This window comes from Athene noctua, chromosome 7, assembly GCF_965140245.1.
Source record: "Athene noctua chromosome 7, bAthNoc1.hap1.1, whole genome shotgun sequence".
In the NCBI taxonomy this organism is placed as follows: domain Eukaryota; kingdom Metazoa; phylum Chordata; class Aves; order Strigiformes; family Strigidae; genus Athene; species Athene noctua.
In genome coordinates, this window is record NC_134043.1 from 42,450,517 (window position 1) to 42,738,874 (window position 288,358).

A 288,358-nucleotide genomic window follows, 5' to 3' on the forward strand; every position below is an offset into this window, starting at 1 on the left:
CCTTCAGAGCTTTACAGCAGAAGGCCCTGGGTATCCTTGCTAAAAGAGAGCTTGCTGGGCCCAGCCATCAGCTGGATTCAGTTCTTTCATTTAACTGATGGAACGAGATGCTCCAGCAGTGCTGTGTACCTCCTGGCTTAGGGACTGTGTTTCAGCAATAGACTCAATGATTCCTACAAGTACTTTCTGTTCAGAAGCCTTGGGGAGGGGAGGCTGGGAGGGAATGAAATGTCATCCATGAAGAAGAAGGTGGTATTCACCTATGACAGCTCTAGCTCTCATCAAACTTCCCAAGGACGTGAATCCAGGAAGGGAACAAAATTGGAACAGTAAGAGAAAAGCAGGAAGTCATATTTGGCCATTTATCTTTTGGGATGAAGGAGGGAAAGCAAATAAGGGTGTCTGAAAAAGCAAAGTTCATATTGTCAAAGTGTGGAAATTGGCACTTGGTAGCATTGTTTCATATTGGCTGAGACCCTGATACAGAATAAGTGAGGCTCAGATCTAGCTAAGGCAACTTCATTACACCTGCCAGCTTCCCTACACCTTCATTGATAGTGCCTACCAGCAGCATAGAAAAAAACTGCACTTTTCATGTCACTGTTGGATCCTCTATTGGAAGTCAGATATATTATTTTTAATTCTAGGAATATTCATGCCCTGACATCAGCACTAACGTGAAAATGCATACCCTGGCTTTGTAGTTTCTTGGACTGAAAAGCAACTGACTTGCTCATGCAGGGCTTGTTAGCTGTGAGTTATTGATTATATATATCATGTTTATACCATCCCTTCCTTTAAGACCATGGTGGTATTTTGTGCTACACACTGATGCTCCAGCTCCATGCATTTGCCTTACAGCTGAACACCGGGAGATGCAGGAACTCTGCAATACCCAAAACCCAGAAATGCAGCAGCTCCAGTCCCTGCTCAGCAGCCTTCAGTATCCAGGATGTCACGAGCTGACTCTTACAAGTCAGCCTGGTACAGTGATGGTGTTCAGGGCACCATGGGCGTTAGACAGCGGTAACTGGATTGCTGCTGTGCAGGGGAGCGGAAGAACATGTTGGTGCCACATGTCACAGCATGTATGGGCGTTCTCACACAGCAGTAAGTTCCCACAAATGCAGTTTCCAGGCCAAAGAGCCCTGTCTTCTGGCAGCTTGGCTACCACCTGCAACTGTCCTGCTTGGGGAGAAAGATGTGGTAGATTCATTTCTGAACATGCCCTGGCTTTTCGAGGTGGCTGTCCTGCTTTTGCAAGCTCTTCCAGGAGTCTGAGTGAGGGAAAGGTGCCTTGGGAGGAGAGGAGTGAGCCCCGTGAGTTAATGGGAGCTGACAGGGATGCCTGCAGGAATACACCATCCCATATGATGGGAAACCAACTGGACCAATGGGTGCAGCTGCCCCACATTCATTAGTGAGCAAGATATTTGGGAGCAGAGAGGGTGTTGGAAGCACTTAGTCCTTCTGATGTGCAGAATTCACATTAAATTTGCCAGAGCCTGTGCCTTGATTTCATGATTGTTGAATTGTCTTGATTGTTCTGAAAGGAAGGAGCAAATTGATTGCTTGCTAACAGACTGCTCTGAATTAACCTTAAGTGTGGGCCTGGGCCTGCAAACCTTTGTATGACTGACTACTGTGTGACTGCATTGAATACCACTGACTATTCATATATTGGCCTAGCACAGTTGCACTTAAATCTTAGGTGTGGCTTTCAGTCATTAGAAACCAAATTTTTGAAGCTCTTTGGGTGTTTGGATTTTGAACACCCCATAAAGCACCTGCTTGACTATTTAAATGCCTAGATGTCTTTGTAAGTCTAGTATTGGCATAATGCAAAGAGAAAGGAAATGATACAGAGGGCTTGCTGGATCAGGCCTCCAGTTTCATATCCTAGCAGTGATAACTAGGTAAGGCCAGTTGCTATATATATGCCATAGTCCATAGTGATCCTCTTTTGTGCTTGAGGAAGCTTGATGGTGACTTTTACATAGTAAAGGTAAAAATACTGCAAACATACATCCTGCATTAGCTTTTATATATTTTATAGCTGTATGGTTCCAGTGTGGTAAACTAAGCTGAGCAATCACATTTTCTCAATTACCCTCAAGAACTGGAAATCCTTATCACCTCTGTGTTTCTTTCTCCCACTACTGCAGCACTGGTCTTGAAATTGTCACCACAGCTAAAAATCCTCATTCTGTAAATTAAACTGTGATTTAAAAAAATTTTACAGTGCAGCCTCCTCATAAAACTCCAAGTCTTTTGCTGATGTGACTCACTCAATTACTCATGTGGGCAGACGTTCAGATAATAAAAGTAGTTAATGGAAAGCTGTGAGAAATACTGCTGGTTCCTGAGGAGCCAGGGGAGGGGGAATGCTACTGCGGGTATTTTATCCTAAGAGCTGAATTCACTGAGCTCCCAGCCATTTTTTTAAGATAAGGATTTCTCCATTCTGCTTTTTCCTTTGTATGAAAACAGCTTGAAAACTCAGATTGGCAGTTGAGGAGCAAAAGTACACCAGCTGTCTATGTTTGCTCCTTTGCTCCTCTTCCTACATATTAGAGATGATACCAGTGTGTGTCCTGAAATAATCTCTTTATCCTAGCCATGTATATACTTAAACTGCACTCAGTACTCTAATGACCTCTGTATTCCTGAATCAGAGTACAGCTAGCAAGTGGCTAACTAAAGCCCTTTGGTTGGAGGTGTCACATACACGGACAAGGACCGTATTTTTCTGGAATGAACAAAAGGCCCTTGAGATTTGGTGTGCAATAGATCAGGTAATACATGCAGAAGGCAGATTAAAATGATATTTCAGTACATGCACATTGGAGGAATATGGCGCTTTTTGAAGCTGGTGAAGCAGAAGGGTACTGAAGAGTAGTAAGTTTGAGTAGTAAGTCAGTTTGATGGGAGAGCCCCCTTATGCAATGAATTATACTTGTATGGAGGCTTCAGAGAGACTTAGAGTTAAGCCGAAACTGGAACTAGTGGAAGTTCTGATTAAAGCTGAGGGCTAGCTGGCATATGCAAAACAACCAGAACAGTTTTAACTCTTGGTTGTGTGACTCCCTTTAGAGCTAGATTTTTGAGGGATGTGCTACCGCAAGTGGCTGTGCGAGTCCCTTCCAACAACAGTGATAGGTGTGAAAAGGGAGAGGACACAAAGATGTGCTCATTCTTCATGCAAGATGAGCTGGAAGGGAGACTATGGCTTGACTTGCAAAATAGAGCTTCTGGCACAGAGAAGCAGTGCATGGGTGTTGAGGCTGTGGACCTGAGAAAGTAAGCTGTCAAATTATATTTAGCGAATACATGCTGCAGAAAAGCGCAGAGAGGGAAGGAGGGGAGCTAATGTGTAACTGGGCCCCATGGGTAGTGAGCACACAGAGCAGGGAATGAGGCTGTTTAGAGAGGATGAATTGCCTTGCCGTTCCTGATTCAAATAAATCTCTGTTTGAGGCCAGAGATCTGCACAGACTTGTATGATTACTCCGAACAGCAGAACTCAGCTTTATATATCCGTCAGTAATGGCTCAACTGCAGACTTCGTTAGGTGAAGGGTGACCACCCTGTGGCCTTCCAGCCATTCACCTCTGGCCCCGTGCTAGGGATGTCTCCTGCAGCAATGCCGTTCCCTAGCTGGGGAAGCAGTAGTCTGACAGAGGCTCTTGAAACCAGTCACAAGCTGCTGTACACCCCAGTTGCACACCCAGCTCAGCCCCAACCCACTAGAAGATTGTTGCTAAGGTCAGCATCTGCAAAATGGATTACCCTGCCCCATCTGAATTCAGGGGTGTAAACACCTCACTCCATTGTGTTCACTGGAAAACCCAAGTCCTAAAGGGACAAAGATGGGAAAAAAAGAATCCTTATGCTTGTGTGAGACAGATCAAACCTTGTGTGCTGACACATGACAGTCAGTCATTTGGGTTCTGTCTTATATTCCAGAGGTTGTAACTTTCAGTTTGTAGCAGGATAGGTACAGTTTAGGCTCTAACTCTTTCCTGCTAAAAGCTCACTCGTATGATTCAGTCTTTGCCTTTGAAATAAATGAGTCCTTTAAGCTTCCTCTCAGAGGAGACAGTGTGGGGAGGCCTGGCTGCCTTCTGCACATAAATATTCTGTCAAACCAGATTCAGGCTGAGGTGGGTGAAGCTGCTGCGACTCATGGGGAGCCATCAGTCTCCATCTCCTGTTAGGCAGTACTGCATCATTGAGATTTGTGCTGTTACCATACTGTCAAAAATAGCTGTGGGTGAGAAAAAGGGCTGAACCACTCTTGTGTGTTGGCCAAGCTGGAGGACAGGGCAGTTAGGAGACGGAGATGCAGACAGGATAGTGAACAGAAGCTGTGCAAAGATGAGCTGCCTTCGCAGCCTTGTAAAAGGGGATTACTTGACCAGATGCGTGATGGAAGGAGGAAAGATGACTTCACAGATGTGATTTATTATCCTTCCCATGCAAGGGAGTTATGCTAATTCCCATAATAACACACATTTGTTTGGTTGCTCCTAAAAATATGCAAGGCCATAAGAAACTTTTTAAAGTGGTTTATGTGGTAAAAGCATGATTACAAACAGGACAGGATTAAAAAACCTCCAGTGGGCAAGTTCCTGGAGTTTTGCAAGTACCTAAAAACATTAATTTGATTATGTCAGGAAGAAACAAAGACCCAGAGAATGGTTCTAACTGTTGCAGCTGTAGAGCAAACTTGCAAATGTGAAGAAAGCATATGCAGGCCAGTAACATCTGCTCCAGTCTGTAGCGAGCCAGAATCAATAGCTGAGAGAGGATTAATTTTCCTATGTGCTGTAGTGGAGCATTAACTCCACTATCTATCCTTTAGGGTCTTTCTCCTCAGCAGCCGTATCAGACCTTACCTGGGAGATGCCACAAGGGTCAGGACAGGGTGGGAAGGGACTGGCAGTTGGTCTAGGTTGGCATCTTTGAGAAGGAATACTGGCAGGAAAGAAAAACAAATTAGAGTGGGTTTTCTACCCCCCCCCCCCCCCCCCCCGGGTGCTTTATCGTTTGAACCCTTGGAGGGAAACTGATGAGCCGCTATGCTTTGTGCTGGCTTCTCTTTGAGACCATTTGTTGCCTGTTTTCGTTTAAAGTCTGAAATGTTAGAAAGAGATCATTATTTTTCCTATTTAGCTTGACCTCTTCCTCCCTTGGAGACTTCCTCCCCTTGTACTGGCTATGTCCTTCTCACACAGTGCTGTGTTGAAATAAAGTTCAAGAGCAAACCTGAATTTCTAGAAAAAAAAAGCTTGATATTTGGAATGAGATACATCCTAGAAGAGACAGTCTGAGTCTCTGCATGTCCTGTCCCTCTCTGGAGGTGCTGTCAGGTATCAGATGTCAATCATGCACTGCCTCCCTCTGAGGTGGTTCTGAAATAACAATGTTAGGGCAAACACTTCCATGGGATGTAAACTACCCCACGGGTCACTTCTCCTACCCTTTGTACAGCAAGCTTTATCCAGCTGCAGTTTCTCATAAACAGAGAGGTTATCTGTGGTTACAATCTTGATTGCCCAGCAAATTGCTGAATGCCCGAGGAAGCAGGAGGAGAATGTGCAGCTGCAGGGTGTGTGGGTTTTTCACTGTGGTTTACAGTGAGGAGGGGAGGTGGAGGGTTTAAGAGCCATCGGTATCCTGACACCATTTGTTGCAGCATTGGAGGTGTAGGAGCTGCATTCTGTGCTGGGAGGCCACCCCTGGCATTCTGGAATAGCCGTGGGAGTTAAATAAACTGCTGTTTGCTTCAGGTGCTTTGGATTATGAGACTGGTGAAGACCTGCCAGAGGCAGATTTGGACACTATGTGAAGCCAGCAGGATGGCAGGACCGTGTCTTTGTTGAGGGAATGAAGGTACATACTATCTTCCTCAGTCGCCTAATTTTCCCTTCCTCCCCCGTCCTTCCAGTAAATGTTACCTGCTGGCTAAAGGGCACGGGCCTATCTATTATATGGTCAGTGCACATGACCATAAATTTGGTGTCGGAGTTCTTTGTCCTTTATCCAGCTGCAGATCTGCTCAGCTCCATGTGATGCCGCAAGCACAGGGATTTTCGGCTTTTGTTTCTACCGTTTACAAAATGTGGGAAAAAAAAAAAAAAAAAAAAAAAAAAAGGATGGGGGGGTGGGGGAAATGCTCAAAAATGGGAACCTCATAAAACCAGAACAGAGTTATACACAAGTGAACTGAAAACCTGCAGCAGGATCTGTCAGAGATCAGACCTGGTCATCTGTCTAAACAGGACGTTAACTAACATACCCCAATGTGGTGACTGTGCTGTTTAGTTTTCCATATAGCAAAGAAAATGGAAGAGGCTTATTCCTGTGATTTCTTACTGTGGTGCCAAAAATAGATGGCCTTTGAGCTACCCCATTATTACTTTTCTCTAATTAAGAATTGGTAATTCAAACTGTGATATGGGGGACATGCGCACAAAGTGTCCAGCTGCAAGATTGCACATGACCAAACCGTTGGCTTGTCTGTGCAAGTTTTTGTGAACAGGGGACTCCCGTGGGTGATTGGTAGGAGTAAAAACCTAACACATGCGAGAGAACTTGGAATATCTGTCTCCTTGTGCTTTTGGATTGTGGCATCCAGTTTGGAGTCTTCGGCTAGATGCTTGCCTTTCTGTATTCTGGTGACTGAGCAGCACATTTAGATGGAAAATACGTTTGCTTCCCAGTCTTGAAGATACTGGTCTAAGCGAAAATCTTGCACAAAAGGATTAAAAAGAAGTTGAAAAAGTTAAAGTGTGTAATACTGTATTTAGGGCTGAGGGAGTATAAAAACTTAAAATTAGTTTAACACATCACTTGACAGATGGGAAGTCACTTATGTAAATTTAGGGAAGTGGTAGTTGGATTCAGTTGGTCTAATTTAAACACTATTTTTAATTATTTTTGGTATGTGTACAGAGGATTATAGGACAGCCATTATTCCGACAGGAGGGCTCTTCATATTTAAATTTAAATCCACAAAAGAGTACCCTATTAAAATGTAAACATGCTGTGATAACAAGCACCTAATTACAAAGACAGGTTAGTCCATCTACTCTGGTGAACAGCTATGTGCATGAATTTCAGATAATGCTTTTTCTTACACCCTAAAAACCATCGGCAGGGCAACAGAGAGGTCAAGAGGTGCCTGACTCACAGGTGGGAGCTCCCTGTAAGAAGGTTTGCTGATGCTAAGTGCACATCTGAGAGCAGACAGGCCTTTGCAGGTTTCCACTGAAAGCAGGCCTTGATGGCACGCAAAAGCACAGAGAGAGGATGACACAATTAACAATTCTCCCTCCCTGCAGTCTGGTGCTGCTAATCCAAGTTAAAACTCCTAAGAGCGTCTTTGGAGAACCTTCCTCTTTACATCTTGACAGCTTTCTCCTTTTGCCAAGAGAAAGATCATGTAGGTTTACAGAGGAGCTGCCAAATGACAGCTTGACTTCACACCTGAGAAGCAAATGAGAGAAGGAAAGCCTCAGCCTGCCTCCAGCCTGGCACAAACATGAAGAGCCCTAGGAATGTGGGCATGAGCAACCCCTGGAGCTGCAGGACCAGCAGATGTGGCATGAGCGAGTCCAAGATCAAGCTACTGTGGAGGAGGGAACGTGGAGCCCTTTACCAAAACATGAAGGTGTTATTCGTCAGCTGCAGGACCTTGGGTGAGGTAGAGGCCTTGCTATGGCTGATTCTTGAAGGTGTGGGACAAGGCTCGGAGCTCCGAGCTCTACATCAGCCCTTTGTCAGCTGATTTGGTTGCCTTTTCTTCCTGGAGCCCCTGCAGCAAAGGCTCAGAAAAGGCACATTAACAATCCGCAGGGGGTCTGACAACCAGGATTTATTCTTTAACAACAGCAAAATCAGTGGTTTTGGATGTATAACTCACGGTTTATAAACTCAGAATAGAGGGCACCAAGAGTGAGGCTGCATGCCACTCACTCGTTCAGTCCTTGGTCATTTTAGGGCGGAGAGTGCCAGTGTCGGCTGTGGAGAGCTGCGGGCAGCCTGACACCACAGCCCTGCGCTGGAGCGTGTCACCCCTCTTCTCCCCACAGCACATCTGGGTGGGGGGTCTCTAGCAGGCTGTTTTGTGATTCTTAAGCCTTTTTGTAAGATCAAGACTACTGCAGCTGTAAAATATGAATTACCCCCAGCACTTTAACTGCCTGTAGAGAAACTAAACCACACAATCAAGTAGTTGAAGTTGTGAATTTTAGCCCACATTTAAAAATGGGAGAAAAATGCTTTGCGCATGAGGGTTTTTAAAGCAGTATAATGAACACTGTGCCTGACTCATCCTTCACATGGGAGAATTAAGCAAGCTAAGAAGAAATGTCTCCAGGCAGACATCCCTCAGGGCAGGGATTTCTATCTCATTTTTCTTTTAAGGGAAGAAACTTAGCAGGACTGGCCCAAAGACTGCGTCTTTGTTGCCTGACCCCACCAGGTGTTTGCAATCTGTTTGTAATTCTAGAAGTCACCTGGAGGCCAGTCATATCTAACTGGTTGCCTTTGCAACGGCTTTCAAGGCTTGGGAACAACTGTTCCTACAGCACCAGGTTAGTAGTGTACAAGGACTGCAGCACTGGATCCTCTCTGGCTGGTGACTACCACAGAAATGTCTGTAACATGAAGGCTAGGAAAGTACCAGGCTGTCAGAACATGTAAGGGATGTCAAATAACCCAGGGCTGCACTACAGAGGCAGCAGGAGCTCTGTGGAGCCTCACGGGAACGTGAGGTGAGTAATCACAGCTGCAATCCATTTCAAAGAGACAAATGAGCTCCTCTAGAGAAAGCTGGAACACTTCTGCTGAGACGGCTGATCACTTTTTTTTTTTTTTTTTCTTCTTTTGTGGGAGAGTCTACTTTTAGGTTCAGGTGAAGGAATTCAGTGGGAAAGCCTTCCATATTCCTCTAAGGGCTGGCATTTTCCTCAGCATTGTAGAGATACCGAGTGACTTGGCTGGGACTTAGAGGAAATCAGTGTTAAAGCCAGGAACTGACCAAACAGACCTAACTCATGGCTTCAGTGTTGTGCTTCAGCCATGAGGCTGTCCTTCCTCTGTTTCTGCTGACCTTTCATTATATGCTTTTCTCCGTTAAAGTTGAAAAGCTGACTACTTGGCAAGCTGAGAATTTACCCTTCCTCTCGCCCCTGTACAATAGCAGCTTTTCAGACAGAATCCGCACAAAAGAAACATTTTGTTCTTCCTCTGCTGATCAGGAGAGCCGAGCAGCAGCCACATTAAAAGCACGAGGGTCTGACCCTAGCTCACACTGCAGTCGCAGACAAAGCTTGCGGGGAGAGCAGTAGCTGTGCCGTTAAGACCCAGGCTCTTGAAGGAGCCCTGCTAGCAAGCTGCCATTGACTCCATTAATGCAAAATGCTGAGAAGAGCGCCGAGACTTCCTAATATGAAAACACACGTTATTATTTAGTGTTGGCCCTTCGGACTAACGCTGCGGCGCGGCGGCTGGTGCCGGGGGACACCCCCGGGGCATCGGCTCGGGGTGACACCTGCAAACGGCCCTTAAAAACGCCAGACCACAATCAGGCCGGAACCGCTCGCTGCAGAGACTTTTCTCAGGCGGTGGCGGGCGGGCCCCGGGTGCTCGCTCTGGCCCGGCCCGGCCCCGTTACCGCCCGCCGCGCGCGGCCGGACCGGAAGGGGGGGCGCGGCGGGGGCGGGCGCATGCGCAGGAGGTGTTGCCCGGCCGCGCCCCGCCCCCGCCGCGGTGGGGGTCTGGCGCGCTCCCTGCCCGCGGCGCGAGGCCGGGCCCGGGCGGCGGGTAGCGCCGGGGGGCGGGGGGGTGCGGCGCGAGTGGAGGGGGCAGGGGGCGGAGGGGGGCGAGGGGGACGGACGGACGGACGGACGGGGTGAGAGGATGTGAAGATGGCGGAGCTGCAGATGCTGCTGGAGGAGGAGATCCCGGGGGGGCGCCGGGCCCTGTTCGACAGCTACACGAACCTGGAGCGGGTGGCCGAGTACTGCGAGACCAACTACATCCAGGTGCGGCGGGCGGGGCCGGGCGCGCGCAGCCTAACGGGCGCCGGACCCGCCTAACGGGCGCCGGCCCCGGCGGCGGGCGGCAGCCCCGGCCGGGCCGGGCCGGGCAGGGTCGTGTCCTCCCCCGCCAGGGTCGTGCCCTCCGCCGCCGTTTGCGGTGGAGCTGCCTCCGCTGCCCGGTCCCGGGGTCGGCGGGCGGGTGAGGGGAGCGGGATCGCGCCACCCCTGTCCCCTCGGCGGTGGGAGGGTGACAGGCGGCTGCTGCAGCCTGGGGAGGGGGAAAACTGGTTCACCTCCAGCATGAACTACCCCGGCGTGACGAGGCGGTTAAATATGTAATTGATTTCTGAATTAAATTCCTTCCGCTTTGTGAGTGTGCCGAATATTTATTTCGGATCGTGTCTCTGTCGCTCCTTTTCGTTCCCATCCCGCTTTCCGATCTCCTTTGCCGACAGCACTGAGATGATGTGATAAACTGAGGAGTGACCCGACTCCTGTAATATAGTTTTTCTGCTTATTAATTTAGAGCACAGTGACATAGGTTCTAATTGGGAGGTGTGTGTCGGTTTATATTTCCCTTCCCAAGCAGGGCTGCGGTATTCGATAGGAAGGACAGCTACCAAGTGGTAGGTGCAGGATGGAAGCGTGATGTAGTAGAGATGATACAGAATTAAGGAGAAAGGGATCAAGAACAAGTTGCTGCTGCAGCATGTGATTTTTGTGGTGACCACTCTGAAGCCAGGATGGTGTTAGGACTTTGGTTTTTTTCCTTTCTGTCTCATTTTACTAGGAGGAGAAGGAAAATATTGCTAGTTTACTTTAATAGTGATTGTAGGGTCAAATGAAAGAGTTCCTAGGAGACCCTAGGAAGGATCTGAGTGTATAGGAAAGAAAAGATGGGGCCATCGGTTTGTGGTGTCAATGTTGAGAGGGTCCGTTTTATTTTTGCTTTTGGTCCCCTAAGCGGAGAGTGTGTTTGTTGCCCGAGGGCAAGTAGGGATGAGATCTGTGGCAAGATGATCCTGTCCGTGGAAATGGGAGAGTGTATTTAACCAGTGACAGAGAATGCTTAAAATGTCCCTGTAAGAAATCTTGATTCTTTCTTTTGAATTGTTGAATGACCAGGTGTCCTTTAGACTTGGCATATTTTGGGTCATTTACAAAACATGTCAATTAGAGTGAAATTATATAGATGTATTTTATTATGTAATAACTTTTCCTGTGTTGAATTAGTGAGACTTACATTTTTTAAGAAAAGTACATGGAAATATTTTCTTACAGTCATAACCTGACATACATGTGTTTAAATTTTTGCTTTTTTGAAAACTGGGAAATTGTTTTTTTCTGTAATAGGAGAGGAATCTTTGAAGGTAGAGCTGCAGCGGAAGAGGTGGAGGTAGTTTAGAGGGTTTTTTGTTCTTTCTCTGACCTTTTTTGGTGTTCTTTGTATAACCCAAAGTTTATAAAATCTGTATTGAACAGCTCCACTATTATTGTTTTAATAAAAACTACAGAGGAGGACTCCATGCTGTTTTGTACAAATAGAGAATGAAAAGAGATGGTTATTGCCCCAGACAGCATACAGTCCGTAAGGACAGCCTAAGATAATAGGAGACGGATACAGACAGATGGTGAGTGAAGGAAAAGAATGAGGCACTCTTGGTCAGCCTGATGGATTCTGGCTGCCACACAGCAATACCCCAACTGCTGGCAATTTATCCAAGCATCGTGACAACAGAGAGCTTTAAGGGGGAGGTGAGAATGAAAGAATGAAATTGTGATGTGAGTGTTGACTGTGAAGTGCAGTATGGGTCCCAGGATGAACAGGTTTAAATTTTAAACAAGTGGGGAATGGAGGACATCAGCCAGGTGATAGGCTCCAGCTTTTGGAGTTGGCTGAGAGACCATAGAATTGTAGGGAAGAGGTCCAGCATGAGGGGATTCTGTATTTAGTGATGCAAGCGTCCTAGTAACAAATCTGTCAGCAAACTCACCCCACATTCACAGTGCTAGAGCTACGTAAGCTCCTGCACAGGGTTTGTGTACAAAGCTCATTTTTTCTTCTCTGCAAGAGTGGGAATAGGTAAATGAATATAAATATTGGTTAGTTGGATATTGGTGATTTTGCTTCTAATTATAATCGTTTTTCCAAAGCTATGACGTCCAATTAAATCCAAATTATATTAAAAATAGTTGCCTTGAATTTTGTGGCGAAGATGGGATTATGATCACTTGGAAGCGTGTGGAAGAGTAGTCATCTCGGAAGTCATGTAGTGAAGATGGACTAATTCTACTGTAATCCTGTAGTGTTTCATTGTTGACAGAAGGTTTTGTGTGGGTATTCTTGAGATCTCCTAGAGGAGGCTCAGAGTGTGACTGAGATCTGAACTTGATCTGCAGGATGATAGGCAGTGGGGTGATGAGGGCATTGAAAACATCGCAATGACCTGTATTTGTCAGTAGACAAGCCACTCCCTTTTCTTTTTGTGTCAGTTGGTGCTTTGGGGTTTTATTGTCAAGTACAAAGATTGTTGCAAAAGTCAGTGGAGGCATAGGTCAGTTTAATAGAGAATTTGAAGTTCAGTGCCAAGGTGAATGTGTTTTTTCTCTTTCCCCCTGCTAGCAACATCATACAAGCTTTGAAATAATTGAACGTGTCTTCTCTTACATTTAGAAATTGCTAGTTCATAGTAGTAGAGTTGTGGTGGTTGCAACTCATTTGACTTCTGCTTATGAAATGAAAAATCTATTCTTTAAAATTTTGTCAGCGTTTATCCAAATTATGATTGATATTTAGCGAGCTTAATAACTTTAGCAACAGGGAATGTTACGTAAATTGTTATCCTTTCCTTGAGTCTGTGATACAGAGCACACCAGATATCGGAGCATAACAGATAGCAGAGCACATCAGCGTAACATTTTGTGGAAAATGATAGGAAATACAGTAAATGTGTAATAAATGGACCCGCAGCAGTGAAAGATGAAAGGCTACTGTTTCGGCAGAAGAAGTTTTTTCAGCCCTTTTTCTTCAGCAGTTGTTGTTCTTTTTAAATTTTCCCACCGGGCAAGTTGGTCTCCCAGCCCTTCAGCCAATCAGTTACCTAGTAAGGTGATGTATTTTTCAAGAGATTCTACTCTATTAACTAGGAAAATAAATTGATACAAGAAAAACTTAAAGTATAATTTGAACTTGCATCTTACAGCAATCAGTTTAATAAATTTTCAGTGACTATGGTTCTTTTTTAAATATTAATAATACTAATAATTCAGTTTTAAGCATAAATGCACAAATTGCTCACTTTAATCTGCTTGTGTTACTACAGAAATCAAGTAACTTTTCTTGCCAAAAAAGCCTTATTCTTCTGATAGCTTGGAGAAATCATACAGTTATTTCTACGTCATACTTCTTAAAAAGAAGGGGAAGATAGGCATTTTTATTTAGGAGGATGTTTTTGTCCTAGCTGACACAACAGGTTGAATTTTATACTGTCTGCTCAGTGCTTTATGTCCTAGTGCTGTGTCCTCTGTTACCAAGTTCAGTCTCAATCTAAACTGTGCAACAGAATAATTCTATAAAAATTGATTATCTGATGTAGTTGATATTATAAGAAACCATATTTGCAGTCTGCACTGATTTATCTGGGTCTTTCCTAAAAAGCAGAGAATAGTTATACTGGGCAATGTGCTGTGCTTACAAAATTTTCATACTCCTGCGTTATTGTTCAGGAGTAGCCTAAAGAAAATTTCTACTTACGATAGTGTAAGTAACAAGACCAAGCAATTATGCGATTTGCACATCTTGTTGCTGGTATATTAACATAAATTCCAACACTGTCTTGGTCTGTCCAGTTTCTTTGAGCTTGTCCTGTGTAAGTCTATTCTGGAATAATCTTTTGTTTGTTTCTCAGATCATTGCTCTTTGAAAAAAATCAGCTTTTCATTTTGTGCAGTGCATGGAGCTTTCTAGAGTAACTGAATGCTTTTCTGTGTTAACTCTTTGTTGAAAGAATTGAAAAAAATTACCAGATGGAGCTATTTCAACCAGTAAGTATATAGCAGGAACAGATTCAGAGTGGGGGGCAAGTCCCACCACCGAAGTTAGCATGCAGAATGGAGTGAGAAGCCAAGCCTCTGTGCCGTGCTCAGCTTTCAGTGTACGATTTCTGTGTGTTGTGTTGTCCCGATTCTTCTAAAAGGCTCTGTGTTTCTTAGTTTCTCAAGATTATTATGCTTTACTTATCAGCTCTAGAGACTGAAACGGAAAAGTGAGCTTCTTATTTTCCTCTCTTCATAGACTTCAGGTTGCCATGACTGTATTGCGTTTTATATACAGAAACAGCCTTCTGATGTTTGTGAGGGGAGGGATGGGAAGGGGTTTTTTATTTCTCTTCTTAGTATTCTGTGCTTTGGTTGTTAGAAGTAGCTGCTTTCAGCTCCTGCAGATATCTTTATTTAAATAAACATAAAGGTAAAAACTACTTGTTTCTCAGTAATTTTACTACAGTCCATAGATTGATGGGTTTCATAATCGTTTTCCACGTATCTGTTAATTTTACATAAACCTTCTGAACAAAATCAAGTAGCTGTAAATTTGGAAGCGTCTTCCAGTAGGCTGAACAAGAGAATAAGGCATTTATTAGCATGCTAGTTTTAAATTACAGAAATGGTGGTCCTTTACAAATAGTAGCTTAGTGGTTACAGTTTTAGTAATGCAATGTGAAATTTCTGCCGAGTTGCTTGTAATGACTGGTACCGGTATATAATAACAAGTATATAGGGAATTGCAGGTATTATGGTTTATAAACAAGTTCAAGAAAGATCTTTATTCTCTTTACTGAAGATGTGTATCACCTTAAGAAAGACAACTGAATTAGATTTGTAAAATTTATTTAGCCATCAGAAATGTATCAGAGGAATGTTGTTTTCAACCTTTCTGTTCCTTAAACTTGTTTCTTTTATAATCCAGCTTCAGTGAAGAGGTGATTAAGCTTAGCATTGATGGAACACTTGTTCTGCAGGCATGAAAATGGATATTGATTAGTTCCAGTTAATATTAGTCCAGAACTTCAAGAAGATGCTGACGAGTTGAAACCTTTTAAAAATGCTAGGAAACTAGTAAAACAGCAATAGTGGATATATGGACAATATGCTATAGTATCTTACTTCTGAGTACAGTGAATGAATACATAGGTATATTTGGTCCACCAGGCTATGGTATAAAAAATGTGTGATTTTAAAACTGAAGTGGTATGTTGCTGTGGGTTAACCTTGACTGTCTGCCGGGTGCCCACCGAGCCGCTTTCTCACTCTCTGTCCTCAGCAGAACAACAGGAGAAAGTAAGAAAAAAACGCTTGTAAGTTGAGATACATGCAGGGAGATCACTCACCAATTACCATCATGGGCAAAGCAGACTTGACTTAGGGAATATTAATTTAATTTGTTGCCAATTAGAAATAGAGTAGGATGGTGAGAAACAAAACCAAAACTAAAGGCACCTTCTCACCACCCCTCCCTTCTTCCCATGTTCAACTTCACTCCTTCATTCCTAACTCTTCTACCTCCTCCTCACCAATGGTGCAGGTGGGGGGAATGGGGGTTGCAGTCACTTTGTCTCTGTGGCTGCCTCCTCACTCTCTTCACCTGCTCCAGTGCGGGGTCCCTCCCACAGGATAAAGGCATTCACAAAGTGCTCCAACAGGGCTCCTTCCCATGGGCTGCAGTTCTTCAAGCACTGTTCCAGTATGGGTCCTTCCCGCTGGGGTGCAGTTCTGCAGGAACAGACTGTTTCAAGTGTGGTTCTTCCATGGGCCATAGCTCCTGCTGGAAATCCTGCTTCTGCATGGACTCCTCTCCACAGGCCACAGGTCCTGCCAGGAGCCTGTTCTGGAGTGGGATCCTTCCTACAGGCTGCATCTCATGCCGGGAGCCTCCCTGATGTGGGCTCTCCATGGGTTGCAGGTTCTTTCAGAGCATATCCACTATCCTGGTGTGGGGTCCATCGGGAGCTGCAGCTGGGTACCTGCTCCAGTGTGGACCTCCATGGGCTGCAGGGGCACAGCCTGCCTTACCATGGTCTGCACCACCGGCTGCAGGGGAATCTGCTCCGGCGCCTGGAGCACCTCCTCCCTCTCCTCCTCTGACCTTGGTGTCTGCAGAGTTGTTTCATATTTTTCTCACTCATCTCTCACAGGTGCTTCGCAGTGTTTTTCACCGTTTCTTAAATACTGTGTCACAGAGGCACTGCCAGCATCGTGGACTCTTTGGCCAGTGGTGGATCTGCTTTGGAGGTGGCTTAGAACTGGCTCTGTCTGGCATGGGGGCGGCTACTGATGTCTTCTGACAGAGGCCACCCTTGCAGCCACCCCACTACCAAAACCTTGCCAGTAAAACCAATGTATATACATGAGGGGATATTACTTCAGCACACTGTGTTTGCGTTAACCTTTACTTGTCTTTGTCATTATCACTAAATCCCAACAATTAAGGCAAAACTAAGCTTAGTGATTAATAAGACTGTATGTAACCACTGTTCTTTTGATTTCAAGAAGTGATGCATTCTGCAAATTTGAGGTAGCTGGCTGAGTAAGTGAAAGTCTTACTCCTTTCTTCAGTGTCTCCCCTCTGGTGCTCTCTGGTGTTAAGCCTGCAAGTGGTTTCACAATCCTCTTTCCTCCATCTTTCCTTAAGGCTTAAGCTGGAGGTAACTGGATGGTGGACTCTCATGTTAGCATGAAGGAACCAGTAGTAATACCAATGATCTTTTTGGGTTCTTTACTTTTTCCTTTCCTCCTTCCCTTTTACATACTATATCTCCAAGTGCCTAAGCTTTAAGGACCTCATAATTTAAAGGAAGGTTGGCAGATACTGTTGCTTGAAGGAGAGAGTTAGATAGCCTCCCTTGCATTATCAGGATATATGAAAAATCTTCTGAAGTGTCACCAAGTGTTTTCAAGATTTATGATAAAATTAGAAAAAAGTACTTACATGTATGTTATTTATGTGTCTTTGATTCTATTTTTCTGAAAAAAAAATTCCATGGTAGTACGTCAGTCATAATATATGCCCGTCTGAGTTGTGCGATAACAATTTGTGCAACCATTTTTACATCTCTCCCTACTCAAGGTTTACAGTGAGCTGCTTGTTAGGTTGGTAAATTTAGTGAGGCTAATCTAGGTATAGGTCCAGCTTGTCTGTTTCCTTTTAAGTGAGTCTGTGCAGCTGGCAAAGTTGGTGAAGTATTTATCCCTCAACCGGTCTTACTTCTCCTTTGCATTAACAGTGCTGTGTTTTGTCAGGAAAGCTAATTTAATGCATTTAATAGTGTCACAAGTTCAACCTGGAGTTCAGGAAGAGTAGGATTGATTCTTTACTGAGTGGATGTGGAAATGGCATGAGCCATTTTATTAGTGGTAAAGGGAGTTGCCAGTGCTAATACTCTGTGTATAGGTGTGAAAATTTGTAAATATGCAAGTTTCTAGTATAAAGTAAGTGTTGTAACCCTAAATATTAGTTACAAGTAGCATTCTACTTGTTCCCTTCTATAGTTTATTTTCAGATTGTGGTTACTGAATAATATTGATCAAGAATTGTAATTCAGAGTAGCAGGCTTCTGCATCCTACAATTAATAAGCTCTCTAAAATCTACTACCTGTTGCTCATGTTTTACTTGCATTTGAAGTCATTAATCTTTGTGGCTTAGTGCTGTAGGTTTTAAGGCAGGAAGTGGTGCACCACCGTGGTACACCATGTAAGACAAGAGCTTCTCCAGTCGGTGCTTTAAGCAAGTGAAACCTTACTCTGTTATGTTCAGGAGAATATTTTATTGAAGAAAACACTGGTTTAAGTACCATGTTTTGCAGCAGATTTTCAGTAGAGTCTGTGTCTAGAGTCTGCTGGCCCATTGTTGTTGGATTTTGTTTTCAAATACTATGTTTTCACGCTTAATTGTGCACCTGAAATTAACCTCTTGCTTAGTAATCTAAGATCTGTGAATTTTGTTGGATACTCCTCCTCGAACTTTAATCCTCAGGCTACTCATACTTTATGAAGCAAAACTGCATGTTAGTAGGTGAAGCATGTAATCACAGCACACTGAATTTAGGTGCCTTTCCCATTTTCAGGGTTCTCACAAGTTAAGATGGCAAATTTTTCTTGAAATGAATGAACTAATATTGCAAACGAATTGTGCATATTTCGGTGAGAAATCTTTAATTTTCTGGTTCCCAGGTGCAATGAACAAGTTCTCTTGTCAAATTTATAGTGATATGCTCTGAACTATGGACTTTATACATGCCATTCACTTTTCCTGTAGCTTATTTCCCAGTAGATGTCATTGTAATGTCTATTCTTGATGGTCTTTCAGTTTGACATATAAGTGCTTGTTTTATTATTTTTGGCTTAGTGTTACTGCAGTGAAGTTGTTTTATGTGCAGTGTATTGCAGCGTGAGGAACAAATATTACTTGGTTTGGGGTTTTGGTAGCCTGTGTGTGTTGGCTATACACATAACCAGAGCTAGTTTTGTGCTGAACTCATAAAAGTCGTATTTTTTCTTAGTTGAAAACTCTTCTAGGTAAATGTGAATGTTTTTATTAGGATATTTTATAACTTTTTTGTAAATGTACTGCTTTAATATATATGAACTCTCTCAGAATTCTTGGAAGAACTTTGAGGTCTTTTATTATTTATTTATTTTTGATCTGCCTGCTGTTTTGACAAAGTTGATTTATACTATCAATCATATCAGTTTTTTAAAACTATGGTCTTAGAAGATCAAATCATGGCTATTAAATTGCTATTTCAATTTATGTTATTAACAGATTTTATGGAAGCCTGAGATGCTTTTTGAAGATGCTTATCTCAACCTCCATGCCATCATGATCCAAATGATTTTAATTATTTTCAGTTTTCAAATTAATATTTATACAACAAATAGATGAGCTTCAGAATAATTGTTTCCTATATTCTGAACTACTGTTGTTTTATGTTTGTATGACTATTTGTCATATTACGAATTCTGCTGGAAAGCAATGATAAAACAAGCTGATGATCCTGATTTTTGATGTTTTATGGGCAAATTATTGAGACGTTAATAAACATTGTTAGAAAACAAATATAAATTTCTGTTATTCTTTTTTGGTGATTTTTTTTTTTTTTGGTAAAGGATTAGAATTGCAAGAATTTCTGTGAGGTTTTGGGTTTTTTTAGTGTTGATATAAATAGGTTCACTGGATTCAAGGAAGGAGAAGAAGATGGTTTAAATTTGGAACTTAGAGTTTAAGGAAATCTTTCTATCATATTTATATACATAAAAATTAGGAACTTTTGCTTTTGAGTGGCTTATGAGAGGAAGGTTTGAAAAGCATATTTACTTGCTTGTCAGTGTTAAATATAAAGCTTCAGTGATGGGATTGAGAGTTTCAGAAGACTGCCCCAGTCTTTCTAGTAGTGGAAGGCAGATAGCAATTTTCTCTTTGTCCAGTGCATTACCAGCTGGGTGGCTCTGGCAGTGGCTGTAGATTTTGTGCTGGGTGCAGGAACACTAAGAGGCATTCAGATTGAGATTTATGAAGGCCTGTCCTAACAGGCTTGTCCAGTGTTTTGAGATTGAATGGGCTGCCTGCTGAACCATCCCAAAAGAGACTAGTTTTTGTAGATTTGAAAACTCGCATTTAAAATTGCTAAGTGCATAAATTCTTTTTGTTACCCACCTAGAAACATTTGGAATGTAAGGTGGCTAGAAATTAAAGCACTGAGTGTCAAAAGCTGCAAATATTAGGCTTTGCTGCTGTTCAGGGGCAAGATTGCTGAGCTGATCTAACATAACATCTTCCTGCTTCTAGTTCTAGCTGTATCTTTGTCCTGGGTCTAGTGCTTATCCGATCCTTTGTGAGCCCGTTCAGTTAGCTAAACCAGCAGAAAACAAACTAGGACAAGAAAAGCATTGTTGCTTTGCTCAGTGCTGGTGGGAGTGTGAAGGAGAGAGGAGGGGTGAATGAAGAAGGGAAGGAGAGGGACCATCCCTGCTGAGGGCCCCGAGCTGTTGGGTTGACTGTTCTAAGGTAAGAGAGAAGTTCAAGATACCAGACATAAAACTTATTTCAAGCTTTTGCACGTCAGCGGTGCTGCCCTTCGGGCCTGATGGTTAATAGTGCAAATGTCAGGTATTGTTTCTGCCCCCCCCCCCATCCCCGTCAAAATTGTGAACAGTAGGGCCTGAGACTTGTTAAACATGAAAGGGTCATGACAGATAACCTTTAGGTAATACGTGACTTTTGAAAGCAGAATTAGTGCCTGTCTTTCTGTATAGTCTGTCCCATAGAACAATCAAAGTCTGTTCTTGGTACTGTTGTTCTTAGCAGACATGGATATATAAACATAGCTGAAATAGTATTTATGTGTCTGATCTCTTTTCAAAGAGAAAATTTTAGTCTGTTTAACAAACAAAATATACAAAGCCATTTATTAGTGTATAGTCTAGTACAAATTCATAGCACACTAATTTGTCTTGATTTGCTTTAATAATAATTATTAAATACTGTGTTTACTGACTACAAAGTGCAAATTCTCAAAATGATTTTGAAGTGTGTCTTTTTAAACTGTAAGTTTGAGAGGAGCTGGATATCGAAAAGTTTGTGATTCACTCTTAGTTTTTTAACTAGGTAACAAGTTTGTAAGTTGGCATGAGAAGTGGAGGCTACAGAATGTTTGCTGCAGAGTGCAAAAGTTTGTGGTCTACCTACTTTTTTATTGGATAAAAAACACAGGTCTGCTGCAACTTGTGGGGAATGTTCAGGTGTTAAATATCCCAAATTAAATGTCTATCTTGAATCAGTTAACATACAATTAGCTGTCTGGAGGGTGGGTATGGAGGGAAGAGCACTAAGTATTTCTTCAAGAGGAGAAAATACCTCATATATAATAGAATACTAAAGATACCATGTCATTATGGAAAGTTTACAGTAATTTTCACTATTTGTAAATATAACAAAAAGAAGAAAAAGTATAAATAAAAGCCAACTTCATATCCCCCACACTGCTAACAGTAAAATAGGAGGGTGAGGTGGATGACAGACGTCAGAGAGGTTGAAAATTGCCTGCATGAGCAGAACCTCGAAAAAGGGGCTATTTTTGATAGAGAAGTAATAAATCACAAGAATATGTAAATAATGTTGTGAAGAGTATGAACTATGTACACTGGTTTTCCACTTTTCTTGGGTAAAATACAGGGATACTAAATTTAGTTTGATAAGTAATGCTATTTAACATAATCTGGAATTATTGCTGTGAGTTAAGGCTCAGGATTTAATGGTATTCTAAAAAAGGCTAGAAATTTAACATAACAATAAAAAAATAACAATATAAGCAGTTTTATAATTTTCTTTCGTGTGTTTTTTGCTTGGCATTTATTCTGAATTTGTCCATGGTGGAGTTTTATGACCGTTATATGAAGCATTTTGTATTGTCCACCGTAATCCATTTCACTGGATTATTGTGGATATTGTTTCTATTTAATATCATATTTTCTGTATCCTGAATACCATATATCCTGTATCCTTTGAATTGCTTACTGCACAAATTGGTGTTGGTTTGGCCTTCCAAGGAGAGGGAATTAGTGTGTCAAGTTGCTCGTGTCAATTAAGTAGGATCTAGATAAATTTCATTTGTGGGCAAGAGGACTGAAGATTTTTATGTTGGTGGAGTATATATGTGAGTGCTGAAATTGTGCTAGTGAGATTAATTGGTTTTTCCCACCATGGCTAATAACTAGAGAACAGGGAATGACTGGAGTTGTAGAGAAGCATAAAACTGTGACATTACATGTATTTGTTATTTATGATAAATCAGTGTGCAGTGTTTTCTGATATACTTCTCAGTTTTCTCACTTTATCCAGCTGTTGGTGATCTCAGAAATTATCTTCAGAGATTTAGGCCTATTTGTGTTTGTGTCCCTAGGGAAATGATGCCCATGGAGTGACAGTCTTTTGGAAGGGGCAGAATGATTGAGCATTTAGAAGCCCTGAGGAGCAATCTCTGGATGAAAAAATAGGGTGTAGCCTAAACTGTTGAGGATGTTGTTGCAGCTGTTTTTGTCAGGTTCTTAATGCATTGGCATAAGAGCAGTCCTTTCCTAATTAAAAAAAAAAATAAAAATTTCTGACTATATGTGCATCTGTATAAATCAATCAGTTTGGATAATAGAAGGTAAAAAGCTACCTATAGACTCGGAATTCCTCTTAGAGTTGACTGGTGGTGATAATAGTTAATTTAAACTGTCTCCAAATTGAGGACACTTCTATGAGCACTTGATGGGATGCGTTATTAGAACTACTGTAAATCATTACCATATTGTGATCTGTTTATAACTTAAATTTTAGATTTTTTAAATACGCATGCAATATTTACATTTATTTTGATCAATAACTTGATATATAATACAGATACAATAGGGTGAATCCAGTTTTGATGACTGGAGCAAGAGGGAAGGATAAAAGTAATTTTTGTTTTTCTCATTGGTATACATAAGTCTGTAATACCAAATGCAGAGATCCTTGAAAACAAAATTTTTTGCTGTAATGAGCCTGTTGTAAACGTTTGTAGCATATTAAGTTCACTCATTTATGTAAGGTTTATAAATTGTATGTATTACGCAAAACAGGCTCTTATGAATCGTCTCACTCGATCAACAGATGGATAATTAATGGAGAGGTATAAATTATTTCTCACTCGATCAACAGTTGGATAATTAATGGAGAGGTATAAATTATTTAACCATTTATGCACATATAAAAAAAGAAATCTTTCATGAAATGATTCAGTGGGGAATAGAGTGCCAATAATCAACTTGTCATCTGGAAAGGCTGTGCTTAAAAGTACTATAAAGAGAAGGGGATTTTGCCTTTACTTATTTTCTTACAATGAGCAAAGGTTAATATTTTCCTTCTGTTTCACCTTCCATGAAATTTTCTTACCTTTTTTAGTTGTATCTTTTGTTAAGGATCCAGAGAAGACTGAGAGATTTCTTTGCTCCTGCTGAAGATTCAAAGTATTGTGTTTTACTAAATTTAGCTTTTTTATAAGCAGCATGCTCAACTTTTTAATATTCAGTGTATATAATCCCAAATCAGATTTTCTGTGTGACATAATATCTTAAAATGAAAAGCATACTTAAGGAAATGATTTCTTTTCAGTTTTAAATGAATTATACAAAAACCTCCAAAACCAAACCCTAAAACCAAGCAACATTTTATTCCGTTTTCTGTGCCACCCTTGAGGCTGCATAATGATACTGGCAGCAGTAGGAGTTTCTGTGGACCTGTCTTTTTCCATAGGCAGTGGGATGTGTTTTATCATTTGAGGAAGAACGGTGTTCTCAAGATGAAGCACCAATTTTAGATCTGAAGTTTGATTTGGGGGTCTACTGCAGAATTACTATACGGGTATGACTTCAATTCTCCTTCTGATAGCAAAAATCCTTTTTTTTTTTTTTTTTTTTTTTAAATAGGGAGAGAAATGATAGTGTTCCTGTGGTATTTTTTGAACTGATTTGACCTTAGTTTTCAGGCCCGTTGGCATTACCCCGTGGTAGGTGCTCTATTTAGTGGCAGCTCTGAAAGGCCAAAATTCTGAAAATTGTATTTGTTGTTTAGGTTCTGTTAGAGATGAAGATGTTAAGCTGGGGAGGTTGAAATGTGAGGATTTCTTATTTTTTCGTTTTGTATGTATTGTGTTAATTTATCTAACTGCATTCCTTTTTTTTTTTTTTTTTCCTAAACAAATAGATGCCTTTCTTTTCATTACATGCCTCTGCACAAAGCCAAATAACAACTTGAGCAGTCAGCTTCCACCTAATTCTTTTGGTTTTAAGTAACACAGCTCTTTATGTGATGCTTTTCCTCTCTAGATCTCATACTTTACACAAATCAGGGTAAGTACTGCTTTTGTTTACAAACAATGCAGAAGGAGCTTTTTTTCAAGGACCTTTTGTATACGCACCTTGAACACAGACAGCCCTTCAAGAATTATTTGCATGTGTTTCTTTTGCTGAATGTGTGTGTCTAGGAAAGGGTGGTATTTCCTGTGTTTTAGGGACAAGCTGTTGAGTAAGATGACTGAAAAATGGTGAGTGTTACAAAAAACCCAACTGCCTGTGTCTAGGAAAGAGGAGGATCGGAAGTTATGCAGTTGGCGTGGCATTCTGCAAAATGGAGAGAATTGCTTGTCTAAAAGCAGCTTGAAAATGCCTGGTTTCTCTGTGCCTCTCTGTCTTAAAGCCTCTCTATCATTCATATTGTGAAACTCTCCTTTCCTTTCTAGGATAGTTTTATTTATTGACATAGCTAGATAGGTAGAGAGGTAATATTACTTAAACATGTCAAATGAAAAGGTCATTAGTGCAGCACTTTAATTCATTAGGGTACAGAGAGAAGTCCCTTTTTTCTGATACTAGTAGAACCTGCTGAATATACAATTGTAACAATCTGTTAGGACAGTTTGAAAACAAATGAATTCACAATAAAAAAAAATGAAATAATATGAGGGAAGAGAACCTTTTGTGACATAGAAAAGGCTTTCAGAATTTCAAATGTTCTTATTTTGTTCTTGCATTTCTCTAATGTTTCAATTCTTGTGACAATGAAGAGCTCAGAATTGTCAGAAAAAGACCGTTGAAATTCAGTAAATGAAGTTTGAGACTCACTCTGTGTCATGGTGAATGTAAACACAAAGGTGAGGATTCTTCATATCCCGTAATGCAGCACAAAACTGCTGTGAGAGGAATCTTGCGTTCTTTCACAACTTTGCAGTGTCACTTTCTATTTTTTTATCCTATAATATTTCATTTCTTTAACTTCAGTGTAACCCCGTTATGCTGTCTAAGCACAATGATGCGAGTGGTCACTACATTACAATACAGTGCTTGCAGGTATGCTGGTAGCGCAGTTTGAATAAGCTGTTTTCAAGATTGCACGTCATACTTGCATCCTTAGAGATGTATTTGGTGGCTGAGTGGTCTTGCCATTGTGAGAGTTATCAGAATGTGTAAAACTATCTGGTATTACTACCGTAGTTGGTTATGATAAAATTTGGCCCATATGGGGAACAGTTTAATAATTCTTAACTGTGGGATTAAAGTTACACTTTTACTGAAATATTCATGACCTAATTTACATTGTGTAGCAGGGAGAGTTTTCCCTATTTGAGACAACCGTGGTCTGTATATGACTTTTCTTTGAAAACTGTGTGTAAAACTTGACTTTTAAGACTATTGCATCTGAAAGAGTTTATCAGTAGGAATTTCGTTCAGTGAGGATAATAATGGATTAATTTACTTCGTGAAAGTTCTGGGTTTTGTTTTATTGGGCTACTTTGGATGTGGCTTTTGTAGGGGGGAAAAAATAGCAGTACATTTTTAGCTCCTGCCAAGATGTCTGTGACAGATGGTGTCTTGTCTGTCCCATACCAGTTCTTCTGCTCTACAAATATTGATTGGAGGAAAAAAAATGGGGTTCCATACCTTTAAAAAAAAGTCCTGGTTGATATAGAAGCGACTAAGAGATATTTATGCATATCTTAGGCAGAAAAGCAACAGTACGTGCAGAAATCAATATCTGAAGAGACCTAAAAGGGCCTGGTAGAAATCTGGCTGGCATTAGACAGAGAAAAGAAAAAAGTTGTGCATGTTTTGGGGAAATAATGTTAAAGCAGTCCCTGCAAGTGTTCTTGGGGTAAAAAGTGTTCTTTAGTGGAAGCTGAGGTGTGGAACATCATACATGTGTGAAGAAGATAGGCAGCAGCTGATTTGGGGGCATTGCAGATGCTCTACTACTTTGAGAGACCTTGTTCAATTCATTCATCTGTCCTTCTCTGAAGCACCCTTTCAGCTTTTGTGATAACCAACTTTTTTGGGACAGACTTGGTAGAACTTTCTGTGCCATTGTATGTGCTCGTTATCTTTTGTTTTATAGGTGCTGTCAAGTTTACAGAGCTCTGTCTTGTGTTGGATCCTAAATAAATTGATTGTCTGATTCTTTGCAAGGTACGCTGATAGAACTATGTCCTTGACTGCTGCCTCTACAAGGTCCTGCACAAGAGATTGGCTTCTGCATGTAGACGGGTTATTGCTGAAGTTGTGTTTTTCAGAGTATTAGCATGTAGTTTTCTGTGGCAATCACACAAGTTATAGTTAAGTGCTGTCTTCAACTGACAATTAAATGTTAGAACAAAGGCACTTAAACCTTTTAGAAAGAGAAGCTCTTGTTTGGTATTGCTGTTAATCTCATGGGGTTTGTCATGTTCTTTTATGTTTATTAAACTCCTATACTCTTGATTCAAATAAGGTATTTGGTACATAATCTACTTTCTTTGGGTGAAAGAGTAAAAACAAACAACTAGAATTCACAGAGCTTCTGCTAAGGTGTCCAGTTCCATTATTTTGGCTATCGGGTAATGCCAGTGCCTTGCTTCAAGACTGCAATCTTAAACATTCACTGTATGAAGTCCTTGATACCATTCTGAAGGTACATTCAGAAAGATACAGTCTCTTCACGTTCATCCTGACTTGTGTTCTGAGCCATGGTCCTTCGTAGCTAAGCAAAAAGACGCTTACTGCTAGTAGATTATGCATTTCAAATTCTTTCTTTTCTTCAGCAGATGGAAAACTTGCCATATTGCTGAAGAGAAATACTGAAATGCTTCTGTGACCTGCAACACAATCATAGCATTTTCCAGTTTAGGGAATATGAGAATTATTGTGTGTGAAGAAAAACTTTGCCCAAGTTGGATTTGTTTGTCAGGCATAGTTATTTATACCTCAGTGTGATACTTGTTAATTCTTAAAATAAGTAATTGGCTAATTTGCAGAAAGAAGTAGAATTTGTAATTGTGTGGAGATGACTGCATTACAGTTGCATTGTAGTTAATATGGGAGATTAAATGCACATCCTTTTATGCACGTAAAACGTCCTTATATTGCTTCAAAAAACTGAGTTACTGCTTGCATGGAACAATCTCTTTCTGGGCAAGAGGCGCTGCAATTAGTGTGGAAGTAGGTCATGCTTAGGAAAATGTGTGTGTAAAATACAGATCTCACTGGAAACAATTATAGAAAACTTGATGCTGTGGTGTTCAGTTATATGCTGCAGGTTGAATATAGGGACTTTGCTTGCTGTTCTTGAGCTACATAGCAATTGACATAAGGTTTACTTCTAATTTTGAAGTAAATGGACCGAAACTGCTGGTTAAACTGCAGAAAAGAGAATAGCTACTAATTACAGTGCCTGCAGAAAAGGTTTTTTTTTTCCTGCTTATTTTCTGAGATTCTTAAATTGTAGCAGCATAGCGTAGTTAAGTAAAAAGCCTCCTTCAACCTTCTGGTTTTTTTGTGTGTTGACAACTCTTTTACAAATGTGAACAAAATTGATAAACTTCTGAAAAACCTTTATTTCTAGCCTTGGGAATTAGGCTGGGACTCCTCTCTTGAGGACATGACTTTTATATTTCTAATATGTTCACTGGTTACTCCAGGAGTGCAGAACAGAGATCTAGAGTTTGGCTAAGTCTCTGCATAAGAGGCTAGAATCCCATTCTTACTCTGATGATATTGTGTTTCGTCCAGCGCTATGGTAACAGGAGCAAAAGGTTGTTAAAACATTCTTTGCCAGAAAAGTGAGCGCATGGAGCGCTCAGGGCACATAGCAACAAATCTATTGAATGAGAAGGCACTGGTTTCACTTAGCAATTTTCAGAGTGAACTTCTTTCTATCACTTTTTTGTTGGTCACGGTAGTTTGTTTAGTTAGTTTTCATCTTTGATCAGTTATGGCTGGGTCTCATTTGAGTGGTACCACCTCCTTCAGCAGATGGGGAGTACAACAGGCTAGCTTCCAGCAGGCTGAACACGGGTATCAAGAACAAATTGACCTGTCGGCAATTGCTTTGGCTTTCTTTCTGGCAAGCCTGTGAGTTATGTGGCCTGTTGTGATTTTTTTCAGTCGTTTCTGGTCGCGTAGCAGGGTGCAAATGTGCATTTTGGGTGGTAGGACTCTGGCAGGTGTGATGGTGTAGCATTGGAGGAGCCGGAGACTTTGGCCTTTTTCTACAATAGGCAAGGAAGGCTGTCTTGTTTGTTTGTTTAAAAGCAAAAAAAGAAGAGGGAGAGATTGGGGAACCTTACATGGAGAAATGCAGGGAAGCCTCTTCTGATTTTTCAGTTTTTGTGCTTTAGAGCTGATCAACTGCCACTGCAGCTCTCCCAGGCTCTGCTAATTTGAGCATAAATCTCTAGGTTTTGGAGTTCTAGATTGCTGCTGATGGCTCTTTTGCCTCAGAGGACTATCGTATGTTGTAACTGTTGTGTGAAGGTTTCTTATTTTGATCTTTACTTTTTTTATATGAAATAGAATAATTTTGTTGTTGTTCTGTCAGATTGTAGGTATGTATCTGAAGACAGTTTGTTCCTTTCAGTATGTCTGAATTGGCAGCAGCTTTAAAAAGTGCCAATTAAGAATAATTTCACATTTAGAGTTAACTGATCACTGAAGGGATTTGTGTAATCCAAGTGTGATTATTACCTAGAAATGGAGGAGTGATTATGCAAATCCCAGTTAGTTTAAGCCCTCTCTTCTATATACTGTCTTTGAAACAGCATACTCCTGTTACCTGGTAGCTATGCCTCTTTATTTCTTTTTTAAGTTTTTTTTAGCCATAGTTATCAGAGGTAGATAATTTAAAATATAATAACTTCTAGAATGGTAAAATGTTGGGGCGTGCTCATGTGAGGAAGTAGAGAGTGAATGGCAATTGAAAGATTTGTGTTAGTTGGCTTGACAATGTGGGAAGAGTTCTGAGGCTAACGGCATTGTATTTGTTGTGGACAGACAGCAAAGGCTTTCCAGCAGCTTGTGTTCCTCGGGCTAGTTTACTTCTTTTTTCAGTGCCTGGTGAAATGGGACTCTGCAATACAGCTCAGTGCAGCTGTGGTAACTGATGTGGGTGTCATCTCCACGTTTGCCTGCCTTTCTTTTGGGGGCTATTGGCTGAATAGGGTGTATATCTTCCCCTTATATGCTGCAATTACAAGATCTGACTGATTACATTAGGCTATAAACTGTGATGGTGGATGACATGGCTGCGTGTCCTACTTAGCTTTTCCTGCTATGAGATTGTAATGTCTGGCAGTGGACACTTGGAAGCAGAATCTGCTTCTACTGCCACAGATAACTCTGCCTGTGATTCTAAATTAAAGCTGTTAGTTGGCCTCAGTTGTTGCTATGTAATGAATTGCATTGAGAATTTATAGTGGAACGAAGAAACTGGCAAAGTTGGGAAATAACTCAGATGTTACATAAACCCCTGTGACTGGATAATGTTTTGGGAAGCTGAAATAGACATCCTTTCTTAGAAATGGTAAATTTTGTCAAATTTTGAGAGAGAGAGAAAATCTGTTCATTTGATATTGCTAAGGAGAAAACAATTGGTGCAAATAACATTTTTTGTACAACGGAATATAATTACTATATGATTGTAGTTTGTTCTAACATCCGAAGGCTACTTTGCATCTGAAAAGTAACTTTTACGAATGCTACAATGACTTGTTTTATTTTTATCAAGTAGCTGTAAAATCAAATTTGAGTTGAATAGAATTAATGAATTTTAATTGTACACTTAGTGAAAACTCTGCACGCTAAAATGTCCTCAGTGAATGAAGACCTGTAGAACAGTAGATACATGAGATAGTAGAGTTAAGCCTGTGGATCTTTGTGGTTTCTGAGGTTCTTCGTTCAGCTCATTTGTATTGGCTTAGTCTCTTATGGCCACAAATATGTTGATTTTATACTGGCATTACGGCCACAATTGCCCTTGTATTTTAAACTCTAATAATAATGATGTTGTTGTATGAACTAGAAAATGATCCACTTCTCTCGGCTGTGTTATTGCAGAAGAGCTGACAGAGTAAGGTGAAGCCTGCATTGATTAACAGAATGAGCAGGGAGTCTTAAATGCTCGCGGGGAATAGCTTTCTCTCACTGCTGCTCGCTTCTCAAGCAGGAGCTGTATCTGATGCTCTAAAGCAGTGATGAATAGCTATTAATATAACTACATTTTAAAGTACATTTTAGATGTAAGCACGTCTGGATGCTTTCATGCTCTTCAGTTTCTTGTGATCTATCATTTTAAACTATATTATTTATGTGTTGAACAAACTTTATTGTAATCTTGCCTGGTAGGTTTATGCGAATGCTGCATGTCCTGGGTTTTTTTGCATAAACAGGACTTTGGCTTTACTTTCAAGAAATAGGAACTTGCCAGTTTGGGTGAGAGCAGAACATTTGCATGTGAAAACCGGACGGCTGTGTTTGGGAAAATATGGAAATAAATACTAAATTTGATCCTGGTGAGGGTTACGGGAAACAGATGACAGATTTGTTGCAGTGATGCTGACAGCACGAAAACAGTGGTGCAAGTGATTAGATGTCAGGGAAGCTGTGCTTGTCCACAGCTATCATTTGTTATCTTTTGGGTGCAGTAGACTGGTATTCTTGTCATAGATTTCAAACCAATGAGTTAGTTTTGCCCTCACTGGCAGCCTTGGATGAGGTATGTATTTTAAAAAGTTGCTTTTCCATTTAGGAGATTAGGCTTTGTGTATATTTCTTTGAAAGGTAGCTTTCCTAGCTGTTAATCAAACCTATGTTTTGAGGCTCAGCGCAGAAATGAAAGTATGAAATGAATCAACTACAGTGAAAACAAAATACTTCAATTTAATGTGTATGACATGGTATTGACCTGCAGCAGATTATTGATACTGAGTTTCAGCTGGCTTAAAAATTAGAAAGTCACACTTATGATCAAGAAATTCTAGCGACATTTCGTGCATCATTATAGTTTTTTAGTAATCTAAAAAACGGAACAAGCTGATGTCAAAGACTTTACAAAAAGTATTAATACAAAGAGTATATTCCTTAGCTAGCATGCTTGTTATCAGTATGCAGATAAATAAAGCTAAGTTATCATAATTTAATTATAAAAAAGGAAACATCCTTATTTATATTTATGTTCATATCAGTGGAATATGATGAATGCAATTAACCTTGCCTTTGGAAATGGCTTTTTTAAATATCACATTTATTGCTTGCTCTTCGAATGTTGTTTGAATTATAAAATCTAATGATAGTTTTGATGCATTCTTAATTCTAAAACTGGTATCTTCTGTAATGATTACATTTGGCCTAAAGTTCCTTATACAGCTTTGTTGATTGCTGCACTTAGATTACTGTGTGATCTCAGTTCAAAAGGTGATGTGCTTGATCAAATTTAGAGTATACGGAATTCACAGTACTATGAGAGTTGTCCTAATCCCATTTCTTTTGAGTTATATTCAGGAGTCATGTCACTAGGAGACTTAACATGCTCCATTCTTCACAGATGGGACAAAGAGTTATCAAGCAGGTTACTTTAATAGTTAGCTGTCAAGATAATGTTAAAATTATTGTGAAGTAAATATATTCTATCTCCAAAGTCTAGAGCTGCCATTTCTACTAAGTTTTATGCCAAATTACCAGTCCCATTAATCTTGTTGCTTCCCCTGTTGCATGATCTCAGTGTATCTTGTTGCCTGTATATTCTTTTGAATACAGAATAATAGAAAGTTGTCAGAGAATTTTATCAGTGGGTTTGTTGAAGGGTATGTGCAAATAAGTGTTTGCTATTCATATCTGAAATGTTTACTTATGTTTCTTAACATTTGAATAATTCAAATTCAGTAGGGTGTAGAGTACATGAAAATGGGCAAGATGACTACTAAATCTACTTAATTTTAAAGTAAGTGTGTGTACATTTGAGTAGGGTCACCAAGCATTCAAGCTAGGCTTCCCTCTTCTTAAAATAATGATAACAGCAGTAATTAAATAAGCAATTATGTAGAGAAAAATGTTTACATGTAGAGATTAATAGTTTAGAGATTATAGTGTTACAATTGACAGAGAACAAAAAAAATCTACTCCCAACTCCAAGTACTTTGGAGCTCTGGTTATGCTAAAGAACAGGTAGACTGGGTTTCCCCCAGTGTTCAACGTACTAGTAGAATACATGGATCCTCCCGCACATCTGAAAAGGAAATGTTGAGGTTTTCTGGTGGTTGTATCCCATTTATTTTTTCAGGAGCTCTGGGAGATTGCATTTCCTTCTGTTCTTACATGCAGTGATTACTTCTGCCTTTTCATGCAGGTTTCACCTGCATGTTATAAGCCAACTACTTACAAATTGTATTGTACATGTTTTTCAAGCTGTGAATGAGTAGTTCTGTTAGTGAAGTAGTAGTAAGGGGTATTCTTGAGCAAGTAAGTATTTAATGAGGCAGTTGGTTAAAACAGAAACTATTGTATTTTTCACTGGCAGTTATGTAACTTTTGGCATGATTTTGGCATAATTATTGGATTAATGATGCTCAGTTTTCTTCTCAATCATTTTTTCTAGCTTACGAAAGGACTTCAGAAAGCGCTTGGATGGACTAAGCAAATACCATCTGTGCAGTTGAATAAATGTGTAAAATATTTAATTATGTATGAGGCTTTCGGATACTTCAAGGAATTTAGCAACAATTAAAATGGAAAGGATGATATAAGAGCTCAGTCTTCTGTCTTTCACAGAAAAACTGAAGTGTGCTTTGTCAGTATCACAGTTGGGCACATTTCGCACTGAATAAGGCAAGCTTGTTGAACTCTGTGGCATGCAGCTTTTGTTCTTCAGGCTTCTTGAGGCTATTGCAACCTCAACAGAAACCTGAGGGGTTTTGCTTGCTGGTCTTAAGACAAATGCCCGCTTGGACTTGTGTTAATAGTGATAAAAAGAAACAACTGTTACACTGATTAAATGAAACAAATCTTCTGCCTCATTCTTAAAATTTCACTGTTATTTTTTTGTCACATATATTAAATATAAGAATAATACTGTTTTGAACAATAGCAACTGATGCTGTATGTGTTGGGGAAGTGATTATTAGATTCTGGATGCACCTTTCAGTCCAGTTATTTCCATGTCAAACTGTTTAACCTCAGTTTTTACTTTGACACCTAAATACTATTGACTAAATGCATTGTATGCTGAAGAGTTGATTTGAGTATGAATTGAGATTTTTTTTTTTTTTTCCCATTCAGAACTCTCTTTGTCTAAGAGATTTTTAGGTTTAGGTTTGTTGTGAGTGATTGTAAGCCTGGGAATGAAAAGTTCTCTTCCCCTCCCCCCCAAGTTCAACCCTGAGTATTAGTCTTGGAATTTTTTTTTTTTTTTTTTTGGTCATACTGATATTAAAGGCAACTTGTGTTAATCTTCTGTAATAAGAAACACAATTTTCTTTATCAACTCATAGGTTCAGACTTTTTGGCTCATCTAATAGAATTTATTGTATAAGTTTTATTAGCCCAACTGAAAATGTTGAACTTCCAAGTTGATGATGACTAGTGGTTAAATAAGAATTATTTTCTTTTTTAAAACTAGAGCAGGAGAGAAACCTAGCTACAATAATCAACTAAACAGCAAGCAGCTTTCAGCGCTTTCTCTCATGCAGCACTTTCAGCCCTCTTAATTAGCTCTTTCCAATTAATAAGAGCTGTATTTTTCTTTTTTAACATGTTGCTGTCTTTGAAGTCTTTAATTTTCTTCTAATTTGGTAGCATATGTAACATTTGGTAGCATTTGTTCTTTCATCTAGTTGGGTTGACACTCTGTAAATCTTACTATAGTGCTCATGTTGCCTCCATCATTTGCTTCCTTGTAGAATTTCTTTCTACATTAATAGCTATCTTTTTGTACAAAATTGTTCAAGGTCTTAGCAGTGGCATAACAGACTTCATCACTATATTCTGGCTGATCTCACTTTGGGGTGGGAGAATGCATTAAATTCTCAGTTCCTTTCTAGCCTTGCTTTTTGTTCTCCATATTCATGTAACATTTCCTTTTACTGTTCATATAGCTATTATTTTGGCATTTTACATACATTTTTACATTAATGTTTTATTCTCTCATCTGCCCCACACTCTCCATTCAGTATAATTTTTTTCTTTGTAATTTGTTTTTATATTTCGTGGATAAATACAAAAATGTGGCTTTCCCTAGGCAGGAGAAAAAACATTGAGAAGTTTAATTTCTAAAGTAAAAGGGTATCTTATATAGTCAGCAGTCCAGGCCATTTCTTATTCAAATCTGGTAATGCAATTGTGGTATGTAAATGGAACTTTCAGAGCGGCTAGAAAAAATTATGCCTAGGCTCTGTATCCTGACATGAAAAGTAGTCATCTTTGTACTTAGTGCAGGTTGAATTCTACATCCTTTCTAATCCTAGCAATCTGGGTTATACAAGTCTAATATAAAAATGAGAAATATTTTTAGGTGAACATTTGTGTCATCATTCTTCAGCTGTGTTAGATTTAGTGTCCATCTGTGTTTGGATTGGCATGTGGAAGTGGAAACTTAATAGTTGTCCAGTGTCTGAAAGCAAGCACATACTATTGCACTATGTATATACATGCCTTTTCTGACTGAATCTGAGGTCTGTATGTGAAGACTGAATGTGAATGTCTGAAGCTATATTAGCAGCTAATTTCAGTGACTTCGATCTCCTGTTATCTAAAAGCCCCAGTTTTGTAGAGAATAGACTCTGTAGTCTATGTTGTAGCTCTCAGACTGGATCCATCCTGTGAAATATTTCCATCTAGTCTATGGGGTTTTTTGTTTGCTTTCTGGAGGAAGCAAACCAACTGTTTTAGTAGTGTTTTCCTAAAAATAGAAAGCATTCTGCAGGGGAGAGCTGGGCAGAGCAATGGCTGCTGCAGTGTCTAGGTGCACGGGGTACCACTTCCTGCTGCAGCAGTTAGCCTCTCCCAACAGGAGCTGACACCATCCTCACCCCATATGTGGCTGGCAGGAGCATCAGGTGAGCTCTCTGTGGTGAGTTAAAATAGCGCTCTTATTTACTGCTGAGAGCAGGAGAAAAGGATGCTGCTTTGTGACTCAGCGTGGACCACCCGATGTGTGCCTTGTGTGGAGAGAAATGATAAAACAGAATAGATGCTAAGCTGCTGCATGTAAATTGAACAACACAGACACAGAAGACATCAGTGATCCAGAATTTTTGTCTTTTTAAGGCTGTAAAGATGGTCTAGCTCTGATGCTCAAGTATGTTCTTAACATTGTTTGAAAAGTTGAAACTAGAAGAGGTGGAAATGCAGTAGCATTCTTAACACAGTTAATGGAAAAAGATTAAGGGAAACAAATGAGTGTGCAGGTCTTGTGGAAAAAATAAATAGTAGGTAATGGAGGGCTGGCAAAACTTCAGTGATGTCTGCTTTTCAGCACTTGTTACTTTTCTTTAGCAAGCAGAACAACTCTAGGTAGGTCTTCCCTCTTTATTCTTGATTGCGTGCTTCCTTGTGTTTCTGTGGCTGTGCAGTGGTTTGGATGAGAGAAAACCCATACTTTGCTTTATGGATCAGATAATTTTAATTTCAGACTTGATTCCTGGTCTAATTCACTACAGTGGATGGAGTGTGCAGTTTGTGCTGGGGACCTCTGCTTCCACAGGTACTGCTGATCAAACTAGAACCCGAGTCTCCATAATATCATGATTAGTTGCTCAAACCGTAATTCAGTAAACATGATTTGCCTTCCTTTGTGGCATCTGCTTAGTTTTGCTAGGGCAAGTGTTTGCAAGTTTGCATGGCAGGGAATATAACGTAATTGACTGGAGTTTAAAACAACCATTTGTTTCTTGGGTTATTCATAAACTAGAGTAGGTACTCAATCTGCCATGCAGCCCTACAAATACGGTAGTATCACAAAGGAATGGATGTGTTAAGACTAGGAACGAGAGGCTGCCCATGTTGGCAGTGTTGTAGAAGACTTTTGTCAAACAGTGTCTTTGATTTCTTAAATTTAAGATCTGTTTTAAAAAGAGCAGATAATCTGATCTAATAGTTGGAAGCATTGCTTCCCTAACAGTCATGTGTGTATAGGATGGGGTTTTTTTTCCATAGACATGCAGAATTTGATGTACATGAACACTAGATTAAAGATATTTAAAAACTTTAACATCGAGAGATACTCAATAGTCTGTTTCATGGCATTTAATTTAGGTCAGGGCAATGAAAACATGTGCTACCAGTTCTTGATCATGCTGACTCCAACATTTCTGAGAATTGAAGGGCTTCAGAGGCTCTGGTTAGTATCCTTAAGTATTCATGGTAATGAGTCTTCATTTTGTTAACGAACGTAGCAGAATGTTTTTCTTGTTTTCAATATTTTACATCAGTATTCCATAGGTTACTGAAACTACTGTAAAGAGGCTATCAGTTTGATTAGAGCCAAATTAGTATTTTTATCTTTAACTAGAGAGTTTTGGAAGATGTGGATGTTGAAATAACTTTTTGCCTGCTTTACAGTCAGGTTTGAAGCATATTGACTGGTATTTTGGTGTTCTGAAGATCAGAGTATTAGATCTCAGTCTGATGAGGGTTATGTTTGAATTTGGTTTAGTGATAACTTGAAATCATTCTTATTTGCAGAAATCCCTGTAGTTACATAGTTGCATACACAGGTAGTTATCAGTATGCCATTTAGTCATCTAAATCAGTTGCTAGGTTTGAGCATGGCAGCAGTTGTAAGCAATATAATCTGATGTCCGTCAGGAATATACATGAGGAGTTTGTTACATAGGAGCATGTGAAAACATACCATCTCTGGGAATCTACTTTCCAAATTAGATGTTTAAATTTTGTGCCGAACACAACATTTCGAGTTAAATTTTTACTGACACTTAGTGTTACATCTCTACAAGGGGACTTCAGATTTGCTATAAGTATTCCAGACTTTTTCCTAGTCGTTGTGTGAGACCCAAGCTTTCATCTCTTGAAAGTTTTTAGGGTAAACTTGATTGTTTTAAAATACTGTCATTCATTAATTTTTTGTTGGTGTGACATGGCTTGACAATAGTAGGTTCAAATAGTAATTTTAATTTGAAAATTCAACACATTCTGCATCTTTCAGTATACAGGGAGAAAGTTCAAGCTTGAATTTTACTGTGCCGGACAGGAGTTTGGTTTAGAGAATTTTGGGCCCCTAGAAAGGCATGCAGAGCAAATTGTAATTGTTCAGGTTATCAGCCAAATACACAAACAAGACCTCTCAATCAAAAGGGTTTTTTTATGCTAATAACAGTTCCAAATGTGTTTATAGGATTGTTGTTTTATGAAATTTTTAATGTGCGAGAAGCCGGTTCCTTGTTGAACTCGTGTGAATGGGGATGGCTTGAATGTAGCTATGAGATTATACTAGTAGGACTAGCTCTGAATGTGTATTCATATTTGTGCTTCTTTAAGCAGTAGAACCATAGCAGAGACTCATCATTTCTAAAATGATAGATTGTTTTCCTTTTGTTCTCAAACATTTTGGCTATTAATGAAAAAAAAAAAAAATTGTTGGTTTCTACTCAGCTATTGTGGATGTACAGTGTGCTAATGTAAATCAGCAGTTTCCGCTTCTATAAATAGACTTGGTCTGCAGCTGCAGAGCAAAACTGACAAGCTTCTGGTCATTTTTATTATTGCTGTTTAGATATTGTTTGAATAGCTGTGAAAGCGTCTGGTGGTATGTATGCCTGCTGCAGGGATATTTGCAGACTGAGTTGGGGTTATGAGTAGGGAGAGGGAAAGAAAGAGTGCGTTTATAAGCCAACAGTGTGAGAGCAGAGGTAAAGAGTTCTGTGTTCCTTCATTTGGGAATCCTTAACCTGAGTTTGGAGCTCTTCTATATAAAAGACGTGCTATCCAGTTGGCTAGAAGTCATGAATTTTTAAATGGGGTCTGGGGATAGCATTTATCTAACTTCTTTATAGCGGGATATAAGGCAGCCTTTACAAGCCTGCCCTGTTGGGGAACATCGTTATACTGTGCCCTGAGAAGCTGTCTCCTAAAATTTTCAGTTCCTTCTGCTGCTGGGTCTGGTTTTGTCTGCTGCATGGGAAAGAAACAGCCAGGCAAGAATGCTTACCTGCTGCAGCATTCCTCACCTCCTGCACCACCGTAGGAGCTCTTGGACGGCTGAGCAGCAGCTGCTCCCCTCCTTTCGAGAAGCAGGCTAGGCAGTGGTACCAGTATGGCCTGCAAGAAGGAGGAATGCTAACAGGCCAGCCAAGTTACCGTTGTTGTTTGTGGATTCAGGAGAGGTTGCCAGGAAAGAAAAAGTGGTCAGTATCTTTCATGTGAGTGTTTAATTGAAGTTCTGTGTCTGTGTTTACATGTGTGGCATTGTTTTTTCTTGAAAGCTAGCAACCTTTTTGAAGAGTCTTACTACAAGGTCTCAGGAAATACCTTGGGCTGTAAGAATTATTTTTCTGAAATAGAGATGTGCTTTCTTCCAGTGTTTCCCAAACTACATACAATAACATGGATGGTAGATTCAGCTTGTGCTGAAAGATATGGAACGACTTTATATTTCCCCTCTAATAAAAGTACATTTCTTGAATCTTGATACCCATCTTCTGTAAATAATATCTAAAGGAAAGGGAATTATGAAATACAGTATTATAATGGCAGTTGGGAGTAGAAAACATTTGTCAAGCATTGCTTTAGAAACAGCGCCATCAGCCTGTGAGGTGGCTAAAGATCACCTAAAAGTGAAATTCAGTATATTCCAAAGCCTTGGAAACTGGAAAGTTTCTTAGCATCTTAATTGCATGTTTTACCAGTGCTTTAATCTGCGTTCTTTTCACTGAATTAGATTTTAGTGATGTTAACGATTGTTCGAGGAGAAACACAGAACCCTGACAACTAGACTCTTAGCGTATTATTTTTAATGTTGTTTGAAATGTATGTATGTTTTTAAACTTCTAAGGGATGTCTTTTGGCTTGATAGCCTAAATATTTTTACTACTACTAGAAAAATGGATCATACTAATTCTTCATAGAAGAAATTACTGACAATGTGAAGAAGCAGAAAACGTTTAAAAGGAAAACATGGATTTGTTCTTTTTAAAAATTACTCCTCTCACATTTTACTCAGTTACCATTTTAAGGGAATAATTATAGTTCATTCACTGTGAACGACCATTTGTGGCAATAATGAGGTATAAATACTGGGAGAGATGAGGAATATAGCATTTGGCAGATCCTTCCAGACTGTTAGGAGATCTAATTGAAGAATAAAGTTTAGAAGAACTAAATATTTAAACAGTATGAAGTTTAGAAGAACTAAAGAATAAGTATCTCAGGGTTCTTTTAAAGTTTATTGCTAAAAGTCAGTATAAAAAGTTGCACTTTAAGTATTTCAAGAAAAGATGAGCATGTTGTATACTAGCTTAATTCCTTTTATAAAGTATAGAAACTCTAAAATTACAAAGTTAGTATCTTTTATGGAATGAATGGAAAGGAGAAAAAATGGTAACTTTGCTGTAGAATTAGTTTGACTTGTATAATTCTTTGTCCTTTAAAGACAGGCAAGAGGATTTAAATCCAAGAATATTTGAGTGAGAGACTTTACTAAATAAACCTTGTATTTCTGCTTTTAGTCAGCAGATAAGCAGCGAGCCCTGGAAGAAACCAAAGCCTACACAACCCAGTCATTAGCAAGTGTAGCCTATCTGATCAACACTTTGGCCAACAATGTTCTCCAAATGCTGGATATCCAGGCATCCCAACTTCGACGCATGGAATCTTCAATCAACCATATTTCACAAGTGAGACATTTTCCTGATACTTTTTTAATTTTGATTTTTGTTCTTGAAATGACATAGTGAGTAAATCTCTCACCTGATGTTTTGTGAATGAGAAAAATAGTCACATGGTTGCATTTCTTCTCATTAATTCTGGGAACAGGTTTTATGTGATTGTGTATCTGTTAGTGTGAGCATTTTACATAGGATAAGAGATTAAATGTATTCTTAGCCAGTTTATTGCTTGGAGAGGGGGGCCTTTCTACCTAATTGGAAAGCACAGAAAAATCCCTAATGGAAAAATCAGAATATTATGTTAAGGGACAGATTAAGATTTCCAACTCCTGTTAGTGTCTGTGCTTGGTATTTATTGGCTACAGGCACTTAAAATTAAAAGAAAGAAATATGAAGTGGATGGTGGAAAGCAGTACTTGTCATATTTTTACTTTTCCTGTTGCTGTAATACTGGTATCTAATGACAAAAGCATGGATGACAAAAATAGTTTGCTTCTGGCTTTTCTTAATAAAACATACTTTGCAATGACATGAACAGAAGACAAAATTAATGTTTCAAGCTTGTGTCTGGCTGCAGAACTCCTGCCATTGTTTGCAGTTTTTCTGACCAGGAACCCGTGTCCCATCACCACACTGATTGAGAGAATTTTTGACTGCCAGAATGGGCTGAGGATGTATGATAGATTTTGTGAGCTTTACATGCCAATGATGGGATTAAAAGATAAATTAAGAGCAATGATACAGCGCTTCATGTTTTTCTGCTACCGGAGAGTTGGTTGGCATCCTTACTGAATATTGTGTTTTACTTGACCAATATATTTTGGCTGCTAGGCTTTCTTGATCTCCGTGTGACAATGTTATAAATAATATTGTGATATTTTTAGACATCTGAAAGTAAGAGCTGTATAAGGTTAGGAAAGAAGCAGATTGAGCTGATGTGTTAAATTGCAGGTGCTGAAAGGGTTGCTTAAGAGAGTAGAAGTTTGAATCAGCAAAAGAAGTGAATAATTTTATGCTAGCTTAATGAGCTGAATTGGCTCACTGAGGAGTCAGATGAATTCCAGACCAGGTGCAAAGGGAGCATTTTCCCTTCTGGTAGTAGTGCACTCTTAGATTGCCTCCGTTATCTCATGCAACTGCATCCTCAAAAATAAGCAGAGAAGTTTGATTTCTTCTGCTACATGCTGTTTGTTAATCCAGGGGCAAATCAATGCTTCCCCCCCCGAAAATGTCACAGATTACTCTCTGTGTGTGTATGCATGTGCTATAATATATGCTGTGTATGTGTGTGTGTACTTGTGTGTGTATGTATGTGCTTCTTGACAGGCTAGTGCAGCTGACAAGTATTTCAGCTATTTGAGAGCCTGATGCAGAAGACAGTATATGAATAAAAATATTCGGAGTTCACTGGATTTTGCATTTTACAGATGTGGAAAGTTAATTTTGTCACACAGTTTCTGTAAAGTACCTTCGGGGGAAGGGCCATAGCAGTTTAATTTTTTTCCTTCTGGGAAGCTGAGATTTATACAGATTGAGATGCTAGGTTAGATTGTCTTTGGCATTTGTACAAAATGTATAGTTATTTAAAATGGAGCAATAAATTACCAGTGCCCAACACTTAATGAAGATGTATCTGCCAAAATTCATAGACTGCACTTGGAACAACCAAAAAAAAGTTTGTGGGTTTTTTTTTTTTAAATATCACTGTAAAATTGAAAATTGAGTTTGGTTTTGTTTTGTTTTGGGTCTGTATCATCCATATGTAGGATGCTTCCCAAATCTCCCTGGAAGAAATTATCAGAGGAGCAGACAGTATTTGAATTTTGAATATTGCATGCGTGAAGTGTGTTGATCCAAGGAACTTTATTTAAATTCAGTATGTTCAGAAATTACTTCATCCCGTGATACTGATGTTGTAGATGGTTATGTCATCTGTCTTAATTTCAGTGGTTATTTTTCTTTTAAAAATGAACTATTTTTGTCACAGTTTCTAGGTAATAAATAACTTCTTTACAGGGAATTTGATTATACGTCTCCTGGAACAAGCCTAACATGCAGAAGACTTCCTCGGTCTTTTTTATGTTGGGTGTAAAGTTTAGTGGACTGTTTCTAGTACCACTTAAAATGCTTCATGGTATAATACCTTACTGCCAAATTATGGTTCCAGTCAGTCTGACTTGAAATGATGTCAGTAACGTAGAACAGAAAACAGGTTGGTAATTACCATTTGTTTGCAGTGCATTATCGCATTAATGCTTTCATCAGTAGGTATTGATATTTAAGTTTAGAAAAACATTAATCAAATTATGATGTTTGGATGTATAATCCTTCTTTTAATTCTGATTCTGAATTCCACATATTCCCCAAAGAGGGGGGCAAAATCATTTGGCTCTTATTAAGAAAACTTTTGAAAAAGTGCTTGTTTTGTTCAAGTGTAGCTCAAAATGGAAGAGACATGATTAACTTTAGATGATGAAATATTCTAGTTATCTGTTCATTGATAGAATGCCAAATTATAGCACTTTCTGTGTTTCCTTCTAAATGCCAGCTTAATCAAATAGCTGAAAAGGAAACTGATAATAATTTGTGGGTTTTCAGATTATATATAAGTCCTGAATAAGGAAATTGTTACTATTGAAACTATTTTTGTGCAAGTGATTAAATCCTACTGGTTTAAAATTTAGGATTACTTTGATTAGGTCTGAAAGCTGATGAATCTATTCTTACTTGCCTTCTTGAACCTTGTCCAGGACTAGATGATATGCAGTGTTTCATACTTGGCTGAAAATTTAAATCCTAAATACAGATGATCTGTATAAATATTTATACTCATTAAAAAAATTGTGTTGAAGTTTTCAAGTTAGCAGACACTGAAATGTTGCTAACAGCCAAATTCTTTAAATTAATCTGGCAGATTTTCAGGTTTTAATATTTGTATGATGAGAAATATTTTTTTCAGGTTTAGTTACAGAATGCTCTTAGTTAGCAAGGTCATCTTTAAAATCTCTGCTGCTAATTTGATAAACAAGCAATATTATCACAAAGATGAGCGATAGTGATGAGTTACCTCCAATGGCGCTGCATGATGACAAAATCTGCTTCATCCTCTTCTTACAGAATCTGACTGCTGTGACATTGGCAGTGAGAATAGATCTTGAATAAACTGTAGACTTGAACTTCCCTGTAGTCAGCATGTGTTGCGTAGCTGAACTGTAGCAGCATGTGTGAGCTGATTGGTCTCTGCAGGAAGTTCATGTGGACCTTCCATTGATAAGTCAGTGAAGGCTTGTAACCATTTTTAGTTGTCTTATTCTTGCAAGTTACAAGAATAGCCAAACTCTTTCAGAAATGATAACATGTCTGATTTTCCACAGTATATATTACCGGTTTATGGATCAAGTATCTTTTCAGCATTTTTGTGTATAAATTACATGCAACTTGAATCGAGGCACTTAATGTCACATTTCTAACATGTCAAAATTAGACAGTAACTCATTTTAACATGTCATAATACAGTTTTCAAGGTAATTTGCAATTAGTTTGTTTAATTTCTATCAAACTAGATTTTAAAAAAATAAAAGCCCAGTGACAACGTATTTAAGCAACATTTTCTTCTAAGATTTTATTTTTTTTCTAAACTGCATTTTACAAGCCCAGACTAACAGACTGATAATAAATTGATAAATTTAAATTAGAATGTTTTGAGAAGAGGAAGAAATCAAAGCTTCTGGAGACTTTTATTTCTGAAATTTCACTACAGTTTACTTTCAAAGTGTTGTTGTGGTCTAGCCCCAGCCAGCAACTAAGGACCACACAGCTGCTCAATCACTCCCCACCCAGCAGGTTGTGGAGTGAGAAAGGTAGAAGTGACAAAACTTGGTTTGAGATGAAAACAGTTTAATAATTGAAATATAATAATAGTGATGATGATGATGATAAATGGTAATGAAACAGGAAATAACAAAGAGTGGGAAATAAAACCCAAGAAAGTGAAGTGTTGTAAATGAAAACAATTACTTGTCACCAACTGACTGATGCCCAGCTAGTCCCCAAGCAGCAGCCTTCCTGCCAACGTCCTCCCCAGCTGTATATGCTGAGCATGACACCATACAGTCTGGGATATCCCTCTGGTCAGTTGAGGTTGGCTGTCCCAGCTGTGTCCCCTCCCAACTTGTTGTGCACCCCCAGCCTGCTCGCTGGTGGGGTGGGGTGAGAGGCAGAAGAGGCCTTGACCCTGTGTAAGCACTGCTCAGCAGTAACAAAAACATCTCTGTATCATCAAGGCTGTTTTCAGCGCAAATTCAAAACAGTCCTACATAGCTACTGTGAAGAAAATTAACTGTATCCTAACCAAAACCAGCACAAGTGTTAACTTAATACTTCAAAAAATTTCACTTACAGGTGGAAGAGAATATTTCTCAAAACTCTTGAGCTCAGTGACTTTTCAGTGAAATGGTAAATAGTGTTAACTTTGGCATCCCAGAAGTGATTTAACGTTTTTTCTATTTTAATCTTTACAGATCTTGAGGCTGTTTTTATTGAATTCAGCATGGAAAGCTGATGTTTCAAAATGGCCAGAAAATGTGCATTGGTTTATACTTTATTTTCCCCTTAGCTTATTGCAGATATCTTGGAAAGCATATGAAAAGATGATAGTAATGAGCCTAACGTCTAACTGTCATTTAAAAGGTTTGTCAAAGGGAATGGAGCTATGGGGGGAAAAAAGTGTAATAATGCTGTCAGGAGTCTGAAAGTGCTCGTTAGGAAACGGTGTTTTAAGTTAGAGAAGGGCACACTGTGTTTTTTAAGTTATAGAGGGGCACAGTGTATCCCATCTTGCTTTTCCTGACAGACTTTCCGAGCCAGGTGTTTTATTAGTCCAGCTCTAACCGAAAAAACTTCCCAATAGACATTTCTAAGCTGCTGAATAAACATTCTGCTAGCATTCTCCTGTCTCACTTAAGGGATTTATGCTAGTACTGGAGGCAATAATTACCAGTGTGTTGAGGGTAAATGTTTTAATTTTCTTTAGTAGCAGGTTAATCTTTGTTCCTTTCTCCACTAATCAAATACCTGAATGTTCCTTTCTGCTGTTTTATAGGTGTCTTAAGATCTTATGACTCCAGTAGCCTACTAAACAAGGAAATGAAATTTTTGAAAAACCTGCCAGCAAAATGCTTTTCAATACAATTTTGGGAGTATGTACCAGAGTTAGGTGCTGTTTTTATACTCTTATTCATTCCATAGCTATTCAGAGTAAAAGAGATGTTCTGAATCATTATGCAAGAGAATTCCCATTAAATGAGCTTCAGGTTTTAATTAGGTTTTAGGCATTTCAGTGTTTGTTACTGTAGTTATGCTTCACTGATCACGGTAGTCCTTAAGGAAACTGGTTGTACTCACAACTCCTATGAATAATTAAAAAACCCATCCTTTTCATTCATGTAAAAAAGTTTCCACAGTGCCAAGATACCATCACTACAATAACCTATGCTTTAAATATCTGTACTCACATTGTATTTATAGATGATCGCATAAGAAAATACTAAAAGAACATCTTTAAAGTTGCAGGTCAAGCACTTGAAATGGAGAGAAAGGAAGAAATCATCTTACCAACACTGCACTAATTATTTTCTTTCTGATTTGTAGATCAAAATCAAGGCTCTGAGAGTGTAATGTCCAAGGCATAAACTAGTTTTGAATGACCAGATTCAGACCCATAAGATTTTGACATTTCAGTACATTTGAAACATCATATAGCATTTGAGGTGCGGCTGAATTTGTTTCTAGCAAATGGTATCAGTGGCACGTGAAACACAGAACATACAAGAGTCAGTGTAATGTTTTTAAGTTCTTCAGTGACATGTCAAGATAAAGTCTGAGATAATTGTAGGGATTGAATTCTTCAGTGGTATTAATATGAGATGGTCCTCCAAGTTATTGTGCAATCGCATATTGTTAGCTCATCAGGAAAGCATGTGCTTTCTCACTCCTCAACAGATGAGGTGAGGATTCTGTAGATGATCTCCTTGGGATGACTGCTGCTTGTTTCAGAACTCCTTCTTCCACTATGCTGTAAAAGTAAAGGTCTGACACAGAATGGATAAAAACTTGTGATGGAAGGTAAAATACTGACTTTTCACCCTGATGCAGAATGGTACACTTCTGGTATTCTTCCCTGGAACATGGTTATGTGCTCTGTTTGTGCTGGTGCTTGTATAATCAGTAGTATCGTAAGAGCTGTGAAGATCTGATCTGCACTGTTGTATTGATGGTGTATAGACACGGTCATCTCAGGGAGCTTCAGGAAGAACTTTGGCAAAATTGGTTGTGGAGTGGTTTAGTTGTTAAGTAGTCGTACAAATATATGTTTCTGTTAAGCTTGTATAAACCATCAATTTCTGCAGAGTCTGTATATTGGCCAAATCTGGGTGGGTTTTTGTGAGGATGATGGAGGATGTGTCCCAGATAGTTTAACCACCCCTATTGAATTTCAAATGATTGCTCAACAAACTCGAGCTTTCCAAAGAGAGGGTTGCCAACATCTTTTGACCTTGAATAATCTGTGTTTCTGTAGCTTTGTTTTAAGAAATGGCTGTGCAGCTTTAGAAACCTTACAGTTCTAGGCAGGTGGCACTAGAGGTGGCAGAAATGTACGTGACAAAGCTGTGCCTTAATTTTAGCAAAGTTGCAAGGTCTTGAAGACATGTGCCTGGAAAATACTAGGTCATCTTGATAGATAGTAATTTAAGTTTCCATATAATGCCGCTGATATTTATCAAAATTATTCTCTAGAAAGTATGTGAAGAAACAATTTTTGGGGGGGTTGGTTTTTTTTTTTTTGTAATTTTTGTAGTTTTAAAAGTTGTGGTGATTGCAGTACAGGGTCCATTTTGCTTGTTTTGCTATCAGTAGCTCGAATAAAAGGGTACAACAGTGTAACCAACCCCACTGTCCCAATCCTTCCACAAAGAACAGTGAAATTTTTAAAAATGTGTGTTATGAAAATGAGTTTTCATTTGTATGTGTGTCTTAGTTGCTACAGAGCCTGTCTCTTACTATGAAAAGTGTTTCTGGTACCATTTATGATCACTGAAGTGGTAACAAGAAATCCAGTGAATGTTTAGAAACCCTAATGGTGGTGATTCTGCCTGTTTTCTTACTTTTTTTTTTAGCCTGTAGCTAAAATGTTTGTTTACAACTCTGGCAAATTTCCTATAGGGAAAGCTGTTTTGTTTTTAAATGTTGTGAGCCACTCCATGCACCGTGATTTAAGAGATTTTACTTTCCTGGAAGGGATAGATAGACTTTTTGGTAAGTTTTTCCTAGTCTTGTTACCAAACAAGATTCAAGTACATGTTTTTAGGCAATGAATTTTCAGCAGAACTTTGTCTTACTGGAGATTCTCCTGTAGTACTAACTAGTATGTGGAGGGAGGGATTTTCAGTGTTGGTCTTAGGCATTCTCAGTGAAGACACTGGGCTTAACCACTGGCTTCATTGTGGATGAATTAGTATTGAGCACCTTTTAAAATCTAATCGTTGCTTTGTGATGAGCGATTTGTAATGACTGAAATACCTCGTTGATTTTTCTGAGTCAAATTTTATTTTATCATATGACTACCAGTCCTAGTTTAGCAAGCTGTTTTACAGTGTAAGAATACCAGCTTATGGTTTGTTTTTCAGGTCCTAAAAGTTAAGGTTTGGGAAGGTATCCTTACACTTCATCTAGTTGGAGCCTATTTCAAAGCTTAGAGAGCAATTGTAAAATTAAAAATGATAATTGAAGGAACTGTATAAAACAGTGTCAATAAATTAATGGGAACTACTAAGAATGGAAGGGAGAAGGAATTTTGCTGAACTGTAAAGAACAAGAGTAACAGAAGGCCCAAAGAATCTGTAGCTATTACTGTGGGTTTAGAGGCTGCAAGTTCAACAGTAAATTGAACACAGATGATGTAATCAAGTATATGTAGTGATATGTTTAACATAGTATACAGAGATCTTCAAAACGTTGGAACTGGTTCATTTTTTTTATTTTTTTTTTTAATACTGACTCTGTATTCAAATGCATACCACTGTTAGTAAATACACTGCGTCTTTTGTAGACGGTGGACATTCACAAAGAGAAAGTTGCTAGAAGAGAAATTGGTATCTTGACTACAAACAAAAACACCTCAAGAACTCACAAAATCATTGCACCAGCTAACTTGGAGCGACCAGTTCGCTACATCAGGAAACCTATTGATTATACAATTCTAGATGATATTGGACATGGAGTGAAGGTAGGTGATATTGTTAAAACAGCCAAACTGCAAATACATTGTCTTTGTATATTTTCAAAATAACCTGATGTTTTTCATGGTAATATACCAGTTTCTCCTTGCCTGGCCAGTGTGTCAATAAACATAAGAGGGGTTGTGTCCAATCTGCAGTTGCCCCTTCCCATTTTCATGCCCCTGTGTTTTTAAACCTTGCAAGCCCACTGAATGTTATTTCTGAGGATTTTCAGGACTATGGGTCTCACCTTTTAAAACGCTTCTGCATACCTGCTTGTGTGATGCTGCTATTATTGTTTGAATCAGTTGTCAGGGATATACCTGGGGAGTGAAAGGCTAATGACCATCACTTTTCTTCCTGAATCAGAACCACAAAGTATCATCCAGCTGTAATTGCCACTGGTTTACTTTGAAGCTCACCCAAAGAAAGGGTTTGCATAAGAAGTATTATGTACTTCCTTTTCTTCTTTCTGTCAGAGTCAGTTATACACATATCCTGTGATGTGCTTTGTTAAAGAGAGCTCTCTGTAACTTTTGTGCCATATGGGGTTTCGGAATGGGAATACTTCTGCCAAGTTTGAAGCCAGCTGGTTCTCTCTTTTAAGACTAGGAAAAAAGGAGGAATTTCGGGGCAAAGATCACACTGAGACACAACTGGTGGCTGTTGTATGCAAGTGTTAGATCAGCGTGCACAACAGCAGTAATACCGTGTTTGAGACAAGATACGCCTTTTTAAAAGCACATCCTGAATGTAAACACAGTCTTAGCAGGTGTGAGCTCATTGTCAACTTGTGCTGCCAGGAAAACAAATACGGAAATGAGAACACTGACAGTGTTAAAGTTACAGGAGAAGAAAGGTAAAGAACACAAAGCAGTGTCATTTTTACATGACAGACTAACAAATCTGTAAACTCGCTAAGTGGCAGTCAGGTAAGATGCTTCTTCCAGTCGAAGTACACCAGAATTTCTTTTGCTTGACACCTAAATGCATTAGGTTATTTATGTTATTCAGTTTGAACTGTCTGCTTGGATAGCCTTTTAAGTGGCAACTCTTAAAATTCAGATTCTGAACAATCTGATTTAAATAGCTTTCCCAAGCAGTTTTACCCAAGGTCTTCTCAACATCCTGTTCTTTAACAGAAAGTCTGTTTTCCCCATTTCTTACTGAAAGAGTCAACCTCAGTTTGTAACTCTAAACAGATTTTAAAAAGACGAGCGACTCTTTAAGCTTGCTTTGGAAAATGAAACAAAAAACCTCCAACGTTAATAATGACAGTTTTGACCTGGAAATTATTATCAGTCTTGTGTTAAAATCTACTGCCAGTTCTCATAAATTTTGAATTTATGCAGTTCTGGATATGGATGGAGCATATTAACCTGTAGGATTACTGTTGCTAATATTTTAATGATCAGTTTTGTTTTAAAGATATTATTTTAGAACTCACTAAAGAATAGTTTTTAATTTTTCTGCAGCACAGAAAAGCACTTAGCACTGGCTTTAAGCCATTATAATTGGTATCCCATTTACCTCAATGTAGCAGAATCATACTGTGATGCAAGGAATTATGTTCTTCTGAAAGAACATAGTTCATCAAATGGATGATGGCTCAGATGTGTATTTGCATCCATTTGTCATGCTTGTGATATGCTTGAAACATCTTAAAAATGATGTGTACAATGTACTTTATCTAGAAAACGAAAAAGCATTGTGAACTTGTGAAACAGTAAGCAGAGAACTTGAAATGATGCTATCCTTAAGATCCATAGATGTGTTCCAATCAGGTTAATTCTTTGTTCAGCACAAAGAACCACTCTTGCTGATGGGGAGAAAGTGTCCAGTTATGCTTATGAACCTGTTGTTTTTGTTCTGCTTGAGTAACTACAGATTATTTTACTAGATCTCTGGCTGGATAATAAAGACAAAAAAAGAAAAGGGGTAGGAGTTTTTAATTTGCCTATTTATAGCTCTTTATTCCTTGAGCTGTGGCGTTTTTTCCTTCAAATAAGTATTCAGAAGTAGTTACTGCATAAATAGCATTAAAGTTTCAGTTAGCGTCAGGGTTCCTTGGTCTGCATTCTTTGTCCTCTTTCTGCTTTTTCTGGTATAGGGCTTTCTCTCTAGTACTTGGACCCAGAATTATGCATTGTCAGGACAGTCAAAGAGCAAGTGCAAGCACATTCATTGTGATCCCTAAGAAAGATGGCTAACTGGACAGAGAATAATACAGGGAGCATCCTTGGCCAAGAAATCCAGCATGCCATGTTGAGAGAAGTAGTATAGGCACTGGAGCACCTGTTCTTTCCATTTAGAAATTTGAAGCATCAGTGGATACAGTCTTCAGGAGAAAGTGCTCTATGATACAGTTTCTTACTAGGCGAGAGAGAATTTGAGTGTCACTGTATCATTCCAGCAGTCCCTCCTCATTTTCCCTCCCTGAAGCTACAGTGCTGCAAAAATCTAAAAACCTGTTGTCTGAAAGAGACTTGCTTTCACTTTTTTCAACCTTGTTGTGAGTTACAAAGTCTTCCAGTATGTTCTTCCCTCCAAAAACTTCTCTAGTCAAAGAGAATGACCAAAGAAAAAAAAAAACCTCCAAAGGTTTATTCCATTCAGAGTGGTGTGTATTAAGGCACTGTAATTATCAGGCAATGCTGCTCATGAACCCTCTAATGTAACAGGCCACCCTGGCCAGTACCGGGCGACCTGGTTTCCCGCTGTAGCTTTATGAAGCAGAGACTGTTTTGGTTAATAGATCCATGGAACTTCACTCAAAGACAGGAGATTTTCTAGTAAATCAGATCATGTTTCTTTTTTAATACATTAGGGTCTCTTCTAAATGGGTGAAACAGAGTGACATCTTTGGATGCTCCACTGTTGAGATTCTGCATGTTTAATGTTCAGTGTTACAAAAAGCGTAAGAAATGTAATGATACTTTTTATTAGCTGAACTGAAAACAGATTGAATGATATTCAAATGGAAAGACTAGTATTTTTGAAAAAATTATTACGGTGTAAGAAGATACTTGGTGTTGTGCAAGTAAGGTGTAGGACTTAATGACAAAAAGCTAGCACTTAGACTTTAAGATTTTGCTGTTGGTTAATGAAAAATACAGATATGTGGTGCAGTATCCATATGGAGTGCTGTACTTCTTACAGGATGTAATGATTTGCTTTTAATCTTTGTTCAAGAAATGCCCCACGGCATCAAGTTAAGAGTAACTAACAACATTGTCTAGGAAAGAACATATATTGGCTTAATATTCTAGAGGCTTCTGTTTTAGCTAGTTGTAAGTATGCTAACGTGTGTAACAATTTAAATGAGCTCAGGGTATTGATAAGGCTGTTCTTTGACAGCTCAAATAAATTAATCTCTGAAGGTAATCTTACATCTAGATATCATGATCCAATCTGAAAGAAGCGGACTTCTTGTTCGCACTGTAAGAATTTGAGTAAACAGTGTACAAGCATTTGAGCATTAATTTTAAAGTGTTAATCTAAAGGCTTTGTGGTTAATGTATATTCAAAGTTTCAGCTTGAAAATCTTCTGTTCATGACACATTCTGCTTTAATCACTCTTTCTATGATCTACTGATACATTATTTTGTTAATGCTGAATGCTTAACTTTTTTCTTTCTTTTTCCTTTCTCTTCATATCCTGAAGTTCCAACTAACCTTTCAATGCTTTTTTTCCTTACCTCTTTTATTTGCTCCATTTATGCATTAAGTGGTTGCTTAGATTTAAGGTAAGAAACCCCAGGGCTGGATTTCCATTCTTATTCTTCTGAGACTATTACACACGGGGAGATGATTGATATGAATGTTACCGATTTTTTTAAAAACAACACCCCCCTCTCCCTCCTGTGTTTCAGACCTTCTGTTGAATGATTTTATTGCAGAAAAACATTTTGTGATATAAATTGACGTATTCCTGTAAGGAGGCTAACAAAGTTAATTTTAAAAGATTTGTGGCAAAATATCGACTGCCTTCAGCATATCTACCAGATCATTTACCGGGGAGGAATGTTGTGCTAATATTCTGTAGACAAAAACATACAGTAAATAGATAGTAGCTGAATATGAGCCTCCCCCTGTGTAATACTCTTTTTATCCTATATACGGTCTAAGTTGTGATTTGATTTGGATTAATGTTTCAGTGTGAGATTGCTCAGATAATGGGCTCCAAAGGTGTGTGACATTCAAATCTGTATGTTCTTTTTTAAAGTTGCAGTATCCTTAATTTTTTCAGAAACTGCCAGCACTGTGTAAATACTGAGAGGCACTCAGATATGGAAATTTTCACAAATTTGATAGTTGTGTAAAGTATTTCATAACCTTTAACAAAGTGATTTATTTAGTTGAATATTAAATGAATAGTGCATCAAAGAACTCAGACTGAAGTATTCTCAAAGATCTTAGAGGTTTAAATGTTAGTAGCCTTAGTGGCTGCAAAAGTGGCAATAAAACCCATCAAATCAACTAGACAAGCTGTTAAATGAAGTTACAGGATGCTACAGAGCACATTAATTGATAGGTTATAGCCTTTATTGAGTATTGTGATACCATCATCCTTCTGAAGTGCAGCTGGTTTGGGGAAGGAAGGAACAAAAGTTTTCTAGTAGCAGCCACCAAGATGGAACTGTGTTTTAGAACATAGAATACTAATATGTAGTATGAGTATATTAATTAAATGAATTTCCAAGTTGATGTGAAGTATTTTTCATGATGTAACTATTTTCCATGACTGGAAAAAACTAAAAGAAAAGCCTGCACGTTCCTGAAAAGATTACCTGTAAAACCAGCTATTACTGTACATACCCCAAAGATGTCCCTGTGGAATTGGCCAGATAGTACTTTTAGTAAGGTATTTCAGTTATGTAGCACATCTGATCACAGTGAAAAATGTTTAATAAATGAGAGATTTCTTGCATGTCATTTGAAATTTAGTTTTACATAAGCATGTGTGGTACAGTATTTCAAGTCACATAGTGTTTAAATGCTTTTTACTGAGAACTGCAAAATATATCTCCTCCCTGCCTTGCTCTGTCTGCCCGCACAAAAGGGATGCTTCTAGTGCTGAATATGCCTTTTTCTGAGCACAGTTCATATTGGATGATGGTTTTCTTAGTGATCTTAAAAAAAACAATTTGCAAACTCAGGGGTTTTTTTCTGCTCTCTACAGTTGCAGTTATAAACAAGTAATGACTATCCTAAAAAATTTTTTAAATTGTATAATTATAGATTATGTGTCAACTGCTGTATCTGTGCATCATCTGCAGTGGTGATGAGTCTCTTCAGCTTTTCAGAGGAAATTATTTTTTTTTCCATTTACAGGTTTAGAATGAAAATAACATTTTTTTGTTATAATTCAAGTTAAAATATTTATTTACTTTTACTAGAGTGAACCTGATCAGAAATTTGATTTGGGAAATCACAATATATCAGTCAACTTCTTATTGCCAAAACATGAGGTTTGTTTGGTTTTGGTTTGGTTTGTTTTTTTTTAAAAAAAAAAAAGGCAAAAAGCAGCACAGCACCTCTCAGTGGACATAAGTTATTCTTTAAGTCTCACTGTAGTCACTGTGCATGACCCTGAAAGAAGAAAATTAAAAGGCAACTGCTAAATCTAGTTCTATGTGAATAATAATTTTACTCCACTTATGAGATATAGGATATGAAGTGTTTAGCCTGCATTTATTTTTCGTGGCTGCAAAGAATCCTTAGTTTTAGTCAACAGTTACAATACTAAACTGACTGACTGTAGCAGGACTAACTGTGCTTATGTCTGAGTAGCTTAAATTTAAATTTTAAACAGATTTTGAAGAAAATTCCAGTTACAAGTCAGAGGAGTCTCTGTAGCATGTCCTGTCAGCAAATCAATTAAAAACCACATTAAGCTTCTTTCTATTTACCAGACTTGGTTCTTCAATTACTTTCCATAGGTGGATATGGTAAAAACAAGTAAACTCACTCGCTGAAGCTTCGTCTTGTGGTTATTATCCAAACCAGGATTGAAATTGAGACATTTCACTTCCATATCAACTGGTTAATCAACTGAAACACATGGTTTAACTAAAGATGCAGAGTAAGGATTTGAGTGGCTGACCACAGCCTGAAAAGGCATTTACTTTGAGGTACAAATGATGGGCCAAAAATCTGTTCATCCTCTCTGTAGTGTTAACAAGATTAAGCAAGGCATGGAAAGGTAGTTTTCGTTCAGCATGAGGTGGTTTTGCTGGAGTCAGGTATTAAATTGTTCCAGAAGGTTGGGTAGCTGTTTGAAGTTTCTGAATATAATCCATGGAACATCACTGATGGGACACTTTTCATTAACTAGATTTTGGGCAAAAGGTGATTCTTTTGACATCCTGAAAGTTCTAGAAAATTCAGTGTCACCATAAAGCACCACTTAAAAATTTCTGGGCTGAGTCCAACTTTTCCCTTTAGAAAGTAGCTTCTCCTGAGGTTGATTGTGTGGAATATCCAGTATTCAGGATTTTTTGGAAAAAAAAAAAAAAAACCAAAAACAAACAAAAACCCAACCCACTTTGTTTTGGTAATCGTACTGGCAAGGAGATATTCTTCAGAAGAGTAAAAATGTGGATTGAAATCTTTGTGGCAGGTAAGCGCCTTACAGCTACATAAATAAATACACAGTGAGTTGGTGCAAATAGTTTTTGCACGTCTGATGACCAGCTCTTTTATCTGACCAACTATGTGATTCTGTACTTCTTATTCGGTGAATTTTTTTGCTCATGAAAACATTCCCAAGAATTGAATTGAATGAACTGCACTCAGTTTTTAACCAGTTTATTTCACTACAATTTTCTTACACAGTGGAGTGCTAAAGAAGTTCAATCTCTTAAATGTTTATACAAATTAACTATGAAGGAAATTCAGTCATATGTGGCACCATAAGAAATTCATTTAGTCACTGGGATCTATGAAAAACTAGTTGCTAAAAATAGAAATTGGACAAGTAAGTCTTAATTATTCAAAAAACTAAACTTAAAACGATCATTTTCTAGGGACTCCAGTCAGTTCTGTATCATGTCTTGGATGAACATGAGCTGTTACCTTTCTAAAACTGACGCTGTAGCTCAATACAGAAATTACTGGATGAAATATTGTTGTACCCATTTAAAAAGAATGGTCTGTAATGGTCCATTTCTTTACAGTTCATGTTATGGTGTTGGCTGTGCAGCTGGATCTCAGAACATCCTCCAGGATGTGTTACTTAACAAGGATCTGCTTATTTTGTTTATGCAGTTTCTTCCTCAGCAAAACTTCAAAGTGCAACTCCAGTGCTGACAGTTACAGCTTTGGTAGAAGACATTTTTTTCTGTAGCACCGGTGCTTGCTACTTCACGTATAAAAAGCTTCTGCAAAGTATACAGTAAAAAAAAAAAAAGTTTATCCAAGATCTCCCTAGAATTGTTTGGTGTTCCTCTGTGGAATTTCAGTTGGTAATATTTTCTACATTTTTGCTTCCATGGGAAGAGGCAAAAAAGAATTGGAAAAATCCCTGCATGGATTCTGTGTAGACCCTGTGCACTAACTTGTCTGTTCACAGGGTTGTCCATCTTCCTGCTTTTACAACAGTCAGCTGGATTTTTTTTTTTTTTTCCTGAGCTTTGTGTCCAAACCATTATGGCCTCTCTTAATTTTTTTCTTTTCTTAGCACAGTGGGTAGCTATTTTGGCAGTTGTGAGCAAAGGCAGAGATACTCCTTTGTGTTTCTGGTTGCAAGTTCTGTTTTGCCACGCAGTTTCCTAAAAGAATTCGCAAGCTCTTCACTACAAACCAACCACAGATCTGTGGGGTCCTGCAGCCTGCAGTCCACCACACCACCAACAGACAGATGCATTCCTCTGCTTTCATCCTCTAATTAAACCAGTTGTATCTGTATAGTTCAGCCATGTGGAGCTAGGAAATGTCGTCAGAAACAGTGCAACTTCTGGCAAATTCCAACTTACTCCAGAAAATGGATTTTTGAGACTTGACAGCAAATGCAAATGTGGCCTTGAGTTCTAGTGGTTGCTTTGGATTTTAGAAGTTTCTAAGAGGGGTGTGTGTGGGGAAGGATTTGTGTATGGAAACTATCTTCACAACCACATGTGCAAAAGGCAATAGAGTTTTGCAAGAGGGGGGCATTAATGGCTTCTTTTTTTTTTTTTTTTCCTCCTCCTAGTAGAAGTCATCATAGAAGGGGACAGTTAGAAATGCTACAATGAATGTATCTCAACTGAAGTTGCAACTTGTGTAGTTTTAAATTTTCTTCTTTTCTTTTTTAATTCCTCAAGGCAGTCTATAACCTTTTTTAGTGTTTTGCATGGTACTACTTCTGCAGATTTGTCCATTTTGATCAGAACTGTTCAAATAATTTTATATTCTTCATTTCTCTCCCGTGATTGTTTGGCTATAAGTCAAAGGTCAGGTTACTCAGATAGGGTTTAATTTATAGTAGCTGATCTTAAAGCCATCAATCTTGTCAGATTTGAAGACAGCCCTGTAAATGTTCAGTACTTGTTCTTTTAACCCTTAATGATTTCAATGTTGAAAAGTCATTTCAAAGATCCTGAAGACCTTACTGTCAGTGCATTTCCGCATCTTTCAGTTTAGTCCTGCTTAAGGACGACTTCTTTGTGACTAAAGTTCCATGGCTAAAAAAGGATCACCTTTTTTTTGTCCCCGTTTTCTAAAGCTTTCTTTCCATCCTATGTCAAGGATATGTTTGTTCTCAGTGTTAATGAAAGTAACTAGCAGTCACTGGAGTTCTGCGTTAGTCAGGCAAGTATTACTTCCACTTCTTACTGTGTGCTGTGTGATGTCACTGCCACCTCCACCTCTACTGTCCTTTCGTTTCATGTAGCTCTATCCCAGTGGAAACCTAAAATGTCATTTTTGTTCCTGCAATGACTGTATACAAATAGTAAGATTCTTTATGATTAAATATATGGAATTTTATAGTAACTGTAAAGTGATAGCTAGTGGTTACATCATCTGGTCAGAAACAATAATGTAGCCAGTTAAAACACCTAAATGGACTATTCAGGGGCACACAGATTGGTCTGAGTTTGCTGTCCTCTGTCCTCTAAAGATATCCAAAACCCCTTTCCCACGGGGCTTAGTGGGCTGTTTGAAATACAGCAAGCAACAATGCAGCAAGTGTTTAATTATGGTGGAGTTTTTTTGTTTGTTTGTGGCTTTTTTGGACAACTCAAATAGGTAGGTGGGTGAAACAGGTGTCTGTAATGAAAGAGGAAATACAGGAGGTGCTGCAACTTTAAAAAAAAACCCCAACAGATTTTGTGCTATTTCTCAATGTTCCGTGTATAGAATAAAATGTACTTCATTTTACACTTTCCCTCTCCAAGTAGTTGTAGTTCAGTGCTTACCTCATCCCTCTCTTGAATTAACTTTAGATTTCTTTTTGCTTAGAGTTGGCTTAAAGGACTTTATAATGCTGTGCAAAAGAATTTTGTCTTAAACTGACATTACAAAGTACTCTTGCACAACTGAATCCAAACATCTGGTTTTGAATCTGACAAAAAAAACCTTCCAACATTTGGTTTTCTTTTCCTCCCAGCAGATTGAAAACGTGATAGCACGGGGATTATAGAGAGCCAGGGAATCAAGTTTCAGTGAATTAGAATGCTGAATATTACTCTTTACACTGTTCTCAATATTTATCAATTCACAAATTTAAACGTTGCCAGGGTTTTAAGCCAGTTGTTATAGTCAAGTTTTAAAGGAGTAATTTGCCTTTAATGATGTTTGCAAATACTCTTAATGCTTTGATCACTATACCTTTTTTATATGGGAGGTGGGGGCAGTAAGCAAGACAACGTTTTGGAAATAAGAATCACTGTGAAATAGAGCATGACAGGAACAATAGAGAAAGGGATGTAAGCATACTCATTTAGGTTTGTTGAATATCTCTGTGTCTAAGAAATCGTTTGAGCATTCATAAATCAAAGCTGTTTAACAAAGACTCGTAAGAAGACCATGTACTGACTCGTGTAAGAGTGCATGCCTTGAAAGAATTATGCTTGGCTGGCGGTATACAGATAAGCAAAATGCCTACATTGGTAACAATTGTTTATGATTCCTAGATTGATCAGTCAGTCAGGAAGGCAGATGAGTTTTTAAAAAAAGTTAAATTGTTTTACATGGAAGTTACTTCATTAGTATTTTAACGTGAAAGAGGGGGACGGGACAACCTCAGTTATATCACATGCTAAATATTTTTCTTCTCATCCATTTATTTAACAATTCTTAGAGATTTGGTGGGGGGAAAAAAAAGAGTACATATTTGTGTGTTTTTCCATATAGCTTTTTCTCTCTGTTTACATATACATAAATAATATTTACCATAGATATTGCCTTAAAATTTTTTTAAATCATAGTGTGAAAACGTTAAAACAGTAGTGGGTCGTATTTGGAGTTTACTTTGACTTCTCCATATTTGTATGAATTATATTAAATTGTGGACCTTAGTATTTTTAAAGACTATTCAAAAGTAGTTTTGCAAATTTGCCATTCGGTACTGCAACCTGAAATAACTGCCTTTATTTCAAAAGATGACTGGGAGATTTAACCAAGTTAGATACAGTATCTGTATCTGATTTAATGTTTATGTGATTGCCTAAAGGCAAATTCGCTTTTTGTATATACCGTTTTTAAAAACCCTATGTAAAAAAAGAGTCCTTTGAGCGCAACTCTTGACTTCTAGCAGAGTGGAAATTGCATATAGAATGCATGGCCTCTCAGTTTTTTTGTTTGTTTAAACCTTCCCCTACTTAGAGTTAATTGCTAAAGGCATCTTGGTGTCTCTCCCCCTAGAAGCTGAGCTTAGTGAAGGCTGTTTTTCTCCCCGTTCTTTCATGCAGGTCAGCACACAGAATATGAAGATGGGTGGGCTGCCTCGTACAACACCACCCACCCAGAAACCACCAAGTCCACCAATGTCGGGTAAAGGAACTATTGGGTAAGTGCAGTTACCAAATGTGCAAAACGTCTGTGGTGAACAGAAGGGAAAAAAAGGGAAGAGTCTTAATTTTTTTATATTGTGGCTGGGGGTTTTTTGTTTGTTTGGTTGGTTTTGTTCTAGCCGTTCACAAAGGTTAAGAGGAGTTATATCCGCATCCTCTTGTACTGATCACGTCTTATATATCAGTTAGCACATTTCTGCCAGGAGACAGTGGGCCTCATCAGCCTTTCCCAACAGGAAGCTTTTTATCATTGTAGAAGACTTTTATCATGTATTATAACTTCATGCTTTAGAGTAAAAAGTCATTAACTGTGTGGCTTTGACAGATGGTGCTAAACAACTGGAACATTAGTATGTGGCACTGTTCATTAATTATTTGTGCAGGGTGTGATAAAGGTACTTTCCTCTTACGTCTATGAACTTCACTTTGATTTTAGGATAATGTGTTATAACTGGAATGAATGCTGTTTGTTGGTATGTGATTATGTATATTCATACAGACCATGGTGCTTTATTTTAAAACAAGATATGGATTACTTTTAAAACGAGTGGGATGTGTGACACAAGAGGTTTTCAATAGGAAGATTGAAGAACATGAAGAACATCCTTAATTGTTTTTTCCCATCCTACAAAGTAGATGCTGCAAACTTATAGAAAAACATGGGGTTTTTAGCTCCCATTACAGATTAGTACGTAGCTATCTTTTAAAGAACGAGAAGTCTTTGGTTTTGTCTGTATTATCTTTATTTGCTTCTGAAATTTGCTTGTCCTTGTGTAGGCGTCACTCTCCCTATCGTACATTGGAGCCAGTACGTCCTCCGGTGGTACCAAATGACTACGTGCCTAGCCCAACACGCAATATGGCTCCCTCACAACAGAGCCCTGTTAGAACAGCTTCTGTGAACCAGAGGAATCGCACATACAGGTATTCAGTGTAGTCCTGTACAAAGTGTGGTTAGTACTGTAGAAGCATATGGACAAAAAACGCTATGAAAAATATCCAGATCCATCTGCACCTCTAGAGTGAAGCTTGCTAATTCATGATACGGACTGGGAACAAAATTTGGCATGACAAGAATGTACTTTAATAAAACCAGAATGGTGAATCATGTTAAGATTGTTCACTTAATCCCTTAGTCACCTTAATTTTAGTGCTATCACTTAGTTACAATATTTAATTAATTACTAAAAATGTGAAGTCTTTCAATTAGGTAATTAGTGATTTTATGAAATGCTTACAAAACTGGAGAAAGACTGTATACAGCTTGACTTCTACATGTTGAAGGACCGCATAGAATGCTTATAGTTCACATTTTTGTTTGAACAGTCTTTGATATTTATGGATTGAGTAGCTGAAGAAGAACATTATATTTTGAGGATACTGATAACTTCAAACACAGGATAAACCTGAACTGAATTACAAAAGGTTCTGCAGAAGGCTAGCCTTTTTCTCTAGTATAATAAGAGTTTCATGATGTAACAGGTCTAAATACTTCCCTTGAAATCTTCACTTTTTAAACATCATAAGTACCTGAGGATGGCTAAACAGGTGAACTTTAAAAGTCAGATTTTCTTATATTTTACTTTACTATCTTACAATTTCCAGATTTCAGTAGTCTCATATGAAAGCATATAAATCAAGAGTCTAAACAGTCTTTGTGTTTTCTAAGTTATAGGAAAAAGTTCTGTATTTGCTCAGTAGAGGTTTAACAATATTGGAATGATGTGCTTTGGAACAAGAGTCTGGAAGTGTTTCATTTTTGGGCAAGTTTGCTAACTGGACTAACTGAAAAACCTCTTGTGTTGTAGTCAAAGTGAAGAGTTTTAGGAAATCTAAGCTTTTTATGTAAGTTTCTATCATCCTTGTTTCTTTTCTCTTATTCCCTGTTACTTCTCTGAATTGGTAGGGTGTTAACCTGTTTCAGCATGCACAGCAGCATAATTCATACCCTGGGTTATTGTGGTTTCTTACAGCAGCAGTGGGAGTAGTGGAGGAAGCCACCCAAGTAGTCGGAGCAGCAGTCGAGAGAACAGTGGAAGTGGAAGTGTGGGTGTTCCTATTGCTGTTCCCACACCATCTCCTCCCAGTGTCTATCCAGGTGAATGGAAACTTGCTGTTCCTTTCTGACTCAGCATTTACCTTTAACATTTGCGAGTGTCCTAAACTCCAAGAGAAGTCTTGAAGTTTTTTATCCAGAAACTTGCAAGCCTTGAAAAATGCTTGCTATTGATAGTGTGAGTTTGAATCTTCTGGCTTGTCTGATGTGCTCTTTTATATACTAATTTGTCTACTAGAATTTTTTGCCTGGCTGCCTGCATGTGACTATGTAGGACACAACACCTTTTTCAGTGGGCTGGGGGAAATATCTCCCTTGTCCTTTTGAGAAAATAATTATTTTTTTGTTGGCTATTCATGCAGATACATAGAGGCATGTTTTTAGAAAATTAGATGAAATGAGAGGCAGACACACAGTAAATGTTTAGTACGTTAATGCAAGCCTAACAGTGTTGTCATAAAAAAGCACTTGTTCAATGTAATCGCCCCAGTCTTTCCAGAAATAGGAAGTGATATATTAGTACTCCTTTCTCCTTGGCTCAGCCCTTTCAGTGAAGAAGAGTGTATAGCTGGCTTGCAGTGTGATCTGAAATACACAACGCTTCTGAACCAAAGAACTGGAAATTTTTGGTTTTCCTCTTCTATATTTTCTGATTTGTACAAAAGCGAAAGGCAGCCATGCTACAGATCAAAGCATAGCAACAAGGTGTAAAGACATCTTTCAAAAGTAATGGCTTTCAGTGAAGAGTTCTGGGTTGTTCCCTCGAGACTTGGAAAGAAGTAGTGGATTTGCTTGACCCTCATTTACTGTCTACATAGGAACGAGCCTTTCTTTAACAGCTCCATTTTTCTCTCATCTCCTCGTGCATTCTAAAATACTGTACATCTAATAAATAGCTAACACTGAATAGTCGAAGGCTTTCTCTAATCCTTGCTAACATCTCCTGATTAACTCCACCTCTTCCTCCTCTCTTACTTAGCCCCTGCTGGCTCGGCTGGCACCTCTCCCCTTCCTGCTACCTCTGCTCCTGCCCCCACTCCTCCTGCTCCTGCCCCTTCCTCCGCTGCCCCAGACGCTGCTGCTGCTGCTGCAGGAGCTCAGCCCCTTGCTGATGGCTTCACCTCTCCAACTCCCCCTGCTGTTTCTTCCACACCCTCTGCAGGTGAGTGTCTGCTCCAGTGGGTGGGCAGATGAACCCAGGTGTGACCGCCAGCCCAGGCTTTTCAAAGTTACTTCAGAAGCAGTGATTTTTTTTGTTTTGTTTTAAATGTAACTAGGAAGTATCTGCTAGTACCCATCTATAAGATAATGGTTATAGTAAATAATTCAAGGTGTGCTAGTTTTATAAACAGCAATCATTTAATTTTAGAATTTTATTATTTTTGCATTTATATAGTTAATTATTACATTATCATTTGAGTGTGGTTTGGATACTAAGCATCTCAAAGAATAATTTTGTTTGGGGCTACCAGAACTGATAGTTCTGTGTCTGATTATTCTCTTTTGATAATGGCATTAAAAAAAGGGCATCAAGCAAAATGTAATTTATATGACTTGTCTCTTCAGTGCTTTCAAATGACAAGTCTCCTTTCAATAAAATGATTAAAAAGGGCGATTGTTTTGATGTTCACTGTCAGGGAAAACAGAAGTTTTTATTATGCAGAATAGTGCTAAAGCATTTTGTTTTAATCGGTGCTACTTACGGTATATATTTGCACTTCATTTTTTTTTTAATGCTTATGAAATCACCTTACATTTTTCATTTTCTCTTATGCTGAAGTTGCAGCATATAGTACTTACTAACCATAACCATAACACTGTTCTGTGTCAGCTTTTGATGGGCAGTTACACCTGCATTGTAAAGATCTTCAGACAGCCAAATTCATATATAGCTACCTGCACGTTTTGTTATTTTTCATTATAGTGGAGGCTGATCACAACGGTGTGAATTGGCTTGTGTGTTTAGTAGCGTTGGTCTCTCTTAATAAGAATTTCACCAAGTACCAGAACCATTCTTGATCATATTTAATTTAAGGTGCTGTAACTCATATAAATTAGAAAATACTTACACTAGAATCTGTGACTATGACTAGAAGCTTCCAAACTGTGATGAGTTTTGGTATCAGGTGGTGATCCTGATGTCTGAACTACTTTCATGTTTAGAAGATGGGCAGTGGGGCCCAATGGGGCCTCAATCAGTTTTCCATTTTTGATGTACTGTTCAGTATCCCAGTTCCGAAGCCATATTGCTCCTGTATTTTTGACATGTCAAAATCAAGCAGAGATTAATTTTGAATGGCTATAAATTCACATTCACAATTCCATAAGAGAAATTTCAGATAGATTACTATTTTTAAGATCTTTTGTTTCCCTGTGCTGTTAGTGAGGTTACGTGCATGCGTTCTCTGAAGTAAAGTATTTGAAGAGACTGGATAGTTTACCATTTATGAGGTTGAAGTTTTTGGTCCTTAAGGATCTCTTATCCCTGTTTCATCCCCCCTCCTTTCTCTCCATTCGCCACCAATTGCTACCAGTGCACTAACAGGGAGACAGATTGAAAAGATGCATTGGAAAAAATATGAAAAAGCCTATATGCTAGGTGGATTGCTTCTTAACTGTTTTTCTTCCTCATCTGTAAAAAGTTTATTTTTTGAGATGTACAAAGTGGGAGGAATGTGAATTTTTAGTTCATGCATTTGCTCTTAGAAACAAATAACAGAGCGAGCAACTTGCATTGTATTTACTGACCTAGTGCGAAGTTTTGCAAAGCAATCAAAACATAGTGGGGGACAATGCAGGTTTTTAAAAAATTGCACATTCATTTGTTCTGTTTCGCTATTTACTCCTCTGCATGCATGTCTCCAACCAGAGTGACTGTCCCTTCTTCCCTTGTTTTCTTTCAAACTCTGAAATTTACCTTGAGCACAAATGGTGGAGGCAGAATAGTTAGAGAGGGTAATAACCCATGTGGGTATAATAAATCCACTTTACTGTTATATACAGTGTATAAGCCAGAGAACTTTCTGTGAGCACAAAAGATAGCTTAATGGTCTAGATTCATTTATTGCTTGCTTAGTTTCAGGATCAATTGCTTTGATACGGGAAGTGATTAAAATGGAGAGCAAGTTTTTAAGGAGTTGTATCAATTGACAGGTCTTTGAGTATGACTTTATTTATTCATCCTTCAAACAGTTTCTAACATTCTGTTCTCCCCAGATGAGTCTCTGCCTGTTTCCTGAACAGCACTAAAATAGTGTAATATTTTTCAGCTGTAGCAAGTAACAGCTTTGAGTCTCTGAAGTAGCATACAGATAGTTTTTATCTGTATGTTGCTTAATTGCTGGACTGTGAAGTGTTATTTTTTTGCAGGCTTATAAATAACTATATTTGTAAGAAGTTATTATAATACATTATATAAAATGGATAACTAGGAATTATTTTCTTTTGTTTTGAAGCTTTGTAGCTTAGACACCTTTGTATTTTCATACCGGCTTTTGTGAGCAGTGCTGAGTACAGGCAGTTGGGAGAGTTGTTTTTTCTGTTGCTATTTAAGCATCTAATGTCCTGCCAGTCTGGCAGCTGAACTGGCTGACTGCTCCTAAGATACAGACTGTCGTAAAAAAACCAAAAACCTTAAAAACAAAAACCTTTTCAAGCCTTTGGAGCTTCAGTGCAGATATAAAAAAGGCAAGCATCATTCTTCTCTTTGCTGATATATTTCTCTTTCTAACCTAGGTCACCCAGTTCAGTTCTACAGCATGAACAGACCTGCATCTCGACACACCCCCCCAACAATAGGGGGATCTTTGCCATATCGGCGTCCTCCTTCAATCACATCACAGACAAGCCTTCAGAACCAGATGAATGGAGGACCGTTCTACAACCAGAACCCAGGTAGGAAGGTTTTTCTGCTCTGTTGAATTCAACAGAGTGGTGAATGGAGTGGCCTTCAGATCTCTGAAATCTTACGTTCTGTCTCCACTGCAGATCTAGCAGTTAGTCTCAGGTAACTTCCAGTATGCTGTTGGTAGCCATGCCAAAGCTGCAGTCCAAGTACGGAGTGTTCAGTTTCCATTACGGCAAGCAGCTTAAAATGATACTGGCTTTGTTGCCAAATAAATTACTTTTGATCTTACAGTCACTGTTAGACAAATTTTAGTCGTTTACTACACCATGTGTCATGTATCTGCTCTGGTGTGAGATGGGTATTTGATTTTGCACCAGAACATTGAGTTTTCATAAATCAGTCTTTATCTTGTATGCTTTTTCTTTCTTATTAATGGACAGTTCAAGAAATTGTACTTGTTATACAAGGGTCAGCATTAGACACCTTAGAGACATGGGTGGTGTTTGGTATGGGATGCAAGGGAGCTGTGTCACCTGCTAAGTCCATAGTTGATGTTATTTTAATGGACAACCTGTCTTAAAAAGCAGGATGAGGTATTAACGAGTGGTGTGTTCTGTGTGTCAGGCTTTTTATCTAGGGAGTCCTTTTCCTGGTGCTTCTGATGCAACATGAAGGTTTAGATAGCAAAAGGGGAGACTTTTTTTTTTTTTTTGACAAAGCTACAGAAAGATGCAGGGGACATACTGAAGGTTCCTTGTGAGGAAATGCCCTATTACCAGAAAGATTGAATGTTGACGCAAGTAATACAGTGCATTTGTGTTTTATGGTTGTGGTGGTCGTAGGTTTTGGTGTGTTTTGTGTTGTTTTGGGGTTGTTTTTGTTTTGTTTTTTAAAATCACTGAACTTGGAATTAGGTTAGATGCAGCAGTCTGCATTTAAGGGATTTGATCAGGTTCAAATATTGCTTGTGAGCTACCCTGCAAAGAGAAGTGTGTGCTTAACTTGAGAAGGAAATTATGGTTCTGCTGAGGACAGGGGGGTGGAGGAGGTTATATGACTAAGTTGTAGCCCAGTTGCCTGAAATATGTGGTATTTGTTAAGCACATTATGTGCATGCTGAGGGGGAATAGGCAAGAAGGAAATAAAAATAGCAATAAAAGAAACCTTTCAGGATTACCTTTGCAGTAAAGAGGATTTTCAGTATATCCAGGAGTTTCTGACAACTGCTGTGCCTTTCTGCTTTGGCAAAGGGATCATTCTGTGCAAGCTACCATTGCATTGTTAATCAAAGAAGATGACAAATAGATGTTAATAATGTTAATCAAAGAAGATGCCAAATAGACTTTAAATAAGTTACATAACCCCAATTCGGTCTGTGTACCCAAAAAGAAGATAACGATTGTGGTGATTGTAGCTGTAAATCACAACAAAATACTTCAGTTATGCTGGCATACTTGATAAAACATAAATAAGCAGTGGTAGTAAGAGACTTTTTTTAATATACCTAGCAGAATACAGAATTTTTTGCTTTGCAGTTATACTAACCCAAGCTTTCTTGGCCTGTACTTTGAAAGGAGTGGGTGCTCAAGCATGCATAACTGATGAAGACCCTAAGAAGAGAGGGACTGTTGTGTCTGTAAGGAGCAGGGTTAGTAGAGACAGGACAGGGCCACAACTGCTTCTCTGCATTCCTGAAGAGAGGGAGAAAATGCAGACTTAAGAGGTCAAATAGAGACTTTACAACAGGCAGAGGAGTGTGCCAGCTATGGCTGCTTGTTCTTTGCAGGCTGTTTGGCAATAAAGCAGTAGTGGTTTTTCCACTTCCATTTTTTATTATGTTGGCATAGTCATTTTTGTTCATTGCGCAGGAGGATGAAAGATACTTGCCTTGCCCTGTGCTTTTGAATGCTGCTTCTAAGATAATGTAATTCTTCTACTTCATGGTGACACCTTTTAAACAACTGAAAAGAAAATATTAAGAAAGGCAGACCCTAAATAATCTCAGCATATGTCTGTCCCAAAGCTACTTTTGCCAGCCATGCCAGCTAACAGGTGTTTTCATTTTGCAACCTTAGGTACCAGAATCTAAGCAGGTATAGAGCTCAGCACAGGCTAAAAACCCTGTGGGACAAACTGGGCAAGTATTGAGATGGTGGTCTGTGTGACACGCTATTTGTATAGCCGAATTCTTACCAGGCTGAAACAATCTAGTGGAAGGTGCTCTTGAGCATTTCTGAATTAATTTACAGCCATTGTGTAGATGAACTCTTAATCTACCAATAGTCTATATGGAAGGAAGCTGGTGTTTATCTCCTCTTTTGAGACGGCTGAGGTATAGTAACATTCTTCTGATGCACTTCATAAACAAAGTCATTATTAATAAAATATCTATTGTATTGGCACCTAAAGGTCAAAACTAGCTTAGATTCATTATATATCATGTAGAGACAGTATAATATGATAGTCCCTGCACTGTGCATAAACTGAAGCACAAACCAAATAGTTAAGATTTACGACTGATTATGTCAGCTAGTGTTAGTATCACCATCTTGATTAAACTACACAACCCAAACAAAACTAAGGGATTTTTTTGTGTTTGCTTGGAGTGCTTGTCAAGAGTGATTTATTTTTCTGCATGGAAAGCCTCATTATGTATTTCAAAGAAATATATATAGCAGACAAAGTACACTGAAGGGACCTAGGAAACTGAAGCTAGTCTCATATGATAGATATAAATCCATATGAGATTAAGTAGGGGAAGCATTTTGAAACTGAACATTTTTATAGCATATGTAATTAAAAAGGCAGGGGCTGAATATTTGCACAAGAATGCTGAATTAATGAATATTACTGCATTTCAGTAGGACTTCAAGTTCCTTTTTCCTGTTTTGAAAAACCAAATAATTTTCCAGCTACTGTGGTTACACTTTAAGGAACAAATATTCTCAGAGGTCACATCATTCAAGGCAAAGAAGCTGTAATTAAATATGTATTTCAGTTTTTCTCAAGAAATACCAATTAAATGGCAAGATAATGGAGCTTGCTTTATAGGGAAGTACAAGGATATTTTTGCAACAAAAAGGATGGTTGCTCTGTTTTGTTTGGGGTGTGTGACTCTGAAAGGAATGTGAGTGACAGAAGAAATCCAGAGCACCTCAGATAATAGTGACTGAAATAAACAAACAGAAAAAATTTTGAGACATGAATTTTAAATGCCCTGGAGTTCTTTCTTTTCATTTACTATGACGATGTGAATTAATTCTGAAAAATGCTACATCATACCTGGCAGTTTTCTTACTGGCTCTGAAATTAGTCTGAAATTTATTCTGTTCTGCAAGCTACATAAATGTCCTGGTGTATGAAGTGTAGACCTTTTTCCCTCATTCTTTTGGATATGACTAAATGGTTTTGTATGCCACTACTAACAAGAGATTTACTTAGTTGTGCTTTTCCTGAGGTGTGCTTTCTGAAAAATAATCTTGTAACTTGCTTAGAGAATATTACTGCATTACCCTTGCAAAGTGATAGTAAAACTAGATAAATCTGGTTAACTATTTTTTAACTTAACTAGATAATTCAAACTTTTGTACCTGGCTTAAACCACCATTCAGTGTTATAACATTTGCTATTGGCTGAGAATGTCTTTCTAAATGTGAAGTCACATGGATTGTGTAAATCCTGCACCAGTGAAGGGGCTGTTCAGAGTTCAGCGCAGTGGTCTGCGAATCAGGTGGGATGGAAACAAGGCAGCACACCTGGAATAGGCCCTGTTTGGCAGCAGCACAGTGCGCTGTCTTCTACCAGTAAGGTCAGGAGTCCTGTGTCTTTGAAGTATGCTCAGTTCTCAAAGGTGTCTTTTTCTGTTTATCCTAAAATAATTGCCTCATTTGACCTTTTTTTTTTTTTTTTTTTTGCCTATGTTATGGAGAAAACTAGTTATATTCATTTTTATTACTAAGCAAGTCACATCTATAAATCCCAATGCGATCTGAAAGGTAGAGGATTATTAGGAAGAGAATCCTCTTGATATATTTGTTAGCTAGATCTGTTCATAAAATGCTGTATTGCTGTAGTAATAAACTTCAGCTTAAGGAAATCTCATAGTTGGGTCAGAAAAATACTTCAGGATGGATTCTAATCTTATGAAAAAGAGCTAAACTGGATAATTTAAAAATAGAGAAATTGCCTTGAAGTAAGGATTAGGAATATGCTTAAACAATCTGAGACGTTTTTCTCTGAATGTCAGCCTTTTATCCCTGCTTTTTGGCAGACCTACGCTGTCTGAGTAGCGATGATGTCTACTTTCCTGTTTGCTGCTTTGTTGTGTTCCTAACTGAATGCCTCTCTTTTTAATTTCTGTGGCAGCTTCCCTTGCTCCTCCTCCCCCCTCCATCCTACAGGTAACTCCACAGTTACCGCTAATGGGATTTGTGGCCAGAGTTCAAGAAAACAGTAAGTTTGCTGCTTCCTTGTGCTATGATTTATTACTGGATGTGGCTTTTGTTTTGAGCGGATGAAAGATCTGTCTGTATATAGCCAGAATTCTGCCTTCTCTACTGACTGCAAGTTTGTCTGAAATTGTGGAGGGAGGGAAAAGGAAATAATTTTACTGGAGGAACCTGATCCTTCCTTCTCTGAATTTTATTGTTTCTAGTGTATTTCCACAAGTTCTAACTGTTGGTCCCAGTGCAACTAATTGAGACAGGGATACTTCAACCTGCTCCTGTGGTTCTAGAGACATTTTTCATGGTTATACTATTGCTTATTTTCAGTTTCGGATACTCCTCCCCCACCACCGCCTGTGGATGAGCCAGTGTTTGATGAATCTCCACCTCCGCCCCCACCTCCAGAGGATTATGAGGAGGAGGAAGCAGCTGTGGTGGAGTACAGTGATCCATATGCTGAGGAAGACCCTCCTTGGGCACCAAGGACCTACTTAGAAAAGGGTAGGTTTAGAGCTAGTAGAGATGGTGTAGGGTCGTGTTTGTAACATTTTATATCAGCTCCTGCCATCCCACTTTGGACCTGGAGTCTGCCTAGACTCCTTCATAGCTATTATTTGGTATTGTGGTAGAGGTGCTCCTCCAAATGAAAATGTAAAGAACAAAAGTTAAGCTACTCTTCTGAGTCTGACTCTTTTACCCCTTTCTCCACAAAGAGAAGGTAATGATTAGCTGGCTAATTGCATATTTTTTAAATCTCTGTAATTTACTTACTTAAGACTCACTTTTCAGTAGTCTGCTTAATCCTAATAATCAAACTCCTATGAGATGAAAAACGAATGAATCAGTGCTGCAGTTTCACCTGAACTTCGAATGTATGGGTGCATCTGGAGAAGTGCTGCAATGTGTGGCTGGGGCTCTGTGCTGAGGTAAAAAGCCCTGGGTCTGCGTAGGACTGACCGAGGCATTGCTGTGTGGCTGCAGCCAGATGTCTTCAGATGTGTGGAAACACGTTGGAGTAAAACTAAGGTAAAATAGCCTGAGTAGATAAATGGCTTAGGGGCACTTGAATATGAAGAAAATCTACTGGCTCATGTTGTACTGTGAAACAGGATCATGTACCCCTCAGTAAAAGGTGATATAAAACCTAATGTTGCAAAGCAACCAGGCATCTCAGCTGAGTGACAGACACATTCAGTCTTCATTGAGGAAAAACATTCAAGAATGCCAAAAAGATAAACCCAGTGCAGGACTTGAGGGGAGGAAAAAACCAAAGAAGATGTAATAGGCACTTTCTACCAACTCCAGCCCAAAGAAAATATTACTATTCTTGAGGGAGATGGAGGAATATGTGGGAAGTTTTTTGTTATTCCTCTGCCCTCTGTCTAGCTGGTGTAAGTGTTTAGTGCAAGGAGTACCCAGGCTTTGCTGACAAGCTGAGACCATTTGTCAGACAAAGTGGCTGACTTGCATGGTGTCTACGTGACTCGCTTTATCTATTGACCTCTTGACACCCCGATTGACAGCGTCACTATTATTCTGTTGATGCACACCAGCTCTTTCTTTGATTAAAAGTTGCTTCAGCTTCTTGTCAGGGAAGCTTATTTCCTTGAGGGAGGATATAGAAAAAAGGGATCTCCTATACAAAGTACTCCTCTTGCTGTGCAGTTTGGAGGGTATTCCTGATTATTGGTATTAGTCACCTGGCTTCACAAAATCAAGTTTTTAGAGTAGGGTGGGGTTCCTGGTCTTGCATTTCTTTCTTTCGGGGAGGATGGCAAATTTCTTCAACTTGAGGCCAGTACAGGTAATTTCAGTAAATACTGGATGTGCTACATTACTTAATGAACTCCTCTTTATCAGGCAGTTGTGAGAGTGCACAGTATCTGCTCAGTTTCATTATGGTTGATGTATGTTGTGCGGGATGAAGATTGCATATATGTTACTTTTTGATAGGAGAGTGAGTCTCAAGATTTTTCCAGGCATAAGAGAGTCCTTAGCCTAATTCTACATTCATATCATTATCTATGTTATGTTTCTGTTACCTCTGCCACCCGGCCCTCAGCAAATCCTCAGTGGCATTTCAGCTGGGAGCAAAAGAGGAAAAAGAGGACCCTGATGTCCGCTGCCTGTTTATAGTGTCTCATACTAATGCAGAGAGGAAGGTGGAGGGGAGAGAGAAGCCACAAAATCATGTGGCACATGGCCTGGGGAAACAACTTTTTATTTGAAGAAAAAATGACATTTGGGACTATAGCATACTGTTCTGATCTGCTTTTCTGTGTGACTTCTATGAGCTTGTGAACTAAAATAATTTATACAGGTGCATATATGCACAGATCTATTAATCTCAGCAGGCAGTCCAGGCACTTCTAGTTTGATATTTGCAAGGAAAATCACATGGGATAGCAAAACTGTAATGGGAGTCTTTAAAGATAAACTGGAGAAAGTCAGGCTTTTAGTCAGAACATTTTTCCTGCAGAAAAACAAAAGTATAGGAAACCAAACATTCTCTCACACTGATGTAGAATCCAATGCAAAAACATAATTTTGATCTGTATTTTGATAATTAGATGACTAAAACATCTAAAAGGTTGGTCTGTTCTTAGAAAAAAATCATAAAAGTAATAAAAAATTAAAGTGTTTGCAATGTATGAAGAACTGTTAAATAGTAGTTTTAAGATACCAGATACTGACATAGGTGTGGATTCTGTTGTTGTTACGTGAACAGTTCTACTTGTATTCAGTCCACATCTTGAGATTTGAGTGCTTTGCTGGAGTTGGGAGAGAAGTGCTTGGCTGTGATTTTATTGTAGCAAACAAGCTTTAAAGTTAATGAAAAGCCCTATGCTAAAAGAAGACTTTCATACTCAAATAATGTGTATGCTTACCCTGCTGTGAACTAATAATGCTTTCTCTTCTGCAAAATAATTATTCCTATGGCAACTCCCTAAGTTCCAATAAGTAGTATTCTGTGCCACGTGATTCAAAGCAGACAAAACTGATGGAAGGAAATGGCTGTTCAAACACTATTTTCCCCAATAAGTGAAGTAGCAATTCCGAGGATTTGTGCATGTCTTCTTGGTGTGACTGTTCCCTTGTTTAAGTTCATATGAAAGCATTTCTAGTTGGATTAGTGTAGATAACCTTCGCAAAAGTGAGAATGTAGAAGTTGGGACACCAGGGAGGTGTCAAATACAGAGGGTTGCTATATATTGAGGTGGGATTCAGTATGATCCTGGTCCATAAAGCAGTCATGCAGTGTGGGAGGTATGTATAACATTAAGTCATGCTCTAACTTAGAGCGGAGGGAGGAAGTGAATAGCAGATCCGTTCTGAACAGATGGAGAAACTCTTAGGTGGGATACACTTACTGGGGATGTTGAACTCAAGGATGCTACCACGTGGCTGTAATAACAACAGCCAACCTGCGACGTCCAAGGAAGCACGCTGCAGTTTTCCACTGGGCTATATGTCTGGGTGTGTAGTGTGAAGAGGTAAGAAAATGGTCCAACTTTGCAAATCAGATGAACAGAAATGGGTATCCAGAAGGACAAACTGCTCTTACACCACACAGAGAAAGTGTGTGGTCACAACTATCAGATTTCAGTTGAATAATCAGTCTGGCTACATTTGTGGTCAGTTTGAGGTAACAGAGTTCAGCCAAACTCTGTGTAATTGTTGAAGAACCAAGGATCGCTAACTGGAAGGATATCAAACTAAATGAGTAATTCTGTTTTTCATATCTACATTGAAACGTGTTCTGATAGAAACTAAAAGAGGTCCTGGCTCAGTCTCGCAGGGAAGGATGCCACCTCCTGAGTCACTGTTGCTGCTTCCTGTCTCATCTGGAGCCTTTTCTTTGCAATACTGGCCTGGGTTCCTGGTAACTCGTGGTATGTGACAAGCTCACAGCTTGAACCAGTGGAACTACAGACAGAAGGATTAAACAAGACTTTTAAAGAGAGAGAAACAAAAGTAACATGCAGGTGGAAGCAATGGTGACGTAGCAAAAAACCCAGGTTTCGGGTAATTTTATAAGAGGCTTAACAAGAAGCGAATTTTCATCGCAAATTTAGGGAAGAGTTTCCTGCTTGTGATTGTGAAATAATGAATCCATTCAGTGTCAGAAGGGACTAGAATAAACTCAGAAATGAGAAAGAAAGGAATTGGAAGTTATTGCGATCCTTGGATTGTTATTAACAAGAGAGCGAAGAACAACAGCACAGTTGACTCTAGGAAGAAACGTTTTAAAATGAACCAGGTATAGAAGGCAGTTGAAAAGGAATTTTGAAGGACTTTAATTGAATGTATTGTGTTCATATAGTGACTTCCGTTTTTCAAGCTAAAAATTTACTCATTTCTCTATTTGTGTTTTGTTTCCGTAGAATGATCTAAAACTAGTTGGAATAAGTTACTTAACTCTCCTGGCATAAGCATAGAGCCAGCAACATGTGTTTTTTAAATATGCTCTGGTCAAATGATACGAATCTTCTGTTTGGGAGATTTATTTATTTAAAAAAAATCTCTACACATAATCTTATTCTCCACTGGGATTGATTTGCATATTTTACTTTATAATCTCTTCAGGATCCAGGTTTCCCTAGTAAATATTTGTATTGATTCCTTTGCTCCCTCAAAAGGAAATGACTTATTTTCTTTTGAAAAGAATGATGAATTTAGTAGGACTTTTGGACTCTGGGCTCATGACCACATGCTGTTAATTTTTTTTCTCCTTGCTTTGGTTTAGACTGTGTTTCCTTCTATCCCCAGTACAGGATTTTAGGATCCCTGTCCAACAGCCATTTTATTTCAATGGCAGCACTGCATGTTTCATTGCCAAGTGCTCAAAGCAGTGAGTGATGCTATTTATTAAAGTATTCAGAGTCTGGCATAGCTAATTTTCTGTATGGAACACATAATGATAGGACTGAGAATGGAAAAACATACCAAGTTGATGTCTATTTTCTGCCATTTCAGGACAATGCTCTCTTTAATATTTGTCAGTGCTTTGTCCAATTTCTTCGACTTTCCTAACAGCTCTTGTGCCTTCAGTAAAATGTTCTGCAGCTGTAAGAAAAATGTCCTGATACAGTAGGCATACATTTTGTTTCAAGAGAACTACCTTACTTCTTCCTAGCTCCTAACTGGGATTCACCCACCTTGGCACTGTGTACCCTGGAGTGACTTCTAGCTACTGGGACTGCACCTACACATTTTACAGATTTAAATGTGGAGGTAGCTAAGGTAGCTAGAAGTCTGGGACATTACTGTGGACATACTGTGATCTGAAGAGAGCTCTTATTCCTATCCTTCCTCCATGTTTTCCAGCTGACTGTTGGTTGTGCAGAGATCTGGTTTAGCACACGTATGTAATACATGAATCTTGGAGGAGGTCTGAGTGGTCATAGCCATGGGGAGTTACATCCACCTCCTTGTATCATTCCAAACGGAAAGTTTTATTGTATATTTCACAGAATCAGCTAGGTTGGAAAGGACCTTGAAGATCATCTAGTCCAACTGTTAACCTAACACTGACAGTTCCCAGCTACAGCATACCCCTAAGCATTATGTTGACTCTACTCTTGAACCCCTCCAGGGATGGGGACTCCACCACCTCCCTGGGCAGCCCATTCCAACACCTAACAATATCCAGTCTAAACCTTCCCTGGTGCAACTTGAGGCCATTCCCTCTTGTCCTATCGCTTGTTACTTGGTTAAAGAGACTCATCCCCAGCTCTCTGCACCCTCCTGTCAGGGAGCTGTAGAGGGCGATGAGGTCTCCCCTCAGCCTCCTCTTCTCCAGACTAAACCCCCCCAGTTCCCCCAGCCACTCCCCATCAGACCTGTGCTCCAGACCCTGCACCAGCTCCGTTGCCCTTCTCTGGACACGCTCGAGTCATTCAATGGCCTTTTTGGGGTGAGGGGCCCAAAACTGAACACAGGAATCGAGGGGCGGCCTCACCAGTGCCGAGTACAGGGGTGAGATCCCTTCCCTGTCCCTGCTGGCCACGCTATTGCTGACACAAGCCAGGATGCCATTGGCCTTCTTGGCCCCCTGGGCACACGGCTGGCTCCTGTTCAGCCACTGTCAATCACCTCCCCAGGTCCCTCTCTGACTGGCAGCTCTCCAGCCACTCCTCCCCAAGCCTGTAGCGCTGCTGGGGGTTGTTGTGGCCCAAGGGCAGCCCCCGGCATTTGCCCTTAGTGAAACTCATATTTGTAACCTTTACCTCTGGTGGGTATGGAAATAATAAGAATAGAAGAGTTAAAGTAGTCCTGGCTCATGTGCTTCAAAGTATGAGCTTTTATAAGAGGGGCTGGATGAAACTGCCCCCCTCAGCAGGTCATTCTGCACACACAGAGGTGTGGCAGTGCAGTTCTCTGGAACTGCCTTGAATGTGGAGAACTTTGTATGAGGTAGGCTGGTTTTCATCCTCCTCCCTGTACCTCTCCTAACAGTCACGCTCTGTTCTTTCCTAGTGGTGGCGATCTATGACTACACGAAGGACAAAGAAGATGAGCTCTCGTTTCAGGAAGGTGCCATCATTTATGTTATCAAGAAAAATGATGACGGCTGGTATGAGGGAGTCATGAATGGAGTGACGGGGCTCTTCCCAGGGAACTATGTGGAGTCGATCATGCATTACTCAGAGTGAAGACTAGAGGACAGAACAGTGCATCTCCTGCTGCAGGAGCTGTCAGGGCTTCCCAGATCTCCACCAGCCTGTGGGGCCCCATCCAGTATAACTGAATGAAGGATAATTGTAACAACCACTCTTTTGGGGTTTTTTTTGTTTGTTTGTTTTTTTTCCCTCCCTCATTATAAAACAATAGTGATTTGAGTTGTTTGAACAAATGGCTCTTCCAGCTGCCAGCAGAGGCCATCCTGAGCCATCTGATGTTGAATTAAGCTGACCCATTCAGATGTAACAAACTTGTTGAGTAGCTGATACTTCACTCGAATTCTGACTTCTTCTGACAGGCTTTGGGATCTGTCTCAGGAATCCTCTGTGCCCTCGTGGTACTACCCTTGGCAGCAGTGCCTGGCGCTTGGCATGTCCTGGATGCTTGCGGTGAAGGGTTACTGGCCAGTGGACATCCCTCCTGTTTCTACACTACACTCCTGTGCAGCTGGAAGAACAGTCTTGTGCTAGGAAACACTGGGATTTCCGCACAGAGCCGTTCCTGTAACTGACTTCCAGATAGCTGGCTACGTCTTTAGCATAAACACTTCTGCAGCTGCTCTGCACATGTAGGCTGACACAGGGGCACACAGAGCTGGCTTTCATTCACTCACCTTTCAGTTTAGACATTTAAGACGGCTGCAGCCCAGAGGACCCCACCCCCATTTCCTCATCTTTTGAATGCCACAGATTTGTTTCGTGTTCAGCACTGATGTAAACGTGCTCCTCTCCGCAGCGAGCTACTCGCCATGGGTGCTGCTGGTTTAAACAGAACTCACAGAGGCCGTTGACGGTGAAGGCGAAACAAAGTTTACAGGTCCTCCTGGGGTCTGAGGATAAACTCTAGAGGCTGTGATCTAAGGTTCAAATCTACTCATGCCTGCTTGCACTAGAGAAACTTACCCCCAACTTTAGTCTTATGCACAATATAATCTTAAAAATCCAATCAGGTATTGTAAATTGGCTATTTTGTACTTGACGACTAGATTTGCATATGTACTGTGAGAGCCCTGTGCAGAGGCAGGACAAACGGCAATTGTCGTCTTCATGTCTGTTGCCAAAATCTCTTCAGTGGAAGTAAAAAGGGCTGTTGTGTGTACTGGTTTCCCATGGAAATCCAAGCAGTAACTAGTAGTAGTCCTAGCTCTTCACCCAGCCCTCTCCATTGTTTATTATAAAGAAATAGATATTTTGAGCTGTACTGGTGGATCTGGGGTGGAGTAATACCAAGTGAAGGCTCTGTAGCCCCTTGTGTTGATAGTTTGCTTTTTAATCTAGTCTCAGTTAAAACTGCTGCTCAGTGATTCTGCCTAGCAGAGCAGTGTAAAGTGATGGGTGTATTAGTCTGCCCTTAGGGAGGACTAAATGTTATCTTTGGGTAAGTGTCATGAATTAACAGAGTGAACTGATTAAGCCTCCTGGGCCAGGGCATCCTCCTGGATGACTTTTGACTGTTGCCTGGCCAAGCTCCAGCTGGTACCAACAGTTGGTTGTCCAGGGTGAGACAGTGCTGCAGCTGTCTTCTGAGGCCTGTGTGTAAAACTGAGCCCTACACAAGAGAGCGCTGCCGGGGCTGTGTTTGTGACAGTATTGGCAAGGGTACAGGTAACTGACCCCATCTGCTCGCTTGGTGGTGAGTGCAGTGTCAGGGTGGAGCTGCAGGCCTGGTGTAAACCTGGGAGGGGAAGAGCCATAGCTGCTCACGGGGGAGGAAGGAGGAAACAAGCAGGTGAGTGTTTGTGGGATATGGGTGGATGTGATCACCTGCTTGCAGAAGAGTGAGTTAACTCCTGTGATGGTGCGTAAGGAGTTCGCTCGGTTGAAGCTTACAGGAGGTACAACTTTGAAGAAACTGGTGCGAAGGTAGAAGTTACTTTCTCCCCTGCTCAATCCACAGCTGTGGAGCCAAGACACCCTAGTCTTCTGCCTGGAAGCTGACAGCATTATTGTTTGGGATGTTAGCCAGAACAGATCCCCTTCTACCTTCCTCTCTGAAAACTTTAGTTTCACAGCAAGACTAACAGAAGTGTCCACATTCAGTTCCATCAGCCCATCGTTTCTCTGGGAGCAAGCCTAGGAACACTGGTTGTGCAGTCACTGCAGTGACTGTTCTGGTGTCACAGGGCAGGGCTACACTTTTTGCACAGGGAGGTGTGCTTGCAGCCCAGCTTGGAGCCTGAGTGATTGAACAGCGGTATTGCACAAGCCTTTGGTGCTTGCAGGGTGGCTGTTTTCCAGGACATCAGAGCATTCCTGGTTTCTCTTGCCCTGGGTATGTTTGTGGAAGGACTGAGCACGTGGTGCTCCCGCAGATCTAGTTATGGCAGCTTAGTGAGTTACTAAATGAGAGCTGAACCTCTCTCCCAGTGCACCCATGCTCCAGCTGGGAGGTCACGTGTTGTTAGTGAAATGTCTTTTAACATCTGTGTAGAAGCGTGTGCTTGAATTCTTCTGACGGGTGGGGATCGGGTGTCCTTCATTTTCGTTCAGTTGGTTGTTCATCTTGCAAGTTCTCTGTGTTGCGAGAGCAGAGCAGTGTGAACTCGGGAAGTGCTGAACGCTTGCCAGAGCTCAGCATGGAGGATGAGGCTGCAAAACCTTGAAAGTGGAACATGCGAAGCTCCTTAAAGAACCTCAGACTTCGGTCAGATGGGCCAGGGGTTAGTTTGGTCCCTGCTGGTAGCACGTGGAATTGTTTATCCTGCAAGAGCTGCTGGGAATGGAATTTTTGGGTCACCTCCTGCTGGTTTTATGCTTTATTATGGAGTTCAAATGTAAAGAAATTTGTTGAGCTTTATGCATATTTTTTATTTTGTACAGATTTTAATTCTGTGGCTTGTTTGGGGATGATGTGATGTTATGGTCATAGACCAGGGCAAGGTTAACAGGCTTTGTATGTTAATGTTACATAGATTGCATGCTAGTAAAGTCAGTGAGGGTTGTGTTTCCAGTTTTGTCCCTTGTGCTTTTCCAAAAACTTCTCCCCTCTGCCTCTTTTTAATTTATGTGTTTACTTTAAAAGGGGGTCGAGAATGGGAGGGGAACACCTCAGTATTTCAAATACATGCACAAAATCTTGTCACTTGCGTTTTGCTGCCACAGCTGAAGGTGTTCAGCATCTCAGGCTCTTGAATCAGCAGTGTGTATGCAATGAGAGAGAGGTGGGGGAAGGAGACACTCCAGAATAGCCCAAAGATTGCTGTACAGCCAAAACGAGTGTGTTTCTCCCTTGGTGAGAGCTGCCTTAGCCCAGCCAGCTGTTTTCATTGTGCACAGAAATTGGTCAGCATCCTCTACCTGTGTATTTTGCCTTGGTTGGCTGTATCAGAGATTTCCTTGCTCTTGGCCCCAGGGACAAAGCGATTAACTACAGCAGCCTCTCTGCCATGTGCCTGCGTGAGAGGAAGTCCGACTGACTCTGTCCCCATCTAGTGCCGAAGCAGGTTATTTTGGTGCCTTCTTTCCAGCCTAAGAGAGATGGCTGAGGTTGCGTGTATCTCGCCCATTTACACGCACACACACCCCCCCCTCACGTTCTTTGGTTCTCTCTCTGGCTGTTGCAGCAGAGGGGTGAGAGGGGCAGGAGGAGCAAGCAGCCCAGTTTTGCGCTTGAGCATCCTGCTGGGGTGCCCGTGCCCCCTGCCTGGAGCAGGCGCTGGGGGCTGAGGCAGTGCCTGAGCACTTGCTGGCCTGACTGCTGAGGCACAGGCAGACGCGGATGCGCTGAAGAGCCATCGTCCTACCCCGATGCCAAGAGGTATGGCAGAGCTCGGTGGGTGTTACCAGGAGGCTGACCCACCTTCCTGGCATTCAGCTCGGCCTTGCGGTTAGTTGAGTTGGGTGTTCCTTAAAGTGGCTGCAGATTGCTGCTGGTTTGAACCGCAGCCCCCCGCAGTCCCTGGCTTACCCCTGCTTGCCAGGAGGGCTTAGACCCAGGTTGTTCTTGCTAGAGCAGGTGGTTCTCTTTTCACAGCTCCTGGGCATTTTCTTTCTTCTCTGCTGAGGGATTTTGGTGACAGCCAAAGTTGACAGTGGCACTTTTACCTACGGCATTTCAGTTGATCATGAAAAGAAAGTGCAGCACCAGGACTGATGCTCCTTTTCTGGCAGAGAGGAGGCTGCCTGCCCGCTGTGTATGTGCCCGTCGTAGACTAGAGGGGGAGGAGAATCATGCACCGATAAACTGTTGTGCTTCTGTCGTGTCTCCCACCTGTGCTTGATGGTGACTTAATGCTGTGCTCTCCCCAAATCCCACTTCCTAGCAACTGCCGTGGAGGTGCCTCTCCCCTGGAAATGAGCTCTGAGTTATGTCCCTGGGCTTCAGGCATAAATCATTTTCCTTTCTGCCACAGATGGGATGTTGTACAGGTTAGTATTTACAGGGCTTCACCTCCCAGGACATCACCTTGTGGAACAGGTGGCCTCTGCATTCTCAGCTGGGCAGCTTGTCGGCGGGTGCTAGAGGCCCCTGTGGAGAGGCCGTGGCGCGGGGGCGCCTCCCGGGAGCGGTAACTGGCACGGAGAGCAGCGAGCGCTGGCGCAGGGCAGGAAGCGTTACAGCCCCCAGGCAGAGACTTCGGGTCCTATGGTGGCAAGTGGCAGTGAGAGATGTGCAGCACTGCTGCATTCACTGAGGCAAGTATTTACAACCCTAATCCAGAGAAGATGGTGTAAATGGAGCACTAGCAGGTAGATGATGGGCTAACATTCATGAATTTACTGTGCTTACAGGTTTATTCACCTTCCCCACCTGGCATCTCTTCAGTATTAGGTACTGCCACATTTTGTGGATAAAATGGTATTACACAGAGGTCAGAATAGTGGAAGAAGGGAACAGTTTGTGGTTGGCTGTTTTTTTTTTTTTCCCCACCCTGGTAGCTGAAGTCAGTGTGTAGTAGCAGTCCTGTTGATCTAGTTTTGATTTTGAAACTGCAAGAATAGTGGGACCCCATCTCACACCCGTGGGAAAGTTGCTGAAAGCTTGATGCGGCCAAGGTGTGCCAGCTGCTGTTACAAAGAATAATTCACAGACCATGGTGTTCTGCTGCTTTCATTCAGAAAAACCCACCTCTGTGTTTTGTGCAATCTCCTGCCGCTGCAGGAAGTGTTTTTCCTTTGGTACCCTAAACAGAGAATTTTATTAGCACCTTTGGTTATTACGAGGCGTAATACAAACCAGTGAAGTCAGCAGCAGCCTGCTGTCCAGCGGTAAGCCTACACCCAGCATCCTGCTGACCACTGACATGGCGACACTGCTGAAACGTGTGCAGTACATTTGTTCCTGTTTCTCTTAAAACCTCGGAAGAATCCTACTGCTATTGACTAATGAGGAAGAGCTGTGTACAAATTCATTTCCATTACAGCGCCTTGGTAAAGTGCTGACATGTCTGAGATTATTTTGTAAAGAACAAGTGCTTCTTTTCACATTTGAAAAAGTGTCTTTTGCAACTTGCATGGACAAGTAGTTTCTATGAATTCTCTGGAAATGTCAGTGTCTAACATGGATTTTGTCCATGCACTTTTTTCTGAAAGCAGATACCCCCCCCTTGGTTTGCAGTCAGAGGAGAAGCACCCTGTGCTTTTGCTTTTGGCACTGCTGATGCAGTGGATGAGGGCAGAGCCCACTGTAAATGACCAAGCCCGCAGGACTCTGGGGAGCTGTACGCCGCCAGTAACGTTTTATTGTGTGTGCCATTTGAACCACCTTCCAGTGAGTGCAAAACCCAATTTTTAAATTTTTTTAATTGTACTTGGAATTAACTGTTGCTGTGTACTAAACCCTCTTGTTACAAGCCCTAAATAAAAAGAACAAAGCACACACCATGTGTCCTGTGAGCGTGCCACTGCTGCGTCACATTCCTTGTCTTTGGCTACAGCCGTCCCAGCACAGCGCGTGCGGGAGCCCCGTCCCAGAGGAGCGCTGAGCACAGCACCTCCCGCAGCAATGGGGCCAGCGTTGGCATTTCCTGAATTTGCCACTAATGCAACACCTCGAGTCTCTGCTGTCAAAGCTGGTGGCTGATGCAGGAAGGGAACAGAGCTGAATCCCCTCCAGTGGCCCCCCGAGAGAGGCTGCAGCACCACTTACCAGCCATCAGCTGTTCCTGCGTGAGCAGGAGGCAGATGGAAGAGGTGAGCCCTTCACGCTGGGTCCTCTTTAGACCTGTAATTGGTGTGCACCGTGTTACTGGTACAGCCAGCTCTGACCCACTGGAAAGAACTGTGCAAAGGAACAATAAAAATCCATTTTATTGAGAGCAAGCATATAAATGGTAACCTGTAGGCCATCAGATATCCGATTCCTACAGAGGGGAACCACTGATGCCATGAGAACACAGTGTGAGTTCTGAACTCATGAAAAAGGAAAATGGCAAGACAGAGGATAAAAACAGATTATTAAATTTAACTACATCTTTATTGAATTGTGCATATTCCATTGTATAATGATCTATATTGGGTATTCTATAATGTAGTATTTCTTTTGTCCTCTCCCATGCTTAAAAAAGTATATTTATACATATATTTATATATATTTATAATATGGCAAAGCTCCCCCCAACCTGAAGCTATCAGTCTAAAAGAGCTTTGATTTTTCTTTTTGGAAAGGGAAGAAGAGGGGAGGCAATCCCATTAAAAGATAAAATGTGCAATTTTCTTTTTAAAGCAGTAAACATGAATGTATTTACAGCACTCAGCACAAGTTTGCTGCACAGACAAATCATCGTTGCAATGACACTTTTCTTACATTTGCATCCCCAGTATTATACAGAGTATCACCAGTGGCTGCGAACAGTTAGTCTAAGCCATGAAACAAACTGCTACTGCAGTTAATTCCTGGTCCACTGCAGTCCACTAGAAGGAGACCTAAGATTTGCAATTAAAACTTGTGACAAAGCATTTAGTTTTCCATTTAGAAGTACAAGCTTTATAGTGCCGCACCAAACCACCAGCAGGGAGCCTGGGGCACAGGTTCATTTGCTAAACCGTCCTTTGCCCCTGCCCCTTGCAGATGTGTGCCCAGTTCCCAGCCTTGGTTAGAGGCAAGAGATGCACAACATCTAACAGCAGCAGCCCTGTGCTCCAGCAGCACTTCAGCTCTGCGCACCTTAGCCTCAGGTGAGGCTGGTGCAAGCACATATGCGGACCTGGAATTTAGCTCTGAATGCATCTTTGGCATCTTGGGAAAGGTGGGAGGAAACTATTTTCCGCTGTAGGGGAAGTTGGTTCAATTCCTCAAGTCTCTTAAAAGACTAGTTATCTTTAAGCATTTAAATAAGGGGGGTGGGTGGGTGTGGGGTGTCCCAAAAGCTGTTAACTCAAGTTCCTTCTCACTCATTTCCCTCACTAAATCCCTGCCAAAGGGGGTTGTGCATAAAGCACTAGTTCCTGTTCTTCCAATTTCTCTAGCTCTCCTCACCAAAAATACACACTCCTGCTGAACAGAGAGCTCACCCAGTCCTTGCCCTTTTGAGTGCCTCAGAGCACCAACTAGCCATCAACTCCAATCACCTTTTTTTTTTTCCACGTTGGTGGCAATTACTTTAATTTACATTGTGAGGTATAAGTATGTGTTGTCCCCTCACTTGCAGTTTAGAGTCTTAAACTTTTCAAAACTAGACAAAGGCTGTAACTCATCGGATCACAGTATTGGTGAGTGCTGACCCCCTGCAACGTAACACTGGTTTTGTCAATTGTCGTGAGCATTTTTTTAATTGAAGGAGAAAAATAATTCAGAAAGGATCATTACTCAATTTTAGACAAACTTTATAATTCCAAAACAAAAGTTTAAAACCCACCAGCACATTACAAGAATGTCTAGGAGAAACTATCCCCCATCATGTTAAATCCTCTGTGGTTTGGAGTCTGTCCTGATTGTGTGAGGGAATGCAAAGCTAAACACCAGGAGCCACAGATGGGCTTTGGGAAAACATCTCTTCCCACAAAGAAGACAGACTCCCCTCACCTCCAAGTGAGGAGCACTCTTCGAACAATCTAAAATTTAGCAGTGAAAAGAAACCAAACACAAAAAACCCCCAACACACTCACATGTTCTGGCTGCATCCTCACTAGCTTGTGTCAGGGATTTATATTGCTTTCCTGGAGTGCAACTGATTCTAACATGACTCTATTGGAAGTACTACTCATAGTAAAACACATTTAAATGTTGTTTTGAGTAGGAAACAAATTTACCTGCAATGGTACCAACTGAAGTAAACCAATTTAGTTCTATGCAGTTTTCTGTAATAAGCAGAAAATTTTTCTGCCCTTCTGCTGTTGAAACAGCACTTAAAGGAACCAATTAACTGTGAAAAGAATAATTTTAACTCGGAGGAAAGCTAGCCATGCTTTATCTCTGACATGATTTATCTGGTTGCCTAAGGGCACATAAGCAGAAATTAGAAAACCTTTAAATGTGCAAGTCCAGAACAGTCACTCTTAAAATGCACTTGTTGAAAAAAACTGCTCTCTCTCCCATCAGACCTGAAACCAAAGGGATCAGGTACCTTCACTTTGTTTCCCTGATGTGTCCGTCGGTCACTGTTGCCCTGCAGGAAACCGCAAAGTTCAGGAGAGGAGCTCTTTGGCTTTGAGGTCATGCACCGAAGTCAGAGCAAGCAGTGGTGGTTTGCCGCAGGAGGAAACCACTGCACGGGGTGAAGCAGAAGCTTTTCCATAAAAAATAACAGGATTCTTTTAGTGTGAGACTTGTGCCTAACCTTCTCCCCCAACCACAGATTTTGAAAGCCTAAACGGAACCCCCAACATACCCACCTCAAACATGTTACCCGTGGTTTAGTTAGAACCTGTGGGTTTTTTTCTTTTTAAAGTAATTTCTCCTCTAATCTTAGTGCTGATATAAGAGCCTAGTTTTCTCTTCCAAAGCAACTCCCCAAGACCTGAATTACAACAGAGGTGTCAGAGCAGACTAGCTCCTTGCTTTCTACACCTGTGCCGCAGGCACAGAGGGACCTGGCTGAACAGGAGGGACACCCTGCAGCTCACAGAGGGGGATGCTACTGCTGCACGGCAGAGAGGAAATGAAGACCAAATCTGGAGCAGATTAACGAACGCAGCCGTTCGCTCTCAGCTGCCCCTGCAGCAGCAGGGCTTTTCCCAACACCCACCTTAACAAGTGTCAAAGGCCAAACGCTTCATCACGTAACACAGCTACAGCTGTACTCTCTTAGTGTTTTAGGATCAAAGCATCTGCTATCTTTATGTCCAGAGTACGGAAGCTCAACTTTCACATGCTCATTTAATACTACCAAAAAGGATTACAGCCCATGTTTGCAGCGGGAAGCTTCTTGCCGTGCGTCTGAGATCTGGCCCCTTTGTTTTCCGATTTAAATAAATATATAATGGTGCAATTATGAGACCAGTGCACATGGGGGAAAATAACTTACTTGCAAATAAGGCATAAATATTTACTGTCACGAAACCAGTAAATACACTGGAAAAGCAAGTTACGACGAGGAGTCTCATAAGCTGAAAAGGCAACCAGGTTGTCTGAACCACACTGTAGCCAAACTTCAGTGCTTAGCTGAGAGAAAGCTGCAGCCACTCCACTTCCGTATCGCTACTGGCTTAGGAGGCTGTACCAAGAAGGAATACAGGGTGCCACCTTTGCTGACGCTCATTCTTTTTGCTGCAAACTCAAGAGTTAAAACTCCCACCTCCCAGCAAGCTGTGTAGCAGCCTGCAGTAGTAAGCATGGGTTAGTTGTCTAGGGAGAGATACTGGGTAAATGAACTTGGGCACAGGAAAATGAGAACAAAGCTCAAATGCCTCTGAAGAAACTGCACTCAAACGATTGCTCTGCCCAGAGGTACCCGCGCTGAATGAACAAAAGTAAAAGGGCTGGAACTGACACACACCAGTGGAGCTGTCTTGGGTGGAAAGAAGAACAGATGGGGCAAGCAGAATTCCCTGACTGCTCCTACCTGGGAGCACACACTGCATCAGCCCAGCTGCATCTTGGCAGGGAGTAGCAGGAAAACCTGTGCGCTCATCAGTAACAGCTGGGGAGTTACGACTGTGTCTGCACACCTTGTGCTCCACTGGTGGGTATGAGCCCCAGGAGCTGCGTGCAGTACAAAGCAGCAGGAGGACCAATGTTGAAAATCACAGCACCCATGAATTGCAGTATAGCTTAACAACCTCTCTGTGAAGTTATTCACCAGCTACACTGAGCAAGCTTAAAATCAACAATGCAAATGCTTTTAAGGACACTTTATAAGCACAAAAATAGTAGAAACAAAACTTTGTGAACAATTTGAAAGATACAAAAAAGTGCCTTTCCATAGCAGTGCTTTAAAAATGCACACAATGGTATATACTCTTATTGCTCAAAAAAACTAGTCTGAAATATTAAAACAATTTCCAGAGGTGCTGAAACAGATTTTTAAAAAATCATATGAAACAGGTCAGCAGAGACAGCACCGTTAATTTTTCTCTTTTCATGATGCACTTATTTAAAACTATATAGTTATAGATGTCATTTTTCCCCTCTAATTAGCAAAGATTTTTTCCTATTCATAAATTATTCACAAAGACATTTATTTTATTATTTGGATTTCTTAAAAAACTTTTTATAAAAAAAGGAATGGGGGACACTGTCACAATATTTCTTAAATCTATCAGCCTGAATTACTCTAATGAGAGATTAGTTTTACATCTTTTTTTTTTTTTTTTTTTTTACACACTTGAAGATACTGTCAGGTCAAGCTACTTCCTTCGTTTCATTCTTTGGGGGAAGGAAAGCATTTAAAATTTGCTTCTGGAGAAGAGGTAAACAGTAAAATAATTTGCCATCTGAGCCTTGACAGTATCCCTGTGGTGACGAGGGAAGTTGTAACAACTGAGGATGGGGTAGGTACAGTCCAAGTATTCTAGTTACTTTACACAAGTTGTGTACCACTACCCTGTAATGAACGTGCATGATACCTACGACCACTTATGCTAACTACGCTACCAGTGTCCCAACATACGGGTAAGACCGTACAATCAAGGTACTGCAGTACAAGAAAAAGGGCTCTAGTACTTGATCTGGTGATTGACTGTGAGCCGGTAGCAAGCAAAAAAACCCATAAAGCAAATACGGTAAGTCTATTTACTACTCATACGGGCCCTTATATTAGCAAATTTTATTGCCTCTCAAGGTTGTTGTTTTTTTCTAGTCTTCTCCCTTGACTGCTAGAAGTACAACTTTGTGATTAACAGGTTTTAGCATTGATTGCAGTCTATGGCAGGTGGAAGAAAAGAAGAGAGAATTCCCACTTGGCCTGAACTTACCACTCCCTTCTCTCTTTCTAGAAGGGAAAGTTTCCTGACAGTTTCTAATGAACTACAAACAATACTTTCTTTGAATACTTCCAGATACTTGTTTTTGTAAAGATAATACATCTTCTCAGGCACAGACAAGGTGAGACTGTACGCTGTGCATGCTCGTGCGAGACCGTAACGCTCTCTACAGAAACCTACCTGTTCATTCAGGGAAAGAATTACACGTACAAGTGATGTATCGGCGTGGGTCAGCCTTGTGGGTCGGCATCGACTGCAGGAGTCCTGGCAGCTTTCAGAAGGGGTTAACACAAATATATTCATCTTGAGCCACAGAAACAAAAGGATTGAGCCTACTATAAAGTTAGAATGTATAACGGATTGGAATAATATATATTTATCCTACTTACTACATGGGCAAATCACTTTGAAATCATTTGTAGCAGTGTGTATTTTTCAACTGTTTGGAAGGGAGGGGGAGGCTCTTTATAGTATAAATATATTTCACTCCAGCCCACTATATATAAAATCTATTTTCTTCCTCAGAACATACTCATTTTCAGTAGTATTATGACCAGAATGTTTTGGTATGTTGCATCTGCACTTTTCAATCAATGGACAATGTACAGTTACTAGCAGAACACCTCAGCTCTGCACCATTTATCCACCACAAACTGCCAAGAGGTTTGTGTGTGGGGTTTTGTTGGTTTGTGGGTTGGTTGGTTTTGTTGTTTTTTTTTTTTTCCTTCCTTTCTTTAAAGTGCCCCCTACATCTTCATCTTTGTGGTAAGAGTTGACTAGTTACAGAGTCCAATTCCAGATAATATAGTGACTGAAACAATAAATACGGTTCTACAAAAACATTCTGGTTATCTTCTATAATTGCGACGAAATAGATCACAATATATTATATACCTACACTTATAATACATGCACAAACATGTCTCACGTGGACAGACACTACAAAAAATTATCTCCCCCCCCTCCCCTAAATGCAGAAAAAGTAAGAAAATGGGGGTTTGGTCCAATCCATATGAAGGGTAAAAGAAATTGAAAGGACAAGTCAATGCCTCTCTACCCACCTTTTCCAATAAACTTCAACACCCCCAAGCCCCCAGCTTTTTTGGCCTAGCCATGAAAGGGGAACGTCTTTACGTTTAGCCTTAGCTACAGTTTGAGATCACCTCTTTTGATGGGGCTATCATCCGCAGCCCCACGTTCTCTCCAAGCGCGCAAGATCGCGGGTTGGTTGATCATGGAGTGGCCCACGAGTCATGGAGAGCGCCGGCCCCTGGACACTGACTACCAGTCCCGTGACAGCTTGGTGTTCTGATCCCTTTTGGGAGGTGCAGGGGGCGGCCCCCTCCGTAACGTTGCATAGCCAGATATATGACTGCCCCCAAAGCTGCTCGTCTTCTGCTGGTCAGCCAGCAGCTCGGGCGGAGGCGGAGGCAGGGCCATGTCGTCCATGGTGGCTGTGGGCTCTGTTCTGGACATCCGTGCGGAGGAGAGGGAGCCATGCCGGGTGATGGATTTCCGCTGCAGCGTCCGGTTGAGGTCGGCCAGGAATCCCGGCTGAACGCTAAGGCTGGACTTGGGTGAAGTGGGCACTTGAGGGCCAGCTGGCCCTGGTGGCTCTGTGACCTCTGCCTGTGTCAGTCGAGTGCTGTCGTTCCGCTTGGGACGTGTGGGTGGTGGGGCTTTTTTCACTGATGGTTTTGACCACGCCTGAGGCTGGGGATTGACAACAGCGACTTTTGGGGAAGTGCTGCCTGAAAACACGGATGGGATCTCAACCGGTGGGAGAGGAAGATCTATTTCAGGTGGTGGTGGCGGAAAGTCTGAATCAGATGGTGGTGAAGGAAATTCAACCACAGGTTCCTTCCCAGACACCCCTGGAGCAGGAGCCTTGGCCGGGATCCCTCCTTGTGGAAGGACAATGGGCAGGCTCACCCCAGAAAGGTTGAGCTTTCCTGGCTTTGGAGGGGCTGCAGGAGGTGATGACTCCTTAGAAGGAGACCCTGACGGCTCTGGTGGGTGTGCAAATTTGCTGACAAGGCGGTCCACTGAAGGTCTCTTGGACTCATGGTACTCAGTGGAGCTGGTGGACTTGATACTGGAGTTTCGCTGAGGCGTTGGAGGCGGTTTCTTCCCTCCGGGGCTTGATGTCTTGCTGGTCTTTTTGACTGGAGACCCTGATTTGTCAGGGGGGGGAGAACCTGCAGAGGAAGCTGGGGAAGGAGGTGGAGGAGGAAACACTAAGCTGCTCTCTGGTGGAGGGGGGGGGAAATCTGGTGAGGGAGCAGAAGTGGGCTGCCATTTAGGCTTTGCCTTCACTGCTGGAGGCGACTGTGGAGCCACGCTCAGTGGAAGGGGTTTCAGAGGCTGGGGCTCAGTGGCAGGTGGGGTGGGAGGAGGTGGGAACTGGCTAACTATCTGTTTAACCACCGACGACGGCACTGGGGACTGAGGGGAGGGAGGAGGCTTCACAGAGAAACTTTGCTGCTTTGGGAATGTTGGAGGGGGAGTCGGGCCTGGAGGGGCTGGGGGCAGTGGAGGCACCTGGGGCAAGGTGACACTCGGTTGTTTCTTTATTGCAAGGGGCAAAGGAGCTGGCACGGGGGGGGTGACGTGTGTGATCCCTGGTGATGCTGCCTTCCCACTAGGCTGGGGGGGGAGAGCTGCCATGACAGGCTTTGGGGGTGCCTGGGGCGGTGGTGGGGCAGGCACAGGAGGAGGTGGTGGTGGCAACGAGGAGGTGGCAGTGACCTGGCTTATATTTGGTTGAACCTGATGGATTTTCGGGGGGGGTGGTGGTGGCGTAAACTGTGGCACAGAGGGGGCACAAGGCGCTGGCTTCAGTTGTGCCATGGCTGAGCCCGGTGTGGGGGGAGGCGGGGGAGGCGGCGGAGGCGGCATGACCCCGTTGGGGGGCACCAGTATCTGAAGCTTTCCTGAGGGCGGGGGGGGTGGGGGGCCCTGCTGTGCAGCAGGAGCTTTGGAAAAAGGCCCGCCGTGCTGGGCAGCGTTCTGCAGCCTGGTGATGGTGCTGTACTTGACAAACATGGTGGCGGGCGAGCCCGAAGACGGGGTGGTCTGGCTGGGAAGTGGGGGGGGGGGAGGGGGAGGGGGGGGTGGGGGAGGCGGAGGGGGGGGAGGCGGGGGAGGCAGCGGGGGGGACGGCTGTGATGCTGTATAGGGGGTCGCCGCTTTTGTCTGTGGGGACACAGGAGGCGCGACAGACAAGAAGGGCCGACCTGCAGGCTCCATTCGGGCCTATGGGGAAGGGATTTTTAGTGGAAGTGGAAAGGGAGAAAAAGAAAAAGAGAGAGAGAGAGAGGGAGGGAGGGAGGGAGGGAGGGAAGGAGACAAAGAGATTATAAAGTCAAGGTCTAAATGTGCCTGTCATTAAAAATTCAGTGGTGGATTACAGCATGCAGGAAGTATTAGCAAAACAATGGTAGCAAGAGACAATTCCATACACTGGCAAGCCTGGACCATGCAGTCTGACTGGGCAGGCAGGGAGGAGAACTGGCAACAACCAGCAGAGCCAGGTCTACTCCGAGCCAGGCTGAATGTCAGGGAGAAAACAGACCGGCCTTGTCACTTCTGTGAGGCAGGCAGCTGTACCCAGCGAGAACCACTGGTCCTCCTCTGGGGCATGATGACCCAACCCGAGCACTCCCCAGAGCGCCACAGGCCGCGACAGGCCCTGCAGACATCTCCTCTGCTCCGTAAGACTAGAGTTAAACCATAAATGGCCTCCCAGAGCATCTGTCAAGCCTTTAAAGTTGGTTAGCTCAAGGCCTTACACTGGTGTTACAAAATGCAGAAATCTCGAACCACTTTAAAACATGTATAGAGCAAGCTCTACGCAGGAATACTACTGAGTTCCTTCCACGCCACATGCTCTGATATCCAAGAAAGGCAAGAAAAAAACATGAGGAAAAAGCAGGAGAACTGAAGTTTCCTAGAAAATATCCCCTGAAGGAAATGTTTAGAGCTCTTCAAAAGAAAGTTAGCTCGAGAAAAAGTAGCCATACATGCAGCTATTATGTTAAGTAGAAAAAGAAAGGAAAGACAGGGAAAAGCTGACTAAGGGAAGGAGCAATGGGAAAGCAGCAGGCAATGTTTTAGTCTACTCCTTGGGTTCTGTTCAGTTCAAACTGTAAGCCTAAATTCCTGTTAAGAAAAGATAATTGTATTTACTCAAGTTTATAAACATCCTCCTACTACAAAGTGGTCTGGCTACAAGCCAAGTTGTGCATTTCACAGCACACAGCGTGGAAACATGCATTACACACCAACACGGCAACTACCTGCACTGAGCACCTATACTTCATTAGTAGTTACTTTGCCAGGAGTTAGCCCAATTATGCTCATTTGCAGGTTTGCATATTGCTTTGTTCTAAACGCAGGTGCACAGAGTATCTGTATTTGCAGAACACCACCAAAAGGATTAGAGTCAGAAACAACAAACAGTGATTTACAACACACATGGGGTGTGCCTCTACCTGTCACATTAGGTCTGGAAGGCAAGAGTTTAACAGTTCTGAAGCTAAATCAAGGTGTTCACATAACAAAACAGGAGAGAAATCTTGATCTCTTGCAAGTGTTAGTCTGCAAATTACCACTCTCCCAATCACCAGGTTAATGAATTTTCAAGTAGCACCACCTGACCTTAACTGTGCCCTGTATAAGGCACCACGGGTGTGCTGACCTTAGCTGTGCTGAGCTTCACTTTTGACACCTGAGACAGCAAAAGGCAATAGGAAAAATAAAAGCGGCATAAAACAGAGAGAGGGGGAGACCAAGGCATAACAGAACAGCTATCCCTGAATGGCAAGACTCTGGAAATCTTGAATTTGTCACTTAAAGCACACATAGTAAGCAAGCGTTGTGATGCCTGTTGTAGCATCCCATTTGAAATAACGTGTTCAAAACCTGACAGCAAAATGAGACATAATGAGATCTTCACTACACAACTGTGAATAAAGCGAACAGATGAATAAAAGCATTCTTTGGGCAAGCAGCAATCTTTCAAAATATGAAATGGACAGATTACCTGCATTTTGGGAAAAGTCGGGGTTTTATTCTTAGATATATTTGAAACAGAAAGGAATTTTCCTCATAATCAATGAAGACAGCAGCTTTCACAGTGAGCAAATTTAACACTCAGGACAGGGGAAAGAATACCGTGCATCTCAGTAGGGGGAGCCCCTCCCATCTCCACAGAATCAAATTTCCGTAACTAGAAATACGTTCAGTGATACTCTGTTTACAGAAGAACCTTGAGACAGATCATTGTCCTTGTTCATCCCTAGAACTAGATGATGCCTTTCTGTATATCTTGAAAAATTTCTTATTGCATACTAGGAATTCATATTTGTAGCACGCATCTTCATGACTATCTGGAACTCTCAGAAATGCTATAAAAAGAATAGTACCTATTTGTTTTAAATAACAACTGTGCTTTTTTTTCTGTTAGTTGTTTTTCCTAAGGAAACAAGCTTTTGCAGTTGAACTGTTTGCCATCTCTTTTCCTATGCCAGTTGCTTTTGGATTAGTTGGCAAATTTCAGTCAAATATGACAGAGCACTAGAAATCCCAATATATGTTCAACTTCAAGAAATTGTGAAGTTACTAGCACCTGGTAAATGAGGGAAAAAGCAGGCAGAACTCACCCATTTTTAACTTGTTGAGCATTTAGCCACTGGCCAACCAGTACAACATCCTGGCTGGCTGGCGAGCCTCAATGTCATCTCCCTGCTGAGCCAAAGCCTGCTCTGTTCTGCCCTGCTTGCTGAGGCAGATGAGACAAGGGTGACAAGTGGGGGAGAGCTGTTGCAGAAGAGGAAGGTACATGCTGAACAAGTCTCCATTAATTCTGCCACTTGCAGCAACCTGCCCGTATGAACTTCTTAAGCCAACTTTGTCACCGAAGTACTGTGGAATAACTACCTCCTCTGAACTGTTTGGAGACTGTCTAAACCAGCAAGTCTCAGCATCACTGCAACTACCTTTTCATGTCAATTACAATTTTTTCAACACTTGTTTCCTTTCTTGCCACATGGTTCAACATTTTCCACTGCCATTCAACATTTTCCACTGCCAGTCCAATTTTTTTAAGTTCCTTAGCCTAGATCTGTACAGGATAAAAAAAAAAACACATGTACTGTAGTTTCACTGAAGGTAAATTTGTCATCAATTTACTCTGAATTTTTTAATATGGCTTCAAATTATAATTTTACAGGGTTCATTTCATTTGGATTCTTTGGAAGTTTCAGGGCAATCTATTCACCTGTGTTACATGAGGAAGAGACATGTACCTTTTCTTCAATTTCTGCATAGAAACAAATTCAAATTGATGACATCTTGAAACACAGATGGCCCTCAACAGGGACCAGTCTAAATATTATATTTTTAAAATGGCTTTAATCAGATAACATACAAATTATTGGGATTTATTTAAATGAGCAATTGCTAACAGCACTATTGACTTAGAACACCCCTGACCCAACTGTGGTAAATTTCAAACTTTTCTCTAAAAATCTCAGAGAGAGTGCAGTAGCAAGATTTTCACACTGAAACCAAAACTTTAGGAAACAACATTACAGTTCTCACAGCAGTACTCTTTCACCTGTCAGATACACTCAAGTGCCCTTTTGCATCTACTCTGCTCCTGCAGAAATGATGCACCCTGTACACATACACAAGCCATCTGCTGATGAACATGCATCAGCTGTTGTATTCATGCAGTAAAAAAATCTGGATCACAGTTTAGCAAGCTACATTCTTGGGCTGAGCATTCTACATTACTGTAAGAATCAGATAACTTCCAAGCCAGCAGGCACTGCAGAAAAGTTATGAATCCCAAAGAATGCGGCCATGTCAGTTTTCACATTGTGCCACATGCGTTTTCTTATTTGAAAATGTGATGCTGTGTCTTATTTTCAGTATCTGATTCACTTATGTCATGGGTAGTGACCTGTAGTTTTAGTTTTAAAAAGCTTGCTTTCTCTAGATTGAACCTGGGTTCTAGGAAAATTCAAATTCAAAATTGACAAGAGTGAAGATGGCTTCTCATAGCATGCTGCCAATGTACTTCCACACAACTGCTGCAGTTAGTACTGATGTCATGGCTGTTCAGGAACCTGAAGATTCCTTTGAGCCTGACAACAAACCAGCTTAAGTGGCAATTCTGCTGTGTTTGGAAGTATTCCCCAAGAAGTACGCCCAGTCAACTACCACAGAAAGGACAGAAAGCTAACCAAACCACAAAACACCTGAGCTCCAGGCTTCAATGGGTTAAAATCTTCTCTAAGTCTCTGTTAGCAACAGGAGATATCAGATCTGCCTCAGTCCACAACTGCGGTCAATTTTAGTACTTTTGCTTTGACCATATATGTGGTTACTGTTTCCACTTCCAGCCAATAGAAAACAGAGCAAAAACTACTGGAGTACTTCTTAAATAGATACACCTGCCTTCAAGACTCAGTTATTCACATCTTTACACTGGAAAGATGTGGCTAGTTAACTGGAGAAAGATCTTAGTGAAATAATTTCATTCAACTTGTTAACAGCCAATCTTTTTATTTTGTCTTTATTCAACATTAGTTAATAGGATTCTATGTGAAGGGCTGTATTATGGCTTCAAAGAACAGAGGGCTTCTGTGCACAAAAGTAAAAGCAAGAACAGAAGGTTCCAGGGATGAATTCCCTGAAAAACCAATTATATGGCAGCGTATGTCAGTAACATAGAGTAAAAAAGAGAAGAAATCCCACACAAGACAGAGGTGGAAGAGGCATCACTCTGTCTCGTACATTTTGTTGGGTGTTGGTTCTCAAACTAAAGTCTTCTTGTTACCTTGCTGGATTCCTCCAGTTGAGTGCCCCGTTTCCAGGCCTCAGAGAACATGGAGCTGACAATACTTTGGGAACGGACATGTCCAGCTGGCTGGGTGTCAGAAACTCCACTGTCAGACTGATTAGAATGATTTGATTGAGATTCTGTTTAGAAGAAAGTTAAGAAACAGTTAGCATATGTTTCTGAACGTAGGAGTAAAGTTGGCGTGCTTATAATGCAAATTTGCGTGACACTTCTTGGTCACACTTGTTAAACATGTTATCCCACCAAAGGACATTGTTCCCACTAACTACCGCATAAGCTCCAGCACACATCCAGGCCGTTGCTGTCCCAAAAACAAAACAGTGCAACAGATCCCTGGTATTAACCAAATTTGAAGCTCCCCAAAGGTAACAGCGTGTCAGACATGCTGCAAAGTGAAAACACTGCAGTTGTATAGGTTCTGAAACACCCAACAGGTCCTGCACTTTGGGAAAAGCCCCATTGCACGCAACACATGCAGCCTGCTCTCTCCAGTACTCCTTCCCAGCACAAGCTTGGAAACAGACACTGGACATAGGCTGAGGACAGGCAAACTATGCTAGCCAAGGTAGTAGTCTGCTTCTGACTGCTCCATTCCTCAAGGGAGGAGAAGGAATGATGTACATCCTGCAATTAGCAAACACAGATGATTCCTCTGGGTCCACAGGGTATCTTCGAAAGACAGCAGCAGTCACTGCCAGAGCAATTCATCCAGCCTGGCACCTGCTTCTTGTGTAGTCCCAAGCTGTCCTGGGGAAAAAGAGCATCTAGGCACAGGCTGGACTGCAGCACTGGCAGAACACACACAGCTGGTGGGCTGTGGCTCAGCTCCCCACGAGAAACTTTGTCAGAAAAACACCCAGCTTTGATAGAGAAATTGTCAGTAACCGAGAATTTACCACTACACCTGACAAGCTGTGCCACACAGTTGAAAAAACACGATGCCTCCCCAGTTAGGCTGAATTTGCTTAGCTCATTCTCACAGGCTACTTTCTGAACCTTTCCAATTCAGTAGCATTACCTTCCTGACCTGTATCTGTGAAGGACAAAACACTTGCACACAAGCCTGTTTTCAATAATGAAACTTGCCCGGGAGGGTTCAGAATAACCTGGCAACCTGTCTGTCGGTTCTGAACAGTGAAATGAGACTATATAAACCATTCTTCAATTTTTAAACTGTTACGTACTACAGAAACCCAGTCACAGTCCTGCTGAGAGGTAAACAGGAGCGTATTACTGGAGGCACACGCAGTTTGAGACAAGAACAGAAACAGCATTTTCAAAGTTTGTCTCTGAAGAGATTGTTTGAATCTTTGCCTTTGGGCAGGGACTATTTCTCATTTTCCAATTTCAAATATTTCAGTCAACAAAAGCAGTTTGAGAGCTACACACACTCTATGCACCGTTAAAACATACATTTGATTTAATTTTTCAGGTAGGTGAACATAGAGGCATCAGGAATCTGAAAGGAAGTTTCCTCTTCTCAGTATCAGAAAAACATTCTTTTTTGGAGTGAACACAAAAGTACTGTACGTTCCAAATACATATACCACTCCAAGTAATATAATAATTGTATTTTTATAATTTTTCATTCATGTATGTTTCTACTTTTTAATATATATACGTTAAACAAAGTCTATGTTTTAGACTAAACATAGCATAAAAGACTTTGGAGAAACAGTCTGTTCCCTGCAATTAGCCTCTCCTGAGGTCTCCAGATACTGGATGATAAAAAAGTTAATTAAATCTTTCCATTATGAGACACATCACATTATTACCTGGCAAACTAGATGAGCTGGAGCCCGACTTGATACTGGAGCTAGACAAGGAAGTCCAGTCATATGCTGACTCTGTTCGCTTCAGTGCTTCCTGATAGTTCATGTATAGCTGCTTCCCATACTAAACAAAATGACAAACAAATTTAACAACTGTATATAGGCTGTATTCCCTTTTCAGACTGTTGAGCTCCACCTCTGCCTTCTCTATTCCACCTCTTTCCCCCCCCCAAATTAAAACCAGACTCTTCGTTAAGGAGCTCAGGCAACATTAATGGTTTATTAGTGAACTGCTGAAAGAAAAACTGTTTATTTATGCTAGAAGAGAGCATCAAGTAAGAAATGGGCCAATGAATAAACTAAGCCAAACCGGGGATCTTAGAAAACAATTCTGTTTTCTCATTCTCTTTTCCCATAAGCCTTCTTTGTAAAATCTGTAAGGGAGCTGGCTAAAATCTAGCCATGATGCCAGTTAGAACTTCATCATGTGAAAGAGGTGCAGCAGAAACAAGAAGTGCGCAAGTACTGAATTATCATAACAACCGAGCCTGATTTTGCTAGGGAATGAAATATGTGAGAAGATTGTACAGTTCACATTTGGAGTAGTCAAAAAGAGGGATGTTAGATTTAGCATGTATTGTGCTACGTAACTGGTTTCAAACAGATAACAACAAAAGGTCATGACAGCAGTGCCAGACTGCCTCGAGGAGGTTACCTTAGCAATGCGGATGCCATTGATCCATTGGTGTAGAGTTCTTACATCATCACAGCAAAGATACTTGATATACTGTGATTTCTTCTGGATCTGAGGATGCTGCAGAAAAAATATTAATCATCAATATTTTAATGGCTAGGAATGCAAAGAAAGCCATTTATCTGTTGAGGTCTATATAGACAAGTAATGCCGGAAGCTCTTCCACAGTAGTCCGTATTTGAGCCCACTTAAAAATGTTTGAGAGTATTTCAGGCTGGTGGCAGGGGGATTGTTTCACACACAGATTGGCAGTGTGTTCATTGTGCACTGATTTCAGGTTTGAAACGCTAAGAAAGGGTGAGTCCTTCAGCATTTTAGTGCTGAACCTCCTACCTACCAATGGTCTTGTGTACCTGTAAGGCTCTTTAGAAATCTTTACAGTGTCAAGCCAAGTGGTCAGAACAGTGTCAGCTTGTAAAAACCTTTCCTAAACACAAACAAGAGACTGCCAAAGCATGAAGAGTTCTCCTTTCGCTGTTCTATGGCTAACTCACCACCCGAAGGAGACGATTGATATTTCACCTTTCTCTCACACCAAAAAAAAACCCTGAAGGAAAACCAACACACTGGTCTTCTCTGCTTTTGTATGGCTTGCGTGGGATGCTCCACAAATGACATGCTGCTGAGCACAATCCCATTTTCAGCTTGTAGAGCCTTCACGGTCCCCACCCTACTGATATGAGCTATCATCAAAAATACCTGCTGCTTCCACATGCATGTATAAAAAAGAAAAGGTGCTGTATTTCTCAATGCTGCAGTTTAAAAAATCAGACACTGGAAATCATTCTGGATGGGTTATTCAGCTCTTTCCTGTCCATGCTGTAGCAGTTACATGTCCCACAGCTGTAGGGGCAAGTCTAAATATTCAAGTTCTTATCATTTCCTCTGTTAACTTGCAGTTCAGTGACACAGAGTTTTACTCTGATCGTAGGTATTTAATTTTTACTGAGACTGTCTGAAACATATCAAAGAACTTTTAATCTCTTCAGAATATTTTCTCCTGTGGTCTTCCAAACATAATTACTTCAAAATGAACATGAACACATTTATCTCCATAAACAGAATGCATATAACTAACCTCATTATATTAAATAATTGTTTTCACTTCTCGTTACAAGCCTCTTTCTCGTAAATGTTGTATAACAAAGTCTATAGAAGCACAAACAACTACTTCACTAACAAGCCATCTTTATCCTTGTTCAAAAATTTGGCTAGCTAGATATAAAAGGACCACTCACAAATCTAACATTTAGGACCAAGGAGCTAATATTATATACGAACATACAAATGTTATATTTAAAATAGCACAGTACTCAATCTTGCACAGTAAGGTTCAAGATAAACAAGAGAAGCAAATATGTAAAGACAAATGCATTCTGGACTTCAATGAGAATTGACCTTTCAGTTTGTATTTGCCATTCACCTCTCCAAAAATATGTTCATGTTTTGGAGATATTTCCCATCTTAGCAAATCTTTGTGGCACAAAACTGAATTTCTATTAAAAAACACAAACTCTATGGCTTCTATACCTTGGTACTAATATAAAACATCAATGTAACATTTTAAAAATTGAGGAAGGCAGAACTCAATCCTGCTTAATATAGTAATTTGGTGATTCATCAGTTCCACACTAAAAACATAGCTTCACTTTGTCCAAGTTACCCGACTAACTACCCCATTAATTTACTTAAATAAAGGGACAATTTAGAGACACTAAAATACGATTTTAACATTTTCATGTCTTCATTTATGCTCAGAATGGCAATAGCTTTCAAAAAAAATCTCCTTAGATAAGACTTAGTCTTGTCTACTCAGTGTGGCCACCAAGTCTGAAAAAACAATACGCTATTAACCTAACTAAGTGTCATGGATAGAAAGTGACGCATAAGCAGAAGAAAGCACTTTATTTCAAGGAATTTATAAATATCCACAAACACTGGCATTTCTGCTTTTAAATGAATTCCATTAACTGCGACAGTGACTTCTAGGAACATGAAAAATATTTCCAGTTTCAGCCGTATTCTTTCTCCCTTAATATGGTGTCCCATATTTGATATTCAGTGCCTACCTCTCAGTAAGCCCAAATGCATGTTGCCCAATCTACTGGAAGATGAAACCCTTTTTTCACATAGAGGACAGGCAGCCACACACTCGAGGCACATAAAACATTCTAATGTACTGATGCACGCAACACCACGTGAGCTACAGATCAGGGGAGGTAAGAGGTCAAAAGAAAACTGTAAGTGCAACTATAATAATCTTTTGTTACTTGCAGCACTTTCAAATCCATGAAGACTCTTTACTTGCTGTGAACATACTGTGAAAACCTGTTTTAAAATAGCTTTGTAGCTAGCTATCTTGCAGGAACTGACACCATTTTGAACACTGTGTGGGAGTCAAGAGAGACTGGGAGATGAGTTGATGCAATTTAAAATAACTTGAAGTACTCAACTTATTAATCTCACAGTTTAAAATCAGGTCACTGCTTTCATAACCTTTTTCCTTCTACCTGTCCTTTATACTCAGAAGTTTCTTCCTTTACAGCATCCCCTTTCCCTCAGGTTGGGCAATATAGGTAGACTTGACTCTCCAATACCAAGTTCTGCACAACTCTAGACCTACACTCTGAGAAGACACCAACTCCCTGAAGTTAGTGTTTCAAGGGGTATTAATCTCACTGATCTTGAATTGTTGTAAGGTAGGGTTGCCAAATGGAAAAAAAAATAGTGTTATGTTTTAGAGTATGAGGAACAATTAAATAGACTGAGACTTATCAATCTGGAAGTAAGACAATTCAGGGAAATAGGAAAACATTTACAAAGTCATGAGGAGCATGGAGAACAGGCAGCAATTGTTCACTAACTGTTTACTTCCTATACAAGAATTAGAGGAAAATGAAATGGAAAGCAACTGATGGTTCAGAACACGCAGAAGAGCATACAAGGTGTACTCAACTACTGCAGCCTTCTAAAAGTTTCCTGGAATCCCAAAAGAGACAGGGCTTACTCAAAGAGTAAGAATGCACCCAGGGCTATTAAACAGCCAAGATCCACTCACTGGTCCCTAAATTAGACTCTAAAGGCTGAAAAAAGTACTCTGTTAAAGTATCTCTGCAAGACTGTACCGTACTTCTAATTTTTCCCTCAGAAGTTTATAAAGAAAGGTCACTGTCAGACAAACCCAGAGTGCTAGATGAATCCAGTAAAGCCATTCTTCTGCTGTTCTGTGATTTTTTTTTTATCTCCCCCACCATATAATCCACGCAGATCTTCTGGCAGGTGAAGGACATCTATCAGCTTGATGGGTAAGAAAGTGATTCATAGCCATTTCTTCCCTCTGCACTACTCCCTGCATGGCATTTTCTCTCTCTCTTTTTTTTTTTTTTAACTGTATTTCTGTCAAGGAGGCTCATTACAACTCCACAGAAAATGCAGTAAAATATAGCTTTTTCATTGTCACTGTAACTTACGGCAATTTAGATTTCTCATGCAGAATGAAGACAGAGATTCATCCTGAAAACTGACAGGTATAGTCTTCCAATTGGTATATTACTAAAGGAAGTGAATTCTAAATTATAATCTCTCCCAAGAATCAGATCTTGTTCACAATTAGGAAGTGTAGTTATTATCAGGGACTAAGATTAGCATGGAAAACTTTCAACCTCTTCAATTGCTTTTTTCAGTATGAGAATTTTCAAAACAATGAACAAGTTACCTTTAGCACTAAACAATAGTCTGTGGGTGCTTTGTATTTGTTCCGATAGTCCTGCCCATAGTAAACACTGACATGATCAAGCTGTAAAAAGCACACAAGATCCCGCGAGACCTGTTAAATACAAAAATAATGATTTACAAAATATCTTTATAAGAAAACCACTTGCACTGACAAAGACAGTCTCGCGCCAATACTAATACAAGGTCTAGTTGAGGTCAAAGATTAGTTTCAATCTGATACAAAAATAACCAATACAAGAAGAGACAGCCAAGCATAAACTTTTGCATCAGATGTTAATTTTTAACCAGGATATCCTTTTCCAAATTCAGGGTTTTTTGTGTTTTGTCTGCATTTTACACTGAACTATTAATGTTCATTCAGAGTTGGTATCAGGAGAAAGTAAAGAGGACTAGTTGACCAGGAACTTTTTAACAGCTGCTGGATATATTTCATCCTGGTAATAATCAAGGTGTCCAAATTCCAGTGTGACTGTGAGTAAAATTCTAATTATGTTTGGTAGCGATTGTAGGGCACAGAATTTCAACAGGCTATCTTGCATACATCTTGTTTTAACTAAGCAAAAGTCTGTGGAAAGAACATTTGAGATGCATTCAGCTCTAAAGGGAGGTGGTGTGCTGACAGATTTCCTCTTCATTGCTGGCTGTGTGGGAAGTGGACTTCCTGTACTGGGGAACAGCTGATGCTGTCAAGACTGATGGATTCATGGACAACTTGAACTCAGTAGTTCGGCCTTAAAGCTAGAATTCACTTGTAGCAGCTTTCTATTTACTTTTCATTATTGATATACACAGAACAGCAGTAAGTGACACTGAAGAAATAGTAGTATATATACACCAGTTTCAAAAACATAGCACAAATTGATCTGAAAAGAATCCCATTTATATGAACTAAACCAAATGAAATTATGCAGACTGATTGCGGAGTTGGTCTCGTATTTTACGACTGGCATTTGCAGTGCAATTTGGTCCTTCATCTGAATTCTGCTTGAGAAAAAGACAAGTCTCTTAACTCCACCAGTTTTCCTCAAGTGTTTCTGAACACTCAACCCCAAGGTCACTCAAAGAGCAGACCCTGTAGCTTGTATTTTTATATTTGGGGTTACATCCTTCACATCAAGTGCTACCACAGTAATTCATACAACAGTTCCATGATAAACTTGCACTTTTAATTAAGAGATGCGGCACAAGGCAAGGCACAGCTAAGACAGAATTTAAGGCTGACTCTTGTGTGCACAGTTTGCCAACAATAAAATCATGGAAATTGCTTTAAAGTATCATACCTTTGCCTTTCCTTTAGGGACATAGTAGATTCCAGAAGCTCGAAGAAGAAAATAACGTTTCTTCCAAGACTTCTTACCATCCTCTTTCAGCCACAAAACTCCCTCAATTTCTGGCACAGTTACAGAACTTCCACAGAAACATTCCTGCCAATAAACACAGTGGTTTGGGAAGAGAGAAACACACAGAACATACAGCATGAAGTGGTTTGTTTTTAACGACTGGAATCCTGAAATTCTTTATCTCAGGAATGCACACATAGACAGCTCTTTTTTTCACGCAGTTATATGAATTAGAGATTAATTGTAGAAGCTATAATGTAATTCAGACAAACACAACAGGGGCTCTTAGCATATTCTCAGCACAAGAATGACAACAAAAATATCAGTGGCTAATGTAAAGATTTGCTAACCACTGCTTACCGCTAGTAGATCCCCCAACAGCTTTACTGGCTTTAAAGTCACGAGGTCACCTTATAGATACACCCTCATATATCTAAGTATACACAAAATCTAGTTACATATCCATCAGATACAGCTGTAATGCATTCCGTAAGTACTTTGTTGCTACCAACTGCCAACACCACAAATTATATTTATAAAGAGCTAAACAGAGGAAAACAAACACTTTAAAAACACTCCAGATTAATATGCAGCACAGAGATTTAAGAGTAATCCTAGAAGACAGAGAGAATTAGATAGAATTACAATGCTCTGCATGTCATGGCTTCAAGCATCTTTTTGATCCACAGTATCCACATGGCCACTTATTAAAACCCATATTAATAATATCCTAAGAGCACGCATATGGTACTTATAAATTAAAGCATATTAAGAATAATCTGAAATTAAATACCCTAAACGTTTACTTTCGTGTAATTACTGAAATCATGATAATTATTCTGGAAATTAAGAGGAAACTATGACACTTCAGCATGGGTATTTCTCTACAAACCATCACAAAACTGTTCCATTTTCAGCTTATGGAGGCTGTGTTTACTGTTTGCTTTATTCACTCCACACGCTTTTTTGGTAATCCTTAGTTCTATAAAGTACTTAATGTGCTTGATATTAACTGACTTTCTTTTCTGTCAATCATTTTAAAAATTTAATATTTTTTAAATTATTTTAAGATGCAATTGAAACAATTTTAAACTACTTTGCTTGCTAAATTTAAAATATTAACATAGACTAGTCACTGAACCATTGCTATAGATTTTTGTAGAGAATAACAATTTGGAATGTACTAGTAAAAAAAAAACCCTTTAGCACCACAGGTCAAAAAACAGGGTGACAGTTCTGCACATTTCAACTGGTTTTAGCCATAGCTACAGGTAACCTCACTTTGATTATCTGTATATGTATACTGTATATGGTATTTTAGTTATTAAACAAAATAAAGACACATTTTTGGAATGGATCGTATCTGAAACACGGTAACATTAAGATAGGCATTTATCTCAAATGTAACACATTCCATTCACAGGTGTTCCAGAATTACATTCCGCTCCATCCATCAATTTCCATCACCACAACCTTTCAGAGTTTAGCTTCAAGCTCTGAAACTACCACTATGCCTTTTTTGTTTTGGCAGTCTTACCTCTAGCAGCACCTCTTTATTTCTGTCTGCCATCTCAGAGGTTTCTTTCTTCCCCAGAAGATAGTTCTGTAACAAGAGTAAGCTTAATATTTGTATAGGCATTCTGAAATCAAGCCAAATGACATTTCTCATTTACTTTTCTGTAGCAGTAACAAAAATAACAAAAAAACCCAGCTAAGAACAATACACTAATTGAACAAAACTTTGTAGTCCAATTGAAACTATTGGCCAGAATGTCACATACATAAGTTATAACCACCTTTTCCAGAAATATCAGTCCATACTTTTAAGTAATAGTCTCATAAAAACTTTGTCCTGACTTTCCACAAAACAAGCTGCCTGGTAAATGCATCCAGAAATAAAAATACTATGAACTTCCTCAGGCCCATGACTTGCAACTTCTTCAAGTAAGAAGGAAAGGAGGGTAATTGCAGTGGGTCACTCTGTTCTGAGGGGTACAGAGAGGCCCATATGTCGACCAGACCCATACCACAGGGGCGCCTGCTGCCTCCCTGAGGCTCGTGTTAGAGATATTAAAAGGAAGGTCACTGCTCTGGTGCAGCCCTTTGATTACTACACTTTGTTGGGTTACCCAGGCAGGTAACGATGAGGTGGTAGAGAGAAGTCTAAAGTCACTCAAAAAGGACTTCAAGGGACTGGGGTGGATAATTGAAGGCTCGGGAGCTCAGGTGGTGTTTTCATCAATCTCTCAAGTGGAAAGAAGAAACACTGAAAGAGGGTGGAAAACACATCTGGTTAGCACATGGCTCAGAGACTGGTGCCACCATCGGAATTTTGGGTTCTTTGATCATGGCGAAGTTTATAAGGCACCTGGTCTGCTGGCGACAAATGAGACAGGTGGGATGCAGCTGTCCCAGAGGGGGACAAGGATTCTGGGGCAGGAGTTAGCAGGGCTTATCGACAGGGCTTTAAACTAGGTATGACAGGGGATGGGGAGATAACTGGGCCTGTTAGGAATAAGCTCAAGGGAAGCATGCTGTGGCTTGAAGGATGGTGGACTGGTGGGGGCTCTCCCTCTGCCGCTGCATTTGAGAGAAGGGAAAGATGTTTAGAAACCGTGGAAGCACCTGAGAAGGGTCTGGTAGGGAATGGGGCCCACACTCACAAAAAGGTGTTGGATTCATGAGCTCATCTCATGGGCATCTATACCAGTGCACACAGTGTGAGCAACAAACAGGGGCAGCTTGAGGCCATGATGCAGCACGAGAACTATGACACAGTAGCTATCACAGAAACGTGGTGGGATGCCTCACACAGCTGGAGTGCTGCAGTCGATGGCTGCAAGCTCTTCAGGAGGGACAGACAGGGAAGGAGAGGTGGTGGAGTGCCCCTGTGTGCTAGAGAATGCTGTGGGAGCTCAGAAATCAGGTTAGTGATAACGGGGTTGAGAGTGCGTGGGTTAGGTTAAGGGCCAATAAAGCAGATCTTGCTGCGGGAGTCCGCTACAGACCCCCCAACCAAAGCAGTGAGGTGGGTGAAGCTTTCTATAAACAGCTGGGGGAAATCTCGCGGTCACTTGATGTTGTTCTTGTGGGGGACTTTAACCTCCCGGGTATCTGCTGGGATCACAGCACTGCAGAGAGGGAACAGTCCAGGAGGTTCCTGGAATGTGGAGGATAACTTCCTCACCCAGCTGGTGAGTGAGCCGGCAGGGAAGGTGCCTCCTGGACCTGCTGCTTGTGAACAGGGAAGAGCCTGGGGGGGAGGTGAAGGCCAGAGGCCGTCCAGGGTGCAGTGACCATGAGATGACTGAGCTTTCGATCCTTGGAGGAACAAAGAGAGGGGTTAGTAAAACTGCCACCTTAGACTTCCAGAGGGCAAACTGTGACCTGTTCAAAAGACCGATTGACAAAATCCCTTGGGAGGCTGCCCTGAAGGATATGGGAGTCCAGGAAGGCCGGGCATACTTCAGGAGAGCAGTCTGAAAGGCGCAGGAGCAGGCTGTGCCCGTCTGCCGGGAAACAAGCAGGCGGGGAAGGAGACCGGCCTGGCTAAACAGGGACCTTTGGCTGGACCTCAAGAACAAAAGGAGAATCTGTTCCCTTTGGAAGAGGGGCCAGGACTCTCATGAAGACTATAAAGATGAAATTATGCAGGGAGAACATCAGGAGAGCCAAAGCACAGCTAGAGCTCAACCTGGCTACAGCTGTTAAGGATAACAAAACATGTTTCTATCAATTCATTAACAGCAAAAGGAGGATTAAGGAAAATCTCCCTCCTTTACTGGATGCAGAGGGAAACATGGTAACTAAGGATGAGGAAAAGGCTGAGGTGCTCAATGCCTGCTTTGCCTCAGTGTTTAGCAGTGGAACTGGCTGTTCCCTGGACACCCAGCCTCAGGAGCTGGGAGATGGGGAGGGGAAGCAGACCGAGGTCAGCACAGTTGAAGAGGAGGTGGTCAGAGACCTGCTGCACCACTGGGATGCACACAAGGCTGTGGGAGCTGATGGGTTACACCCAAGGGTGCCAAGGGAGTCGGTAGATGTGCTCGCCAAGCTGCTGTCCATGATTTATCTGAAGTCATGGCTGACTGGGGAGGTCCCATTGGACTGGAGGGTGGCAAATGTGACACCCATCTAAAAGAGGCAGAACGGAGGATCTGGGAAACTATAGACCTGTCAGTGTGACCTCGGTGCCAGGGAAGGTCATGGAGCAGGTCATCTAGGATGCCATTAAAAGCCATATAATGGGCAACCAGGGGATCAGGCCCAGTCAGCAGGGGTTTATGAAAGGCAGGTCCTGCCTGACAAACCTGATCTCCTTCTATGACAAGATGACCCAACTACTGGACAAGGGAAAGGCTGTGGATATCGTCTTCCTGGATTTTTGAAAAGTATTTGACAGAGTTCCCCATAGAAAAACTGGCTGCCCATGGTGTGGGTGAAGGAACAGTCTGCTGGGTCAAGCACCGGCTGGCTGGATGGTCCCAGAGAGTGGTGGTCAGTGGAGCTAAATCCAGCTGGTGGCCTGTCACAAGTGGTGTTCCTCAGGGCTCGGTGTTGGGACCATTTCTGTTTAACACCTTGACCTTGGTAAGGACATAGAGTGTATCATCAGTGAGTTCGCAGATGACACCAAGCGAAGCTGGAGTGTCAATCTGCACAAGGACAGGGAGGCTCTACAGAGAGACTTGGACAGATTGGATCAGTGGCCAACGTTAATGGGATGAGCTTCAACAAGGCCAAGTGCCAGGTCCTGCACTTGGGCCACAACAACCCCCTGCATGGCTACAGGCTCGGGGAGGTGTGGCTGGAGCTGTCTGGAAGAGAAGGATCTGGGGGTTCTCATTGACAAGCAGCTGCACATGAGCCAGCAGTGTGCCCAGGTGGCCTAGAAAGCCAACGGCATCCTGGCTTGTGTCACAAATAGTGTGGCCAGCAGAAGTAGGGAGGTGACAGTCCCCCTGTGCTCTGCACTGGGGAGGCCACACCTTGAGTATTGTGTCCGGTTTCGGGCACTTCAATACAAGAGAGATATCAAGGGGCTGGAGCGAGTGCAGAGGAGGGAAATGAAACTGGTGAAGGGCCTGGAGAACAGATCCTATGAGGAGAGATTGAGGGAGCTGGGAGTGTTTAGTGTGAGGAGGAGAAGGCTGAGGGGAGACCTCATCACTCTCTACAGCTCCCTGAAAGGACACTGCAGAGAGACTGGTGCTGGTCTCTTCTCAGGTAATTAGTGACAGAACAAGAACGGCTTTAAACTGCCACAAAGGGAGGTTCAGGCTGGACACTAGGAAAACATTTTTCACAGAAAGAGTGGTCAGTCAGACAGTGGAATAGGCTGCCCGGGGGGGGTGGGGTGGGGTGTGTGGAGTCCCCATCCCTGGGTGTGTTTAAGGGTCGTTTGGATGTGGTGTTGGGGGATATGGTGTAGGGGAGAACTTTGTAGAGTCGGGCTGATGGTTGGACTAGATTCCAAGGGTCTTTTCCAACCTGAATGATTCTGTGATTCTGTGAAAATCTCACAATATTTAAAAAGCCAGAGATCTTTAAACTTGTTACATACAGCCATTATTTACGCGTTCGAAGAAGGATACACAGAAGCAATGTACTACTTAGGCTGAGAGTTTTGCTGAATAAAAATATTTATTTTTCATGAAGGATTACTAAATACTCCTTGTCTTAAAAGGAACCTAACTATGCATAGGTACCCTATCTTATTTAATAAGAAGTTTTGTACTCTTCTTCAGCTTGGAAAGGACCGAGACAAATAAAATCTTCCTCTTCTTAACCCCTAGTTCTTGTACTGGGAAAAAACAATATTCACAAAGGTTAGCCTGTCCAGTATTTTAAGCCAAGGAGACACGATGCTGGGACCTCATTCTTGTTGAGAATGCCTGCCATATGTCCCGACGGTAAATGCATCAACTACATGCTTTTAAAGAGAACTTACTTTTGCTGTTTCATCACAAAGCACTTGAACAAGACTTGTTTTTCAATTCTTGCTTTTAAAAAATAAAAATCAAACCACACTGATTGTGTTTCGAAGGATGAGGATGCAAAACTGATACTCAGTTTAAAACCAAGAAATTACCACACAGATCCTATACAGATATCATCTATGACCCCAAAAGGGAATATATTAGAGTGAAGAGAGAGAGCAAGTGATATTATATCCAGTTCTCTTCAAATTCTTCAAAGAGCCACTTTCTATTTCGTTTCCTCAGCTCTGTTACAGTACTGAACTGCTGCCAGATATCAAAGCTGTAGTTACCATTTGAGTGAAGAAAGGCCTCTGAGGCCATCTGAGAGAGAAGAGGGGCCTTTGGTTTCCTAGCCAGGAAACACGAAACACAGGTGAACAGAGGCAGGTCCCATCTTCCACAGGGAGGGACACATGCTCTCTTCTCTTCAATTGCCGTTTGACCATGGAGTAGCTATTCTCTTCTGTTTTCTCTTCCCTTCTTGCCACCAACATAAGAATGCACAGTGGAGAGGCACTACTATTAGCACTATCTGTCAACACCTTTCTTGCATATTTACATATCTGAACAGCACTAAGTATTGGTATAAATGCCATGAAAACGCTTGCCTTCATCTCCATTAAAATTACCCACAAACACATTAGCAAATAGATTGCTTCAGCTCATGGTTTTCTGCTGGGGATCTGATTTTGTGCCAACTACAAAGTGGAGGTACATGGTGCCGAAATGTAAAGTTGCCTGGCATTTTAATACATACACAAGTATCAAAATAAAAGTATAGAAGTGAATGCTACCAAAAAAAGTAGGAAGCTGCAATTAGGCATGCACACGTGCATGCACACACGTATTCAACGTGAATATCAGGCTTACCTGGGGATTCTTGAAAAGTGCATATTTCTCTATACGTTCCACGAACATTAGTTTGTTTTGACTATCTCTTGTCCAATTCAGCAGATTTTCAACTAAATTTTCATGATCTTCAAAGATCCTTTCTGCAGCAGTAACAAAAGAGCAAATACATTTGAATCTGTCCCATTTTGTGATAGAAACTATTCTGTAGACATACCTGGGAGACAGGGCATATACATGGCGAAAATAGAATTCAACTAAAATGTAGAATAAGTTTACACTAAGAAAATAAAATAACTTAGTCAAATTTCAGACATGCCTGGTTTGAATTTTACACACACACACACACTCAACACTTGTTTAACGTCTCTTCAGGCTTATAGTTCCATCAATATAAGAAGTGTTTTACTTTTTTTTTCACCTGACAAAGCCCACCACCCCATGTGAACAGAGCTGATTCAAATTATGACATTTCAAATGTTATGGGCATAAATAAGAAGGTTATTATATTTTATGTATTCTGGTCCACACAATCCCTGGAGGAATTCATTAGGCAGCTTTTTCAGCACAATTTTTTTTTTTTCCTACATCCTAAATCACCATCTCACTTGTCAAGTATCAAAAATAGTAACAGGCAATGATCACAGGGAAAACAAAATGCTTCCAAAATGCAGGATACCCATAGTTAGTGGGGGTATTGTAGAAGAAGTCTGAAAACTGACATCGTCTGTTTCTTACAATTTATCTTGCTGAATAAATGATGTATCAACAATGGCTTCTGAGAACTCTGAGCTTTAACTCTCTATTGAAATAGTTATCACTAGTACAAGATACTGAAAATAGGCAAAAGAGAAGACGACAAAAAGAGGAAAATTTACTGAAACAGTAGAGAAATATGTGAAACCCCCCCTTATTCTAAAATAAATAAGGAAAAATACATTTTGGAGAAACCGCTAAACCAACTTTCTCCTCCTTTCAAAGACAGTGAAGTAGAATCCTGCTTCCTGCAATTTGTTCCCTCTTCACATAGACCACACAGTGGCATTTCAGCAAATTGTTTCTTTCAGAATCCTTTGGGACCTGCTTGACCTTTCAATTGCACCTGAAAACTGAACATGTTTTTCTTCACAAAAATCAATTACACCACATTTTTACAGAAGGTATATGGCACTGATCACATCTAGACCTAGGAGCTATCACTAATGAAGACTGAGATGACAGATGACATCTCAACATCTTTGGTAATTAAGAATACTAAGCACAGTGAATGCAGCAAAATGTCATCTGTAGGGAATGAATTCAGTTTGAGATGACAACGTGACATTACTGAGGTCTCAGTGAGATCTAAGAAGCTTTCGAGTTACAACTCACAACTTCCATCAAGCTCTATCAGCAATACTGTCTTCCAAGAAAGTAAAAAAAAAGTGTTACTTAACAGAAGAACAAACAAACAAAAAACCCCACTTCAGAGGACTGTGATACAGACGCTTAAATTTCACTGTAGCATCCTTAGTAAAACTGCACAGCTTTCAAAACATTAACTCTTACTACAGGAAGAACAATCACTGAAGTCATACATAAAACAACTTATTCACTGAGTGTGTATGTACCTATAGCATGTAAAACTGCATACAATACAATGTTCCTATTATTAAACATTCTCTGTAAAATTAAAACATTCTAACTCACAGATACTTCATAGACATATTCTGCTTCAACTAAAAAGATGAAACCAACATTTGTCCCAACCAAAAGAAAACTTACAGAGTTGTTTCTATTACAAACTTGCAGGGTAAAACTGGGCAAACATTTCATTCTGCATTCTGGAAAAAGCATCCCTAAGTTCTTCTGAAAGTACATATAAAGCTCCTGGTTAAACCATTAGATAGTAACAGGTGGCCTTCTACTTCAGGCACCTAAATCTGAGTCCTCAAAAACTAGTTAACCACACACATTTTAAGTAGACCACATAAAATGCAGAGACAATCAGGAACGCCACACGTTCATGTCTTTCGCTGCAGTTTGTTAGCTTAAAGTTTTCATTGCATTTTATTGAACTGCACAATTAATGAGCACTCAACTGACAAGACAACATGGTAAAACACACTGTGAACGTATATAGGTTTTCTGTGTCTCGCTAGAGGAAAATATATTAAAGGAGTTCCTTCCTCTTATATAGGCAATGCCAGAAAAAAATGTTTCAAAAGATGAACCACTAGCAAAACAGAATACAATACACAATAGTACACAGGGTACTTTGGCCTTGTTGTAATAATTTTTTCATGTGTTTTTCAAGTTCCAGTATAAAAACACATGAGCCAAACAGGCTGAATTTTGGATTGTCTTTTAAAAAAACCCCACATATGTGAAATCTACAAAAAGCTACCTGAAAGTTGCTCTATTGAGGATCAAGGAAAGCCAAACCGAAAAATAAGAGGAAACTGAATTCTACCCTCTTGCATCTCCTAGGTTTATCACGTTGTAGTCTGAATTTAAAATTCTGTAATTATAAGGGATGTTGTTCTTTAGCTTGAAACTCTTTCAATACAGCAGTCAAATTCTGTCATTTCCAGTATGTCACTAAGCCATACAGTAGAGCATGCACATACTTGCAAAACACCCAACAAGAGAGATCCGTTAACCCTGGTTTCATTTCAAAACCATCAATTCAGTCATACTGTTAATGTGGATAAATATCAGTTTATCTTTCTGTCTGCAGCCTAGCTCTCTGTTTCTAACATTAGTTGAAAATATTTTTTCCAGTATTCCTTTCTTTATTCTTTCCAGGTGCACAGTGAATGGAAGTGTCTTACGAAAGCAAATCTAGGATGAGAAAAACTCCTGGTTGAACCTTGAGTTCAGGATCCTGCTACCTACAAATACAGATATTTTTCAGTGACAGAAACATAAAACTATTGCAGAACTAATAAGGTTATTTATTTATACTATTCTCAGTGGTAGCATGTTACAGAATTATACCTTTGATATTTATATACCAAATCTGGATTTACACAGAACTTGTGCAAATTCGTTCTGGTTCAAAACTGGGCAACTTTTAAGATTCCATTTATTAAAAATTTGAGGTTTTCAGCCTAGTAAGATGTTATTTGTCATATGAAAGGTAGAAGATTCAAAGGATACCTTGTCACCCTACAACAGCCTTTTTTGCTTAACAATAAGCAAAATTAACATGTTACACTGCCTGAAATAGAAAAGTTTTCAGCAAAAGAGAGAGGAAATATTAATTTGGATTTTAATTTTAAATCAAGGTATTTGGGTTCAGTTCTGGGCTTTTCTTTAGGCAATGGGTAAGGTGCTTCACAGCTCTCTGAGGTAATTCTTCTCTGATAATGGAGATTGATAACATTGTTCTATCGTTTTCCCCCTTCTTTTCCGTTCAGATGCTATATCCTTTGGCTAAACGAACAACTTGCATTGTGGTATGTGCAATGCAACACAAAGGAGCTTTAACTGCCCTTAAAGCCATATTGCCAATGGCATTAAAATATTTAACAGAAAAACAACATAGACAGCTTTTTGTAATAAGAGCTATTATGATCAGTACAAAATCTATTTACAAAGAGGAAGATGCACAGTAAGTTTTTTATCCCTTACATCTTTCTTCTGTGAGGAACACATCAAAACCAAGAGGCTCAGTGACTAGACATTAGCAAAGTTCCTATATCACACGCTTTTAATATGAAAAAAGAAAACATTTACAGGTCGTTCTGAAACATCATTCATGAGCTTTGTTACATGAATGAACATTTACTACATGAATGAACAGGATGATGAACATTATGCAGTTTAAATTGTTCTGAGGACACAGACATAGACAAGTATTACATCAATAGATAAGAATTACAAGTTTTTATATAGGATAAATACATAAAGAATTATTACTTACCCATCTGCAATTCAGAGATGGTTTCCACCAACGACCAGTCTAAACTGTAACCACAATGTGATTTGTCCATCAGATTGTCTAATACTTGTCTCACTGTCTGCCTCTCATCCACCATCATTGTTTTTGAGCTGTCATCAGACATATGGACTCTGATCACCAACTATTAAACAGAAAATCAGGAAAACAAGGATTAATTTCCCACATTTGAAATAACATGGGTTTTAACATCTTGTTTCTTTTTCTGAGATTTTCTTAAAATAGCATAGAATCATAGAATAGTTTGGGTTGGAAGGGACCTCAAATATCGTCTAGTTCCACCCCCCCTGCCATGGGCAGGGACACCTTCCACTAGCCCAGGTTGCCCAAAGCCCCGTCCAACCTGGCCTTGAACCCTGCCAGGGATGGAGCATCCACAACCTCCTTGGGCAACCTGTTCCAGTGCCTCACCACCCTCACAGTAAAAAGCTTCTTCCTTATATTTAATATAAACCTCCCCTCCCTCAGCTTCCACCCATTACCCCTCATCCTCTCATTACAGTCCTCTGTAAAAAGTCTCTCCCCATCCTTCTTGTAGGCACCCTTCAGGTACTGGAAGGCCACTCTAAGGTCTCCTCGGAGCCTTCTCTTTTCCAGGCAGAACAAGCCCAACTCTCTCAGCTTGTCCTCGTAAGGAGAGGTGTTCCAGCCCTCTGATCATCATGGTAGCCCTCCTCTAAAATAATTAAGTTCAGTCAGAACACTCCCTCAAAATGTAAAAAGCCATAAATGATGGTTAGATATTTGTATCACAGACACTTAACAAGATACTGTTCCCCTTCAGTATAAGAGAGTAAGTATAAAGATCTTCCCAATACAATGACAACGTGCTTTAGTTGCACATTAAGGAGGAAAATAAAATTCCTACTGCCAAAGACACTGATTAATAAAGTGCCTTTGTGACAATTTGTCTCACATATCTAAGTGGAACAGAGTTCTGCACAACCTTGTATAGAACGAGAATTTTTCACATTTGCAATTCAAGCTTTCTGCCCACTTCCTCTATATTTTATAAAAATGCTGATTATGTAAACAGTATACCTATACCAAATCTTCTTTTTCTGGGGAGTATAAAGCACTAGTGAGAAAGAAATCTGCTTTGAAAACACAATGGCTTTTTATAGGCACTTTAAAGTGACTGCTGTCCAGAAAGAAAAATGCAGCCATTTTTTTAAACAATCAAAAAACTTAAGACAATAGATTCTTCTTGCCAATCATTATGCTTCCTGTTTTACACCTCGTTCAGCCAAAAAAGTTAAAATGCACTACTTGTAATACACTGGCCGACTTGTCAATTCTCATCTTACAGCCAGGTTTTGAGATAGAGATATACAGATATCTATATAGAAAACAGCTTTTGATGTATAAACACTAAATGTAAAAGGCATTTTAAGCTACTGAAAAACCCCAAACTTAAGCCAAGAACACTACATAAACCTGTATAAATAAACCAGTACAAATAAAACTTACCTTTTTTACTTGTGCCTCTTTAATCTTCTCTAACGCAACCCTAATCTTCTCAGCTTTGAGTTTAGCAGCCTGCTCCTCCTAGGGGGACACAAAACACATAATTCCAGTTAACACAAACTTCAGTTTGCGTTTAATTTTGAGGCTACCATGCTTTGCTTTAAAACATCAACTGAAATGCTGATTTACCCACTTATAAATCCTCAACTATTTCTTAGCAATGACGAAGACTATTATTTTTTAAGATGAAAAGTGTTACACTATACATATCTAACATTCATAAATACAACTACCATTATCTCCAAAAGAACGTACTGGAGGTATATATTTTGTATAGACAAACTTGGCATTTCTCTGTTCCTCCACAGTATAAGTAGCCTTGTGCATTGCTACCAAATATTTTAGCATATCATGTATTTACATAGATTTGGACAATACATATTCAACAACAGTGTACAATTGAGTACACCAAATCGATTCTTGATCAACATAAAACACAAACAGCACACTGAGAAGTATCAGAATTTAACAGCACACAGAAAGTACGGAAAACAAATCCTATCAATAGGATTCCACACTATGTACATTAGTTTGGAAGATTCTAAACTATTAAATCTATTTACAATAAGCAGCTTGATCACTCCTTTTATCTTTACTAAATTCAGGCTGTGTTTCTCCTCAATTGAAGTCATTTTAGAAACATAAAGCAAACAATCATTCTTTTCTTTGATACTCTATGTACAACTGGAAATGCATTAAAAATTCAGATAATTTAAATCTATTCTATCTGCTGATTCTAAAAAAATCTGTATATTGTAAGACTAGCAATACTTTTTTAAAAAAAATTTTAAAGATTATTGATGTTTCTGTTGTAAGTGGATTTGAAATGTGCAGCTAAAGAAGCAACCACTCTTTTTAAGATACCATATGCACATTTCAGATTTTAGAAATCTTGAATTGTGGATGCTCATTGTGACTAATATCCAAAAGCATTCTAATTATTTAAAAATCTCTAGAACAATAAACAAACAAATCCCCTCCAAAATATTCAATCTCCTCAGAAAAGAAAAATTATTATTCTTCTCAGATCACAAGTAGCATATCACAACACTCAACATGGCACAGATATTTAGTTCTGCATTGCTTTCTTGTATGAATATAATTCATGGTTTCTTTACCATATGGTGAGCTGATGGCTTTTCTTGTAAAAGTCAAGATTCAGCTATCCTGAAATCCACAGAATTTAAGTTTTCCACTTCTCAGTGAATTACTACTATTCCTATCAACTGCTAAAGGGCATTCCTTATCCTGCTTATTGTACTCTTGCTTAATAGCTTTTGCTCCCTCATATCTGTAACCATACCGTGCACTGGAAAAACCATCAGCTAGACAGGAGAACAGGCTGCCTTGTGAGAAATAGAATTCTTTTCAATAAAATGAATCAGTAAGTTGAGATGAGCAGAAATAACGTGAGCTTGAAACATTATCTGGGAACTCAATTACCTAGGAAGATAGTTTTATTAGTCTATAGGGAACTATGCCTTTTTATTCACCACAACAATGGTGTCATATAGCTTAGAAAGGTTACATTAGTGTTCTATTAAAAACAGTACCATGATACCTAGAATCATTTAAATGTAAAACACACCTAGAATTCTAAAATATTCTTAACATGAACCATTTCCACCTGTAGAAAGAAATTATTACTAAAACCCCAGGCTTTAAAGACTTGTTTCTAACAGCGATGCTATGCACCTATATGCATTATGAAATCAGCAAAAGACTTTTTTTAATTTTACTGTACATTTGGAGAAACTGTAATTTATGGTTTAAAAAAAAGCTGCTCGTTAACCCAACCATAAACCTTTATTGCTGCACAAAGGTTGAGAGCATATTTGGTTTTGCTCTTCACTAAAGTTGAGCAGCCCAATTTTCCACCCCATTTCACTGTACACCTGTGCAATGCAATCATCTATAGCAAAGCCCTGCAGGAGCACTTTACATGATAGAGCACATGAGAGCAAGCAATGAGGCATCAGCTGGGGGCCTCTCAAATATACCTGTGCCAACACAGCTAAAATCTCTTTGTTGATCTCAAAGTTTATAATCTAACATTCCCTAAAATACTTTAAAAAAGAAATTAAAATGTGACCAAAAAGATTTTTGAGGCTTTACTATTTTAACGCCTACAAATTACTTTTCGTTTCCCACTCAGTTTTAATGCGGGTCCAGAGATCAGGATCTCTTATATTTTACTAGAGTTTAACAAAGTCAGTTTAAACAAAACCTCAGAATTACAATTATAAAAATAAGAAACAGTTTCAACTAGCAACAAATTATAAAAAGAGGTCTCAATCCACTTCCTGGAAATGCAGAGAGGAAAAGGAAGCAAGGATTAGAAAATTCTGAAAGCACATAGTTGTCAAGGATTTTAAGTGATTCAAGTTTTGCTTTATAGTTAGTGTCCAGGCTGCTGTTGCATCGTTGCCAATGTGACAAATGATGTTTCACTGGAGCAGGAACTATCTATTTTGATTACTTAATAAAATAATTTAACTACAGAATTCTTCAAAACTTAGATCAATTTATTGTATTTATCTCCTAATGGAAAGAAAAACAGGAAAACAGCCATCCGCATCCCCATCAAAGTCACTCCAACGCTGCACTCAGACATAAACGCAGGCTCCCTCCTCCCCCAGACATGGAACCAAGACAACTCTTCAGTGGGAGGAAGCATGTACAATCCATCGGCTAACAATGTTCCACTGCATGCAGAGAAAGGTGACAGGTGGCAAAAATACCTGACCGCAACTACAGACTATGCAACGCCACAAACAAGGCCAGGACCTACAGTCCAATCACACTTAACTTAGGTATTTATTTCCCCTTTGCTAGTAAATCCTTCTAGTAATAGGGATGTATGCTAGGGGCATAAACATGTACGTAAATGGCAGGACTGCTGCCTAGGTTGTGGTTTCTCAAGTGGCATATACCAACGTATATCTCCGATATGGCTGATACACCTGCCTTCCTTGCACAGCTTTACTTCTTACAGCAGTCATAGTGCTGCTGTGGCCACACAGACAGTTCAGTCAGGGAGCTGATCTGATTTTAAATTAACACAGCAGAAAGATTCAGCAGAACCCAATCCTTGATAAGGCTGCCTTTCTGGTCACATACATGCTATGGCAAAGCACAGAGAAAATACATATATACCCCCATTGCATAAAACCACAAAACATAAAGGACTGCCATTTCCACTTCTGGCAGGAAAAAGATATGCTCTTTTAGTATCAGTACACATCACTAAAATTGTAACGTAAATTCCTTACTTTAATGGAAGGACTTTGGAAGTATTGTTATACTTGCATTTTAAAGCTTTGAGATTACTTTTGGTTATGGAAAACATCACACCTGCTTGAAAGAATGCTTGGCAATGTAGTTATGTTAGGAACTTGTTCATCCAAAATATCCTAACATATTGTGAATTAAAATTGAAAGAGTACTGCTCTGCAATGCAATGGTCTTAAATTAATGACTTTTTGTTTGTATTTTTATATCGGAACTCAGTTTTCAATAATTTTAGCTTATATTGGAAAAGAATAACCCCCCAAAAAATCTAAAACTAAGGTTTCTGTAAGATAACGATAATCACAGCCTCCTGCCCCAGTTTCCTGTTAAATGTGCAGTTAGAAGATATTCCATTAGATACGCAAGATGTATGCTGTGATAGAGCTTGCTCAAATGACTTTATGCCTCACATTTCTAGGTTGGGGTTTTTTTTGTTTCACCGTACATTTTTAAAGTGTCATTAACTTATCCCTTTTACAGAGATCACAGGCAGAACGGAAAAAAAAAGTGGGGAAGAAAATCACTTAAGGCTATAGTATTTAGGAAAACTAGTAATTAAATGATAAGAGGTTATTAACAAAGTCTATATTTCATTTAAGTGAGCAGGTAGATACACAGATGACAAGATGCATAAAAGAAGAAATTTCTTTTATGTTTAATATTTGAAATTTTTCTCTGAAGTTTTACTTTAAATGCATATAACTAAACACAGAAGTAGCATTGACTTCTGAAGGCCCAGAAGCATGTATCCGCTACAGCCTAGCCTCAGGTAGAAATACAATCTCCTGTTTTGCAAGGACTCTTCATTCTGCAGAGTATTTATTGAAACGGAGGTTCCTGCTTCATGAGAACACCATGTTAAAATCTCAATTTATACTTAGTTCCCCCAAACCGCAAGACATCTGTATTGGCCCCATGTTTAATGTGTATCAACCAGAGCATTAATTACAATAATGAAGTGTTGTCTGTTGACTGTTTTATTATTAAAAAAAAAAAGGAACACTAGAACAAGTGTGTATGTAATCAGCACTGGAAGGGGTAAGTCAAATGAGTTAATGTTAATAGCAGTTCTTCTGTATTTCTTAATAAATTCGTTAGGAAAGGCAGAACACCCCTACCCTAAAAAACAATGTGTGGCAATGGTGGCACAGCCCATTTATAAACAGTGAACTTCTATTTACAGTAGTAGTTCATGACCATTTTCAAAATATATGCTTTGTTGCATTTCTGCTCACAATAACCCAGAATAACCTATATCTGAGTAAAGCAGAAGAGGAACCAAGACATCACCCTGTTTCAAAGCTCACTAAATATGAGTATACAGCAGCCACTTTCCTGGTGAGGGGTCCATCCTCCCTAATGTTGATTCATCCCACATTTCCTCCTCCTTCCTTCCCAACTTAATATACAGTTTTCTATACCTCTGGCACATTCCTGACTTAGTGTTACCATACTGTATTATGTAAACAAATACGGAAATGAATGTAAAGCAGTAGTATTTTGTTGGGGATTGTGTCTGAGAATTATTGACCTGAAAAGTTTTTAAATATTACAATGACACTACACTGGGGTAGTGACATATTTTTCCTTTGTTCTACTTCTGTGCACCATTCAAAAACTTTTTGCTATTAGAAACGTAACTTCAAAACAGAAGATGGCTTCTGAATGGAAACTGGAAGGCAGCAGTTAAACTCTAAATGCATCTTGAAGTCGCACCAGCCATTGCCACAAGTTCCTACAGAAGGGACCCCCACAGTCTATTAGAGCAAAAAAGGAAGGCCAAGAGATAAGTGGCAGTTGCTTATGAACTTAAATGCATAACAGAATCTATGAACCTCTCCAGAACCTCCCTTAGGCTTGATCAAAATTACCCAGTATTTAAGCTTTTCACACTCTCCTCAATGATCTTGAGCCATAGGACAACATATACTACATGGCAAAGCGTTAATGCTAGAAGTGTGATGCAAACAAATTTTCACAGACAAATCTGGCAGTGCCACTTCTTATTAAAAAGAGAACCACCATGCAACTTTAATGAGATCAGAATTTTCCTTGTAATATCATTAAGCCAAATTGTTGGGAAGAAGACTGGAAGACTGCAATGCTAGAGTGTCTCTCAAACTGAAGTTGAGGAAGAGAGGATGCAAAACCAGTACCTCAGCTACCTCAAAGGATGACAAAAAGTTAAGTTTGCCCATATCAAATAAATGTGGATGTCCCTATCTCTGGGAAACCTGTTTTTCCCAGTTTTCAAGGAATGTCATCTTGTCCAATTACGCTGCTCATGCAGGGCCATCTAAAGCCAGGTGCCCAGGACTGTGTCCAGATAGCCTCAGAGTATCTCCAAGGATGGAGACTCCACAACCTCTATGGGCAACCTGTGGCAGTGCTAAGTCACTCTCACTGTAAAAGAGTTCCCTGGTGTTCAGACAGAACCTCCTGTATTTCAATTTGTGCCCATTGCCTCTGGTTCTGTCACTGGGCACCAATGAAAAGAGCTTGGCTTCATCCTGTCTTCTTTACACTCTCCCTTCATATATTTGTACACATTGATGAGATCACCTCAAGCCTTCTCTTTGACACGCTGAACAGTCCCAGCTCTCTCTGCCTCTCCTTATAGGAGAGATGCTCCAGTCCCTTGATCATCTTCACAGCCCTTTGATGGACTCTTCAGTAGATCCATATCTCCCATACTGGGGAATCCAGAGCTGGACACGCTATTCCAGGTGTGGCCTCACCAGTGCTTGAGTAGAGGGGAAGGATCACCTCCACCCACCTGCTGGCAATACTCCTCCCGATGCAGCCTAAGATTCCATTAGCCTTTGCCACAAGGGCACACTGCCGGTTCAGGGTCAACTTGATGTTCACCAAGATCCCAGGCCTTTTCTGCCAAGCTGCTCTCTAGCTGGGTGGTCCCCAGAATGGATTCATACACAGAGTCGTTCCTCCCCAGGTGCAGAACTTCACACTTCCCTCTGTGGAACTTCGCAAGGTTCCTGTCAGCCCATTTCTCCAGCCTGTGGAGGTCCCTCTGGATGAGAGCACAACCCTCTGGCATCACAGCCACTTCTCTGTTTAATGTCACCAGCAAACTTGCTGAGGGAACACTCTACCCCATCATCCAGACCAGTAATGAAGATCTAAATGGAAGAGACATGGGTTTGATGGATGGACCACTTGGTGGATAGGGAAATGGCTGTATGGTCACACTCAAAGAGTTGTGGTCAACAGCTCAATGTGTAAGTGGAGAGCAGTGACCAGTGACGTTCCTCAGGGGTCATTGTTGGGACTGGTGCTGTTTAACACCTTTGTTGGTGACATGGACAGTGGGATTGAGTTAAATCAGCAAGTTTGCTGACAACACCGAGCTGTGTGGTGCAGCTGACATGCTGGAGGGAAGGGCTGTGCCATCCAGAGGGACCTGGACAGGCTGGAGAGGTGGGACCGTGCAAACCTCATGGAGTTCAACAAGGCCAAGGGCAAGGTCCTGCACATGGGTCGGGGCAATCCCAAGCACAAATACAGGCTGAATGATGAGTGGATTGAGAGCAGCCCTGAGGAGAAGGACTTGGGAGTAGTAGTGGATGGAAAACTGACTGTGAGCCAGCAATGTGCGCTCACAGCCAAGAAAGCCAACTGTGTCCTGGGCTGCATCAAGAGCAGTGTGGCCAGCAGGGCGAGGGAGGGGATTCTCCCCCTCTACTCTGCTCTCATAAGACGCCACCTGCAGTGCTGTGCCCAGCTCTGGGGTCCCCAACACAAAAAGGACATGGATCTGCTTGAGCGGGTCCAGAGGAGGCCACAAAGGTGATCAGGGGCTGGAGCACCTCCCCTGTGAGGACAGGCTGAGAGAGTTGGGGGTGTTCAGCCCAGAGAAGAGAAGGCTCTGGGGAGACCCTACAGCGGCCTTCCAGTACTGAAAGGGGCTGCAGGAAAGCTGGGGAGGGACTCTGCGTCAGGGGGTGTAGGCATAGGACAAACAGTAACAGTTTTAAACTGAAAGAGGGTAGATTTAGATTTGATATAAGGAAGAAATTCTTTCCTGTGAGGGGGGTGAGACGCTGACACAGGTTGCCCAGAGCAGCTGTGGCTGCCCCCTCCCTGGCAGGGTTCAAGGCCAGGTTGGACGGGGCTTTGGGCAACCTGGGCTAGTGGAAGGTGTCCCTGCCCATGGCAGGGGGTTGGAACTAGGTGATCTCTAAGGTCCCTTCCAGCCCAAACCATTCTATGATTCTATGTTGAAAAATACTGGACCCAGTATTGACCTCTGTGGTGCACCACTGGTTAATGTCCTTCAAGTAGACTATTCCCCTGAAAGACTACTCAAACTAGATTTGACAAAGCTAGTAGCCATGAAGGAAAAAACCCAACACACATTTGCAACGAATTTCACTGGCTCTTTGTCACTTGAAGCATCTGTCTGCACTAGATTATCTTCCTACTTGCAGCTGAATAGAACCTGTCTCCTAACAGCTCTAGGCCAGACTTCTCCCTGAGGCTACCTAAGACAAGTAGTTATAGGAGAAAAGGTACTAGATCTGGGACAATGAAAAAGTGAAGAGAAAAAAAATGAACAAGCCAGGAGGGAGAACAGGCCTTATAAAAACCATTGTAAGTTTGAGAGGGCAAAGAAGACTACAGCATAGCAGATGAGGCACTAGGATTGACTGGTAAGGAGTTTTAGCTGGACGAAAAGCTTGACTGATATGCAGTACAGGACAGAAACACAGACTTGTGAACACAGGCTGTTTGTCTAACAATGTATCCACAAGGGCTTATTAGAATTTATTCTAAGACAAAAGTGACATTAAAGCTACACAGGAACATCACAATAATCACAGCAGATTAGTACAAAGTAGCTTGTACTATGATAAAAAACTTTTATTCCATAATTTTCAGCACTGCACAAACTTTGTTCCTAACCATCTACATCCTTTTTGTGGTTTCCAGGTGTGGCCTTCACAACTTCCTCAAAAACTGGCTGTAGGAGGCTGGAGTTTTCAGATTGTGCTTACATCCTTTGCAGATAAGAAATCAAGTACTGTATTTTTAAACTGCATTAAAAAAAATCTCAAACAGATGCTTCATTCAAGAATGAGCACATCTGAATCTGATCAACCTAAGACACACGAAAGCCAACTTCACAACTGATTTATTCAAAGGTCGGAAGGGATTACAGTGTGTTGTAACCAAAATCTATAAACCAGGGGAATCAACATTCATAAGAATAGTATTTGCCTTTCAGGTCAACAAGAAAACCCGAATGAAGTACTAGATATTTGGAAAGAGAAGGCATAGCATGATTCCTTTTCTCCAGATGCTGACACAGATAGCTGAAGTATTACATCATTAAATCACCATCATCTGGCTTCCTGAATGTAGTTTCAGCTTCACATGCACCAGAATGGTAACAGAAATGGTAACTTCAAAATCTAACATTTTACATTTCTATTTCCTACTTTCTTGTCCTCAACTAGGATCTATTTGAGTCTTGAATGCTCTCTCAAAATTATCTGCACACACTCTACATTTCACAGCCACAAGCTTAGTTTTCAGTATTCATTTGATGGCTTAATTCCAAGCCTATAGGAAACAAGTTTGCAGATTTGACATTAAAGATACATTGCTTTATTTTCAATATTCAATAGATTATTTTGCTGATATGCTACTTCTTTGGGTTTTTTTTTTAAAAAAAAGGGGTTGAATGCTGTGTGAGCAATAGCACATGGAATTATATTTTAAAATTAAGATACCATCATAACAAATAGGCCATTTTCTGTGCTGAGATCTGCCCTATGCTGCAACAGGAACCGTGTTTGTGCAAGGAATCTAGTCCATGACTAAAATTTTTACAATTAGTTATACTATCAGAGGACAAAAATGGTATTACCCCAAATTGTCTCTAGTCTCAATATAAGAGGTAGACAGATCAAAGAGGGGAAAAATACAAGAAACAGTAAGACGATAAGACATAGTTGACACACTAGAGACACCAGCATAGAGCTGCAACATGATCCTACCGTTAACTGATCTAACACCTTGCCACACAACTGCAAGGAAAAGCCCCATTTCTTGGGACTGCTTCCCTCGCACTGGAGCTTACCTCACGTTACAGCAGGCTGAAAAGATCTAAGCAGCAAAGTGGACTTCCATTTCATCATTTTAAAGATATTTCTCTTTGCAGGAGGTTAGAAGAAAACCAGTAATTATCCACACCAGGACTGTGGGCTCAGTAATCAGAAACAGAGGGCCCAGATGTAGAGACAGTCCTAAACTGAGCTAACAACAAACGTTATCCCCAGAGCATTAGCAAGCTCACCAAAAGCAGCTGACTCAGAGGGCTGCAAAGTCTAATAAGCCAAGACAAAGATTTATAAATACAAACATTTAAACTGCAGCAGTCCATTAGAATCACTGATATGAGGCAGTCCATGGTCATATGACGCAATGGACTTAATATTTCATGCATTTTTTAAATTGAAGTTCCATATGGTAATCAACACTCATCCTGTATATAAATAACCAGAAGGGAGGATATGAAAACACATGGAGATGAAAGAGAAAGTTATGGTTTCTGTTTGTGCCACAGCCATTGTTAATCTATTTGCAATCAAGCAAGGTTTGCTGGTTCACTGGCCGTTTGCTTCGTTGGAGGCGTGGGAGCAAGGAGCTGACGGGGGGGAAAGGAAAGAGGTACAGATTTAATTTTAAGCAAAACAGTCACAAGAGAAGAAAGTTACTTGGTTTTGGCTGTTTATACTCCTCTAGAAGACAGTCTGAAAATTTGTTGTCAAGAGACATGCTGAGCATTTTGAGAGAAATGTTAAGGTATTTAAGAAAAAGCAGTAAACTAGTTCTAAACTGTTATTGGAAAATAAAGACTACTTATGCCCAGCAAACATTATCATTATTGTTTTGAAGTTGCCAAGGCACATTTTGTCATTTCAGGCTTGCCTAAGCTTTCTCCTCTAGAGCATTTATTTCAGAAAAAAACCCCAAGGAGTGGTTTGCAGTAGGTAGTAGCAGACATATCTGACACCTCAGCTACTGAACATTCAAAGTTTTCTCAACAACATGAAGCTGTATGTTTTTCACCCAAGCTTGTTTTTCCAATCAAGGAGATATATAGCTTGCTCTATCTGTCCTACCCAAGTTTCAAAAGGAAATACGTATAGAAAATCTAATTCTTAAACTGAACGGCAATTGGCACTCTCTTAGGATGTCACTGACCATTTTCCTGTAAAGAAAATGAATTTATAATCAGGATTTGTACATACCTGGCTCATTAGACCACTCTTACTAGGATAGTCTCCCCACATTATATCAAGACAGCATTCAAAATGTTAAAAAAAAAAAAAAATCCCATTACTTACTACAGCTTATCGTCAATACAGCAAGTGAACTTATTTTAAGGATACTACTGCCTTTTAACAGTACTGAATACTTCCACGTATTTTCCAGTTGTGATTTTTTTTGGGTTTTTATTAAGCTAGTGAATAGGAATAGGAACAAAAGGACTTCTAGCTCAGTACCTTTCCTTTTCAGCTAAGGTGTTTTACCTGCTGACACGGCTATTAAGTATTTGCCAAGAACTTGAGCACTTTGATAAATTTGCAGAAACAAATAATAAAATTCAGCCTTTAAAAGCATCTGGGACAATCAGGAAAATTATGTAAGTCAATGCACAAGTTCCTAGAAAGGGCAGGGGTGGACGGAGCATAGCACACACCAAAAGCATTCTTTCTACATAGAAACAGTAGTCACATACAGGTGGAAAGAAGAAGCATCACCTTGGTCAGCAAATGAGAAGGCTTTCCTGCAATGTTTCTCAGAAGGAGGGAGGTTTCCCTGTCCAAATAGGAGTGCTTGTGCAGAAAGAAAAAGAACATAAGTCAAAAGAAGTCAGTATAGTAATTTTATAGTGTCTTGATTACAGAAGATAAAGTAGGGTTTAAGGAAAAAAACCCTACGTCATCACTTTATTTCCCTCCCATAAAAACATGAACATTCACAAATACTATGAGCCTAACACACTAGTATAAAAGCAGTTGTGCTAATAGAGGACACTATTTTAATCTTCCCATGTACATAATGTCACACAATAGGATTAAGAAAAATTTTGCTTACCTGCTATTGGTTTCTTTTCTGCAAGAGACAACTTATTTTTAAAGACATTTAGAATTATAGGAGTAAGAAAACATGCACTTACAATGCTTTTCAAAATCCTGTCCAGTCTTCTAAAACTGAACATTCTACTTCCATTACGCAAACCTAAAGACACTAAAAACTGGTCATCCTGGAGACAAGGAACTGGTTTTATGCTTTTTACACTGGCTGTTGCTTCCATAGTTAAAGGAAAACGATATTACCATAATAATAATCCAAACCTGACTTACAAATAATTGTTTTAATTTTTTTTTTAAAAAAAAAGGTCTTAGTCTCTCTTCTCTTGTACAGTCCAAATTACATAACCCAAGAAACTAGAAACAAATTTCCGTATTTCTCTTGGAAGAGAAATTAGCAGAAAATGTATTTCATCTGTTTTAAAAGGGGAAGCAAAATCAGTAGCAACCAGTAGAGAAGAACTTCTCAAAAGGCAAAAATAAGTTAATGACAGTTAACAGAGTGATTATCTTCTCCAGCATCTGCTACCAAGAACAACAAAGACATGAGCCTACAAGTATTTGCAGAACCACAGTCACAAATCTGCTAAGGAAATTAGGTTAATGATGCTGTTAAGGGCCACAGTAAGTGTATCTCCTGTGTATCACCACCATACTGCAAATTTTGTCCCATGTGAATGCATCTGTCTCAGCCTTATTTGTGTCAACTGGTCCAATGCTATATAAACAAGGTACGACAACAGAAGCAGCCTACTATAGTCTTGTTTAATAATTAGCAGGACAGAATCCCCATCTCTTATTCAGAGTCACAATAAGGTATAGTCTCCTGAAAAAAATGAAGAGACCATGTCTACAACTTCATGCAAGGCAATATCAGATAATATAGTCAATACAGTTCCTTGCAGGGGGAGTTCACTTAATGCAACTGCCACATGCTGGGAGAAGTAATTAAGGATCTCTAGCAGGCTTGAAAAGTTACAGCTCAGAAAAGACACCACACAGCATCTGAAGTAAAACATCGGCTCTGGTCCAAGCTCCACCTGGTACTTCACCACTAGACACAGGTTATGCCACAGACTGAATGAAGATTTTTCTGTCTGCAGATTAATTACCATCTGTGCCTACATCATATGTTTTAGAAGCACAGCAGTGCTGCCTAGTGACCGATTTTTCACACCTCAAGCACACACTGATGAGAGCTTTGTGATGCAGGACCTGGTATAATTAAAAGGTCTCATGCATTGTTTACAGTCATACAGAATTCTCAGATTAGAGTTCCTGACACACATAATCATATCATTTGGGACCGATGAACTAATACATTCTGCTTCTTCTACATACGCAGAATTTTCAGAAGCTTCAATGATACTTAAGAAAGGCTGTCATTTAAAGAACAGGCCATTTACTCAGTCTGAGCAAGCCTGAGGTGATGCTAAGGTTGCTGGTGAATAATACAGCTTTGCTTAACTTGAAGGCAGACTGATTCTCTTATGATTTCTGCTAAGTGCATTTTCACTATGAATTGTATCCTTTCCTACACAGGAGCTCCAACTTCACACAAACTCAGTTTAGAATGCTCTCGTCACAACATATTACTTCAGAACTTGTGAAATAAATCGGTTGGGTCAATCCAATATACTCAAAAATACACATAAAAATCCAAAGACAAGTTTAAGGAAATTCTTTTAAAGAGTTTCTTTATCGAGTTCTTGTCAGACATCATGGATTCCAATTAATATCAATCACTTTTTCTTGGTGAATGGAGCACTGCAGTAGCAAGAACACCACATTGTACGTTTGTAGCCTCTTCCTTAGGGTTTAGCCACCTTCTCTCCTTAGCCTATCAGTCAACAACAGTATTAGGATAAAGAGGGAATACTGAATCTTTCCTTAATGGAAATACTATTTGCTGGAGAATATTTCTCTACAGAGAAGCTCAAGGCAGATTGTTTAATTTTCTTCCTATAACAGTGATTTTAGCTGTTGCCATCTTTCATTTAAGTACAGTGGAACCTTCTCCACTAAGGAAGTTTTATTTCTACGCAGAAATGGGATTGCCATATATTTCTTACAAAATAATAACCACTGGGGACTTTGCTATTACTGCTTTCCAGACCTGCAGCAAAATATGAAAACAGATAACCACAGGAAACTTATTCTGGAAATCAAGAATTATGATATTTCATGGGAATGTGTGTTGGCCAGTAAAATGTGAAATAACAGCATGATGATAACTACCTATGCAAATTTGAGCTGAAGACACATGGCTAGAAATAGGAAGGCAACAGTTCTTTACCAGACACCTTTTGTGCATGGCTCCTTCCTACTGCATAACACATCTGCAGTTCTGCAGATGTCCAGAAGTTAGAATAGCTGAAGTAGCAAAGCAACAGGAAAGACCAAGTTCTAGGAATTGCAGCTTGGCAAAACAACAACTATGTGCACATAACATTTTTTTAAATGTTTGACCTGCACAAAACATTACAGAAAGAAAAAAATTAAGTTTCATTTTAGAACAACGCGTTACTCTCACAATCCACAGTTTCATAGTATTTAATCTATTTCAAAGGAAAGACTTGCGCTCAAGCTTTGAGGTGAACAGATGTTGCCCTTTAATATAGGCTTGTACAAACATTCTGTTGTTCAGGGGAAAGTAAAGATGTTGTTATTTTTTCTTAAGAGACTACAATCACATTGGACAACGCAGAGGATCTAACCAGCCCACTCTTCCTCTCTGCTTCTGGAATTCAAATATATATCAAAAGCTTTGACAATACAAATGCTTGATCTTTCCAAATAAATTAACCTACTTTTCTGCCCCAAGTACTTTCCCAGACTAAAAATAACACCAATGAAATCTAGGAAAACAAAACCAAAACATTAATTACTCCTAGGTAGACATTTCTAGTCTTCCCCCATGAAAAGCATCTGTTCTCCATCCACCTGCTCCCAACACAACAATGCCCTGGCAACAAAGAAGTCTCTCCCACAGTGCATCATCTCAAGTTCATTTAAGATTTAAAAACAATTCCAATTACAAAGTAGTAGGTCCTGTCCTTCCTGCTCCACTCCACTGACATGCAGTTTTCTATCCTGTTGCACTAAGCTAATTGCTTCCACAGTACAAGGCCATCATTCCTCATAATGGGTATTTTCAGTGTAAACATTTTTTAAATTGCCACGCAACCAGAATTTTAAATTACCTTGGAAGGTTTGAAACGTCATGAAAGTATCAAAATTTGATAAAAGCTCTGGAGAAGCCAGAAACGTGCAGTCCTTAGATACTACGCATGAAGGTATAGAAGAGCTAGGTTGTAACAGTGTTGGAATACTATTTAATTGCTGCATTCACCAAAATACTCAGTGAATCTTATGCAAGATGTGTAATACCAAATCAAAGACCTGATGCCTAATTAATTTACCAAATTATCTGAAAGATCACATATTTCTAGGCCAGCACTTAACTGAGGGTACAAACCCGAACAGTATATGATGTATGCACAGTCCAAAGCTAGCTATAATTCTTTACTTCTACTGGAAGGTTTTTTAAAAATGTATTTTTTTAAAGTATAGGTGCAGTGGTTTGACCTTGGCTAAATGCCAGCTACCCACCAAGTCGCTCTATCACTTCTCCCTCTTTCCTCTTGTTTTCTCAGCAGGGCAAAGAGGGGAAAGAAAATAAGATAGACCAACCCTTGTGGGTAAAACAACAGTAGTTTTAATATAAGCAAAGTGAAGCAAAGGTGCACGTGTGGAAGCAAAAAAAAAAAAAAAAAAAAAAAAAAGAAAACAGATTTATTCTCTACTTCCCCTGAAGAGGTGCTGTGGGGCCTTCTCAGGAAGCGGGGCTCCCATAAGCGCAGTGGTTGCCTCAGAGGACCAAGGGTGACCCCCCCCTTCCTCCTTTCTCCCAGCTTTATACTGAGCAGACGTCACATGGTATGGAATGTCCCTTTGGGCAGTTGGGGTCAGCTGTCCTGGCTGTGTCCCCTCCCAAGATCTTGCCCACCCCATCCCACTGCGGGGGGGGAAATGTCAGAAAGAGCCTTGGTGCTGTGTAAGCACTGCTCAGCAGCAGCCACAACACCAGGGTGCTGCCAACACCCTGCCAGCTCCCAGCATAAACCACAGCACCGTGAGCGCTGCTATAGGGGAAAACCACTTCCAGCTCAGCCAGACCCAGTACAACAGGACAGCTTTCTCAATAAATCCAGCCATCAGTTACAGTCATACCTTTTCATAGCTTTTTCTATAAAATTACTAATGTAAATGAAGTGCAAATGAAAGAGCGTCCCAAAGTTATTTCCACTATATGTGGAGAAAATTCACTTAACAGACATTAGCCTACTGAAAGGGCATCTAGAAAACCACTCTGTCAAGAATTTTAAAACCAACACTTATACTTTGGTATTTTAAAATCACGAATACAGAGCCAGACTCCACTTAGGATTCCCAGTTAATCTAACACCACCACCGCTCAGCAGAACTCAAAATACCACAGCCTGGTGAGCATCCAAGAAGGGAAATGTGATAGGGTTTTAAGAGGATTCTTAAGAGGCAGCAAGAAATTTTTCTCCTTGTCACGTCATCAAATCACGTAATTTGCAGTTTCACAGAAACTGCTTTAAGTGAAGAATCTCTTGATATAAACTGTGTTACAAGACACTGTAACAGCAACCCTGGACAGGCCATAACAGTAGCCACACAGGAGACTGACTCTCACCAAGTTGGTTTTTTTTATAATCTTCAGAAGATACTCTTCCTTCCCTAAAAAACACAAATATGAAGCCTACCATCAGGTATCAAATATGCCTGCAATTTCTTTTCGTACCAAAACCACTTCTTTTGGGGATAATTTTTTTACACAATCCATAAAAAGCTATTCAACTGTGTTTTAGTGATTCCTCGTAATATGGAACAGACTATGAACTAAGGTTCAGAAACTCAATTTACTTCAAGAGAACTGGATAGAGAAAAAAAATCATAAAAAACCCTATCAAAAACCAGAAAAATTATGTTCTTAACTCATTGCATACAACAAGTATAAGCAGACATTGCAGCAATGACTGTTTTGGACTGTTTTCTACTGTAACTCCCATCAGCAATTTTTGAGTCACATTGAAAACTGTGGAAGTTAAAAATAATAATAAAAATCTTTGAAATACTAGAAAAGATATGTTGATCAGTACATTTAGTTCTATAAAACAAAATATATACATTTCTCTAGGGATAACAAAATAGCTGTGCATAAAAGTATAAAATATAGAAACATTTTTACATATTTTTAAATGGGGTATGATGATCAAAACATCAGAATTACCAAAAAAACACATAAATAAGCCTACAAATGTCTCCATAATGAACTTTAGCTCATATGGGTAACCATAACACAGAAAACTAGATTTGAGTAAAATTAACATTTAGAAGTTCTAGATGCTATTAGGACAAAAAATGTCACATGGTTTTCATGTGTATTTCATTCAGCAAAGACAGCTAGCCTTGATGTTTATAAAAACATGGAATATAGTCTTGTTCCAAATTACATTTTGGACTTCAGAGATTTCCATATCCTTTCTTTGAAGACAGGAATTTAGCATCCATTATCTTCAGGTCTAAGTACCAGAAGTTCACGGACCAGCTGCTGAATATTACATTTCACAGTGTTTTCAGAGAACTCAACATAATACTTCTCTTAAGTACAAAGTAGCTGCTTATGCCAGAAAGTTTTTTCAATGCTGAAACATTTTTATACCCATCACCAAACTCTGCATCTACAAAACGTTTGCTAAACTTGATAGAACAGATGGACTACCAGGAAAATGAAAATACCTGTCAGATTTTCAGAATATAATTGGTTGCATTATGCTAAATGACAAGCAAACCTCTACACAGCCAAAAGCTCGGGATTTTCTCCCCTATTACCCTTGACAGTTCCTTCTGAAAAGTTCAGTGGGTTGTTTTAATTCTTGAGGTTCTGCTGTCTTAGGTTGAAAGCCAATTAAAAAAAAAAAGACAAAAACCCCAACCCTGAAATGCTTTCTAAACCAAGACTGAATTACTGAGCATATTAGAATTATTTTTTGCAGACAATAACTAATGGGTGGATTTAAGAAGTAAAGATCCTTCTAGAAGAAGCGATAAACTGAGCTGCCTAGCTAGGTTCTGAAGGATGTATAAGCCACATGGCAACTGTAGCAGGTCTTCAGTTCACAGGTAACATGCTTTGTAAGTTCCCTCATTTCTTCAGTTCTACTTGCACATTTTTACAAAACCTTGGCAATCACGTTCATATCAAACACCGATCCATCTTGTTACACACCTATTTATCACTTAGTACAGAAGTGGGACAAATTTATAAAGATTCATTCTCATCGCTAAGAGACAGAGGTGTATCCAATTCCTCTAATTTTAAGGTAAGGGCTCATAATACATACACGCAGGGTTTAAAAACAGTGCAATACAGTATGAAACGTGCCAAATGTGTTCTTTACACTGTCAATTTACAAATGATGAACAAAAAGTGTGTGGGAAGTGTAAGAAAAAGATGACCCGGCAATCTCCTACGGTATTTTATCTTATTGTTCTAATCCCTTAAATACATTAAACAGAAAAATCTCCTTTCTGGTTAAATATTATCAGTAGGTTCATTCAAGGTATGTACAAGAGAATAACTTATCTCAGTACATCAAAAAAGATAAGAGATAATGACCAGACTCTGAACACTGGCATACATAAATATTTCGCCGCTTTTCTTACAAAACTCTAATAATTTAACATTACACACACACACACACACACATCTAATTAAACCAGCTGGTGGCACTCTTGTGCCACTATTCTGGATTTAATATGACAGTTGAGAAACACTACAAAAATCTTTAAAGGCCTCCTTCCGTCCCTAAGAAACAAACTAAAATGAGAGAAACTGAGTAAGCAGTGTCCAATAGAGAGCTATATGCTTGGAAAACTTTGCTGAAAAGATAACTACTATAGCTTTCAACTACATCAGTACATTAAGCTCTTTAGACTCCAGCTTAAAGAATTAGAAACTACTATTTTCAAAAGAGAACTCAAGAATTAAAACCAGTTTAAATATAATCTTTGTAATTTTGTCCCAAAGGGGGACAAAGATATGAAAGGAGAAATTAAATTTTTCTTTGCACTTTGAGATCATGTATTCATATGGAATGTATAAGAGCACACAATTTAAAATTATGAACATCTAATAAAAAAGAATCCCATTTTCTGCTTTCCTTTACAATCGGGGTTGTTTAATCTGAAGAAAAGGAGGCTCAGAGGGGACCTTACTGCTCTACACAACTACCTGAAAGGAGGTTGTAGTGAGATGGGTGTCAGACAGGAGGAGAGGAAATGCCTCAAGTTGCATCAGAGGAAGTTTAGATTGGATATTACGATATACTTCATCACCAAAATGGGTGTCAAGCATTGGCGCAGGCTGCTCAGGGAAGTGGCAGAGTCATCATCTTTGGATGTATTTAAAAGGCATGTAGATGTGGCACTTAGGGACGTGGACTCGATGATCTTTAAGATCTTCTCCAAACTAAATGATTCTACGATTCTATTCTATGACTGCCAAGAGCAATCGTGCTTCAGAAAAAAGTAGCGTATTTTAAGTTGCCTTAATTAATAACGAGAAAATAGTCAATGATCAACTTAAGACAAAAAAGCTTGACTGTAATGATATATGTGGTTACCTTACTGCACTGGTGGGATACTAATGAATTAAACTCAAGCCACTAATGTGACTTTTGTGTTGCAGACAAATTGACACAACTATTGATGCAAACAGAAGCCATATAAACATGTCATAACTTACAGAAGCCAGTTCAGCTTCCTCTTCTGGAAAGATAATGCAGTGCTTGGACTTACTGATGGAATGTCCCATAGAAACAGTAAAAATGTAGGAAAATGGGGAAGGGAGGATGCAAAAAAGCATGAGGGAGAAGGAAGAAGGAAGAAAAAAGGCTTTATTATTGCTCAGAAGCAGTGATGACAATTAACTTAAGCAAAGACAACAAAACTAGATTAAGAAGCTGTACTGTCCCTCATCCAAATTTCTTATGGACAAGTGATTAGTGACTTGAAGACAAGAGGAAATTCAGGCTCTCTCCTATGGGAAGGGAGGAGATAGGACACAAGTATGGTTTGACCACAGCAGGAGGGGAAACAGTCAATAATCTCCGATAAAAGCATTACAGTAAAACATCTGCAGGCACACACAATACTTTATCTACCTTTGCTGAAACAAATCAGAAAATAAACCCAGGTAACGTTCTCTTTGCTCAGTAAGCCAACAACTGAGAGTTAAATTCTCTAAACATTACAAACAAAAAACCCATACTACTCACTTTACACAAGCTTATCAGCTTCCAATGTCAGTTCCTCCATAACAGTAAATAACATAATACACTCTGCTGACAATTACTAAGTACATGTAAGAAGAACATCCATTTAGTAGAGATTTATCTTAATTCTTACTTCTAGTTGATCGTACTATTTTAGAACTCCAAGAGCCCTCATACTGTAATTCATTTTAAAAGAAATGAAGTATTTCTGTATTTCCATAACCTTCAGTAAGGGAAGGAGAAGAAAGGAAAAAAAAAAGAAAAGACAAAGACATTTGTGGCTTAGGACAAAATGTTCATGGTAGTAACAAGCTTCTTAGTGTGAAATTAAGGGATCAAAAACCACATATTATGCTGCTAAAAAGGGGAGCACCTAAGATTTTCAGTGTGTCATCCAATGCTTGCTCCTTTTCCCTCAAAGGTACAGAAGTATTTGTTTCAGGCATGTTAATTTTGGTAACTGAGTTACACAGTTAAGGTTTGATAGTTGCAAAAGAGGTTATAGTTTATTTTTATCCAAAACTCAGTGAAGGAAAACACACTTAGAAACTGAAGCAGCAGCATTAGATAACCAAGCTGCCTGATACTTCCACATACAAGATGTGTTTCAGCCACTTAAAAAATTTTGCCACCCTATAACCACTAAGACATAAATTTTCCATAAGAGGTTATTGTTATAGGATGATTACTAGTCATTTATATTAGACAAAATATTTCCAAGAGAGGAAAAGGAAGGTGTATCTCATTTAAAATATAGATGTTTTTAAAGTCTCTGTACGTCTGACCATGAAATATATTATCGGCAGGTGCATCCTCAAAGACTTGTTCTATGCTGTCCCATAGGAAGTTACCCAAATGTGTCTGAGTATAAGCCTTCAGAATTAAAATTGTGGTCCATAAAAACTCAGTGAAGTCTGAAGCATCACAGTGAAAAACACTCAAGGCTGCACCCTCTCACAGATCACTGCCCAGCCCTTCAACTGGACTGCACACCACTAACCCCGAACAAAAGATTGGCCAAGTTTGAGAACGCTTGGGTCCATGGTCGAAGAGTACAGCAGCCACCTTTAAACTGCCACGCACGGCTGCTGCGGAGCATATTGGAGCCAGACACAGGGAGTGAGAATTTGGAGCTATTACTCTGTGCTCCCAAGTGGCCAACTCCTCTTGGAACTTGTGCAACTCCATTTCACTGCAGGCAACTGGAATTTCCTAACTCTAAGTGTTCAGCTTAGCAACTTAAAAAACCTCATCAGACCCACAAACAAACAAAAAACACAAAACAAAACAAGAAAAACACAAATACCCTCCAACACAGTAAGGCGTAAAAAAAAAAATAATTATTTTACAGCATGCATTACTGAAGTAGTAGGGATGCTTATAACTTCACACCAGTTCTGACAACAACAGATATATCTATGGAAATTCATTGCAATTTAAGGAACACATCTATAGACATTTCAAATTAAGAAACTTCTGCATGAGGTGCACTATTTGCTAGTCCATGCACCTTCCAGGTCAGGTTGTCATAATTCCCTGTCAAACAAAAGTTCCTTGGGACACAGCAGGACAGAAAGGATTGAAAAAGCTAGTAAACATTTCAGTTCAAGCTTAGTTTCACTACTGATTTTAAAGAAATTTACAACTGAACTGCCACAAAAAAGAGGAAGTCCTGACCTTCCCTCGACCATGTGCTCTCACATCTCCCTTGTGTGAACAGCAGTGATTTTGACCATGTGGTCCACTGGATCAACAAAAAACTACTTCAGAAGGATTATTTTTCAGGGAGACAACAAGCTGATCTAAATCTCTAGGCAGTTGCACAAACTCTAGTGCCAACATAAGATGGAGCATGACTGGCCAATTCAGCAGTAGTATGGACGTGAATTAGCATAAACCAACCATGAAATCCCAAATAAAGTTTGTCTGCAGTGAGAAGGTTGGAAGCAGTGGAATTTTCCTAAAAGAAAAAAAATATAACAGGAAAAAAATAAGTAAGATGGAGTATAACTTAATGGAAAATGTCTGATCTGTCTAAGAAGAGGTGCATTATGTGGAAGATTGAAAGAAGGAAGAAGAAAAAAGAACCCAAATTTAGCAAGACTAATACATGGATAACTGCATTAGAGAAAGAGTATCAGATACTTCATCTGGTGAAAGGCTCTTCCTGCAGCACAGAAAACAAGACAACAAAGCAGCTAAGAAACCTAAGGAATAAAAGTACATGCAGTTTTAATTGGTTTTGTTCTAATCTGCTGCCTTTTACACTAAGTAGTAACTGTATTAACATTTCCTTGTATGTCTGTTGACTTCTAAACTATGAATCAGTCCTAAAAAAAGGACTGTAGACATCAAATAATCTGAAGATCAATCACGAGAAGAGAACGGGTATATGATACAGCTGGTGAGCTAGAAGTCACAAATCTACCCTTTTGGTTAAAAGCAGGTAAACCATGTAAAAAAAATTGAACTTGCATTCACACAGCAAACCACTGATGTGGCTGGTCTAAAATCTTGACTAAGTTTAATAAATACGAGGCTAGTAAAGGTCCAACACAGTAAACTGTAACCAAGGCTGTAAATCTGGTTAACTAAAAATGAAGACTCTGTATTTGCAGCAACTTTTATTAAACTATAACACACTAAACACTAACAGCATGTGCAAAACTGACCCAGATAAAAGGCCAGTTCTCAGTTGCTTCTTCAGAACATGAAGTCTCATTTTTTGGGTTTAAACTTTCTTTTAAAAACCTGACAAACCCTAGTTTTCATCCTATAAGTTAGAAATATTTGCAACTGAAGAAAAGTGCATAAATTCTTTTCTTCTCTTAAGAGTTTAATGTCCCACAATCAGCTGCTGTGTTCTTAATTTCTCATCTGTTCTGAATTTGATTTTTGGCAACCTGAAGGATGAACAAGCAATCTGTTACTAATTTTCTACAGATGTAATACTTCTCTTCCCTAATCTACCTAGATACTGCAGAAAAAGTAAAGGAATTTGTCTTGATTTTAAGTGGACTGATGTATCTACAAAGAAATCAGCTGTTTTAAAAGCTCCATTAATTAATCACAACTTGTAAGGCAGATATCTTCACTGGGAACTGCAACTGAAGCAATACAACTTCCTGCAGTGCTTTTGACAAAATTTGGTAACATCATAAGTCAAGAATTCTCATTTCTCAACTCAGGTCTAGTGGCTTGGTCCAAGACTACTTCCTCCAAGAGGTAAGCTGCCTAGATTTACTTGGTCATTGATCTATGATATTTTGGCTCTTGCAAATGAATCCAACCCAAGAGCTCCAATCTCTTGGAGTAACCATTTTCTTAGCTTGTCTGTATCAATGATACAATTTTTTCCTCAATAAATCCTATCATAAATACAAGTATTTTTCTGAAGTGCTGTGGAACCAGCATGAAAACAGTGAGATTTATTTTTAAATGGGGTTATTTACACACCACCCAATTCAAACTGTCTTCTACAATTGATGAAGTCTGTGATAGCAACTTCTCTAATCAATGCATGTGAAGACACAGGAGGGAAAGGTAAAAGGATAAAAACAGTTACCGGACTGCAGACAGCTTCCATCAGCAACAGTTCTACTGATAGCATTAATCAAAACAGCACATGTACATAACACACACAGAAGTCTAACCATTTTAAGAGGGTACCACCTCAGCTGACTACCACTACCACCAGCTCACATTCTTTTCTTGTAATAGGCAAGAGTCTACTGCAACTGGAAAGTGAAGGCTGATGAACCTTGAACTGTGTGCATTCATCTTAAAACATCAGAACAGCTGGAGAACATCATGTGTTTGGTATCTCCAGAAGAACACAATGGAATGAAGGCCAAGCACACTGAAGGCAAATTCCAACTGACGTAGTATGACTTTGCTGGAGACAGCCATCTCACTACTGTCGCATGCAAGGGGCTACCAGGAAAGTTTCTGAAGAAGTAGCTTTAACTACAGATAAATGCATTTCAGAGAAGAGTGAGTCACACAGCTGCTTGTCCACAATCCTCCAACATCACAAAAGAACCAGAAAAACCAGCATTTACGCATAGGCAACGCCTTCAGTGTTCTTACTTAAGGTAACAAAATATAGCATAACTAATTTTTGTGCTGATACCATCTTTGCCAGCCAGAACTGTCAAACAATATGTGTATCATACTGTCCATTTTCCTGTTCCTTCCAAGGAGAGAGCTCAAGCTGATTCATCAGTGTGAGGTAAAGTTGATAGGCAATCTCAGAAGAGAAATACATTCTTACATGTTTTGCAGTTTCTGCTACACTTTTAATTAGTGACCTCCTAAGTGGAAAAAAGTCACAGGGTAAGTTTTAAATTCTCTACTATGAAATAAGTCTGATACACTGATCGGAGAATCAAGATTTGCCAATACAAGGATGTTTAGGTTCTCCTTTTTCCTTTCACTTATTTTAAATCTTTACACCCCAATTTTTAAAACCTACCATTCCATGCACGTGCAGTAACAAACTTTTAGAACATCTACCTTGGATTTCAATTGAAATTCTTACCAAAAAACCTCTAAACCAACCCTTCCCACCATTTGCTTTGCACATTCCATAAAGTATAATGTGGAAAAAAAGTTTAGGTGCTAGTTTTGCAGGCATTGGGAAGAGTGTATTAGTAATCTTTGGGTTCTAGTGTATCATATGATGAAAACTGTTTTAATGTCACGCATAAACTTCATGATGAATAGCCAAGCACATTTGATTACCAAAATACATAAGTATTGTTTATATTTCATAAACTGATATGTTTATCTCAGAGGATGTTTTGAAAGCCTCAAAAAATCTGGCAAGTGAAGAGTCATTTTACATGTATTTAAAGAACATTTGAAAACTGGATGGCTCACACTTCTTATCTCAACAGAACTGGAAGCCAAAGTAATGCTTCAGGATGATAGATGTACAATTTTACTTTACTGTTGACTTATTAAAAAATGCTTTGAGACCAGTAATTGGAAAAAAAAGGAGGAAGAGATGGTATTTCTGTGTGTCAAATTAAGTCTTTCTATTGACTATTTGCAGCTTAGAAAAAGGATAACTGGAAACACTCCAGAATACACTTTGTATACAAAACTAAGGACATAATAGAACTGGCAGAAAATGAAATTAATTAGTTTTTAAGAGTCTTTAGAAAAGACACAAAACAAACGTCTGTCATGCCTTGTTTGTTGCATATCTGTGACTACTCTCACAAACTGCAGACTAACATCCTTTGCATCTGCTAACCACTCAAAATACGCAACATAAGGAAAACTAATCAAACCTTAAGCTCCCAAAATACAAGAGCCAATAATGCTCTGTTCCTCCCAGAGCTAAAACAGACCACAACTGTTCTTTAAATCACCTACAGATAATATGTGAGGTTCAACAATTCAACTCTATTTTAAGACACTGTTGCCTACCAAAGACCATATATATTATGGGTTGATTTCTCTCCATACAGAAGGAGTTAACTGCATTTTCATACAATGTAACAGTTAGTAATCACACACAGAGTAAGTCCTACAATATTCTTTAATGGGTAGAAAAGCTTCTACATTATGCCACTGAATAGCAAGTATCATTTTAGTGACAATATGAGATACAAGAACATATTGGGTTTGCATGACAAGGTTTTGGGGCTGCAGGGGTGCTACAGGGGTGGCTTCCATGAGAAGCTGCCAGAAGCTTCCCCTATGTCTGATGGAGCCAATGCCAGCTGCCTCTGAGACAGACCCACCGCTGGCCAAGGCTGAGCCCATCAGCACAGTGGTAGCACCTCTGGGATAAAGTATTTAAGAAGGGGAAAAGTTGTAGCACGACAGCAATTGCTACTGAAAGAGAGGAGTGAGAATATGAGAGAAACAACTCTGCAGACACCAAGGTCATTGAAGAAGGAGGTGGAGGAGGTGCTCCAGGCCCTGGAGCAGAGATTTCTGTGCAGCCCACGGTGCAGCCCACAGGAGACTGTGACCCTGTGGGAAGCCCACGCTGGAGCAGGCCCCTGGCAGGATCTACGGACCCATGGAGAGAGGAGCCCACACTGGACCAGGTTTGCTGGCAGGACTTGTGACCCCCCAGGGGACCTGCCCTGGAGCAGCCTGTTCCTGAAGGGCTGTGCTCTGTGGGAGGGACCCACAATGGACCAGTCTGCGAAGAACTAGAGCCTGTGGGAAGGACTCAAGTTGGAGAAGTTCATGGGGGACTGTCTCCCGTGGGAGGGACCCCACATTGGAGTAGGGGAAGAGTGTGAGGAGTCCTCCCCTGAGGAGGAAGGAGCGGCAGAAACAACGTGTGATGAACTGACCACAACCCCCATTCCTTACCTCCTCCCCACCAGTGGCACAGGGGGACAAGGAACTTAGGAGTAAAGTTAAGCCCAGAAAGAAAGGAGGGGTGGGGGAAGGTGTTTTTAAGATTTAGCTTTTGTTTCTCATTACCCTACTCTGATTTGATTGGTAATAAGCTAATTTCTCAAAGTCAAGTGTGTTTGGCCCATGACAGTAATTGATGAGTGATCTCCCTGTCCTTACCTTGACCCATGAGCCTTTCATTATATTTTCTGTTCCCTGTCTAGCTGAGGAGGGGAGCGATAGAGCAGCTTTGGTGGGAACCTGCCATCCAGGCAAAATTGGTACGGAACACAAACTTGTCTTTCCCTATGCCCATTTCAAGTTTCCACTTTATCACACAGGAGTTATTAGCCAATACAGATTTGTCTATGTGTGATGAGCTTACATTACAACCATTACCAACTGTCATGCCTCCAAAGCTCCCTTGTTCTTCTTTGAAAGAAGTGTTGATGTTCACTCTATTTTACTGCCTTCTCTGCCAAGTAAAGCAAAGAACCTTTAATGCACTGGCAGTCCCCTGTCATGATTTTCACCTCTTACACATCAAGTCTAAAACTACAATGAATTTAAGTAAAAGCTTAAAAAAAAAAAATTGAAAACATATTACCAACTGCTAAATTATGCATTATCTTTGTAAGTCAGAATCTCTCAGCTGCGCAAACTGGGCTACAGACATAAAGAACTCCATCGTATTGGGAGGGAGGCGGGTAATACTGTGCCAGACCAGATGGCAGACCTCAAACTTATCTGTAACCTTTTCACTGAGTATACGCAGGACAGTAACAATGGTTGTCCATGAATGGACCCTTTCACCGATCAGACATAACTAGTTATGTGAGCATGATCACTACAGCTCTCTACTCTCTCACCACTACTTTCTCATACTATTGCTCTAGGCACAGCTCACTGAAAACAGAGACAATTTCCTGGTAGCAGAAGGACTGAAGGAAGAAGGAAAAACATAATATGGGTGGGTGGAGGGGACAAGTTAGTCATATCACTTCCCCCACCTTTAACTCATGCTATTACATCACTCACTCAATCTACATTTAAGTAAAGTATCCCACACACAGAAACCAAGATTTAAAGTGTATACCACCCATTACACAACTAAAAGCACAGAAGTTAAAATGTAACCTACCAATTTAAGGAAGAATACTGTTCCAAGCAAAGATCTGGGAAATTATTTGTGAAAGACAAATTTCAATACAGCAAAAATTACGGGGGGGTTGGGTGGAAACACCTTTTCTTATTCAGCAATGCTTAGAAGACACTGAAGACAAGAACGTAAGTGCAGGCAGACAACACTTAGTACTACCAAGACAAGATCCTGAGACTACAAAGCAATAGTCTTTGAAGCCATTAATGCTCACAGCATCTGAAGAGATAGCGTTAAGAATTGTTATGAAAGGGAGAAAATTAAACAAATCATGATGACAACTAATAAAACCACAATTTTAGACAACCCAGGGAACTCCAGTCAACTCTCCTGAACAGAGACAAAGTCAGAATGAGAACAATAATGATGGTTCTAGCCAGCAGAGCCATGGAGAGTTATCATTGTCATGATGCTGATATATCTTCAACTCTGAGAATTTCCTACAGCACAGACCGCTAGGAGAAAGAGGAAGAGAAAGACACCAAGGTGCCTCTCCAATTGCTCAGGCGAAAAGATCTGAATGATCTATGACCATCAATCAGTGTATTCCTGCTCTCCCTTCCAGCCTCCAGTTCTTGGCTACAATCTCCCTACTGCACATCAGACCCCTCTGAGAATATGCAATTCATCAAAATAACACAGAATGAGCCCCAGAATAAAAGCCGGGGGGGGAGGTAGTGAGAGGGAAAGGTAGTCATATCCTCCCAGTTTTGGTGGCTGCGGAATTGTGGCCTCTCTTTCCGTAACATTTGTCAATATTATCAGTCAGAAAGTATACTAGACTATGCATACGTTCAGTGGGCCAGTGCATGGAAGTTCTTTTACGGGATTTCCCTACATCTCAAGGTCAGAGAGCCCTTAAATACACAGCAGAATTATTTTTGAAGATAGAATACTGAAGTTAATAACTGCAAAGCTTTATTTCCTTTTTCAGACAAGCACTTGCTCCTATCAAAATAGTCTTCAGTTTAACTTAGTTGTATTGGAATCACAAGAGGAAAAGCATAACATTAAGTTGCGGAAGAAATCATTATTTTTTAAAGTACCTATACTGCCTGGAGAGAACAGAAAGGATCGGTCAAAAGGGCAGAGCTGCCAAGTCAGTGACATCTTTCATAAGAGCCATAGCAGCAAAGAAAAATTTTAAAGGTCAGCTCAACTACAGTCAGTCTCAAGGAAGACAGGCAAAACGAAAAGAGCTAACAGGAAGTACTACGTGAGAATAACAAATCTCAAAAAAGATTTGCTATGGCCATAAAGTAATAGTCTCTCTCACTTTCTGAAAAAAAAAAAAAAATCAGTGTTTTTTTCCCCACATGAGCACTAGGTCTTTTTCAAAGACTACACTCCCAGGGGGATGTCCTCTATTATAAGCAGCACCACTGAGTCAGCTGTGTGGGTGGGAGGACAGAATTCAGCCCTACTAGTAGAAGGTGTTTTGGTCCACAACCTAGCCATGAAGGTTAATAAATCCCTAAACAGTAGTTTCCAGGCATGAAATGAATGAAAAAGGAAATTAACTCTGTTGGTACCCAATGATTCCACCAAAGAATCCTTGTGTCTCTGCCCATTTATAAGGTGAATTTCATTTAAAAACCGCCACCACAGAATCCACCACGGCCCCCAAACAAATGTGATTTTCCCCATTTCCATTCACTAGTGATGAGAAAAGAGTGGCTTCGCAGTAAAAAGTCCCATCCCATCACATAACAGTTCTAATTCTTAATAGTTGTGTATCGGTTCTGTAAACTTGGGGAAAATTTACGAGTTGAGCACCTTCCTCAGGCTACTGAAATTAAAAAGAACTGACAGAGCAAAAAAACCCAGCACTGTTAATGAGTGTAGAGGTTTCTGTATTCAAGAGAAGAGCAGAATTTGGCTCTCAAATTACCAACATTTTCTGGTCAGCTCCTTCAAAGGAATTGCTTATCAATTTATCTGGGCAGAGAAACAATAGCCACATTCTTATGAGAAGCAATCATCAGGTCTAAAAGGCAGCTCTCACATGTCTCTGAGAAAAGCTTTTGGGGGTGATTTTGATCCTTGCAGTCCATGGCTAAGAGCTCAGAAAGCAACTGAGAAAGCATCTGCAACACTTGCAGCAATATAGATTAGCTTCCCATGAAGACAAAGCAACTTCTTGACTTCTGTCTCTTGATTCACCAACATCAAGTTTTAAGTGCAGTACGTCATTTGTTGATTACACATGCCATGTGAAGAACTGAAAAATCTGGATGACAAGAAGGGCAATCTTACCGATGCCTCAACCATATCACTCCTGAAGCAAGAGAAGCTGAGATCTAGAAGTAGACCTGCAAAATCAACTGCAGAAAACATCCTGCATTTTTAAAGACAAAGAAATGCAAAATTCAAGTTTTTCTTGTGCGATGCAAGTTACACAAGCGATTAATTCAAGCAAATCATCTTTTTAGCCCGAGAGACAAAAATGCAGTACTGCCTTTCCACATTAGAAAAAGAACTCCAGCATGAATAATGGTCAGAGAACCAAAAAACTAAATTAAGACTTGTCATACCACAGAAGGAAAATACTGACAAACAAACAATATAATCAATGAGTGTCATAGGCTGGCTCCAACACTTAGCCCTACAGCAATAATGGAAGGGTTTGCATTTTAACTTTCCAAAGAGAAAGGACACAGTTTTATCTACCTGTTTTGCTTCACTCAGTATAAATCTCCAATAAAAATATATTGACCACCAACTTCTATACAAAAAGAAAGTTTACCTAAACTGTCACTCATTCATTTCTCATCCTTTCAAATGATGATTTAAAACTAAGTGTGACCTTGAGAAGTTGATCATTAGACTGACAAGCCTGCATCATTCACTCTTTACATCAGATGAACTTTTGCTGCAGATGGGTAGAGGCATGCTTTCAGCACAGCTCATTCAAATTAGTGTTAATTATTGATTAGAATAAGCTCAGCTTGTTCCAGTTTTCTCTCATAAAAGAGAACATGCATATTAGTACAACTGACTTCTGAGCAGGCTATATTTCTGTTTCAGAGAATATTTCTAGAAGACAGCTTCTAGTTCAAGTTCTCTAAATTCACTGGAACATTTCCCCCATTTCCTCACACAAGTCACCAGCACATTCAAAGTTCCCCAAACTGGCTGTGTTTTTACTGAAAAGTTTCCTCTCTGATTAAGCAACACAAGGCACCAAAATCACAAGTGAACATCTGCTATTACTGTATCCCAGACCAGCTGTTCTTCTGTGTTGTGCATTGCTTCAGAGTTCTCCCTGTCATACATTAAACAAGAATATTAAATAGCAGCAAATTACTGGTATAGAATAGCTCCAGATAAGAACTCAAATCACTCCACGCATTTGTAGGTATTAAGTGTACTGTAACAGGAATGCAATCTTGTCAGTTGTACTTTCTTTTTTCCACAGCTGTGCACTCCTCAGATTTAAATTAAAAGTAATATATGAGATTTACTTAGAATAAAAACATTAACTATAAAACATTAAAATCCATGACTGGCTTACGAGGAAGATACGAGGAAACCCCTTTAAAAAAAAAAAAAAAGCAAGTACACATTCATTAAAAAGATGCCTTGCAGACAGAAACTAAAACAGAGAAAAAAGTAGCCACAGCATGTGCAGTCCATGAAAAAGCAATCTTAATCTTTAATCAGCCCCACTGCACTGAAGATGTTAAGCTATGAGCATCAGCACAAGAGGGGGAGGGGGAAAAGGGGAAAATAGTTTGAAGCAAAAAAACCCCCACCTCTAACCAAAATCTTGAATTAATGACACACTACCTCAGTGATTGGTTGCCCTTGTGACATCAAGTCCAGTTCCTGAGGTCTTGTCACCTTATCGATATCCAAGGAGTCCATGCTGGAAGCTGCAGAGGTTATGCTGGAACGGGAGGAGTTACTGATTGAGCGCACCTCAGCATCACTCACTGTGCCAGCAGATGCTGTCCTCCTGTGCTGAGCAGTAACTACTTGTTTGGTGTCTTCTGCAACAGACTGTTGGGCTGCCTCATCCATGCTTAAAGAGGCCTTCTCTAACTGTGCAGTGATGTCATCCAAAGACACGTTGGCATGTGATGTTTTAGTCGCCTTACCAGACGAGGAGGAAAATCCTTTCATGCTGCTGTGCTTAGTAGAAGGTCGGCTAGCAGGTGGTTTCTGAGCTTTGGGTTCTGTGGCAAGGCGTTTCACTGCAGCATTGTTTGCTGAATGAGACCCAATGCTGCTGAGCTCCTGCTCTATGGAACAGAGATCAGCCATGAGGGCATCTAGATCCACGGTCTCCCCCTGATTCAGGGCTTCTGCAACAAATAAGAGTTTTCAGTATGCGCAGAGTTACTTCACTTGTCTGTGCAACTCTTCACTTTGTGTTATCAAATTTAATAGTTAGGGTAAGGGAGCAAAGGAAGCTGTTGGTTCTTTTCCCATCTGTATTGCAAAATCTCTGCTCACTGCTAAGCAGAAATTTATTTGCACTACTACTCTTGACCAGTCTAAGAGCAATTAAAAAAACCACAACTATTTAGGTTAAATACATTTGCTGACAGAAGAAATCAATGAATGTTCAGATTACATTTGAAGAGTTTAAACTGCTGTCTTGTGAACAGAATCTAAAAATACATTTGTATAATACCATGCCTCAACTTTTCTAAAAAGTGAAATCATTTTACTAAGCAATTTCTGCAATGCAAGGTATGTGACACTGCTTTAAAAAAAACCCCACAAAATACTACACACATACTCAGGCCTTTAAATTAAGGCTTCCTGTATTACAACCAGGGGAAACTATTTTAAGACAAAGAAAAACACGATTTTTGTTTAACATCATTCTGTAGCTATACTCCTACAAGATGCTCTTTCTTCCAATTTAACAGAAACACATCAATTCGTTCTTTCATGAGACCAGATCCTAGAACGTTTATCTCCATACAAACACTAGACTACAATTCTCAGATAGTAGGTGCTGTAAAAGATACTGTTTTAGGATACTCAAAATTCTCTGCCATCAGAAAGCAATACCTTCACCAAACATGCTCAAATTCAGCCAGAAGTGTATTTAAATGATCTTATATTTTACCATGTTCTCATCTATAGCTGGAACAAGGGTTTTTTTTCCCTAAAGTAGTATTTGAGGGGGTAAATAATTCAACAAACCATTCAAATTGTACATGGAGAAGCGATATGAGAAGTTGGCAAGATTGGTTTCCTGACGGAGAGGTGATCTCTTCACTGGTGCCACAGGCTTGTCTGTATCCAAACTCTGAAAAAGACAAAAAAAAAGAGCAGAATGAAGTTTGACAAGGAACCGGACAAGCAAATCTTCGAGATGAATGAAAATTAATATTCTCCGAGATAAATTTTTCAAATGCTCCTGGCATATTAAAAAAATATCCTTCTCAGGCCTCAGGCTGAAAACATGCATCACCATACCACAGAGATTTAGCTTCAAATATTCAATGGAGAAAAGATGTTACACACATTCTGGTTTTCAGAGTCTGGAATGAAAAGGACAGAAGTATATTCCAAATGCATTTGTAAGTAGTGTTACATACTAGCTCATTTTTAAACAGACAGCTGGCTTACCTGCAACAATCTCTCTGTAGTGAATTGCACAAGTATCTAAACATTCAAACCATGGCACCCTCTCTAAGAAATGCATCATTAGCTTATGAGCATAATCGTGGCACAAGCACACAAGAGTACTCAATGAAGAACTCTATTTTATTAAAAGGGATTTTAAATTGGGTAAATTCAGACATTTTTCTCAATAAGCCTTTCCTGTGAAAAATGTTAAACTGTGAAAGCAAATCCCAGCCAATTTATGCAGGGTAAGTTTTTTGGGTTTTTTAGGAAAACTAATATAGGTTAAAAAAAAAGGAGACATCTTTCTACCTGATACATTGAATTGCTATATTATAATGGCTAATATGGGCATAATATTATAATAAATACCAGCATTTTTGTAAGTTGCAAGCAATAGGGCACTATGATCCAGCTGGTGACCAAGAGGTGCATGTTGCATGACAGGGTCTCTACCTGCTGCCCCTGGAGTGACAAGTATTACATGGGGAATCTAGCTCTTGTTGTTGCTGAGGCTCGACAGGCCTGCAGGTGGTGTGAAATTAAGCAATGCTTGTATTGATAAAGCTTTCCTGAAGATATGCTTGTCTGAAAGGAAAGCATCTTCTAGCTCCAACAGAATAAAGTTTCTCATCTAAGCTTTTTATTTCCATTTTTTACATCTCTACTCAAGCATATTTATTTTTACTAAACTTTCTTCTCTCCTCAGTTTGGCTTGAACTTAAAAAAAAAATCACTTTATTGAGAAGTCAATCATCACTTAATGAGGAGAAGCAAGTGATGGAGCCTTGTCTTCCACCAGCTGGAAAAAGCCTCACTTCTAGTACCTCTGATGTAACTTATATATTGTCCCACACAGAATAGCTGGAAAGAATAAAATAATAATAGAACTTGTAACAGGTTGCCCAGAGAGGTTGTAGATGCCCCCTCCCTGGCAGTGTTCAAGGCCAGGTTGGACGGGGCTTTGGGCAACCTGGGCTAGTGGAAGGTGTCCCTGCCCATGGCAGGGGGGTGGGAACTAGATGATCTTTAAGGTCCCTTCCAACCCAAACCATTCTGTGATCCATTCTATAATCTAGCTATACCCCTAGAGATGGCAGTAAAACTGGAGAAAAAGGCAAGTTAGGGCTCATTGCTTCAGCCTGAACCCATAGACTTCCACAAAAAATTTCCTGTAGAGCAAATATATTCTGTTGAAAAGCATCTGAAATGTGTTTTACTGAATTTAATAACGATTGTTTCACATCCTTGGAAACACATGTGATACACTCTCACTATTATCAGAGCATGTTCTCCACAACACATCATGATGCTAAATTAGCAGTCTGGAAAACTACAAGCGTGATAACAGCTTAGTTCTGAATGATCTTGAGAAGCAAGGTAAGATTTCCTTCATTTAACCTGCACCATAGAGCAGCATAACTAGCTAGGGCAGGATGTTAATGCACTCAGCATCAGTGCCAAACACTGCTCACGCGCGCTGCAGATTTGTGACTACATTTTATAATGCTTTTCTAGACCAACAGTTAAAGAGGGCAAAGTGAATTCAACGATCTCATGGGCATCTTAACAATTACAAATCTTTTAAAAAGCACTTTCATCTGTAAAGGAATCTGGATCTTACTTTCAATCCCCCCAAAATAAACATTTAAGAAATCTTAAAAAGAAAGTTAAAGTTCAAGAAACTCAGGGACAAAACAACCCTTTCCTTCTTCTGCTCTTAAGAGTCCAACTGATAAACACAAACAAACACTGAGACTACAGGAGAAAGCACTCTGAAGCTCATTAGCTCTAATCAACCCCTTCTATTGGGCCTTCACTGGGACAGCTGCATCAAGACACAATCACTTCCCAGCAAACTGAGACATAAGTAACTGCATTAATTTGTTTATACCAAATCGTATGAAGTCATTAAAGTTTCAGAGAAAATGTCATTTCTCAGTAGTCACAAGAGACAGAAGGCCAACTGTCAGGCTATGTTGCAGACTGTACTGTACAGCAACATGCAAGTGAGAAACTAGTAACATGGGGTCCTCCCCTTAACAATCCGTTAGTAGTTTTTAAGAATTTTGCATGGATCAGCACACAGTTTGAGAAATCACCATAAAGTCTGTATGTCAATAGTGTAGCTGTAAGCCCCAAGTAAAGTACGCTTATATTTCTAGGATGCTTATACTTGAAAAAAAAAAAAAAACAACCAGCAATGGGGCAGAGAACAAAAGGTCTATGACTAATTACCCTTTGTGCTCCTCTGAAGATCCTTACTCGAGGTAATGTACAGCCCATGCCTTCAAACCTGCTCCCACTTACCACTACAAACCCTTCACTGGAAGTTCTAAAACCAAGAATTATGACATACAGATTTATTTCACATGGTTTTCCATTCATCTCAAAAGGCAGGATTCCTTATTGCCCTGCATGCACAAGTTCAGAGAACAATTTTCCCCTAGAGTGCTATCTACATTTAGACCTTGTAGGCAGAGATTTAACCAGAAGATAACAGAGATACACCTGAACTCAAAATGCTGTCACATGATTAGCTCAGTTTTCCTTCAGTCTGGGTAAGATGAAGATGAGAAAAACTCCCTCTTCTCTAGGTTACTGAAACTTGAGGTATCATACCCTTGCAACAAAGAGGGAGAAGATGAAATACGTTATTCAGGAGGGCCCACTCACACGTCTGGAAACAACAGGCCATTTCTCTGTGACTGCCTGCTATATCACCCCAGGAGTCTGGCATACCATGCAAAATGCAAGATCTGCTTGTGAAGGAAAGGAAAAGCCCTAGAAAGTAAGAAGTGCCAAAAGAAGATGTTCTATCAGCTGCCTCTCTGATGCAGGAAGAATACTCTGGAATAATGGTGAGTCCTCTAGTGACTGTATCTGGGCGCTTTGCCATGTCATCAGTGCCAACATTCACTATTTCTTCTTCCTTCTTGCTGATCAGGTGCAACAGATAAATGCTGTCATAGCTGGACAATGTCCAACCACATGTTTGGAGATATAGCCTACATCTAGCCAGCTAAAGTCAGTGTTTTTCTACATACATGAGGACAAAATACCAACTCCATAGTTAGAAGGAATCATACCCTTTGGAAAAGGTCGAACTACAAGGTTGTGAAAAATGAATTTAACAACTTTAAGATGGGGAAAACAAGCCAATTTAGAAACCTTTAACTGAGCAAGTCGCATGCTACAGTTTACCTTGCTGCCTGTGGCAGTACCAAGTAGTCAGTACCCGACTGAAAAGAAACAGTAATACTTATAAAGAATTATTCTTTAAGATAATTGAAACCTCCCTAACCTGTGTGAGTTTGTCCAGTTCCCCCAGCCAGGCCCCAAACATCTTGTCCAGATCCTGATCTTCCTTATCACTATCTTCTTCCGCACCATGGTCAAGTTCTTCATCTGATAATTGCTCCATCTGAAAAAAAGAAAAAAGATACTCAAATTTTATCAGTGTCTAAGGAAACTGATGTCAGCTACTAAGTTTCTGAAAAAAATGTTCTGAAGGCAAAGCACATGCCTGTCTAAGCTTTATAAAAATTGCACACATTCACAGTTTATTATACTGCTCACAAGGAGTTCGTGTGAAAACTGCAATGGATAATTACAAAGCCATTCTTGCAGCTCATTTTTGTCAGAATCATGCAGAAAAAGATGAACAGTCTACATTTAATACACCATCAGAAATTATTTCATGCTAGCCTTGCACGTGCATTCATTGCCAGCTATTGTTGGCAAAGTCTATTGATTTTACACGACAAAAACTCAACTCTTGTCCAAGGAATTCAGCTGATCGCGGTTAAGCGGCACCATTCAACCCACAGGCAGTGCAGTCTCACTGCACTGCAAATAGCTGACTCCACACATCTGTAAAGAAAAATGCTTAAACAGGCCACAGAGAATGCCAGCAATACATCCCATGAGACAGTTCAAATCTTGGACACTGTCCAGATCACCTCAGTGATAGTGCACAATTTTCACCCAACAAAGAAACTCCTCCCTGGAAGCAAAGAGTCACCATTACACCTATCAGACCCTCCTTCATTCAACAAATTTGAGTGACCAAGATAAAGACTTGAGTTCTCCAAAGCTTCTCTCTTATCACCTCAAAGGAAATTAATCTTTTGTTAAACAAGCCTCTATTCTCTTCCCCAAACTTGTTCTCCAAGCCCCTTATATGGAGCTAGGACATATAATGCCTTTCTGTCTACATCCACACTGCTAAACCCAGGATTAATTCAGAACGAAAATTTACATACTTGGGGAGAAAATGACAAAGGTAACGATCTGGGAGTGATCAGGCACTATAGAAGAGTAAAACCTGGAGATTTGCTATAGAATGTCCAGAAACAGATTGCCAGCAAGAGCTACACAGAAAAATTCATGGTGTGCTGTAGGGCTTGATTTGGTCAGCTCATGGGCTACACACTGATTTGCTACATAGCTTTCAGAGAGCACCAGTTTACATCCATAGATTTAAAGGCAAACTTTCTAAATGCTAGTCTTCAGAAAAAGACAAATCTTAGTCTGGAAGACATCACAGTATGGCAGAGCTGAACTGATGAGAAATGGTACAAAAGAGGATAAAGGTGATCTCAGAGAAAACCTGTTCAATCCGGTTTTTGATCTTATACAACAACGGTTCATGCAAAAAACCTCCATGATTTAAAAATAGCCTTTCCTTCTCTTTATGTATTTCATATATTTCACTTTACCTTGATAAAATAGTTGGGGAACAGGAGACTTCAGGGGTGATCTACAATTCTGAGGTCAGCAGAAGCCAAGACCTCCCACAGATGCAAGATACTGTCATCCAGTTGCTCTAGACAAAGCTGCTTCAGTCTCCTACTAAGACATCTGCTTATCTTAAAAGGGACAATAATATTAAAGCTAACCTGGCATGGCATACTGCACCAAACAAACACTGAACAGATTAAATTCACCATCTGAATCTTATCTCTTCCAATGCTTGAGTCCTGTTAAGCACCTCTAGCTCTCCAGGGAAGGGAAGGAAGCTCTTCCTAAAAATCTAAGAGTGATGCTAAAAATCAAAAAACCGCCAATATGCTTATGTAATAAAGCTGTATCCTTCCACCAAGACTGCACTAGTTTTTATGTTCTGTAAGTCAGGCATGCCTCCCCTTGCAAGATTCCTCTCCATGATGTCACCTGAAAGCCCTCCCACATACATAAATGAAGACAGCAGGGTAGCAGCAACTCATACTCTGCCTGAACCTCTGCAAAACAAACAGAAGCTGGATTCCACTTTCACACCCCTTCAAAGCTTTGCTTTACTACTCCTTAGGCTTTTACAATATTTCTGGTCCTTGTAAATTCAAGACAAAACACATTATACTTAAGGTGACATTTCTCAGTGTCTAAACACACTTGAAGTAAAGAATTTTTATTTGAAGGCTAAAGGAAGCTATTAAAAGCATGCCTTAGGAAATATGACTATGAACAGGCAAATCAAATAAATAGAAGCTGTTATATAAAACAGAGCTCAGTATTTACAGATACTTTACACTGCTAGCTTTCCCTCTTTGAGCTGTTTTTGACACTTCTCTACCGTTAGATGGGACCTGTTTTGCAGTGCATTCATTCTATGGCACTGTTCATAACTCATCCTTTCATTAAGGGAGAAGCTTGTTCTTTTTACCAATATTTCTGAGGATCTAAGCTGTGGAAAGAAACCAGCATTCTCAATTTCCCATAAACTGTTGCTTTAGCTATTTTAACTTGGCGTCAGAGACACTGCTTTAGTTCCAGTTACTCTGAAGACAGAATTAGCAGCCTTTAAAGAAAACTTTTACAAGTAAAGTACTGTTGTGTCAGCAAGTCTGGCACTAAACCCTGTAGTACTTGCCAGCTCCCTGTAGTCCCCACCCAAGCTTCCTAACGTCAGCTGCATTTCCTATGAGTCTGTCAACGTTTGCTTGCAAAAGGCACACAGAGGATACTGTCTCGCTTAAGAAACAGCTAATACTAACTTGCTAGTTCTGTAAGAGGGATCTCTCTTAGCACAAGCTCCGCTACTGGAAGGAGATATCCCGAAGGACATTAAAGGATTAATACGATATATTAAGGCAGAGAGAAAACGCTCAGACAACTATATCGCAACTTTTTTCTGACATAAGAACTCAAACCAGTAACAACTCAAAACCACATTCCAACCAAAAAGCTTGAAATTTTCCTTTTTACAGACATTTTCTTTCTCACTGTTGTTGGTCACAGCAAACATGCACCATACTTTAGTGAATCACAACCTAATTGGGAAGTTATCACACCTGTCTAAAAATATGACATTTTTATTTACAACAAGAAAATGGCCTAAGTTTAAGGGTTGAGCGGTGTTGGAGGATTTTTTGTGGTTTGCTTTGTTGTGTTGTTTCTTTTAAAGGAGTCATTTAGAACTAAATTAGATCTATGAAACTGAACAGAAGTAACTGTTGTAGCGTGACACCATAAAACCAGCCACTTACATCCCTGAAGCATTTGCAGCATAGCAGAGTTTAAGTAGCTGTTGCTTCTGCTTAGCTCGTATCAGGTATAACACCAAAGTAATTTTAGGATTCAAGTTATTTTTCAACCTTCACCTTATATTCTCTTCAAGTGTATGTCAGAATAGAACAATGAAAGTGAGCAGCATCATTCTGGGATACTTAGATAAAATAAGGTACCGACATGGTATAGTCTTCCACATACAAATCAGGCTTCCTGAACTGAAGTGTGGGCTATGTACTATTATCCACTATGGACTCCATCAGTCACCTTTATCTGTTTGAAATGCTATTTAAACAGGTAGACCCATAATCACTCTAAGTCAACTGTCCAGTTTCCAGAATGGTTCATTTTGTTCACCTTTAAATGCACGAAGCACAGTATTCTAATATTATTTTATGAAAAATTACTGAGGCTTTAATTAGAAGCCATCAGTTGCAACATTTAATCACAACCTATTATTTTAATTGTACTGTAAGGAAAAAAAAAAACCCACTTACCAATAATTGAGAATAAATTAAACATTTATTTCTTTCAAGCTGATTCTTATGCAAGCCATTGTAGCTTTTAGTATGCCAGGATAAGCATTAGATGATGAGATATCAAAACACATGAGGAAATATGAAAAGCCCAAGAACAATGCTTCTAATATAACATTTTGACATTTTCAAGAAAAGACACCATTGTGAAATTCTGAAACAAACTGCTGTCATCAGAAAGCAACAGCTTTGGGACAGAAGTAAGTTATCATCAAAAGTGTACTTCAAGTGTCTTTCACTGAGACCCTATTCTGCAGACTGGCACTTTGAGACAGTAGTTCCTACCAGTTCAAGGCAATAGGAAATTATATTAACAGTATTTTCTTATAATGAAAACAACCTGCACTGAAAAAAGCAGTTGTAAAATAATCAGACTGCAGGATTTGTCTACACCATGCTTAATTAATGATGAAAAGTTTATCAGAGAAACAAAAATAGAATTCTGAGTCCAACTGGACAATCCAGTGTGTTTCAAGGGTCAGCAACAATAAAGTGTTTATTCACTACAATTTCATAAGCATTTTGAACTAGAGATGCTTAATTATGTTCAAAGGCAACTGACAGAATAAAACCTCAAAATGAAAACAAGACATTCTTTTTTCAGGCCACTGATGTTTCCACCCCCAATCTTTCTTATTAAATGTAAGCTTGTACAAGTTCATGGTTGTTACTGAACTAAGGATTTTCTTCCTAAAAACGACTATAGAGTTTGTAACAAATCTATTATAGGGTTGCAACAGACAATAGACAAACGTTCAAAACACTGTCTCAACAAGTAACTGGATTTCTGCATTTTAAAATAGCCTCAGGAACCAAAAAGAACAATATAGCATAATCTGGTTTAGAAAACACACTGTTTGGAGCTGGTTTGGAAAGGAGAGTTGTTCTTGTATTTGTGACCATCCCTGTGTCATCATGCCAGTACCCATTTCTGTTTAAGAAGCTGTGTATAACAGAACACTACAGTCGTACACCATGCGCGCACATAAGCACAGTGTGAACACATAAATGCAAGAGTAAATTCTAGCAGGTTTTCACCTCAAATACTTGTTCACCTTACTGATTAAAGAAATAAGTTAATTATACAGAAAAAAAAAAAGTGAAATTCTTTCACAAAACTGACAGCCAAAATTCACATCCACACTTGTACACATTTTCTTGACGTTCTGGTAAGTAATAAAAGGTAGTTTGAGCACATGAATTATTTGTTTCATATTAATACTTTGTCCACATGAGAGGAACCAATCAAATCCAGCATGTTTTTCAGTAAAAAATAAGTCAGTCTTATGCTATAACTGACACTAATATTTCTCCTTTGATACTGCACCACACTAAGCCAACAATAGAGTGCAGATCATTTACTTTAGCATTTCCATGTTTCTTCTTAATAAGCATAAAATATTCTGAAAATAACTACTCCTGAAAAAGAGATTTGGAGGGGGATTAGAAAGTTATGGGAAATTCTTTGTGTATTATCCCATGTCCTATAAGTAAGTTTACATTAAGAGTAATCTAGATGAAAACCTGAACAAAAAAGCATTTGTTTTCTTTTAGCTTCAAATAGCATAGGCTCCTACAGCACACAAGACATTCCACTGCCTCTCAGAATCAAAGACTGAGGTACAAATCTGTCAGCCAAAAAATTCAAATTCAAAACACCCCAAATAAAAATCTTATGTCAAGTGAAAGCCTCTTTCAATACACTATTTTGAGCCAACTTTGAGTTTTTCTTTTTTTAAACCATGCTTCAGGCAACAGTTTTCCACACTTGTAGTCACACAACACAGTGAAAACACACTGAATGTCTGATAAAAGACAAAGCTTCAGCCACTTCGGTAAAAGCAGACACCTTTTATAACCAATAACCTCGTATATTTCTGAAATTGCTCAAGCAATAATTTTAACAGTTCAAATTGTACATTTATGTATTACACAAAGATAGCATCTGTTGTCACGTTTTAAAAAACAAATGATGTCCGTGCACTCTTTTGGGCCACTTAAACACGAAAACCTATTTATGCAATACAGCTTTAAGATGGAAAAATACTGAATCCATGCCTTGCACACATGAAGAGATTCACATACTCAGAAGTACCGTGTGTGACCTCCTGAGGTCCTGGACAACAGTATCTACCTGCCTCTATGCAAGATCCAGGAAATAAATAGTTGTACCTAATCACACATCAATAAATCGAAGATTATGAATGTTTTATACACCTTAATTATATTACTGATGTATTTCATTAATAATCCAGTGACCCAGTATTGAATATGACCACCTTTGATTCAAGCCTACCTGTTTCCTGCTCTTCTTTCCCTCCCTCCCCAACTCATTCAGGATGTTTTCTTTACACCAACACATTATCTGCCACAATTCCATTGATCTGTCCTGTCAAACTCAATCGCGTTCCAACTATCAAGGAAGCAAGGGACTCAGCATTACTTTGGAAAATTGACTTTGATTCCTTACTTATTTCTTAAAATAGACTAATTAGTAGCAATTTGGAAATAAGGTTGGCAAAAAGGAAGGAACAAATGTTTACACACATTTTTCTTTAAGCTGTTTTTCAAAATTAAAACAGGGCATTGGACTTTAGCCATAAATCCTATTCTTCAAAACACAGAAAACAAGAGCAGAACATGAAAGGTACAAGACTTATTCAAAGAAACTGGAAGAAGAAAAATAATTACAGAATACATTTTAAAAAAAGTTTTAAAAGCAATGTGCAATTTGAGCATGTTTCATTTTCTTTTACTTCCTATCAGGCAGCTGATCTGGACTGCAGAAATCCAGCAAGCATGAAAACCAGGCATCCTCACTATAAGGCCTTATTCTCAGGTTTATCTGGGAGGTATAAAACTGGACAGCCCACAATATTCCCCCTCCCTTACCCACTCATCTGTGTGACATGCAAGAATGAATCTTTGAAACCACAGAAACCTTCCTGTCTGCAAATGCATGTTTTGTACTGCAGACAGGCTGGAGTTTCAATAAAAGATCAATTAAAAGCTGCTGAAAGTAACAGTTACTCAAACATGCACAGTATGATTTCTAATGTTACTCCTAAAATTAAGCACATGCCTGTACAAGAACTTGTCTTTGCCTCTAGCTGTTTGTATTTTAAGACCAGTCAAACAACAACTTTTCCACTAAGCCCTTAAAAATATTTTTCTTTACATTATCTATGTTTGTAATGTAAATATAGCAACACAAGTGAACACATAACTTACATAAATGTTAGCAACTGCTAATGAAACGTTTGAAAAAGCAGCTGGAAGGAAAAAAAAAAGTCTTAATCAGGTATCAGAGGGTAACATCAAAGCAAACTGTCTCACTGTTTCTGGAATCCCCCAAAATACATCAGTGCTGTATACAGTAAATACAGGTTTTCTAAAACTCTGTGCTGTTGAGGAGAGCACTGTCAGGCCTTTCAGATTATAACAAGCTGTTTAACAACTACCTCCAGAGATTCTAACCAAGAAAGTCAAACATACCACAGTTGCTCCCTGGTCTTCCATAGATTCAGCACCAAATCTTTAGATTGAAGCAGACAGCGTGTTAAGCAGGAATATGACAACACAGTACTCTTCACAGACAATGCAAATATGGAAGAATAAAGCTCTTTTTGGTGAGCATCATGAAGAAATAAGAGAAACATAATTCTCCATATTCACATCCACTGCAGCTACCAACTCCCTTTGTATTTAACCAAAACTTACACTCCGCCTTTAACTTTAGTTGACCCAAGCACCCACGATTTCCTGAAATAAACAATCTGAAGATATTAGAATGTTTACTTCATCATATTGATTTCTAACAAACAATGAGAAATGCTTCTGATGTGCCACAGCAAAACCACCCACAGAACCCACCCATCCACCTCTTCTTTGTTTGAAAGCTTGAAGAGAAAGGTAAAATACAAAGTGGATCAAGCAGAAGTCTACCCTATATTCCACAGGGTTGGTTTCTCATTATCACTTAAGCTGTCTTTGTATTAACATTACTATCTATATTGACCCTAGCTTTCCATAACTGAAGCCTGAAATTTTAGTCTCCATAAGGTGACCCTTTTGTATATCAAAACACAATTAAAAGATCTTTCTTCCTGTAAGAGACAGGATACACCAAAATTACTGAAATGTCTACTGAAGAATCTATCTAATTGCATCTGAAATTTGTGCTGCTGAGAAGGCACACAGTAAAACCTTTATTCCCTCCAATATATTTCAGGGCCTGTCTCACATCTAGCCAAACAGATGTTGCTTTGAAAAGAAGGGGCTTTATCAACTGTCATGTCCCATTTCCTGAACCAAGATTCCAGCCAGAGTACCCGAGTGGACATTAAATTAACTCCCATAAGAGCATCCAAGATTACATCACATCTCATAGCAGATTCTTTATGAAGATAACCTGAGGACAGCTCTAGAGAACTGCTTAGCCAGGGATGATAAAAACAAAAGTTGCCTTAGCTAAAATATTTTTCAAGAAGAAGATAAGACATAGGTGGTTCTCTAAAAGAATGACACTCAGTTGCAGGAGTCAACATCTTAGTCTTACCCGTTAAGACTAGAGAATTTTCAGTGTGAAAACAGTGAGATTATAAAAACTAGAAAAACGTATAGCTCTAAATCTGTATTAAAGTACAGTCTCCCTTCAGTAGGCAGAGATGTACTTTAAAATATACATCAGCTCCAATTTTCCAGAATCTTCATTATGCAGTTAGAACACAAACACTATTGTAGCATCTCTTCCCATTCAGTCTTAGCTTTGGAATAATGTCCAAAATAAAAACAACAAGCATTAACAAGTTGATGCAGAAAGAGGCAGAACTAAGTTTAATGCAGTAACTTCAAGAAGTGTATGCCTAAATAGATTTTTTTACATAACTAGTATTTTTTTAATATTAGTAGGAAGTAGACAGAGGATGCATTCTGTACTATAAATGAAATAAAAATATCTTAGAGCAGCTGCAACCTTGGGAAGAGACAGATAGATGTACAAAAAAGGTTTAATAATCAAGTTAAGCTGTATTACACAACTTGAGAATGGAGGAATTCAAAATTTTAAAGGGGTTATTTACGCTTGAGTCCAGATAATATACTTTGAACATGCTGATGAAGGTATTTGAAGCGGACATAAATACACAATCAAGACAATCTTAGAGGTTTTTAGATAAACAATAAATTCTGCTCAAGTAAATGATCATTAAAAAGCATCTCTCTTACCCACTGAAGAACCACAAGTGACTTGCAACAAGTTCTGCAATTTTAGCCCTGAGGTTTTCTTTCAGAAGAATCCTTCCTACAAATCCTCAAGATTACACTTCCTGTATGTTGCAGGCCATTAAACTTCACCCAGGCTGAAGGTTGATGGAGCCTCTACAGTAAGTGAAAAATTACTAAGCAAAAAATATTTCGGATGCCTTTAAGAGGTGATTATTGGTCCATAAAGATTAGGAAGAAGAAAAGCCCTTGAACATTTCTTGCCAAATTGATCTGAGGGATGGAGGCGGAACAGAGCCAACTCCAGCCACCAGTCTGAGTACATGGCAAGACAGACTACACGAGTATCTCAGAATGAGGATTCCCTACCTCAAACCACTGGGCTTCTTGTTCTGTTTTTCCAATTCCAGCTATGGCCACACATTTCAGAAAATATATCTATTTCATTAATTGTGAAGGGGGGGACAGGGGGGGACAGAGAGTGTAGGGAGGAGATTTGCAGCAGCATAGGGAAAAGACAAACATTCCTTATCACAGTGAGCAACTCAAGTCTTGAAGCATAATAGTCAACTCAATTACAGTTATTATCCTAATACACAGCTGTAAACGATAGGAGAACACTACAAATGATGTAAGAACACTATGGGCAATGTGGGCAATCCTTTTCTCCCCAGAGTACACAAAGGAAGCGAGCGAGAGATCCAGAAGTACGCATCTCCTAATGACTGGTAGACTCACACATACTGATCAGCCAGCCTGAAGCTCCACTAAAGCTTTAAAAAAGCTTTAATAAAACCTTTAGAAAAGGAAATGAAGAACTTCGATGCCTGAACTTTTACTGAAACTTCCCAAGAGCTTAATGATTCAAGTAAAAATGCAAGGCTTTAACATCTTTGTATGCATTTATCATCAAAACTACACCAGACATATTAGATAGAAGAATGAAGGAAGGAAGATTTCCATTTTACAGATAAGGACCAAGGCAAGGAGTACAAAACAAACTGCTTGTGGTTTGAGAAGACAGAACAAGGAGAACTGCCTACGTCCCTAACTGCACCTTCAGCAACATTCTGCATGTAACAACAGAACATAAAATCTGACTAAAAAAGGCACAGAAACACGCATGGTATTTTACATAACCAGTTAAGGATTCTATTTTGCAGCAAGGATATACTGCATTTTCAGACATACTACTAACAACAGTCTGAATAATGATCCAAAGGGCCTAACACATTTTTAAACTAAAACAGCAACTAATTCTGCTATGTCTTGTTTGGCCCTCTCTTCCCTCTATAGCTGTTAATGCTGACTGAATTATAATAGAAGAAAAAAATCAAACCCAAGCAATAACACACAACAAAATCAAGGCTGCCTTATTCTGTATGAGAACCGCACAACAGCCTTCAAAAGGAGTCAACTGAGACACAAGCAAAACATCTTTTTGTGATGCAGATCTACTTTGTTCTCTCCCCCTCTCGGGCAGTATACAGTTCCATCCCTGTCCTTGCTGTTCAAAATGCAGGTTGCATCCACTATTCTATTTGCAGGCAACGCAAACGGATGTACTTCTATGTCAGTGAGATTTGTAAGGAAACCTAGCAAACAGGGAACTTCTTAATTTGGGATCAGCAGGTGACTGAATCAAGATGCATGAAACTGCTCAAAGGTATGTGCACTCTGTAGGAGGGGATGTCTCAAACAACACAGAAGAGACACACAGCATGAAAGAATGGCTTTATATACATCCACAGTTAAACTTAATGGGCACTGAAGAACACTTGTCATCTGCATTTAAAGGAAACCACTTTACTCCCAACACTAAACTAAGCACGGATTTAATACTGCAACGTAAGCAGGTGAGGCTAGCCTGTGTACAGGTGCTGTACATTCATGCCATTCTGGCCACATGACAGCTCCACAGGTACCCAATCTACCACACTGCCCTGTGGATCTTCTCTTTAATCCAGGAAAGCACTAGAAGGCACAATGTAAATTAATATTTGTGAGCTTACTTGCTTTTTGCACCTTCAGCCATTCCAGAAAAGATTATGTAGTCTCTCTTCTCCATCAGCAGACTAATAGCAGCAATGAATTTTGTTAGAATATTTGGCCTTATGCATAGATCCTGGGAAATACTCAAATATTCTTGTAGCTGTGGCTAATGGCAGCACTTTTAGGCTCACCCTGCACTTGGGAGGTGAAGAATCACTTGCCAACCAATCACTAGAAAATTCACATCCCTTTACAGATCGGTCTACTCTGCCTGTACGGGGTCTTTTTCCACCAGGAATATATACCCAAGGAAATTCATTTTAACACATATACTAGGCTTTTAAACTATAGAAAAGCAAAATAAAGGAAGTAACTGCTAATTACTTGTAAAAGCTGGACATTTTAACAGTGCTAACAGAAGATGCTATATATGAAGATTCAAACCAACCAGGAGGAGGAAGGTGTAAGAAAATCATTTAGGTCATAGGTCGAATTACAATACAGGTGAGAGTATTTCCACATAAGACTCTGAGCTACTCCATGCTTTATACAGTTAAAAACTAATTTTTGCTCAAGGGACCCTCTCAAAGGTTAAAAATAATCACTATACCAAAACTCACTCAAGATACCACACCAGACACTGGCAATCTGTATGATGCGGGTACCATCATCTACACTCAGAAGAAGTTGCCAAATCCCTTTCAAGGACGACCTAGTCACATGAGACCTAGACTATGAACCATGGTTCAAAAAAATTAAAGTGCAGTGCTTCAGCTATGATAAATAAACAACATTATTCACAGGTTGCTTTATATAAATTTTCATATTGGCATATATATTCTTTACACTAACATCAGCTGCAACAGGCTGGAAGTTAATTTAGGGTTTCTGGTAAAAATTAAGGTTACATCGTGAAGAGCTACATTTCACTATAGCTGGAACTACCACCTCCAGAAAAAAAAAAAAAAAAGGCAAAGGAAAAAAATGAAAAACACACCTGTATATTTTCCAGAAAACCCACAAATGAATGTTTCACAAACCTAAAGTACACAAGTGTTTCATTCTTAGCATTTATGAGTCAACATATGTTGTTGTTTATAGTTAGCCATCACATAATAGCATAATCTTAAGAAACACCACTTGGGGGGAAAAAAAAAAGCATTTAGAGGACCAGGACAGAAATAATTGTTTTGTCTGAAACATTATCAAAGAAAGAAAAAAATATATTCAATTTAGAAGGCATCTGATTTACTTTAAACCCACTCCTAACAAGCTGATACAAACATCACCACCACCACTAGCTTAAACCAAAAATAAACGTAACAACAGGATACCCTGACTCAATTTTATATTTTAATCCACTAGTAAGACCAGACTTAAGTATGTTAAATTGGCAGTCAACTTTCCTCCTCCAACTTCACTGCAAACAGGGATATAAAACCCCTCTCTATCCTCACCAGTCTTTTTCATCACCAACCTCTACACAGAAGGATACGTGTCTACTGAGGTGGGAAGCAGATGAAGATAGTCACTCTGATGGAGTAAAAAAGTGGATGTACAGTACTTCCCCATGACATTAGCAGAAAAGAACAAAATACTGTATAAGGAGAGGTTTTTCCATGGAAAAGCTGTGCCTTGTGGAGGTCTTAGAAGGACTGCACAGAGGAGAGTCTTGTGAGTCTAGAAGAAAGACTCATGTGGGGCACCCGACAGAGATGAGTCCTAGTAGTCAGGACTGGAAAAAAAAGAGTGAAAGTTAACAGGAATGAGGCAGTTTTCTATGACAGGGGGTGGGGGTGGTGAAATAATTTGGCAGTAAAGCAACACTGCTTACTAGGTAGTGATGTGGGTTACCCCCCCCCATGGGCTGAAGGGGGCCTTACCACAATTAAATTTGGGAACAACTATGTGCCATGAAAATGAGCAAGTTCTGCAGAATATGGATGTAGGTGGAAAAACATGTTTATGAATTTCACAATTCCAGGGGAACCAGTGCTCTGAGTACTTTATCAGCATCTTCCCTTGGGTCTTGCAGGTGATTAGGCACACTTTCAGATCCACGTACACCTCACATGCAATAACAAGACAGAAAGCCAACTTCCTGCTGCATAAACTGAAACTCACCATTTTCCTTGTTGATACTGGAAGAATCCAAGTTGTATTTTGCAACCCCACCAAGCAAGGAAAAAAAACAAAAGAAAAATTCCCTTGAAGGAAGTCGTACACTTGCACAGCTCCTCTTCTAGGCACTTGCTCTTTTTCTCCTCAACAACTAAGAGAAGAGCCATTCCAGAAGTGATCTCAATCCACAAAGCAACTTCTGTGAGACATCTGGTTGAGCAGTATGCCGAAGCCTGTAACAACTTCACCACCACTATTCTCTAGTAAAACCTACAGAAATTGCTGAAGAGGAGAAAGTCTGTGAGCAGATATAGAAAGGCATGTTCATCACCGGTAAAGGCTGAAAATATAAATTAATTCTTATTTGCCATTTTAGCAGAACATCAATGAAAAACTCTCCAAAGTTTCTAAAAAAACCAAGAAAAGGGCAATATTTCTCCCTGCATTTTTTCTTTTTAATACTTTCTTCACTAAGTATTTTGCTTCTACTCTCAATTCAACATCCTTTCTCTGGAAGGATGGTTTAATTATCTTAAAACAAGAAGTCCACATAACAACTCAAACCAGTATCAGCAATTTGAGATATAAAGCTATGAAATTTGTCATGGACCACTAACAGGAATCTAAGCATTGCCTACTGAGCACTGACTGTCATCTCTAGTTTATAAGCCTCCTGAAACTCATGTTAAAAAAAAAAAATTAATTTCATATACTTAATATACATGTTCATACTGAAAAGCTGCATTACTTCAGTTTCTGAATAAATCTTGGCAGCAGAAAGTAAGGGAGGAAAGGGGGAAAAACACCAGCTCTGGATTCTACTCCCTGGAAAAAAGCACTTAAAGCAAGAAATCAGCCTCAGCATAAAAAAGTTTTGTTAACTCAGAGAAGTCTAAAAGCCAGTTAAGCACCAACTGATGCATACCAAAAGGACTTTATCTAGAACTTAATTGTAGAGATTAAGACCAAATGTAAATATTTAACACAGAATCAATGTTTTAAAGCACACATTCCTGAAAAAGTAAGAAAATCAGCTTCCATAGCAAAAAGGAAAAAAGAAAGTGTAAGTCATGCCACTGAAGAAGTGAACACGAAATCTCTACACAGTAAAACAACCATGGAAGACAGGGCTGACAGCCAGGTCTTATTAAAGAAGGACTTTAAACTGAAGGATTTAAATTCATGGGATTAGGCCAGCATTCCTAAGAAACACTGTTCAGATCCTAAACTGCAGAGACCTTGTCTCAAGAGCTCAGCACCTGAGTCACATAAACAACTATTGTAAAGTCTGCTGCCACTGTACTTGGTAGCTTTGTGAATGGAACTTTTCTTGCATATGAAAACTAAAGACAGTAGAGTGTTTTGCTACTGCAACTGTGAAGAAAATAAATCAAGTGAGTCAGAGTCCATATTACCACTCCTGAACATGTTTCAAGATTTTTTCCAGAAAGTTTCTTCAAACTATTCCCCCCCAACTTTTAAACTAATGAGGTTTTTTTATTAAGTGAAAGACAATCCTAAGCAGGTGGCTGAGTGCAGCTCTTATACACACAAACATTAAGTACACCGTGCATTGTTTCACATTACTTTTTTGCATATGAACATGCTTGGAAGTTCTATCACTCATTATTCAATTATTCTTGTCCCATCCAAACTTGATGCTCTGGTAAATAGATAAACCAAGGTAAGATATTGGGATGATGAGAAAAAAAGAACAAAGGCTGACTAAAATAATTTTAAATTTTATAAAATGTTTCTTTAAAGTCACAATTTTTAGATCTGATATAGTTTCTGGCTAGTTTTAAAGCCATCTGAAAGTAACATGGGTACCCGTTTTCCATGTTTTAATACAAAAAGTGAATGAGCCCTTTTTAAACAGCAGGGCTTCTATGCAAGGGTCACATTGACTGAAAAATATTGTACAGTAGTCTAATTTCCATGATAAGAAACACACAAGTTCATAGGGACAGGAATGAGAAATTCCATGACATCCAAGGGACAGATACCCTTCTATCACAACTGAATTGTGAACAGCAAGAGTCCCCGTAGCTTTCAAAAAGTTAAGAAAAATGGTACTCTACAGGATGGCTCCTGGGCTTTACCACACAGCACCTTCTCACAGAATCCTCAGCAGAAAAATGCAGGATTACTTCTTTTGACAGCAACCACGCTTTGACTGTCATCCTTCTTGGCAGCCACAGTGCCTCTCCTCCAACACACTGGATTTAATTGGAACATGCTGCTTCATAAAAAGTCATAGGTGAATTCAGTTTGTCTGTTTCTCAAGATAGGGGAATGACTTTTAAAGTAGTTAACATAGAACACATTCAAGTTGCCCAGAAAAAGCAAAGCTGGGAGCAGGTTGTGTGATATGCTGAGGGTCATTTATGCTTGCCCCCTCAGAAAAATTCACCTACAAGCACACACTGAGCCGTGTGTACCCAACCGTTCCAGTCACATAGGAAAGGAGGGGCCACAGCACACACTTCCACCTTCTTCCTTCCTATCCTCTCCTGGGACAAATATACTGCTTGTTCAGATGAAGAAGCCGAGCACCAAAATGTTACGATACTTTCAATACCAAATCCGTCAACTTGACCTGCTCTCAGGAACATTGTGAAAGGAACAGCCTACCTACCTCCTAGCTGCATTACTATGCATGATCAACTCAGTCATCAAAAACGCCTACAACTGTATCAGCTGGGTAAATCTACAAACACTGATTTTTAGCAAAACATTTGAGAAATTCAGACAATGTATTATTGTTATTGGCATTTAAGAGCTACAGGATATTAAAACAGAAAAGAAAAAAGAAACCCAACACCTTTTGGATGGATGTTTTCTTCGCATTTTGAAAACGCTGACAAATGGCTCAGAAGCAACAAAACTGAAATGTTATCTTTCTCTCTATTCCAGAGCCAACTTTCTACAGTCATTTCCAAAGGAGCTTTTGGAAAAATGTTTCTTCAAGCTCTCCTGATGTCTTTTTTTTTTTTTTTTTTTAATGCTCCTGTTCCTACAGTTTAAAAAAAAATAACTTACACATTAAAGCTCAAGCCAGCCTAATTCCTCATCACTGTCAAGAAAAGATTCTCCTTCCCCTCCATCCACGAGCACTTTACACCAAAACTTCAACCTTCTAAACCACCAGAAAACTCCCTCAACACTCCAAACACCAAAACAATCTTTCTGCTGAGTTAGCAAGCTGAAATAGATTACCCTTTGACTAGACAAAAATACTTGAGCCAACACATTCTTTTGGGTTCATACTAGGCAGCTGGGAGAAGGGACAAAGAAACAAGTGGGACTTCCCCTTTTTGGCAGCAAGTTCACGTGTAGCAGACTCACCTGTAGCCTGCAACTCCAGTTCTAGCTCACAGAGAGTACTATAAAAAATTCAAACACTTGGTTTACATTCTTAAGTCCCTAATAAATAGAAAAGGCTACCTTCCCAATTAATACAGAGAAAATTTCAAATGCTACCTACTGTAGGGCATATGCAAGCACGTATTTGTGACAAGAACACTTAAAGTTTTACTGCCTTACATTTATTTATATTAAAATTGGATTGGTTTTACCAAATCAGTAAAATGACAAAACTTAATTACTTTAGCTACGAACATATTTAAAGCTTGTACTTTTCATTACAGGCATTTAATGCTTTAGTACTTTTCAGATATCAAGTTAACCCCTAGAGAAGACTACATTTAAACAGAAGTTGGAACATTTTGAAAAAAAAATGTAGAGCACTGCCATCCATAAATACATTAATAATTTTGAATTCATAAAACTTCCAGAATTAACTCTGTAGCACTGAGACATAACATATGAAACCCAGTATGCCCAGGCCATTACAGAGAGCTTTCAAGTTAGAGCCTAAATACAGAAATGGTGTTTTCTCTATTACATGTTTTCAGTTAATGCTTACAAGCATTAGTCAGACATTTCTGCACACTAAAAACTGATTTTATAAGCATGGGACTTTGCATGTATCTGTAGAATTGGTGTCTCAGAACCAACCCAAAGGCAACACATGTATGCAGGTCTGTGCTTGTAAATATATATGTATATATAAAATTTTAAAATAGTAAAAAAACCTCTTGCCAGTGTAAGTCACTTAATCTCTAGAGTAGTCTATAGGTATTTATAACACTGAAATGTCTGTGCATGAGTAAAGGCACAGCTCTTAAAATGCATCACAGAACCAATGACTTAAAGGTACAAATGAATACTTGTTGCCCCCAAAATTCCACTAAGAAGTAAAATTTGAACGGAAGGACTTACACTTTAACAGGTCTGTATTTGTAGCACAGCTTTCCCAAATTATCAGGAACAAAAACTACATTCTTTCCTTAGATGTAAACACTCCTTTACTACATGAAATGGTATGAAGAAATGGCATGAATATGCATCAGGAGAAGTTCAGATTGGCCATTAGAGAAAGATTCTTCACCGAGAGGGTGGTCAGTCACTGGAATGGGCTCCCCAGGAAAGTGGTCACGGCATCAAGCCTGTCAGAGTTCAAGGAGCATCTGGATGATGCTCTTAAATTACAATTTAGTTTTACGTAGTCCTGTGAGGAGCAGGGAACTGGACTCAGTGATCCTTATGGGTCCCTTCCAACTTGAGATATTCTATGATTCTATGAGCATCTCATTTGGGTATAGCTACAATTGCAGTTCACTACCAAGTCCATGAAGTTAGAGTCACTTCTTAACTCGTTGATATAGGTTGCCTCTCCTGCTAGGGTAAGAAACATTCTGCAGTCTTCATACGAAAATTAAGCCACGATACACAAGGTCACATTTGTTTCAAAGTTTGTATATGGCTTCATTCAGATGAGTATGCACAATCTGCTGGCACCACCAGAATGTAGCTGGCTGCCTCTGACTCTGCTGTGAGTAATGAGGAAAAGAAACAGGGCGACCACCTTCAGGGACACAACAGAGCACCCTTCCATTTTTTCACAGTCTTCCAGGCTACAGTACACACTTTATAAAACCATTACATGCTAATAACTACATCCATGTTTTGTGGTTTTGTTGTTTTGTTTTTTTTTTTTTTCAAAAACCAAAAAGATATGAGCATGAATGTCATACCAAAGTATTTTTAGAAACATTTAAATTCAAATTCTTTCTTAAGAATACTTGGACATACTTTAATACTTTAAAAACCCCACAACCCACTCATAATTCCAAGCAAGGAATACTAAGGGCTCACAAAATTCTGTGTAATGACCAGATATTAACAGTGCCAAACTAAGTCTGGAGTATCTCAGGCAAAGTAAGAATTTTCTAATCTTTTCCCCACATTGCCAGAGCCAAGACTGAAAAATTCCTTTGGAATGACACTTTCAAAATATCTTCTGCTAGACCTTTACTTAGTGTAAAGAGTACTTGCAAGAACACTCTGCTATAGATCCCTGAATATCCTAAGTTTTTTAATAGAACCCTAATTGCAACTACAGAAAATTTTTGGTTTTCAGCATTTGAAATTATCTTTGTCTATGGAAAGATGAAGAGGGACCCTGTATTCTGGAGAAGAAAGGATGACCACTTCCCATTGTCCTTGTCTAGTACAGACACATCTCACTAACACACTCTGAAGGCTTCCCTAACTCAAATCACATCTCGGAAATTACTGCTTTTTACAGGTGTACAAGAGCTCAGTACTCAAACAAGAGTACCAGTCAACTACACCCTCAGCTGGGGCTATGGTTTCTCATGATACTCTGTGCAAACAGTTCATCGCCACTGAAAGCAGGGTCTTTGTTTTCCCCGTATCTGGCTTTAAAGGTGATCTTAAAACATAGATACCACATTTATTAAGTAAGCAACAGTTTGTCAAGAAACAAACACGCCTGCCTCTTTTTGCCATCACAATATCAGAAGCCATCAAGGCTCATTCTTTCCTGAATTCAATGAGAAAAATGGAAAACTGCAAGAAGATTTATAGATTTATTTTCTCAGCTAGTCAGTATTTTAATTCCTTCACCTTTCCTTGCTACCAATATAATGGTACTACCAAAATATTGTTTAAAACAACAAAAAAACACCTTCTACAGACCTATTGATACTACAATATTGTTAAAAAATCCAAAACCTTTTATAGATGTATTATTTTAACACATACTACCTCAATTTTTTTCTAGAGAACATAAAAATTCATGTCCGCATATGAAAACGATTACATGCAATTTCTAAGCATTTAAAATTAGTTAGAAAAACAGGGCTAAAAATGAGATTATACTCTTAACTCATTCTAGAACTGCAGCATGCTCAAGGAGCCATGCCCTTCCCAAAACAAAATACTACCTCAGTTTACAGTATTGCTGCAGCCAGTCTCAGTTTCTTTCCAAAATATTTCAGCCTGTGTCCACAACGCTGATCGCCAGTGCTGTCATTTCCTTCAGTATAATTTGAAAAGCAGTGGCTTTTCAAACACGGCTCAAATGCAAGAATACCTGACATATACAAACGAAACAGAACCTACTTACTCTCTGTTCACTCTGAGTCCACTATGTGGATTAAGTCTAAGTATGCTCTAACATAACTTAATCATATCCTCCTAGAATTGAGGGTATCCCAGTCAAGAATTCTCACAAATGAATATTTTTCTGCTATATAAAACCAGGACAAATTCTTATTCTAGACGTACATTCTTTTGGCAGGACTAGGGGAAGAGGCTATATCTACTTCACAGAAAATTAGGTCACCCATTTCATAAGCAAATATGAACTGCACGTTGAGTTTGTAAGCATTTCATAGGTACTCTCCCTCAAGAGAAATTTGGAAGAGATTTATCACAAATTCTGCATACAGCTAGATTAATTATAAATGCAGGAGGAAGGAAGTTCATATTTACAACTTCAGTCCAACAAAAAACCATCATAACATCTTAACAGCTGTGTAACAATTTGGCAAGCCTGAGAGTCAAGTTTTTTTCTGAACATCCCAAAAGAACAATTATTTTTGTTTCCTCTAAAATATATTCTTTGGTATAAAGACCTCTCTAAGGACTGAGCCAGATGAATAAACTACAGAATACAGCACTAAAAGTGGAATGTATACCACAATGACTATTTTTACTGCTAAAGTAACTGTACTGAGTTGACCACACTGTACAAGGAATGTCATTTCTGACACTAGAAATGGTAACTACTTGGACCACGTTCACATCTTGTTAAGGACAAGGGTTGGCAAGAAATAACTGATCTGCATTAATTTTCTGTAGCCAAAATGAACCACAAAGCAGCAAAACTAGCTATTTAAAATGTAGGTGACGGCAATCAGCTTAAAAGCCAGATAATAATAAATCTCTTAATTCATTAGCACCTCAATATTTAAAAACAAAATAATTTCCAAGTTCTGTTTGTCTGCTGCACTATGAAAAAGTTTATGCTGATGCAGAAAGCTGGGGGAACATTACATTAGCCTACAGTCTGATTTCCTGGGATTGCTAATGCTGAGGTGTGAATCAGCCAGAGGATTTTGTTTGGTTGTTTTTTTTGAGAAAATATTTTTAGGCTTGAATCTTAGCTCTCTATCTCAAACTGAATTAAATCAAACAAGCAGCATCATGAACAGATTTACAATGAAGCTTAAAAAAAATTATTTAATAGCTTTTATTGGTTTTCTGTTTTCCTTCCAAGCTCTAAATGCCCATTCGGGTCTAAATCTTGCTGGCAACTTTCTCCTATTATCTTTCCAAAGGATTTATAATGTTTTGCTGATAGGAGCTACTGCTTGGCATACCTTAAAGGGCCAGGTTGTGACAAACCAGAACAGGTTTACAAGTCAAAAAAGGAAGTCATTTTCGCAGAGTTATAAATTGAATTCCACTGGGAGCTTTCTGCACATTCTTGCTGCATCCCAACACATAGCTGCAGTAAAGGTAGCTTATAATTACTAAAATATATAATTAAATTCCTTATGTATACTTATTTATAACTTCTGCCAGGGATCAGATCCAGACCATAAAGGAATATTGCATCTGATAGTCCACAAATCTGTTTCCATCAGCAGGAGGGGTACACTGGGATGAAATGGAGGTGTTTCTTTGGAGGTCCTGAGACACTTGAGCCATCCTCACCCTTCAGAATTAGAGATGTTATTCCACCTTAAAGATGAAGTATTACAGTTCTTACTACTAAATCACCACCTCTACTTTGTCTTTTTTTTTTTTTTTTCTCCGTATTTCTTTCATCCTTTCATTCATAAGAAGCATGTCAATTCATACAGGTCAGGGCATCTCATCTTAATCACTTACACGCAGGTAGTTCACTTGACTAACTCCAAAGCACACAGAAGGATAGGTAGAAATGCATCTCTTTTGTCAAGGCATCCCCTGACATTAGTCTCCCCTCTGCTTCTACTCAACAGTAAAAGCACACTTAAAACTGTAAAGAAACTGTTCAGTTCCTTACCATCAAAACAAACAAAAAACCTTCTTAAATGCTGGAAAATTAGGGCAAGGTAGGACTCCAGTTTTTCAACTATCATGACACATCAATAAAACCAACAAAATAATGAAATCTAATTTTAAAACAGGTAGTCTAACTTCAGGAAAACATCTTCAGAATATGATACATGCTTTTAGATTGCAAGCCTAGCATCAAGAACACTTCCAACTATGCAGATTTTCAGGAAGACTTCTAGTGATATAACAGGGCTCAAGCCACACTAGTCTTCAGACGAAAATGCTTCATGAGGAAGATGGGTTTTCACACCTGCATCCTGACAAAAGACAAGTTGGTTGGTCCTAAGCATAAACAAGGGAAGCTTACTTTGGACCGTTAAAGTAATAGAGAATGTAACAGAGTCCACCCTAGAACAGACAAAGGCATCTGAATTTTCATAGCACGCAGATGTATTGGGAGAGGAATAAGAGATTGAATTCTGTTATTTGTGACTCAGTGGCTGAAATGATTTGACATACTTTAAAGCAACAGTTAAACAGGTCAAACGATAACAAAACATTAAAAAAATTAAAATATGCACCAACTTTTGAACTATATATCTAGGTTTAACAACCCTGAGTATTGCTGGTGCATTTAATCTCTACATACTTTTGTATAAATTGGAACATCAAGAACTTGATTGCCAAATTGATTTTGCAGATTGGAGTGGGACAAAAAAATCAGACTTTAAATCAGGTCAAGGACAACCCAAACATTTAAAAAAGTACAAAAGAGAAGTTTAGAAAAATCCCCTATACTTGTTGACACTGCTGTGTAAAATATTTCAGATGCCACATTCAAAATAACCTCAGGATATAAAGAAAAACAATTCTAGTTAATAATGTCATGTCTAAACACAGAAGTCATCCACAAGTTCAGTTCACAGGTAATGCTGTACAGGAATTAGACGAAAGATTAACAAAGCAGTTTAAAAATTCTCATTTTTATTGTTAATAAAATTAATTTTCATAAATTAGGCTTTTCCCACTGTCAAGTCCTGCAAAAGTCTTTAAAACTGATGAAGTAACAAATTCCAATCACTTAATTATTGTACTGGAGATTTCTTGATGCAAAGCTCCCACATCAGTATAAACGCATCATCACCCCCCCTCTCATAATCAAGTACTGAAAGGAGACACAAGACCTCTCCTACCCATCATAAGAAAACAGTTAAGACTAAACTATTTGCAGGGTGCAGCAGAGAAACCAAGCAATTTGTATATGCAAAGTCAGAAAATCCACATTTCTCTATATAAATCTTCTGATTCAAAACCAAATTATGTCATCTTTTTTCCAAGAGGAATTGATAGCAGAAAGAAGTAACATAGTGTTAAAAAGTCCAGAAATACTAGACTTACAGTAGTGTATTTGGGATTAGACAATGTTACACACATACAAAACTCAGCATGACATTTAAAATTTAATTTTACAAGTCAAAGACTGAAAAGAAAACCTCAAAAAGCTTTTTCTTTAAAAAAAAAAATACACAAAACAACAAACCAGACAACAACAAAAAAAACAACCATGACACTTCCCACCCCTTTTCAAGTGAAGGATAATATATGAGAAAAGCCCACCTTCTGTAGAAAAAAAGAAAAACAAGTCCAAAAGTCAGTGGAAGGAAGTTTGGAAAGATTTCCACATGTTGCTGTTGTTGCAGTGGTAAACACTGCTGGACACATGGACCAGGGATGGATTCCTACTACTCACTGCAATCGATTTCTAGCTGCGTCTGGTATTTGAGATGTCAGAATGTTAGAAAGGGCTCATAAAAAGCACTAGACAAGGGGTAGGTAGTACTACTAACATAATCCATTATGTACAACATACTCCTCAAATACTTAAGTCTCAATAAATAAGTCTTTACAACATTTCCACACAAAACATGGGGGGGGTTTGGACTAGATAGATTTGCACAAGGTACATTTTAAAACCGTGCTGGTGAAGGTGAAGCAACTGTTCTCATACAGCTGGATTTGGCATTCTGTTCAAAAAGCTCTTTTGCATTTGACACAAATCCTGCAATACACTTTGAAGGATGATACACAGAATAAACAAGGAAACATGGGCAATTCTCCCATCTTATTGAAGGAAGTCATACAAACAGTTCAGTTTTACTGAACTTGGAGAAAGCTGAAGATATGGGTCATGTTGTTTTGCTCTCCTTTTATTGTTCAACAGTATTCTAAAATCTTGACCTCACATTCTTATTTTGCCTGAACACACTACAGTGTAGCAAAAGCCGGGCAAAACTGTAATCAGTGCAAAGTCAGTGTAATAACCACTCTTTGAGAGACTGGTCATCAAGGTGCACATGGAAATTTTAGTCAAGAAACTAGCCAAAATTCATTATTGACTGGACAGTACCTACAACAATCAGCAGTGAATGACTTAACAACTAGGTGCTAGTATGCTATAACATCAGTTGCAGCTGTTCTGTCCAAGCTGCCAGTGGACATTTGCACTTATTAAGGGAACTGACTGGCAATGGGCCCACAGCAATACCTCTGAGAATGACTACCAGGAATCCATGCCTGCCTGTCAGCTCTATTTCTTTGTCACTGTCTCTATCCATCCAGTGCAGTCACTTAGATCTGGAGATGAAACAGCGCAATCACAAGCCAGAGCGTGGCCCATGATATCACTGACAAAGGAATAACCATTAAAAAAAAAAATGGGATGCATCCTAAAACCTTGTTTATTGCTGGTCTCAACTTTTCCTCTGATGTCATAACCTTCTCAGAAGGAAACAATTAAAAGAGCAATACATCTGTGGAATCATTCACAACCTTCTCTACTAAGCAGCAAAGTCAATTCTAACAGTACCTCTTTCCAGCTCTATTATTCCTGACAGTTTATACTTTCAAAATGCAATCAAGTAACAGAAAGCAAGTTCTCAGCCCCTTTTTCAATTCTTGTTCATCATCTAAAGAATTTTTCCCCACTGAGGTGAAAACGCATAAAGCACAGGACTAGCATAGCTAATTCTACTACCCAACCTTCCCCCATGGGCATTCTGAGATGGGGAACACCAAGAACAATATTCTGTCCAGTTCTCAGTGGATGTAATTGTCTCCTGTGGGACAATTTAGCCAATAAAACGTAAGAGCCTGCACACAAACATAAGGGCAAGTAAAGGAATGAATTGAGCACAGAAGAAAGGATTTTTCTACACACCTAGTTTCAAATCAAGCATCATTTCCGAATCACACATTCTAAGACCAATACTCAAAAAGAGGACAAGATCGCTACACATACAACTTTCAGAACTACTACTTGTGTACAACTAGAGAACTGGAAGACTGTATAAAGAAAAAAACCATGCATGTAACACGACAGCAGAAAAAGCGTGATTCAGAGATGACAAGGACAGGATTTAATCCATAATATAATGCTTCCTCAGTGGTAGACCTAACTGCCTCATTTTAAATAATGTCCTATTCCTCAAGACACTATAAAGGATCAGCACTACACAGAGGGTACAAATCAATTTTTCACAGTATGCAGTGTCATGGATATCATTTCAGTGCTCAACTTGCTCATCTTTGAAAAAGATCAGAGTTAGTTACAGGTTTTCTAAACATGATCTATAAAATATATTAAGGATAGAGGCAGTAAAAAATATGAAGACTACATAGTTATCAATCTGTATTCCATTAAATACCATGCTGCTGCATGCACACCTCATGATGGGATAATCATCACTATTTACTAGTGTTGAAACACAAGCCTCAAACCATACGTTCAAACTAGTTTCATGTAACTACACAGACAATTTTTGATGCACGCTAGACAATTTTTGATGCACGCTAGACAATTTTTGATGCACGCTAGACAATTTTTGATGCACGCTAGACAATTTTTGATGCACGCTAGACAATTTTTGATGCACGCTAGACAATTTTTGATGCACGCTAGACAATTTTTGATGCACGCTAGACAATTTTTGATGCACGCTAGACAATTTTTGATGCACGCTAGACAATTTTTGATGCACGCTAGACAATTTTTGATGCACGCTAGACAATTTTTGATGCACGCTAGACAATTTTTGATGCACGCTAGACAATTTTTGATGCACGCTAGACAATTTTTGATGCACGCTAGACAATTTTTGATGCACGCTAGACAATTTTTGATGCACGCTAGACAATTTTTGATGCACGCTAGACAATTTTTGATGCACGCTAGACAATTTTTGATGCACGCTAGACAATTTTTGATGCACGCTAGACAATTTTTGATGCACGCTAGACAATTTTTGATGCACGCTAGACAATTTTTGATGCACGCTAGACAATTTTTGATGCACGCTAGACAATTTTTGATGCACGCTAGACAATTTTTGATGCACGCTAGACAATTTTTGATGCACGCTAGACAATTTTTGATGCACGCTAGACAATTTTTGATGCACGCTAGACAATTTTTGATGCACGCTAGACAATTTTTGATGCACGCTAGACAATTTTTGATGCACGCTAGACAATTTTTGATGCACGCTAGACAATTTTTGATGCACGCTAGACAATTTTTGATGCACGCTAGACAATTTTTGATGCACGCTAGACAATTTTTGATGCACGCTAGACAATTTTTGATGCACGCTAGACAATTTTTGATGCACGCTAGACAATTTTTGATGCACGCTAGACAATTTTTGATGCACGCTAGACAATTTTTGATGCACGCTAGACAATTTTTGATGCACGCTAGACAATTTTTGATGCACGCTAGACAATTTTTGATGCACGCTAGACAATTTTTGATGCACGCTAGACAATTTTTGATGCACGCTAGACAATTTTTGATGCACGCTAGACAATTTTTGATGCACGCTAGACAATTTTTGATGCACGCTAGACAATTTTTGATGCACGCTAGACAATTTTTGATGCACGCTAGACAATTTTTGATGCACGCTAGACAATTTTTGATGCACGCTAGACAATTTTTGATGCACGCTAGACAATTTTTGATGCACGCTAGACAATTTTTGATGCACGCTAGACAATTTTTGATGCACGCTAGACAATTTTTGATGCACGCTAGACAATTTTTGATGCACGCTAGACAATTTTTGATGCACGCTAGACAATTTTTGATGCACGCTAGACAATTTTTGATGCACGCTAGACAATTTTTGATGCACGCTAGACAATTTTTGATGCACGCTAGACAATTTTTGATGCACGCTAGACAATTTTTGATGCACGCTAGACAATTTTTGATGCACGCTAGACAATTTTTGATGCACGCTAGACAATTTTTGATGCACGCTAGACAATTTTTGATGCACGCTAGACAATTTTTGATGCACGCTAGACAATTTTTGATGCACGCTAGACAATTTTTGATGCACGCTAGACAATTTTTGATGCACGCTAGACAATTTTTGATGCACGCTAGACAATTTTTGATGCACGCTAGACAATTTTTGATGCACGCTAGACAATTTTTGATGCACGCTAGACAATTTTTGATGCACGCTAGACAATTTTTGATGCACGCTAGACAATTTTTGATGCACGCTAGACAATTTTTGATGCACGCTAGACAATTTTTGATGCACGCTAGACAATTTTTGATGCACGCTAGACAATTTTTGATGCACGCTAGACAATTTTTGATGCACGCTAGACAATTTTTGATGCACGCTAGACAATTTTTGATGCACGCTAGACAATTTTTGATGCACGCTAGACAATTTTTGATGCACGCTAGACAATTTTTGATGCACGCTAGACAATTTTTGATGCACGCTAGACAATTTTTGATGCACGCTAGACAATTTTTGATGCACGCTAGACAATTTTTGATGCACGCTAGACAATTTTTGATGCACGCTAGACAATTTTTGATGCACGCTAGACAATTTTTGATGCACGCTAGACAATTTTTGATGCACGCTAGACAATTTTTGATGCACGCTAGACAATTTTTGATGCACGCTAGACAATTTTTGATGCACGCTAGACAATTTTTGATGCACGCTAGACAATTTTTGATGCACGCTAGACAATTTTTGATGCACGCTAGACAATTTTTGATGCACGCTAGACAATTTTTGATGCACGCTAGACAATTTTTGATGCACGCTAGACAATTTTTGATGCACGCTAGACAATTTTTGATGCACGCTAGACAATTTTTGATGCACGCTAGACAATTTTTGATGCACGCTAGACAATTTTTGATGCACGCTAGACAATTTTTGATGCACGCTAGACAATTTTTGATGCACGCTAGACAATTTTTGATGCACGCTAGACAATTTTTGATGCACGCTAGACAATTTTTGATGCACGCTAGACAATTTTTGATGCACGCTAGACAATTTTTGATGCACGCTAGACAATTTTTGATGCACGCTAGACAATTTTTGATGCACGCTAGACAATTTTTGATGCACGCTAGACAATTTTTGATGCACGCTAGACAATTTTTGATGCACGCTAGACAATTTTTGATGCACGCTAGACAATTTTTGATGCACGCTAGACAATTTTTGATGCACGCTAGACAATTTTTGATGCACGCTAGACAATTTTTGATGCACGCTAGACAATTTTTGATGCACGCTAGACAATTTTTGATGCACGCTAGACAATTTTTGATGCACGCTAGACAATTTTTGATGCACGCTAGACAATTTTTGATGCACGCTAGACAATTTTTGATGCACGCTAGACAATTTTTGATGCACGCTAGACAATTTTTGATGCACGCTAGACAATTTTTGATGCACGCTAGACAATTTTTGATGCACGCTAGACAATTTTTGATGCACGCTAGACAATTTTTGATGCACGCTAGACAATTTTTGATGCACGCTAGACAATTTTTGATGCACGCTAGACAATTTTTGATGCACGCTACACAATTTTTGATGCACGCTAGACAATTTTTGATGCACGCTAGACAATTTTTGATGCACGCTAGACAATTTTTGATGCACGCTAGACAATTTTTGATGCACGCTAGACAATTTTTGATGCACGCTAGACAATTTTTGATGCACGCTAGACAATTTTTGATGCACGCTAGACAATTTTTGATGCACGCTAGACAATTTTTGATGCACGCTAGACAATTTTTGATGCACACTACACAGACAATTTTTGATGCACACTACACAGACAATTTTTGATGCACACTACACAGACAATTTTTGATGCACACTACACAGACAATTTTTGATGCACACTACACAGACAATTTTTGATGCACACTACACAGACAATTTTTGATGCACACTACACAGACAATTTTTGATGCACACTACACAGACAATTTTTGATGCACACTACACAGACAATTTTTGATGCACACTACACAGACAATTTTTGATGCACACTACACAGACAATTTTTGATGCACACTACACAGACAATTTTTGATGCACACTACACAGACAATTTTTGATGCACACTACACAGACAATTTTTGATGCACACTACACAGACAATTTTTGATGCACACTACACAGACAATTTTTGATGCACACTACACAGACAATTTTTGATGCACACTACACAGACAATTTTTGATGCACACTACACAGACAATTTTTGATGCACACTACACAGACAATTTTTGATGCACACTACACAGACAATTTTTGATGCACACTACACAGACAATTTTTGATGCACACTACACAGACAATTTTTGATGCACACTACACAGACAATTTTTGATGCACACTACACAGACAATTTTTGATGCACACTACACAGACAATTTTTGATGCACACTACACAGACAATTTTTGATGCACACTACACAGACAATTTTTGATGCACACTACACAGACAATTTTTGATGCACACTACACAGACAATTTTTGATGCACACTACACAGACAATTTTTGATGCACACTACACAGACAATTTTTGATGCACACTACACAGACAATTTTTGATGCACACTACACAGACAATTTTTGATGCACACTACACAGACAATTTTTGATGCACACTACACAGACAATTTTTGATGCACACTACACAGACAATTTTTGATGCACACTACACAGACAATTTTTGATGCACACTACACAGACAATTTTTGATGCACACTACACAGACAATTTTTGATGCACACTACACAGACAATTTTTGATGCACACTACACAGACAATTTTTGATGCACACTACACAGACAATTTTTGATGCACACTACACAGACAATTTTTGATGCACACTACACAGACAATTTTTGATGCACACTACACAGACAATTTTTGATGCACACAGGACCAGACCGCTGCTACCTCCCCACCGCCTCAGTGAAGCGTTACTACCACATTATCAATGCAAGCACAACTTTAGAAATTACAAAAGAAATATTAATGAAGGGCTTCTTTTACTGGACCTTTGATTCCCCCACAGAGTAGTGTTCTTTAGTTTAATAGATGACTCCATCACAGCACTACAGTTATCCACAAGAAGACACATCAGGCAAAATTTTAAATTTTCTTTTCAAAACATCAACTAATATGGCCTCAAGTTGCGACAGGGAAAGTTCAGACTAGATATTAGGAAGCATTTATTTCCAGAAGAGGTTGTTGGGCCTTGGAATGGGCTGCCCAGGGAGGTGGTGGAGTCCCCATCCCTGGAGATGTTCAAGAGCAAGGTCGATTTAGAGCTTAAGGACATGCTGTAGGTGGGAACTGTGCTAGGTGAACGGTTGGACTAGATGATCTCCAGGGTCCTTTCTAACCTAGATGATTCTGTGTAATATATAATATTAACTGTTTCACCATCTCCTTTAATAGTATTTCAAACTCTATTAAAAAACCCCAAGAACTTCAGACCTTACATACCACTGTCTTGAACAATGGCTGTCACTATACTCGATACTTCAGTCTGAATGTCTTAGAGTAAATAGACATGACAAAAGGTGATGATTTAAGAGGCATACTTTACATACAGTATCCAGATACAAAACAATATATTTAATCATACTGCAAAAACAAGAAAAGCCCTACTTTTGAATATAAGTTAGTTACCTGTTTTTGAATATGTTAGTTCCATATTCCTGTCAATAATATTGCCTGAGACATGCTAAGATACCAACATTTTAAGGAGAGCAATCCAGCAAAAGTCATTTTAGGAATGAAGAAGCAGCTGCTGAATTTATCAGTAGGCTACGCCTTCTCCACTCTTATGGTTCATCATAACATAATGAAAGCATGTGCAGTTGTAAACCCAAATATTTAAATCCACACTAGAAGGCAAAAAGAATGCAGACAACATAAGGTCAGCTGCAATTTTTAACGTTTTTGGAAGAGAACAAGTGGCCCTTTATCTTGCTTTTCAACTCAATCTAATATAGAAAAACAAAGATTTAGGCAGCTTTAACTGAAACAATGTATTGCACATCAATATCTTGTACCATTTTATCACGTCTCATCAGATCACATATATAGAAATGTTCTCAAATGCTCACAGCCTGACAAGAGTTGTATCAAAGAGTAACCTTACTTCAAAGAGTCAATAATGAGCATAAATACAGAAAACTAAAAATTTCTGACCTTCCAGTCTCAGGTGAGGTGCTTTTTAAACAAAAGGATGACTGTGTACCTTCAAGATTGAAAAATAAAATGGAGAGGTGAAAGCCAAGCTTAGAAGGTAAGGCTTTTATTATGCTCTACAAAATCGAGAAACTAAATAAAGTCTTAGGGAGACACTGCTTTAAAGCACATTCTCCTGTTTTACAAACACTTTAGACCTGTTTTATTACTGTTTCCGGTTCACTTCTCATTGCTCAAATGCTAAAGCACCTTTTACTTTACGGTGTACAAAGGTTGTACACCTTTGAGGTTGGCCCATGGTCACATTATACAGGTACACAACAACTCGTGTTGTCATCTTCAAATTAAGAAGGTATACACTTCACAAGAATCAGTGGAAAACATTAATCAGAAGGTACTAAATATGAGGAATAATTTTAAAAGTCACAGATAATACAATAACATGCCTCATGTACTGCACTCAGATCAGTCTTTAGGCCAAAAAGCAAGCAACAGAAGTTCAATTTAAACTTTTTGTAACAGTGATAGCAGACAACCTATACATTAAATCAAAGTAATTTGTCTTAAGTGACCATGTTTTTTTCTTACACTACATACATTATAACTTAAAGGCTGCACAAATCTAATACACTTCTGAATGACCTAGGCCAAAACCCAAAAAAGACACGTAAAATCATTCCTCAAACTTTTGGGCCTAACAGTCTACCCAAGCTAACCTCCTACATGACACCTATAAATATTAGCTATCTGGTACTTCAGGGCAATGAAGATGAAATGACACCTCTTTTCAAAAAGAGATGCCCAAATCATCACATTTCAGAAGTGAAACACATTTCAGAAACGAAAAGTGCGATCTGGAAAGACTTTGTTTGCTCTGTACTGGACTTTCAACTCCACAAGGCACGCTAGTCATGCCAGGAATATTCCATTCCAGCTGATAAAAGATAATTTAAGATTTTTTCATTACAAAGTAGTAATAACTAATTCCAAGGGCTTTTTTTTTTTAATTGTTGTTTTCGAGGAGCTTCTGAGGTTTTTGCACAGATTCAAGCTAAAGAGGAATAAGCAGTATCAAAATAGAAAATTCAATTCAAGCTAATCACAAGCACTTGGGGGGGGTGTTTTCTATTTTGTGTTTAACAAGAAAAGTCTCTGTTTTCACTAACTAGGATAGCAAGCACAAAAGGTTAAGCTGTATGCTGTACTATCAACTGGAGTTTAGCCAATACAAAGCAGTCTTCATAAAGACACAGTATGTTTCACTTTAAGAACTGTGACGTGGACATGCAGTTCCTCCTCAAAATTTCACCCATTTCCCTATTGCTTCAATTTTCCGCTCTGTCAGCTGCCAGAGAGAACACAACATTCATACTTTTCTACGGGGCCCTCCTTCTCCTTCCATCTAATTGCTGAAGATGCGATTTCTCACTTCTGCTGTGTTTCTTAGAAAGAATCTCTGAGGTGTCTAATCCAGAACCAAACATTTCTTTAGGAAAATAATTTCTTCCCTTCCTCTCCGAGCAGAAATTTAATGTTGGTACTCACATCAATCTGACAAATAGCCTTTCAGTTTCACAGAACTGGTCATAGGATATCACTAAGTTACTTATTGATAGACATACCTGACTACACGTAGAAGTGATTTTCTGTTACCCAGCATCAGGCAGAGTTGTTCTCCTGACCTGTGATGTGCTCAGAGATAGCCAAAGAAATTCACAAGTTTTAGTCAGTATTACTACCTTGAAAAGTTACTAATGAGTGAAAATTACTTTTTCCTCCCTCCCCCCTACCAAAAAATGCCACTACTTAATAGGTACAAGTGCTTTTAAGTCCTCAGACACAACTACTGTTAACTAAAATCCAAACTACTAGAAATGTTGGTCACTGATACACACAACATACTCACGGAATGCTTTTCCAGGAATAGTGTGCAATCATCCATATTTCTATTAAAACCACTCAGAACTACATGTCCAAGTAAAAGGTCATTTTCTTAAGTCATGCATTAAAGAGATAAGTGACAACTTCCTTGGAGAACAGAGGTCTACAATGTGTTTTTCTTTAAAGGCTCAAAACAACAAAATTTTTTTACTGTAGGAATTTTTTTTAAATGCGCTATAAACCACATTTGTGTAAAAGGTCTTTAGTCACCTGTGAAGAAGAATGATTACAGACACCTGGAAGTCCAAACTTGCATTAGTATATTAAGCCAGATTCCAACAATGATTAACTCAATTTTAAATGGTGCAACAAGATCACAGTGATCCTTCCAGCAAGAAGGAGAAGGAAAGCGGGAAGCAAAATTACCAAGAATAAATAAAGAGAGCTTGGAATGCTTGGCTTCTGGCATGGAATCAAAAATCCTATGCAAGATGCCTCATCACTATACAGGCATGAACTAGGCAAGTCAGGATGAAATTGAAAACAACCATACGTGAGCAGGAGGCTGCCTAGGAACAGACACCAGCACAACACCAAAGACTGAGGCTTTAAATCCAGACACAATCCATCAGTAATGTGCCTCCCATAGAACAATTGTGAGGAATCACCCTGGGCAGTGAACATTGTCCTCATTTCTGAAGGAAGCTAGAGTAGATAGATATGCCATTTATTTCACATAGGGTGTCTTGTCCTTGTAGGCACAGAGTTTCAGAGTTAACACAAATTTAAGAACTTTGGATCTTAATTTATCTGTGTGTATTCCCAGACAAGGATACATGAGGAAGCCTAAGGGAACACAGTCCTAATGAAATGGTTTACATTTGTTAGAGTACTTCTCTCCCCACCTAATTCAATACTACTTCTTCTAAACCATAAAGAGGAGGAGTAACAAGCAATGAGCTCAGACACAAAGCAGAAAAAAAACACTAAACCAGGACTAAAATTAAGGCAATTAGTACCTAAGTACAGTATTCCTCCAAAACTACTAAATTGAAAGAGTGCCGTTTTCACCTTTGGAAGATCATCGTTAAGCTACAAAAAGTAGTCTAATTCATGGGATGTTTTGAAAACTTACTGTTTTCAATACTGAGCTAGAACCCATTCCAGTTTTGTAAACCAGCTTGACTAAGTAAGTATAGGTAATAGTTGTCATCTAGATATGAAAATGAATTCATTTACAAAATCCTCTGCCTTTTAATACTCATAAGATGCAAACAGCAGCCTGGAACAAATGCTTTTACATCCCAGAGATAAAAGAACCTTTAATTTTGCACAACTATATAATCATGGTCTAGGAGGATGTACACGAGGTGTAGCTTTTCTTCTCTCAACAGCACCCCAAAGGTAGAACCTTTCACTACATCTCATCCCCTTCAGTTTTACCAATTTGGCATGCTGTAAACTGGATCACAGAACTTACGTGGCTTAAGTTTCACCAGTCTCTTCTCTGTAAGAGTATTTTTAACATGCAACAGTTTAATGATCACTAAAGCTAAATGAGACCTAAGGATATTTCTGAAAGGAAAAGTGTAAGAGGGCAAAAAAGTTGTCCCTAATATTAATTGCTTCTCTTTTGTTCTTATTAATACCATTCATTACGGGACCTACTAGAAAAAACACTGAATGGAACATCCAGTTCTTGAGACTAGCACAGCACTGTCAGAGGTGCAAGCAGGGAGAACTGCAAACCTGTGGCTATTCCAGGCATAGCAAATGCATCCATACAGAGATAAATGGCTGAAAGAAATTTATAAGCAACGCATCGAGCAACTTTATTTCCTCCAAAGAACCTGCACATTTGTTTTGCTAATGCTATCTTCTGTAACACCTGTAACAAAGCCTATCGGTGACAACTCATCATGAAGAGATGGAAAGAGGAGAGACAGAAAGCCAGCCAGCAAGCGTGTACACAAGCTGTTTCCTTCTGAACATTTCTCTTTTCACTAATGGTGTATCACAAGGATCAATTCACAGCAACTTTGCAGAGCTAAATGTAAGAGTACCACTACAAGTCTACATGCCCTTTGACAGAGATGAAATTCCATCAGTTTCAGTATACTATCTCAGTGATTAAACCAATCAAATCAGCATTTTAGACAAAGAGGTATTTCATCATAATAACCAATGAAACAATTTAAAAGAAATCTAGAGACATTAAAAACCACTAATGGTTGGGTTTTTTTCATCACTGATTGAAACAACACAGTTGGGGCAAAACTGTCTCAGCACCATCTGTAAATTCAAAAAAAAATTAAATTCCACACCAAAAACCCCTTTATGAATTCTATGTTGTAAAGGTGGCACTATTCACAGTATGCAGTAACTCACTCAACTTTTAATGTTGCACTTAACTCAGCAGGCAATTTTATGACATATGTTGAAGGGATTTAACTGCAAAGGTGATATCAGAATAAGAATTCAACCATTTGGGATGGGATTATTTTATCACCAATACTTGATACATATTCTTTATTTGCACTTCTAACACTGTTTAATAACATAGCCTTCAAAATCCAGTTTTACAAACAGATAATGCAAATTTCCCAATTACAGATTCAGTAAGGCTCGTAATTAAGTCTTTTGGACACTTCTGAAAACGTTCTTCCTCTTAGAGTCACTAACTGGATTTCAGAAAATAAACTAAAATTTTGCACAGAGTAATCCCTGAGGAGTTTGCAGTACTTCTTCGAAGACCCCGCAGAGTTTTTCACAAGTCACTGACACATGATGGTAGGATAGTAGAAGCGGAAACTACCTGCTCAACAACAGTTTTATTTTGGGGGAGCACTTCTACCAGTACTCTGTAACCTGTTCAGACATTGACTACAATCACATAGAATGGACTACCTTTTCTGTGCTAAAGATGAGTGTTCTTAAAGCAAAGAAGTGGTAACAAATGACAGAATTTGCATCAAGATGGAGTCTTTTCATGTATCATTGGAAAGCAACAAGCTCTACTTAGAGTCTTCCTTTAGGGAGTAAACTATTATAAACTACTAAAATATTCCTTCCTACCGGGAGAGCCACGAAGGCAACAATTAAAAAAAAACCCCACAACTATGAGAACTAATTGTACTGCACATCTCAATTCTAAGCATGGAGCAGTTACAGTTTTTAAAAATTTTTCTTTAACCCAGTATGAAGGACAAAAAGATACATCAGGAATACTACGGGTCCTACAAACACAACAAATTGGTAAATTTTTGGGGAAAAAGCACAAGAGATAATCACAGCACTACAGCAGCAAAGGACAGTACGCCAGCCATAGGCAGTGGAGTTCAACTCTCACTATCACATGAACAAAGATTTCTGCTAATCCCCATGCAACTACTCCCAAAGCTTTCTGAAGGGTAATCAGAGAGGATGAAGGATGTCAATTAGTCTCCCTCCAGCCCCTTTCTGTAGATGTTTTATTTAGCATATTTTTCCAAATCACACATGCATTTGTGAGAAATGATCAGGTTCTCTTATTTAACTTCTCCAAGACTTTTTTAGATGAAAGTGCAATACTGACACAAGTAATAAAACTGATGAAAGCCATGAAACTGGAGAATGATGTCACTTCTTGCTGCTGTTTCTTTCTAATCCTGACCTGCTAGAAATCAGCTATTGTGCTTTAATAAATAGGAAACAGTAAGGTGCTTTGGATCTTAAGATATCTTAAGCAAAAAAGCCCCCTGTTGTAGTATATGAACACAACTTGTTACTCTGAACACCTATATTGACAGAATACTGACATCTTTACACAGTACAAGGCCATCTCAGATGTCAAATTAGACGACATTAGAACAATATGTTCCAATAAAGGATGATATTTAAGACAGTTTTCTCACAAGATGAGAACAATCCTCATCCAGTTTACCATTTGCTCTATGCAACATCAGTGCATTTTTATCAACTTTAGTTCTTGAGCACTTTAAAATATTTACTCAAGTAAATAAATCATAACAGTTCTGCTACTGTGTATAGTAGATCTTCAACCAGACTCTCTATAATCTTTTTGTATAAAGAAACCTGTCATCTTACAGACTGCTCTCTAAAAAGAAAGACCAGAGGCAATTAAGATTCAACCACTCTTCTGATTACATCAACTTAATTTAATCTCAAGAATTTCTGAGACTAGAAATTCAGTAACAGGTAAAAGTTATGTTCCATGACTAAAAAGCTTTAACACTCTTTTTATAGTAGCTCTGGAATTCTTCATCATCACCAATGCCCCCCCACCCCCCCCAAGTCCTCTCTATAGAATTCAACTCATTATGAAATAAGATTGCAAAGAATCATCTTCCGAATATTTAACCTCAAGCCAGTTTCAAATTCTCATGCACACCATCTTTCTCTATACAATTCCTAACAAATAAGAGTGATAGCTCATAGAACAAGACATTGCAAGCACTCTTCATTAATAGAGGTATTATAAAAAGCAAGTTCAACAAAATTGTTATTCTACGTAACATCCTACATTAAACACTTCAACTAAAGCCTGTCCTAGCAAATAATTAAAATTACTATTTAGGACAAAATAGAAAAGTATCTTTCACTCACTGAAAAGTCAAAAAATATCAGCCAATGTGTCTGGATCAAGTTGCATATAAAGTATGCTGCAGATACTTTTCCTAGTCTTTGTAAGATTTTCAACTATGAGGATGATTATTAGCAACCTGAATCATCAAGGAATTTTACTTGTCTTTCTCACTGGGACTGATATGCTTAATTGGATAGTTACTACACATTTCTAGTATTAACCTCTTGAAAATAACATGCCATTTTCAATGAACACAGTTTTTAAGTGATGATAAAGCTTGCAGATTAACAAGAAGAAACTTAAATCCCTTGCCAATCTGAAGAACAATTATAACAGGCAATTAATAGCGCAAGTTTCTTCACTGGCACTTCCTACCCTTGTAGGCATTCCTAAAGGTGGAGAGCATTCAATGTGTATATTCACCCAAAATCTGCGACTGCCAAGTACGATAGAAATATTTGTTGAATTCTTAAGAGGACTTACTCAATAGGACAACTTTGGTTTTGTAAGTTACATTTCCTTAAACAAAATTAACATTCCACATAGAAATAAGTTAAACTTGACTACTCAGCAGTCTACTGTCATTTCTACGTATTATTAAACCTGAGCAATAAAGCAGATCTGGATTGCCCCTTTTTATAAGGCTTGTTTATCTGAGATTGCCCCATTCAGCTGTAAATCAACATATGTTTTCTTCTAGCAATTGCAGAGAAAGGGTGTGAAGCATCACAAAATAAGCATCCATCAGTATTTGGTTTAGTCAGGGGCCGAAATACAAGTTGGACATTTTTGGCTTTGGTAAGTGCATGTAACAAGTTCTAGATTTAATCAGCAGGGTCCTCAGTATGAACAGATGTTAACAAGAAGCTGTGAAACATTATTTCAGTCCTACTTGTAAATTCACTAATAAAACTATTGTTTAGCATAACAGAAAGGGGGGTGTGATTATTCTGCTATCTTTGGCTTCATTTGCAACACAAGAGATTCAGGTTTTTTACCATTAAGAATGTGATCTAAATTACTTAACAACTGGGATCTTCAGCACTGTTCTTCTTAGTATTTGCCTAACTAGCTTAGTCACTCAGATTTAACTCTGTCCCAGTTTGATAGATTCCTTCGCCCCCCCCCCCCTCCCTCCAGTGGCTAAAAGACACTTGAAGAAGAAAGGCAAGTTGTATGACCAGTAAAGATCAGATTAATACAGCATAAAGATGTTCAAGTAAGAGCACAAAGAAATAGTTATTTGTGGCTAGAAAAGCTAGCTGATTTTATTAAAAATTTTGATGTTGAGGGAAGAGATAAAGGAGAACATGTTCATATTCTTGCAAAATTCTAATAAAGAAGCAATACAGTAGCTTTACAGAAAAAAAAAAAAATCAGTGGTTTTGGGCGAAGGGCAATATCCACACATTCATGACACTCAGGAGATTGAGACACCCTTTTGAAATCAATCATATTGAACCATTACCTACAAAAGTTACCACTGCAGTCTCGAACACACCTTGAAACCAACAGGTGTTCTCTGTACCACGGCTTACCTTCTTAAGAAGGGAAAAGGCTGCAATATACAGGAAGTTCAGAACAGTTCATGTGAATGCACTACTCCCCTGGAAAAAGACTACTTCCAAATAAAGCCTGAAGGCAGTGGTTTCGAGATATTACACAAGGAAGGCAGACTGAAGATTATATAAAATCTGTCGGTGTCCCTTTTTACATTATTTTTTTTATACTCTTTTGAGAGATTAACAGCTGGTAAACTCCACTGCTTTCCTGAACTGTGGCCTATCACGTAGCAATACTTTTTTCTCTCTGTCATCCCATGCTGACTCAGAGAAACCACGGTAGAATTCACTGCACGTTGTGTGAGTCTAAAAACCAAGACGATTTAAGGAAATATCTATCTGAAAATGAAAATTGTAGGAGGGCAATACATTCCTTCGTGCCACTTACCTCTTTGTTCTATGAAAGCAAAGAGCGTCCCTAACGTGGACTTCTGTAAGGTAATTTGAGTGTCACCCACTTATATGAAAAAACACATACCCACTTAGGTGCACAAAACTAGCCCTATATCCCACTACCCACCACACTGTTCCAAGGGTATCAGCATATCAAGTACGGTCATGTCTACACCTTTATATAACTTATGTGCAAAATATTCCCTAGAACTGGAATTTATGACTTCTACTTTTGTTTTTCAAGATGATTTAGCAAGTGATTTTTCTGTTCCTCTATTCTAATAGGAAACAGCAGAGAAAAGCTGATTAAACAGACGGTAAAACAGGAAGATTTGCTGGTTTAAACATATTGTTTCAATAAACACCTAAATTCATTCATCAGTAAACACCTAAATTAATTTTTCTGCTCAAAGGTGTTTTACAAATTAACGTCTGGAGGAGAGGGGAGTGGGGGAGAACAGATGAAGAGAGCCAATTTTTTTTAAAATGGAACAGGTGTGATTCTACAGTCTCACAAAACAGTAGTTCCCCATTCCTCCATCACATGAATGGCAACGTAAAGACATCAGCCATATGAAATAGTATACTTGTACCAAACCGTGCGGTACCTATACACCTCCAGGAATTATACTACGCCTACTGCTGTTTGTCCCCTTCTGAATACCTATAACCAGGGAAAAACATAAAAAGCCTTGAAATACTAGTAGAAATGATAAAATGCAAAGACAGAGCCCAAACATGCAGGTGGCTATTTTCTGCCACTCAAATCCAAAAGAAATAAAACCTTTCAAAATGAACAGGTTAAGTCACTGGCTTCTTAAAACAGCTAGCATTAATGCAGCAGGAGAAAAATAGGTATACTTATATGAATTTTACACAGGTCATGTGACACTCATGTATACAGACACTCCTCCTTTCCCTCCCACCATCAATGATTTTCCCCATGAAGAAAAAAAAAAAAAAAAAAAAGAAATTATACCACTCTCACCGTCTTCGCGAAAACCAATGCAGACACCAGCCTTGCTTTGGGAGGCTCTTCACAAGCCAGCCTGCCCTCCGTAAGTCGTACGGCTACAAAGCTTAAAAGACTTCAGGCCTCTTTTTTTTTATAAAAACCCAACATTTTAACGAACAATCCAAACGAACCTTCTGCCCCAGGCAAGGGGATTTGCGCGTTTTGTTCCCCGGGTCGCAGAGGGAGACTCGGCGCTGCCCGTGCCTGCAGCTCCACAGGGTGGGGACTCACCCAAGCTGACATTGTCTGGATGCCACAGGCTCCATCCCCGGCGCATCCCCGGCTCCCTTCCCAGCCCCTCCTGAGACGTGCCCGACACAGGGAAAAGCCGGCGGGCAAACACGCGCACAGAAAACCTCCACCAGCCGTCAGGATCACAAAGCCCATTTTGAAAAAAAAAAAAATCACCCGGTGAGGTTTAGGGCGTGGAAAGGCGCAGGACACAGACCGCGGGCCGTTAAATCCTCACCCCTCTCACACTCCTTCGCTCCGGTCCTCCCCGCCCAGCCCCCGGCCGCAGCGGTCCCCCTGCGGCCCCCGCCCCGCCGCCGGGCTGAGGGGAAGCGGCAGGAAACGCCGCTCCCCGCCGGCCCGCCCGCCACGGCCCGGCAGACGCCCGCCGGCTCTGCCACCGCCGCCCCCCCCCCCCAAAAAAAAAAAGAAAAGAAAAAACCGACAAGAAGGCGGCTCCACCACTCACCTCGCCCTGGCTCCGGGGAGGCCCCCGGCGGGCAGCAGCGACCCCCCACAAAATAGACGGGCGAGGCGGCGGACACGCTCCCGCTCGCTGCCGGCGGCGGCACCCGGGCTCCGCTCCGCCTGCAGACCCCCGCGGCTGCGGCTCCTCCTCCCGCCGCCACCGCAGCTAATGGTGGCGGCCGATACCGGCTCCCGGTGCCGCTCCCTTCCTTTCCCGTTTCTTGTTTCCGCCGAGCGCGGAACCGCCTCCGCCCGGCCGCGGAGGCACGGCTCCCTCCCCGCACGCCGCTGCCGCCCCAGCGCCCGCCGCCGCGCCGGGCTCCCCCCGCCGCTCACTTCCGGCGCGCAGGCCGCGCCCCGCCCCGCCCCGCCGGGCCCGGCGCCACCGCGCGGGGGGCGGCCGCTGGGCGCGGGGCCGGGCCCCCCGAGGAGCGCTGCCGCTCGCCCCGGGGCCGCTGCCGCTCGCCCCGGCCGCCGCGCCCGCCCTGCGGGGCAGGTCCCCCCGGCGGCGGCAGGCGCGCTTTCGCCGGGCGCCGGCCGTGCCCCGGGCGGCTGGCGGCGGGGAGCGTTCGGCGCGGCTCCGTACGCAGCTGCGGGACGTTGCGCGTCCCGCGCCCCTGGCCGCGGGTTTCTGTAGGCAGCGGGTGGGCAGATGCCGGCAGCGCGGCGGAAACCCTCGGTCGCGTGTCCCGCAGCGGCTGCCCCGCTCTTACCCCCGGTGGGACTTTACCCCTCTTTCTTACCCTGCCTCAGCGCCGGGGCCGAGATCACCATTTCTCGAATTATTTACAAAAGGGGATGAAACGCTGGGTGCTACTGCAAATAACGCCAAGGTGCGAGAGGCCATTCGTTTAAATACAGCGGGTCGCGTGGGCTGCTGCGGGAGACGTCGGCGTGCTCCCGGGGCTGCGGGCGGTGACTGACACCCCGGCGGTGACTGACACCCCGGCCGTGACTGACACCCCGGCGGTGACACCCGGGCGGTGACTGACACCCGGGAGGGTTCGGCTGCCCTTGGGCAGAGCTGCGGGCATGGCTTACAGCGGGGCTTAGCTGCCCGTGTCTGACACGGAGAAAACTTCAGTCAGCTACAGCACAGTATTTTCCATCCACGAGAACAATTACGCAAAATCATGCTAGTTGTTTTACTAAATACTAATTTACCTACCAGGTTATAAGCTGGGTCAAAAGGAACACGTGGAGGCAGCTTTTAAAATACAAGCTAGTGCACGGAGATGATTTTCATGTGTACATACAATTAAGTCATTGGAGAGACAAAGTTCACACATACAATTCTAAGGTTGTTTAGCAATGAATCTTTGCTGTATAAATTAGCCTCAGCATGTAATCGCTTCCAAATTTTGGACAACATATTAAAATGTTGACAACCATATCCCAGACAAGCTGAGATCAATGTTATGGACGCAGAAATACCAGACCATTTCAGTTGCAACTCTGAATTTCTTTTACAAATTATCAATATGGAATAAAAAACACATATGTTATTTACCAAGGGTCTACAGTCGTCTTCTGGAGTTGCAAATAAAATACTTTTAATTCAACTATTCCAAATAATAGACCACTACTGCTACACTGCTTTATAGTTTGTGGAAATGTTCCACAATTAATAAATGTCTGGGCTCACGTTATTTCATGTAAGTGATAAGCACTTCAGCTTTCGGTGCTGTCCTGCACTTGCTGAGTCTCAGCAGTGAGAGTGAGCTGGCAGTGACTATGAATCTGATGTTATCAGCAGGTTTAGACTCTGTCTCCAGGTTGTATTAATCCCACCATGCTTTCCTGATGATCCTTCGTGACGCTGAAGGGATTAGAATGACAACACCTCGCCCAGAAGCAGACTGGAGATTCTCAGAGTAAGCACAGAGAGTGCAGGGGCAACACAGGGAGCAACTTGGGTGTGCCACGTCCAGGTTCATTCTGTAGCTCTGTGGCGGCTCCAGCTAGGTCTAAACCAGCACAGGGGTGCTGACAAGTCACATTCAACACTACAGCAGATCAGGAACTGCATGGCTATGAAGTGTGCAAGGCTTCATACACTCAACTGTGAAATTGTTTCAAAAGCAAAAAAGGGGCTGCAGCTGACTAATGCAAACTCCGCTTTTGGCGTGTGGAAGTGCTATTCCTTTATATATCAAACTTGCTAAGTTGCCCTGAGCCCAAGCAGACAACACAGCTAATTTAACACAGGGTAGAGATCAGACCCAGACCATTTTAAGCTCAAAGACCAGACTGGATCCGTGTGCATCCTACAGAACAACTATCCAATTACATACATCAGTTACTGAAGCAAAATCATCCCCCAGGCCAGGGAAATAAGACATACCTGCAGTAGATGTTGGGTAAGGTTTTCAAAGTAGTACAGAGTATTTCATCATACATCTGCCAATAAAATTAACAGCTAATGAAAATAAAATAGTTAAACCTTTTGAGTAGGTCGAAAGGTCAGTTTAAATGTATTTCTGCTTCCCAATAAGAAAGGATAAAATGGAGCATTGTTTTTAATCAGGACAATAATTCCATGGCTATTGACCCTTCTTTCTCGCTAAATGTGTATATCAATCTTAATTTTAAGTACAGCTAAGCAGCATTGGCAGCTGAGCTTAACTTTGATTCCTTCATAGGTTTTATCTTCTGTTTTTAAATCATTCTGAATGGGAAAATAAATAAACATAGGTTACGTAGGCTTTTGGATCATTAAGACAGTTGGGGAAATTTTCATAAATGACAAAGGCTGGAAATGTGAGAGTTCAAAATAAAAAACCAAAACCAACCCACAACCTGTCCCATCTTGATTTACTGGACCCAAGGCAGCTCAATGACTTGTGCAGCAGAAATGTCACATTTTGGTGAAGACCAGCTGGGTCTGATCCAGACTTTGATAATCAAAACTATATATATATGTGCATATATAGGTGTGTATATATATATATATATATACACATGCAGCTATCCCGTCATGGAACTTTGAGTGCCTGTGACCCCTGCCAGCTCTAACAAGGAGCAGAGCAGTCTGACTGTTTCCATCTGCTTCTTTTATCAATTTTTATGCCAACTGCAGTATTCAGGGTACAAAATCATTAAAAAGCCTTTCCTGTGCATCAATAGCTTGCTCAACCTATACTGTATTGTTGCTCAGCTATCTATAATGACATTTCCAAATGGGAATTATGATGAAGTAGTACAGTATTTCTTAGCAACAGGTACAGCACCCATAGCCATTAACATAAATAATTCAGCTCATCCAGCCTATACATTAAAAATGTCTTTTCTCAGATCTTATCTACTGTTCAGAGTAAACAAGATTATGTTGAAGGATCTGACCTTGGAAGCAACAGGTGCAATGGCAACAGTAGTCCATAATAGGAATGCAGACTTGGACAAGAGTTTTTGGGGTTTCAAGCCAGCCAGCATGATACATAATCCATTTCAGAAACTGCTCATGTTCTAGGTTAAAGTCACTAAGTTTTCTCAGGGCTACCGTTCTACTTAGGAAAGGCTGCTGCTGTTTGCATGTGGGAACGAGTTCAGAGGAGCACCACAAACGATAGAATGAAAACACCATTTTCTGAACTCATTTCATCAGTCTCAATCAGGAAAATCTTGACTAATTTCAGCTCAAGTACAGTTACAGTGGGATGACAGCTCCAAATCCAAAGCACAGAATGGCTGTGAATGAAAATAAGACCGCTCCTTTATGCACTTTCCCTCCATTCAACCTCTGAGAACTAGAGAAGTACTGTCTTCCCATTTCTCAGGTGATGATTTAAAGCACAGAGAGTGTAAGCTACTTCCCTACAGTCAGAAAGGAAGTCTTGTTCATAGCCAAGGTCTGAATTCTGCTGTCATCAGTGCCAAACCCATCCCTTGCTTCACAGATTTCTCTTCATCACAGACTTACTGACTGATACTCTTTTTATGGAAGTGCCAGCATTACCGTAATACAGACTAGCAAATAATCTACCTATGGCATTCATTATTGTTATCATTCCTTTTAGTGAAAGCTCAGACCATCCCATCACACATCTCAATAAATCAGCAGGGCTAACACATGGCAAGAAAACATTTCTTCTTGACCCTCAAAGCAATCAGCTTATGCTGCTGAAGCAGGAAGCTTGTTTGTTCCCTGCATTGTTGTAATCCAGCGCATGCAGCTGCAAATGTTGTCTTTGCTCACAGAGCTTCCTAAATCCCTTTTTTAATTCTACTAAACTCTTTGCCTTGATGACTGCCTATGGCAATTAGATTCCACAGATAGAAAATATATTGTGCGAAGTAGTACTGAAAACATGTTCTGGAAGGTTTTACTCTGTGAACAGGGACATAGAGGCTGCAATTAACTGACTTCACTAGATACTTGATGAAGTTTCATCTTACATGAAGTCCCCTTTCCTCCATGATTTATATTGCCCTTCATTACTCTTTATTCCGCACAGCAGACTTTCTGGTTCCTGTTGAGGTCCTCTGAGGAAAATCCTGGCCCTCATGAATGTATCTGAGCACCTGTGCAGCCCTGCACATAAAAAATGGGGAAGGAACAGCACACAGAAAGATTAGGATCTTCCAACATACAGGGCACCACAGGGACTCTCTGGACTCTCCGGACTCTCCTCCCAGGCTGAAGTCAGTAATTGATTTTAATGGGAGCAGGGCTGAGCTAATGCTGGCACTTTGGAAAATCCCACCCAAGGGATTCAGTGATGCAGAAAGTGCTTGAGGCAGGTTAACTGTGGGGCTTTCCACTAACAAGGAATGGCACAATTATCTTTATTAATTTTCCTTCTACAAAGTGAAATTAGAATATGTATTTTTTTTATCTTTAGGAACAAAATAATGTAAAATGTTTCTATTTCTAGAGATTCTTACTGAGACGCAAATGAGTGGCTTTCTACAGCACAGTTACAGGCCTTAAGATCTATCACACCCCCAAGATCTATTAATACTCTCTAGCTGCCTTTCTTTTTCCTTCATCTGACTTAATATGATTACAAGCGAAAATAAAGTAGCAATCAAAGTAGTTGCACTGGCCATTTGTAAAACAAGGTTTTTCATTATCTTCCTGGGGATGGGAGGAGTCAATGCTTTTCTACCTGACTGTACCTTTAAAACCAAGAGAAAAAAAATCTCGGTGGTGAAAATTAATTGGAAAAGGCCCGTTAGCTTAGGAAAAACCGGTGAGGCAACAGGACATGCCAACAACAGCAAGGGGGATGATGTAAATAAATGCTAATGTAGAGGGCACTGACTCTGTCATGGTCAGTTTTTGGAGAAGTCACTACATAAGGATGGTCTGAAAAAAGAGGCCAGAGCTATGACAACAACTTTGCAAACAGCTCTGCAAATAATTACAGCCTGGAGTATCTTTGCTTTCTTTGAGTGATGCCTCTGAAAATTATGAGGTTACTCATAAGAATTATGAGTTCTGGCACATAATTCACTTAAAATTCAAATAGTGATTCTTTTCCACACATTCATTCAAACATTAGAATTTTCAGCGTAGGAGCAAACATGACACTTCAAAAGCTTTGAAACATCCCATTTGCTATGGCATAATGGCAGAGGTTTGGTCATTAACGTCACAGTGAAATGACAGAAGTATAACAGAAATATTGTAGTCATGAGAACCATTGCTTTACCTAAAAAGAACAAGTCCACAATATGTTTAAAATACTAAAGGAGATGAGTGACAGAGTGGGGTAGTAAAAGCAATTGGGTTTGTTTCTGCTTGTATTTGCAGCTCAGATTTGTCTTGCAGTTTTCATGAAAAACTCTTCTTGCAAAAACCTTTTCGATACGGCCTTACTGACTCTTCAGACATAATGACTCTGCTTGATGTCAAACTGGAAGAGACCCAGGATAATCCAGAGGTCTGGATTAGGCGTTTCTCTGGGTCAGGCTGGAAAGCACTTCTCAGAAGGTCTGGGGAGTTCATGTTATCCATATTACCATTACAGAGTAAGTCACAAAAGAAGCAACAAGTAGTCATTTACCTTTCATATTACTTTTAGCCTTCTGTTTTTACTTCTTCCGTGGCAGCATTTCACATTTTACGCTGAAAAGGTTCTACTTCATCTCACTTCAGAAGAGACATCTTTTGCTTACTGAGTTAGAGAAAGAGCGTTTTAATGTAAATGTTGAAAGTGTCTTTCCTTCAAGACCAAACACCTTATATGCAGTTAATCCTCATTACAGAACAAGCTAAATCTGATTTAATAGTTACTAAAGTATAAGCGATTTTACGAATGTGCAAGAAAATAGAGTCATCAGTCACATTGCTGTCTGAGACAGAACAGAATTTTGGAGCTTCTCCTGCTGCACCGTGAAAATCCAATATACTACATTTAGCTTCCTTTCTTTATAGAGCGAAATATTTTAAATTCAGTCAAACTCATTTATGCACTGGCCATAATTGCAGGGCGAGGCTTTGTGTGTATGTATTGCAGCAACGTAGTGCAGTTTCTGGAGCTGCAGGGATAGACATACACATCTGGTATACTCAATGCTGGCACTACTCTTTGTTTTTCCAGTTACTGTTGACTGTTCTTGCCCAACTCTCTTCGGCCGTATCTTGTCCTCAGATCTTGTTCTGGACAGTCACTTGCTCAAGTGGACTTTTTTTTTCTTTCAGGAGCCAGCTGGCACCAATCAAGTTTCAAGACTGGGTAGACAGTACAGATTTCTCCAGAAGTTCTCTGTTATTTAACCATACTAAGCGTTTACAGAGCAGAACTGTTTTTCTCCTGTCTTTTTTGTGCATATGTGAAATATTTGACACATGCCTTGTAAATCATACATTAGGCTTTACTGGAATTTCTGTCTTGACCACTTAAGTGACATTGGCTGGACTTGTCACATTTTTTTAAAGAAGTAGTTTAAACTGGTGCAGTTGTTCTTTAACTAGTGAGCCGCGGAAAATAGTTGTGGGGAGTTTCAGATTCCTTTTGAACAGCTGTAGATGAGTGGACAGTAGAATTTTGAACACTAAATTTCAGCTTTTTTCTCATATTTTGAAACTTTAAAAATCTATTTAAAAAGTCTCATTCTGAAGTGAAAAGTGGAAAACAAACATTTCATCATGTTTAACATGGTTTGTGTGATGTTTCTGGACTTATCAAAGAGATGTCATGATTTTTTGAATAATTTTAGTGATGAGGTAGGAAAAATTAAATGGCACTTCAGAATAACTTTGAAGATTTTTCTTCAAGATTTGATGGGCAAAAATCCAAGCAATCCTCATTAGTAATTCTTTTGGAGAAAGACTAAGATTCCTTCTTGAATCTTAATGTGTACTTTTGAGATAGATGACTTGGGAGCATCTGTTTAGGAAAATTCAACTGCCGTAGCTGTCAGTGTGATTCTTCTCTTAGTCCAAGAGACACATGTGCTGTGTTATATACAGGTACACCCATACACATAATGTATGTTTGCATGTAATCTGTACTAAGGTACTCAGGGATTACCTTTAACTAAACGAAGAGTGGGATTAAGTGAACATACGGTGTTAAGAAAGCTGGGAATAAAATCCCTTTCTATCTTACTCTGCCACACTTACATTGCTTATATTGCTTATTAGAGGATTACTTCTGACTCTGTGTGGACAAGCTTCCTGAGGAAGGAATTGACAGGCATAGAGTTTCACAGGTTGGTACTGGTTATGCGGGAAATCCTGCAAAATTATACTGTCTAGGTGAGAGGTACTTTATCCTCTGTTAGAATCTTGAAATTCTTTTTTTTCTTGTACTGTATCAATATGTTCATGTAGAGAAAGAGAGGACCTAGTGGCTTCTTTTGACTCATCATCATATTGTGGCAAGTAGTTATTCTGTAAGTCAGACTACAGTCATAACTGGATGCTGCCTTCTTATTAAATGCCTTTTTATCAATGTGACTGGAAAGCTCATAAGCCTACACTAAATAGACAGATTTTCAGCCAGAAAAGTCTATAAATCTAATTTTAAAAGTTATTTGTGATATTAGATTTAAAACCCATGATTTTCCTGACAACTACACTTAAAACAGATACAAAAAACTTGCAACATCTAGTGTATATACCAACCAGTAGCAAGCTGGATATCACAGTGTGAAAATAGCTTCAAAGCACGGAGCCCATTGTCCCCCAACACTGTATGCCCAAGTATTTAGCTAGTGTAGCCAGTTCATGTTTAGCAACCTTCAGTGAGTTCTTCCAGACGGTAACTGGGAAGTCACCTTAATGGCACTTCTCTTGCCAGAGCTGTATCTATGCTAGGTTATTCTGCAGTCTTGCTCCTGCCTCCAGATCCTCCCAGAGGCCCATTCATGTTCACCATCAGACTCTCATTAGGTCCAGTAGTCCCTCTTCACATAAATTTCAAATCCTTGTAAAACTCATCAAAGTCTAACCATTTCTTCCTCTTCTACTGACTGTCCTCTTCTCCTTTTAAGTACAATCTGTCTTCTCCTTTGTGTCCTAAAATAAATTCCTTGGACATATATATGAAGCCACTGCATGGTCCCTTACAAACCTCTTCCATATGTACTCCATTTTGACATCTCTAAAGTTGATAATGCCACCAGAGCAACCAGTAAGAATACAAATGTTTCAAAATAGCAATCTGGCAATGCTTACAGTGCACAAAATCCATGCGAGCAATTGCCTGTTTTTATCTTTGCTATTCTTATCCTTCCTTTCCTTTTTCCTCCACGGGATATTTTTCCACATTTTATGTTATGTCAGAACTGACTGTCAGCTCTTTAGTAAGATGTAGGTCCCCTGTTACATATGTGTGAATATCTGGCATAAAAGGGCACTGAGAGCAGATGGGACCTGAGTTACCACACCCATACTGCTACCTGGGGTGGCAATACTGACTCACAGAGCAGGCAGCAGATCCCACGTATCCAGGCTGCATCAGCTGTACGACAGATCTGCTCCGCAATGGCCAGTGTGCGAGCAGTACGCCTGATGCTGTTGGACACAGTTGATCTGGTGAAAGTGGCCAGGCGGATGACACCCAACTATTGAGCTACCTGCCCAGAGTGACAGTTTCCACAGGGCTGCTTCAGCAGTTCCAGGCAGATAGCATCATCCATCTTCCTAGCCCAGGACAAAATTTTTGAACAGGAGCCTGTGTTCTGTTACAATACAAACAGTAAGTAGTATAAAAGAAGCCTCGTCTTTCCAGGGACTTATCCCTGCTGATTTTCAAAAAGCATTGGAGAACATTCAAGGTGACCGGCTACGCTCCAGTCTCACCAGAAAAGGGGCCTGGGCAGGCCGTGCTGTGGGTCACAGCTCTCTAAGCTGGGCTGCACGTCTGCTGCAGCAGGCAGGTATCCTGCACTGCCTTCTCCTCTGCTAGGACTGGGGAGCAGGGGCTTGGTGGGGAGTGCCAAGCCCTTGCGGCTGCAGGAGGATGTGGCAAGGTTCTTAATGCAGTGGCTGCTTCCTGAGAAGCTCTTCTCTACCACAGCCAAAAAATGGTGGTGGGTGAGGTCTGTGCAGCTGGGCCAGGCTGGGAGAGTGGCGATGATTGCAGCTGTGTCTCCTTTAAATAGTTTATGAGTGGTGCTCACTTTGGTTTCTGTTTTACAACCAACCAGAAATCAGACCCAGCAGCACTCCATATGTTCTTTGTCTTTTGTTTGCTTGGGTATGTTTATTGTGTGGGTTGATTTAGGATCCAACTATGACTATGTCATGGCTTCGTTGCGTACACCATCAGAGACGTGAGACCGAGCCCAGTACCTGTGTTTAAAACATTATGGTTGTATCAGAAAAATGGGAGTATGATCCGCTCTGAGCTATTCTTCCACCATTGTAAACGATTTTAGCTAGCTAAATAGAAATCCCGACACTAAATACAAGTGTCGAATTGCAACGAGATCCTCAGCATGCCAAGACCACATCACTATAGTTACAGATTTCCCTTTCAGTGAATAACCTGGTAGTGCCTCGTGTTAAGCAGCTGATAGCAGGACCATTGTTATCTACTCCCTGTTCATCTGACTGCTCCTGTGCAGATCCAGCTTTTGGTATATCACAGTGGACTTGCAGGAACCCCAGGGCATATTGAGGGAAGAAGCATAATTTCTCTTCCGGAAGAGAATGTACCCAGAGCCTGAATTACTGCTGGTCAGAACATTTTCTGTAAGACAGTGTAAGTAAGATCTATTGAAGCTCAGGCCTATTCCTTGGAAACAAATGCCCTCCTTCTTTCAAAAGACTTCAAACAGACAAATTCTCCCTCTGCTACATCCTTAGGTCTCCAAAATCATCCCTAAGCCACCTGCCCCTTCACAATCTTACCCTTGCTCTCTGAAAGGTGTGTCTGGTTAATTTTCTGTTTCTGTTGAGTGGGTGTGGAGGCATCTTAGTCTGCAATATCCACTCCAGTGTGAAGGTTCAGACTATTTGCAGTCTTCCATAAATGCTTCCCACTTTAAGATTTCAAGATCCAAATGGGTCTGTAAGTGCTCATGTATTTGTTGCCTCCTTTGAACCTAAAGAATCCACAGGTGGCAAAAAGATGTATTCAAGCAACACATGCTGCTATTTCTCTCTGAAAGTCTAAGATTAAGGCTAAGACCACTAAAAGCCTGTGCTATTATATGAGTATCAATCAGAGACAGGAAATTTTGGCAGCATTTATAGCTCTAACATATATGAGTGTCCTAAGAGGAAAGTATTTTGGTCACTGTAACTAATGCTGAACTAGTGTAAGCTATATGTGTTCAAGCATATTTGTTTTCCTTCGTATTAGTTGTCCCTCCAGTAGGACTACGTGTTTGAACAGTTGGCACATTCAATCCAGCACAGACCTGGTATGTTGTCTCCTGCTACGTGCATTCCTATTCCTTTCTGATCAAGCACCACTTGGGATGAGCACAATAAATCTAGACTAGAGTTGAGAAGTGCTCATTTTCAATTTTCTGGTGTTATTTAGTTTGTGATACAGTCCAAATACGTCTGGAACCTACTGTGTGTATTTAACTTTGTTATGTATTTAACTTTGCCTTTCCCACTGAAATGTGTCATCTGTACTAAAGAGAACAGTTCTGCAGCACAAATTCCCTTCTGTCTAAGTAGTAATCGCTATATAAAATGAGGTCACTCTGTAAGGAACATTTTTTTAAAATGTTTATGAAATGATTTATTCTGCATAAAAAATTAAAAAGGAATATTTTAAATTGATGTGGTTTTGTTGTTTGCTTCTGCAAAATCAGCCTTAAATGAATGCTTACAACAGCACGAAAAACAGGGCTGGAAGGGAGTAGGCCAAGGGTACTTCTTAATGGAAGTGATTTTCTGCTAAAGCTGAAGCAGAACTGCATGAAGCTAGAAAAGGTCTCAAACCTGGCTGCTTAAAGTTAGGAATCTATGTGTCAATGACTAAATAAAATGGCCTGGTTTTCCCAAATCATTGGCAGGCACCCACATTTCTCATTGAAATCAACAGGCATTGCATATGCTTAACACCCTGGAAAATCAGGCCACTTATATTTAGGAGTTTAAAGATGATATTTGGAGCTTAAATTTCACCTCCTAGAATTAAAATATTAAGCCAGAGTAGCTAAAGCCTGTTTTGAAGTAGGATGTCTGATCTAATCGTAGATGTTACAGATAACCAAGATAAATGATTCTTATGCTGACCACCCACTGCCTCTGAAAACATTACCCATATACTGAGATACTTTAGCTGTAGTCTAGGTTTCTAGCAGAGAAACTTCTTTTGAGAACTCTTCTTGGAAGCCCTTCTGACAATATTCTTCATGGATACGAGCCCCAGTAGTCATCATTTTCACAAGCAAAACCATATTTGAATGCAACTGTTAACAAAATAAGGATTTATCTGTTTAGTCCATTCGGGTTTAAATTATAGCAGAAAAACTAGTTGTGTGGTTTCTGTCCTGGGCAGAGGTACCATTGCCCTCTGAGAAGAGCTGGGTGCCTGGAGCCTCAGTCCTCTGCTGACCTGTTGTCTGGACTTTAAAGCTGGGGAAGGCTGAGGGTTTTGGGGCAAGCACCTCTCACAGGCAGTGCTGAATTGGCATAGTCATTCAATCACACTGCCCAAGTCCTTTCCCAGTAAATGCTTAGCCAAAAGTAAACACTAGGTAAAAGAGTTTCCCTGCTTCTAATTCAGGAAATATAAATGTTATTTGCTTCTTACTTCTTGGCCTGGGAGGCTCAACAGGTGAGCCGATCTGCTTTTCTGGTTAACCATTACTATAGTGACTAGTTCCCCTCGAGGGAACAGAGGGAGAGGTACGGGATCTTAGTTCCCACTTTGCTCTAAAAAAGGATCAAGGATCACTTGCCTTCAGTCTTTGAGATCCTTGTGCGGGCATTTGTACCAGGAAAAATTATTATGTGACAGGGTGGAACCTGGCTTCATCTTTCTGTCGCATGGTGCATTAAAAGAGAGTGCTAGTAGCCACAGCACTGCTTTGCCAATCCCCCCCCCCCCCCCCCCGCCCCGTTAGAGTCCATTCTCTCACTATTATGGAAGAATAATGGGTTATTACACATTAATCAGAGCAACACACAGCATTAATCAGAGCATCACACAGCTCTGCTCATGGCTGCCAGCTTTTATGGATGCAGAATCCCAATTTTTGCTTGATACTTTGGCCTGTGTTAGGGTATTGTGAATACCAGCAAAATCACAGGCAAGTCTCTGCAGTGCTGTGTAGCTAGCTCAGGGCCTAGCAGCAGCAGCAGTGCAGCCATGGGGATGTGGATATTTTCCTCTGTAGCTAGTCACAATGTTTCTGGAAGCTCAGTGATGCTCCTGCTTCCATCATGTAGCCAATTTATTTTGCATGGTAGAAAAGAAGAAATCCCTTAAACAAATTCAAGCTCTTTCAAAGAATTTATCTCACCACCACTCCTTATTTTTAAATGTCTTGGCAAGAATGAGATTCCTACATACAGCATTTTCTGTTTCCATTTATTTCCAAACCCGCCAAGCTCTGGTGGTCACAGCCCCCTCTCCCTGGTTTGCCTGGTGGACGGGAATTGAAGAAAATCACTACAATGCATGTTCTATTTCTGTATCGTTTGAAAAAGGATTTAAATGACAAGTACTGCAGAGAGATTTCAGGAGTCTGAATGTTATTTTTAAAATACCATTTGGATGGTGCCCATGGTAGAAAGTCCTTATCTTCTAAAGGCCAAGACTTCTCCAGTTGTGTAACCATGCTCTCAGAAGGCAGCTGTGTGTTAGATCACCATTGTGCTATCCGCAAGGGGGGAAGGCTGGGGTGCAGGCACCCTGCAAAGCCTTGACTCCGACCCACTTGAATTAGAAAAGACTACTGCTGATTTTAGTGGGCTTTGGACCAGATCCTACCTGTGAGCCGTAGTGAATGTATGTGTGATCCAGATTCAAGAATGAGGTCTGCTGGGTACATTTTCCAGGTAAAAGCTGAGTACTGGTGGGGATCATGATGACAACGCAGGGTCCCTAGAGCAACCTCTGAGCACCGTGCATGTCTGTAATCTGTCTCAAGCCATCACCTGCATCTTCAGAAATCTTTGACATTGAGTAGTTTATCCTTTCAATACATCTGTGGGGAAAACTCTATGACTAGGTTATAGCAAAGAAGTGGCCATAGAAGCAGAATTGCATTTGTAGGTGCCAAAAAGCTGGAACTCCTGAGGAGCAGGAGCACACTGAGGAGTGTGGAAAAAAGCTGAGAGTGTACCTTCTCTCTGAAAAAAACCAGGCTTCTACTTACTTTTATCCACAAAACGATTTTGTCTGAAAGCCAGAATTAAAGCTCAAAAGTTCCTGGCTTAGACAAAAGCCCCATTGTGGGATAGCGTTTCATTATAGAAATTATTTATCTATCAAAACTATTTAAAGGCAGGAAGCGTTATCTGTGGCTAGGATTAATCATTTCTGTCACATAGCCTGTCTCCCAAATGAGAGATTAATGCAGAGTATAGCTTCCTGACAGGCAAGAAGCACGGTATGGATTTTGTTAATTTCTGTGGTAAGAAGTAAAGCCAAGCAAATTGCACAATGCATGGCATGTTGGGACACTGTCAGCCAAAAATATCTCAGCTGAGGCTGCTCGTTGTGCCAGACTTGATAGACGGAAACAGGCAGGACAACCTCTATCACATCCCAACATCCAAGCCTACTGTGCCGAAAAGGGAGAGTGACCCAGGTGTTGGACATTCAGCAGAGAGGAGGCAGCTTCCACTTTTCCTGCCAAACTTCTGCGCTCCCCCAAGAGAAAATGAGAGCACAAGAAAAGCAGGGCACCACAGGGAGATAGAGCAAACACATGGCACGGCAACGCTAAAGATGCCGGTGGAGGAGCAGAGACAGAATGGCAGAAAATGTGGCAGCTTGAATCGGCATTTGCTGCCTTGTGTGCTCAGTCAGCACCAGGCGCCTTGACCACACACAGCAGGCACATAGGCAGGGCACAGCAAGACCAGACTGCAGGACATCCTCTCCGGGCTCTTCTCATGCTGCCAAGTTGCAGATATAGTGCATTGCCCTTTGTGCGCATTCACAGGGGAGGGGAACTTGTGACAATGAGCCAGGGTAAGATTTTACTTGTTTAACTTGAAGGAAAGAGGTCATCACACATATCTTTTGTCTCTCCAGAGGATGCTGCCTCGTCTGTTCTGCTATTTGCATAGCCGTCTACACAGCTGAAGTATTTGCATTTTTTTCCTGGGCCCTGCAGCCGGTGCACCACTATTTGGCCTGGTAAGATGCCAGACTCTTACTCAGTTGTAAGACTGAGCTGGTGATCTAGTCGGCTTTGTTATGTTATTGTCAGCCACAGCAGCACGATAACAGACACCGCCACCAAGATCATCAAAGAGAACATTCACTCTTAAGAAAAAAGAAGAATAAGATGGGTCATAAATTACACCACACATCTATTTCTAGCGAAAAATATCTATTATTATCAGAACATGTATGCTAGTAAAAGGTCAGGGTTTGACCTGCTTTTGTTGGGTGATATGATGTGCTGCTATTAGCAATGATAGGATTGGAGCCATATGGGATCTCCAGAAAATTGTGTGCTAATTAGGCATTAATGTGATCAGTTCATATGTGCCTAACGATTGGCTCTCTAGTGCTTCCGTGCAGTTTATTCCCCAGCAAATCGACTATGTGTAAGAACTTCAGAGATAAACATAGGAATTTGCTGTTTGAAGAAAAAGGAATCTCTGGGCTGACTCACGTTTTTCCACTTTAAAATGGTGATGGGGTTGTTCATTTCAAACAAGAATTATTCCTGTTTTGGTGGGGGAGAAGACAGTTTTTGAAGTATAAGACAATAGAGCACTGTCTTGTGTGCTACAGCCTGAGACTAACAGAACAGGATCAACCCCATGCAAACATCCCCCGTTTATCTTAGCTGGATTGTTTTTAATCCTCTGAGTGCTTTGTACCTTTAAGATGGTATTTCTGAAACCAAGAAGCGCTCACTGTAACATTAAGTATTGATTACTTACCACACAGCTCACATCCAAAGTGTTTTTGTGGTGTACTACTGAATTAACACAGTTTGTATTTTCACTCTGCTCTTCCGTAAAGGTCTCAAGTTTCAATGAACCGATGGGCACCTTAGAGCTCTCACACACTTACTCTCCTTGGTCATCCTTACGTACTGTTTGGAAGGGCTGGGCAGTTGCTAACATCCCTTCCAGTCCCTGATGACACAGGCTCAGAAGTTAGAGCTGCATGGGAGCAGGCAACGCAATGACACACAGGGAAATGTACTCACACCACACACTTTGAACGGCCACACCGTTTAAGGGAAACTGTTTAATGCATTCGTGTTAGGTTTGGAGAGTGCACTCAGAATCCAAAGGCACTGTCTGGCAGCTCTGCTTCACTTCATACTCACCATGACTAATGAAAATAAGGTGTATCTTCTATACTAGAGTAGACCTGACAACTGAAACTGTGCCTCAAGACACAGCTGGCCTTCTCTGTGTTATTTTTTGCCCCTGTGCTGCTTTAGTCTTTTCATCCAGCTTCTTATGGCCAGCAGGCTGTGTGTATGTGTTTCTCTGCAGATAGCATTGTTCCCTGCCTTTGAAGCGCCTGCCTGTTGTAATTTGCTCTTTTCTTCACTCCTCCCCATGTAACTAGAGGGGCGGATGTTTCTAGATAAGGACTGGGAAATGGCTGAATGTATAAGCCTATGAAACATAATCAAACAAAATGAAAGCTGGGACTGACCCTTGAAATTCGGCTGCAAACATTTTTATGCATGCAAGTGGCTTCATCAACTTCAGAGAGGCTGCTCGTGTCCCTAAAGGATATCTGTGTAGAAGAGACAGCAAGATGGGCACTTCATTTAGTGTTATGGTAATACAACTAGATTGAGGCTGCTAGAAGATCATGATAAAGGATGCCTGGGAAAGATAGCAAGTTCATAAAGTGTTTCGTTTTAAGGCGTGTAGAGAATTATTAGCAGACAGCTGTAGCTTTTTATATCATTTCGTAATGCATGTGATGTGGCATTTTGAAATTAAAACCCTCTTTGTGGCTGACTTTTTGTCACATACATCATGGCCAACAGTCCACCTTTTCCAGAGAATTCTCCAACTGAGTCTGCACAAAGCTCAGACACCTTTGAAGGGTAAGGACCTTTAAAGTACAAAACTGTTTTTCGAGAAGAAAGTTAGGTGAGTTTGCCAGATTGACCTAACCGGCTCTAAGGAAGAAACAGTCTGTGTTTCTGCATCCCTTCAGCGGAAGAGCTGAGACATTCCCAGGCGTGGCCCTGGCAAAGTCCAGTGCCCATGTATTTCTGGAATGAATGCCAGCTGCCTCCGCGTCTTCTCACTCACACATTGCAACGCTGTACAGTCAAAGCCACTAGGACTCACGGAGAGCTCTGCAAATGATCTCAGGGGAAAGTAATCTAGGACCTTTTGCTCCTAAAAAAAGAGACCCCTGAAATCAGAGTCCCATTAGTAGAGGTGAAAAGAGTCTTTTGACTGAAGAACAGAACCTGCAAATTCCTTATGCTTTCACTCCTCGAGGAACTCCTGGGCATTTCACCTTAGCCATTAATTCTTCCAAACCCAATCACTGTAAATTTAGAACTCATCCTGATTGCTTTAAACAAAAAGACGGGCACATGGACGTACACAGCTGTAACATAACTTCTAGGTCACGGAAAGGGTAAAGGACTCCTGCCACTAGATTCGGCCACAAAACCTGCCTTCTTCCATCAGAGACGTGAAATAGGTTCCAAATCATTGTGTGAACTCGGGAAAACCACTGAATCATTTCTTGTTTTAGTTTCCTCATCTCTGAATAAGGAAACCTTTTTGCAGGGAGGAGCTTAGCTTAGAGATCCATGGAAAGTTCCTTCTGCTCTGTAGGAAAATATGACAAGTGTATGAGAATGTTGCCATACACACAAAGAAAGCAGCACTAAGCCCAGCTCCCCTATAGTAGGCTTGTAAATAATCAGCAACTTCCAGTGAAGATACTAAAATCAATGATATCTTCACACATAGAAGAAGGCCCTTTTGAGGCTCAGCCACCGAACATGACCTTGTAAAAATATTCCTATGAAAAACAAGTTTGAACACTGATAAGCACTGCTGGAAAATTACACTTGATCAGGCAGACAGAGAAGCATTAGATTGCTAATTTCTTATCCTTTAAAGATCTTGTCCGCTTGGAAATGAAAATCCTGCCAAAGAGGCAGGGAATCCACCTTTTTGGTGGATTAAGTGCTGGCTACCTAACGTCTTTTGTTCATACGCCAAAGCCTGTGCAGGATAGTGCCCTCTCTTCTCTCTCCGAAAATACGGCAGGAGATAAAGTAAAGCTACTGCTTCCTGAGAGCTTCTCCTGCCCGCAGGCCCTTCTGTCTGAGCCACCTGTGAAACCAGTCATTTTACCTTCTCTTATACTTCCTGCAGCAGAAGGCAGGTTCATACAGGCTTCCCCAGTCTGCCCCTGCGTATCTCTCTCTCCCCCTTTAACTGCAGCAATACCTTCACCTGACATTTCTGTCTGGGTGGGCTACAGACCAGCAGGCACCCTGCCCGGGGCGGCAGGACGGGGGTCCAAGACCCACTGCTACATCGCTCCCTATTCTGGTGCTTGCCCGTGCGGTTCAGGGACACCGTGTGTCCCCTCTCTCACCTCTCCTAGGCTCATTCCAATCCCCACCCACCCGCACCTTAATCTAATATCTGGTATTTAGATTTGACTGAGTTTCGAAGTAAATGGTTCAGGTTATTTAGCATAGGCTGCTGGGTTGCAATTGCAGTTCTTCTCATGCTGAGTCACCCTGGCAGCCGATGTCATCTGCTTCTCGTTTGAGGGAGAAGCACTCAGTGAATTAAAAATGCAGTGTGCACTGCTAAAATCTTATACAGCTGTATTCAGCAGGGATAAGTGGGAGTTACAAGACAGCCAAATTACAGGGGGTTCCTACTATGAAGGCAGAAATTCAGGGGAAAATCTTTTGTACAATTGCTCAGTTCAGTTCTCCACGTGTGCTTCAGTGCACTGGCTAAATATAGAACAACCAAACCACTGGGAAAGCAAAGGAAATGGAGACCCAGGAAAAGTAAGCCACTGATGGTGATGCAGGAAATACTTCTGAATTAAACCATTTCCGCTGTAGCCTTTGTAATGTTTTCAGAAGACCACAGTTGTAAAAAATGAGTCATTCCTGGCTTGAGTTAACATTGGCTTGACATTGTTGACAAGGGATTGCAAAGGATCTGTGTGGCAGTAGGCAAATTCTGTTTGTTTTTACAGACATGTATAAAAATACACATCACTAGAAAATCAAAGCAACAGCCACAACAGACCAAAGACTTTCCATAGGAGACAGAAAGCCCAATTCTCTATGAGCCAGTGACCCCAGCTGCTCTCAGAGCTGAGAACGTCACTTGCTGTCAAGAACTGACCCAGGAGAAAGGAAGTCAGGGCTGCATTTCATTATTTCGGCACAACGGACTTCAACAGCTGTAACTAGGGTTAACGAACTGCAAGTCAACTTCCAGAGGCACAAACCACATCAGCCCTCCCTCAGAATCGGGCACATTTGTGTCCCCGAAAATCTATCAAAACTGTTGCACAAACAAGGTCCTTTGTGTGCGTCTCAAGCTGCTGAAGTGGAAGAGACGCTCTGAGTAAGCATAGATCAAATGGGGTTAAGCTTCCTTTCTTCAAAGAGTTATCTGGGAAGGATTATGAATCCAGCAGCAGCGCTGGCCATCAGACACGCTCAGATGTCTCAGCTTAACTCAGTATCTTCCAACAAAAATCTTGGGTTTTGTTCCTCTGAATGTATTTGTTCTTGTAGGTGTTTATGGCACTTACTGGCAGCTGGCATTGGAAAAAACCCACAATTCTAGGCTTGTATTTGTTGAAAAGAGGGAAGTTTCTACTGAAACATTTGCCTCTGTTTTTCACAGAAAAGAAATCAGTAGTTTTCTACTGAATTGAAACTTCTCTAAGTGCAGACTGTTGGCTGACTAGCTGGGTTCATGGTTACAACCCTGCTTCACTCTTCTGTAGGGCACTGCAAATTCTGGAAGCACAAGTTTTTAAACTTAAAACAGTCTTGGTTGTAACTATAAAACTTCTGCCTCATTCCTTCCCCTTTAAATCATCTTCAGCCCAGTATCTCACTCCAATTTACACCAATAGGAGAACTGTTTTGTCTTTTATGAACTTTAAGATGAAGGTTTAAATGTTTTTATAACATTAAAGATCTGTAGGGCTAACTAGGGAATTTGTAATACCTAATTCCAATGAACAAGGTTTGAGGCAGTAATTTCCAAGAAGGTGGCTTGGAAATGCCCTCCATGCAATGCAGAGCCCCCCCAAATCTGGGAGACTCACATGGATGAAGTCTGTACATTTCTGTACAGTTTCATCTTCCCACAGCCCACCGCTATGCTGACACAGCCCCTGCAGGAGCCAAGCTCTCAGGTCTTCCCACATGCTGTTAGGAGGCAAATTTCACACAGCGGAACTGGAAAGCACTTCAGATCATACCATGAGCTTTGGATTATTTTGATTTTGTGTTGGTTTGTTGTTTTTTTTTTTCTACCAAGATCTATTAATTAGGACATTTGACTAGACTGGAGAAAAAATTCTTAGAAAAACAGACTCTGGGAACTATCTCATCTCATTTGGGCAAAAGAACAAATTGGACGACTTTTGTCTTCTTTTCCAAGGGTATTTGCTCTTTCAAGGCTTGGAAGTCTGTTTCATGTTTACCAAAATAAAAGCTATAATGTTACCGAAATCAAAGTCCTTGTAAGTAATTTAAGAAGGTGTGCAACAGTTTTCCTCTTCAAATCGTCATGGATTACATGGTCCTGCCTGTGAAATTTCTCCAGAGAGAATGGCACTGCCTGCAAGCTTGCCCTAAATTTCCAGCATTTTATTCTGCCAAGAGCAGGACACAAGATTAGCCACAGGGCCCTTCTCGTGTCAGAGGGCTGTAATTGCTGTCACCCTCACGGTCTGGGTGGAGCGCTGGAATAGAGTCCCTTGCTCCAAAGTGATCCTAAATCAAACATGGTGCAGCAGACAGGAGGTATTCACATCCCTATTTTGGTTTGAGGCCCATTCTGAATACAAAGTCCTTTCTTTAAAATATGATGCTTGAATTTAGTAATGAGCAGCACACGTTAAAAATGACTAGGCCAGTTTCCAACACACTCCCTCCCAGTGAGACGTACTGCATGCGGTGGTGTTATATAGCTTGATTACTGCAGCACAGATGAGTCCTGTGACACTATCTGTATTTTCAGGGAAGAAGTGCCCAGGAAACAAAACCCTGAGCCATATTCAGTGCTGGTGTAAGCACCTGCATCTTCATTTTCTTTGATTATTTATTTTGCAGCCCGGAGTAGAAGCCTAATCAGAACTCCCCATCCTCGCTGCTTATATAACAACTTTCTCCACTCCCCCTCTCCTTCTGTAGGCTTTACTTTCACAAAAAACAGGATGCAAATATTATTCTAAAAATGCAAGTTGCCTAAGCCTCGTTACCTGTTAGGGGATACGGGGCAGTGGGAGACTGCATTTTGAGCAATCAAGTCAAGTGCAGATGACCTAAAGACATATAAGTTCTGTCTGATGGCACTAGGTCTGTCTCTGGGCATAGTTAAAACAACATTCAGTGTGTTTGGCACATTATTTGTTGCAATTTTCTCTTTCTTGCTATTTGGACTCAGTGCCTCTATGCATCTGACTTTTTAAACAGCCAGTGGGTGATTTTCCACATTCTTTCAGCTCTCAAAGTTAGATCACTGAAGCTATTTTCCTTGGATGGGTTTTATGCATATGGACTGTTGATGACCTTCTTGATCCGTTTTCCTGCTAGTGTGAATATTTTCCTCCAGGGAGCTCCCTCCTGTAGTGGTGCAAGCATTGTGGGTGGGTGCTGGGAGGTGTCTAATAAAGTGTTGTTTGTGAAGTAACCAGAGGTGTCAAAGAAAAGAAATTCAGGCTACTCTGAAAACAGCCTGCACTGTCAGTAGCAAATGTGAGACAAACTGCAAGCTCAAATGTCTGCTTTCTTGCAAGAGGGTTTAGTAAGAACATAGAAATCCAGTCAGTGAGGAGATGAGAAAGCCCCTGGTGTCAGCAAACTGGGAAAATTTATATGATGTGGCTCAATCGCTCTTGCTCTCTCATATTAGAGATACAGAGTTTTGCAAGAGTCCTAGGAGATTGTGTGGTTCTCAACAAATTAAAACATCCACTAAATTGGCCCTAACTACTGCTTTCAGAGAGAGTGCTTCCTTCTCCTCCCTCTTCTCTCCATCTTATGAAACCAACATGGCCAAATTTATGATTTGTAGTGAGAGGCCCTAGTTTAAATTTAGACCCATAAGAAGACATTTAAATGTCCAGCACAAGAAAACCGGGCTGACACAGTCATCATGGGTTTATAGGGCAGCAGCAAAGCTAGCACGCAAAGTATCCAGCCTTTCAAATAGCTCATTCACAAAATCTTTGTACTAGATTCTGGAGGGAGTTAAATCCTGTTTGCCTTTTGGGAGTTGTTACATTGAAGCCAATTGGATTACTCGTTTGTTTGAGGCAAGCAGGATTTAACCCTCCAAGAAACAAAATGGATTTGTTAAATGAAAGGGATTAGTTTTTTTCTATATAATGCCGTCTTTAAAAAAAAAAAAAAACCCAGACAAAAGGCATCTCTCCTCCCTGTCTTTTTTTTGGTGCGGTATGAAGCAAGAAGCTGAACAGGACTCTTCTGTGCCTTATGCATCTTAATTTCAGTTGCCAGCTCCTTTGCCTTGCCATGTTTAAATCAGCATGCTAATGCTAATGGATGCTTTTCAGTACGCAGGTGGTATGAGCTTAGTTGTTTCTGGAGGGTGGAGCCACTCTCTTGCTTTGGTGTTTAAGACAGAGTGTACTGTTTGGTCTCAGATCCAGGCTAACTTGCACTGGATTTAAAGTTGGGCATAGTTTCTGATTTGGCAGTGCTAGAGGCTGGTGAGCCAGCTGCAGGTTTTTGCCATTCTTGGGATGTGCTGATACTGGAAAATAGGCTGCCTTTGGTGATGGCTTACAAGATAACAGATCAAGTGTTTGAGCCTTTCTGGAAAATGAAATGAAGTTTACATTCAGGGTCTTAGTCTGAGTGAGCTCTGCGTTTGGATCCATTCAGCACAGAAGGAACCTCTCTGGCAAAGTAAATAGTTAGGCAAGGGGTCCTGTTGTACTGAAAGAAATTTTATCCCCTGAATCGGCATGCATGAGGGAGGAATGGTGTCCTTCTATAAATGGACAACTTCTGCATGGCTGCAGTTAAAGAAATTGCAGCCACATTGCAACGCATCTCTCACCTTTTGTCATCCTTCCTGAACACCGAGACAAAAGCCACTGAGAAATCCTAGATTTCTATGGTCTTCCTGGAAGCTGCGCATGCTTCCAGATGCATCCTCTTCATGGTCAGTGTATATTTGGCTTCCACTCATAAATGTGTATTTGACTTCCACTCATAAGCTCTGCTGCAGGGGTGGCAGCCCCTGGTTTGAGAAGCTGGGCTCTGTATGGTCAGTGGGAGACAGATCCAGTCCTCCCTCTCTCTGCTTTTACAGAAGCAGAGTGGGCAGGGTGATACGATCCAGGACCACATCCAGGCTGAAGGTAAACCACCAGATCAAGACAGTTTGCCTGGTAGTCCCTGCTTTTACACCCCTATGTGGATCAGCAATCTTCTCAATTTCTGCTAGAGCTGTGTTCTCTTGTGAAATTACTTCTCTTAGCACTTACAGTCTGTTCTGAAACCTGAGTTTAAACTTGGAGTAGCATCTGTATCACATGTAATGAAAATTCTCTATGGGGTAGGAATAAGTCCTTAGAGCAGATTTACGCTTCTTCTCAAGACAGGGGGCAACACTCAAATGAAGTGAGATGAGAGTCTGGCAGAATTATAAGGATTTCTCTTTGGAAAATCCTACACAGATACAGAAGTGCTTCTCTCTGTCAGTATATGTAACAGGAGTTTCGCAGAGAGGAACAGACTGCAGGCTTGCAGTATGAATGTTTCTGAATCTGATCAGTATGAATCTGTAATGCTATCTCTGAATTAGTTTTTATTCCTTCCCCAATTCAGAGACCTAACAGAGGAGTGGCTTCAAAGCAGATAGTCTCCTCAATCAATGCTAAAATGTTTTGGATGTTGTGACAGTTTTTACCAAGGCCAAAATTCAGTGCAGGAGGAGGCAGCATATACGGGAAAGAGATTTACATGCACATTAGTCCTCTACATAAATCTGTCTCCCTCCTGAAAAAGAGCTGTGAACTCTACAGACCCAGGATCGCTGTAAGACACAGAGGGTGGAAGATTTATTATTACTTTTAATACTTTAGCAATGATGTTATTTATCTGCCAAATGACAGACCTCTTGGTGGCAAGGATTTCATGTTCAACCAGACTGCCATGTGAAGTAGTTTGAAAAGTTTGCAATCCGCTATGCAAATAAGAGAAGGAGAGAAAAGTTTGCGCAGGAACAGCTGTAACCCATGAAAAGCAAAACGCTGGCACTCTGGCAAGGAGCTGCCCCTCTGAGTCCAGCTACTGCAGTCTGCACAGAAGACTCTTAGCCTGTTTTCCCCTCCAGCAGGCCTCTGATTTACCCATGCGGGTACCAAGGGACAGCAGAAGGTATTAACCGAGAAGCAAGTGAGGTCAAAGATGAGTGTTCTGAATGAGCTGAACGATCAAACTGTGCTGCAAGCTAAATTCAGGTTAGTGTAATAGATCCCTCAGACTCCACCACTTTTTCATGTTGCTGCTCAGGCAGCCAAAGCCTAAGGCCTCTGTTGCTGAGGAACAGACAGTGCAGGATTGCTTATACCTCTGTTGTACTAATTATTTTTGCCCAGCTGCTGCAGAAAATGTCTGCCCTGTGATGACAGTCCAGGCTGTCACATCATCAGACAAGGCATCAGGAAAAGGCAGCTTTCCTCTCATGAATCTCTAAACGCCTCAGACAGAGGTAAAGAACTTTAGTCAGGAGAAAAGCTCCCATCTTGTCATAAGTGTTATAGTGTTGGCCTGTGGATTTTCCACCATTAGTGAGAGGAGGCAGCAGGAAAGGCTTGCCCTTGCTTCAGAGGAACAAGGGAAGCACTGTGTGTGAGGGGATGCAGCAGCTTGTGGAAGTGAGCAGAGATGCTCTGCAAAACATTGGCGATAACTCTGTGGGATGCTGTCCCCAGCCCTCAGACGGTTATGTGAGGAGAGAGCCGTGCCCACCCACCGCCAGCATGGAGGGTCTCCCGGGAGAGGCCCTTGCCCAGCTGAGCACTGACCCTCCCTGCAGCCTGCAGGGCTCAGGCATTTGCCCCCCCAGGGTTTCCCTTCCCGGCTCTGCTGCCCCCAGGCGCAGAGGCAGCAGCCGCTGGAGAGGCAAAGCCCTCTCCAAGATTGGCCTCATCTACATTCAGAGCCATCCGTGGGTGACGCTGCCTGGGGATTGCATTAAACTGTTTACTTTTGCTTCTAATCTGTCGAAAGACTTTGCCAAGGTATCTTCGAATGCAGCAGAAATGCCTGTTATTCTTGGACCTTACTAGTGTCCTTAGCTCCTGTAAATTACAGGAAGGGTGAGCGACACAGAGGGTGCATTATCCTCTAAAGACACTTTTTATTATTGCAGTGCCAAGCTAGGAGAGAGCATGAAATGAGCAAAGCAGGCAGTGACTATTATTTGAGTTGTTGTGCTGTTCAAGGCTTGAAAAGGGCTGCTCTGAGCCATTGTCAAATGACCCCTGCTTTCAGTGCGGCTGGGTGGATATTCCCTCGCATGGGGCTGGTGGGCTGAATCCAGCCCGAAGTCTTGGAGAACGAGGCTGCTGTGAGACTGACACACAGCCTTTTTTCTACATGGGAACATCAAGACAGGAGTAGCTTAAAAAAATAGGTCAGAGTATTTCTATTTTAAGTACTCATCAAGAAATAAAGAGGTGCAGCTGGGTTTTTCTGCTTTGCATTTCAACATTTGTGAGGAGTGTCACAGGGATGCTGCCAGAGCTGAATTGGCAGCTTCGACTCCAAGGCACCTTCTAGGGGGTGAGGCCACCGGGGGCCGCCCTGCAGTGCTGCCCACAGCCCGGCCGCTCGCAGGTTCCCGCACCTGCAGCTCCTGCTTCCCGGGGAGTAATGGTACACTTGGGAAACTGTTTGCAACAGGTAAGAAATGCTCTTACAGTTTTTGCTTTGTTGATGCTAAATATCTGCCAGGCTGCTCTGGAATGAAACAAAGCACAGTATCAGATAAAATTCAGTAATAACAAAATCCTATTAACTCTGCATTTTCTCACTGTACAAAGGCTAGTCATGGGATCCTTGGTAACAGTAGTCCCATTCTGCAGAGCAGATCCTATTTTACGTTTCTGGGGCCAGAGACTCAAGTTGATGTAAGTAAGTACATCTCCAAGTTGTAGCTACCCTGATTTATACTAGCTGCAATGCTGACCCCCTGTTTAATTGCACATGTTATAATTCTCTGGAATTTCTCTTGCCACAGACTGCAATAAAAAAACATTTTCTGGTGGTGAAAGGTCAGTAAACAGAGATGAAACAATCTCTTTGTGATTACGGTTACGCTTTAAGAATGATTTTGTCTTTTCACAAACATAACATACATGGTCTGCCTGAGAATTTTGAGCAAAAATGCTTGTGCCTAATGACTATAAACAAAAGAATTAAGTAAACTGTTTCCATTTCTACACACAATTGTTATTCCTGACTTTAAATCTGTCTATCTTCATGCAATTCATCCTCCTTGGAGCTGCTGATGATTATTTGCCTATGTTCTTCACTCATGGCTTATAAGACCATCCCCAGGGCAATGCCTGTTAATTTCTAATTTAACTTGGTTTAACTAGCCCAGTTGTTCAGCAACCATTAGACAGACAGAACTAGATTTCTGGACTTGCTTTTCCTCAAGTCAGCTGCAATCAGGCTGAAGGTGAAGAGCCTGTAATCATTTAAGTGCAGTATCAAGTTACAGGCCTGTGCCTGCATCCTTCCTGGAGCTGGATGGCTTGGAGGGGAAGATGTGTCCCTGGTGGCAGGGCAGGGGCAAAGAGCCACTCCAGCTTGTACAGAGCACCTTATCTTCCTAGCCTGAAGTGGTCTAGTTTTTCACAGAGCACTGTCATTGTTTCAACCTCACCTGCTGTTTCTGTGGGAAATCCTGAACCAACAGCCTGGGGACTGTAGTCTTGTGTCTCCCCACAAGGGGCAGCAGCAGGACAAGCACCCTTGGCCCACCTGGCCTGGAGGGTTTGTTCTGAGGCCAGCCAGTGTGGGCCACCCTCCAGACTGCTTGCTCCCGAGGAGCTATGCCTATGGCAGTGATGGGCAGTCCAGGAGGAGACGGGCAGCACACTTAAGCTGCTCTGAGCATCAGGATACTCTGTGTCTTCAGTGTCTCTCTCCTCTTTGCCTGCTAGGATGCTCCCTTCCATTTATGCCCCATTCTCCCAGAGCCACAAGCACAAGAGGCTCGGACACAGACCCTGCTGATGCCAAATACTGTCCCACCTAAACCTGCATCTGCCTAACCAAATAAACGCTACGATGTTATTAATATCCTGTGTTCCTTCCAACCCTTTGTGCCCACCCTGTTTAGGCACCAGTTCCTTTTCACATAGCCTTTTCAGGGCTTGCTCCAGCCCTATGGAAGCCATGCATGCAAGTGCCTGTCAGGCAGCTTGCTATACGAAGGTGATCTCAGGCTTTGGAGCAGGGGCTGTCATTTCACCTGACTGGAGGCTGTTTACCTTACTCTGACCTTACCAGTGAGCATTTCCAGTAATCACCAGAAATTCGTTGTAATACCAAGGGGATGGCAGAAGCAGACCTTTTGTGAGGTGCACACACGTATATTTACTAGTCTTCAGAAAGAAAAGAGAGCTAAAATCAGCAGCAGGAATTACTGCTTAAGATTTCCTCCCTGGATTTCTTGTGGTACATAATGAAAAGAAACTTTGTAAAACAGAAGGAAAATAATAAGATCCCATAAGTTTTTGCATCTGTATTGGTGCAGACACTATGAAAATTATTAGTTTAAGAACTCCACAAGCATCTGCAATTTCAGAGCCACCTCAGATTTTACAAATCACAGAATCTACTCTGAATTTTCATCAGAAGTATTAGCACTGATTTCTTACTAAACTTCCATCTAGTTACATAAGGGAATAAATTTAATATTTTCTTTCCCTGTTTTGGGTTTTAGTCCTTCTGTCATGCCGCATGGAGGTATGATTTATTTGTCCTTGTAAGAACCCAGAATTAAAGTACAGATTGATTACACAATGTCTGACATAGCTGCAGACTCTATGCGTTGCAAGTCAGTTTTGAACCTAGGGAGTATGACACAGCTGAAACTGCATATAGTTTAGTGTTATATGGGAGGGATTTTTATGGGAGATACTTGGAAGCAGAAATCAGATTTAAAGAAAATTATTATATTTTTCTTGCCTAAATATGAACATAAATAATGCTAAAACAAAGATTTGCCGTGTTTCTGTAGTAAAGGAAAAGGATTATGAATACTTCCTCTAAGCAATGGCATTATTAAATATTCACTTGAACTGAACAGCTTTATTCTGTGATTTAAAAAACGATGTCATAGTTATTAGGCCAAACTGACCTGTATTACTTTAAATGTTTGCCACGTGCACAGAAAATAATCAGAGCACAGTTGAATATGGAGCAGTCAACTGACATATGAATAGTACTGAATTCCGTCTTTAAAGTTTCAAAAAATATCAAAGGCTGTAATCAATTTAACAGCAGGACTAACCCATCAATAAAGTAGAGATAGTATTCATTCAAGCACTGCTAACACATTTGAATATGGAAACGTATTTCAGCCTCAGGCTTCCAAGAAATGCTTACATAGGATGGGGAGAAAATGGCTGCAAAATGTCAGCTAACTTGACATTCTTTTTATCAAGCAGGGAAGTAACCCGAATCTGTTTTGCCTGCAGATCTGGATGTACCTGTGTCATAAGAAATGACAGAAAGCCTTTGCTGGGAGTTACTCAAAAAAAAAAAAAAAAAAAAAAGGCTGAATTCAGTCCTTCTGTCCAACACTTGCTGAGACTTTATTAGCCAGCATTGTTCACATCTGCTTATAGGGAGCACACCATAGGAGCATGTGATCCAGCTGTTGCTATGGTATCTAGTGGGATTTTAAGAGAACAGCAGAATAAACAGTGACAAGAACCCCTCCAGCTGACACCTGAGTTAAACAGACATTGCCAAAAATGATGAGTTGAACATACTTAACCTTTATTTGTCAGATTTTTCTGAAGGAATTGAGTATTTTGCACTCCAGTGAGAATTAAGAGTACCTGAAACTGCTGGGGTGAAAGGATAACAATACCATAATACTGTCATGAGATTTCTTTTTAAATGACTCCTTAATTTAGCAGAATGACATCTGCTTTAAACTGAGCTCTGAAAATATTCAGTAAGCCTAGCTCATCATCAGTGTAAGAGGATAGATACCTAGTTCATTACAGAAATCAATGTGTTGGCAAGGGCACAACACCTAGCACGTTGAACCAACCTTTCCTTGTCTACCCCTCATTCCTGCCAGACTATAGATAATAGAAAGATATCAAAATCTTGCTCCCCAGATACTTCCCAAAGCAATACTGCTCACCCTAATGCCCTGCTGCTGCATTATGAATACAGCCTATCAGAAAAACAGTCATACAGAATGAGGTACACACAAAAATCTGGTTTGGGGACTGTTTTTCTCCAGACAGAGGTTTTCCAAGAGCTGTCAATTTATAAGCAATGAAATTCCAAGTGTTTGTTTGGCTGAGCACAATACTCAGCCTTTTGTGAGCCAGCCAGCAATTTGGAGGCTGCAAAGGCTCAGGAGACTGGGCTTTCCCCTCATTTCTGCTAGTACTTCCCTTCAGTGCGTCAGTCAGAAATACTGGGATTACTGTTCTGGCTCTGTTGCATGCCTGTGGCCAGCAAGGCTCAGCCTGTGATAATTGATTCTGTTAAAGTGAAAACAATGTACTACGCATGGAGCATCCCTTGCTCTGGGCCCTGGAAGACATCCATGGATAAGAGAGCGCCTATCTGAGATGATGTTCTATTTGGTCATAAAGTGGTTGTGAAGCAGCTGTCCTTGCTCCTGGAGAAGTTTTCTGTTTCTGCCATCCCATTTCTGAAGTCTCAGGGCTACTTTTTCTGCCTGTGCATTAGCCTACATGCTACCCAACATGCTCTGAGGTGGAGGGACTCTGAGGCAAAAGCCCAACAGAGGCCAGTGATAAGCACCCAGGGAGCTCAGTCCACCATGTTGCTGTACCCACCTGCCCAGGGGAGGCTATAGAACTCCCCACTGAATGCCTGTCCTTCTCTTCTGCCATGGTGTGGCAGGGGGTGGCTGTAGTAGCCTTCAGGAGACCCTCTGCATGGCACCCTCGCTGGTTCTCGGGAACCAGTGCACTGAGGGTGACAGTTTCCCCCCGGCTAGGAAGAGCTGAGGTCTAGGATTTCACCTAGTTGTGGATGAAGCTTCAAGAGGGGCTGATTTTGTCCTGATGCTTCTTTCATTTCCAGAATTAGCCTTGATGATAACCTCTGAGAGCCACCACCATGTCCACTGTGTAGCTGCAGAACTACTGTGTGTTCCTCGCAAACACAGAGGACCAGACATAATGCTAATGAAAGAAAAATGCACACTGTTTTGAACAAAAATCATCAAGGAATCTGCTTTCCTGACTTGAACACAGATAGTTTGCTCTGCCAAGGCTAGGAGAGGGCTTGAAAACATATTTCTTCTCCCTGGTTCCTTTTGAATATTATAGACTTCATGAATTAATCAGGAGAATACTTGGTGTAGTAGGTGGAGATATGAGAGGCTGTTTATGTTCAGCAGGAACACAAAATGCTTTGTAAAACTAATCTATAAAACAAAGACTTGCAAGAATTGTACGCAGTTTAATAGCTCACTTATACAACTTGATGATAAAATATGCATAATCCAATATTATATGGCTTTTTTTCCCTCGACAAAAGATGAATAATTTAAGATTTTTTTTTCAGCCATAAACCTCTTGCCATGACCCAGTCAAATATTATCATTCTAGAATGTATTACCCTGCAAACCAAACGAGGAGACATCCCACTCTGCACAAGTAGTCTCTCTGCGCACATGTGACAGAAAAGCAGGGCTTGGCTGAGAGCTTGGATAAGAAGAAGTGGCTCTCATATGCTTCCAAGATATTTCTTATAATTGGCCTCTGAAAGTTCATCTGCTAATTCCACAGTAGAGGTTGTCTGTAACTTTTAGTAACACGGAAAGAGGCACTTCATGGCAACACTCCTCAGTTCAGGAGTGCCAACAAGCTGGCTTATCAAAATGCTGATAAAGAAGCAACAGAAAAGAAGTTTGGGAGCTTCTGCTGAAGGGCTGTTTGGTGTGCTGGTGAATGGAGTGAGCAGAAGCCAGGAAACTCTACAGTTAGTCAGGCTGCTGCCTAGGTCATGTCTGTCCCTTGCTCTGCCCCTAACCATTCAATCTCCCTTCCACTGTGTCTGGCACTAAACCTTTGTTTGCAAATTTCTTCCTGTTGATTCCCTCAGAATATCAATGTCTGTCTTTTTTCTTGTTTTGATTAATTTTGGTCATGTAGGACAGAACCACAGCCTTCCTTCAGAAAGGGAGAAATTTGCCAGGGACGCTACCGGCAGTGGGAATATGTCCCTGATACCCAGTTCTTATCTTTCTTTTTTATACAGAAGCTACTTAATTGCACTGTCTATTGGCATCACAAGTGACTATTTCCAGTCCATTTTTTTCCTTTGTCTATGTATTTTTACCTCTTTTCTTCGGCTTTCTTTGCCTAAAACTTTCAACAAGCAGAAGTGCTTCTCAATAAAAAAAGCTATTTAAGCCATGAGAATTTTCTTTGCCTTCTGCTTCTATACATCCCATGGACTTCTCTTCCCACATCTTCTCCACCTTTGTATTTGTCTTTCTGTGCTTTTGCCACTCGACCTGTTTACTAGTGTGATCTCACCTCTGCTACAGTTCTTAGTCATTTCCTCCTGCCCTTTGCAATCCCATTTCCCTTCATTCCCCAGCTGCCAGCTCTCTATATCCCTGCATATGCAGTAGGATCCTAGTGCCATTTCTACAGATACAGTGGGAGGCTACAAATACATACATTGATCTAATCAGCTCTTGAGTGGCTGTTCAGCTGCAGAGATCTCAGTCTCTCCTTCTTCCAGCGGTCACGTGGAATAGAAACCTATTGACACAGGAGAATATGAAAGTCTAGATTGGCATGAGCAAACTACTCAAAGCTGACACCCTGTATGTCCCCAAATGTACTCTCATGTCTATATAAATTCCTACTCATTTGGAGACCAATAATATTACTCTCAATAAACAATTAGCTTAGAAAATATCCTTTGTAGTCTTGGTGGTTTAGTGAACATTGCTCAGTTACCCTAAATTATTTCCCTAGTTACATTTTTATTAAGATACCCAGAGTGTCCTGAGTATGAGGTAGGTTCCCAGGAATTAAAGATTAATAACCACCAGAGATTCCCTGGAGATTTCAGAACATGAAAGGGCACATTCCTGGTGTACAGAAGGCAAACTCCTGATATGGCAACATGTTCACAGCTGTTACGAAGGGAGGCAAAGCCTTGCAAAGTGAGGTCAATAAACCAGACAGTAAATCAAGTTTATGAAAGTCGTGACTGCTGAGACTACATTAAACTGTTATCTGGGAAATGTATGACAGCCATGGATGAAATAACTTTTGTCTCAGGAAGGTAGGTGGGAGCAGATTGATTTAATCTGTTGAGAGGCAGGGAAGAAACACTGAATATTGATACTTTGGGAACCGTTTATGGTCTAAATGACAGTGAGAGTCAGGGGCAAAACAATGTGTAGTGGCAACACTCACAAGGCTCTGTTTAAAAGTTCTTATGTGACGTAAATGAAATGAACTTTTGCAAAGAGGCTTGTTCTTCTGGAAAATCCCACTTTTTAAAAATGTGCTTTCTACTTTCAAGAGCTCATAGTGTGGGGTTTTTTTTTGCCAAATGTACCAACCTATTGCCCAGTGAGAAGCGATTTTCTTTTTTTTCAATACAGAGAGCAGGTGATATTATGAAAGGATTCTGAGCATGATGGCAGAGAAGTCAAATTTGTTGAATCTTTGTATCAACGTTCAGAATTAGCTCCAGTGAACATATACTTCTCTTTGGAACCTAAATTTCAGTTAGTTCAATTTACAATAACTAATGGTTAAAAAATAAATCATAAAGTTAGTAAATCCAATTATTGTCTTTATAAATACTCTAAAGATGCCTGAAATCTGGTAACTGAATGTGGTGATTAACTTGAAAAGTAAGTGGGCAGCTGCCTGGTTTATCAGAAACAAATGAACCTTCCCCTGTACTTGCTAACTTCCTCTGACAGCTCTAACTGTTGCTGTTTTGCAGTGAGATACTCTGAATACAAAGAATAAAGTGTTAAATGGCTGTGGTCCAAGCACATGTGGTAGTGGCTTTGTTATGACCTAACTACACATTATGTGAGGTAGTGTTTTTAAGGAGCAGAAATTACTTTTATTAGACTCATATAATTGGAAACCAGGCAAGTAATTCTTCAAGTCTAGAATAAAAGCAGTTAGCCTCAAAGCTAAACACAGGTTGAGAAAAATTGTGAATTTAATTTTCAAATCTCTGTGAGATTCTTTGTTTGAAGTTGCCTTAAGATTTGCAGGTCCCTAACAGAGAACTAATTTAAGCTCCAAATTTGAGTGTCCGCCTGATTTTTCTGCATGCAATGGTTTTGCTGCCTGACAGCTGTTTTAATCTGCAGGCATTAATAGTACATTTGATCTGCTGTTTTAAAAAGACCACTTATTGTACAGCACTTAAGGTATAAAACGTACTCAGCTGACACAAGAGTACCGTGGTTCCAACGCCAAAGGACTCAGGCGCCTTTAAAACTTATTCCTACAGCTTATGGCTATGAGTAAACTCTGTCAAGCTGGGTTTGAGTTCAGGCTTGTTCCCCAAGCTGGGTGCTATGGAAAGCTATAGAAATCTACAGAAACAAGACCAAACTGGAAGAAGCACAAATTAGAAGAGGAAAAGGAGGGATGTGCCAATGAGGTCTGTAACCCGTTTCTTCCCTGGAGGGTGCCTTAAGTGCAATACCACGGAGAGTTCACTACTCTGGAAATACAGAAATTTCAAAGATGTTACGTGTTGCCCTCGGTTACTGGAAACACCTTCTAAAGCAAAGGAGTCATCCATCCTAAAAGCATTAACACTCTCAGACCCAGTCCAAGTTCTTTCATCAAACAGTGACAGCCCAAAGTATTACTCTGAGTGGCACCAGTTCTATCCTGCACTTCAAGGGAACAGCAAAGCACTATTATTTCAATTACACATTTGGTCCCCAATCTGCATTAAGCCCTTATAAAAGTCTCTCAAACTTCGTGTCCCTGAAAGTAGCAGATGAAATCAAGAGAAACATGATGCGAAAGAAAAGAGCTCTACCAAATGAGAAAAGACATATTAGACTTTGTTTCTCCCGAGTCTGTCAGATTGGTGTAGAATCCTGGTGTTCAAACACAGATCCGCTCATTTAGAGTTCAGGCTGTACAACAGCATTTAGCTAACAGATGTTTCTGAATGAATGTAAAAGGACACTATTGTCTGTAGGACTTGCATGCTCCGATGGTCTCTAGCCATTAAAATCAAATTATAGAATCAGGAAGAACCAAACCTCATGTAGTAACATCTGTAAGATTCAGAAGTGAGGCAAGAGCCATTTCTAATCTTCCCGATTGTCCTAAGCACTATATCGTGTTACACCAAGGTTTTCGGGAGATACTCCAAGCACAACAAGGAAACAACAAAAACAAAGGAGAGAGGGAGCAGAACTTAAAAAACTGTGTTCAGCAACATCTGCTTTGTACAACAGTCACTATCACGTACCCACACACTCATCTTCCCTGTCTCCCCTGAGTCAAAGACTAAATCAGATTCAGCCAGAAGGTGGCCTAATTAGATTGCTTTTATATTCAAGGTAGCACCACCTGGAGTCATTAACGCTATAAATTATAGGAGTTCTCTCATGACAGAGCACTGCAGTGCTTGATGAATAGAAGGAGGCAGAGCTGAGTGAGTTTAGAAATCAAGACAGAAGGAATTAGAAACTGTGGCGTTTATCATTGTATGAAAATAAGGCCTTGTTTCGATGCATCTACAGATGCACCCAGAAATAAAGCCACTGTTCAAAAGGATCCTTGCCAGGAACTTTATTTACAGAGAGCTTAGGCAAAGCACAACTGTCAAAAGCCTGACATCTGACAGATGTGAAGGTTAGCCACTCCATATATGTAGCAGGTATAAACTAGAAAATTGAGGTGCAGGACAGCATCAGGGAGAAAGAGAAAGCTACAAGTGTAGGGCTGTGTCTGAGGCTGGAGTGGAAAATACCTAGCCAAATTACTTGGTGGTATTTATTTTTTTATTAGAAAGCCAACACAGCTATAGATCAGAGAACTGCAATTCCATGAACGGGAGATTATTGGCGCAACTGAAGTTTCCCAGTGGTGGAAGTTTGGGATCATTTCTAAGATTCACGAGAACTGTATTACTCTGCCACACCTTCTGTCATGTGGCTGATAAGATCCATCATCCCAGGCAAGAACAGAGTTCTGTTTTTTTGCAGCGTGGGAGCAGTTGGTTTGGATGCCTGGGAAAAAAAATTGCTTGGGAAGTACTTTCAACATGAAGGTAACTTTCTGTCACAGAACTCTAATGGTCGTGGAGATGACACTAAAGGCCAAACTCTGCAGCCTGTCTGTCTGAGGACACAGTGGTGAGATAAAAAATGAGCCCAGAAGTGGATTTTGAGAAAAAATGAGGCATTTTCAACATGACCAGGCTTCCCATACAGTAAATGATGTGGTCATTTTGAAAATTATTTTTAAAGAAAATGGTGAAAATTAGCTCTTCTGGTATTTTTCTTTTGATTCAGTTTCCCTTTGTGTCTCCAATGCTAAATGTTAGATAGTTTTAAATAAATAGTCAGTTCCACCGTGTTCGCCAAAGGTATTACAAAGTACAGAAGGGTTGTCATGGAGACAGAAATTCTAAAGTGAAGCAATCGAATCCCAAAAATATTTAAGCAACATTTATCCTGCAGGACAAACATAAAGTAGAATATTTGCCACAAGAAGCTAGGCTGGAATTTCTCATGCTGAAATTGAAAAAGAAAATAAACAAAAACCCATCTCAGGAAATAAAACCAAGTGGCTTCTAGATGTGTTTTAATGAGAAAAAAATGTGCACCCACTTTCATGTCTGCACATGGACATGTCAACTCATCACAGAAAAAGAAGTAAGCACAGATACTTCTGTGACTTTCACCTGCTTCCTGGCAGAAGCGGTGCACTGATGAGGAAAGCAGGTTTCTCCAGGTGGTTCAAACCATCAAGAAGAATGAACTGTGTTTTCACTCTGTCTGCCATTTCTTTTTGAGTGGCTGCTTAACCTACAGGGATGATGCAGTGAGTCAGTGATACGCAAAGGCATAGGTGCCTTGTGAGAGGACAATAAAGAGGTAGCTCAGACCTACAAAAATCTACTTCCTAGCTAGCATTGTTTTAATACCAAACCTTCTCAGACCCGAAATAATGCAAGGGGCAGCTGCCAAAGGCAATCTGTTGATTGCCTTTTCCATCACACTTAATTAAGCTAGTGCTGCAAGCAAAAGGGAGGTGTTTTGTGGGACAAAAATTGGATAGCTGATCTCAAAGTGTACCCACCAAACTGTCCAGCACTGCTGGGAGGTGTTAGGAAATTAATTTTGACCAGGTTTCCAGTCTCTCCTGTTACTCCTGGTTCTTATTCCTCCTTCCTGGCAGGTTTCTTTTTCTCCTCTCTTTCTAACAAGGAGTCAGAGGAAAGGAGCAAAACACCGGCTGAAAAGAAGAAAGCAGAAATGGAAATCTGAACAGATGTCTCAAGCAAAACTCCCATGGACCTTCACTGGGATATCTGCCCAAGTAAGGAAGCATAGGGAGGGCAGGAAACGGCCTAAAGAGATCTTTAAAATATTGCAGAGCTTGTAGTTAATTCAGATCAAGTATTTCTGGGGACAGGTTGTGGTAATGAAGAGAATGTACTGAAGATGTAGGAGGGACACACAGTTTTTGCAATTTTGCTACTTTCCCAGGCTCTCCTGAGTCTGTCATTTTGAAAGCTGTATGTTTTAACCCTCAGGAGAACACCGACTGGAAAATGAAAAGGTTTGGTGTGAGACAATTTACGGCAGGCCAAACACCACAGATTTATCCATTTGGCCTTATAATAAATCCTCCACTGATGAATGCAACTTCCTAAAGTTACTAATAAAGGAGCCCTGCATTCCATGAAAACACGGAATGGTTAGAGGGCTGCACCTCTGACAGCTAATATCCACAGCATGCATAATCTAAGTGCCTTACCACCTCCTGTTGCTAGTTGAACGAGAAAAGGAGGACGTGGGTTGTAAGTCAAGGTTCCTCATCTGACGGCTGGTACCCCCACACAAACCATTGATAACTCATACTTGTCACCAGATACAGGGGAATAAGGGACCCTGAACTTGTTACACCTTGGCACCCCCACAGTAAATTTGTGTCGTCTCTTAATCCTGGCTTCTTGCTCTCTCTCCCTTTTCAGCCAGCTCCAACTTTTTGTTTTCATGGCTCTGAATGTTTCAAACCTTGCTCCTCTGTTTTTCCTTTCTCATTCCTGATGAAGGTTCCTCTAGATCTTTCAAACAAAGTTAAATCTTTTTTAGCACCAGTGTTTATACCTACCAGTAGCAACTTGCTCCTCCTCTCCTCTTCACATGCGAAACTTCTACCTTTTCTTTATGCTTATTCTGTTTAACAATCTTTATCTTCCAAAGCATTTACAGCAATGCTGCTCCCCCCAAATACACTGTCTCGGCACTCATTCTGTTATTTTGCAGAAGGCTCTTACAAATTTGAAAACACATGGTTATCTCATGCAGCTCAAGGAACTGACTGGCTTTTCAAAGCACTGACCTCTGTGTATGTACATATTAAAGGCAAGGATCCACTTCCTGAGCCATGCACACTGGGGCTTCAAGGGAACAAGTGAGCAATTATATAGTGACTTCACCAGTGTATAACTGTTACGGGTCCTCTTGGCTACTCAAGTAGTCCAGAGTGATCAGGGTGCATTGTGTCCTGGGTGAGAAGGCCTTCCTCTCCCATGCACTCCTGATGCTATTCTTGCACTCTGGGCTCTGCAAGATCACCCTGTTCACCATCAACCTTCACTCCATGAAGGTAGCCTGAGTAGTTGCTGTGAGGGTGACATACTTCTGTCTTTGGGACAAGTAGCACACACAAGTCACCGCACTCAGAATCAGGGTCTGAATTTCACAACTCACATGAGTCTCTGCAGTCCGTCCCACCCTTAAAGCTGATGGAGCTTTTGGGCAGGGTCACGCTTTGACTGAGCTGTCCTTAACAAAAAGATGGCACTAATTAAACAGTTATACCACTAATAAAAACTTTTCATTCATTATCAGGCTGAGACAATACATCCAGCTCCTCTCTTCCCCTCCACACTGTAATTTTTGTATTACGCTGATTCAGTAACGATCATTCAGTAATCATTCATTTACTGAAACACTCATGTCCAATAGCAGCAGAGTATCTCGTTTTTGCACCTTCAGAAACCCTCAAGAGACGATTAAAAAGCCCCAAGACCTCAGAAATGTTGGAGTCTGGGAATCCCTTTGTTTTAAAGACCAATCATTTCCCTGAAATGCTCAGCTTGTGCTGAATGCCTGTTTAAATCAAACACAGATATGCTCTATTCTTTCTGCAGAGCCGTTTGCCTGCTCAGAGACAGAGAAAAGAATGCTGCAACGTAAGTGCATGCACATCCCCACATAGAACAAACCCCACACACAAGTCTGCCATCAGTTGGGTGTCCCAGGGGATGAGGAGGTATTTTAACAATGCTGCAGCTTGTTGGAAGAGAAAGAAGGGGAGGACGTGGAGAAGGCATGGGGGGCAGAAAAAGGAGAACAGATTTTTCATTATGAGGACGACATTTACAAATACCATTCCCTTTGGGTGAGGTTACATCTAAGCTAGACGGCTCAGACAATATTAAAACTGAGATGAGGCTTTATTTCTGAAGTGCTTTTCTTCTGAGGAACCTGAAACACTTTCAGACAAGATGAATTAAGCCTCACAGCAGCAGTGTGTATGAAGCAACGATTATTCCCCATTTAGTAGTTGGGGTATAAAAATGCAAAGAGGTCACGTGAGTGACTCAAGGGCGTACAGGAAGTCTGTGGCACAGCACAGAAATAGAATCCAGACCTCTTGACTCCTAGACTTGTACTTTAACCACAAACTCATCCTTCTTCCCTTAAATATTCAAGAAGTTGAAAGCCACGCAGCATCAACAAGTCAAAGATGTGAGTGATGCTTACCTTAGATTTTGTAAGTATATACCTAAAATAGCATATGCATAGACAGGAAAAGATAATCACCTGGGGCATTACATAGTAAGTACAGTATAAATGGCAAATTTGTTTTCCTCCTTGGTGTGCTGCTGAAGTAGAACTGCCTGAGTTCATTCTTGTTCCCAGCTGGGAAAGGATTTCAGGAAATGATGAGTTGGGAGAGGACAGTTAGTTCATGTTTGTTGACCTGGACCTTTCTTACTTCAATCAATGAGATATTTACAAGAAAAATAAATAAATATGCCTAAGTGTTTTTTTGCTCTGATAAAGGTGACACTACAAGGAGAATGCAGGAGCAAAGGATAAGGTTTTTTTATCTGTAGTAAAAGCTTCTACAGGGTTTAAAAAAAGATGATAAATTATAACAGAAAGAAACAACAAATAAGCCTGGAAAGATTGTTGCTTATTATCATGTTAGAATGGAGGCATGGCAGCAAAGATCACCTATTTCTGAAGTATAATTCTTCAGTGTTATAGACAAAAGACTATTCTGAAGAGATTTCTAAAATTAAAAGTTGCTTGTGTTTTCACTTATTAATGCTTAAAATCTGTCTTCGGGCTTCAGATTAAAGCAACCTACAAAGAAGGTAATTTTAGGCAAGTCTAACCTTTCATGACTAAGGAAAAAGAAAAATCTAGTCATGTTTTCCAGTGTTCAATCACTGTGCAGGTTTGTGTGATGCTGGCTATTTACTTTTGGTCTAAAACAAGGCCCTTCACACAGACTGGTATGTGCTCTTTACTGAGATATCTTTGAATTCCAAGTCACAGCTGCCTCTCCAGTACTGTTAGTTTGGTTGGAAGGCATTAGGCTCAAAACCAGGGAGAGACAGAAAACATTTGCGTCCCCTAAGTGGTTAGTCTTGGGTGAGGACTAGTAACAGTAAATTAAAAGGAAGAGAAAAAGAAGAGACCTCTTGCTTTTCAGTTTTGTTTTGTTTCCTAGCTCTGGTATTTAAGGCCTATTTGTCTGAATGCATGTGTGTTCTGGGTCCTGATTTCTAGCCTCACTGTTCTACAGTGGTGTGTGTTCTGGGTCCTGATTTCTCGTCTCACTGTTTTACAGTGGTACTTTAAAAATAGATTCCTTTTAATTGCCCAGCTCCCTTAGTGAGCAGCCTATTGCACTCAGCAATTGAAACACCAAATTAAACAAGACACTGATACTTCAAAAGCAGCGCTCCAGCTCAGACATATGCAGAAAAAAGCTCGTTTCTGGGCAGGTCCTTGGACCTGGAAGAACCACTCTTCATACAGGGGTAAAGAGAGACCTGCTTTTTGCCTCGTTCCAAAGGAAAGGATACCTGCGACCGGGCTGTCTTGGGAGTCCGGTCCAAGCATATAATCTGGATACCAGTCTTCCTTCCCATACTGAAGCAGTTCCTGGTTTCCTCTATACATATATGCAACAATATATGGACCAACAAATGTGAAGGGAAGAGAATCAGCACAAGACCAAGCTACCAGAACAGCCACATCCATTAGACATCTCCCCAGAGCATAATTACCACTCTTCATTAAGCCATGGCTGTTACTTGTTGTGATTACTGAGTTTATATTGCTTCATTGAGGTTTTCCAGTTTTACAGGAACACAATGTTTAAGGATTTGCTGGGTGATGAGTTAGATTAATTTTCAAATCAGAACTGATCTATGCTAGCTAGACAGGCAGTTGAGGATAATTTATATTAAAGAGAAAATGCACAGTCAGATACATTCAGATAGCAGCCAACAAAATGAAAACTCATGAATCACTGACTTCTGAAATTTTGTCCCTTTCCAAAGCTCCATCCGGACACTACACTGTGTGATTTGAGGGCTGTACCCTAGTTGTGCTTATTCCGTGGACTGCAGGTTAGAAAACAGTGTCTTTTGCTGCTCAGAGGCCTTCATAGCGTCAAGCTTGATGGTCATTATCATCCTACAAGCAGGTGAACCTCTACACTAGGATCCCTTGCAGTCTAAAGGCATCATGAATTGCTGGATTTACTAATGAGATGTTAGAGGAGACTGACAGAGGTAATTTGTACAGAGAAGTAATCTGATGTAATAAACATGGAGTTGAACCTTTGTACAAAACTCACTGCACACCCGAAACAAGTTTTTTGTCATGTTATCTGGTTTTAATTAGGGAAAATACAGTGCAGAGGGCAGGTTTTCTAAACAGTGTGTGTTTGTCTCTGTCTTATAGGTAAAATTCTTTGGCTCCAAAATGGACTAGAATTTCACAGATCTGAGCTGAAAATAAGAAAGAGACTAAAGACATACAAAGAATGGTCTATGTTCACAGCATTAAATGATCTGTTCTTTGCTGTTGTGGTGCTGTGACTCAAATCACTAAGGTGCTGAAAAGCCAAAGGGACTCACTTGACACATGGGTCTGCACTTGCACCGAGAGATATTATAGTGTGACACATCAGTATACTCAGAGGTAGCATCTGATAGTGAGAGAAGGTCACACCGTATCTGATTCAAAATTGCTAGAAAACAGCACCTTGAAGATACTCACTGCATTAGGCAGAGGAGGGCTGAATAAGTATGTGGAACACAACAGCAGTCTGACAAGCATTTATTCCTCTGTTGAAGTTACTGCTGTTGTTTGGTGCAGTACCAAAAAGATGGGAAGACAAGGAATAATTTCCTGGAGGGGGGAGTGGGGGGGTGGGGGTATTTTTCACCCTAGTAACACAATCCCGTTCTTTTAAAAGACATTTTATTAATTAACTTTGTAGGTAAAAGCCAGTGAATGATATCTCATTTATGTCTTGCAGATTTAACAATGATTTTCATCACATTAGTCACCCCGAAAAATCTTCCTTGATATTGCCATTGGGCAATATTGTTTCCATATAATTTCCAGAAATTGCAGACTAGCTAAAATACATCTGCTACCTATTATTATCTTGATGTATCCTATTACTTGCATTGCAATCATGTCTAGTTGATCTGGCACAGATTGTGTTCCTCTGGGCTGGCCAGTTCTTGACACAGAAACATCCTTGCCCAAAAGGTTGTGAGAAATGGAAGAAGAGAGAGTGAAGAAGACCATTGAGACTTTCAGTCCCAGCTCCTCATACTTTTCCTTACCATGAAACAACACAGCAGTGTTTTCTTCTGTTACCATGGCGTTCTGCAAACAAGTCCTGCACACTAGCTAGAAATTAAGTGGGCAAACCTCTAAAAGTTTGGCAGTTTGAATAAACATCTGTGAGGATCTGGCTGGACTTGGGGACAGGCTGTCCTTTGCAAAAGAACGGAAACTGGTAGGGATGCCTCCCTTTTCTAAGGGCCTCTGCAGAGTCTAGAGGAAAGGGTATGAGGCACATAAGATCTATATCCAGAAAAGGAAAGAGATGGGGGAGTGGCTGGAAGAAAGTGGCCCATGGCAGGGAATCCTGTACAGTGTAGAAAGGTAGAAGGACTAGAAAACAAAGAGGTGAATGAAGGCGTCCAGAGAAAGAGGTACTCTGTTCCACAAAGGGCAGGATGCATATTATATTGCCTATGACGCCTGCAGGCCTCTGTACGATGTGTGATCATACAATCACAGGTATATTCCTAGGGAACCTCTCAGAAGGCTTCCAGGCCTGTGGTGCTGGAGAAGGGCAGGTTCTCCTGAAAGACATTATCAGCTGCAAGAGAAGCAGGGACCACAGAGCTGTAAACTGAAGATGCTAACGGTCTGCAGTCTGGGCAAAATTTAGGAGTTCATTTAGGAAACCACTGGGGGCAGAAAGAAGCAGAATGAACCCTGCAAGAACATTAAATCATAAATAAGTGGACTTGTCTGACTTTCTCAAGGCTATTCTTCTTTGTTCCTAAAGTTTCCTATCACAGGTTATGTGAGAGTTTAAGTCAGCCTCTCGGGTTGGGATGGGCATTCCTTTTCTGAATAAGCACTACATATAATAAGACATATATTGCTTCAGGTAGTGCCTCCCTTTCCAGGAAGAAGTGCCGTTCAGAAGGGACACTCGGTGATCACAGTGACAGTGGGGCCACTGGCCAGCCTCCTCTCCTGGGTGACTTGGCTGAATGCAGAGTGTCAGATGCCTTGCATCTGTGTGCTCCCACTCTTGGGTTATTATGTACACGTCCTAGTCTCAGCTGAGGCTGCAAGCAGGCATAACCCAAAATACAACAACAACAGCTGTTTTATTTGATTTTATGGAACCGAAACCCAGCAGTACTGAAAATCTTCAAATAAAGCTTATTCCCATAACAGAAACTTCCAGATGCATGAGCCCTGAGTGTTTGTGAACAAGCAATGTTTGGCTAGTAAGCTAGCTCTTTTGATGTCTGCCACTTGCCATTTGATTTATAATAAATAAGTCATAACTTGCTGAATACCACAGTAACTCATGAAAACATTAATGCATGATTTGGTGGTAAAAGGGTGTGTAATTTCATAGGAGGGCCACCATCAACCTGACCACATATTTTAGCAGAGTTTCCTTCCCTGGACAGATTGTTCTTGAATAAAAATATCCCCAAACTGAGAGCAGTCCTTACTAAAATCTTTAATGGGTTTGGCAAGCCAGTGATCAAGTGCTATGATACTCAAAAGTAGGTGTGATGTGTAGTATGTTGATTTTACCAGACAGTCAAGGAACCTCCTCTTACGTGAAGTATTTCAAAGAAAACCAGGTCATTTTTTCCACAGGTGGCAGGATGCTGTGCACAAATATTCTCCCTACATATATTATCTTACAGTAAGGGGAAGAGACTTCACTTACAGAAGATTCACAAAGCTTTTTAAGTGCCGTATCTGCTCACTGCGATGTGTCATACAGTTTCTAATGGCTATAGAAAAAGGAGTGTGAGGGGTTTATGATCCTAAGCCACTCGAGATGGACGTCTAACCATTTAAAAGCCTCCAGCACTAGAGATGGAAACCTGTGGTTAGTCTGCTGCTCTGCTTGGGTACTCTTGCCTTTAGAAAGCTTTTGCTAATACTGAAGTCTCTCTCGCGGCAGTGCAATCCCATCACTACTCACCTTGCCTCCGACAGACATGGAGGACACATGATTTCCTTTCTCTTTGCAGCAGCCTTTTGTATATTCAGTGACTGCTACTCTCCACGCAGTCCCCTCTTCTCTGAGTGAACACGCACCCTTCAATCCTCCCAAGCCTTCTCTGACTGATCTTATTGCACTCTTCTCACTCCGTCCAGCTGGGGTGCCCCAGCCACCTCACTGCTGATGCAGAACCAAGCCGAAGGACAACTTCACATAACTTTCAGCCCAGTCTCCCAGTTTGTTCAGTGTGGTGTTTTCCTTTTTCATGCTAGTAGTGATCCATGTTTAGCCCATGATCCATGAATGGGTTCTCACAGATCTTTTTTTTTCTTCTGCAGAGCTGCTATCTCACCTGTTCCTCGCTGCATACTCGTGCTGCAGACTGCTCCTGCATGGCTAGTGAACCTTGTACTTTATGGGGTTTGTCTAAGACCAGTTCCACAGTTTGTTCAGTTTTTACCATTCAGATCTTATTCCCCAACACCCCTGCAGTCCCTTCTACCCAGGGATGTGTGGAGATTTGAAAATAAGACTCTATTCATCGTCCAAGTTACTAACGGAAGCAATGAACAGTGCCAGGCCAGACCAGACTCCTGGGGAACTCAGAACGGAGGAGCTCAGTTTATCTTTCTATTTTGACAGCAGATTGTCTGTAACTACTGAGCCTTGTTTCCAATCAGTTTGATAGTCACTTTTCATCTGGCCCTATTTCTCTTCCTTGCTTACATAAAGCTCTGCCAAAAGCCTTATGAAAATCAAGATATATGGCATTTACTTCTTCTCCCTGTCAGCATGGTAAGGATTACCTCATCAAATTATGAAATTAGATGGTTTGACGTGGTCTGTTCTTCAGAAAACCATGGCTTGTTTTCCTCTAGATACTTATGAATAATAGCTTGAGTAATTTTTCCAGTATTTTTTCAGGAACCGAAATAAGCTGATCTCTCTGTGAAGCTCTGAATTCTCTTTCACCCTTTTTTAAAGAGAAGCATTACATTTGTTCTCTTTCTTTCTTTGATACCTCTCCTTTCTTGAGAGAACCAGAAATGGTTCTGGAATTACATCAGGTAATTCTCCAAGTATTCTGGGATATAGTTCATCAAGCCCAGTTAATGTGAATATAGTTGGCTTATTCATGCCCTTTCCAACCCATTCTCTCCTTATCCTAGGTGCAGATCATACTGGTTTGCTGTGGTGTCATTTGTGTTGGTTACCTGCCTGTAGCCGGCTCCTGAAGCCCCTGAGACAAAAAGAGCACATGCCTTTCTCAGTAACATTTCCCCTTTCTGTAATTAGCTGTTTCCCTGGGATCTGTTTTATTCTGAGTGTACCTCCAAAAGTGTTTCTTGTTACCCTTTGGGGAATTTGCTCATGTTGCCTCATTTTGTGCTCTTGCTTTTGTGTTTCCATCTTGTATGCTAGTGTCATGCTTGTATGCTCATCCTCAGTAATCCTCCAGTTTCTTAATACTCATTTTCTCTTTCTTAGCAGCCTTTCCCTTATATTTGCCCAGAGCAGAATCTTCCCTACCGAATCTCTGAATGCTTTAAAATATGCCTTCTTGAGACCATTACACTTTATTTTGCTGTCTTCCTTCTTCTTCAGTTTCCAAAGGAAGGCCATGGAAGCTGGAAGCAGTTAGCTCCTCTGAAAATAAGACCATGTTTTTATTATTTTGATCACAAGGCCAGCATTTTAACTGTACAGCAAGAAGAGCCTTATGCCTCCTGTTTCTTCAGCATTATTGCAGAGACATTTTCTGCCACGCTGCACTACAATGCGGATGCCTCTCAAGCTGTCTTATCTGTGCGTGGTATCTGATGCAAGGTGCATAGAGTGCTTTGTGAAAGTTTTCAAAAATTGGCAGCATCTCCAGCTGCTAATGTCTTTTGTGCGTCTAGTACCCATCAGAAGAAAGTCTCATATCATCAGGTTTTCCACAAATGCTACAGAAACAGCTGATTATGTCATCCCCAGACACATTTGATCTTGCTGGGAAGCATACAACTGTCTCCATGGATTTTTAGGTATGCCCATTAAAGTGCATTTACCCAGGTATAAATCACCAACGTCAGCTGTCCACAGTGTAGCACAACCGTATCTTCCTGAAATTGTATTCCATTTGAACACATCTGCTATCTAATAGCAAAGATGGCTTTGAAAATTTAGGTGACAAGCTAGAGAAGACTTGTGTGTGCGCTCTGTTGTGAGAGAGAACACTTAGAAGGCTTTAGGCCTTATGGTTTCAAGAGCCAAACTTAGCATATATTTCAAGTTCTGAACCATTTGGATTAGAAACTGGTCTTGAACCTTTCAGCTGGTTCCTCCACCTACGACGTGACATATGTCTGAAAGTCATCAAAATTCAGCCCGTGTCTCTCTCACTTGAACAATACTGATGCTGATGGAACAACCACAAACGAAATAACAAATCAACAGCCTAATCTACATCCTTCCAGCATCACTTCCTAAAATGTGATGTAACCACATAAGCATACCACAGCCTATAACTTAACGTTTCACACAAAACCTGAGCACCTGCAAACATTAGGGAGTGTAGACCGAAAGTTAAAATTTGCAGCTTTATGTTAACTGAATAACACATAGACCTCTTACCTTGCTTTTATGTTTTGTCCAGGACTAGAATCAGGATTAACTAGTCTGCTTTTGGAAAGAAAAAAAAAAAAAAAAAAAGGCAAAAAAGCTTTACAGCATTTCTGACCTGGATGGAATATAGCAGAAACCAAAATGTGTGGAGACAGTCTTCTCACGTGGTCCGCAGTCCAGGCTTACCAGCTTAACGGGATTCAATAGATCAAATAATGAGCTGGTATGAAATCCTGGCCCAATGAAATCCATAGCAAAACTGCCATTTATTTTTCTGGGGCCAGGATTTCAGTCTGGCCAAACTGTGTCCAAATGCTGACCTATTTTAAAAAGTGGCAAATGCCATGCCGTGTTTTGTACATTAATATATTAATATTCAGACAAACTGGAATGTTTTTGGGCAAGGAAATATACATGGACTGACTTTGCTGTCGGGTCAAAACAGGCTCTGGAAGACGCTGTCCCCACTGTAGGTGAAAGGAATACTCTGCAGTGCGGGCAGATAGCAACCAAGTAGGGTGCTCTGTGGAGCTATGGATTTTGGTATGAGAGCCCATGATTCCCTAGATCCATGAGAATTATGTTACTCTCAGAAGATGCAATGCTACTCAGCAACAGAAGAGGTTTCTCTGTTGTGCAGATTAACAGAGGCTGGTGCTGTTTGGAAGAGCCGAGTATGAGTAGGGTTTTCTGGAACTCCAACACACCCAGACACAGCACCTGGGTCCCATATAGTTTGCTCTCTCCCAGCTGCTTAGTCCACGACCACTGCTGTCCTTCAGTGCACAGAACAGGAACAAACAGGCATTCCTAGCATGGGTGCAACCTCAGGCTTGGTTGTGGAGTTGTTCCTTCTGCTTTGAAATCTATGCTGCTGTCTTCAACCTAAAACAATACATTGCCACTTCAACTGATGACAGCTGAACAATATATTCCACCTTAGACTGCCTGTTCATGCCTGACTTTTGTACAGTGTGGGCTCTTGTCACTTCCTGCCAGTGTTTACAGCCAGGCTGCAGCAAGAATTCAAGGGCTCCTGGGCCGTCTCTTGCTCTCCACACCTTTGTAGGCTTCTGCCTGTCCAGAATTGATGTTGGCTCTAGTGCTCTGATATTAGCTTAGGTTCAACACATTATTTTAAGCTAACGAACAAATGAAAACTCGCATAACCTATCCCCAGGGAGAAAGGAAGAGCCAAGAGCAGATGTTGAAATATCAAAGTGATGATGTCAGTTAAATCTCTTTATAAAACAGTCAAGTGGAAAGACTGAAAGGGATGGTTGCATGTTTCCTGCAATACAGGTCAAATAAAGAGCTAAACACTCCTTCTCATCATTGCAGTACTACTAGAGATTGTGCTTTTTCAAATAGTTTCCCTGATATAATCAAAGATATTTACATTCTTTATACAGGTTTACTGCCCTCACACTGTTAATCCCCTCTAGACATTCAGAAAAGGAGGAATCTATTTCTACTGTCTTTACGTGCAATGCGATTTTCCCAGACCCAGAGGTGAATGAATTGTTTATGGTAATAAGTGATTCGTTTAATTTAGTCCATTTTTTCCTACTTGAGACTTGCCCATCACATCATCCCGACTTCTATGTTTATAGGAATGATTGTAAATATTCACCAAACAGATTATACAAATACATTTCAATTGATGAGCTGTTTGCAGACCAATGTCTTTGAAAACAACCAGTTTATTTTTTACCCCAAGGGTATGTGGCTGGTTGCCTAATTCACATTCCATCGTTTCTGTTAGAGAAGCTAAAACTTTTAGAATAGGAGAATAATTAAGAAAGCATATCAGTTACTGAACAGATAATAATGCCCCTGGTATGATGATCTTCCAGATTAATATTAATTTGCATTAAAAAATATTTACAAAATGTTTAGGACTCACAAGTAAATTGTTAAACTAACGTCTTAAATAAACAGGACCCCTGGAAACCAGGAGTGAGATCTAATCATGAGAATAGTCACGAATCGCTTCCTTCTAGTTCCAAAAGCTCTGCTGCTTACTAATTTGTCTTTTATCCTGCAGGGCTGCTCTGTGAAAACCTCCAAGGATATTACACACGATGCAAAACCCACATGCAACTAATCATGGAAATTTAACTAATACTAACTACGGGAAATCTGACTGAGCAGGCAAAATGTTATATAGAATAATTTGTTTTGTAAAAAACATTACAAAATTACTTCCAATTATAAAAGGAGGATCGAACTGATGATTGTCTTTTTGATATGCCACATGGACGCTTTGGAGACTTGTGAGAATACTTTGTATTAAAAAGTGTGTGCAAGTACCTTAAGATGTGGAATTAGGGATAATGGAGTCATCAACAATAATCTGCTGAAGTCAAGGAAAAATGTCACCAGAAAACTTAATGTCATAAAAGTAAAAGCTCAGAAATTTAATCACAAACTCCGATTTCATCATAAAACCTTAGTAGACTTGGCTACGAAAATGTACATGCTTTTATAAAATCTCAGACTGTCCCAAAATCAGCAAACCCAGAGTTTTTACATTGCTTTTAATAACTTCCAGAGCTTAGCGAGGTATTAAAAATTGATTACATTTTAATATCATCTGAAAGATTATCCATACAGCTGCAATAAGCAATATGTAGCAGCACCTCTTAGGGTCAAACTTTGTGTATAGGAAAAGATGAGATTATTCTTGCTTTATTACAAAGGAATCTGTGTGTATATGAGACAGCAGCAATGTTAAGTGGAAGCCCACACACCTAGCTTTCTAATCCTAATAGTTGCCTACTGGCTCAGGTCCAAGTTCCTTAGGTAGTTCTAGCACACGACGTTTAGATATCAGTCAGTTTGGGGATGGTTTAAGGGTCAGGTTTAGCCTGTAAGAACAATACACCCAATCCGCAGTCCGCTGTCTCTCATGAGCCCCTTGGTAGTGATCATGTAGGTCAGCCGTGTGATACACCAGCCGAAGGACAGCAAAATGCCCCTTCACATCAACAGGCTGTGCGTACGCCTGTTGGCTCGTGTGGTGAGGGATTTGCCTGTGCCGTTACATGCCGTTGGCATGTCTGAGGTACAAATACTTGATGGCTCCATGTCCTAAGAACCACTACGGGAGAGACCTAAACATTCAGCACCCAGGTGGCTCCCCAATGGACTTTATGGCTTGCACCAGCAGACAGAGTCTCTGAAATAAAGCAATGGAATTTTTCCTGCTTCTTGTGTGGATGTGACTTCTAATAAACTATCATATGATTTTTTTCTCCTCCTCTTAAAAGCAGCAAGGATTCCTATCCTCTGCACCCACCAAGGTCTTTGTAAACAGCAAAATGGCTATTTTCAATTTCAAAATGGCTATATTCAATTAAAGGAATAGTTTCAAGGAATGCTGACATGTTAAATAAAAGCAGGATTTCTTTTCTAAGAAAAAATCCATTATAAAATTAATAAGTACTTGTCACATGCATATCTAAATGAGTAAGCAGATGCTTCCTACTGTGATTTGAAAAGGGCTTCCTCCTGCTTTAGGCACTTTTCACAGGTAAGAATCAAGAATTTTGGTCCCTAGTTCCTGAGTGGAAATGTTTAAAACTCTTTCTAATATATTTTGATGTTTTCCTGTGCAGCCCAGCACAAACATTTCCAGTGTGCTATGACTCAGTACTTTTTTTGAAGTGGCAGAAATACAATGAAAAGCCTGTTTCTCATAGTATTTTGGCAGAAAACAACTCTGTGGGCTGGTGTTGGCAACACCACAGACTAAGAATAGGGCACTTCTCAGGCAGAAAGTTGTTGAATTTGGACTTAAGCTAGGTTTGCCTAGGCATAAGGAAGCCACTGTCTTCAGGGAAAGGAGTAATTTGGAAATGCTTATCCTACAAGTTAGAGTGTGTTAGTGTCTACCAAAATAATTATTTCCTGTGAGGGCTACTCAGAATGAAGTAATCTCAAAGAATATGTTCTATTGTATGAGCGAGGTTGCTGGGCAGTCCCTCCGACACTTCCTCAGAGGGGCTCTCATTGTATGGAGTGCTCTATTCTAGTTTCAATTGTTCATAAACATGAGTAATGCTTCCTTCCAAGTTTGTGTAAATGGGAAGAACTGTAAATGGACGGTCCTTCACCGTACATGTACCCTGCCAATAGCACTACTACCGTCGTTATAAAATGTAGCATCTGGGTGAGACAAAGAGTAACACAACAATGACAAAGTGAAAGAGTTAAAGATTTTTGAAGTGGGCCTGATGATGACAGCCTTAAAACCTAATATTCTGAGCTGAGCCTGGGCTGTCCTGGTTCTGCTGAACCCAGTGGAGGTGGAAGTGTTTTCTCTAGCTAAGGCTTTACCTGTAAACACAGGCTATGCAGATTGTTCCCTACAAACAAAGGCAATGCAGACAATTCCCTGAACACCCCAGCTACAGCATTCTCTTACTATGGGTAATGTTTGCCAAGTGACTCAAGCGTCTACACTGTCAGTTTGATTTCATTCTTATTTCACCTCAGGGCTCTGGTTTCCTGATTATCCGTACTGCTCACGTGCTGCTTTTGGCAGCAACAATTTTGGTCAATTATTTCCCTCCGAAAGGAAATGCTGGCACAGTTGGCAGACTAGCCAACTCCAGGCAGTTCATACTGGATGTGAACCTCCCAGGCTTAGACTCCTGCTCTATGTGACAGCCATTGAGCACCGCTTCAGAAGACCCTCCTCCCTCAGCAGCTGTCTGCAGACCCTCAGACCTTGCAGGACCCATGACACTCCACCTTGCACTCAGATAAGAAAACACAGCTCTATCAGACAGAATTCTTGTTATTGATATTTAGGGATCTATGTAACTTCTCTGGACAAACTTGTAGACAGCCAAGTCTTGAAGCTGTCTTTTTGCACAAAGCTGAATTCTGAATTTTTCTCCTCAAGATTTTTAGGTCTTCTTTGCAAGATGCTTCCTCTTATTTAAAATTGCTTGTAATATTCCTGAAGTGCTCATTCAGATCTTTTATTTTCAGCAGGATAAAGGCGAGGGAAACAAATTCTCTCCTCCTTAAAGAATGAGGCATTCTGAACACCCTCATGCACAGGACACCACTGCTTTGTTGCCATATCCTTCATGTCTTTGCTGGCTATTTTCCAACTTTTCCCATACTCCTCTCCTTAGGAAGGACAGATTACTGGCCTGTCATTCACTGCAGAAATGGGTGAGCTAGGCCAGCTCCCTCCAGTTGCCTAGAAGCAGCTCTAAAACAGAGGCTAAGAGAGCTAAGGATTATTTTTCCAGGGTCTCTATGCTCTACCATTCCCAAGCATCAGGTCCTCAACTGAAGTAAACTGAAACAATTTTGTCACCTTCAATGGTAACATGCAGGGGTCTCGCTCACTTTTTCTACCCAGGAGAAACAAGGAGCAGGCAGGGCAGTTAACAGAAATTATTCTCCCTCTAACCTTAATCTGAAAACTCATTTATTGTGGAATATTTAGCATATACATACTCATTCATACACCACTGGTGTGTACATACACCATTTCAGGTGTTTCTACCTAAACATGTGACCTCTAATGAAGCAGCAGGCATATGTCATATTACAGGCAGGTGATAGATGGAGCTAATCATGCAGCTTTGAGCCATTCCCTTTCCACACATTAATGCACCTCCTTTTAGACTTGTAACAGTCCAGACTATGACTAGGTACAGCCAGAAGAAATGGTTACAACTTTGAAACTTGGATGAGATTTTTAACTTGAAAAGAGCCAGGAATGTACATGTGTGAACTCCTGCCCCTTGCCCAACAAACACTAATGAACAGCTTCCAGCTATTGGCATTAAAACTAATCAGCCTGTCAGGGAAATGTTTCTTTCCTCAAATATGTAAGGCTTCCCTCAAGCTCTCTCGCATATATACGTGTTTGATGGTACCGCTTAGTCTTACATTAGTGACACATTTATAGGCTGCTATCTTGAGGGCTGGAAACAAAAATTTCACATCTTTCCAAAAAAGAAAACTCCCTTTCCACTGTGACATGTCATATTAAGCTCTGGCTCTGGAAGGTTCCTATGTACCAGACACCAGTTGTAATATTTTAAGGTACAGAAAACCAACTTAAAATTCCCTCCAAAAGAGTATATTAATTTTCTCTTCTAAGTGTGATAGTTGTGGTATGAGAGCATCTGGATTCACAGAAAGAAGGGTGTGAAAAGACTCACAACAGTGAAAATTCATGGGTGTGCATGGGAAACAACAACATAGAATGGAGGCTGTCAGAAAGCCGATCAGAGCTTGGAAACTGGAGAGCACTGGGCTACTTGTAGTGGTTCCTAGCTCTGCCACTAACCTGGGGTATGTCCTCGGTCATATCTCTTCACCTTGCTGTGATTCCATTCCCCATCTGTAAAGTGAAAATAATAACATGTAACCTTATGAAGTGCTTCAGATGACAAATGCAACATAACTCTTAGAGTTACTTACTGGTCACAGTGGGAGGTGAGTAACATAGATCATTCATTGTCTCCCTAGTTAGAAATAGCATGACTATTTGGTCAACTCTTTTTGCCACCCCACTTCTGCATCTCTACAGCAGCTAGTTAAAGCACATTCTCCCTGTAGTAAATATGTGGAGGAATCAACCTTCCATCTGTACCAAGGATGCATAACAAATCATTACTTGCAGCAGCAACGGAAGAATAAAGATGTTTTAAGATTTTTAGTTGTAGGAAAGAAAGCATTTTCTTGACAACATAGAAGCATGCAGAACAAAGAGAATAAAGCCTACCCAGGCTACTTCTTCAAGGTCTGTGTATATGATTCCTCATGGTGGGGAAGGAGAGGAAGATTCAGACAACTGTTAAATATCACCTTTATATGGAGTTGCAGCATAGTCCAGAGAATTCAAAGTTAATTCTATAGTAGTTAATTGGGAATTTTGGTGACCTACTGTTCTCCTATTAGACTGGAATCTTCAGGAATAAGTGGATGATGGTATATACCAATTACTCTTTTTAATTGCCTGAGAACAGGAGTATTGGGAACAATTATGACACTATACAACTTCCAGTGATTGAAGGGAGACTCCATTTATTTTAAAATGAGTGTCTAAACTATCCTCTTAATCACAACAAATTTGGAATCTCTTTTTTTACTTTAACAGCTAAACATTTGGCTCAGGACACGGGGGTCACTGCTTCCTCATTCTTTAAGATAAAGGCAAACTGGCAGCCTGCTTGGGATTTCTTGGAACTCTTTTAAAGATATCCAGATAATCCTCTGAGAAACCGTACTAGATCATATCAGTATTTCTCTAAAACTCTGGTCATATCTCCTGTCAGTGCTTGCTTTTCTAATAGTAGGAATGAAAAGCTACAACCAAATACGTGGACTGTTATTTTATTTACATACTGTGATGAGTAAAAAGTCCAAGCCCACAGTCTAGATTCTTACGTACCCTGAAAACCTATTTACAAACCTCTCATTTACTTCTCTTGAACTGCAATTCCAGTCATTTTGTGATGGGATGAAAGCTTCTTTTTTCTCAACAAGGCCAAATTGCATTTTTAGCTCTTTCAGTGCTCTCACAGCTCTAGCTCCACTGAAATTATACTGTTAGTCTGGATTTCCATTGCTGTGACAGCAAGCAGAGCCTGCCTGCCAGCGTACAGACAGACTCAACAGACTGAAATCTGAATGGAAAATGGGGTAAGAATAGGAGTGAATGGTGCCTGAATTAGTGTTACTGCAGAACACCCTTGATAATGCTCAAGGTATAGCAGAAGAGATACTTAAATGCAAAAATAACAAAAACTTAAGAGTGAGGGCATATCAGGGGACATTTTCAATTTTGGTTTTTTTTTTTCCTAAATAAACTTTTATGTGGTTTGTCCTAAGTGCAAGACAGCTCGCTGAAAGCCATAATATCTTTTTCGCTACCCTCACAATAACTTTGGCAACAGAAAAAGACCATAGATGTGAAGTGACAAAGTCAGGTATCTAAGTGATTGGAAATGAACAGTTTAAATTAGAGCAAGAGCTGCAACTTGGAGAAGGAAAGGAGCCATACCCTCTGGAACACAGTGATGATGTGTACTTTTTTAAAATCCTAGAAAACCAAGAAGTGCAGATGAGCCAAGAGCTATTTTGGGAGGGAAAAAAAAAATAAAAAATCCTTACTTACTCCAGGGATCAAAGAGGAAACCATTAGGCAAAACCAAAATCATGACCTTTCCAGAGGTTCTGGAAAGGGCAATACTGGTACCACTGTTTGTCAGCACAGAGGGAAATGATACATCACAGGTTGGTCTCTAGGGCCACAGTGGATAATTTCTCAGTGGCTCCTCTTCCCTCTCCTCTATTCCACCAACCCAGTACCTGTTTGCAATAAGTTCCTTGGTCTGTCCTTACCATGGGAGAGGCAGACGAGGAGCAATAAGGGATGGAAGAGAATAAATGTTCATGGCCACACTGAAGACAGTGCACACTGTTCCATCTTGGTTTTTGTTAGTGGCAGTGGCTCGCTCTCAACAATATACTCTGCTAATTCTGTGATGAGGTGGGAATGTACCCCCTGTGCATTTCCAGTCCACATCCCAAATACAGAAAGCATTTGACAGCCAGGATGCAGAAGTGTGCAGCAGGCTTGATAAATGGGTAGGCTCAGTTACCTGGCAACAGTGGCTTTCATCTCCAAGACAGGGCAGTTCAGCAAAAAGTTACTAAATTTTGTAACTTTGTTGAGGGATTCTCCCTTCAGTTTAAGCTGAGACTATTTCATTGATAACTGCAGGTACACTCATATGGTTTCAGGATATTTATCTAGAAACCACAAAAGGAGGCTAAGAAAGAGAGAATCTGACGTCTTTCTCCTTTTTATTTTTTAAGTACAAGGAAATCCCAAAACTTTCCGTATTGCAGGAAATTTACACTGATTACAAAACAAAATAAAATTGTTAGAATTCCTAGACTGCAAATGGATGTCTCAGCTAAAGCTTCTCTTTGATTGCATATGTAATTTCTGATAAAACATGGCCTAAAGACCTCAGATACTGAGGGAAAAGGCAGAACTACTCATGGCTCTTCATCCCTTTCTACAACAGCCCAATTTTCTTGAATGTCTTCCTGCTAAACACCTCCCCTTTTCTCTCAAATCACAGATAATGATAGACACTGATACAGTTAAATAGTTCTACTCTGATGGACAAAAGTCAATAGTTAATAACCAGAGTTCCTGGCAGTTAGAAATGCCATTAACTGGCTCTCACGATCCTGCTGTTTCAAGGGGAGAGGTGACACTGAGCTTGCAGAGCAAAGAAGAGTGCGCATTTACCAGGTGAGATGAAGACAAAAACCTTCTTCAATAAGAAGACTTCCAGTGAAAGCACTAATTGAGAAGTGTGCTTGCTGCATGCTCCTTTTATTTAGATGTCAATTGGATTACAGTTGCGCTCATTTGTAACTTGGGATTTTTTTCAAAAAGGGAAGGTGTACTAGATCACAATTTCATGCGTTGCTTGGTCTGCATTTATTAGGTGGCAAGCAGATGCAGAAAAATGAAAATGAACAAACCTAGATTATCTACTGCCAAAATACATCAGTGTTCTCAGGGGCTGGGAGGACAGGCAGAAGCAGCCGGCAGGCTGAGAGAGGAAGGTTTCTGCTCCTAGGAGAGAGGAGAGATGGAGGTTCCCGAGCACACAACTTCCTGAGGGGCCAGGTTTAGCCACCAGGAACTTGGAAGATGCTGTTTGCTTCTCCCACGGGGAACAGCGTACATCTATTCTGGTGGAGAAACAGTGCTGCAGCCCTAGGGAAGTCCATTTGGGAAGCCCCAGACACAAGCACACATCGTGCAAAACAGCGACCAGAGTCCCTATTTTTGAAAGGCAGGTTTCCACTGACTTTTAGGCGTTACTGAGCTTTGCAGAGGCAACTTCCTAAGGCTCAAGTCATCAAACAATTTAACTTCCTGTTCAAGCCTTGCCATTACAGTGGTTTCACCCGCCTGTGCATCATGTGCTGCGGAGGGAGGAGGAGAGAAGTGTGAGCAAGCGAGTGTGCAGCCTGGCCCCGCAGGGAAGGAAGGCTGGTACCACCCTGGGAGAGGTGGCAGTGCCTGCAGGGGGTGGGGACAAGGCAGCGGGCCCACCATCAGCACCATGCTCCCGGGGATCCTCGTGGTGCTCTGCTTCATCCCCACTGCTGATGTAACAGGTAACAACCCCCCGCCATTTCAGTCCTTTCCACTATTTTTCCTCACTTTGAGCATTAGGGGGGGGAGAAGGTCTAGTATGGCTTTGAATTAATCTTGCACAAATTATTCTGTGTTTGGATGAATGGGGAGAGAGAGAGCATGCTGCTAAGACTGCACAAGGATCAACTTGATGTAACTTAGAGGCTGATTTTTTTTTCCAGCCACAGGTAGCCCTCTAAGATAAGACCCAAGAGCTTTCATTTAATTTGACTTCTCTTTAGATGCATTTGGAAACTGCATGCATAGATAAGGGAGGGTTTATTTCACCTTCCACCTGGGCTTTACAAATTTTGCCCACAAGTGCCTTCTTGGGGGGCACAGGGACTGAGCAGACCTGGTGCCAGTGCCTGCCTTGGGGCAGCCTCTCAACCACCCCAAGGTCCCCTGTGCAACTCCAGGTCCCACCATGGCCTGGCTGGGTGTGATGGACTGCAGGGCTGAGCCCGCCCGCATCCTCACAGCACTAGCAAATAAAGGGACCAAAAGCAGAGCTGCTTACTGAGCTCAAAGACGGGAGGACGGGAATTGCCGAGTTTCTGATTTTTGCATTGTTTAGTAGTTTATTAATACTTACTAGATATCTAGCTTCTTTGTGAAAAGATCTTCAACAACAAAAAATATCCATTTGTGATTTTGAAATCCTGAGTCTTTCTGAATCTTTCTGAACCTTCAGTTGTGGCTGAGGGTATTTTTTCTTAGTGTTGCCTTGCTGATGGACTGTTTGTACGTTGAGAGTTAACACATCTTTCCAAAGGGTACATCAAAATGCAAAGCAGTGCAAGGGATGATGGCTTTTGCTAACGTAATCTGGAGACAGATAATTTTTCAAACCACTGGCCTGTAAACTGTTGTTATTGGGTCTTCTCCATTAAATATCAGTGTTTTGTATTTTACAGGGAAGTTACAGATAGGAACAAAAATCTGTTTTCCAAGACAAAACTTTTAACGTATAGAACATCTTTATAGAGTTGCTTTTTCTTATACGAGAGATACAACTGAATCTATTTTTTCCTTATTTCTGCCTTGCTTTTCTATAACTCTTTTCCTCAGAGAAGGCATTGTAATTTGCATAACACCATGATCTACATTTCTTTAAGAGGTCATAGGCTTTTTCTTCCTTGTCCTTTTCCCATGTTTATAATTATGTGTTTGCAGTATCATAATTATTTCCACAGCGGGCCCCTGGGTTGTCAGAGAAGACACTGATTCCAGGAGGGGATAAGTATCAGCAGTGGGTTAACAGTTTTAAAAACATTTCCATGAGGTGTGAACAGCTTTTAAGCAACTCTTTTGAATTGCAACAAAATAAAATATAGTGTGTGGTTACCAGACACCGGGGTGATGCCCTGACTCTATAAACATTTATACACTTGCTTTGCATGAAGAACTCGAGTTTCTCCAATAGCATCACTGAGACTGTTCAACTTCTTGAAGAGAAGCACATGAGGTCACTTGCTTCTCAGGGCTCTCATCTTTTTCCCATACCTTTTCTCCACCTCTTCATTTCAATTGAGATGATTGATCCTTAGTACATGGAAAACATTAAGGCAGGTCAAAACCCTGCAGGACTTCTTCCAGCCATAAAGTGTATTATATGCCTCAGGTATTTTGTTTTGGGGAAGACAACAGAATTTGTCCCATTCTGCTGTCGTTAGACTGTACCAGTGAGTGGTGCAGGTTGAGTCTGAATCAGAAGGGACTTAAAAGAACAGTTTGTTCTTTTTCAGAAACACTAACATTTACAAAGTTTGTCTTCCTCCCCATTTTGTTGACTAAATAATTACCTTGCTATGGTCTGTCAGAGAGGCAGCTAGATCAAGTTGCCAGTCCCGTGTATGTATGAAATAAGTAATGTAAAACAGGTTCCCACTACAGCGTACCGCAAATGACCTCATCTTTTTACTGCCTGCATAACCTTCTGGCTTATGGTCGCTAGGTGTTAAAATCAACCTCTAACCCACCAAGGTTACCCGAATGCAGAAGATGTATGAGGCGAGGTTAGCTGAGATTAGGATGACATCAACAAATTCTCATTAAAAAAACAAACAAAAAACAAACAAACAAAAAACAAAAAACAAAAACAAAACAAAAAAAATTGACAAGAAAACCGCCTGTGCTCAGAATGGCTTTGATTAAAAGCGAAGAGTGTCACCTGGGCTTTATGTAGTACTATGCTTCCTCCAGTACTCGCACCAAAGTAGGAAAGATGAGCGGAAAGCAAGTCTATAACGGCTGGAAGGGGCAGATCCCTCCAGCTGCACATAGGTCACAGAGCTGGGTGACCTAAAACCAAAGTAGAAGAGGAAGACCCTTGTACCTAGGAAAGAAGAGTAAGGGTAATTTGAACAACAGACCAGCAGCAGCAAAAACGGAATAGCTTTGTTTATAACATAGCTGTGTGTCTGTCTATTTGTGGATTAAATAAAGTCCTTTCAGGTTTTCCCCTATCCTCCCAGGGACTTGTGAGCCATTTCTTTACTGTGCTTATAGAAATCGCAATTTATCCCAGATTCCTTGCTCTGGCAAATAGCTCCTTGAAGTCAACTGGCATGGAAAAGAAAGAGAGCAAAGTACAAAATATTTTTAGCAGAATATTTTTTCCAATAGCTGATGATGATTCATGGAAAGTTCTGGAAAAAAAAACCTCAAAATAGTTATTTTCCGTACTTTGTCGTCTCTATTTCACTTTCTTGGCAAATAAGAAAGCAAGAAAAAAAAAAAACTTCAATGCAGTTTTGCTTGCAGCAGGGGTCCACAATTAGAAAGTCAGTATTTTATGGATATTATATATGGATGGCATTTTTTTTCATGATGCAAAAAAACCTCACATACAATTATAACAAATGTCTACCATGACAAATAAGGTATAAAAAAGCTTAACAAACATTTAGAGATCTTCTACACCATTGCATATAAATCCTAAGATCCTAAGAAAGCTTGCAGCTTGTGCACACTGACTTAAATCATTTTACATTTTTAGACTTCACAGCTTTTTGCAACTGTAGACAATGATTTTTCATAACTGCCATTTTCTTGGCTGGGTAAGGCCAAGATATAGATATTTATTACTACGCGGCATGACTGAACACAGCTCTGGAAATGGCAATCATAACCCTGTTTAGGGGAAAGTATACACTAGTGGAAACACATACTAAATGTTTCAGAGTTTCACCATTTTAACAAACCCAAAGTGACACTTAGGAGAACTGTCTCTGGGAAGGCAAAAATGGCTTCAGCCCATGTTTGCTCAGAATGGGCCAGATACTACTAAGGATACAATCAAATCCTATTCAGATCACAAGCGAAGTAAGGGATGGTTGGCCTTATTCCATTTTCCCTGTGAAACTAATATATTTTGTCATGGTTGACTTTCTTCAATTCAAAATAATCCAAGCCCAGAGAAGGAGGATGACAGCAGGGCCTGTCTAACATGCCTGAGGGGTAAGCCTGCCTTGCCCCTGCTGGCATTGCTGCCCAACTAACTATTTCCTATGAACGAAACCCAAAAGATCTCCTTCAATCAATTTAGATTTGAACTAGTAGAGCCACGTTATGAAAACAGATTTGGGTGCTCAGCTTAAATCATGTAGGAGAAGTCTTGGTTTATCCACAAATAAACTTTTTCCCACTGCTCAGCCACCCTGCATTGTGTCAGCAGCAGCATGGGGCTGGGTTATCGTCACCCAGCTGCATGCCAAGGCAAACGGACTAGACCATAAATCCAAGAGGTGGAAATAGATTGAAGGAACTTATTTTTTTAGGTGAGTGTATCAAAAGACACTGGCTGCCAGTTAGCACAGTATCATGGCAGGGACAAAAATGGTCCAAAGTTGTAGTTAAATAGTGGAGCTCAAGGCATGAAGCTATGTATTAAACATCAGGAATCCAGATTAATTGACAACAACAAAAGGTGGGGATAAGCCATTGGGGTCTGAAGGTGAGTCTAAATAACATTTGCAGGTGGTCCCACAGTGATGAGATTTTCAGTGTTCTTTGTCTTTCCTCTGGCCATAGCAAAAATCTCATCAGACTGAGCACTAAACATCCATTAGTTTTCTCTAAGTACCTGCAGTGAAAAACAGGCAAGCATTTTTCTGAAGTGTAATGCGTTTGCAAGTGTCTGTGCTAGGATACCTATTTTGGTTGTCAACTCCAAGACAGAAAAGGTCTCTTCTGAAGGTGTATTCAGTCCCGGTGACAATCTGGCATGTAGTGGTGGGCACTACTGCTGTGCAAATCAGAAGATTAGCTCTGTCTCGAGTGAGATGTGTAGAATTCTGCTGTGCTAAAGGTAGAGCAATTCTACCGCAGACTTGCGCATTGCCACTTAGGCCAAAGGTCAATTTTGTGGGCAACAAAAATATGATTAAATACTTTGTCTAAAGGGGTGGAGTCCACACCTCACCCCTTACTAGAATGCCTTATAAGCCTATGTGAGAGCTTTTGTCGGAAAATGCTGATTCGATGAAACTGCAATATTTTGCTGAAATGTCTTCATTTCAATGAAAATTCACCACAGGCAGCACTTCATGTAGAAACCTGCCTTGTCTGTTATCAATCTGCCACTCAATTCCAGGATTACAAGATCTGTGTCTACTTCTGCTGGAAAGCCTGGAAATGCTCAACCTTCATCAAAACAAAAAATGTCACAATGTTTGGGTTCCCTGCAAACATGGGATTTCAGAGCCGTGATGAGCTCTGCTCCACCCCCCATGCTGTGTTGAACAGAGACACAAGGAGGATGCACTACATGTTTCTTTGCTAAAGATGAGGCAGTAGAGCATTCCCCCATGTCTTCCTGCTCTCATGAGAAGAAAAGACTGGTAAACAAGACTTTCAGTGTGAAAACTAACAACTTCTGCAGTTTTGTGGGTTGGGCTGGTAACTGGAGAACCTGCTAGCTGTGGGTTGTTTTTATTGCCCACACCCTACCACTAGTCCTGGCCATCTCATGCATCTCTTTGTGTTGACTTTACTCCCTGGATCATGTTCTTCCCAAAGGAGTATCCTACTCAAGAGGCTGGGGTACTCCATCTTCTTGTGCAGGTGTGAGCACACTAAATGTAGTCATTTGGTCCTAAATATTGTTAAACACAGTGAACTACTTGTTTTCTGGGCATTTGGGAGCTGTCCTCCTTCCCATTCCATTTCAACTACTAGCCTGTTTTATGTCTCAGCACATGGATTAAGTAGAAATAATATAGATTTTGCAGCAGATTTTGAGGACGAGACGGTTGTCATTTTTACAACCACAGCAATTCTCAGGGATCTATAAAAGGCTACTAAAACCTCATATGAGTTGAGCTTGCATGAAGACTTATGCAATCATATACACACACAAAAGGGCTGTCTTTAGTTCTGGCAAGTTCTTAGCTTAAAAGCCCAAACTCCCTTCCTCTTTCTTACGAGTAAGTAAGTAAGTAGGGCCTCATTTGATGATGATGATTTTTCTTGGAAGAAGTTGTCTTTCTGCATAGTCCTTACAGTGTTTCATGATTTGGCAGATTGTAGCACAGAGGTCTACGTGTCAGAAAACATTTCCTGTTTATGTATCAGTCTGGTCAATCCAAATTGAATTATACTTTCATGTGACATGTTTTTTTGCAGGCCATTCAAGTGCTAAGTGCCAGTGCAGCATCAAATTAGTCAGCTCCTGAGTCCTTTGAGAGATTAAGAATCTCCTGCAGCTGCTAGCTAGAGAAATTACTTATTTTACATTAAAATGATAGCAGTTCATGTTTTTAGCGCTTATTATCCAAGGTCCAAACCCTTGAAATGGTCAGCAAATTCCATGTGCAAACTCTTCAAGTCTGTCCTTGGATTAAAAAGCAAATGTATAAATAATATCCTCTTACCTGACTGCTAAACTAAGCATTTAATTCACAGTATTTTCACTCCATAATGTCCCCAGGAAAACTGCTTGCTAAGGAAATGATAGACTAAGGTGGCCTCATATATATACATACACACACACACAGACGCAAAGTAGCCTTCTGAGCCCTGGCGTTATATCTTAATCACATGGACTACTTTCTGCACTAGTGTTCTGACTCTGAAGAAAAACGCTCTTGACCTCACAGTCTCCCCTAGTGACTGTGTAATTATTTATATAGAGGGGGTTTCCTGCAAGAAGAGCTTCTGTGAGAAACTGCTTCTGCAGCTTGGTGGTTATGTACTCCCTAGTAGGGGGTGTCAGCAGAGGAGAGGAGATATGGAGAAGAATTGCACGGGAGGATGTGTGGTTCTGAAGTCTCATACTGTATTTTATAAACAAGTGTTTTTCTCACTTTCTCCCCTCCCTTCTAGAAAACAAGATTTTAGTGGCTCAGCGTCCTTTGCTCATTGTAGCTAACAAAACTGCAACTCTAGTCTGCAACTACACATACAATGGAACGGGGAAGGAATTTCGAGCTTCCCTGCACAAAGGAACAGACAGTGCAGTTGAAGTTTGCTTTATTTCATGGAACATGACCAAAATTAGCAGTAATTCAAATAAAGAATTTAACTGCCAGGGGATTCACGATAAGGACAAAGTCATCTTCAATCTTTGGAATATGAATGCCAACCAAACTGACATCTACTTCTGCAAAATCGAGGCCATGTATCCACCCCCATATGTCTACAATGAGAAGAGCAACGGAACGGTCATTCACGTGAAAGGTAAGCTGGAAATTCCCTGTAGGCCAGGCCTATCCTCCTTCTACACATTCCCTACATGATGGCCTGAGGCAGTTTGTTTCCTTCACAAAAAAAAGAAAAGAAAAGAAAACTTGGGTTGTCTGGTAAAACTACATTCCTGCTCCTGATGCCCTGAAGCAGACATCTTAAAATGATGATTAATATAGATGGTGCATTGGAACGAGGAGTAAATAAGCAGAGATTGAGGTTTTTGCTTTCATGTATTAAAGTTTTCTTTGTTCTTTTCCTTAAAGAGACACCCATTCAAACACAAGAGCCTCAGTCTGCAGCTCCTTTGTGGATTATGGTGGCAGTGACTGGAGTTCTTGCTTTCTACAGTATGCTAATAACTGCAGTTTTTATTAACTACTGGGTAAGAAACTATTGTTTTTCCTTTTCTCTGTATGCTCTTTGTCCCCCGTTCATTTCTGAGGCCGTGTTTACCCCTCACTTCAGTATATATGCACACCCATGCTATGCCTCAAAAGAATTGAAACACCAGATACTCTCCAGGTGGGCAGGCAGGACCCTGCAGTGAAGTCCTAAAGCACATTGTAATGCCACAGTGTTGGCAGTGCCCTGCAGCAACACCAAGACACTGTCTCTAGCTCTGCCAATTGTCCCCGTCAGGGAAATCTAGCACTACAAGCATTCCTGGCAAACCCCCTTGAGACTACACTGACAGAAGGAGCTCAGCTAACAGTAAAACAATCTTTAGGGAACCCTCAGTTGCCCTAAGACCATCTGCACTGATGACTTGTGCCTATCCAGCAGTTCCCTCGAGTACCCACTATTTCTGGCAGCTTGACTGCAAGGGAATAGGAGCACCAGGATCCCATCAGTCCCTCATCTACCTCTGTACATTAACCCTAAGAAAGCTGAGACAGTCTTATGGCTTGTTGTTTTTGCTTTCTAATCTCTCTGGAGAGTTGGCTGGCCGAGGTCACATCCAGTTCTTCCTGCTGGAGTAACAGAGTGAGGTGTGATGCAGAGGCAGCAGGACAACTTTCTAGGCAATTCTTAGGATTGTGATCTCCCAGAGCTGATTTACACTACTTATTCCATGTGGGAAAGACTTGAATATTGACCATAGAGAACTCTGTTCCTTGTACTCTGCCTTTTCCCTGTATCTTTGTCATTAAATAGCAATTTTCAACACATTACGAGGTAGCCTTTATGAAGGGCCCAGAGTCCATGATAGGTTAAATGTTGCATGTATACAGAAAGCCACTCTGGCTGCTAGCTAAAGCTTGAGATCTGTTAAGTGTTTCACAAAAATACACTTGCTCAATATATGGCTAGTTCTAACAGAAAACAATCAGAAGGAGCATTGCCATAAGGAAACACAAAGTCAGGTTAAGTGGTCCTTCTTTGTGCTTTATTGTAGAAGCTGACTCCTAGGAGAGCTGAGAGGATTAAGGCAAACAGCTGCTGGTGTTACAGTGCTGTGCTACAGTGGCTGTGCCCTGATGAGATAGTGTAGCTTCAGATCCATCATTTGCAATCTGAACCATTTTCTCTCTCCTGTATTCATTTGGTACCTAATGGCTACACACTTTGCTACTAACATGTCTGCTCCCAGCAGGAGTGACAAGGCTGCATTGCAATGTGTGCTGTTTGCTGCATCAGTTTTTACCTGCTGCTATCACTGCTGGTGGTGCTTCGCTGATAATATGTACTCTTGAGTGTGGATGTATTTAGCGTTGCTGAATGTAAATACAGCTGCCTGGAAGACATGGTGAATTATAGAAAAAGATCCTAAAATACGATAGTTGACAGCCACAGCAAGCCTGTTTTGCTTGAATTCCTGAAAGCAGCTAAAGATTTGTTCATACAGTTTTGCCTTCCCTGGAGAAAAACTGCTGTCGTCTCCAGAAGTAGCAGTCTTTGATCCTGTAACAGTCAGCATTCACTCACACTAGCACAATGTCCTTCTGTCATGCAAAATTACCTCTTAGGTGAATTAAAAATCCTATATTTTGGAGATGAACACATACTGGTACAGCTTTTGTATCCAATAATTTACAGGCATTGCATGGCTTAAGCACTATGTAACTTACTTTCAACACCTGGAATATATATAACATGGGTATAAAAAAAGCATAAAAGGTTTCATAGTAACTGCCCCACTCTGCATGTACAGCATAATTCAGCCATCACATTTGCAAACCTCCTCCAGTTCCACAACATCACAAGTATATTGCAGCATATGCAAATATTTATGTATGTAGGAAAGAAATTTCAGTAAAAAGGAGATCGCAAAAGAAGGTATGATCAGTATTAAGGAAAAAGCATGGGAGCACTTTACCTAGTCCCTGATCAATAAAGCCTTAAGCTATGCAAAAACACCAACCTTGTGTGCAATCTGCAGCAGTCAGAGGTTCAAAATGCTGCTGTAGCCACAAACTTCCTCTGTGATTATTTCACCTGTCTTCTGCTACTCTTATTTCTGAAAGAGACGAATCCCGCCTTGTCTCACAGGGGAATTATAAGGCAAGTATAAGGAATTCAACAATAGAAATGAGATTTTTAAGGCCCGGATAGCAAGACAGATAAAAGATTAACATCAGCTCTGATTCTTTTGCCCCTTGAAGGAAGGCTCAGAACAACATACACATTGTGTGTTACTACTGTACGTGGTGGGTAAACCGTGATACACATAGCTGGGGCTGATTTTTCCTGCTCTTACTCTGTTTGAGTTAAGCTAATTTCTTTTTTCATCCTAATAAATGAGGACAGCCTTCACTGCTCAGACTGTATGGCTTCTGCTGAGTCATTCCACAGCTGAGAATTGATGGTGAGAGCTAGCAGCTCGTATCCTGGGTTTGCAGCATTCCTTTACCCAGAGAACTAATACTGTAAATCTCTCAGCAGATAAACTGGAGACTTACACTCAGGTTTGGCAAATTCCATAGATTATTTTATGAGAACATGTGTTCTAATTCTTTTGTAAATGTATTTAAACCTGAGGCTGCTTTATAAATATGCCTGCTTCCCTGAACCAGGACCTAGGGCCACAACTGTCAGTAGTTAATATGGGAGTTGGGTGAGACAATTTGTTAATTCAAAGAAGGAAAAATTAATCAAATACATTATTAACTTGTCTCAGGTCTTATTAACAGTCAAAACCCCTTAGCTCAGAAGATGCCTGTTCCCTTTCTTCTTCTCCCTTTTTGAACGTTTGCCCCAGGCGGGGCAGACTAATTGCAGAAATGTTTTCACACTTCTCTTCAAACTTGTTCCACAGCAAAAATCCAAAAAGAGCATGTACCATCAGAGTGACTACATGAACATGACTCCCCGGCATCCACCATACCAAAAGAACAAGGGTTACCCATCCTATGCACCAACACGAGACTACACTGCATATCGGTCCTGGCAGCCGTGATACCCACCAGCTGGCCCACCAGTAGCCTCATGGGCTTCTAGGCAGTCACTCGCTCTTGGACATGGAAGGACAGCCTCTCATTTTCTCATCATGTTTGTTGTTATTCATCATGGATGCCTACACCATAGCAAGTATTGGCTAAACTTTGGTATTTTACTAAAACAAGAAAACAAACATAAAAAGTGGGGGCGGGGCGGGGCGGGGGGGGGGGGGGGCAGGGAGTATAAAAGGATTGTTCTCCATGATGGCTGAAAATGAGGTACAACTTGTGTTGAGAGTTGTCAGTGGGTGAGATAGAAAGATGGCATCAGACCTCAGAGCTGGTCTTCTCCTAACACTTGTTTTGCTCAGCTGTTGGGACAATCAGAACTTCTGACCTTTACAAATAACTGCTGCCTTAGATTTAACCCTTAATTTGCTTTCCTGTATGTCTAATCCTCAGAAACCCCTGTTGCTGTTAAATATGGCAAAATGTAAAAAAAAAAGTATTTTCTTCCCTACAAGACCGGCGCACAGTTTGAAGTTCAAAACACGTGATTTAAAGAAAGAGGGAAAAGTCAGCCTGAAGGCATCCAAGCTATTAGGCTGTGGCACAAATGGGCTGCCAGGACAAATCAAGCTGATACTGATAGAAAACTGCTAAACCTTCAACATGTGAGTCCTTAAGTTGGACACTTTGTATATATTCGTAAGGCCATTTGAAGTCATGACCAAGCAACTCCACAGAATAAGAAAGTAATCAACCCGAAGACAAAATCAAGACAAGTGGAAGAGGAAGATCTGTTGTCGTCATGAAGCACCCCTTGTCTGTTTTGTTTGCCTCCTGGAATGAGGCAACTCAGAGTCATATGGGAAGCATTAGAAGACACAGAGGTCAGATTTTGAGGACAGCTTTACTTTAATTTCTGAATTTTTGTTTGTGTCCAAAACACATTCTGCTGAGTCTTCCTGAAAATTCATGCACCTCTTCTGGCACCTGGTTTGCACCAGAGCTCTTTCAAAATTCTGAGTCCAGTTATGGGCAACTAAACATCACTTGAAATTTTTTTCCATAAGTTACCCAATTTTTGGGTTGTGAGAGGGTCCTTTGTTCCCACTACTGTGAATAGGACCTGCAAGTGCTCAGCCACCTGCAAGGACTGCTCTGGGTATTTGTATCAAGGAACTTTGTGTTGACTGGAGGTTTTTATCTGTTCTTCAGGAATGCTCCATGCTGGAGTAGGACAATGTGTTCAGCAAAACTTGCTTCATTCCTTCAATTAAGCATGTTTACATCAACAAGACATCCTAAACTGTAATTGGGGTTGTCTTGGCATAAAATCCCTTTTCATACTGAGGAGATGAGGTTTATTTTATAGGGACTACTGAATAAACAATTACATGAAAAACAAATCCATATTCCCACCTTGAAATAAAACCGGGATTGTACATTTACTTTCCTCCAAGTTGGGATAAGAAGATTCTTTCTCTCTTTGAAGGGACATGACAAAAGCAGAGATGTGCAAGTGTGGCAACAATCTACTTTGACATCTTAACCAAAGAAAAAAGCTTTGGCACTTCCAAATTGGAAGTTTTATTTCATTTTGCTGACTTGACCCCAAAGCATTCATTCTGAGCGATGTCATCATGAACCATGTTCCTGGAGGGTGCTGTGCTACCTCTGGGCAGTGGTGAGGTACCTGCTGTCCACCCATCCAGGTCTGCAGAGCAGGGTGCAGAGCCCCCAGGGGCAATGGCAAGCAAGGCCCGAGCACCCACTGCCATGAGGCAGTGCTGTACATTTGGCAGGGGACTGTGGTCTTGGACCCAGCACATCCCAAGAGCTTTACTCTGGGTCCATTCAGTAAACCCAAAATCTTCCGACTGGGTTGACAAAAGGTCTGTCTATTTGTTCTCCTTTACCCTCACCACATGCACAAACCCCCCAAGGCTGACATTTTTACACATTCATTTTTTTACCCTCTTTTCCTGAAGAGCCCCTTACTGCACTTCTGCGCTACAACCGAGGCAGCAAGGAGCATGTGCAGGGGGTGGAGGGGAGGGAGCTAGGAGGAGCCATGGCAGTGCCTGCATGGGCCCAGCTTGGCCCTCCTTGCTGGCACTGACTGGAGGGGTGCTAATGCCTTGCCACCTCCCTCCTCACTTGTTGGGGAGAAGTGGATCATCCTGTGCCGGGGGCATCCGGCCACTCCTGGTAGAGTGCAGCGGGCTGGGCACAGTCCTCCGTCAGGGTATGGCACTGTCTCACCATGTTTCATGCCATCTATCAGTGCTGTCATTGCACAACAGGACATTAACAAGTGCTCTGATGACAATGCGCAGTGAAAAAATCACATCTAGTGCAAATGCAAGGTGAGATGTCAAAAGAGTATCAAAAGCATAAAACAGGGTAAATGTTCTTTGTTTAAACTGCATATATGTTTTTTTTAGATATAGATGTATCTATTTCATTATATCTATATTCCTTAGAGTTTTATTATATTTTTTGCAATCCCCTTTTAAAATTATTAAATAGATACCATAAATTAAATCCTGAATAAATGCATTGGGCTTGAGGCTAGTCAGAGGAAAGTATTACTTTCTAAAGCAAATGTTGGTATAATTTGCTTTCCTTTCCCCTAACACTTTTGTAATTTCCATATTTAAAACATACTGATAGCTCCCAGGACATGATACTAGAAAGTAAGTCCTGGAACATCTGGAACAATTATTAATTCATTTCACTGACCAAAAAGAAAGAGAGATACAGAGAAACATCCTAAATATTTAATGAAAAAATTAGGAGAACCAGGACAGGAGAGGCCCAGCACGGTGTTAAAATGGACATCACTATTATATTAAAGCACTGTAGGGACATGAATTACAGACTGCTGGAGATGAGACACCGGCAAATACATTTATCTGCCACTGTAAGGGAATAAAAGAAAGTGTTTGCAGAGAAGCAAGCCAGTTAAGCCTGGAGTCTGGCTCTGCATATGTGGATTAGCATATATGACAAACTGAGCAATCCTAATTTATTCCATCTGGTTTTAGGCAACGCATAACATGCCAGGACAGCCCTGGCCCTTCCTAGCCCTGCCTTTGCGGTCTATATGCTGTTTATGGGATGATGTAAAGAGAAACCTCCCTGTGTTGCTGCTCTGAACTTGGAAACAGGACCTCATGGAGGGCAGTGAGAGATCTGTAGGGTGTCTGCCTTGTACACAGGTCTTAATTCAAACGCAACTATAATCCTGCTGAACAGTGATTTAAGTTATTGGCCTCCTTTCCCCCACTTTTGGATCTCTGTGTCAAACGAACATCTGATCTGAAGTCATCGTAGCTGAAAGGCAATCGACATATGTTGCAAGGGGTCAACCAAGGGTTGTGCAGCTCTGGCCCCCTGCATGCTGGTTCCTGTTCTGCACGTTTCCAGCACAGCATGAAACAACAGCCTGGCTCGTCTAGGCTTCCAGACACCAAGCCCCTAGGAGATGAATGCCAAGGAGGTAGCCTGTGTTACCTTTGCAGTATTTCGAAACTTCACCATTGGGGTTGTCAGGTTCGCTAAAGCCAAAAGTCTTGGACATTCCTTCTAGTTTGAATCCCCCAAATCCCAGTATCCTCCTCCTGTATCAGATTTTTCAGAATGCCTCTTCTTTCTTCTGCAGCTATAAACATAACCCTGCGTGTCTGTCAAACAATATCACATCTTCCTTTTTTGCATATCATCTCTTTTACTTTCATTTCTATGCCAGACTCAGCAGTTCAGGAACCCATCCAGTTTGTTAATCTCTAACACCATTGTGCAGCCTTCCACATGCACTCCTGACTACTTATTTGCTTGACAAAGGCTGTCTTGTATGCCACATTCCTCTTCAGTTTGGGGGAAGGAGTTGCCATAGGAGATTGGAGCCATGTGGTGATTGGATAGGTACTTGTTTTCTGTTTGAAGGATTTGGGGTCTTTCGTCCCTTTGATTTTTCCCTTCATCTTAGATTTTCAGTCATGCCAAACAACCACGTGGGAATCCCACACACCAGGTGCTTCCCACAGTGCATTTAATTTCTGTACGTTTCATTTCCTGCCCATAGCAGGCTTTTGGCAATTGCCAAGTTCATTATGGCTGTAGCTGACAGCAGAAGCAACTTTGGCTACTGATGGTATGTTTGATACTAATAAATAACATGGTACAAAAAGCTTGAGTTTTAGGAGCACATGAGCAAAGGCTTCAGTGCTAAAGATCAAATCTTTCCGCTTTCAGCAAGGCTTTTGCTGTGTGACTGGAAAATACTTTATTCAAGATGAATCACAGACCAAGACATAATTTTGTTAGTCACTCACACTAACCGGAAAACAGGTTAGGGTAATGAGTACAACACATCAGCTTTGTCAAGGTCTTATGAAGAGTGGGAAAGGCTGAAAACAGCACTAGGCAGTAATTTGTAGCCAAAGTCAGTGTCTGTAAGTGGCTGTGAGAGGGAAACGTTACTAGCTGCTTATCTTGATGCAAATGGATTGTTCTTCACAATTAGGTGCTTTTGTTAGAGCATCACATTACAGTACATTACTATTCCAGCCTCAAGGGCATGCAGATAGTCTGATGTGGCCAATTTGGCTGCCGAAGTGTGAGGAGGCTGCCAATTTCATACAAACCCATTTGCAAAGAGACAAAAATTTGAATGGTCTCAAATTCATGGTGTGGGCTTTGGTTTTTGTTTTTTTTTTTTTTTTGTTTTTTTGTTTTTTTTTACCGGATCTCCAGGATCAAGTGGCTGGTGCTTACTTTTTCTTATTTTTTTTATAATAAAAACGAAACATAACTTTATTTTCAGGACCCATGAACTTACCAGGGCACTTCAGTTCTGGGGATCTGGCTTCATCTCATTCTTCTGACCATTGAAATGACCAGGAATTTTCAAATGCCACAGTTTTCCTAGCCATTATATCATTATGTAGCCACATCATTCTTCCTTTTCCTCAATGGAAATTATTCCTTTAGGGGAACTATTCTGGATCAGGTTGAAATGTTCTCATGGGCTGGAACAACTTTAGTTTTTCAGGCAGGAAAGATTACTCCCTAACCAGCAAAAACAAAGATGCAAACAAGCAATTTGTAACAGTACAGTTCTGTGGAAATTAACATAGTGGTTTCAATCTGGTAGGAGGATCAAATGGCCTTTTTACAAAATCCGTTTGTTCTAAAATAAAGAAGCTTAAGAAATTACATACTAAAGTACCTTAAAAGAAAAGAGATCAGGTTGCAAAATTAAGAAATCAAAGGCAGGAAATGCCAGAAGGAAGCTTTCCTATCCAGCCTCTCTTCTGCCCCCTTGTGTGACCGGAGTGGCTCTTTAATTACAGTTGTATTTTTTTCCCTGCCTGCAAGGACTTCGCCTTCTAATCTGAGCATGCACTGCTAAGAGATGCTGATCCCTCCCTCGCAGCAAGCGCAGGGTTGCAGGAAGAGGCTCCAGGTCCGCCAGAGTAGGCGCTCCGTTGGCGACACAGAGTCTGAGTGACGTCTCAAGCCCCCCATGTGGGGGGCTGTGGCAGGACACAACCATGAATCAGGCTAACGTAGATAACAGCTAAGTTAATGCCCGACAGCCTTGTCAGTGCCCCATTAAATCAGATCACTCTGTTGTGAGTCAGAATGAACTAATTTTCCTGCTATGCTTGCTGCCTGTGACAGCCTCTGGGCTACTTTAATCTTCAAGCACCAGTAGTCAAGATGAGAGCTGGTTTTTTTTTTGTTTTTGTTTTTTTTTTTTTGGTTTTTTTTTTTTTCCTCATGAAAATGATCAAGTAGTCTGCTTGCATTTCTTTCTGGGGTTCGCAGCCTTCCCCAACCAAATCAGAACTGTCTGGAGAAAGGAAATTGTTTCTCTGTTTGCATAGCTCATCAGCTCCTGATGCACAGGGACAGAGGCTGAAGTCCAGGGTGCAATGTCGCCTTTGGGAGCATTATCCCATGTAGCTCTTTCTCTCATTAGCAGAATGCTGAAGTAATGCCAATGTTTTGTCTTAACAACAACAAAGTATGAGACTATGAAGATACAGAATTGGGGAGCAGGGGAATAACCTCTCTCCCCGCTGTAGACACATCAAGTTGACACTACGTTCAAATCCAGCCCTGTGATGGAGCAATCCACTAAGGATGGGAGAAACAAAAAGGGTTAAAGGAGAAACCACTCCAAAACCACTTCAGTGAAACTCTGGAACAGTCCCTCAGGGAATGGAAATGAACAAACCAGCTGCAGGATGCACTACACAAAACAGACTTCTGCCTCTCCCTGGCCATATACTAGAAATAACGGTATTAAAACCCCTAAGTCCTTCTTGCCTTAAGAAATACTTTTTACTGCATAGGCTGCTATGCATCAGTGAGAAACTAGCTGCATTGGTAGGGAAAGCCAGGTTAGGTCCTGTGCATGGACTTGGCCACACTGTTGAGTCCCAGGAAACTCTTGAGATGAAAGCAGCAACTTCTATTCGAAGGGCAATGGTCAAGCAAACCACAGCAGAATGGAACGGCAGGATGGATGAATGGCTGACTGCAGGAAAAGTGGAGTTAAGTGACTCCAGTGCTTGTCTCCAGCAACTAGAGAAATGCGTTACTTTGGACTGTAGCTCCAGTGAGTTTCCTCCAATAAAAGCAGCCCTTGGAAGGATGAAGGTTTTGTGGTTATTTCCTGAGATTTAAGTCAAAATAACCATGCATATACACTCAACCAAAAAAAATTTTAAAATTAGCTTTATTTCTGCCTTTTCTTCTTTCTCAACGAAAGGATTTCTTACTTACAAATCCTACATTTAACCTGCAGTATAAGGTTTTAAAATCAGAGTATTCCTTTCTTGTTACTTTTTTTTTTTTTTTTTTTTTTTTTAAGGCGTTTCTGTTGGAGTTCTGCAATCTGAATTCAAACCACTGAGGCAGAGAAGCAAAATGAGGACCGGGGTATAGGCAGAGGATATATGTACTGCAGCTCAGCACTGCATGACAGTACCCACACACTGTGAAAGATAGCAGGCACAAAATTTCAGAGTTCAAAGAGTCCATAGGTTACATGAGCAACTTGGTGAAGAAATGTCAGTTAGAAATGAGCAGCAGAAAACAGCTCTGTTTTCCTATTGCTGTGGCTTTGCTTGGTGACGATGACATACAAAGATTAAGTCTAACTGCATGAGCTCCAGTTGTTTATCTCCTTTATTATCATCGCCAGTAAGTGAAGGAGATGTGTGGGTGTCACCTGCAAAAAAAGAAGTTGCATTTCTGAGAGAAAAACATTTGCAGATCAGAGAAGGCGAATGGTCTTGTTTAATTTATGCATATCCATTTTCCTTCCCGTCACTAATCTGCACCACTGAATTTAGTCTCCTGGATTTCCTTAGCTTTATTATGCTGAGAGAGAGAGAGACAGAAAGACTTGAGCAATATCAAGTACCCAGAATCACTGCAGATCACTGAGGTAATTTATAAATCTCTAAGATAGCCTTGCTCCCAGGGCATGGAGTTTGATTTTACCTCCCCTCTCCTCCCATCTACTGAACTGTGGGGATCTGCAACAATAAAAACTATTTGCTGTGTAACCAGTTTACAGAAGAACATTTTGTTCAGGCTCCTATTGAAAGATGCTTGGAAGCCTTGGGTTACCACCCATGACACAAGTGTTGGCATCCATGTAGAAGATATAGAAGATGTGTTTCTTCTATGCTTGCATGTTTGTGTCTGTGACAGAGTGAATCTCTGCACACAGTTATACACTGCTTGATGCATACATTGCAAAAAAATCACTATTTTAAGATTTGAAACAAAGGCATCTACTGCATTGGAACTACTGAGGGATACTTTGTGCACGGACATGCAAACAATTGTACTAACATAGATGCAAGCTTTTGTCTTTTCTCTACGTCATTATGTATATATGTACAAATAAAATAAATTTAAAAATCCAGTGAGCATATATCTTGGATTCCACATCAAGCACAGTATGCTCATTGGGTCTAAGATATCTTTAGATTAATGGTGTTTGACTTGGCTGTGTGCTGACTTCCCTGGGTCAACTCACCAGCCTCTGAGATATAAGAAGTATCAGAAAAATGAAAAATTATAAATTCAGACTATTTGTATTTAAAAATGTGACTTTTCTCCTCCTCTAAATTTGCTATAATTTGCTCTAGCCCTGGATTTGAGATACATTAATATGATTCTCCCTTTTATCACTAAGCACAGTGAGAACACTGATGACCATCCCTTTTTGACTACAGATCAGAGTGGATTTCCCGTGTCTCTGCTACAACTGTTCTAATTATCAAGCAGGAGTGCATGTTGCACTATTCTTGTGCCCCAGCTACAGCCCAAGCAAACCAAGGACCTGACTAATCCTTCTTACCCAAGTGCAAAATATGACATTCACCTCTTCCACTAAACAGACCTCTTTACAAAAATTAAACTCACTTGTTCTCGACAGCTGCCATAATGAATGCTTGCTCAATAATGATTAATTCCTTGTTCTTGAAAACAACAAGATCTTGTGCCCGTTTACTGAGGCGAGGAATTCAGCTGATGTTAGTACCATTAGCTGCGTGAGGAAGTTGCACATCTGTGCAACTTGCTGTGGGAGTGTCTTCTTCCCTCATGTAAATGCTGGGTTGCAGTCTGGGTGAACAAACTAACATTTAGCACTTTTGACTAGGGGACAGCACAAGAAAAATATCAGAACCAAAGATCTGTGAAGTCTGAGGCAGTCCAGTGCTACCTCTTATTGAACAGCATGAGCAGTAGCAGCTGAGTATCATTATCAGATTGGAGTGAGGTCACGCTGTAATCTCTCCATGTTTAGGATCTCAGACACATAGATTGCACAGCAAAACACTAAAGGATCCAGGGCAGGGGAGAAATACAGGGAAGCAACAGGTTTAACTTGCTAAAGGCAAACAGTTTTAGTGCTGGGAACAGGAAACCAAGAGACGGTGCAAAGGATTTTGCGGGTGTTGGAAGGGCCACCACCGTAGTTACTGTGCATATCTGGGTGACTCATCACTGTGAACGCTGGCTTGCACTCAAACGTCCCTCCTCTCTCCGCTGGAGCCACCGGGCTCATCCTGCCTGGCCTCTCCATGCTTCTCCTCTGCTCAGGTATCATCTGGAAAGCGCTTGGGCTGGCACAGTACTGGGCTAGAAGATGTGCTTGTGACATATACAGACTATACATGTGACACACACACAGGAGTGATATGCTCGTCCTTGCTCGAGGAGATTAAAAATGAAAAAAAACAATGGGAAAGCAGAGGCATGGTGCTCAGGCACACATATGAAGCTCAGCAGTTGTAAGGGCAGAAAGAACAACTGGACCATTCTTAGCACTGGTTGTAAACTCCAGCCGTGACACGTGCATCTTGTGGGGAACCTTCTGCTTCACAGGAACAAGAGGAACTAGTGGCTTGAGCCAGAAAATGTCCAGTCTGATCACAGCTGCAGTTTCACTTCTGCCCTTCTGCAATAGCTCAGAACTTCCAGCTGGGCTTCCCAGACACAAGCTGCAGAGCACAATGGCTGCTTTTATAGTCCATGCATTTCCCCCATCCTCCCTCACCTTGCACCACAGCAACGCCAGCACGTCTGTCTATGTGTCCTTCATGGATCTGCCTGCTTCTCAGGAGCAAAACTACCTAATCCCTGTCTGATCACTTGTAGGTTTCGGGGGTTTTTGGTAATGAGTTTTCCCGTGGTCACAGAGTTTCCCATCTCTGGCAGACTTTCCAGAACCCAAGATGTCCCCTAGTACTTACAGACAGAGGATGACAACCTTTGGTTACCAGAAGACAGGGTTGGGAAGCATGTGTGCATGTAGAAATGAGAGAGCATATCTGCTGCTGTGGGAGTGAAAGAGGCATGGCAGTACACTGTGGTAAAGCAGTATGGCAAATGGAAGGCAGCAGAAAGTAAAAGATCTGTGTCAGAATTTGTCTGTGCCACCACGCTGGAGCCTTGTGAAGATCATCTGTCCCATTGCTCCTCAGGAAAGATGAGGAATATACCTCATCACACAGCAAGGAGGCAGGTGAAGGTGACGTGTCTAGCTTGGGAGCAGGAGTTTCAGACTGACTCAGATTTTTTATTCCTCATGAAGATTGCCAGGGTATTGACAGGGCATCCTTGGCATACGTTCCTTCTGCAAAATGTAGAACTTGCTCTGCATGCCAAGAATAAATTAGCTTGCAATTTATTCTTGCACAGATTTCAGGCATATTCATGTACAGCAAGAATAAAGACATACCTGACCAAAACATTAAATAACATATGCTACTATGTCTATTAACCTGCCACTCTCTAGGGTAGACTGAAGTCTATACCTTCAGCTATTCTTGCAGATGCCCTGAAGCTCTTTGAATCTCTGGGTAGCTAAGCAGCTGGTCTAAGACACCTCCTGTCCCTACAACTCAACAGTTTGGTGGCCAAGATCAACTGGGCTGAGGAGTCATCAGAAACACATGGCAGAAGCAGTGTCACATAGAGATGCCACAGAGAAGCAGAGATAGATAAGCTTTATACTCAGGACTGTCTCTGAGCTTTCATTGGCACTTCCCATGTATCTTGCTTGTTGAGACTGCAAGCTCTTTGGGCTGTGTTAAGTTATCACTACATTTTTGTACAGTACCTGGGACCGCCAGTCTTGGTCAGGCTCCTCATATTGTAGTACAAATGACAGTGATAAGTTCAGGAGGTGTTATATCAGATCCTCATCCCTTCCTCAGCAAATGTCAGCATTAAAAGCCATGGAGAGGAAAGTATTATAAAAACAAACCCCCAGAGTTGCAAGGGATGGGACAGAAACACATAAATGTTCTTGTTTTCTTCCTTCCACATGTTTCACTTCCTTTCTGACAGGCCTTTTATTTACTACTTGGAACACATCTGGCCATCAGAGCTGTGGTTTTACCAGAGCTTATTTTTCACTTTAGCGCTTATTTCCATGGCTACACGAGTCATCATCAAAGGGAAGCCAAGAAAGCAGTATCAACAGATTGCTCTGTAAGTTATATCTCTCATTTCACAACCCAGAAACCACAGGTAATCCCCTCGCACTGTATTCAAGCACAGCACTGCTCTGAAGCAGTTCCACCAGCAGAGAAAATTGCTGATGCTTGATTTGCAACAAATTTGCGACATCACAGTGCTGGGGGTGATATTAAGGAGGAACAGAATGCATTTCAAGCATGCATACACAAGCCAGAAGACGAATGAGTGTTTCTCAAAGGGCAGAAGGTTCTCTAGCCCCACCTCACCACCCCCCTCCCCTCCTAATTAGAACATACTGAAAATGCTTTTCCCCTTGGGGAACATCTGTCTATGGTTGGGAGGGGTTAAACATATACGCACAAAGTCGGTTCTGTGAGTATGTAATGTTTCTTTTACACTTATGCCATCATGCTTTTCTATTTCTCCATCTTTGCTCAATGTAACAAACAGCCCATACTGCTCAGTGACTATCGATTGCCCTCTTCTCTGATTGGCAAAGTGTGGCCTTTTCTAATGGAAAAAACCATGCCTGAAGAAACCTGCTATTTGAATGCATCAGTCAGTCCTCTTGCAAACTAGATCTTACGAACTCTCTTGCCTCACTCCTGGGGGACTCAGAACTCTTGAGACTTTTCACATGCATTTTGCATCAGAACATAAACACACAGACTTATGCTCCATCTGGCAACGGTGTCTTGTTTCCGACAAACATAGCTGCTCCAGTGGAAGATATTAAGCCTTCATGATGGACTAGCTTGTCCTGAAAGAAATGTGTTTCTATCATTAGCTAGCAATCATCTCATGGCCTTTAACAGGAGCTTTGAGAAATAATCTTTATGATTTTCATTTTCTGCAATCACAATCACTGTGATCACAAATATGCATTTATATTACAGTAATAAGCAAAGATCTATTTTCTCACACTGTACAAGATGAAAAGTGATATTCCATGCCCTGAAGAGTTCAGAAGGTAAAATCAAAACAGATGAGAACTGACTGACTGGGAAATAGAATACAAGAAAATGTAAGGAATTGTAATGTGATTGGCATGTGTGGCTGCTTGCTTTTAAATTGGGTGTATAACCAAGGAAAAAGGAATGAAAAGAAAGGAATATATATCGTTACTGCCTTTTGGGCTTAGCTGGCTTTGTTTTCAGTCAAGCACCAGTTTAATGCTTGAGAAGAGGAAAACATTCTACATCTCTGATACAGAACAGTGAGCTGTCAGTGTGACTGTTTGAGATTTACACTGGTGCAAGAGGATGAAATTTGGAACTGAAGCCATCTTTTTTTTTTTTTTTTTTTTTTCCCCATAACAGCGCATATAACCTGTTATAGCCAGCAATCTGCAGAGGAGTGTCTCTAGCTTCTGGCTAATTGGTTGAACAATCTCTCTCTGCCTGGGCTACTAACACTTTTATTAACTTCTCTGCTCTGACGTATCCCGGAGGGTTTTGGTGGGATGCTGTCAGGTGCATGTGAGGGAGATATTTCTTTGCACTGAAAGGAAGAGCTGATCCCATTTTCCTGACAAACTATAGTGCTTTCTCCTGCCAGCAAGTGACTCTGAGAGAACTGAGCTCTGCATTTTATGCCTCACCCTGACCTTGACTGTAGCATTGTAACCACTTCATTCATTAATTGCAACAGTTCTCTTTACAGCAAGCTATAGAAGGGGAATAATAAACCTAATGGCATTATGTACTGTAGACTCCAGCTCATGTTGTTACTCATTCTTTCAAAGCAGAGACCGTGCAGGAGAAAGGACTGCTGCTTAATTAACCTCCTTCTGCAGTGAGGAAGCCTTGGCAATTGGTCATGTTATTTTAGATTTCAACACTGATGTTCTATTATCAAATACCTTTTATTTCAAAGGAACTCTTTCTTCCTTGGATCAAACCAAATTTGTCTTCTACAGTGCATTGGCCTCCAGATTCCAGCTGCACTTGCAAATAATAACCAACAGGGTAGGGAAATTGGTTACAGTGATGCTGAATGAAAGCACAAGTATTGTGTCCTCTTTGTAGGTGCTAGTATTTGTCTAGAAAACACTGAATCTCACTGATGACATCAACTGTAGGAAGAGATACCTCTACATCAGAGCAGGAATCTCATTCCCTAGGGCAATAGTACAGCAATTCATAAGTTGGTTTGAAGGACTAATTCAAAAATGCAAGCACAAAAATACAGAGGCTGCCTAGTGGTTCTTTTGCCCTCAAATCCAAGGTCTCTGCTCCTGAAGTAGAGCCCTCTTGATGCAGCTTGGTGAGTCCTGAGCACAGAGAGGACAATCATATGAATGAGTTCCTTCAAAACCACAGAAGAAATGTAGCCATCCACTTGGAAACTGCCCGGGTCCTGAGAAAGTGAAGTCTCACTGTGAAGAGTGAGACACAAAAAGAACAGCCACACACTTAAAAAACCCTCAGTTACAAACAAGCAAAAGCAGGACAAACAGAAGCTCTTCAGGGAATCAGATACTCTGAAGAAACAAAACCACAAATGAGTATGGGATACCTCTTCCCCAGGGTCAAGTACCTGAAAGTGATTTAACTAAGTCAGGAACTCCTGAGCTACCAGATGTACAGAGGTACAGGTACTACAAAGCTGAACTATGAATATCACCTAAATATTAAATTTTTAGGACATGGATTCTTTTAAAAGCCTTTTAGTTCTCCATACACTTTGAAAGACCCCCGTATGAGGCCAAAATGTCAGATTGTCTTATCTTTTCACTGCCAAATAAAGCAAATAATTTTGCAAAAAGTTTGCAGATGCCCTTACTTAAGAAATATTTCAGGAGATGGCTTAAAGCTTGAAGCTTTCATCTAAATGGAGAGCCTGACTGGCAACCTTTTACTTCTTTCACAGGGCAAGAAGGATGGAGAGCAAGTGGAAGTTTCTTCATTATCTCAAAGCTAAAATGGCAACTGTGTAGGACCCTATGCCTGTGTAGATAAAATCTGCTTCTCCTTTTCTAATGAGTTGGTTTAGGTTATGAAGTCACAAGTATGGAGCAACACCAGTGCTGTAGAAAAAAAATCTGTGAGATATTTTTAGTGGTGTATATGTCTATGAGGTGTGTCATACCTGAAAACCTGTAGTGGGTTGACTCTGGCTGGATGCCAGGTGCCCACCAAAGCCACTTTATCACTCCCCTCCTCTGGACAGGGGAAAGAAAATATAACAAAATATCCGTGGGTCGAGATAAGAACAAGGAGATCACTCAGGTATTACTGTCATGGGCAAAACGGACTCAGAGAAAAAAGATATTACCTGTCAAATCAGAATAGAATAATGAGAAATAAAACCAAATCTTGAAAACAACTTCCCTCACCACTCCCTTAATCCCGGGTTTAACTTTATTCCCAACATGGCAGTGGCACAGGGGGACAAGAATGGGGGTTGTGGTCAGTTCATCACATGTTGTTTCTGCCGCTCCTTCCTCCTCAGGGGAGGACTCCTCACACCCTTTCCCTGCTCCAGTGTGGGGTCCCTCCCACAGAAGAGTCCTCCACAAACTGCTCCAACTCGAGTCCTTCCCATGGGCTCTAGTTTTTCACAAACTGGTCCAGCGTGGATCCCTTCCCTTCAGGAACAGGCTGCTCCAGGGCAGGTCCCCTGGGGGGTCACAAGTCCTGCCAGCAAACCTGGTCCAGTGTGGGCTCCTCTCTCCATGGGTCCGTAGATCCTGCCAGGGGCCTGCTCCAGCGTGGGCTTCCCACGGGGCCACAGCCTCCTTCGGGCACCCACCTGCTGCAGTGTGGGGTCCCCCACGGGCTGCAGGCGGGTATCTGCTGCACCATGGACCTCCGTGGGCTGTGGGGAACAGCTGCCTCACCATGGGCTGCACCACGGGCTGCAGGGGAATCTCTGCTCCAGGGCCTGGAGAACCTCCTCCACCTCCTTCCTCACTGACCTTGGTGTCTGAAAAGTTGTTTCTCTCATATTCTCACTCCTCTCTTTAGCTGTCTTTTTTTTCCTACCTTCTTAAATACGTTATCCCAGAGGTGCTACCACCGTCAGGGCACAGCCTTGGCCAGTGGTGGGTCCCTCCTGGAGCCAGCTGTCCTTGGCTCCGTTGGACACAGGGGAAGCTTCTGGCAGCTTCTCACAGAAGCCACCCCTGTAGCCCCCCTCTACCAAAACCTTGCCATGCAAACCCAATATAAAACCATACTGAATTATCTGATTAGAAAGTGTGAAAAAATAAAGGCAGCCTGCAGTGAGAAAATGAGACCCCATGCAGAATCTATCTGCCAGTGAAGCAAATAAAAAGATGGATTACTTAAAACAGCAATGATTGTCATTTGTGTATGGCACTCGGTGGGCTATGATTTCCTCAGATCGTGCATTGCAGCACCTAATGAAGACCATGTGATGACCACTAAGCAGCCCACTACGTTTTCAATAGCACTAGTTGAATCCCGAGCTAAGTTATTTAACAGGTGTGAAAGAGTAAGGGCTTACTCTCCACACAGAGAGTGGGGCAGAAAGACTTGCTTGTGTTTTCTTTATTTCCTGTAAATGCGTTTCTCAGAAGGTTTGTGGGTATGTATCTCCCTCCTCTGGTGCACAATAAAGTAACACCCTGGTAGAAGATACGAGAGATTAGTTGAGGCAAAAAAATGAAAACTGATAAAGAGTCCTCAGTGAAGAAGTACAAATACTTCGTAAATCTCATGGGTCATAATCTATTTCCTTTGCTTCTCTATTGTATTATACTATCATCATATAATATAAATATAATTGCTGTCTTCTACACCTGGGCACCTTGCATTCATGAATATTTTGCCCCTGATTTGATGTCAAATGTTCATGATCTTCTCTGATCTCTGTTCTTTCATTACTATCAGATAGATCTTGTTTTTTATGAGGACTATGCAGAGACCCATTTCCACATTTTCCTAGTCACTTTGTTTATTCACAAAAATGCCATAAATGTAAGTAAGTTTCCAGTCCACATATGTATGGTGTGGACCATAAATGATGTATATTTCAGTCATTTTATAAAGATCTACACTTGACATTTACTACAATCAGTTGAAATTCAAGGCCAATGACAGAGACCCTAAAGAAGTGGGGTTCATCTCATCTAACTTGACATCTCCAGTAAAGAGCTGATGTCTCTCTGCTGATTTGAAGGGGGCTCTGGAGAACCTTAGATGCAGAGACCTGCATTGACTAGCAGCCTGCCTTAGGCAGTTCCCAGAGGAAAACCTCTCCATCTCTTGCGCTCCACTCTACTTTCTGTTTGGTTCATCTTCTGTTTGAGCCGGCTACTCTGTCAGAAATCCTAGGATAATAGTATCTGGCTTAGTCCACATCATCAGTTGGAAAGGAAGAGCGATCTGGGCAGGGAGCAGCAAGATACCACTGCTAGCATCTGTCTGTAGAAGAGCAGGTATTTCCTCATGGGTGGGTAGAAAACTCCTTGCTGCTCCTCCAAGTGCTGTTGTGACCTCCAGCTCCACTGATGAGAGTAGTGAGACCTTTCCTTATTACCAGGGAGGCTCTAAGGGACCATTCCTGTCTGCTGTCACCCAGACATGGATATTAACCAAGTGCTTGCAAAAGGAAGACTTGTCTACTTCAAGTCTGGAGTGACTTTTGCCTAAGAAAGACTGGTCAAGATGGTGCAGAAAGTACAGATTAGAGGAGAAATCCTTCTGGTGCAGACTTCTTTGTTGTTTGTCACAGGAGCTATCTCCAAAGGAGGCAGTGTCCCCCTGCACATATACATCCCCTCCCCCGATAAATTCATCTCATTCAACAGCTTCAAAAGAAACCGCTTTTCTAAGAACAGAAATGTCTCACAACTTGATTTTTAAATTATTCTGACACTGGTTTGTCTATGTGCCAGACTAACAAGAGACAAAAAGAATAAACACATCACTATAGCACTGAAAGAAGGCACGAACCCAAATGTTCTTTAAATGTACAAAAGTGCTCAACTAAGGTTTCCTACTGGATATTCCATCTTGTAACTACAGCAACACATCCCCTCTGTAACAATGGGTGTGTAATTGTTTAACACAACTCCTTGCTAGACCCAACAGCCAGTTCTGGGAGCATTTACACAACATAAAACAGGCATTTATTTTAAAATTTTGAGACACTGAAATGATCTTTTGAGAGGGGCTGATTCTGCCTTAATCATTCATTGCCATCTAAACAAACAAGAGCTGCTGTCAGAGCTTGCTGTGCTGTCAATGATGTTCTGACAGATTCAACTAATAATGGCCCGACCTCACTCAATGCTCTTAACTCCTGCCTAGCTAAGTCCAAGTGTTTCCTCTGAGCAGTTAGAAGGCAAGTCTGGGAAAACAGGTTACTTTGGCTTCTTGAAGGTCATTGGCTTGAGCAAAGCTACACCACAGACCCACAGCAAGAAAATCCTGACCCAGCAATTCACACAGGCTAGTGTAGTTGGGCTCAAGACTTTCAAAGACTTCACAAATGGACTTAAGCGATACAGGCTACATGCAAGCCTTCAGAGAAGAAAAACTCTGTGGGCTTGAGTGCTTGCTAAGAGAAAAAGAATTAAAAGGCTTTATATTGGCCAGAGCCTCACAGAAGCAGACAACTGCCAAAGAGTGACTTAGCTCAAATGGCCTCACAAAACTCCCTGTCTTCCGTACCATGACTGCTCAGCTAGCCATGCCTGTGGTAGTTTGGGGGATAGGAGTATGGTACTCATCTAAGCCCAGCCATCCTCTAAGAGCTACAACACTCATGAGACTGAGGTGTTGCCTGAAGTAATCATGTCTCACAGTGGGAAAGGCACAAGCAATAGCTCTATTTACTCTTTCAATTTTTACTTGGTTGCCCAGAAATTCAGCTTTTCTCCTTGAACACAGGGGGATTCTAATCCTCAAAGTTTTAATCATCCTGGGTAAAAATATTATCCCACATAGTATTCAGTGGTCATTCGGATTCACGGTCTGACTTGGCCATGATGAAAAAATAGATGAAAACTGAAATATTTGGATGATGACTCAATAGTGTGGAGAGTAAGGGTTGCTAATTACAGTGGACAGGATGTGGGATAAAAATTCAGACACGGTGGGGTTTTTGCAGTACACCAACGAGCTTTTGCATGCTAAAGGATGAGCAACTTGCTAAACAACAGAAAGCTAGAAATTGATACATTGATTGATAGGTTTGCTATATTTTTGGTTAAAAATGTATAAACATATAACCTCAACCCAAGCCCTCACAGTCATAAAATACTGCTTTTGTACATGGGCAGCTTTTGAGCTAGAAGGAGATAAATAAAACAGAAGGAAAGAAATTAATAAAGAATTAAAAGGACCATTTAATAATAAAAGAAGAAATGAGGAAATACAGATATGATCCTGAAACTTAATGCTCACGGATGCCTTTCTCGCTTTCAGAATAAAATAGCAGCTATCACCATTTTAAATAGATCACTGTGTGCTCAAACACCTCAAAATTCAATTGTTTTCCTAGCTGCAACTGACACAAGTGTGCAAGGCAGAGTGATTTTAAGTGACTGAAGTGATGTCAAAAAATTCCACAGACCATTTCCCTGCCTTTAAACTTGTAGAGTTTGTACAGCACTTCAGTCCTGTCCCTGGACTGGGAAAAAAGGTTCATTCATTCTTGCACGGGAGCTTGGGGCATGGATATTAAACCAAGAAAGGCTCATTTGTGGTTGAAGAGATCTTTTTTTCTCCAGGCTCTGCAGCGAGGGGATTCACCATGTGTCCCTTTGCTGTCAGCCCACTTGCGGGTGCGCTGGTGGCACCTGCTCTTAGGGAATGGCTTTGCAAAGCCGCGGCACGCACCTTCCCCCGCACACCCGCCCCGAAGGGCCATGTGCAGCCGAGGGCCACAGCCCGACTCGCCTCACTCGCGGGCTGATCCACAGCCCTTCTGCCCCAAACACCTGGGGGACGCGGCTAGGAAAGGTGGCAGCTCCTGGTACCTCAAGGAGCAGTGTTTCTCCACCTGCTGACCCGTCCGGATCAAAATTCTCCTCCTGCCTCTGAAGACCCGCAGGGAGGTAACTAGCAGCACCCCACAGATTTTGGGATGTGCTTTGCCTCAGTTTGGGGCCATACATCTAACCGCACTGCTGCAAGTGGAGGCTCGGCTTAGGCTGCTGGAGGGAAAGCTGTGTGGCCCTCCTGGCCACCCGCCTGCCCGCGGGTGCTGCTGCAGGCCTCTGCTCCGCACAGGCAGTTTGTGAGCTGAGCTTAGGAAAACTGCACGTGGGAAACAGAGTTTGGAGGTGCCTCTTCTGCTGAGATCCCATTCAACCTCTCCCCAGGGTCCCGAGGAATTTGATGCATTTCCGAAAGTAACAAATGTTCCTGAAAGCAGTGGCTTTCAGTGCTGAGTTCCAGAGGTCTCCCAGGCCTGGCTTGGACAGTTCCCATGTGAGAGGATGGGGGGAGGGAGAAAAAGGTCGGGGGCCTGTTTGCTGATGCTTTATGAACACAAAATGAGGAAACTGGAGGCTCCAGAGGGTTCACCAGAGCTCTCACAACTGATCACTCCATAGCACTCACTTGTCTCAGTTGGTAAACAAAGCCCGATGGCACAAACCCCAGGAACAAGCTTTGCTTGATTTAGTCAACTATTCCTAGTTTAAACTTGTGCTTCCCAGTTTAAACCTGGGCAAGACAAAGTATGACTCCATCCCAGGAGAGCAGGAAACATTCCCCATAAGCTCCCAAACTACTGATAAACTTTGGATTTCCCCCTCACATCAGCAAGCAGTGATACTCCTCCAGCCCCTTAAGAGTTATAATATGATGATAGCAGCACTGAGCAATGCGTGGTGATGATGAAATGTTCCTTGGCAGGAGAATTAGGCTCTGCACAAACATGTCCAAAGGACCTCCACTGTTTTTTCCTGTGTGATGCTCCCACCAGCATAGCTGCCAGGATGCTACACCTGCAACACCTCACCTGCTGACGGGGGAATGGTGCTCACGTAGTGACTGCACAGTGAGGAACAGACTTGGAAGGACTGGATTTGATCAAGCTCTGGGCTGAAACTCTGTGATACTGATAGCGCCTCTTCCTTATCTCATGCACCACCTGACATAATGTGCCTTGTGTGCCTTGTCTGGGGCCATGCGAATCTTTGCAACCAGACCTCAGCACAAATGGGTCTGTCACCTGCAGAAGGAGCACCGAGCTGTCCACTGTGCTCTGCACAGCACGACTGGGAGCAATACAGAGTAGAAAAAGCAGGGAGCGTGTTCCCTTTGTGAGGACATCTGATAGGGGGACCCAGATGTGCTAGGCCCCCATTCAGCATTAAAGCCGAGGCCCGCAGTGCTGAGGAGGGTATGAAAGGAAAGACTTGGCTCACGCATGTTTCATAGTTACGCTCGATATTTCATCATTCCTGCCTAGGGATCGGTATTGCTGGTTCTGAGAATATAGTATGGCTAATGACATTTGACTGTGGCAGACCTGTTTTACAATGACGCTTCATACAAACCCACAGATCTCAAACTGAAAAGGGGGAGGGCTTGCGAGAAATGAATTCTTCAGGAAGGTATGGCAGATGCTTTTCTAAGAATACACCTCATGATAACACATAACTCTCTTGCCAAAGGCAAAAGATGAAAGGATATATATTGCCCTGCCCATTTATCGAAGAGGTCTGATGAGAATGTCATTGTGTACTCAGCTCATTTTGTACTTGTTTTTAAGTTAATTTTTCCTCATCCATTTATAGCAGAGTCTTTACCTAATTGGCTATACTTAAATATTTTGGGAGAAGCTGAATTTAGGGAAATTAAACTGAGATTCACACACACCCCCCTTTTATTACCCCTCTACTTTTGGGCTTGCAAGTTAAGAGCGGTCAGGGACTGTCTTTCTTGTTACAGTGGCAATCACCCTTCCATTTACAAGGACTAGATAGAAGGTTACAAAACCTGGCCCTAAGGCAACAGTGAGAATGACCACATCGCAAATATGAAACTTGTGTTTGTGGGTGTATTTAAGGGGAGGGGAGAGGAAAAGCTAACAACATTTCTAATATTTGAGGGCCACTGTTTAATGTAACAGGTGTGTTCTTCCTAGAAGGGGGGAACCTCGTGAGTTACTTATAAACCCTTAGGGTGCCAAACCCCAGAGTTACAGGAATCTGCTCAGAAAGCTTGTAAAAACGTTCCCTTTACACCATTTCCCTAGGGCTAAATCTTGCTTTGGACTGTATGGCTTGTGTCTGTTAGTAAATCAAACGGGTCCAGGAACACTCCTGGGAAAACCTCTCAGCCTCCAAAGAGGGGTGGTGACACCCAAACTGCTTAACTGGAGGTGGTATTGGAACATCCTTGCTCTGCCTGTGTGGGGCCCTCTCGTGAGTGCACCTGCCAGCTCACCCCTGTTCCAGGGCAATGGCTGGCTCCCCTCCTGCCAGCACCTCCTGCTGGTAGCCAGCACTTCATCTTTGAATTTAAATACCTCACAACACTCAGGCACAGCTGCTGGAGAAGGCGTGTGGGTGCAGCCAGGGTATTCCCGAAACCCGGAGCCATTCATTCCAGAAGCAAGTACCTTATTGCAAACGCCCAAAGCAGTGTCTGCTGCTCACACAGACACGTAGCAGCGTTCCTCATGTCTCCCTGATTCCTGTGGCTGTGACTGATCCACCAGGATTTACCTTATAAACACAGAGAGCTGCAGTGAAATTTCAGGGTACCCAGGACTCCTTTTGCCTGAGCTCCCTCTTGAGGTCCCAGACATACCCAGATCTGCCTAATGCTTTGCAGAGCTCAGCCCTGCTTTAACCCCATCACATCCACTTGCTGTGCCTGTGTGCCTCTGGAGTGAACTATGTGTATCTGACTCTGGAAGACATTCCCCTGCCCAAATTCAATATTGTTGATATTTCTCACTGCAATCGTTTAATCATCCTCTCCTTCAGCCCTTGCTATCAGAGCAAATGTGGCATTTTCATAGACTTTATGACTGCAGTCATTGCTTGGGGCCTTTGAGGCTAAAGCTGAGTAAACCTCAAGTGCTTCACCAGGCAACTGTGCAGAAATAAATGTCAATTTCAAAGATTCATTCCATTGATTTACTCCATAAGCTGTCACTGCTCACAAGCTCAGCTGTATCACAGGTCACATGTTTAGGATTTAATTATCTTCACTATACATTAAATATACTATATATGGTGTGCTGGAGAGTCAAGACTCGGAAAGATTTAAACAAACAAAATGTACGTGGTTGAAGAGAAAGCCTTGAGGAATTCTCCAGCCCTGTCTTGATTGTCAGGAGAGTTTTGTGCCAGGTAGTATTTTAGAACATGTTTTCACGATCTGTGTTACCTCATCTCAGTCAGCATCATCAAGAAAAGGCAGCGCCATCCAGACTGCCCCTCTGGCCTCCAGCTGCACCACCCCACCCCCTTGTGCTGGCACTCGGATTAATTTGCCTGTGGGATGAACTGGAGCAGAGAAAGGATTTAGCTTGCACAGCTGCACAAGAGCTAGTGCTGCTAGAAGGGATGGGGAGCCACGGGGCTAAGGATTGGGGGGCGGGGGGCAGGGAATGATCCTGCCCATTTTGGTAGCAGTTGCTCTTCAGTGGGCTCAGGCTGTCAGTGAAATCACACTCGCAGGACAGGAGCCCTTCCTTCTCTGTGTGATGAGATAATTCAGACATTGTGCAGTGTTCTCGCTTGGATCACAGTAATAAATACAGTAAAACCCCAGAAGTTGAATATTTAAAAGATGGCAGTTTTGGCCTGAGGGAAATGCTGAGGTGGGAGGGCGACAGCCACTTTAGCTTAAGAGATAAGAGCTGAGCCCTGGCAGTGACACACACCTAACTGTGGGACTCCCTGCAAGCCAGTCCTCCCCCGGTGGGGTAGGCTTAGTACTGCCTTGTGTGAGGTTGATGTCACAACAGGAATTGTTTAGCAGCTCAAAAGCAGCACAGCAATACCTACACTGATCTCATAGTGTAACATAGTGCCCACGGTGTAACAGCAGAGGTGGCCCTGTTGTTGGTTAGCAGTGCTGCTCCCTGAGGAAAATTTCCTCTGGGAGTCTGATTGACAATGCCTGCAGCCTGCAGCTAAAGAACACAAACAAAGACAGACTTTTTGTCTGTCTTCGCCATAAGTCAAGCAACATGAAAAGTGATTTCCCATGAAGACATGTGGATTGTCTGGGCTTCACCATGTTCCTGAAATGAGCCCAAACAGCTCAGAAGATAAGGTGCCATCAGCTAAACCCTTCTCTTGACTGCTCTGCAAGGACTGGAGCTCTAAGGATTGAAGAGCAGGGATTAAAGTTCTGATCAGTCATTGATAAAAAAATACCTTGGTATCTGCTCTCCCTTTCCTGCTAAATGAATGATGGTCACTGTAGACAGCCACTCTTGTAGAAAACTTCCAGCTATCAAGGGCGAAAAATGTCCAACAATTATGCAAACAACTATGGTAGGCATTTACACAGTTTGGAGTGTACAAGCTCTAGCTGTGGCCTTTATGATATTTGCTATTAAACCAGGTTACTGGGCCTTGAGGAAACTGTGGGCACTTAATCACGATAACAAAGTGGATCCCAAGAATAGCACATGCAGGTTAGGTAAATAGGTAGTTAATCCCTGAAAGTGGGATGGATTACCATGCACACGGTGTGCATGTGGCTGCTGTCCATTTTGGTGCAAAGAGGACGGGTGCTCAGATGGGGCACCCAGGACACCACTCTGGGGCTGGGCCTGTACATGAGCGAGAAGTGCAGAAAAGAGAATACAACGCTTCTTGTGCAAATTGCAAGCAGCAGTACTGAAAGCAAGAGGCAGGTGTGTTTGTCTTTAAGGTCAGCTGAAGGGCCTGGTAGTATGTGGGTGAATGAGGCCAGGGTCCTGCTTCTGAGAGGCTGCTGGGGAGGGTGAGACTGTGATTCACTTCAGGAGAGTGTTGGTTGTCTGTGAGGAGGAGGCTGGCAGCCCTTGCTTCCCACCACGCTCACTTGTGCGGCGTCTGCAGTCACGGGGCACAGAGAAGGGGGAAATGAAGAGAACAGCATGGCTGCAAGAGGAGGGGGAGATCAAAGCTTCTTCCTTCCCCCTCCTCTGCTTCTGGCCCCTCATTTTGAGCTTCTGTGTCTTATTTCTGTTGTGTTTCTCAGTGTTTGTTTTCCCTAGAGGTCCACCTGCAAGGCCAGATCTCTGTGAGGAGAATCCCTTCCTCCCTGTGCCGAACACCACCACCTGCTTGACTGATCCTGAGCACCAGCGGCCGTCGGGCCAGGCCTGCCATCCCCACCACTCCCACCATCCCTCTACTCGTGCTATCTGGGGGTGCCATGGGTGCCAACGGGGCAGATGGCTGCTCCTTACCTTTTCTGCAGACACAGCAACATGTTTTAGGAGTAACTTCATGAGACAAGTTATTTAACTATGTCATGTCGTCCTCCCAGCTGCATTTGCCTCACAGGATGGCAGTATTTGATATCTTGAAAGATAAAGAATGTTTTGTTGTAAGCAAAGGAAAACTAGAGAAGATAGATGATGGCAGCAGGAGGGGAAATGAGCTGAAAACCATAGACAAGGCAAAAGTCTGAATAATCAGATGAGTGAGGAGGGTTATGGTGTACAATCGAAGAGGCATTGAGTCACATTGCAAGCTTGTACCATAAAATGATCTATACATATTTCCCAGAAGGTGATTAGTTTGCATAATTCAGAAGTTTTATGAAGGATGTTCATTGGAACTCAATGAATAATTAATTTTTTTGTTTCGTTGGCAAATTTGGAAAGTCAAGAGGACTCATTTCAATCAGACCGAAAGGAAAAAAAATTAGATTTTTTGTGAATTGAAAAGTAAAACAAATAATAATTTGGAGGCTTCAAATGAGACATTTGTTCCTAAAAAAAAATTTAATGCTTTATTTTGATGGTGGCTATTTAAGTATAATTTGAATATTTAAAAATAACAGGGATTTTTGAAAGAAAATATTGCTTTGAACAAGAAAAATCAAATAATTTAACTTGAAAAACATTAAATACTACTTCAGTGGAAATTCTGAAGGGTTTTTTCCTTGATATTAAAGAATCTGATTGTACTGGCTGAGCTCCTGAAATATGTTCCTATCTCCTATCCTGAACCTTTGGCTACAGAAGTTTGTTTCAAAAATAAAAACCTCATTCCCAGGCTTGACAGTTTATCATGCAAATCCAAACTTCTCAAGACTCCAGAGATTGCAGCTCCATGTGTCTCCAACTCCTCAGCGGTCCAGGAACTCAACAAAACATTAATCAGTCACTGCAAAGTCATAGACAGAAATTATAGCTGCACTCTGTCCAGAGCCTGCATTCATCAGCTCCGTGTGTTATGACCCAACACACAGTCTACTATTAAAGAGCTTGCAAATTAAATTCCTGTTTTGGGATGCAGTATTAAAAAAGCAACAACAAAAGCGCTCTTATAGAGCATTCGTAGTTAAATCCCTTCAAGTCAGGAATGGGCAGTGCTGTAGTTTCGTAGCTATTGAAGGAATGGATGACTGGGAATGAAGGGAGACCTAGTCTTGCGTAACCCTTCTAGTCCAAAGACAGAGATGCCATGTATTTTCACTGAATCTTGACCTCTGGCAATAACCCAACACGGGCTGATGTGTCAGGCAGGTAATATTACAGCAACACCATTTACAATGCTATGGCAGCAAAATTTGTTGATGCAGTTTGGTCCTTAGAGTAATGAGAACCAGGTTTTCTGCTTTACACTTTTTCTTTTACAAGATGTAAGTTGGTTGCTGACGTTTGAAAATCATAAAAAGTGGGTTAATACAATGGCCATTTAAATGAGCAAACATAGCAAAAAACCTTAGGAAGTGAAACTTTCTCAAGAAAGCTCTGCTTAACTGCAGTTGCTCTTGCTGTGAAGGGCTCCCTTCACATTTTTCTCATTTCACCCAGTACTGGTTCTAGGCCGAAAAAAGACAAAATTACATTTTGCCAGGGTGTAAGACACTATTGATTTCTTTGCAGAAGAGCTGATGATTTAAAAATGAAAAATGTTTTTGTGGGGGCTTGGAAAAAAAAAAAAAAAGCTTTAGGAAAAGATGTACATGCATTTTCTCAAAAATTTCCCCCTTTCCTTCAACATTTCATCAAAATTTTAAAATTCAAAACATTTCCTCCCATTTTGCATAGGGCTTGGTTTTAATTGGACCCCATCCAACATGTTTGTTTTCTTTGTACGTACCAGATACAATCTTTCTGCTATCTAAAAGAAAAATTCCCCAAGTGGTGTGTTACCCACAAGCCCATCCTCCTTTTTATCCTCTCTTATTGATTTTGCAGCCGTTTCATAATCTCTTTTCCCCCTAGAAACAATTTTGCAAACCTCCTTAACTCTCCCCTTCATCCCTAGCACACGGGCCAAACAGACTGCCCACTATCATACGTTCTAGTATCCGTTATCCCTGAGGCCAAAACATTAAGAATCCTTTTGGATGATGGATCTGAATTTTAAAATGTAGGATTTCCTAGCTGGGTTTTCAGGTGATGATAGTGGGAGGACACAGCGGGAGCCGCGAAGAAGCACTTTAGTTGCATGCTCACTGCAATCAGAGGCTTTATAGCAATCATTAATCAGTGCTCAACTCAAATAACCAGAAGAGCAAGCTGGCCACCCTGACACATTCAAGTTAATATACTTAGATGTGCTATAGATGTGATTGTCTAAGAATCTGAGAAAGATAAAGCTTGTAGGGAGTGGTAATATCTGTCAGCAAACAGGTATCTTGGATCTTCTGAACGGAGAGTTAGATGCTTCTCAGCTTTTTCAAACTATCAGTTTGACTACTGAAAGATTTGACCTTCACTTGGATATCTGGGCTCTCTGATATTTCAGGGTTTTATTTTCGTACTTAGCCCTGGCAGGCTCTTCAGGAAAGGGGAAATGTGGTTTCAAGTACTTTATAAACTGGGGAAGACAAAGAGAGTTTGAGTTATCACTAATGCAAGGGTAAGGCTTTGTACATGAGATCGGATTCTGTGGTGTAGAGTGGGTTGAACAATAAATCCCGCAGCTGGTACATTTTTGGAAGGTATAGGACCTGCTTTTAGTTTGCTGACTTGCATGATGCCAGTCACAAACCCAGTGCTTGGCTACAGCATCCCATTTGCAGAGAGGTCTGCTTTATGGGGTGACATTTTTTTTTGCAACTGCTACACTTGAAAAGCAAGAAGATTCTTGCAAACTCTGGGATTTATTCTACAATCCTCTGCCAGAAATTCCTTATCTCTGGTTTCCAGAGCCTCCAGCCTATGATTTAACATGCAGTCTAATGCAAACTCACAATCCTTGTACACATCACTGTAAACTTTCTGTTACGTGTGGTGGCCCATGGACTGAAGGCCAACAGATTGAGCATATCACTTCCATACATCAGTGCATCAACCCTACAGGTTTTAGACATAATTCCCAGGAATAGATTGTCTGACAAGCTCTGAATAACAATTTATAATAAAGCAACTATTAATTCTATGGTTTTTGTAGATAAAACTGCAAGGAAATATGCAAGGAGAAGGTGTGGGAAGCAGAAAAGCTAGGTGAGCTTATAGCAAGGAGAGATTCAGAAGTCCCCATCCCTCAGTGGCTGTGTTTCCATACCACCTTGCTCTGTCATGCAAATTTTAGAGCATTATTGATGGGGATGCAGGTGGTGCAATATCTGGTCTTTACTAAAAAGTGTTTTGATTTGTCTTCTGGACAGGTTTCGTCTGGGAATATGCTTAATTTACAGCCTGGCAGTGACATCTGAAAGCTGAAAATCTATATATACCCTTCACTGATATTTCTGCCCAAAACATCCTTTCCTCTCTTGGTATTCTCATTTCCCTATCTCTGTCTCATCATGAGTCCCCTGAGATTTGCACACAGAAGCTGCTTCCCTAAGATGTCCAAGGCTTGTGGCTTCTGCTCCCAAACTTGGTTTGCCCCTGGGAAGAGATGCATACCTGGGCTGTAGTTCTGAGATCTAGTCTCTGCACAGGCAAATCAGACCAAGTGTGAATGTGGTTGAATGTGACAAAATACTTTCAGAAGCCTTAGCCCATGGTCACTACTCACCTCAACTGCTGAAATATTGTTTTCTCTGGTCTTGACAAACTTTGGCTCACTGCTAGGTATTCAAAATGTTACTGTGAATCTGTCAATTTGAACACCTTGTCATTATTTGTGCCTGTCTGCTGACTTCCCCCTTCTGCTATATTACTAAGTTTCCTTCCTTCTTTCCTTCGCTTAATTTAATTTAATTTAAGTTCATTTCATTTCATTTTGTTTTCCAGCCCACCTCATTCTAATTATCAGGTCTGTTTCACTCTTTAGAAATGGCCTCCAGACTTTGACTGGTGAATAAAACTGATCTTCATTACCTACTTGTCATCAATTCAAAGAGGTGCTTTAGAACGTGCTTCATGCCGTCCCTTGGATGAACTTCCCACTGTGAGCTTAGGAAAACGCCTTTCCTTGTCAGGTCTCCTGTCTTTCCAAAATTGGGACTCCGTATGCTCACTGAGCACTATTTCCTTTATGTAAATTTGAGTCCTTTGCTTCTATAAACTTTAAATATAAAGGTTTAACTCTCCCGGAGTCCTGCTTTGATCTTGTATTTTGAAATTCAGAGCAACTTTGACAGGCTGGAGAGGTGGGACCGTGCAAATCTCATGGAAGTTCAACAAGGCCAAGGGCAAGGTCCTGCACATGGGTCGGGGCAATCCCAAGCACAAACACAGGCTGGGGGATGAGTGGATTGAGAGCAGCCCTGAGGAGAAGGACTTGGG

The 288,358-nt window shown here is 40.6% G+C and overlaps 3 protein-coding genes across 45 annotated transcripts; 2 read left to right on the forward strand and 1 right to left on the reverse strand.

Moving 5' to 3' along the window:
* Positions 1-9,906: 9,906 nt before the first annotated feature.
* On the forward strand, positions 9,907-81,885 carry ABI2 (abl interactor 2). Of its 41 annotated transcripts, none has more exons than XM_074911082.1 (12): positions 9,907-10,052; positions 39,603-39,770; positions 47,869-48,045; positions 51,766-51,783; positions 58,930-59,027; positions 59,809-59,955; positions 61,005-61,129; positions 62,067-62,249; positions 64,823-64,981; positions 69,300-69,386; positions 69,707-69,880; positions 75,860-81,885. In XM_074911082.1, the coding sequence occupies exons 1-12, from the start codon at positions 9,936-9,938 to the stop codon at positions 76,033-76,035; spliced, it is 1,629 nt and encodes a 542-aa protein (XP_074767183.1). In that variant the 5' UTR covers positions 9,907-9,935; the 3' UTR covers positions 76,036-81,885. The 41 variants fall into 41 exon arrangements, with proteins under 41 accessions (XP_074767183.1, XP_074767184.1, XP_074767186.1 ...); XM_074911083.1 differs by having other exon boundaries at positions 61,008-61,129; XM_074911085.1 differs by having other exon boundaries at positions 61,011-61,129.
* Positions 81,886-82,293: 408 nt separating this feature from the next.
* RAPH1 (Ras association (RalGDS/AF-6) and pleckstrin homology domains 1) lies at positions 82,294-193,392 on the reverse strand. 3 transcript variants are annotated; one of them, XM_074911128.1, is made up of 15 exons: positions 193,283-193,392; positions 151,330-151,449; positions 147,600-147,705; positions 146,229-146,746; positions 126,216-126,290; positions 115,078-115,155; positions 113,572-113,731; positions 109,686-109,807; positions 104,372-104,437; positions 102,775-102,918; positions 101,475-101,585; positions 97,721-97,819; positions 97,009-97,129; positions 95,210-95,352; positions 82,294-90,618 (listed from the first exon to the last, which is right to left on the reverse strand). In XM_074911128.1, exons 2-15 carry the CDS (start codon positions 151,447-151,449, stop codon positions 88,645-88,647), a joined length of 3,837 nt encoding a protein of 1,278 aa, XP_074767229.1. In that variant the 5' UTR covers positions 193,283-193,392; the 3' UTR covers positions 82,294-88,644. The 3 variants fall into 3 exon arrangements, with proteins under 3 accessions (XP_074767229.1, XP_074767228.1, XP_074767230.1); XM_074911127.1 differs by lacking the exon at positions 193,283-193,392 and adding an exon at positions 192,541-192,859; XM_074911129.1 differs by lacking the exons at positions 126,216-126,290; positions 193,283-193,392 and adding an exon at positions 192,541-192,859.
* Positions 193,393-249,378: 55,986 nt separating this feature from the next.
* Positions 249,379-259,554, forward strand: CD28 (CD28 molecule). Its single transcript, XM_074911196.1, has 4 exons — positions 249,379-249,448; positions 255,795-256,148; positions 256,421-256,539; positions 259,414-259,554. Exons 1-4 carry the CDS (start codon positions 249,394-249,396, stop codon positions 259,552-259,554), a joined length of 669 nt encoding a protein of 222 aa, XP_074767297.1. The 5' UTR covers positions 249,379-249,393.
* Positions 259,555-288,358: the final 28,804 nt, after the last annotated feature.

Coding starts and splice junctions, on each gene's coding strand:
- ABI2 (XM_074911082.1), top strand. CDS start 9,936: ATGGCGGAGCTGCAGATGCTGCTGGAGGAGGAGATCCCGGGGGGGCGC. Junction 59,956..61,004: donor CAGAGGAATCGCACATACAG/GTATTCAGTGTA, acceptor GGTTTCTTACAG/CAGCAGTGGGAGTAGTGGAG. Junction 69,387..69,706: donor GGCCAGAGTTCAAGAAAACA/GTAAGTTTGCTG, acceptor GCTTATTTTCAG/TTTCGGATACTCCTCCCCCA.
- RAPH1 (XM_074911128.1), bottom strand. CDS start 151,449: ATGGAGCAATTATCAGATGAAGAACTTGACCATGGTGCGGAAGAAGAT. Junction 97,130..97,720: donor ATGGCATCCGCATTGCTAAG/GTAACCTCCTCG, acceptor CATTTTGTTTAG/TATGGGAAGCAGCTATACAT. Junction 90,619..95,209: donor AACTGGAGGAATCCAGCAAG/GTAACAAGAAGA, acceptor CCTTCCCCATAG/GCCCGAATGGAGCCTGCAGG.
- CD28 (XM_074911196.1), top strand. CDS start 249,394: ATGCTCCCGGGGATCCTCGTGGTGCTCTGCTTCATCCCCACTGCTGAT. Junction 256,149..256,420: donor AACGGTCATTCACGTGAAAG/GTAAGCTGGAAA, acceptor TTTTCCTTAAAG/AGACACCCATTCAAACACAA. Junction 256,540..259,413: donor CAGTTTTTATTAACTACTGG/GTAAGAAACTAT, acceptor CTTGTTCCACAG/CAAAAATCCAAAAAGAGCAT.